Source organism: Leucoraja erinacea, chromosome 29 (genome assembly GCF_028641065.1).
Source record: "Leucoraja erinacea ecotype New England chromosome 29, Leri_hhj_1, whole genome shotgun sequence".
Lineage (NCBI taxonomy): Eukaryota > Metazoa > Chordata > Chondrichthyes > Rajiformes > Rajidae > Leucoraja > Leucoraja erinaceus.
In genome coordinates, this window is record NC_073405.1 from 14,593,544 (window position 1) to 14,881,901 (window position 288,358).

Sequence of the window (288,358 nt, forward strand, 5' to 3'; positions counted from 1 at the left end):
GCTCCCAACTCCCCCTTTCTATAACATCTGTGGGTGCAGGCCCAATTGCGTCCCTCTCGCTCAAGATATGGAGTCAACTCAGGAAAAACTTTGGTTTACAAGGCCCTTCCATCTTGACCCCACTGCTTAAAAATCACATCTTTAAACCTTCAAGTACAGACTCCGCATTCAAAACCTGGCATAGTAATGGCATCAGTAGTATCAAAAAACTATACAAGGATGGCATTTATTCGTCTTTTGCGGAGCTTTCGTCCAACTATAGCCTCCCAAACTCCCACCTTTTTCGTTTTTTCCAGATTAGGGATTTTGTGAAGAAGACATTCCCCCATTTCCCAAATCGCCCCCCTGAAACCCTGACCGATTCCATCCTAGCTCTAGATCCCAACCGGAAGAAATGCATCTCTTTTTTGTACAACTTGTTAGGGTCGGTTATATTGAAACCTCATACCTCATTAAAAGCTGCATGGGAGGGCGAGCTGAATACGAAATTAACAGACCAGCAATGGGACCCTGCCTTGGATTTGATCCATTTTTCCTCCATATGTGTCCGTCATAGCCTAATCCAATGCAAAGTCCTTCACAAAGTCCACTACACAAACGCAAGATTATCTAGAATATACCCCGCTGTTAAAGACACCTGCAACAGATGCAATCAATCCCCTTCCAACCATAGGCATATGTTTTGTTCTTGCCCTAAGCTAGTAACCTTTTGGAGGAGTGCTTTCGACATGCTAAGCAGAGCCTATGGCCAGACTATTCCTCCAAACCCATTGTCAGCTATTTTTGGTATTCCTCCCAACACCAACCTCTCTGTTGCGTTGAAGCGGGTCCTGGCTTTTATAACCTGTCCTATGCTCCCAACTCCCCCTTTCTATAACATCTGTGGGTGCAGGCCCAATTGTCCTTGTTAGCCCGGAGACTGATCTTGCTTAACTGGAGGTTTACCTGTCCCCCCACACACCCCACTGGATCAATGAGGTGCTCTACAATTTAAAGCTTGAAAAACTTAGGTTCTCTCTCAAAAACCTCTACCAAGACATTCCCAGTACATGGAACCCTTTCCTGGAACTTGTTAACTCTCTCAACTTGTTTCCGGACTCGGAATAGAGGACTGAGTGCCCTCTATCACCAGATTAGGTCTTTTTGCAGCTGCTATCCCCTCAACCTCCCCGCCCCCCCCCCCCCCCCCCCTTTGTTTATAGCTGTGTGGATGTGTATGTATGTGAGTGTTGTTTGGCCCCGTTTGGTCCCGACCTGATTCGGGTGGATCGAGGGTGGGTAAGGGTAAGGGTTTTGAGGGTCGGTTACATACTGTTGTACAATTATGTCCTGACTATCACTGTCTGTTATCATTGTATGTATGCAAATTGCTGTGAAATTCAAAAATTCAAATAAAAAGATTTAAATTAAATAGTCTATATTGTATGCAATTTTATATTAAAATGTAGCTTAGATCTGTTTGGTCCATTAACTCGCAGGCACTTTTTAAGCGCACATTTTGATTACTTTCCATTCTACCATAGAGATTTAAAGTCTGTAATAGACTTTATTTGTATTTCTATGATTCTACAGACCTTGGCTGGGAACCTGGGGCTCATCAAAATTGTTCCCAATTGGGCCCGGCACCTCCTAAGGCCAGCCCTGGGATTAGGAGTTGTTTCGGGCCAGGGTGCTTCTTCAATTGGAAGGAACTGCAGATCAAAGATACTAGAGCGGATACTAGTATCTTTGCTGCAGATCAGGCATGATATTCTTCCGATTTAAATTGGAATTCCGATTTTATTATTTTCCTATTTGTCAATTTTTTGTGCCTGATTATTTGGCAGCCAATCAACCACTGTCTCTAAGGGGTTTGTGGCCAATCACCGACCAGCTTCCCTTAAAATTCCCATCCAATCGACAAATCGGTTTCCTGTCCAATGAGCCAACGGCATTGTGTCCAATCACATAATGCACTGGTCACTCGGCGGCCAATCAGACACATCCTCCGAGGGGCCTTGTGATCAATTACCGACCTGCTTCCCTCACCGAAGCTGACGATGGCTGCAGCCAACACAGAGAGAGATGCAAGAAATCAGCAATGACATATAATACACAATAAACTATATTATAAATACACAATAAGCAAGTTATGCATTCTTGTACTCTTACATGGGTATGACCACACATAACCCCCCCCCCCCCTTCTTTCCCAACCTCACCCTCACGACCTGAGAGTACCTCTAGTTCCTAAAACACATTTCCATCACTGCTCCGCTCTATATCTTTGGCCACCACTAGGTCCCGCTACACTTTTGATGTTTGGGAGTGCTGCGCTCACGATGAACTGGGCTGAGCATCACTCTTTTCAGCCTTTTGCATTCATGTGTTTTGGAATTGCTGCACCAGGTTATGGTGCAACCAGGATACTTTCTACATTATGCTGAATTAGGCTCCATAGATGCTGCTGCACCCGCTGAGTTTCTCCAGCATTTTTGTGTACTTTCTGCATTACATCTGTCGAATTTTGTTCAAGTATTTAGTGATATGGTGAAACTCTTTAAACTTAAATAAAATAGAGGCACTAGGGGAGGGAGTTGATGGGATGTCTTAGATTGTTTAGCCCAAAAAGCTGTGGAGGCGGAGGAACACAGGCTCGGGTCTGACAGGGAAGCCAGGCTATGTTGCTCCCCATGACTTCGCGACCGCACCGCTGTCACGGGCACTGCGCGGCCCCGAACCGTGCGCGGGCGGGCGGGAAACGTGCGCGCCCCCGGTGGACCGCGCTCACGTGGGCTGGAAGTCCTCATGTCGAGCGCTGTAGAGGGCGCGCGGGACATGTGCCGGTTGCTGCTGCTCCTGCTGCTGCTGGCGATGGCTGCGGCCGCCGGGTCGGTGACAGTGGGAGCTGCCGTCCCGGGCTGGAGCGGCAGCGGGAGCCGGGCAGAAGGTAAGTAAACGGCAGCGGTGCATCGGCCGAGCCCGGTCCGACACGACACGACACGACACGCCGGACAACACGAGCCGCGTCGACCCGCCCCCTACCATCACCTCATCCCATTGGCTGCAACGCCCGTAACCCTGGAGACGACGACCTTGCCGACTAGTCCAGAGCATTAGAGGACAGTGGAAGGGGTAATAATGACAGGTATAGGGGTAATAATGTCAGGTAGGGGTAGAGGCGGTAAGGACGGGTAGTAAAGACAGGTGTCGGATTAATAAGGGCAGAGGTAGAGACAGTGAGGGGGGGGGAGGGGTAGTAAACACATGACAGGTTAATAATGACGGGTGGGGAAAGTATGGGGGTAAGGACGGGGGAGGGTTCAGTAAGGATGAATGTAGTGGTTGGGGCAGGAAGGACAGGGGTAGAGAATGTAATGTCGGATGGTGGATGTAAGGACGGCTAGCGGCAGAGGCTGCAAGGACGGTTAGGTTGCTGTAAGGGCAGGGATAGGGACAGTTAGGATGGGGGTATTAAGGGCAGGGGCAGTAAGGGCAGGGAGTAGTAAGGAAGGGAAGGGGTAGTAAGGATGGGAGGCAGAAAGGACGAGGTTAGGGACATTAAGGACGGACAGAAGTGGTGATGGCGTACTAGTGAGTTGGACAGTGAGAATGTAGAAGTGGGGCAGAAACATCAGTGAAAGGGGTTGTTGTCACAGATGGGAGAGGCCTAGTTGTTGGTGAGGATTTGAGGTTAATGGTGAGGAGGATATTTGAGGGCCTGACCTAACTATGGAAATAAAACATTGCTCACCATGATAATGAAAACATTGGCTCCAGTAAGATTTCCAATCTTAATGGTTTGTCAAACAGCAATTCTTATTTATTTGCTATTTTGCCAATCATGCATGTAAAGGGGTGACACTCATTGTCATTCTGTGAAACTGTATTCTTTGCCCTCGCTTTCATGTTGACTTCCTATGACTCCAGACATGAGCTTGAATGTGAGAGATCTCGCAGTGTGGTGCTCACTGCTGCTGTGGGGAAGTTTCTCAAACACCGTATTAAACCAGGGGAAATCATCTGCTTTTCCTCTGCCCCCGCCCAAGAGCAGGTGAAGTGGGACTGAGGATTTGTTCCACTTTTGCATGCTTACAAAAAAGTACAACGTTTCACAAATTGCATTTATGTTTAAGGCAGGATATGACATAAGTGAAGCTGAAATGGTTATTGATAAGGATGAAAGACCTGGGGGGTTGTGAATGAAAGGTGCTTTGTGAATAATCGGGAAGAGATCATTATAATTTCGTGAGTAATTGTTTAATTACGCTATTAATTCTATTTCACCTGTTGTTTGTATTGTAGGTGATGTGGGATGTAGTAAGGATGAATTCCAGTGCTTGAATGGACACTGTATTTCTGTGCTGGTGTTATGTAATGGAAGAGACGACTGTAGCGATTGGAGTGATGAACAGAACTGTACTTTATCAGAATGCGGACCTCATGAATTCCAGTGCAGCAATTCCTCAGTCTGTATCTCCAAATACCGACTCTGTGACAGTCAGCAGGATTGCCACTATGGGGATGACGAATCGGATGACCTTTGCAAGGAAATAGCAGTGCAACTTGGAAAGTGTGGGGAGTTTGAGTTCCTGTGTGACACTGGACAGTGCATCGAGCTACAATCAGTTTGCGACAACTTTCCTGATTGCATTGATGGTAGCGATGAGGCGAATTGCAGTAAGTGCGCAGGGACCTTAATGCATGTTTTCTTGTGTTGTATGTACAAAGTATATACTTATATTGAATGAATACTTTAATTTCTTGTGTTGTATGTACAAGTAGCAAAACAAGCCACTGGGCTTGACAGATATGGTACGTTTCGCGTTTCACACATGGCCTTGTCCCACCCTGCTTTGTCTAGTGATGTGACCTTTGGAGAAATCGGTTTGATGGTGGAGCCCAATTGGTGCAATTGGAGTACCGAGCTTGGGAAGTATCCTGTGACACGCTTTAGTTCTTTAAGAAATCCACTTTAGCTCTATAATCACATTTGTCAATCTGCTCAGTCACTAATTATAGATTCCAAAATCTTCCTTTCAACAGATGTTGGTTGAACGGATGTTGCTGTGCCGCATAAAATTGGAAAATAGATTTAATTGAAATTCAGTGCAGGTTACTGAGGTAATCCATAACTGAAAACATCAGAGGTTCAATAAGATTTAAGAGCCCAGGTATTCAAAATACATAGCAGTAATTAGAAAGCATATACTTTAATAGACGGGCCAGAATTTGAGAGGTTGGTGTTTTTGCTACAGCTTTTCAAATTCCTAATGAGGCATCAGCAAACTCTTTAATCTTCATAGTACAACTAATGCAGCAAACATGACCAAAGCCTGGAGAGAGACTAAAGCTCCAAGGATTGCAGTATGAGGAGATTCATAAACTAACCCAGTTTTCAGTAAATCAGTGACCAGCTATAGATTACATCTTAAACATGCATCCCAAAGTGCAGACTTAACATGAGTTGAGCCCTGGATTTAGATTGTAGTACATTTAGTGGTAAATTAAAGATGCCATTAAGCTGGAATAGTGCCGAGATTTACGAGGATGATGTCAAGACGCTAGGCTTGAGCTATAGGGAGAGGAGGGCAGGCTTTATTCCTTGGAGCATAGGAGGCTGAGATATTATAGAGATGTATAAAATCATAAGGGGAATGGTTAGGATCCCTTCAGACCCAAAAGATAATCGTTCCGCTTGTTTTGATACTCCTCTGGGCCCCAACTTGCTTAATAATAATAATAATAATAATACATTTTATTTTTGGGCGCCTTTCAAAAATCTCAAGGACACCTTACAGAGATTAACAAGAATAATAAAACACATAGTCGGAATAAAATAAATAATAAAGACATCACAAAAACACAAATTAAAAACAGAATTCAATCCAAAGACAAAAAAAATAAAAAAAATAAACAACACAATGTGAAGAGAGAGAGCAGCGGCAGCTAAAGCGCACCAGCGTCCACTCTCCCTTCCGACAGCCACCTTAGATAGATAGATAGATAGATAGCCTTTTATTGTCATTCAGACTTAGTCTGAATGAAATTGCAGCAGTCATACATATAATACAATACAATCTTGGACACAGACTAACATGTTTACTTACAGACAAAAAAATCATCCCCCCACAATGGTTACCACTGTGGGGGAAGGCACAATGTCCAGTCCCCATGCCCAGTTCACCCAAAGTCAGGCCTATTGAGGCCACCGCAATTGCCTCTACGGAGGCCCGATGTTCCTGGCCGTTCTCACCGGGTGGTGTTGCCCCGGCGTCGGGAGAGTCCCCACAGCGTCTGGGCCACCTGGAACGGCCGCTTCCTAGCTGGGGACCGCGGCTTCCGAAGCCGACAAGGCCGCGCCGGTTTGGAGCTCCCAGGCTCCCAATGTTAGAGTCGGCACCGCCCGCTCCGCAGATCCGCAGCCCGGTGGTGTTGATCTCGGCGGTCACAGCTCACCGGAGCTCCAGCACGTCGATCCAGCGCGGCGACCCAGGCAAGGCATCGCCCACTCCGCTCTGATAGCGCCCCAGCGCTGTGCCGCCAACCGAAGCCGAGGTGCTGAGCGGTCCCCGCCAGGAAACGGCGCTCCACGCCCGCTGGTAGGCCACGAGGACGGGTCGACGGGCAGCCTGGAGAAAAAAGCTGCCTCACCGACCAGGTAGGGACCTAGAAATGTAGTTACCTCCTTCCACATTAAAAAGTCCATTCTCCAACAGTCAGAGGACAGGACTTACTAAAACTGCAAAAAAAAGTGAGTTAAAACGGGCGGCTGCTGGTTAGCAGCCGTTCCCCAAGATGGCTCCTCCCTCCCAAGATGGTTCCTCCCTCCCAAGATGGCTTAGCCTTGTAACAGTGAAGTATTGGCTGAAATTGCAGTCAGATCTCTGGCTGAAATTGCTCGAGTAAGTAATTTTGTATCAGGATTGCAATTATAGGAATATGCTTTGATGTAGATCTTTATGTACCTAATATATTTTTTGTTTGGCAGATCAGAATGAGTGCTTGGAAGCAAATGGAAAGTGTTCTGATTATTGCTGGGACCTTCCTTTGGGTTATGAGTGTGCTTGTCCAGCTGGATTAGAGCTAATAAATCATTTCACTTGTGTGGGTGAGTTTACACAAGCAGATTTTAAAAGTATCTCAGTAATTCCTTAAAGTTGTATGTGTTGCTGGAAATTAGATCAATCTTTTTTTGCTGTGTACAGTGTTAACACCCATTGTGATCTCATTGGAATTTGACTGCTTGTGGTATCATCCTCCCCCTTGGTCAGATACTCCGCCACTTCAACCTGGACTTCCACTGTTACGCCGATGACACCCAGATCTACCTCGGCACCAAATCCCCCCACAACCCCCCCTCTCCCATATCAACTCCCGTTTGTCAGCTATAAAAATCTGGATGCAACATAACTTCCTCAAACTCAACAGCGATAAGACAGAATTCCTCCTCATAGGCTCCAAAGCCACACTCAGCAAAATCAATAACCCCACTCTCACCATCGACGGCACCACTGTCTCCCCATCTCCCCAGGCCCGCAACCTTGGCGTGATCTTTGATTCCACCCTCTCCCTTGAGCCTCACATCCGCCATGTCATTAAAACATCCTTCTTTCATCTCCGCAACATCGCCAAACTCAGACCTTCTCTCACACCTCCCGCTGCTGAAAGACTCATCCATGCCTTCATCTCCTCCCGACTGGACTATTGCAACTCACTTCTCCTTGGCATCAGCTCCACTACATCAACCGACTCCAACTGGTCCAGAACGCAGCCGCCCGACTCATCACCCACACCAAATCCTGGAATCACATCACTCCAGTCCTCAAACAACTTCACTGGCTTCCCATCTCCCACCGGATCACCTACAAAATCCTTGTCCTCACCTACAAAGCCCTCCACCATCTGTCCCCCCCATATTTCACTGACCTCCTCTCCCCCTACCAACCCTCACGGTCCCTCAGATCCACATCAACCGGTCTCCTCTCCATCCACAAGTCCAACTTCCGCAGTTTTGGGGACAGAGCCTTCACCAGGGCAGCTCCCAGGCTCTGGAACTCCCTCCCCCAAATGATCCGCAATTCCGTGTCCCTCGCCATCTTCCAGTCCCGCCTCAAGACCCATCTCTTCACCTCTGCCTATCCTTAGCCCCACGTCCCCCTCCCTATTCCTCTGTGCATTAATTGCCTCATATTGTGTTTTGAATTGAATTCTGTCTTTACTTTGTGTACTAGTCATGTCTCTACTATTTATTTCATTCCCCTTACATGTTTTTCCTCTACCTGCTAAATTTTTGTACGGTGTCCTTGAGACTCTTGAAAGGCGCCCATAAATAAAATGTATTATTATTATTATTATTATGATGTCTTGTTAAAAGTGAAGTCAATGGGGAAGCCATTTGATGTTTGGGGTATACACTGCTCGAAGGAAGATAGTTGAGGTTGTTGGAGATCAATTATACCAACCTCAGTGTATCACCACAGAATGTTTCTCTGGCCAGTGTTCCAGACCAAACCATCTTCAGCTGTTTCACCAAGGTCTTCATTGCAGTAATGGAGGTGATCAATGCTAATTACAGTGTTCAATTCCATTCACAACTCATTATCAAATGAACTAACCTTTATCTCCGTGCAGAGAAGAGGAATGAGCTGACAATAGGTAAGTAACATTAATGCCTCAAATCCAGTTAATGGCTGTCTCTTAGAAAGAGTCTGTTTGGTTCGACTACACTTGTTATATTGTGTGCAGTTCCATTCGCCACAGTAGATAAAGGATGTGACAGTGATCAAACTAGTGTAGAAGAGATTAATTAGGAGGATGACAGGAATGGAGGGTTTTAATTACGAGAGATTGGATTGGCTAGGATAGTGCTCACGGGAGACTGAAGGGTTTATAATATTATGAGGGGCAGATGGTTACACCTTTCCACCACTAGAGTCTAAAACTAGAAGACATAGGCGTAAGGTGAACGGGGACATATGATACGCAAGTTTTTCACACACATGAAGAGGAGTGTTTAAATCAAGCTGCCAGAAAAGACATCAATGCATCTCGGTGAATAAAAAACAGCACAGGAATGGATTGGAGGGTTGGAGCCAAACGGAGGAAAATGGAATTAGCGTGAATGTACATCTTGGTCGGCATGGATGAGTCCTGTTCCGTGGTCAAGGACATATGTACACTTGAAACTCAGTGGCATTATCATTGCTGTGTCCCTTGCCATCAATATCCATATCAACAATCAATAGCAGATTACTCCAGTAGCAACGTGATGGGCTGAATGGCCATATATTATATCTATTCAATGATTCATTGACCTGAAATTTAACTGGACTAGCTACATAAATACAGCATTGTAAGAGCAGGTTTGAGATTGTTGTCCAGTGATGATATTCTGGCTTCCTGACTTCCAAAGCTTTTCCAGCATATACAATGCTGGACACAGTAAAAGAAGCTTGACAGTTTGATAGAATCCATTCCACAGTTCTGATCATTCACCTGTTCCAGCGTCTGAACACACCCATTGCAGCAGATACCATCTGCAACATTTTCTTCAGTTAACCTTATAGTTAAAGAGCATGCATGGGCAGAGCACATAGAAGATCAAGAGATCGTGTGGTTTTACAAAGTGTGATCATCTTGATGGAGATTTTGAGGGATAAAGGTTATATCTGGTGAATAAAGGGAACCAGTAGTCTGGTATATTCAGAAGGTTGCTTATTGTACAGGATAAGAGTGGGTAATATATAGATAATATAGATTTACTCATTCAACTGAAAACTAAATGGGCATTGAAGGGTCACTTTCCAATTTGGCAATCGGAAGCTAGTGAGGTGCTGCAGGGAACCTTAACTATTCATAATCTATTCTTAATTTAAATGAGGTGACCAGGTGTACTGTAGTTAAGCTTGAAATTAAATGCATCAATGAAGCAACATTGCTTCCCCATCCCAATTCGCCTTTCCTCAAGATCAGATCCAATGTTACTCACTTCCATTAACATCCAGCATTCTGCACCAGATGCTCACTGTTATCAAACATCTAAACTATGTGTAATATTATTGATGCATTCACTAGGCATGGGTGGTTGTTCGTATACATTGTAACTCAATTTATATTATGTAAACTGATGAATGTCAGAATGCTTTCATTGATCTGGTCAAATTCAGTAATGTCTGTGTTTTATTCAGATGTGGATGAGTGTAGAGATTCAAATGTATGTGACCAGATTTGTGTTAACCTGCATGGATCGTATAAGTGTGAATGTTACCAACGGTATCAGAGGGATCCATATAGTGATGCTTGCCGAGCTGCAGGTGGGTCGTTATTATGAGCTGAACTTTTTAAGCTTTGATCGCCAATGAGTTACTACAGCACTTTGTGTCTTCTTTTATCCTGAAACTTATCGGATTCACTGGACAATTTAGTACAATACCATGCAAAAGGATGCTGGGGTATCAATAGGGTTAACATCTGGTAGTTCAGAAGATCTGCTTGTCATGCATGTCCGGTTATTAGTTTTACTGTACTGGGGTGGAATGTAAAGACAACTAGTTTCACATATTATAAACTGAAAATGGTTTGAAATTCATCTTTTTCACCTTTATTAGTGAGAAATTAAAATCCATAGATGTTGGAAATCAGAAATACATAACGCTGGTTATGTAGCCATGGAAGGAACGAGGTGCAGTGCCCTTAAATCTATAAATTGTAAACTGATCATTATTCTTGCTGAATATTGTTTCAATATTTGACTATTCCATTACTAGATGGTTGATGAAATATTATACATTGTCCAGTTATATGTAAAATAGTTTGCAGTTTCTATTTTTTTTAGAATTAATTTGAACATACCTGTACAGGGTACTAGCTATTCTTGCAAGAGATCTAAAAGACAGCATTTTAAAAATTCTAATTTCATCCATATGTAATTAGATTTGGGATTTATTCGTTTTCTTTTAGTGCTCTCAGGCGGTTTATATTAGCTGATGAAGAAGAGTATTGTGAATCATGATGTTCAAGATATCACAACTATGTAGAGCTGGGTCAGTGTATCCACTGGACCTTTCTTCTCCTGTTCTCCATGATAATCATTCTTTTTATCGACATATGGAGAAGGGGAGAAATTGGCTTATTTCCTTTATTGATATTATTTATGAATAGTTCCAAAAGCATAACATTTTGAAATCTCACTGAGCTGTCCAATGCCATCAAGAGAACCTTAAAAAATCTAGCAGCCATTTGACTGCTGCTTCTTGTACATTCCAGGGTTGAACACACGATTAGAAAATGCAGTCGACCTCTTCCATTATGTTATTCATACTTCCCCATTCAAAGAATATGGCACAAAATGGTGGTGGTTAGTCCATACTGACTCCAGATTAAGTGGCGGAGTAGAATTATCCATCCTGGAGTTAAAAAGCTGATGTTTGTGACGGATACACTCCCCAACATCAATTAGGATGTGCCTGGATCGAGTGGATGTGGTCAGGATGTTTCTACTAGTGGGAAAGTCTAGGACCAGAGGGCACAGCCTCAGGATAAAATGACATACCATCAGAAAGGAGATGAGGAGGAATTTCTTGAACCAGAGTGTGGCGAATCTGTGGAATACATTGCCACAGACGGCCGTGGAGGACGTCATTTTGTTAAAAAAGCGGAGTTTGATAAATTCTTGATTAGTAAAGGTTTCAAAGGTTATGGGGAGAGGCAGGAGAATGGGGTTGAGAGTGAAAGGTAGATCAGCCGAATTCCAATAGCAGAGTAGACTCAATGGGCCGAATAGCCTTATTCTGCTTGTATGACTTATGACCTATGAAATTTAATTTTTATTTTTTACTAGGAGAGGAGCCATTTTTGATTTTCACCAACCATGGTAATATCAGGAAGCTGAACATTAATGGAATGGAACATGAAGAATTAACTGACAGCTTGGAAAATGCAGAAACATTGGCTGTTTATGTTGCATTGTCAACAATCTATTGGTCAGATGCAACTCATGAGGGAATATTCAGGTAAACAAATTGATTTGCCTTGACTTTGATCAAGGTGGGGCTGGAAGACTGTCGTGATACCAATATCTTGAACCAGTGAGCAAGGAAAGGATGGAGGAATATTAATAGTGCGTGTAACTCAAAATTACTTGAACTGGGTTAGGATTGGTGGCAGCAGCATGGCAAATACTGCTGGCAGCTGTTGTGGAAATCTGATCTGATTTCCACAGGGAATTGCCAAATATGAGAGATTTTGCTTTAGATCGCCAATTAGAAAATGATCTGTTGTTAACGATTAGCATCAAGATTGGCCATATGCAACCTATTGTACAGTTCGAATCCTGTGCTCAAGAAAGAAAAATCAAATGAAGCCTGTGCGTTATGCAAGATAAGGCAATATCTGACGGATACACTCCCCAACTGTTGCTGTATTTCTCTTGAGCTGCGTAAATCTAACATTGCGCATTCGTCACGACTGTTGGTGTCATGAACAGTGGAACAGCTTAGACTGCCTTGACTGGTGATTTAGGCAGTTCACATATATGCTATTATCAACTGTCCAAGTTGCTCCCAATTTCACATAACAAATTCAATGCTTTATGAGCTGGTTTAAAGTTCCAGCACAAGGTAGTTCTGCCTGGGTTGAAGGTAATGGTTACCTTGCTTTGAGAATTATGGAGGTATAACAGTGTGGAAACAAGCCCCTCAGCCCCCGAAGAGTAAATTGCTAACCCTAAAGGTACTTTAAACCTATTATGATGCTGACCCATGCTACTTGATCACCAGCATTAGGATCTCGGTCAGCAGACATACAGTACCCTCCATCATGTTTGGGACCATGACCCATCATTTATTTATTTGCCTCTGTACTCCACAATTTGAGATTTGTAATAGAAAAAATCACATGTAGTTAAAGTGCACATTTTCAGATTTTAATAAAGGCCATTTTTATACATTTTGCTTTCATCATGTAGAAATTACAGCTGTGTTTATACATAGTTTCCGCCATTTCAGGGTGCCATAATGGTTGGGACACAGCAATGTCATGTAAATTAAAGTAGTCATATTTAGTATTTGTTGCATATCCTTTGCATGCAATGACTGCTTGAAGTTTGCGATTCATGGACATCACCAGTTGCTGGGTGTCTTCTCTGGTGATGCTCTGCCAGGCCTGTATTGTAGCCATCTTTAGCTTAGTTTGTTTTGCGGGCTAGTCCCCTTCAGTTTTCTCTTCAGCATATAAAAGGCATGCTCAATTGGGTTCAGATCAGGTGATTGATTTGGCCACTCAAGAATTGACCATTTTTTTAGCTTTGAAAAACTCCTTTGCTGCTTTAGAAATATGTTTGGGATCATTGTCTTGCTGTAGAATGAACCACCGGCCAATGAGTTTTGAGGCATTTGTTCGAACTTGAACAGATAGGATGCGTCTATACATTTCAGAATTCATTATGCTACTACCATCGACAGAACATCAATGAAGATAAGTGAGCCAGTTCCTTCAGCAGCCATACATACCCAGGCCATAACACTCCCACCACCGTGTTTCACAGATGAGGTGGGCATGCTTTGGATCTTGGACAGTTCTTCTCTCCTCCATACATTGCTCTTACCATCACTCGGATATAAGTTAATCTTCGTCTCATCTATCCACAAGACCTTTTTCCAGAACTGTGGTTGCTCTTTTAGGGACTTCTTGGCAAACTAACCTGGCCATCCTATTTTTGTGGCTAACCAGTGGTTTGCATCTTGCAGTGTAGCCGGTGTATTTCTGTTCACAAAGTCTTCTGCAGACAGTGGTCATTGACAACTCCACACCTGACTCCTGAAGAGTGTTCCTGATCTACCATACAGGTGTTTGGGGATTTTTCTTTATTATAGACAGAATTCTTCTGTCATCAGTTGTGGAGGTCTTCCTTGGCCTGCCAGTGCCTTTACGATTAGTAAGCTTACCAGTGCTCTCTTTCTTCTTAATGATGTTCCAAACAGTTGATTTTGGTAAACCTAAGATTTGGCTGATGTCTCCAACAGTTTTATTCTTGTTTCTCAGTCTCATAATGGCTTCTTTGACTTCCATTGGCACAACTTTGGTCCTCATGTTGATAAACTGCAATAAAAGTTTCCAAAGGTGATGGATAGACTAGGTACTGAGAGCTCTCTTATACCTGCATGAAGGAGGAAATTAAATATACCTGAGCCATTACAAACACCTGTGTCCCAAACATTATGGTGCCCTGAAATGGGGGACAATGTATAAACACAGCTGTAATTTCTGCATGGTGAAACCAAAATGTATAAAAATACTCTTTAATGAAATCTGACAATGTGCACTTTAACCACATGTGATTTTTTTTTCTATTACAAATCTCAAATTGTGGAGTACAGAGGTAAATAAATAAATTATGGGTCTTTGTCCCAAAAATTATGGAGGGCACTGTAGGAACAAAGAAACAGGAGCAGAAATAGCCTGCCTTCCCCAATTTCCCCATTACCTCTATTTCTCAAACACTCGATTGCCTTATGGTCCAAAAATCTATTCATCTCAGGTTTGGAATGTATCCAATGATACAGCCTCCACAGCTCTCAATTAGAGATTTCCAAAGGTTAACACAACCAAAGTGAAGAAATCCCTCATGTCTGTTTGAAATGGACAACCCACAAGTTCTGTCATCAAGAGTTGATTGTCCTTAGAGAAGGGAAACATCCTCCACTTTGTCCAGGCTCTTACAGATCTCGTGTGTTTTCAATAAGCTCACCAAAAAACATCTTCCTTCTGAATGTCAACAGTGTTTTATTGTCATACTAGACTAAGTGGGACCCGTTGGGTTCCAGCATCACACGGGAGGGCCGCTCGCCAACGCAATATTCCACCTCTCCACCAATTCCAATACTGCTCGCCAGTGGGGGAGGGGGGCTGTCTGTTGCGCTAGTATGGGTGTTGCGGGCCGAAGGTACTGGTTTACAGAGGGCTAGTATAGATATTGTGGGCCGAATGGATTCTTGTTCTGGCAGCCAACTGTTGCAACGATTTTAAAAGCCAAGCCAAGGCGAACAATTGGGCTGCAGACACCTTACAGCCGCATCGAGGGGACTCACCATGGAGTAGACTGCGTTCAGTGTTATTCGCAGCTCAGAGAGCCGTGACCCTCTCGCTTCCTGGGTCTGGCAGAGACTGAGTGAGGGACTGCACTTCTGGGTTTTATAGCCCCTCCCCCCTGCTGCCAGCGAGGGCAGCAGGGAGAATGAGGATTTTTTTTTAAACATTAATATCTCTCTGATTTTTCATCGATGGGAAAAATCCTCCCGTCCCGGAAGGCGGAGGGGGCTGGTCCCCGGAAGGCGGAGGGGGCTCTGAGTGAGGTGTCCAAAAATGACAGCCGTAGGTGGCGGCGTTCTCTCGGAAATCGCAGCACAGTCAGCCAAAAGCGGTCAAGATCAGATATTTAGTAATATAGAAGAAGTCCCAGATAGGACAATGAAATTCCTATTTGCTGCTGCACAACATAATATGTAAACATAGTATGCTGTAAATAATATGATAAACGAGGGAGAGGAAAGAAAAAGTTCAGTGTGTATATATACACTTACTCACATATTTTTATATTTATACACACACACACACACACACACACACACACACACACACACTCTCTCTCTCTCTCTCTCAAAAAAAAGGTGAGCATAGTGCAATATTCCTTGGTAGGCCATCTCTTTCATCCCAAGAGACAACCTCGTCATCCTTGTATGAACTGCTTCTAGTGCAAGAATATTCCTTTTTGAGTAAAGGGACACATCATTCCAGAAGTAGTTTCACTAGTGCTTTATACAATGTTGCAGGACTTTATTGCTAAGGGGTTGGGATGTAAAAACACAAAAGTCCGACATTCCATTTGCTGTCCTCATTACCTGCATGTTGATTTCCTAATTGTCATTATTATATTAATTTGCACTGTAACTTGAGAATTATTGACTTTTTTTTTTTTTGGTCCAGCAAATCTATGGGCCAAGAAAGCAAGCAGATTATCAGTGATGTGCAAAGAATTGGTGGGATTGCTGTGGACTGGATATATGGCCACATTTACTGGACTGAAGCTGCGGCTGGGACTCTATCTTTTTCTACTCTGGATGGACTGAGAAGGAAGACTTTATTCTGTATGAATCTAGTGGAACCTGCAGCTGTTGTAGTCGATCCATACTCAGGGTATGTTCATGGCACAACAACTAATAATAATAATATTAATCCCACGTACATTTGATGAGAATTTTGAGCAGTTTATTAATTTATTACTGTTGTCACTTGCACCGAGGTAAAGTGAAAAGCTTTTGATTGCGTGCTATCTAATCAAAGAAAGGTCTAGACATGATTACATTTATGCCCTGTAGCGTGCACAGATAAAGGTTAAAGGGTACAATATTTAGTGCAAGATAAACACTATTAAATATAGTTCAAAGGTCTCCAAAGAGGTAGATGGAAGGTCAGGATCACGCTCTAGCTGGTTCAGTTGTCTGATGACAGCTGGGAAGAAACTGTCCCTGAATCTCCAAAAGTAGGCACCAGAGCTGGGCAACTATTTGCATGCCGGTTCCAGAAGAGGATCTGCTATCAGCTACTACAATCACTCCAGCTGGTTAAATTAACCATGAAGATATTTACTCCAAGCAGAAACTGTGATGTCTACCTTGAATTTGTAACAAAACAATGATATATATTTACTAGACCAAGTTGGGTCCCTGTCACACGGGAGGGCTGGTCCCCGAACGCAATATTCCACCACTCACCCATAGCCCCCAACTGCGCAGGCGTGGCTGATGGGTTTCTGTTGTGACGCCCGAGATCCCCGTTGTGACGCAGGTCATGGCGACCCTCTCCAAGTGTGCCTCGCCATCCCATTTCCTACCCCGATCCTCCATTCCCCTCATCCCCAGCACTCCTTCCCCCTCCTCTTCACCCTCGCTCTATCCCCTCTCCTCCTCTTCTGCCCACTCCCTTTCTCACATCTCCCTCCCTCTCCTTTCCCCTACATTGTCACTCCTTCCATAACCCCTCTCCTCCCGACCCCTCCTCCTCTCCCTCTTATTTCCCTGCTCCCGCACGACGGCTGACGGGTTCCCGTTGTGACGCCAGAGATCCCCCTTGTGACACAAGGCACGGCAACCCTCCCCAAGTGCGACTCGCCATCCGTCTTCTTACCCCTATCCTCCTCCATTCCCCCCATCCCCAGCTCTTCCTCCCCTTCCTCCCCTTCCTCTTCACCGTCCCTCTTCTTTCCTCTCTGCTCCTTCCCTCCCTCACCTCTCCTTCCCCCTCCTGTCCCCTACCCTCAGTCACTCCTTCCCTCCCTCCCTCCATAATCCCTCTCCCCTCCCTACCCCCCTCGATGTCATTGTGAGGTGGAAGCTGCTGTGTTTTTGAAAACAATTTTTTTTTAATGTAAATGAGATCCCATTGGGATGTAATTGTGGGGTGGAGCACTGCTGACGGGCAGTTTGTGACATTGTGACATTCCATTGTGACATCATAACTGTAACTGCCTCTGCAACTTCAAATTATTTTTCTCAAACTGGATTTTGAAAGGTTGAAAATGTGAATAACTTGTAAAATATACCATCAATCTGAACCCATAGTCCCCAACTGCGCATGATTGGCTGACGGGTTCCCGTTGTGACGCCAGAGATCCCCGTTGTGACGTGAGTCACAGCAACCCTCCAGAACTGCGCCTCACCATCCCTTTCCTATCCCCTATCCTCCATTCCCCCTTCATCCCCCAACACTCCGTCCCCTCCTCTTCACCGTCCCTCTTCTCTCCCCTCTCTTCCCCGCCTCCACTCCCTCCCTCTCCTTTCCCCTGCCCTCAGTCACTCCCTCCTTAACCCCTCTCCCCTCGCTAACCCCCTCCTCTCCCTCTATCTTCCTGCTCCCCCATTCCTCACCTCTCCCTTATCCCACTCCTCCACTAAACACAATGTTTAAATAACATTTCTCCCCTTCCCCTCCACTCACACCCTTTCCTTCCACTCACTCCCTTTCCTTACAATGTAACAAATCTCTCATTGCACTCTCAATGAATATGATTGACGTTGAAGTACAGAATGTAAGCTTTGGATGGTGTGTTATGTAGACTGCATTTCTGCCTCCATGAGTATTTAAAATTGATTCTCAAGCTGTACAGGTTGGTTGCTGTTGCATTTTTAAATGTTGTGTTTCTATGAATTACAGGGTCTTGTACTGGGCCGATGTGGGAGCGTCAGCAAAAATTGAAAAGGCTGGGATGGATGGAGTTGACAGAAGAGTACTGATCAGCATTAGGATTGAAAAACCCACAGGTCTTGCGCTGGGTGAGAGTAAATACTAAGCCTCGTTGAACCAGGGTTTGTGTTGCAGAGTAAAGCTGTACCCTTCAATGTAAACGTTTTTCCTCATTTCCCCTCTCATAGATTCACAGTCATCAGGATTGGAAGGAGCCCTTCAGCCCACCATGTCAAGACCAAACATCAAATACCCATCTATATTAATCCCATCTTCCAAAACTTGATCCATTGCTATTTATGCCCACAATTTAAGTGCTTGTCCTGTGAAATATTTACCAATTCTTAAATGTGCATTTTATTTTGATTGAATTGACTCGCAAAACTGTACCAATTCCAAGTTGCTGCTGCAAGATACTCGTCTCTAATCTAATTCAACAAGCTATTTGGTTTTGCATAGCACCCCTGGCTCTGATCATTCTAGTCCCTCTTGCTTTCCATTGGTCTTTGCTTGTGCTGTTCATTCACCTTGCCTCCATTACTGACGCTATTCCTAAGTTTACTGCTGCGTGCTTACTCCAAGCTCCCTTGACTCTCCAATGGAAATGTTATGTTGTTCTCTTGGGGCCCTGTACTGATAAATACGGCACTTCGATCTGGTATTTTGTTGGTTCACATGCTTGATCAATGGTGTTTTATCATTAATGTTTTGTTATTGTTAATGTTTAGTGTTTTCGTAAGTCATTCGTAACTGTCACTGTATGTCATGTTGTTACTTGTGGGCGGAGCATCAAGGCAAATTTCTTGTATGTGAATACTTGGCCAGTAAACTTACTTACTTATTGTCTTGTCCAGAGTAAAGCCTTCACCAATCCAAGATCCAGTGACTTAAAATAAAATGTTGGAGGAACTCAGTGGGTCAAGCAACGTCTGTGGAGGAAAATGGACAATCTGTACATTTCCCTCCCCAATGTTATCTGACCAACTGAGTTCCTCCAGCACCTGATGTATTGCTCAAGATTCCAGAATCTAGTCATTTGTGTATCCAGTGTTTTTTTAAACTGGATAAAGCTACGCAAGCAAAGATTAAAAAAACACACACACACACACACACACACACACACACACACACACACACACACACACACACACACACACACACACACACGTGAAGCTAGGCAATGGAAGACCTTGGGAGCGTTTCGTGGACAACTCTGTTCAATCATCTGAAGATGTCTTCTTTGCAAATAATTGTTTTATCACAAATGCATGTGGACTGAAATCTGCCTGTTCATTGAGTTGGTTGAGTTGAGCTGGAGAGCTAGTTGAATCCACTGGACAGAGAACTCGAAGGTCACCCTTTCCTGATTATTATCAGTGGTCCCAGCATAGAACGTGACATCAGGTTAAGATTTGGATGTTCATCTCCACACTCCCCATCTGCACCCCTTTAATGTCCAGGCTCGTGAAGAATACTTGCCTGGGTTAGCATCCTTGAGAAACCGAAGTGAAAAGACTTGATTTAATCCAATTTATTGTATGGCTTGGTTTCAGACTTCATTAAGAATCGTCTCTACTGGATGGACAGTGGACTGCATGAGCTGTTTTACTCTGACCTGAATGGGCACTTTCAAAGGAGTATTCTTCATTCCAAGGAATACCTGACAAACCCATTTGGTCTGGCAGTGTTTGAGGTAATATCATGATTTTTAAAATACCACATTATGTTACTTATACTTAACAGACATAACTCGGAGAACTGTGTGAATTGTTTAATATAGAGCCACTGTCCACCCAGACATTTTGACAACAAATTCTTGACTATGGTGGTAACTATTATTAAAACTTGGAGCTAATTTATTTTTCTGTGCTAGGCCATTGAATTTTTGTGTGAATTGGAACACTTTTTATTTCTGATCAACCACCCCTAAATGGTAGTTTTGCTGAAATTGCAGATCCTGCGGTATTGGGCCAGGACTGCAATTTTTCAGCTGGGCCATCAGCATTGCGTACCATCTGCTCACCTCCCCACATATTGAAGTTCCAGGTAGAGAAAGGTCAGTAATGGGAAGATATGAAAATGGTTAGTAACTAGGAGTTCCTGCAGGCTCAGGAAGACTGAGCATAAGTGGCCAGCAAAAGTGCTGCCTAGTCTGTGCTTGGTCTTGCTGATGTAAAGGAGGCCACATCGGAGCCAAATATAATAAAAGAGGTTGGAAGAGGTACACATAGGTATTCCCTTACTGACCTTTCTGTCGTTGGCCTCCTCCATTGCAAGGGTGAGGTCACATGCATATGAAGAATAGCGTCTCATATTTGCTTGGGTAGCTCACAATCTAATGGCATGAATAATAATCTCCAATTTTGAGCAATGCCATTCCCTCCACAGATGCGCCCTTACCTGCTGAGTTCCTCCAGCACTTTTGTTTTTTGCAACTGATGTAGATGTTTGTATTTCTTTAACTCAAAGCAGTGCAGTTTGATTTTTTTTTATTACTGTGGATGCAGTAACAATTTTATAATAAAGAATTAACTGAAAAGGAAATAGAATATCATATTTATTTTTTTGGGGTGCATGAACCAAAATGAGTATGACTTGAAAATATCTTTGTTTCTGATTTATTATAGATTTTGTGAATGAGTATGTATGTCTAACATGACAAGATGTTCTCTTTCAGAACCACATCTATTGGTCTGATGAGGAAAGCAAGACTCTGTTCAGTGCTGACAAGTTTACAGGAGCTAATCTGACATCTCTGGTACAGAATCTCACAGAGCCACGCAGTTTGGTCGTGTATCACAAGCTGATACAACCACTTGGTATGAGATCACATTTATTGTCACAGTTATTCTCCTCCTGCAGATTTCCGTGTCACACAAGTTTCTTTGTTTGTAAAAATGACTACCTTTTAACAAAGTAAAGAACTTCTCAAGAGGTTTATTATGATAGGTACTACATTATATCTGTATAAGCTAACTAATATGGCCCCCAAGTTCTGGCGCACACAGCGATTTTTTCATCTCTGAACATTTCTTGTAAATATAGAGTTAGCAAGGTTTTTTGTTTCACTTGAGTTGCACAGTTCATTGTAGTAAGTGTAGAATAATTGCACATTTCAATTAAGTTGGTGATCTGAGTCATGTAGTTGCAAGTGATTGGAAAGTGAAGGGATGTTGGGAGAAAGTCAGATGCATTGGCGTGAGTAGAGCAAATATGATCACTGTCGTGTCTAATTAGTGCCTCCTGGAATAGTCACCACATTTTCAAGCAACAATAAAGATTTGCTAAAATCTTGCCCAAGGATTGCTAACTATGATCAAAGAATTGAGGAGAGGTCCTTTCAAATATACAGCTTTAAACTCTTGCTGGCCTAAACGCATTTTGTGCTGTTAAGACTAAATAATAGCATTCAGGAGCAATGTGGGCCATTTAATAATGCAGTTAATTAGAGCATCTAGGCCGGGCACTACATCGGATTTGCCAGTTTCCCTTCCATCCCCACCCACCACATTCCCCTCCCAGAACAAATGAATCAAATATAAATGGCAACAAAAGTCTTGGTTGGGTTTACTCCAAGCACTTGGAAACTCGGCCTACAGCTTGAAATCATATTGCACGGATACAGGCCTTTTGGCCCAATTTGCCCATGCGACCAAAATGCCTCATCTAAACTAAATCTAATTTGCCTGCATTGTCCATATCTCTAAAAACCTTTCCCATCCATGTACCTGTCCAACTATCTTTTAAATGTTCTAAGTGTATCCCCTGCAACATCCTGTAGCGGCTAGTTCAATACATACCACCCTCTGTGTAGAAAACGTTACTCCTCGTATTCCTATTAAATCCCACTGGGGTTTCCAATACAGTTCCAGCCTGCCATTAATCAAATGAATGTTGATCTTAATAGTAATTGGTCTTTTTTGATGATGGATAATTAATGAGTAGAAAGCATAAATTTTACATACAAATTCCCAAATTATGCATGGAAAAATAAAGTTCGAGGTTACTTTGTATTTTATTCAGTGCATTTCTCCACTTTCAACACCTTCGGAACGGTATAGACTTTCCTTGTTTTAAAACTGTGAAATCTGATATAAAAGCAAAAAATGCTAGAAATATTAGACTGCCCCTAGTGCAATGTATGACTGCAGCATTGCTTGTCCTATTATAACAAAACCCGACAGTACCGATTCCAATGTATATACTTGTCTTTATTTCTTTCCTGTGTTTACCACAGGGCAGAACTGGTGTGTTGAAGCTTATGCTGCCTGCGAGTTCCTGTGTGTGCCAGCGCCTCACACTGCTCAACATTATGCATGCCTGCGTCCAGACGATATGAAATCAGATAAGACCGGACGTAGATGTGAAATTGGTAAGATAAATGGGTGGGACAGAAAAGGGTAGTGTGGCACATGGGAAAGATGAACAAATGTAAATGTTAAAATCAGCAAGTTCGCTATACAGGACAGGAAGCACCAGTCTGGTAAACAAAACTGCATCAATGTTAATGCAAGAGTCTTGACAGGGAAGGCATATGAACTCCGGGCATGGATTGATACATGGAACTGCGATATTACAGAAGCATGGTTGAGGGAGGGAGGGACAGGACTGGCAGCTCAATGTTCTGGGGTACAGTTGCTACGACCATGATACAGCTGGTTAAGAGAGGAGGGAGAGTTGTGCTTTTGATTGGGGAGAATATCACAGCTGTAATTAGGGATGATATCTTTTAAGAATCCAGTAAGTCTGTATGGGTGGACATTTTGATAGGGTTGTACTGCAGCCTCCTTAAAGTCTATGGGAATTAGAGGAACAACTGTGTAAGTAGATCAGAGAGAGCTGTAAGAATAATAGTGATAGTAGGTCATTTCAGTTTCTCTGAATGAGGTGTTGCATTTGGAAAGTTAAATGCAACAGAGACCTAGGGGTATAGATACATAGTTCCCTGATCATGGTGGTACAGGTGGATGGGATGGTGAAGTAGGCTTTTGGCATGCAGGCCTTCAACCGTCAGGACATTGAGTATAAAAGTTAGGATGTCACATTACAGCAGCACATTGTTGGTGAGAGCACATTTGCCACATTGTGTGCAGCTCTGGTCATTCAGTTACCGGAAGGGTGTCATTGGATTGAAAAGGTGCAGAAAAGATTCACAAGGATGTTACCCGACTAAAGGACTTGAGTTGCAAGGGGTGTTTGATAGGCAAGGATTTTTTTCTCTAGAGCGTAGGAGGTTGAGGGTCCTTATAAATCATAAAATTATGAGAAGCATAGATTAGGTGGATTGTCAGTCTGTTTCTCTGGGGAGAAGAATCTAAAACTCGAGGACATAGGTTTAAGAGGAGAGGAGAAAGATTTGAAGGGAACCCAAGGAGTAACTTTTTCACTCGAAGTGGGTGGTGGGCATATGGAACAAGCTACCAGGGAGGGGGGGGGGGGGGGGGGGGGGGGGGTTGCAGATACAATAACAACATTTAAAAAGACACTTGGATAGGTACATGGATAGAATAGGTCGGGAGGGATATGTGCCAAACACAGACAAAGGGACCAGCTCAGACATCTTGGTTGGCATGGATGAGTTGAGCCGAAGAATCTGTTTCTTGCTCTTTTACTCTTTGATTTGTTTCACTAATAATAGTCTCAGTGACCCAGTTAAGATGCCCAAATTCAACACGGGCCAGGATTTGTGAAGTTGTGCCTGTGAATTGGATGGTTGAACTTACCCCAGTGCTTTTTCCAACGGTTCACAAAAGGTTTTTGTGCATCAATTTCCAGAGATGAATCGAGGCATTTCACAGGACGAGGAAGTGGATTCCAGCGCATGGGAAGATGACGGAGCAGATTCCGGCGGGTCACAGGAGGAGATGGATTCTGGTCCATCACTGGAGGAGGAGGGCGGGAAGTCTGATTCATCGGAGGAGGAAGGAGGGAAGACTAATCTGTCGGAAAAGGAAGGAAAGAAATCCAGTCCGTCGGAGGAGGTGGTAACCAATTCCAGTCCAACGCAACGGGAGGAGAAACCAAAAGCAGCTGATCTGCCATATCTCGATGCAGTATCCGTTGGGGTTATCGCAATTATAGGCAAGATTTTTAAATTGCTACATATCTTGAAATAGCTGGTAAAAGGTGCTTTAGTTCCAGGGCGCCACGTGATGCCATGTACAGGTAGTTCTGCGATAAAACTTGTTTTCATAAAGTGAATTGGATATAATGTGACTGATGAGTGAAGGAACACTACCTATATTAAATTGGTTAAAACACAATTTTGATCAAGCCCTACTTAATAATTACTCTGGAAATTGGCAAGCAGGGAAACAAAACTGTTTTCATCTAACCCACCCCCTCCCCAGTAATCGGCCACCATTGTCGTGCAAGAACTTAGCTGCTACTTTAACTGCGGCTGATCATTTAAATTGACAAGCAATCCTTCTATTGATACTTGCGCAACAATGCTGTATTAAACAATATAACATACATCCTTTAGTATTTTTAGTTTGCAGTCACAAAAATAAACTTCTAGATATTAAAAATACCTTTTTTTTTTAATCCTGTGGGAGAAATAACTATTATAACTTTGTTTAAAACTAAAGCCATGAATCCCCTTTTCCCCATTGACACAATTGTTTTTATTACGTGATTTTCTATAAGACGAGTTTTGTGAGAAATGCAACTATTGCATTACAGCAGAACTACTTGTTCAAAGATGGCATTATGTGTCGACATTATTCTTTGTGGGGCTATGTACTTTCTATTCTAGGGAACTGTGTAGTACTCTATGAAAGCATTGATCCCAGCCTACAATCCAGGTCTAAGTGGAGAAGTCCTGTAGCTATACTTAACCCGTGATAGGGTAAAGTTAGCGGTTGATGTTACATGGACAACAGAGAGGCCAGCGAGGAAAAGCATTTATATATTCCTGCCTGTGTGGAACGAAAGAATAGCAGTGGATGAGCCACAAGTTGGTATTATATTGTGTGAAAGTTGGAAGCTTGAGTCAGGAGTCCAATATGGTGCCAAAATTTAAAATGGACAGGTTGGTCCTGGAAATTATCGTGGAACAATTATACTTATTTTTATTCCTCAAGAAGTATGTTTCACTTTCAATTCAATTTAAAAAACATGAACATACCTATGAATTGAGTTATACATGTGAATTATCAGCAGTTTTAGGAAGATTTTGTGCACAGTGTGTTGTAGGTTGTCACTGCAGGATCTGAACAGGGAGCTGATCTTTCAGCTTATTTTCATTACATAAATCAAATTTGGACTTCCTGTCAGCATATTCGGTATGAAAGCGTGAGTTCAGTGAAATATGTGTGCTCCATTTTCTTTAAGTTTTTCTCTATTTTCTTCCTCTTCTACTTTCAGTGGTCCTAAGTGGAACTGCAATGTGCTGTGCTGCTGTCCACTGGAGAGTGCTTTATAGTCGCAACAAGGAACCGCGCTGCTTTTCCCCAGTTCCCCTCGATGCAGAGAATTCATTGATCTACAGCGAACAAGGTCCGGACGCCATTTCCCAGCGGTAAGTTTTGTCGCTGCAGCATCAAAATCAAAGTTGGTTATGTTGCAGTAACAACAGAACAAGAAGCAGATGGAGCCAGCTCAGGGGAGGAGAGAGCAGAGATAGATGGCAGCCATTTGTCTCCATTAATCACATTACAGCAATTGAATCTTCTTATCGAGTCCACATTACAAGATTAGATATTATTCAGACAGACCTGAACACACTTCTCAGCATCTTCATTGTAGGTAGTGAGATCGGCAGCTGTGCAGTGGTTTTCCAGTTGAGGGTATTTCAGCAGGTGTTCCATTGTTTGTGGTTCAATACCACATTCGCAGGTGACATGGTTGGAGTTAATTCCCCACTTATTTAGAGACACTTTGGCTCTGCCAACACCAGTTCTCAATCGATTGAGGCATTTCCATCTGGCCCAACGTGCGTCTGCACCGGGAGGGAGTTGCTCACTTGCCGTTAGTCCCATGGTAGTTGAGGGAGGTAGAGTGGATATTCTATCACCCCATATAGAGACCCGTGCTTCACTTGTTGTAATGTTAGCCTCAAGTGGAGTCACACAGTTAAGAAAACTTTACCTCGACTTTAGGCGACTCGGAAATGGTGTCTGTCCGAACATTGGATGTCGTTCATCTGTTATCTGCCGCTGGCGCTCCTTGAATGATGTTCATTAAAAATAATTCGGAGAGCATGAGGGTAATTAATACTGGAAAACTCTCGGGGAATAGGGTAGACAGCACAACATGCTAAACAAAATCCATCACATTATCTACGTGTCAAGAAATGTGGGTGGAAAAGCCTTTTGCTTTGTTTATTTAATTTTTATTGTGCATAAATTTCATAAGAGCAAATTTCATTCTGTACATCAGATTTGTAGAGAGGGATTTGTAAATTCCACCAGAGCAAATCCCTATTACCCGAACGACTGTTACAAAGGGGCTGTTGTACAGTACAATTAATGAAGTAACTTTTGAAGCATAGAAAATGCATGTAAAATTTCTCAGAGGGAGTCCATTTATTGACTCTCCCAAATAGTGCAGTCGCCATGTAACGCTAAAGCATAGCTCAATCAACAATTTTCTGCTTGATCTTGAAACAATGAAACCAATTGGGAGTGATGTCCACAGGAGATCTCTCCTACATTCCCCAGTGTATTATATGTAGCTGGTGATAGGATGGATGCAAAAATTAATGGGTTAGCTTGGACACTTAGCTAAGGGCAGGAGACACTTGGATCTTTGCATACAGTCCCAAATGCAAATGAGTAATGTTGGGTTGTGGGAGATGGATGTGTAAGGAAGAATGAGCACTGAAGAGCGAATTGAACAGATCCTGATCAATCTATCAGCCCGGCACCACCAAATTCCCAAGCGACTGGATTATCGGAGTTTTGTTTTTCAGAGAAAAACATAGTTCATGATTCGAGTTGATCAATCAGAGCTGAGTACATTTACTGGTTGGGTATCTGGATGGTAAGAATCCAAAAGGGTAATGTTGAATCTATAGACATGAGTTCAGGCCATTAATACTGATTCAGTTCTATTTCTGTAGATAATCCAGGCATTGGCCATAATTGTGTAAGTGTTGTTTTGTTACTTTAGATGTTCTCACTGAATGTGTTAATTTCTGACTGTTCACTTCATTTCACAGCTCGCTGTTGTAAAGATGAAGAGGGACACGTCTATTGTATGTGCGGGACTCGCATTTCTGTCAGTAATCTCCATGGGCAGTGCTGCTCACATGACTGGATGTGCTAACAATCATCTAACAGTTAATTTTATTGCTCAGAGCCTTGATAAAGTATTTATTTTTAAAGTTACAGTATTATTTATTGCAGGATTTAATTTGGTGCCCAGCAAGGGAATGTGTCAAAAAATCTTTTCACTAAATAGGAACCTCACCAGCCATTTATCCGATTTCTCCACAGCCAAATTAAACGCACAATGAGCCTTCCAACTGCACTGAACAATGTAAAATAACTATAAAGAGCTTTTTCGACACATTCCCTCAATGTTAATTCCATAGATTTCTGTGCAATCGTCCTATAAAATGAAATTAATTGCTGTTTCAAGTACGATTTAGGAATTTTGTCAGTAAAGTCCAATGTTTCCATAGTAGTTAATAGATAGCAAGTGTGCTTTTTGTGTTTTTTAACTTTCTCCCTTTATATTTGTGGCTATTCCAGTCCTTAACTCTGAGCTAGGCCCCTTCACTGGGTGTGGTTCATAGTTTCTTGGTGAGGATCGACTACTGTAGGTTGTATGGAGGTTCCCTTGCCCATGATTACCTGGCAAGTTCAAGTTAAAACCTCTCATTGATCTAAATATAAACCATGTCTAAGATTTTAAATTCACACCAAAGCATTTGAAATGTTGCAAATGTTATCTGGAACTTGAAAGAGGAACATCACAGCCCTGGCCAGTGTTGTCAAAATATTCCTAATAGTTGAAACTTTATGTGTCGGGTTCTGCTGCCTTAGATTTGAAAGGTTGCCTGAAATAGTGAACGGGTTGTGCACAAGTACATTCTAACATAACTGCAGCAAGGCAGTGAACACAGGATCCAATTTCAGATCAAATCTTCAACTGAAAAATACATGCCTGCTAATAGAAGCAGGAAAAATGGACGACAATTTACATTACATTTCCACTCTGCCTAAAAGTGAAGTGGCTATGATTTATAGATTATGTTGAAGGTGAAAAATTTCTGACTGGAATGACCTTCATTCATCAGTGTCCTTGTGGTGTCCTCTCTGTGGACTTCCCACCCTTTTCCTTTTTAATTTGTTTGTTTAATCTTTATCGATACCCTTATTCTATAAAATTAATACTGCCTTTAGGTTAATACTTTGTCAAAAGCCTAGAAAGTGATTGATGTATTTTACATGAAATGTTTCATGTGCTAAACTTTTCCACATCTTTGTGCTGTTTATTTGCCCATGAGGGAACTTGAAACAAAGTGGCCTTAGATGTTAAATGTATTACCTGCAAAAAAAGCCATATTTTGCATTTCTGTGCATGGTCTACCAATGTTGTGCTCATTGTAAAATGTGGCACCAAGAAACTCTATAATTGCTGTGTGTTTGGAATTATTGGAAGTATTGTGGGACTGATATTCAGTATCCCTGTGCAGAACTGTGGCATTTGCACCATTGCAGGACAACCCGCTACATTTCTGACTCAAATTAGACTGGTAATTGCCCACTGTGCCCAAATTCACACTGCAGCATAAACAGCAGATCTTGGCATTGAAGCAGTTATATCAAGAATTATTTCTGGTACAAATAGTTACGTAGTGATTATGCACTTTATTTACAATCCATACTTTGAATATAGTGACATTATTTCAGAGGTGCACACTGGTAGCTATGTGAGATTCACCAGAGATTTGTTGTGGCAGCATCTTGTGTGTTTGTGTGAATCTTGTATAGGTGACACTTTGTTCTCTGCCCCAGGATAAGTGTACGAGATTATTATCAATCAGTAATGCTGGGGAAGTTTTAAAGGTGAGGATTGTCCCCTTTACTAGGGATATTCAAACTTATTGTTCTTCAAGATGTAATTAATATGTATAAACAGCTAAATTATTATTAGGTAAAGGGTTTGTGTTAAGACATCGCTCAACATTTTGTTGGTCTATAGTGCCACTGGGACAGTTGCCCAAGATGCATGTACTGAAATCACCTGATCTCAGCTACACTATCAGATACTTCCAGCAACATCGAAGTGTTGTACTTGCTGATGTGGAGACCAGTGTTGATTATCCAAATCCCACTTTCCTCTCTGCCAGAAAATGACCATAGAACTGCATTGATAAAGCAAATCCCTCGGCAATCCATTCATCTGATATGGACAACAAAGATGCTGAAAGAGAGAACCCATGAAATCGAAGTGACTGTTCATAAAACAAGATATTACTCTCATTTGGCAACGAACTGTACGTCCATTTGTGAACTGTCACAATGACTTGGTTTGTTGCTCAGACCTCATACACTCCTTCGTCTCTGTTCACTGCACTGTACTGGTGGGATTTTAAACTACCCCACCCTTATCAACTGTTCCCAACGCTGCCAATTTCCAATGAACACTGGTGACAATTGGTGACTGGCCTAAGCTGCCAGTTTGACTTAAGGATGTTCAAAATCCCTTTGGCATTCCCATAACCTCCAGCAACACCTTTTATTCTTTATCTCTGAGCAATTAGAACCACCGTGTTTACATTACAATTGTTCCTAACCATTGATGAAAATTCATTTCATGAGTATCAGCACTCTAGTTTAAAAAGGAATGTGAAAACTGATATGTTCATTGAATCAAGTATATAATAATAACATTGATGCTAGTTGTTGGTTGTGATTTAAATTTCAGCAACAAGTTCAAGTTAAAGTTGTCATAAATCCTAATTATCAATTTCCATCATGGTGAGGAGAATTTGATGTGCTCTACTGAACTGTCAACTGATGTAACAATTATTCCCAGCATCAATTGATTAACTTCTATTAAAACCAGGTTGAAATCAAAATGTGCCACTGGGTTAAATAAAATCTTGTGGATCATTACTGCTGTGTCTGAGGGTGATGTTTTCTGAAATGACTTTTACCTCTAATGTAGTTATTGCTTGTTGATTTATCCATAACCAACCACTCTAACCTAACTCACTCTATAAAATTGGTCTTTGCTGAATATGTGGCTGTTTGTCCAGGCTTTCTGTGACCTCTAGTTCTAGGGCAAGCCTTAGCCTTACATCAGGATAGAGGATTATTGATGAAACGGCAGTTGGAAATTTATCATAGGATGGAGCAATCAATTTCTTGAAGTTGTAATCAGCAAGATAAGTTATTGTGGTGCATATGGACTTGCAGAAGCCCTTTGATAAAGTCCCAAGATTATAGAACACAATGCACACAGTATTGACGATAATGTGGTATGGACTGATGGATGCCTAACATACAGAAAATGATAGGAATGATTTGGTCATTTTCGGCTTGAGAAACTGACTTGTCAGTTGACCCACGAGTTGGAGTTGGGACTGGGATTGAAGACTTCGCCATCTTAGTGAATGATTTGGATGAGCGGATTAAGTGTCAAGTATCCATGTTTTTTGATAATGCAAAGATAGATGGCAAGATAGAGGATGTGGAAATCTCAGGAACATAAGGTTAAGTGAATGAGTGAGGATGAGAATACACAAGGGGATACTCGGACTGAAAGAGTTAAACCTTTATTCTCTTGGAAACTATGTATTCATCTTCGTGGGAACTGGGTCTTCTTGGAAACCATGTGATGGATTTCCTGGAAAACATGTAATGTTTGCTGATGGCACTACTGTGTACGTGCCCACTTGCGACTGGGTCAAAGAGGTTAACGCCTACTGTAAGTTACTGCCCACTATATTGATCTATAAATAGGTGACAAGTTCTTTATGATTGCTTTTCTGTTCTATTCCCGCGAGCCTTAGGCCAGAAGCAGGTGGCTGCGATAAAATAAAGGAATTGGACTACAGTGCCGTATTCGTCTCTTGTGTTTTGCTGAACCAGACTGGGTGGTGTAAGAACCAGAATCAACATTGACATGGCAGTTGTCATATACTAGCCATACAGCATAGAAACATTCTTTGGCCCAACACATCCATGCTGACCAAGATGCCCCAACTATGGTAGTTCCATTTACCTGTATTTAACTAATGTCCTATTGATGTATCTGTCCAAGTATATTTTAAATGTTATTTGACCTGTCTCAACTACTTTCTCTGGCAACCGTTCTATAACGTGGCGAGAAATATGAGGTTGTCCAGGGGGTCCTTGGCCTAGAAAACAGCAAACTAGGCCCATTTTTAAAATGACGAATGACTGAGAGGATGTTTTGAGGGACCCAGGTATCCTTTACAAAATCATAAAAGTTAACAGGCAAATATAGCAAAACATTGGGAAGGCAAATGGTATGTTTTGCTTTCAGTGCAAGAGGGTTTGAATAGAATTGAAATTCTTGCTTTATTTTGAAATGTCCTGCAGGAAATTGTCGGCCGACTTTACCTAGGTTATATGGCACTTCCTCTGTCACAAGTTCACGAGGAAGTAAATTTGTTGTCTGAGGAGAGATTAAGTTTAGAAGTACAGGAGGTAATTTCATAGACATGTACAAGATTCTTGTGGCACAGGACAGGGTTTGTGTAGTGTTGGTGTTTGTCCCTGGCTGAGATGTCTAGGACTAGGGGGTCATTCTTCAAGGGCATATCTGTTCAGGACAGGGAGTGGTTGATCTCAGGATATATGGACCTAAGAGGGAAATGGAGTTTAGCAACTCCATATATTCAAGAAAGACAATAGATTTTTAGAGATAATGTGAATTGAAGGATGTGTAGTGTAAAAAATGGCACTGAAGGAGAGGACTGGCTGATCTCACTGTACGGCAGAGTAGACTTAAGGTGCCAAATGGCCTATTTATTTTGTTCAAGAAGGAACTGCAGATGCTGGAAGATCGAAGGTACACAAAAATGCTGGAGAAACTCAGCGGGTGCAGCAGCATTGGTGTACCAATTAAAGCTGCTGCACCCCCTGAGTTTCTCCAGCCTATTTATTTTGTTCTTTCTGCTATTTTTCATTTTGTCATATTCCAGAGACAATTTGTCATTCTGCATGAATTAACTAAAAACGTATCTTTTCATTTCCCTTCCATCAGAGAAGTGCTGCTTTGATGTATAGATGTGAAATTTGTGATCTTTCAATTATCTGAATGGATCGTAAGACCATTCTATACGGTGTTCCCAAAGTGTTTGTCATTTAAGCTGATCGTGAACTCAAGGAGATTGTGGAAGGTGACTAAATGTTGATGGGCTTTGGGGTATTTAGAAAAATGAGTAAACTAGAGACCGCTTCAAAGGTCACGTGTACCAATCAAGGTACAGTGAAACTCAATTACCATACAGCCATACTAAAAAATAAGCAACAAGACACCTAACTTCATAAAGGTTAACATAAACATCCACCACAGCAGATTCCCCACATTCTTCACTGTGATGGAAGGCAATAAAGTCGAATCTGTTTCCTCTTTATTCTCCCGCGGGCAGTCGAACCATCCACAGTCGGGGCGATCGAAGCTCCTGCGGCTTGGAGCTCCCAAAGTTGGTCTCTATGTTATCCGCAGGCTCCCGCGGTTGGAGCTTAGGCCAATCCCCGACAGGGACTGCCAGCTCCACCACGCTTCCGCGGTTGGAGCTCCCGAAGTCGATCTCCAGCAAGAGGCCGCCAATTTGTGAGGCCACAGTGCGGACGGAGATATCGCATCTCCATCGAGGTAAGAGATTAAAAAAAAGTTTCCTGCTGAGAGAGAATATCAGCTTAGAAACAGGTCAAATCAGCCTCAATGATGTGGCTAAGAGTTAGAGGGATGCAACGGGAAAAGCATCATTTCTATCTGGAAAGAAACATGATTTCAAATTCTAAAATCTTGATACTGATTTATTAATTAGTTATAAAATCTTTTTAATTTTTCTAATCTCCCTTAAGGTTTTACTTTTATACATTACCTGTCGCAATCTCTTTAATGATGATTATATATTTGGTATTGTTGGCTTAACTTGTCAGTTTTCAATCATTCACGCGACTGCTGCACTTTCCACGATGGTTCAGTCAACACCAAGTCCTCGGCTTCCTCTTACTGGCACTAACAGTAGTGGAATACAATTTTCCAATGTGTTCCCACCTTTTATTTCTATAACTACACTCAAATGATGCTCTTTAATGTGGTGGTTGAGATATAGACAAAGGAGAGAAGTTTTTGAAAAACCCTGCAGCCGGTGGTAATCGGGAACACGAGGAAATGTCGCAGCCAGACGGGTAACGCCGGAGACGGAACCATCAACTTTTGCTTTTGCTCCAGAGCAGGGCAACCGCCCTGAACCGTGACCTGGTTTCCCTTTATTTGGTCGGCGATCTAAACGCCAGCTGCTGGACCTCGGAGCATCAACACAGCGGGCCTCGCTACTTGAAGCCGAGGGAGTGCCTCTCTGTCCTGGCCGGGGCAATGAGAGAAGGCGAGGCTGATGCGCCCGGGACCGGCGGGATGGCCGAGCCCGGCTCCGCCACTAATCCCATTCACCCGCACTAATCCTTTAATGAGCTTTGCCACGAGATTTAGTCGGGGGGCCGGAGCGGCGGCATGGGCGAGCGGGAACCAGAGTGAATCGACGAGGCGGTCGAGGAGTGTGCGGGCGACGGCAACGGGGGCCCGGGGGACGGCCGGTACTGAAGGTGAACGTGGCCGGCGCCCAGTTCCGCATCGGGCGGCGGCTGGCAGCGCGATACTCGACCAGCCGGACCGGGCGGCTCTTGGCTATCGACGTGCCGGGGCCTGGCCGAGGGCCTGCGGCTCTGCGACGATTACTCGGCCGAGCGAGACAAGTTCTTCGACCGCGACCCGGACGTCCTCCGCGACCTGTGGCCGGTGTACCAGTGCAGGAGGCCCTGGGCCGACCACGGTCTGTGCCCGCGCGGTTACCGCGGCTCGGCCGGGCCCAGCGCTGTTGCCGCGGGAGAAGCGCAACGAGCTCGCAGAGAAGCGGCGGATCGGCCTGCAGCGAGAGGCTGTGCTGGGCCTGGGCCTGGGCGAGCCGTGGGCGGCGGTGGAGGGGCTGTGCTCTAGCCTGCCTGATCCTGGACACGCTACCCGAGCTGGGCCCGGGACTGCACGGCTTGGAGGCCGCCTGGCTGCAGCGCCGCGCTCACCACCCACTTCTTGCTGAGGCTGATGAAAGCGCCCCAGCCTAGCCGCTTCCTGCTCTCCCCACTCAACGCCGCCGACATGCTGGCTCTGCTGCCCTTCTACCTCGAGCTGGCGCTGCGCCAGCGCAGCGAGCCCGGAGCCCCGTTCGCCTCGGCCCCTTCCTGGGCGCTGTCCGCCTGCTGCGGGTCCTGACTTTAAATGTTGTAATTGTCCTGCCTCGACCATTTCTTTTGGAAGACCCACACCGTACTCTGTGGAAAGGTTGCCTGGCTGGTCCCATTAAATCTTACACCTCTCTCCTTAAGCTATGCACTCTAGATTTAGTGTGAATACCCATCTTATCCAGCTTCTCCATGCTATCATCCCTCAGCCTCCGAAGCTCATGAGGAGAAAAGACCCAGCCCATCCAGTCTAAACGTAACTCAAACTCTGCAGACATTTCCAGTTTAATGACACCCTTCCTATGGCGGGCCAGCTTGAACTGTACACAAATCCCAACATATTGTATTGCTGTAACATGACGTCGCAATTACTACACAGTACCCTGACCAATGTGCACCAAATGCCACCTTCATACCCTGTCATCTACGTCGCCACTTTCATGCAACTATGTTGCCGCACCCCTAGGTCTCTGTTCTACAATATTCTTCAGATCAGAACCCTATCATTTACAGTGTATGACCTTCCCTGGATTAACCTGACAAAATACAATGCCTCTCATTTATCTAAATCAAACTTATTGTAATTTTAGATAACCTTCACTGTCCAGTATACCACCAACTCTTGTGTCATCCTCAAACTTACTAACTGTGCTACTTACATTCACATCCAAATTGTAAATATAAATAAAGCACAGTGGCACAACACCGCGCCCAATGGAACGCAACTCGCTACAAGCCACCAGTCTGAAAAACAAACCTCTGATCGAGAAGCCAATTTTGATTCGAATTGCTTAGCTTACCCATGATTCCATGTGATCTAACCTTCCACTTGAGGTACCTCGTCAAATACCTTGCTGAAGTCTATGCAGACATACTCCGTTGCCCGCATCAATCTTTTTAGTCACCTTTAAAAAAAAAAATCACATTTTTGAGACACAATTTCCCTACACGCAAAACCACGCTATTCCTAAATAGACACAAAATCCTGGAGTAACTCAGCGGGGCAGGCAGCATCTCTGGAGAGAAGGAATGGGCGACTTTTCGGGTCAAAACTCTTCTTCAGCCAGTTCTGACTATTCCTAATCAGCCTGTATTTTCCTAGCTGACCCTTGCAGCCCTTCTCAAATAACGGTGCAGTATTAGCCACTCTACACCTCATCAGAGTCAAGTCAAGAGTATTGTCAGGACCACTGAAATTTGAAATTCATACTTACAGCAGCTTAACAGTTCCTTAAACGCAATACACATAGAGAATATAAACAAAAAAACAATAAACTAATAACCGTAATCCCAGTGCAAAACAAGTCCGTAGTGTAACTAATAAGAGCCCACAATGAGCGGGTACGCGCGGCGGAGCAAAGCTACGGACACTTTTCTCCGCAGGTTAGCATCTCCACCGTGGGGTAACGGGGACACCATCCCGGAGACTGCTCGGCCGGGTCTTCACCTCCGGCTGTATTTCCTTCGGGCATCATCCTGAACGGCCTGCCCAGCTCCATCTTCTTCGACGTTATCCGTCTACTACGCCAAGCTGAAGACGCTGGAACAGAGCGCAGCGCTCCAGCGGAAATGGCGCTGAAGGAGCGGGCTGCGAGGAATCTGGCGCAGTGCAGCGGGGCTCAGGCGCCGGGACTCCCTTGGTAGTCCGGACAACTCCCGCAGTCCTGCCGTGTGATCTAACGCCGCTCCCCGCTCCCCCTCTCCGGCAATAATGTACCTTCTTCCCCCGATGTACTTGCCCAGCTTTCACTCTACGCTACACTCTTTATGAGATGCCTCAATTGTAGGTGGGATACACGCAGGCAGTTGTGGCAGCTTCGCCCGTGGGCTGGGACCTGCTATTTGGTCACATTTTGCTCCACACGATTGTTTGTCAATCGTGTTAAATTCCATTGATCTGATCAACCTCTTGCAATCAAATCCACAAGGAGGCAGTTTCCAGAGTCGCAGAATGTTTACATGTTCCGGCCCTAACCAACCCACGACCCTGCTCCATCCCGGCAATTGCATTGCTTTTGACAATGTATCAGTTCCGTTGATAGGACATCAGTGCCTCCACCAGCGCTCCGACCCGAACTGTTGAGGGGAATGTTTTAACGACGCGTTTTGTTTCCTTTGACAAATGCCTTCATTCCACTGTCCGTTGCTCCTCTCTCCACCAGCCCTGGCCACATCCTTCAAAAAATCAGCTTCTCCTCTGTTCCAAGGGGAACAACCCCACCATATTCAATCCGATCACAGGGAATGGAAACTGGAGAAAGTTCCTCGTACCAGGAATGAACTTAATAAATCGCTTCTGCGCTCGTAAAAAAAAACTTCATAACGACGGCGTCCAGAATAAGAAGCAGGACTTCAAATCTAAAATAAAATCTGGAAACGCCTCAGGTCAGACCGCATCAAATGGAAGAATTTCCTTGCTCTTCTCTGCCCCTCTATTTATAAGATTTATGAGCCCATATACGTTTTGAGACATTATTAACTCGTGGACATCGCTCTGATGACATTGTGCCTCTTGTTAATATTCTCTTCTCATCTTTACTGGCAAAATATAACAGATTCATGTTGCATTCAATGGTATCTGTTCTACCCACCCCATTTCACCATTTCATCCGTTTATATCGTCCTGATCCTGATGCCCATCAATCACCAATCCTTCACACTGTTTTATTATACCTTCCCATGCCCCTCGGTCTTGTATATCACAATAACGTCACCCCTCAGTTTCCTGTGTTCCAAAGAAAAAAGTAACTCAATTCCACAAACCTCGGTAACATCTGGTGAATCTCTTCTGCACCCTTTTATGATATCCTTCCTATAGCTGGGCAACCACAACTGTACACATTACTCCAAACTTGGCCTCACCAATGACTTGTACAACTGCATCATGACATCTCAACATTTGCACTCAATACCGTTCTCAATGAAGGCAGGCACTCGTGTGCCTTGTAGATGGTGGAAAGGCTTCAGACATGCTCTAGCACCCGTGCTATTTATGTGATGATCTGCTGGTGAATGATGATCGCCCAAGGCCGTTGATGGTGGGGACTCAGTGAGAAATCAACGCTAATATTGTATTACAGGTGAATGAATGGAGTTCAGAGCTGCAACATGACGGGGAGGGGTGTGACCAGACAAGGGTCCAACAAGATAGAAAGATGCATTGTAAACAGGGTAGGATGATGGGTGGCAGACAGAATGGAGGACGGAAATGCCTCCAGCAGAACAAGCCTTCAGCAGACAGATGGAGGAGGGGTGTTTAGCTGAAGGAGGTGCAGTAGGCAGAGGAAACTATAGGGTGGGGTGCACATGGATGGATTATTTTAGGTACAGATTGGCGACATCTAACATAGGGGTAGAAACATAGAAATTAGGTGCAGTAGTAGGCCATTCGGCCCTTCGAGCCTGCACCCCATTCAATATGATCATGGCTGATCATCCAACTCAGTATCCCGTACCTGCCTTCTCTCCATACCCTCTGATCCCCTTGGCCACAAGGGCCACATCTAACTCCCTCTTAAATATAGCTCCCTCTTAAATTAACTCCCTCTTAAATATAGGGTAAATGGGCATCCAAACAGATGAGGGGGACATGGTCTCGTCCGACGTTGGGCAGAGGGGGAGAAGGGAGACCAGTTAACAGGGTGTGTAACAGTGAGAGAAACAAAGCAGAATATGGCACAGTTCTCTGGAGCTGCTAATTCAGCATGTTTTTATTACTAAATTCAGAGTTTTAACGTGGTTAGTTTTCCAGATCAAGAATGCTATGTGGGAACAACCAAAGCAACATCTTCGAAGGAAATATTTTATGAATGCTGATACAGATTCTGTCTGTTTGGAATTTCAGGAAAGCTTTAAACCGACAATAATCACAATGCACAAAATGTTAACAAATTTCATTTTTTACATCAATTTATACACATATTACAGAGAACTCAAACAATTCCATCCTGTAAGTTAGACTAACCAAGGTCACTTGGTATGTTAACTACAGCTTTTGAAATAAGTAAAACCAGGCAATTGGGATCACTTCCTTGTTTTACAAATTAAACAATACAGATAAAGCAGAGAATCTATACATCTTAAAATGATCCCAATCCCACAGAGACAATGCAAAATGGAGGAGAGAGACAAGTCCACAGACCCCAGCAGTCAGTTGACCAAAGGCAGACTTTCTTGACTTGATAATTCAGTAACACAATTATCAAGTATTTCCCAAGGCAGGAAAGCAGTGGGATGCGCAGTTATACTGCTCGTGTAAGGCTTTTGGTTTATAATAAAACAACACAATTTGCTATTTGATCAAAGATTATCCGAGGGCATTATCCAAGTGTGCAATTTATGTTTCAGCATTAAATAATAAAATTTAGCTATTTTAAGTAAAACAAATGACAACTTTTGGAGTAAAGTCAGAAAACACTGGCAGCGTTCTGAAGGTTAGACAAATAGGGAGCAATTTCACACCAACACTCTTTCATCAGATGAACAGATTTTGAAGTCACTAACCTGTACCATTGACTCCATTTCTCACCCCTCCTGCTGCTCAGATTTCCATTTTCATTTTTAATAATAAAACTGTACAAACCAGATGGATAACCTGAAGGTTCAAGCCATTTTTGCTTAATAAGCAATAGGCCCTTATGTCACAGATGAATGAAAATGTTTTGGAGAAAGGTGTTGGTGCAAGAAAGGGTGCCGTCGTAACATAGCAGCAAGTTACAATGCGAACAAAGCTGTAGGGACAAGATACAACATGCACACAGCCGGAGGGGTGAGTTACAGCCTGCACTCAGCTGTAGGGACAATTTGCAATATGTACATAACTTTGGGAATTAATTAACAGCATGCATTCAGCTGTAGGGACAGGATACAGTGTGCACGCAGCAAAAAGGTATGAGTTACAGTATGCACTCAGCTCTTGGGGTGAGTTGGAGCATGCACTTAGCTGTATGGACGAGCCACAGCCTGCACATGGCTCAAGGCTAGGGACACGTTAGTGTGTACATAACTTTGGGAATGAGATACATTGCGCACACAGCTGTACGGGGTAATAATGGTTAAACACGGATCTTTCTGTTCCAACCCTTTATTTATTTTGTTAAAAAAGTACTCACTTTCACTAACTTTTCTTGAGCTTAGAAAAACAACTCCTTTAAAAAGTGATATCCAGCTGTGTCACAAAATACCAGAGTATTGAAGCATAATGTAGGTCCGGCTGAGTACTGTTGTCCTCTAACCCCCCTGTGAAGAAGCAGTCAGCCGTTCACAAAGTTTAATAGTTCTCCATTCAGTTTGTCCTGGTCCCAGTGGAGTGCAGATATCGAGGACATGAAGTGGCTACAGCTGTGGTGGTTGTGGGTAGTCAGCGCCCACGGAGACTGCCTGTCATTTACTAGAGATCACAATGGATTGCTTTGTATGATAGACTTTTACTGCTGACAGTCCGGATATCCCGGTGTGACATTTACAGATTCTGGCTCTCCGGCAACTTAACTATGAGTTGTTTGGTCCGTGGCCAAATGGATTATTGAGAGAAGCTTTGGATCACGGGTGCTCATCAAGAGCATCCTTCATCTAAAACTTGCAGCTCCAGCTCGTGAGCAGGGGTCCTGCTACAGTTTGATCAACTCGAGGCTTGCAGCATCAACCTCTGTAGAAAGTTACAAAGTCAGACGCCACATTAGCTCTGGCTCGGTAATTCGAGTCCAAACGCATCACATCACACTACAGCAATCCTTCAGCTCCCAGCACCCTCGGAAACCCAGGCAGAGAGACAGTGTGGAGGTAAACTTGGCCCCTACAAGCACCAGAGCATTGTTACATAGACAGTTTTTGCAGAGGTGGTGGTTGTCACCTTAGTTGGCTACTTACTGCAGCATTGTCAGAATCAATAGAGTTTGCTAGGTAGGATATTAGGAGAAATAGATCCAAAACGGGTAAATAGGATTACGGTACAGTTTGTGTTACTTAACTAAACGGTTGGGGATGGGCTGGAGAGACTGAATGGATTTTAATCCGAACTTCCATCCAACCAGAACACAGCCAGAATTATAAAAATTACATGCACAGCACCCATGTGCTGCATAAAATGAGTTTTAAACTTTAAATGGTATTGCACACTTTTCAATGTTTGCACGTTAGATACAAACATTAACTCTTTTGCTAGCTGCTTTGGATAATCTTTGTTCTATTGCAAAACTGTGTAGAACATGGAGTTAAAATCACAGCACAAGAATTATTTTCATCAGCAAAGGCAAGTAAAAAAATGCTGAGAAATGTTTCCTATTTTGGGAGGATTTGGATAGTACAAAACAAGATAATACATCTGAGAAAATTTCACAACAGTATATTTTCCAAACAGTTCTTTAAAAAACTGAAAAAGAGATAATTTCCTTAGAAAATGACATGAAATGCTTCAGTGGAAGAGAATTAATGAAAAACACTGAACATTGGAAAATTATTTTTTTTATCCAATAAAACACTGGACTAAAAGTTCACATGAAATAAGTTCAGGAAAATTAAGCCTCTACAATACACATTTTCAAACCCTCACCCTCCACAAGTCTCGAGATAACTACTCACCTAAATATATTAATTCAGTTGTCCTCCACCACTAATATTTAGAGTTAATGCAGAACCTTTATGGTTTGGTTATGTTGTTGTATCTGATTTTAAGTACTTAGAAAAAGTGAAAGGCTTATTAATTGCATTTAACCCAATGAGTCAGTCACACAAATGAGCTTCAAAAATAGAATTTCCAACAGCTTCACAGCTCATCTGGTAAAACTACATGACCAAGTTGGGAGCAGCACGCAAATGGCTGATAGTAGATGATGGATAAGGAGTTTTGTGAAGACAGGGCTTCATGATTCTGGTTTAAGTTCCCTGGTGCAAGTGGCAACCTGCTAGTTAGTGAGAGTAACCAGCTCTATCAACTGCATATGCACCAATATATTAATCAGCAAATTGACAGACTTCAAAATTAAGTGTGCAGATCTGATCTTTACAAAACGGAGTCATTTCAAAGCATTAAAATGTGTCAGATTTTCCACAAGATGTCATGATTTCAATATGAAGACACCAATCTGAAGTGCACCAACACCTCCACCACTGTCTGCCAATTCGCTTGGGCAGCTGAAAATCGCTCGAGAGAGCTTCATCCCTGAAACTCACTGGTAAGAGGATTGAGAGGGAAATGACTGAAAATGTTTAACAATTACAGTTACAGTGAACTGAAAGTGCTCTTGTGCCGACAAGGTAAATCCAGTGCCCTTCACTCCGAGGGGGTGCAAGTGGAGTGCTTGCAGCTCCAGCTCTGGAGACTGCAGTTCACACTTATACCACATGTGTGCTCCCTAACCGGAGGCACAGGAACGACTGAACTCACACTCACTCAAAAATAAAATTGCTTGAGAAATGGGGACAAGAAAAAGGCAGGAGCCCATAAACCTTAATACTTGATTGCAAAATGTCTTTGTTTCAACATTTAACGGTTGTGCTATTGGTAGATCAGTTTACTGCCCTGGTGACACTTCAGTTCTGTGGAATTGATTCAATCATCGACCAGGCGAGGAGGGGTGAACTTGGCACAAAGTCCCGGGAAAACCCACGCAACTGTCGGTCTCTCTTCCATCACATACTTGTTAGGGACCAATAATCGTGACAAAAAGTCCCTGTTTGTGAACAAATAAGGCTGCAGAACCAGAACATGCGCTGGTTTCATCTGTAATTTTCTTTCTATGAGAAAGTAGTGTAACTTTTTTTTAAAACTGCAGTACGCGACCTAAAACTGGAGGGGCAGGTAGACAAGGTACTTTACTGAGGTTAATTTGTATATTTAGTAATTGCAATTGTAAGTAAAATGTTTGATGTCACTGAACCATCAGTAGCAAAAATAGGTACAAATGACAGGTTTTAAAAGTTAGTTCACAGTGTCTGGGTCTCTGACCAGTGCAGGCACAGTTCATCCATTATCCCAGTACTTTCCCTAAGGCACAGTGAAATGCATGTACTGGGTTCCCTGATGTACAACATACCCCACTAACGGGACACAATTACCTCATCACTAGCTGATTGTTGGGCAGCTAGGTTCACTTTTAATTGGGTAAAATAATGATCTAATAAGGCAATTATCACTCGCATTAAGTAACAGCAGGTGAGGAATGTTTAGCCAAGGGGGCTTCCACAGTAAGTCCCATAGAACCAGCCCAAAGTTGGCAAGATTGGTCACAGCTACTAGGTTAATCAAATTTAGACTCAGCACTCATTGCTAAACATAGTGCCTGTCGTTATAGACATGTCCATGATTCCATTTAGTTGGTCATCAAGCTGAAGGAAGTGAAGTACTAGAAAGATGAGATTTCACTCTTTTCTCGCTAGTTCCCCACCCACTCAATTTCTGACCAGTTGGGTCTCTCAGGATACAGTGGGGCTGTGCAGAAACCTCTTTCTTCCCATTCAGCCACCATAACCCCGATGCAGCTCGCAACTCGTGCAGAGTTAAATGAAAACTTTTAACGACAGCCATTGAAACCCACCAGAGCACAGAGAGAATGGAAAGGATCCGCCAGCCTCCTGAGTGTGAGGTTGGATGGGTGGATGAGTTACAAAAGCAATTACAAAATTTAAAGGTTTTTTTTTCCCATTTGCAAAAATAGAACATTGAATTAATTTCCTGCCATTCTCAAATTAGTAGCCAGTTAAAATCCCAGCTGCCTTTGTCTTGAAGATACACATTTAACATCAGTGACACATTTAATCCCAGTGGTTCTGCAATAATGAGTGTATATATAATGAGTAAAGCAGCACTAAATACCAGGACCCTAAACCATTTTCATCTCAGCATTTAAACAGTCATTGCAAAATAGTTAGCTCGAACTCTGTGTACTAAGCAGCTATTTAATTTAACAGCTATTTAATTCCAGTGGACATGGCCTCCTCTGGCCCATTGCTACTCTTCCTGCTGGGTCACCATGACCTGACAGCGCATCAAAGACACATTGACTACTATCAGTGCACCCGGCCGTGAGGGCTGGAGTGTTAAGCACTGGCCTAACGTGTGCACCTTCTGCAATTAGTTCCTTTGATCTTAAGTAGACCTCAGCCAAAACCTGGAGAATGGGCTAATTTTCTGACCCAGACACTGAGCAGAAGTGGGTGTTTTCACTGAAGGTTTCAATCTGTTCAGTCCAATTATATTGAATTCATTAGTTCCTGGTGAGTGGAGACGTCCAGCTCTTGGAGGGAATGGTTGAGGTCAAGTCGCTCCCGCTTGACGGGAGGTTCGCTCACTCCTCTCAAATCTGCATCCACCTCGCTCTCCATCCCACTCCCATCATCTGTTCAAAAAGTCATTTAAAGACAGTCACAACAGGTCACAAATTGAACTATGAAATGCAAGATATATTGCTGTAATAATAGGATCTGTAGTGCTGGGTGTCTCCATACCTGAAGTTTGGAGATGCCCAATGCAGTCCATGTTCAGAAAGCTCTTACCTTTCTCAAGTTGTAGCGGGGACATGGAGCTCAAGTCACCAAACTAGAAGAAGCAGAACAGGTGACATTAGAATACTTGGCACACGGGTTCATATATAGTTGATTTGGAGAGCACTTTATTTCAAGTGTTATTCAAATTAAATGGGCCAAAATTGTGTAATGTCACTATTACTTTCAAACTCAGGTCAGCTTCCGGATGAAAGTTGGTACATTCAGCTTTACCCATTGAGTATACGAGTGAGGAAGTCGTGCGGCAGCTTTATAACATTTTGGTAATGCCATATTTCGGCTATTCTGTGCAGAACTGATCGCTGCATTGCTAGAAGGATGTGGAGCTTTGCCAGAATGCTGCCTGGATTAGAGAGTATCAGCAAACTCTTTGGAGAAGGGTCTCGACCCGAAAAGTCACCCATTCCTTTTCTCTAGAGAAGATGCCTGACCCACTGAGTTACTCCAGATTTTTGTGTCTCTCTGTAGCAAAAGAAGCTGAAGGAAGATAATAACATTATGAGAGGCCAGAGAAGATAGACCTTTCTCCATGGGTGGAAATGCCAAATAATGCATAGGTTTAAGGTGAGTGAGAGAATGTGCAATGGGGATGTGCAGGATAAGTTTTCCATGCCGTGCTGCTGTGGGAGGTGGTAGATGCAATCAAAGACTCAAGGATATGTGAACACCGAGAGAATAAAAGGGAAACTCATGTGGCCTTTGGAGAACATGCAAACTCCACACACACAGCAGTCAATGTCACGATTGAGCCCAGTTTCATGAAGCTGTGAGACTAACTACCACTCTACTGGGTGGGCTCAGCTATTCTGTGATTCTGTGGTTAGTTACATACCTCGCCCATCACAGCTATAGGCGTCTCGCCTGTTGCAAGGGCCACACGATGTTCCACGAGGTAAAACATGTACTCGTCATAAAGCAGCCGGATCAGATGGAAGGAACCAAAGCTGGCGGCACTCCGCAAGGTCAGGTCACGGATAACCATGGAGCTGAAAAAGATGAGTTAAAGGTCAACTCAAAGTAGATAGCATACGTTACATTTACCACACAGTTCTCTTATCTGGACACCAATGTTAATTGTATAATGGACAATGACTAAGGCAATTTAAATCTATAAAAGGATCTGAATCAACTAGGAAAATGGGCCAAGGAGTGGTGGATTTAATTAGGTTTATTATTGCCACCGAGGTACAGTGAAACGTTTTTTTTACGTTATCCAAACAGATCAGATATACTATACATAAACACCATCAAGAAACTTAAGTACAATAGATAAAGCAAAGGAGAAGATACAGAAAATACAGAATACAGAATATAGTTCTCAGCATTGTAGTGCATCACTTCCATAGACAAAGTCCAATGTCCTCAATGGGGTAGAGGTGAACTGGACACTACCCTAGCTTATGGATGGACCATTTAGAAGTCTAATAACAGAGTGGAAGAAGCTGTTCCTATGTCTGGTGGTGCACGCTTTCAAGCTTTCATACCTTCTACCAACAGGAACAGGGAAAAAGAATAACCAGGGTGGGACAAGTCTTTGATTATGTTAGCTGCTTTCAGGGGCATCGTGAAATGTTGATGGAAACAATGGTGGGAAGTCTGTTCTATGTGATGGACTGGGCTACATCTGCAACTTGGTTCCTAAACCAAGCTGTACTTTCTATGGTGCATTTGTAGAAATTTCTAAGAGTAATTGGAGACATGCAGAATTCAAGCAAGAAGGGGCATAATTGTAATCCTGAAACAGCTACGAACCTGTAGAAAGACCACTTTAGCAGGAACTGACGGGCAGCCTTGGGAAATCCAGGGCTGCCTTCGTGGGGCTTCAGGACCTGATTTACAACATTGTCAAGCCAGGATGCCCATTCATCAAGGGAGCTCTGCTGCTGCAGAGTCATCTTAAAATCTTGCTCCAGTCGCTGCACCATTCCCTCCTCACATTGACACACCCACGAAGCTTGCTCCTGTTGCAAAACAAACCACATTGCACATTAATTCGCTGATATACTTTTAGTCCAAAGCTCTCAAGGACTGTAATGGGCCTGTCCCACTGAGACGACTTTTTAGGCGACTGCAGGAGACTATGCGGTCACCACATGTTCACAGGTAGTTGCCGGGGAGTTGCCTTCATGGTCGTGAGGAGTTCCCGCATTCTAGGAACTAGTCGCGGCTTCATTATGGTCGCCGCAAATTTTTCAACATGTTGAAAAATTAGCGCCGACCAGAATGAAGCCTCCATGGAGAGTTGTGAGAATTCTCGTGCCGTAGGTGGGTCGCCATGGGGTCCTAGTGCACCGCAGCGTTTAGTTCTTGGTCCTCACGTATTTACATTTGACATTGATGACCTGAAAGGGGAAAATGAAATGTAACATTTCTATGTTCACAGATGATAGGTAAATAAGGGGAAGATCACGTTGTGATGAGGACATTTTTATTCTGCAATGGGTTGTAGATAGATTTATGAGTATGTGGTGAAAGCTTGGTAAATGGGGGGAAGTGTGAGGTGATGCACTTTGGTAGAAGGAATCAGAGACCAGATTACTATCTAAATGGAGGACTCGGGGCTGGATTTAGATGAAGAGAGGCCGTAAGCTGTTCCACTTGTGAGGCCCCCTCCGCGTTGGTTTTCAGCGCTGGCGGCGAGGCAGCGACCGGACAGCCATGGCAGCCAAATCTCCCACAATTCAAAGCGAGGGAGAAAGTGCCCAGCGCCGACCAGTTGCCGTTGCAGTACGCATGCGCAGGGCGGCCGATGATGTGCTGGCCATGGTTGTGCACATGTGCAAGGGGAGGACGCGCAGGCCGCAGCAATGCGCATGTGCAAGGCGGCCTGCCGTGCTGGCGGATGAGGAGCGAGCGGAGCCCGGCGGCTCGGATACGGATAGCGGGGGGAGATGGAGAGAGAGAGAGATAGATAGAGAGGGGGGGCCCGCCCAGAGTTGAACGGCAGGTGTCCTGCCTTGGCCGGAGGCCCCCCTAGACCCCGAGGCCCTAAGCTTAAGCTTGTCTAGCTTATAGGTAAATCCGGCCCTGGAGAGACTGCAAGTGAATTAAAAAAATATATCTCTACATCTATCCTGTTCAATCCCCATAGGATTTTGACTTAGGGCGGCACGGTGACGCAGCAGTCGAGTTGCTGCCTTACAGCAATTGCAACATCGGAGACCTGGGTTCGATCTCGACCATACGAAGCTGTCTGTACGGAGTTTGTACGTTCTCCCCATGACCGCGTGGGTTTTCTCCGAGATCATGTTTCCTCACACACTCCAAAGACATACAGTTATGTCGGTAAATAGGCTGGGTGTATAAATTATCCCTAGTGTGTGTAGGATAGTGTTAATGTGCGGGGTGATCACTGGTCCGCGCGGACTGTTTCCACATTGTATCTCTAAACTAAACTAATAAGGTTATCTCCGATTTCAGTCCCGGTAAAGTCTCTTGACCCAAAACCATGACTGTTCATTTTACCCCCTAAAATCCTCCAGCAGTTTTTTTTTACGGAAGGTGATAATGGTGGCAGAGCAGGGAGAAAGTAGAGCAGAGCAGGTCTGACATGGCAGCTGATCAGACAACCTAATCTTAAATTATTCACAGTTACTTTTATTGGATGTTGGAGATGAATGTTGAGTAAAGGAAGATAAAGATTTGGTGCAACGGATGAACTCACTTGTACATTGGCAAAGTCAACGCGGTTGAGGTCACTGAGCATCTGGTTGATCTGCGATGTATTCTGTAGGACAGCTCTGGCAGCTTGTGCAAGGTGGTTCAGGGATGTGTACCTGCGCAATGTTTGGGCAAAGGCACTAACTACTCCCACCTATAAAACAAAACAAAAGCAATCAACAAAGTCACGCTCAAGGTGGGTCACAGTTGCATTTCACAGCACCAATGTCTCAGGATAAAAGCTCAATGGCAGCTGTGTTGTAATAGGATAAGGTTATCTAAACTGATTATGCAAAACATATGCTGTACAATAACTGCCATATGCAATGTTTTATTTAACTTTGCAACTTTTAGACGCACTACCAAATCTATATTAGCGGTTTCCCACTTCTATAAAAGGCAAAACAAAAGCCCAACGCTCACTGGCAGATTAACAAAGTCACGTGCTCATTAGTGACAGGGTCATCCTGTGTGCATTGGACTTCACTCAACACTTGACTAACCTAAGAAGTACTGCTCAAAACTGGATTATTCAAAATAAAAAATTTGGCCCATAAATAAATGGAAAAATAATGGAAATGGGAACCTCGCCAGTTTGGCAGCAAATGGACTTTATCGTTTTATCAGTAATGCAGAAACATGGTCCAGCTGACCACAAATAGCAAAGTTCTCCTCACCTTTCATGCCTGAATATCTGTTGGAATTTTGTTTAAGTGAACCTGTATTGTTACGTCAGCTACAAAAACGTGGGCTGACTTCTAATCCATTTACTTACAAATGTCGCAAGTTAAGATGAAAAAATATGCTAAGCTCTTTCATGGATAAACAATAACTAACATTTTTGAAGTCCGGCACGCTGGTTAACATCAGCATTCTCTTTGCTGAAAGAGAACGCACTATTCTGAAGAATACAAAGCCCTACAAGAGTAAAAGGTCCAAGAAGTCCATTCCATAACACCTCTCAATCCTGTGACCTCCCAAAGCAAAAAGCCTCTTTAAAATGCATCCTTGAGGTGGGCGAGGCCACCACCACCTTCTGATTTCCTTCCAAATCACTCCTTCATCATCGCTGGGTCTGAATCCTGGGAATCCCTCCATACTGTGGGAATACCTTCACAGAAAGGGTGTAGTTGTTCAAGAATGCTACTTGCCACCACACTGTTGAGGGCAATGCTAGGGTTGGCCAATGCATGCCAACAACATGAATGCAAAAATAGTTTTACCCTTTTCAACAAGTTTCACCCTTCTATTATTCTTTGCCTTTCTACTACCTACAAGCATACGTAACAAATCTCCTCACCAATTAATCAAACAAAGCTCTCCTTTTTAAGAGGAAAGCATCCAATTTGAATATGTAAAACTATAATTAGGAAATTACTAGTAACTATCTGTATTTATGTATTTACAAAATTAAAATCCTCCAAGAACTGAAAATGTTAATTTGGTTTAATCCCATTAAAATCTGGCAGTTGAATACTTGGAGGGGCAGCAGTGTTGGATTAAACATAAACATAAACAAAATTTCACCTTTGTCCGAACCATCTGCTGAGGGAAGCCATTCATCGCACTCATCAGCCATCCCTCCAAACTTTTGGCAAAATTCCGAATAGCTTGGGTCAAAGCACCTACAGAAACACTGAGAATTAATGACATCAAATACAAAAACAAAAAGATTTATGACACTCACGTGAATTGCACATAGGCTGTTGGTGTGGAGTAGCGCATTGTTAAAAAAAGTAGAGATTAATAGCCTGTAGCAAAGGCTGAAAGGACTTGAGTTCCTGTTTACATTAGGATAAGCAGATTATCTCCTGTCCAAAAGGTAGGAGTTTTCTACAGTGTGTAGAGGACAGATTTGTGCAAAAATGCCCCTTAAGCGAGGATGCCAACCTAAGTGTATCTGAAGTATTTACCTAGTAACAATAACAACATAATTGTTTTTAATGTAATATTTGAAAGACATAAAACAGTCTGCAGAATTATGAATGTATACAGTAGAACTCTGATAATCTATTTACTGGTAATTCTAAATCCCAATTGTTCACTATCTGGATCACATGTGTTGCTTCCCACATTTCCTTGAAAGTCACCATCTTCCCAATTATTGCACTTCATTGAAACTCACCAGGGTTTCAGTTCCTGCCCTTCCTGGACTCTCACTGGAACACCTGTATCTGCATTCCGTTGAGATTCACTGGGGCATTGGTTGCTTAGCTCTGCTGAAACTCACCATCACCCCAGGTCCTGCACCTCTCAGAAATTCAATAGGGCCCCAGTTCCTGCAGTCCCCTCTGACTCCCATACTCTTCTGAAACTCACTAAGATCAGGATTCCATGTTCCCTCGATAAATGGAGCAAATTTGTTAATGGTTAAATTACTTGAAATCAGTGGAATGTGTTCAAAAACAAATCTACTGTGATAAAGGATCAATTGATATGACCTAAAAAAGTTGATTTAAGAGAGGAACAACAGAAATCTAAAACAAAGTCTCCAAAAAATATTAAAATAACAGATCCTGTAAACAGAGGGAAAGGTTTAGTGGGTAAATGTCTCAAATGGAAAAAAAAAAGATATTTAATTATATTAGGACCAAGACAATGTCCTGTAAACCTAGTCAATGAAAATGAAGAAGTGTGAAGATATTACTTAGCCTCTGCATTCACAACGGGAGAGGAAGTAATGGGTCTGTCCCACTTAGGCAATTTTTCAGCGGACTGCCGGCGACTGTCAAGTGGAACACACACACAGAAACACATCGCAAAGGCGGGGGCCAGGGCAAGTGGGGGGGGGGAGGTGCTGTCTGAAATTCACACGGTGCAAAACCAAGGTGATACAGACACACACTGCGATGAACAGGAAGGTTGGTGCTGTAATTAAGACGGTTAGCACAGTGTACTACCGGTAAGTCCTTTAAAAGAGGGGGGGAGGGAGAAGGAGTGGAGACAACTTTTAAGAAGCCAGACAACTTTTAATAAGCCAGAGATACACAGCTGTGAAGTTCAGCGGACAGTTAACATTACCGGTTGGTTATCCTTGCTTCTGAAAACTACTCCTTACTTTTTGTTCCCAATGAGCCAATGAAATTCACCGGTCAGCACCGGCTACAACCTACGAAAATCTAAAAGAACCTTCGACCTCCTGACAACCCACTAGGACCTCCTTGCGACCCACCAACGGCTCGAGAATTCTCGCTACTCTCCATGGCGGTTTCATCCTAGTCACCACTAATTTTTCAACATGTTGAAAAATTCTCACCGACCATATTGAGGCCGCAACTAGTTCCCAGAATGGGGGAACTCCTCACGACCATGAAGGCGACTCCCCAGCAACCACCTGCGAACATGTGTATAGACAATTCAAAAAAGATGTTGGAGACCAGGTATGGTTTTTGAGGGGTCAAAGTCAGAAACCACTTAGTTAGCAGTAAAGAGGAAAAGTGGAATCACAGTATTGTAAGTTGGAGCAAAACATATTCTGGATGGAGAGAGAGGGAGAGAGAGGGAAATGACTGTAGCAATAACTTGCAGCAAAGAGAGCAGAGAGGAGATGTGATAAAGGAGCACATGCTGGATTTAGACATAACTCAAAGGGCGTCATTCAAGGTCCAAGAGAATGCAATAATTGGAAGAGCTACTAAAATGAGGGCTTGAGTGCGAAGGAAACTATTTTTATACAATTATCATCCAAAACTTACTGCCTGCAAGAGGGTAGAAACAAATTTAGTAAGGGTAATTGAACAAGCACACGACAGAAAATAATTTGTAGTGCTTTAGGGAAAAAGCAAGGAAATTGAAATAATTGGATTGCTATACAGAAACTTATCATGCACTCAATAGGCTAGATGTTCGCCTTCTATGAATCTAATTCTATGATTCTAAATGTCTACCTTGTCAATGATACCCACCTGAAGAGAAGGAATTGTGTGTATTAAGTTCTTGAGTAAGCACTTGAATGCATAAATACTAAAGAGTGATATTTACAAGCTACTTACTAGGGACAGGCCGCAGAACATCAGGAATAAGAATCTCCACCAGTGCCTGGTACAGCACATGATCACAATTTCGCATCCACTTGATGATGGGCTCGAACTTACAGAGACTGATGAGTTTATCTTTGGGGAAAACAGCCTCACTCTCCTCCTCGCTGTATAATGAGAAACACAAAGTATTTCATTACCAATGCAGCAGACAGAAAATAAACCATGCCCAGCACCGTCAGACCACATCACTGATCATCTGCAACCTGATCACGTACCCAATCCTTTGATACCCTGACCCCATGTCTGACCTTCCCATCCACCTGCCCCACTTTCTCCCTCAGGATCCCATGACCTCTTTTCCTTTGCCTCAGAAACGACCTTTGGACATGTTTTGCGTGCATGGGCTTTCTACAGAACACAACAGCTTCTTTACACGTACAATGGAGTATTGTTACTGGGAGGACCCCATGCCAAACTGGAACTGGTCCACGATGAAGCACCTCCTCTTAACCTGCTTTTGAAGCTTCAAATAGTTCCCAGCCATTTATCATTTACCATGAGTGGAAAATAGCTACATTTCAAAACCAACCCACTGGTTTTGGACAAATGGCATTTTGTATCTATACCCCATAAGAAGTATCAATCGGACAAATTCTTTGTGAGATAAGAACACAAAATCATTACTTCATGTAGTAAAAAGAGTGCATTAATCACCCAGGACTATAGCGCTAGTTACACCACAGTATTAGTCAGCCTTAAGCAAGAGAAATGTTTTGAATCAAAATTTATTTGAGGTCCTGCAACATACTGACAGCACTGCTATGAGTTTCTGGTACAATCAGTTATAGAGGAGGAACTTTACACCTCCAGCATATGCTAACTAATTACAAGTTAAGCAATTTTGCAGAGGCTGAGCACAATATGCTGCAAGAGCAAACAGCCATAAGTCAGATAAAAAACACTCATCCTACGATTGATATAACTTGCAACCCCCACCAACCCCTCCTATTAAATTCTCAGATGTGTACACTGCATAACCATGTCCCACAATCCAGGCAAACCAATCATTAATATAATGTATTTATTATATTAAATATTATTAAAATATAATACCACAGCACAGTGGCGGAGCTGGTAGAGCCTCTGCCTCAACACCAGAGACCTGGGTATGATCCTGATCTCAGGCGTTGTCTGTGTGTGCACACATTCTCCCTGTGACTGTGTGGGTTTCCTCTGGGTGCTCCAGTTTCCTCCCACATCCCAAGGATGTGCGGACTTGTAGGTTAATTGGCCTCTATAAATTACCCCTGTTGTGTAGGTAGTGGATGAGAAAGTGGGATAGGTAATTGATGTTCTGTGCGGTTTCAGTGGGCCATAGGACCTGTTTCCATGCTGCATCTCTAACTAAGCTAAACATTACATTAATTCCATAATAATTAAATCAGTGCATAAACACACCCAAGATTTACATTGGCATTTTTGCATTCCCAGCCTGTGAGATCTATATAAGCACTTTGCGGTTGAAAGACCAGTTCTTTCACTGTAGTCCAATAATGAATGCATTATTGGAAAAGTTTGTAATTTTCCTTACCTAACAGAAGTAACAGAAGCACCATCGTTTGGCGAGGGAGCTGAATGCCAAAAAGTCTGCCAAAGTTTCTCAATATAGTGAAACTGAAGGTTTATTACAACGTCCAGCATTGCCTGTAAAAGAACCCATTCATTTGTTAGATAGGAAGTAGAAAAAATTAAATTCTCATTTGAAAAATCCATAGTAAACTAACAAATTGTGTTTCTGAAATCAGGAAACAGGAGCAGCTTTTTGTTTTCAGTACATCCACACAGGCAAGTAATAACCTTGGAGATTGATTAAGCTAATTTCCCCACATTAAATAAAGAAAATGTTAAATATGAATGTTTGATTTTGACATTAATGTTTCCACATTATAAATTACATGAGATTACCCAGGCCAAAATAAATGTAGGCATTTTCCTTTGGCATTGGAGAAGTTGAGGAGTTAGAACAACTCCGAAATGATGATGTCTCCACATCATTGTTTAGGACTTCTCTCGTCTAGAAGCCTCATTGTTTCTCACGAGGAGAGTTCACAGTCTGCTGCATAGGAGGCTTGAGCCAGCTTTATGTAGGACCTCACGGCAGCTCCGACACAGGACCTCTCATCAGAGGCCTGTTGGAGAATAGCGATTTTGCAGGGGTGATTAGCGCTTTTCTATAATGCAATGTTTTGAGGAACGCAACTATCGAGTTATAACATAACTACTTGGACATACTTTTTGCAACACAAAGGAAGAAAATACCCTTTCAGTCATCAGGCTGTTAAAGATCTTAATTCACATTTACATACATAAAAAAGCAAGATCATTATAAAGTATCTTGTTGGAGCAACACGCAGGTCAAATTATCTTTTAAAAACAATTAGAGCGATTAATTTTTTTTTGGAAAACAATAAAACAAAACTGAATATCAAAGTTCAGGGTAGGCAATATTTTTAATTACAGTACCATGTCAATGAAATAATCTCCAATGACATGACCTACAAGTGGAAGAATACTCCAGAAAAAATGAATGCAAGATTCATCAGAACCCCTATATGTTCAGACCAAGGCAGGCATATCAAAGTATTAGAACACAACAATAGGCTTCTGTGCTGATTGTGAAATGATCACATGTGATACCCAATTAAATCATCATACCTTACATATCCCATACACTACAGTCTTCTAGAATACCTCACCTCACAATGCTCCCTGTACAAAAGCTGTAATGTCTTCACTTCATTCAGTGTGATATTCTCTGGCAAAGGAGAGTCACCAATCTCAGCATCAATGAAATCTGGCAGTACATGAGACATATCTAATAGGAGTAAAAGTTAAACAAATATATGAATAGGTTTTGCATGAAGAGTCCTATATAACTTGAATATTCCATGTCTATTTGATTTGGTGTCTTTTCTGTCAACCCATGCCCAACATTTGTTTACACTTTTTTCTGTTTTTACTTTTCTCTTTTTTCGGTTTTTCTTCTCAGTCATTGACCTTTCACCAGAAATCATTGCCTTGACTTCACGAGCTCCAACTTAAACCTTATTTCAACTCCTCAGCCTTTCTATTCTGCTATCATCTTATATTCAGCCTAGTTCCAAAACATGCCCTCTGTTCCTCTTTCAGATTCCTCCAAGAGGCCTGTCAAGGCTACTCCTTGTGAACAGAGACCCAAATGCCTTATCTTCGATATCACCTTTTTCCTTCCTAAGCACGTGCTACAGTCTCAGCCAGTGAATCAGCTATCCCTGTGCCTCTCCACATCTCACTCAAAATGTATTCACATTTAAATAAGGTCTTTGCCGTCCAACAGTATGTTGTGGGTGATTTATATTAACAATAAGCCATTTAAAAAATAAAGAACCAAGGAACTGCACATGCTGAAAGATAGATACAAAGTGCTGGAGTCATGCGGGTCATGCATCTCTGGAGAAAAATAGGAAATAGGAAAAAGAAAAACAATACTTTTTTTTCCTGAGATGCTGCCTCACCCGCTGATTTACTCCTGCACTTTGTATCTATCTTTCCCATGTAAAGAAACCTGCATAATCACACTTCCCCCTAAAAACCTTCTGGTTTTAGCTGCCTTCATTTGCATCAATTAGACTATTAGCATTTCTCTTACCCACAAAACACAGCATAATCTGCCTGACTATTCCTATGGTGCGGGTGTGCATCCCACCCTGTATCAATATCCCCAAACTCTTCTTTAAAATTCTTTACTATTACTTTACCAACTGCAAGAATTGCAATTGTTTTTCACAAAAAAATCTTCATAGCTTTCCTACCTTAGCCATCACTTTGGGCAACCTCTCATTCTTAGTGATTTCATTCCCCATCTCATTCCATCCATCTGTGTCTCCCACCGTACACCTGTTCCAATGCAACCCTCCAGACAAATACCCAACCAATCTTAACCGGCAACCTTAAACCTTACCTCCCACATGGTTTCACTAAGTTATTCTTCCTAATCACAGTCAAAATGTCCTTGTACAGGTAAGATGCAAAGATAGGAAGTTCAGGGAACCTTGGTTAACAAAGGATATTGAAGATTTAATCGTGGAAAAGGATAAACATGTCATTTATAGGAAAGTGGTACACAAAATATAGGAAAGAACTTAAGAGGGCAAAAAGAGGCACTTTAGAGTGGATAAATCCCTCGGCCCTGATACCATCTATCCCTGGCTGCTAAGAAAGCAAGGGAGAAGATTACTGGGGCACGGTTTTTTTGCATCTTTGTTAACCACAGATGAGGTAAACATAGAAAATAGGTGCAGGAGTAGGCTATTCGGCCCTTCGAGCCAGCACCGCCATTCAATATGATCATGGCTGATCATCCAACTCAGTATCCTGTACCTGCCTTCTCTCCATACCCCCTGATCCCTTTAGCCACAAGGGCCACACCTAACTCCCTCTTAAATATAGCCAATGAACTGGCCTCAACTACCTTCTGTGGCAGAGAATTCCAGAGATTCAACACTCTCTGTGTGAAAAATGTTTTCCTCATCTCGGTCCTAAAAGATTTCCCCCTTACCCTTAAACTGTGACCCCTTGTTCCAGGCTCAGTTCTGCACCCTGAGTCTGAAGAAGGGTCAGATCCAAACGCCATCAATCCATGTTCTCCAAAGATGCTGCCCGACCTGCTGAATTACTCGAGCATTTTGTGTCTTTTTGTGTTTTACCCAGCAACCGCAGCTGTTTCTACTACTTTTCTATGTTTTTCTACTACTTTTCTACTACAATTTCTATGTTTCTATGTTTCTATTAATAACTATCTGCACATTCAACTCATCCACCTTATTACGAATGCTCCTTGCATTGAGACACAAAGCCTTCAGGCTTGTTTTTACAACACTCTTAACCCTTATACAATTATTTTGAAAAGTGGCCCTTTTTGATTTTTGCCCTGGATTTGTCTGCCTGCCACTTTTACTTTTCACCTTGCTACCTATTGCTTCTACCCTCATTTTACACCCCTCTGTCTCTCCGCTCACACATTTAAGAAACCCTTTCCCTTTAACTCCATCCTCAACTATCCCATTTGACACCCCACCCCGCTTATACAGTTTAAAACCAACCGTGTAGCAGTGGCAAACCTGCCTGCCAGAATGCTGGTCTCCCACCTGTTAAGATGCAATCCGTCCCTTTTGTACAGTTCCCCCTTACTCCAAAACAGATCCCAGTGATCTAAGAATCTAAATCCCTGCCCCGTGCACCAGTTCCTCAGCCACACATTCAGGTCCCGTATCTCCCTGTTCCTGCTCTCGCCAGCACGAGGAACTGGAAGCAAACCGGAGATAACAACCCTGGAGGTCCTGCTTTTCAGCATTTTTCCGAGCTCTCTAAAGTCACGCTGCAGAATATTCATCCCCTTCTTTCCGACATCATTTGTGCCGACATGCACTACGACCTCCGGCTGTTCACCTTCGCCCTTAAGGATTTTCTGCACTCTGTCCGTGACATCCTGGATCCTGGCACCAGGAAGGCAGCACACCATCCTCGAATCCCGGCTGTTGCCGCAGAAACCCCTGTCCGTACCTCTCACAATGGAGTCTCCCACTACAATGGCGTGCCTGACTTTGGCCTCTTTGGTTTTTGCTCAACAGCCCTAATCGCATCGCAAGCCAGTCGGCCGCTCAGTGTAACAACGTCTTCTGTCCCGACAGCTTCTAATTGGGTGAACCTGTTCACAAGAGGTACAACACCCGGGGATGTTTGCATTCCATGCTTCCCTCCCTTTCTCACCGTCTCCCACCTTCTCTCTTCCAGTACCTTAGGTGTAACAATCTTGCTGTAGGACTTGTCGAGGAACGACTCAGTTTCTCGGACGAACCCGAGGTCATCCAGGAGCTCTACCTGGATGCACTTCTCGCATTTGTAGCAGCCAGAGGCACCAGTAGTGTCCTTGACCTCCCACATACTGCAAGCATCACACTGAATCAGCTTGCCTGACATCTCCTTCTTTCGTCTCTCCCTCTCCAGTGTTTTGCGTAGCCTCCTCTCCTCAGCCGAAGACTCTCGAGCCGAAGACTCGCACTTCCCTCACAAGGCCGCTCACTCACTGCCGCTCCCTAAGAGCCGTCTTGCTTATATTCCTTTCTGACCATCTCAATCTCACTTTTTTTTAACTTTAGGAAACCCCTTAAAACCTTAATTCTTCATTGAAACCTTACTGATCTACCTCAATAGATCCTTGAATGGTCATGTCAAATTTTGTTTCTGTGCTTTATTCAATCTACCGGTTTTTTTAAAAAATGCAGGTAATTGTTAGGCATTGGGAATAAGTGGAGCAGCCTCCCATTATGGAGCAACATATTGTCAGCTGGAAATTCTTTGAGAAATATTGAAGAGGAATGTTCAACATTCAACATAAGCCATAAATAGCCTGCAGAGGATTAACTCCCCTTGGAATCTCCTGAAGAAGAATAACAGACTGACCCAGAAATTGCTGGTGATGTTGGCTCTGTGCAGCGACTGATTGTTCTGGAGTTGTTGGGGTCGCATGCTGTCCATTTCCAGGCATATTGTCTCCCACACCATCCAATTTTTGCATTGGTTTAAATCTAAAAACAAACACAAAACATAAAAATAAAAACGCATTTTGGAAGAATAAGGTCCAGGAATGAAAATCCTGCCCCTCTTCTGGTGTTCAACAAAATTACAACTGATCTGTTAACTGTTCTCATGGAACTGTCTTATTCCCCCTGATCTGCTGATAAAGATTAAGGATCTAAGATCAGCAATGTTCTTGCATCAACTGATATCTTTTTTAAATTTATGATAACTTGCAATAAGCACTGAAACAGTGGAACAATTTTAAATACTCATTCCTTTAAGCTACCCTCAGTGGCAGTATTTGTTAATTTCTCCTTTCCCTTGTACACCAAATTATACTGACCAGATTCCTCATTATTTCTCTATTTAGGAAGCACACTGTTTAAGATTACTTATGTGACCATTCCCAGTGTCACCTGGAAGCATTTAATTTGAACTCAATGACAATCACCAGGTTTTTGTACATTATTTCTTCACACATATCTGCTGAAAGAAAGTTCTATCTATTCCATTTCTTTACCAATGAATTGCTATGAAAGGTCAATGACATTTCAAGAATTAAAGGCACAGGTTGATTAAATCAGATCTGATCAGTGTCTTTGAAAGTTACGGTCAAAAGTACCAATCTTAGCATGTATTGCTATTGTAATCAATAACCTTCAATGTTAAAACTCCAACTCGTCCTTTATCTTGAGAAATAGAAACATACAAAATAGGTGCAGGAGTAGGCTATTCAGTCCTTCGAACCAACTGATCATAGCTGGTCATCCAAAATCAGTAACCCATTCCGGCTTTTTCCCCATGACCCTTGATTCCCTTAGCCCCAAGAGCCAAATCTAACTTTGTTTTGAACACATGCACTGAATTGGCCTCTACTGCCTTCTGTGGCAGAGAATTCCACAGATTCATAACTCTCTGGGTGAATTTTTTTTTCCTCATCTCAGTCTTAAATGACCACCCCTTATTCTTAAACTGTGACCTCTGGTTCTGGACTTCCCCAACATCGGGAACATTTTTCCTGCATCTACCCTGTCCAATCTTCTAAGAATGTTAGATGTTTCTATATGATATCCTCTCATCCTTCTAAATTCCAGCGAATACAAGCCCAGTCGACCCATTCTTTCAACATACGTCAATCCCGCCATCCCAGAAACCTGGTGAACTTATGTTGCACTCCCTCAATAGCAAGAATGTCCTTCCTCAAATTAGGAGACCAAAATTGCACACAATATTCCAGGGCCCTGTACAACTGCAGTAGGATTTTCTTGCTCCTAAACTCAAATCCTCTCGCAATTAAGGATTCTTCACTGCCTGCTGTACCTGCAATGCTTACTTTCAGGGACTGATGTACAAACACACCCAGGACTCGTTGCACCTCCCCTTCTCCTAATCTCACACCATTCAGATAATAATATGCCTTCCTGTTCTTGCCACCAAAGTGGATAACCTCACATTTATCCACTTTATACTGCATCTGCCATGCATGTGCCCACTCGCCCAACCTATCCAAGTTACCCTGCAGCCTCATAGCATCCTCCTCGCAGCTCACACTGTCACACAGCTTTGTGTCATTCGTAAACTTAGAGATGTTACATTTAATTCCCTCATCTAAATCGTTAATATATATTATAAACAACTGGGGTCCAGCACCGAGCCTTGCGGCACCCCACTAGTCACTACCTGCCATTCTGAAAACGACCCGTTCATCCCTACTCTTTGCTTCCTGTCTACCAACCAGTTCTCTATCCATATGTATACCCTACCCCCAATACCATGTGCTCTAATTTTGCACGCTAATCTCTTGTGTGGGACCTTGTCAAAGGCTTTTTGAAAGTCTAGATACACCACATGCACTGGCTCTCCCTTATCCATTCTACTTGTTACATCCTCAAAAATTCCAAAAGATTAGTCAAAAATGATTTCCCCTTCACAAATACATACTGACTTTGTCCAATCCCGTGGCTGCTTTCCAAATGCACTGCTATAACATATTTAATAATCGACTCCAGCATCTTCCCCACTACCGAAAGGTAAGGCGAACTGGTCTATAATTCCCCAGTTTTTTTTTCTCCCTCCTTTCTTAAAAAGTGGCTACCCTCCAGCCCACAGGAAATGATCCAGAGTTGAGGGAAGATTGAAAAATGATCACCAATGCATCCAATATTTCTAGGGCCACCTCCATGAGTACTCTGGGATGCAGACCATCAGGCCCTGGGGACTTGTCTGACTTCAGTCCCCAACAGTTTACCCAACACCATTTCCTGACTAATGTGGATTCCCTTCAATTCCTCCCTCCCACTAGATCCTCGGTCCCCTATTATTGCCGGGAGATTGTTTGTGTCTTCCTTAGTGTAGACAGAACCATTGCCATTTTCTTGTTTCCCAATATAAATTCACCTGCCTCTGACTGTAAGGAATCGACATTCGTCATCACTAATTTTTTTCCGTTTTACATACCTAAATAAACTTTTACAGTCAGTTTTTATATTCCCTGCAAGCTTTCTTTCATGCACGTTCCCCCCCCCCCTATTAATTAACCCCTTTGTCCACCTCAGTTGAGTTCTAAATTTCTCCCAGTCCTCTGGTTTGCCACTTCTTATGGCCAATTTATATGCCTCTTCCTTGGCTTTATCACTATTCTTGACTTCCTTCGTCAGCCACGGTTGAGCCGCCTTCCCAGTTTTATTTTTTCGCCAGACAGGGATGAATAATTTCTGGAGTTCATCGATGCGGTCTTTAAATCTTCACCATTGCATCTCCACTGTCAACCCTTTAAGTATAATTTACCAGTCTATCCTAGCCAATTCCCGTCTTATATCTGAGAAAACAGCTCAGAAGATGCATTAAGTTGCTACCATATAGCTAGAGTTCCTGGACAGGGGTTAAATGATGGATGAGGTAAGTGGGATTGCACCTTGACTTGGGGTGTGGATCCGTGGCCAAAGTAGACCCTCGATATGAGTTGGGTGGGTCATGTCAGCAGGGGATGTTCAGATATAGCTATTTTAGAAATGAGTGACAGCGGGGATTGTTTCCTGGAACTCTTCAATGTAGGATGAATAATGGAAACAGCAGGCAGAGAAATGCTGGGACTGTATGCTTGCTTGAGTTTTTGAATGTGGGTTGTAAAGTAGGCATCGGCATCATAATATTGTGCTGCACCATTGCTGAGGATTGGGATCACATGGGATGAGGGCAGTATAGTTTTGTGTTGGAATTGTATCTGGACTAGGGATTGTGGCCTCTGGGTCACAATGGCTCTTGGTTAAGGACATGCTGACATCGGTCCTCAGCTGATATGCCGGGGTGCAATCTTTGCTGAGGACCAGGGTCCCTGAACCTTGGGGAGATGGGCAAAGGCTGGTATCATACCTTTGCTTCTGATGTACTGGTTGCTGTCGCATCGCCATGTACTGCATGTCCTCCTGTAAACGGTTTAAAGGCGAATCTGGCTTTAGACGAATCCCGTAATAGTGATACTTGGAATTTCCCCTGCAACACAGGAATGTGATCTACAACTAAAGATTGCTGAATAAATAGTTGCTCCTGGCAACAATTACAAAAATAATTATTGTCATTATTTCTAGGCAATAGAAAAGCAGTGAGAAATATTAGCTTAATTTTTGTATTTGATGTAGATTTTTGTTATGTCATTACAAGTGGTTTCGATCAAGGAGACAGAAAAAGAGAATAAAGATTAATCAAAAGCAGGTACCAACACTCCCGGTTATCAAATCTCATTTCCAATTTTTAACCAGCTGTATTGCTGGGCAGTGGTGTAATTGTAATGCAAGTCTTTTAGGTTAATGAAGTAGAAAAACACTATTATTGCAGCTTTCAAGACTGATGTTCAAAGTGCAAGAAGTTTGAACATCAACAGGAATTTAAAGCTCCTGCATATCGGGATACATTTATCAAATGACTTTTTATTAGCACAAGGAGAATGTTTTAAAGCAACTCCTATCTTAGAAACATTGTCGTGGGAAAGTTTCACTACAGACCAAGATACAACAAGAAAGAATTGTTGACATAGATTTATGGATATGCAATTTGCTCTGACCTTGTTCCTAGTCTTCTGGTCCTCAGCCCCATGAACACTGAACGAATCAGTTTGCCAAAGGAAGCTGCATTGACGGGATCAAGCTTCTGTTCTTGACAATGCCGCAGGTAATGGTTGTAGAGGGAACTCCGAGGGAGACTAACTCCTTCAGCTGTCTCATAATTGTCAAGAAGCCACTGAAGCTGTTTTGAGCAGAAAATGTATGTCACCCATCCGTGCTGTAAAATTTTCCTAAACAGCTTCCAATGTATAGGTTTACTGGTCAGCTCAGTAAATTAACACCCGAGAACACAAAGCCAAGAATTGCACGATAAACAGTGAAGGCATTAAATGGTATCACATTAACAAGCGGTTTCTCTGAAGCTCGCTTTCAGGAAGTTTTCCTAGTTTAAATCACATGGAAATCCTGAAATGAAATACACATTCAATTGTTTTCTCATTGCAATGGTAAAATGAGATGATTTAACTTGTAGAGTACATAACCTTTGAAATAGAATTAGCCACTGTTGATGTAAATTTCACTCTTATATCACATATAGTTAGAAGGAGAGTCTCTTTACGGGACTTTGCATTGCACCCTGTTTCACAACATTGTTAGGCAACTCCTATCCATCTTACTAGGTCTCATGAGTTGGCAAATGGGAAGCAATGTTTGAAGATTGCTTCTTACAGAAGGAAATCAACACTTGAAAACAAACCCTTCTTAATTGTAACTAGTCCAAAAAGTAAATTGATCTACAGGACACTTTGATGCCTGTGCAAGAGCTGGCCTACTAATGCTTCGTGTTGCGAGTCACATTGAAAACCCAGTATAGGTTTCCTCATAAAATAAGCACCAGTAACATGTGGCTGTTAGAATCCATCTGCCTGAGACTCCACTTAGATTGAAAACTCCAAAAGTGCATTACTCTCTGGGTGAAAAAAAAATATTCTTGTCTCAGTTCTGAATAGTTGACCTCTATAATTTACTTTCAGATTTTGACCCCTGGTTCTGTTATTCCAGCATTGAAAAACATCTTCCCTGCTTCCATTGTGTCAAGCCCCAGAGGAACTTTGTATGTTTCAGTGCGATCACCACTAATTCTTCTTGGTCACAGACTCTCAATCACTCCTCACACCCTCAACCCTGTAATCAATTTGGTGAACCTTCATTCCATTCTCATTTTCACAACTATATCTTGCCTTGGGTATGAAGACCAGATCTGCACACATTACCTAGGGATACAGACTCGCCAATATAATTTCAGTAAAGGGTTTATATTCTCATATTCAAATCCTTCTGGAATAAAAAGCAACATTCCAACTGCTTTCACACGGCTTACTGCAGCTGAATGTTAACTTTCAATGATTCATGTATGCCTGGGTCCCTCTGAACACCTACTCATACTCCATTCAGCCCATCCGTTTATAAAACACTCCACTATTTTTTGACGAAAGGGGATGCCCACATATTACCCCTCAGGCGGTGTCCTTGCCTATTCACTCTACCTGTTCATGATTCCTTGAAACCTTTCTGATGCTTATCAACTACCATGCAACTTTGTATCATCAGCCAACATTGCACTTGGTTCATGATCTATTTCAGTAAAGATAGGACCGTGGGGGATACAGTATATAAAACTCCATGTAGACCAGAATAGTAAATTACTAGATGAGGTCAAATGAAAACCTGGGTCATTAGAGGTACTCACATGGCTGTTCAGTAGAGTACTTTTATGAGCTGTGATGCCTTCAGATTTCTGTAGGTTCTCAATTGCCATTTCAATCTATTGAAGCAAGTGTAAAGTTTCAGATGAAACATCGTAAAATCAACTTTGGCTATTATTCAACTGACTAAATGTATAACAGAATATGCATAAATTACATGTCATAACAATCCCAGATAGTCAATGAACACAAATAATATATTTGAGGAAGATAATGATATTATATGAAAATGTATTAAAAAATAAGGTGAACAGGCTATCTATTTACTTCTTTCACTATCAGGAACAACAACCTTTGACTTCCTGCAGCATTCCCAATTGTGCATGGGCCAGGATTCCAACACATGCATTTCTCAAATGAGAAATAACAGCATAAAGTGAGGAAAAATAACATGCAAAGACTTGTTTTTCCAATTTCCACATTGTTCATTGAAAGCAAGGATTTTATCACAAACAAATATTGCAAGGTCAGGCTAACTTCCTGCTCCATGTAATTCCAAGCTCTTTAAAATGATGATTGCGAGTTAAAAATGGCATTTCCCTTAACATCAGCCTCCTTTATGTGCTTATAACCTTACGTGGAACAAGAGCAGTCTTCTGACTCTCAAAGGGGGATATGAGCCAAACGTGGCCAAATGGGGCTAGCTTAGATGGGGCATCTCGGTCGGCATGGACAAGTTGGGCCAAAGTGTCTGTTTCCATACTGTATGACTCGATGGCTCTCAGACCGTTACCAGCATTGGGAACTGCAAAGACAATGCCCTAATGAGTGTTAGACCAAATGTATGTAGTGTTTAACCACAAAAGTGCTTGCCCAATTAAATTATAGATTATTAAATTAATTATAATGCATTCTGGTTCCTTTTTTGATCACCTCTTTTTCAGTGTTATGGCATATTAGGTGATGTGATAGCTAACATCTAAGTTCTCATTTAGTTTTATATTCAAATGTCTTCTGTCCCATTCATGAATTATTTTTTACAAACATACAGCACCTTACTCATGTTAAATTTCTTAACCCCAATAAAGCCCTCAATGAAAACCAGAATGAGAATCATAGTCATAAATCCGTGAAACTGTCCCTTGGATCCACCATGTCCATGCTTAATTAGGTGATTCTTCAATGTTCTGAGCATCTGTCTCCACCACCCATTGCAGATTCCAACCATCCTCTAGATGATAAAAATATTTCTCAGATCTGCTCCAAAACACAAGAAAATAGGACAGGGGTAGACGACTCAGACCCTCAAGCCTGACCCACCACTCAAACAAGAATGGAAAATAAATAATGGCATTGCCAAGTGACTCCCAGATCCTGAAAATTGAAATAAAAAGAAAAAAAGAGGGGTTGATGACATGAGAAGAAAAAAAAAAATAGAATTCAGCAATGAAGCAGCATCTGTGGAGGTGATGGGGTAGTCGATGTTTTGGGCCAAAACTACACATCAGGACCAGCAGTTTGTTTTTTACTCCTAATATCAGAATCTGCAACCTCTTGTGTCTCAATAATGATGAAAAATAAATTATCTTCATACTAAATCTTTAGATCTTGGGTGCACAGGGCTGGGAAGAGTCCTATAGTTGCTATGGTGGTCATTTTCTAAAAATTGATTGATAAGGTCTGCAATTAGGCAGGCAAATTAAAATTATTAGGAAACAGTCAATAGGAGGCAGATATGGCTACATACATCTTGGAACTGGGATATGGGCAGGAGAACTGGATTAAAAGGGAGAAAACCTTAAAACAAATTCCATCATATTTCATTAATTGATGTAATCGTTATCAAAGGCTATCCAATCATTATCTCAGACAGCACAGCCAGATTACTGAAGCTGTCTAGGGGAGTTTTATTTTTTAAAAAGGTCCCTTCATTACCTTTATGTACTTATCAATATTCAAACTTGTTCCATGGCTAACACTCGGCAAGTTCCTTAATGTGAGATTTTGGTCTAATGTGTCTGGTACCAGGGTTTCCAAAGAAAAGCAGTCATGTTGTGACTGTGAAAATCCACTGTGACTGAACTAACAACAGGGTAACAAAATCAGCTCTTGACATCGCATAAAAGAGCCTGCAACATCCCCTCATCCCAGGTTAGCTGAAGTTGGATGAAAGGAGTGAAAAAAAAAAATCAGGGATTTGCAATCTTTTCAACCAAACAAGTTTGCTCACAGTTCCAGGTGATGGGCGTGTAGCGTGAGACAGTGGGTGTCTGGAATTGTCCATCGATCCTCCATGGATAAGGTATGTTCCACCACTGCTTGAGATGATCTGACTTCCTCCCACCTCCATCGCAATGCCTACGGTTCCCACCATATTATGAGATGGCACCACAGTGGGTGAGGACACAACCGTGGTCACTTGAACAGAACTTCCCGGTGATTCAAAGTACGAGGCTCCAGGATTCTGTGCATAGAGTTGGGTTTCTGGGTACGAGTATGCTGCACGTCTGGACAAAACAAAACAACAAGGGGAGTTATAAGACCTGCCGCAGGAAATATTCTTGAATGTGCGATGGGAAGGATGGTGAATGCAGATGTGAAGTAGTTATATTCATAGAGTGAGTATCATAAGAGGACGGAAACAGGTCATTTGGCTGATGTCCGGCTTACGAGTGGACACCCATCACTATTTAGCCCATCTTCCAGTACTTGACCCATGGCCTTTTACATCTGGGCGATTCAAGAGCTCATTTAGACACTTCTAAAATGTTATCTGTGACTCTGAACTGAAGTTCTTGTAAACCACATCTACTGCACTGCTCATCAAAATCTTCTCCAAACTTAGTCAGATTAGTCAGACAGGACTTGTAGTTGGCAAAGTCATGCTGCTCTCTCTGATTAGTCCCTGCTTTTCCAAGTAATCATGAATCCTGTCCCTCAGAGCCTATCCTATAACTTCCTTACTATTCATAGGCTCACAGGTCTGTAATTACCAGGCATACCCTTGCAGCCCTCTTTGCCGCCCTTCAGTCATCTGGTAGCATCACTTCAGCCAGCCAAGTAAAATTCTCAGCCAGTGCCCCAGCAGTCTCTTCCCTTGCCTGCTACAACAGCCTGGGAGAAATTTCATCCAACACTGGGGGATCTATCCACCTTTAAATCTGCCAAGCCATCGAGTAATTCTCTTTATTTACAGAGACTAGAATTTCATCTTTGCTGTACCCTTCAACTGCAAAGTACGTTTGATGAATACCAATGAAAAGTACGCTCTGGCCAGAATCTGGTGACCTCGTGCCTAAAGCAACCGTTTGATCAGTTAAGATCATTACTGCATTCCTCAAGTGCCCTTCGTGCGCTTTATCTCGAGAACTGCTAGTTATCTCTATTACCTAATTTTTTTTAAACTGGTTTCCATTATTGCCTTGGTCTATGAACCCCATGTCATGTCCTTGTCCTGACTTAGGCCTCTTGTTACCTTGAAGACAACCCCAAGGTCTAATCTGGCTTTATCCATGCTGTCTGGAAACATTCTGGAGATAGCATTGTTATCTCTGCATACATTATCAATAACAATTACAATGATCTTAAAGCCTCCAGAGATGTTGGCTTCATGGCCAAGTGACATTCCATTGGGATGCTTGTTTTCTCTTCCATAGATTTACAGAAACCATGGTTGAATTGTTTGCTGGGAATATAAATATATTTTTGTCTTAAGCTATGATTTAATACATGTTGTTTTTATTTTTCCTGTGTCCATGATTTTATTACTTCCAAGCCTATATGCCAATTATTTGAAACAACTACCACTGAACCCTCGCCATTGTCCAACTTAAATTCTGACTTTGGACAACAGAATTTTTTTGTTAAAGGAGAAAAGCAACCAGTACCGCTCAGTGAAAGCATCCTGTGAGAATCTCGAGGCTTATCTCATGCACAGATCAAATATTACCAATTAGTGATCACAGCACCTTAAGTTTTACAGCAGCACCTGTGCAATACCAGAACAAACACCCGCAGACATTTTATCACGATTATGAATATTTACACACCCTATATCAATGTTACTGCTTCATATACATTCTTCTTGCTTTCATCTTAGGTAGTTCCTTGGGATCACAGATGACTTACTTCCAGTCTAGTTTTGTGGGTTCAGCAGTGGCTAATGAGGTAAGTGTGGAAATAACAGACTCTTCGTGGATGGGGCAGGATAGTGACATGGGGCAGGTAGGTAGATAGGTTGTGATGTGTCCTGATTCTTCCACTACTCAAACATGGCCTCTGTGCTCCAGACGCAGGGACAACATTTTCACAGCCAACCTGAATACCCTTTCTCCACTCCATGCTCGTAGGACAAGGGGTGAGGACATTGTATTTTTGTAGCTGGCATTGAGCACACCATTGAAATTTGCCCTCTGTATGTCTTGGCGGCTCTTCCTATGTCAGAGCTCACAACAGTGCACCTGTTTCAGGAGTCTGGTGTTTGGAATGCAAATTACATTGACTGCCCTGCAGGGCTAACCTTAATGGAACTTGTACATCATCACAACACGACCTTTGGGAATACATATGGGAGGTCTGTTCATTTAACTAATAACAGCAGGAAACATGCCGCCCTTGTTTCTGATGATATGTGCTTTCAAGCTTTGATCTTTCACCGACAGGAGAGGGCAGAAGAAGGAATAACCAGAGTGTGAGTGATCCTTGATTGCTGGCTGCTCTCCCGAGGTAGTGCAAAGTGTAGCTGGAGTATGTGGACTGGGTAGTGCATTTGCCTTACTAAACTGTCATGCATCTGGAGATAGACACAAAAAGCTGGAGTAACTCAGCAGGATAGGCAGCATCTCTGGAGAGAAGGAATGGGTGACACTTCGGGTCGAGACCCTTCTTCAGACATGCATCTGGATATTGGTATCGGTTTATCCTTATCGCATCTATCAGTATAGTGAAACGTTTTGTTTCACGTGATATCAAGTAGGTGGAGTATAGGTGGAGTTGATGGGGGGGAGGGGAGGGAATGAGGGAAGGTTGGTTTGTGTGATGGACTGACCTGCACCCAAAACTCTATGCAATTTCTTGCAGTCTTGGACAGAGCAGTTGTCAAATCAAGTTGGGACACATCCTGGTAGGATCCTTTCTACGGTGTATCTATAGAAAGTTGCAGGCATTGTTGGAGACATGCCAAATTTCTGTTGTCTTCTGACGAGGTAGAGACATTGGTGTGCTTTGGCCATCAATTCAATGTGGTTGGACCAGGACAAATTGTTGGTTATACTTACACCCAGCAGCTTGAATCTCACCCCCGGTGACATAGTCATCACCCTGTTTCCTAGTCAATGACCAGCTCCTTTGTCTTACTGACATTGAGGGAGAGTTTAGTTTAGAGATACAGCGGGGAAACAGGCTCTCCGGCCCTCCATGCCGACCAGCGATCCCCATGCACTAACACTATCCTGCACACACTCGGGACAATTTATAATTTTACCATGCCAATTAACATGCAAACCTGTACATCTTTGGAGAGTGGGCGGAGAAAAAACCCATGCAGAACTTACAAACTCCATACAGACAGCACCTATAATCAGGATCGAATCAGAGTTTCTGGTGCTGTAAGGCAACTGGTCTACCGCTGCACTACCGTGCTGCCCAAGAGGTTATTGTCTTGACATCATGTTAGTAACCTTCCTGTGCTCCAACTCATCATTGTTGGGGAACCATCCCACTACAGCAGCGTCACCTGCAATCTTGTGGAATTTGGCTGCACAGTTGTGATTGCATAAGGAGTATTCTAAGGAGCTGAGAACGCATCCCTGCGGGGCACCCAAGAGGCCAATATAGACCACCTGCGATCATATTGAAAGGAATTGGCTTTGGATACATTTTATTTACTTTTACCTTTAGTGTACCTCTAACAAATCCCATAAAAAATGGCTCTGAGAGAACAATTACAATGATTTTATGATTTATGGAACGTTGATCAAATGTTTTGAACAACTATGGAAAAGCATAAGGAGTAATCAAAAGTAAAAATACCTAGCAGGAGACAAGCTGACTTCAGAGGTCCAGGGAAAGATATGGTCAGGGTAAACCAGTCAATAATCAACAGGTAAAACAATAATCAGAGAATGGTTTGTTTTTAATAAGTTAGCTTTACATCCTAAGTATGGGTGGAGCAACAAAAGCTAGAGCTCACTAAATGCCTAATGAGATGGAGAACAAGAGGCATGACAGGTTGACAATGCAAGCAAAAATCAATGGTAAATTTGATCCCAGAAAGGGCTTGTGGAGGCAGAGGTGTTAAATGAACAAACAGGGTGCTGCTGCTGAAGCAATAGTAAAAGATGAATAAATGGAATGGTAGATCGGCTATAAAACAGCAAGGTAGAGGTACTAGAATAGCTGGCTACACTTAACTATGAGACCAGGTTTAGGATGATACAGAGAAATTGGGTGTTGCTAGAAGACGAGATTTTCAAATATTGCATCCTTAATCAACAAACATTCAAGGATAAGGCCCAAACCATCATAGACCACAGATTAATCAATCTACACTCCTGTTGAGTCTGAATTGAAAGAGAGTATGTGTGAATTTATTAATTTGTGAATCATAGAGATGTCATAGAATCACACAGCATGGAAACCGGCCGTTCAGCCCAACTTGCCCACGCCGGCCAAGATGCCCTCCCCACCTTAGTCCCACCTGCCTGCGCCTAACCCATATCCTTCCAAACTTAGCCTATCCATGTACTTGCCCAAATGTTTCTTAAACATTCTAACTTGCCTCAACTACATCCTTCAGTAGTTCATTCCATATACCTACTGCCTTTAAGTAAAAAAGTTGCTCCTCAAGTTCCTATTAAATCTTTTCCCTGCTCACCCATGTCCTCTGGTTATTCATTCCCTGAAGCCCGTCCCACTTTCACGACCTAATTGGCGACCTCTGCCGAGTTTGCCCTTGACTCATACTCGCAGCATGGTCGCCACGAGGTCGTAGGTCTTCGTATCTCTTTCTCATGCTCGTGAGTGGGCGCCGTGTAATCGTGGCCTCAAGTAGGTTGCGGCGTTTTTTCCAGCCTGATAAAAAAATGTCCACAAGTAAAAAAGGTCGGCATGAGAAAAATGGACACTTTTTACTCGTACGTAGGTAGGTCATAGTAGGTTGTGATGGTAGTCGTAGGTAGGTAACTGGCCCGAGAAAAAAAAATGCAAACATGACATCATTTTATCATGTGATCATTTTCCACTCGTAGCTAGTCGTAGTTGGTCTTAGGTGTGGAAGACTGAGGTCGAGGGGGGGTCGTAGGAGGTCGTAGACATAGTCATAAGAGGTCGTAGACACAGTCGTAGGAAGTCGGCGACATAGTCGCAGGTCTTTTAATTCGGCGAGTCAACACAACCTTGACATTTTTTTCAACTCGTCTAGGGTCTTCAAAACTCGTGCATTAGGTCGTCCAAGTGGGACAGGCCCTTTACTCTAGGTAAAAGACTGCATTTACCCTATCGATTCCTCTCATGATCTTATGCACTTCCATAAGATCATCCCTCATCTTTCTGCGCTCCAAGGAATAAAGTCTCAGCCTGCTCAACCTCTCCCTATAGCTCAGGCCCTCAGATCCTGGCAACATCCACGTAAATAATCTCTACACCTTTTCTAGCTTAACATTATCTTTCCTACAACAGGGCGACCAAAACTCAACACAATATTCCAAATGTGGACTCACCAATGTCTTGTACGGTTGTAACATGATTATCCAATTTCTATAATGAAGTTAGTGTTAAACTAAATTAACAGTTTTTAATGAGGTAGCATAAACGGTTAATGTCGGAGATTCTGTTATTTAGGTGGATTTTTAAATATCTGATAAAAAATACCATACCGCATGGAAGGTTTGTCAGCAAAATTGAAGCCAATGTTACAGCAGCATGCATATCAAATCACCTTTGGGTTAAAAAACAGAATGTAGCAGTGAAAAGTATTTTTCAGTCCAGAGGAAGGTATGGAGCGGATGTTTCCCAGGAACTAGTGGCAAAGCCATATCTTTTCTCGATATGCATTTGCCGCTTGAATGATACATGCAGACGACACAAAACTGGCAATCAGTGAGGTCAGGTATATATTAAGGTATACATCAAGAGGACAGATAGGCTGTTGGAATAGGCAGACACAGGTCAATACAATGTGGTACATTGTGCTTGGAAGAACAAAGAGGGGAAATATAATGTAAAGAATACAATTGTAAAGTGGGTACTGATGAATAGGGATATGTTCATGTGTAAATGTTAAGATGGCACAAAAAAAAATTATTAAAAAAACTAAAGTAGGACACATATTCCTACAATTGAGTTATATTGAACTTCCATGCAACCTATGCAGAACGTGTAGAAATAAATGACCAAAATGATTCCAGATATGATTAGAGAGGTTTGAATTATTCTCCACAAAACTGCTAGGATTAAAGTGATTCAAGTTATGAAGAGTCAATGCAGAACGTGGACAGAAACCCTTCCTGTAAGCAACATTACAATTTTCAAAAGAACCAAAAAGATTTTGTAGATAAGCATGTTTTTTCTCTGGATTATAAGAAGCTGAGGGGCAACTTATAGAGGTGTACAAGATCATAAGGGGCATGGCTAAAGTGAATGCTCAATCTTTTTCCTGGGTAGAAGAATTAAAAACTAGAGGGTTATGGTGTAAGGTGAGATTGGGAGAAATGCAAGAGGGACCTTAGGCACAACTTTTTCACTCATAGCGTAGTCCATATCTGTAATGAGCTGACAGAGGAGCCTACAGAAACAAATACAATTATGATTGTTAAAAGATATTGAACAGATATATGGATGGGAAGGGTTAGAGGGGTATTAAGCATATGCATGTAAATTGAACAATCCCAGTGCGCCCACTTGTTTGCCATGGGTAAGGCGAGCCAAATGGCTCGTTTTACATGCTATATAGCCCTATGACTACAACTCTGAGAACTCTCAAATCGTCCTTGTGCCTCTTTCGTTCAGGAATGCACTCAGCTATCTAATTATACCCTGGGAAAGGTGCCATCCAATAGCACCCATATTTGCCATTCTCCAATATTTCAATGGATGTGCTGAAAACACTTCAATTAAACAAAGCCAACACCAAACTTTAAGCTGGTTTATTATTTATAGAGAACAAAGTTGGCAGGTAAGACAACAAAGTAAAATCTCATTTTCTTTAGTAATCACAAGTGCCAGTGACAAATCACAATATCCCAGGTATAACGTAGGTGCGTTCTTCCTCCTGGTCAGTTCCAAGTTTAAAATGAAAGATTTTGTTCTTTGTGCTAAATTGAAACAAAACTGGCTCCCACACGTTCCAAAGTGCTCTCTCCCTCCGGTATTGCACATTCCCATTGTTCTCAAAACTGACAGGACCACCTGTCCTCATGAATATGAAACAATGATCCATGAGGGATCAGACAAAAACAAGTTATTAAACTCAGGAAAACTGTAAATATGGAGTATGTGCATGGGGCAGATGGGCACCAGAAAACCAGAGATAAATAAATTCATGTGGCGACAAAGTCAACATAGTATGAGGAGGGGTGGAGATGTATTACTGGTGAATATATATTGATCAATACTTAGTAAAATAGTTTTGTGGCTATTTAATTTTTAAATAGAACATTTTAATGTTAAACCAAATAGGGATGACCCATGGTAAACTTGACTAAACTATTAATATGTAAAATAAAAGATCAACTGGCAGGAATTTGTGGGGTACTTTCAAAAGAGAATTGCACAAACCAGGAGAGGAGGGAGAAAATCTTGGATAATCAGAAGTAGTCTCATCAGGGGACCAAGCACAAATCAGTGGACACAAATAATGAATTGACTGGGATCTGCGACCCAAGTGTTCATGTGACAAACACAAGGCAGAATACTTTGCATCAAAGTTTGCTGACAACAAACTCGGACAGCATCATTAGTCGTGTTGCTGGAATAAAAAAGTACAGAATTATATTAATAGGTTAAATGAATGCCAGTGGAATTCAGTATAGGCAAACACAAGCCTTGGTTTCACCCTGCATAATTTCCTGAAGCCACTGTGATGCTATTATAGTGATTGAATGCTCAGTCACATCCAAAATTTCTCACAGAAAACTACGAAGCAACAAATCTATATATTTAACATTGCTTAAAAACATTTCTGCAATAATGTCTTAGGACAAAATTACCCATAACCATTTTTCTTTCTTCTTTGAATGACGCCAACTGGACTTTTTATGCTGAAGGTCTTAAACATTTTAGCCTTATCTCGTGCATTGTAGTGCTAGGCTTGATCACTGCAGACCACAATGAACCTCCTTCTCGATTTAGCTATTTGTTCAATATTATACAACTGAAATCACCAAGTCAAAGAAAGCAATACACAAAGTGCTGGTAAATGGAACAAGTCCAGATGGATACTTGATCGTTGGCATGGAGATGCTGGGTCAAAGCACCAATTTCTATGCTGCATGATTCTATTGGCAACTCGATGGCCAGGGTAGCTAGTTAAAGGATCCCTTCGTTTTAACCTTATAAAACTGCTTCTGTTGTTGTATGCTTGAAACTTTATGATGCAGCTTCACTAGGAGGCATTTCATTTTTAGGTATGCATTTTGCTCTTTTTTTATGTTTTTCTACTCTCCTCATTTAACCAAGGTTGGTCCTCGGAGAAATGTTGGTAGAGTATCAAATGATCAATAAATAAGAAACATGTAACAAATAAGTTGGAAAGATGATTTTGCTTTATGAAATTTTCCATATAATAATGGTTTCGCTATGAACAATTTAATTATAGTTTGTAATAAAATACTCGGCCAGCTAGTTTTAGCTGGAAGCAATTAATAGCATTGGCCAGTGAGCTATGTTCCTTAGGTACTTGGTTTGGTTTAACTTTAGAGCTATTCAAGAGACAAATCAACATTTCAGTGATCCAATTACTGTAAAATGGATCTCTGAAATAAAGGATACATTTAAAAGAAAATGACTACATTTCATATGATTAAGTATTTAATTTCATAGAAAACATTAAAAACTATAGAGCCAGTTAAATATTATTCTAACTAAATTCTGACATTGTTTAAGATTTTACTGTTCCTAATACTATTGTGTTTAACAATTATAATTAAGTGCAAAGAATATCCAGTGGTTGATACTGATAAGTCACTGTTTATTCATGTCATTGTGCTTGCTGCAGGTATGTTAAGATAGAATGGACTTGGAAATAATGTTTCCAGCAATAGTAGAGAATAGAAACAGAGGGCACAGCGGCAGCATAAAAGGATGTACCTTTAGAACGGAGATGAGGAATTTCTTTAGCTCGAGGGTGTAGAATCTGTGGAATTAATTGCCACAGACAGCTGTGTAGGCCAAGACAGTGGGTATGTTTGATAGGTTTTTGATTAGGAAGAGTGTCAAAGGATACTGGGCGAGGGCAGGAGAATAGACCAGCTGTGGTCGAATGGCAGAGTCAACTCGATGAGCTGAATTACTCGATTCTGCTCCCATGTCTTATGTCAGACCAAGAGAATGCCATAGTTAAAGTTTAGCATTTGATATCAATTGTAATTTGCGGCAGAGGCCCAGATATCCAAAAGATAAATAATGGGAGTATTTTGCCAGTCCAGCAATTTATTCATGGTTTATGAGAAAATAATGTAGAGAATTCAATTACACACATAGTACTGAAGATGGTGGTCTAAGAGGAGCTTCTAAAACACTCTTAATGGATGACAACAAGAAGTATATAAACTTGAACATACAAGATAAATTCAAACCTTACAAATGATACGTGGGTGTCTTAATGGACTAAAAAACAAATCAAGTTCAAATAAGTAACATTTACAAATCCTGTGAGAAGAAAATTAAATTAACTCAAATTAATTTCAGTGCAGTTCTGGTTGCCCTATTACAGGAAGGATGGAGGCTTAACAAAAGACACAGAAGAGGTTTACCAGGATGCTGGCTAAATTAGAGGGTATTAACTATAAGGAGAGGTTGGAGAAATTTGGATTGTTTTCCGTAGTTTCACAGGCCAAGGGACAACTGGCAGAAGTACATAAAATTATAAGCACCATAGACAAAAATGTTTCCCCAGTTAGAAGGGAGCAAATTTAAAGGCGAATTCAGGGCATTTATTTTTTATTTTTGCACGTGGTGGGTGCCTGAAAAGTATGGCCAGGGGTGGTAGACTATGCAGATGTGATAGTGAAGTTTAAAAGGCTTTCAGATAGGCACATGAATATGTAGGGATGGAAGGATATAGTTCAGAAGCAGGCAGAGCAGATTAGTTTAACAGCATAATGTTCGGCACAGACAATGTGGGCAGAAGGGCCTGTTTACTGCGCTGTTCTACTTACCGGTAATTTATTGAAACAAACAGTTATTACAGTAAAAGCAGACATTGTCCAATCAATCACCTCCCCACCCTGGAAGTGCTGCTCAAAAAGATCAAAGTCCCATACCCACTGAGCCACAACCCTACCCCAGCAACAATCTTGTTTAGGTTGTGCTATGAACACTGATTTATACTATTGTACTCTGCTTACAGAGCATTACTGCTAATTTAATGTGTTATGGGCTATTATATATTTAATCATTGTGTTGTTGCGTTAACGTGCCTGTCCAGATGCAACAAGAATTGTTCGGTTCGCAGTGCATACAATAATTAATCATTTTTTGGTTTGTCTTGCATTGAATTAATAAATAAATAAATATAAAGAGGGGGAAAGAAAGCAGATACTTGAGCAAAAGCAATCAGTACTTTAGTAGTCACCACCGCTTGCAAGTGCGATTATATCAATAAGATGGGTAGGACAAGCACATGAGAGTAAACATCAGAGTTGTGTCGGACAGAAACAGGCCTTTCAGCCCATCGTCCACGCCAACCATCAATCTACATCGATCCCACCCTTAAACAATAATCCTTTTTTTTCTCCCCACGTCACCTTCAACTTCCTTTAAATTCCTGTACTCATCTACACATTAATGGGCAATTTATTGTAGCCAACTAACCCTTGAACCCACACAACCTTGGGAAGTGGGAGAAAATTGGTGCTGTCTTTATGTAGTCAAGTCAACTTTATTTGTCACAAAGATGTACAGTGAAATGAAAGTGGCAATGCCTATGGGATTATGCAAAACAACAGAACAGAACCAGTATTTACATTAAAAAGAGACACAACAGTAATTACGCCCTGGTGAGATCAGTTTACAGTTCTGATGGCCTGTGGGAAGAAACTCAGTCTTATCCTCTCTGTTTTCGCAGCGTGACAGCGGAGGCACTTGCCTGACCATAGCAGCTGGAACAGTCATTTGTTGGGTGATAGGGGTCCATGATCTTGCTGGCTCTGGATCTGCACCTCCTGGTGTATAGGTGCTGCAGAGGGGGGGGAGAGAGAGAGGGGGGGGGGGGGGAGTGTAGTTCCCATGGTGCGTTCAGCCGAACGCACTACACCCTGCAGAGCCTTCCTGTCCTGGGCAGAGCTATTGCCAAATCAGATCGAAATGTTTCCAGTCAGGATACTTTCTACTGCACCAGAGTAGAAGGATTGAAGGATCCTCAGAGGGACTCTGAATTTCCTCAGCTGCCTGAGGTGGTAAAGGCACTGCCTTGCCTTCTTCACCAATGCGGCAGTATGTGTTGTCCATGTCAGATCCTCTGTGATTTGGACTCCCAGGTATTTAAAGTTGCTCACCCTATCCACAGTAGTCCCATTTATCCCCAGTGGCGTGTACATCCTCGGTTGTTGTTCCCTTCTAAAGTCCACAATCAACTCCTTAATTTTAGTGACATTCAAGAGGAGGCTGTTGTTCTGACACCAGAGTGCCAGGTCAGCTACCTCTTCCAGGTAGGCTTTCTTATAATTATCGGAGATCAGGCCCACCACCACTGTGTCATCAGCAAACTTGATGGAGTTGGAGCTGAACCTGGCCACACAGTCATGTGTGCACAGGGAGTACAGTAAGGGGCTGAGGACGCAACCCTGGGGGGATCCTGTATTCAGGGTGAGGGGGTTGGAGGTATGTCTCCCCATCTTGACCACCTGGGGCCAGGCGGTGAGAAAGTCCAGGACCCAGGCACAAAGGGGAGTGTTCAGTCCCAGTTCCAGCAGCGTATCAGCAAGTCTGGTGGGGACTATGGTGTTGAAAGTTGAACTGAAATCAATGTTTGTACATTCATCCCTTTGACAAAGCAACTAGTTTGTTTATAAAGCAAAATAATTTTACCCGATGTATGCTCTATAATCTTGATTTGTACATATGGTGTGTAAAAACATTCAATATGGCTTATCTACATGGAAGCTAAAAAATACCAAAAACATCGAATAATAAAAATTGGAAAATACAAAAGTCAGTCTATGATTTCCTTCATCTGGGTTGCCAAGAATGTCTTGTTATTTGACAATGACATGGAGAATTTCCAATTCTATTTGTGATAATATGACCCATGTAGCCACAAAATTAAAAACAAAAGTTGCAAATCTCACTCAGTGGATTATCCAAGCTTTTATACCGTGGAAAAAAAAAGGGGAGAAAAAAAATCCCATTACCCTATTTCCCTTAATATACTTATAGAATGCCTCAGAATGTTCCTTAAATTTGTCCATTAGTGACACTTTGCCACTCTTTACTCTCTTTTTTTGTTAAACTATCCATCCCCCTACACTTTCTTTTCTGCTTGTCCTCCCCGATTTAATTTCTCCATACCTGCCACATTCTTCCTCTTTTTTCTTTATCCGACATTCACTATCCCCTGAAATCCCGAGTTCCATGTACATTACTTGTGACCTTTCCTTCACCCTTGATTCTGAACTCTCAAGGTTTCACTTTTAAATGAATCCCATTAAACATTTAGGTGTAATTAGCCACTGCCAATCTAATTTTACCAGGTCCTCTTTTATTTTATTGAAATCAGCCTTAATTTCCAGACTACCCATATCCCTTTCCACAACTGACTTATGGTTTATAGAATTATGATCACTACATCCAAAATGCTCTCACAATGACACTTCAATGCCTTGAAGTTAGTTCCAGGGCACCAACAGTACAATTACATCAACCTGTGATTAACCCTAATTTTAGAATCATGTTGAGATCGGAGACTTGAGAAAAAACATAACTGACCTGTGACACAAAATGCTGGAGCAGCTTAGCGGGTCAGGCAGTGCCTCTGGAGAGAAGGAACGGGCGACATTTCGGGTCAAGACCCTTCCCCAGACTTTCTCTCCAGAGGTGGTGCCTGTCCCACTGAGTTGCTCCAGCATTTTGTGTCTACCTTTGATTTAAACCAGCATCCACAGTTATTTCCTACTGGCCTGTGACAACCTGGTTATAATCAAACTAAGTAAACATGTACTCCTTTCCTTGGGGATGAAAAGACTAAGGAATAATTTTAGCTGAAACATTTTTAATAATGGCAGATAACAAATACCCTGCACTAGAGAAGTATGGAACAAATAAACATAGAATTTGACTGTAAGAGCTCATTAACATCAAATGCATGATAAATAATAACCATTCAGCTGTACAGATATTACTCCAGCAGCAATGCGTTTAAATAGATATGGAAACCAATTTAGGGATAATAAAAGGCAAGAGAATCGAGATTAGAAGAATAGACATGTCACAATGAGTTATACGGGGTCAATCACATTTTAATCACTTACATGGTCCCATTTGCATAGACTGCATCTCCTCCTTCCACATATTGAACTTGTGATGGATAAACATGTTGAACAGACTGCACCTGTTGAACCTAAAAACAAATACATGAAAATATGAATTCAGTTCAGATTTGAGTTGTGCACTCAATCTTCACAATTCAAAACCTATTTTCCAGGTCAAGCTAATTCTCTGCCTCTTTTCCAACCTTTTCATACAATTTCCAAAGTTCCAGGTCGCAACTGAAGATCAATATCTCTGGCAGAGTCATAGGACATCTGATAACCATAAAACTAACTCTTTCCCTCAAACTAGTCAAATAAAATCCTGCACTCCTTAGCAACTTAAAATCAAGTTTTCTTCTGCATCAAAAGGAAATGGAAAAGAACCATTAGGTTAGTATGAAGATTGAGCTAATTAGATTTGGTCACTGCTGTCTCCTGCAGGTTTATAGCCCTTTCTTACCTGCTGTACTCTCTGAACCTGAAGCTGCTGTACCTGGCCTCCTTTCTGAGCAGAGCCTGTTGCCTGGACCACCAGTCGCTGTGGGCAACAAAGAGTAAAGGTAAGCTACCATTTCCTAGAAATTATTTGTGGAGGATGCAAATTAAACTTGTCATTTAATCTGCACGTTTAATGGGGAAAGTTCCTCCATCTTTCACCAGTGACTCATCCTAGTCATGACTTGGTGGGTTTCTGTGGAACATGTGGCCTGTACAATTGTTCCAGCACTTTGTTCTATCTACCTTCATTCACAAGCAACATAACCTATAGTGGATTTCCTGACTGCTAAAGACAATCAAATAAGACTCCAACCAACTCTACATTTCTGAGCTAGCTATGCTTTTCTCAAAAAACAGAGAACACATCATGGTGCATTCTAGCAGATTTCACAGATTCCAGCTTTTACCAATAATTGATCAACAACAAATTACTCTGAATCATAGAAACATAGAAAATAGGTGCAGGAGTAGGCCATTCGGCCCTTCGAGCCTCAATCAGTCTCTGCAAGTGGAGTGCCTCAATCAGTCTCTGCAAGTGATGTGCCTCAATCAGTCTCTGCAAGTGGTGTGCCTCAATCAGAGCTTTGAATGACACTGACAAATGTCAACAGCACTGTGAGTACCCTTAATTTGGTTTGAAAATGAAAATATGGTTAGAGGTAAAAAAGCACTGCCTGCAAATGGTTGTTTGGGTTGAAGTAAAAAAAGGTACTCTCTCCCCCCCCCCCCCCCCCTCTCCCTCAATCATTCCCTCCCTCTCCCTCTCCTCTCCCCCCCCCTCCTCTCCCCCCACCCCCCTCCTCTCCTCCCTCTCCTCCCTTAATTCCCCCTCTCCTCCCCCTCTCCTCCCCCTCCATTCCCTCCCTCACCGTCCCTCCCCTAAACTCCCCTCCACTCCACCCCCTCCCCTCCCCCTCCTGCTCCCCACCCTCTCCCCCCCCCCCTCATCTCACCCCCCTCTCAGCACTCCCTCTCTCTCCTCCTCCCCCCTCTCTCTCTCTCTCACCCTCCTGCCCTCTCTTAGCGTGAGTGGGGGGGGGGGGGTAGTTAATGTGTGATGCTGCATGCTGCCTCCCCCCCACAACCGCACGTTGGGGAACAGACCCAACGTGTCTGCACTTGGTCTAATATTTATTAAAATTATGTTCTGTTGCTCTGATGTATTGAGAGGATCAAGTCTACACAAATGGCTCATTGGACTATGCTGTATTTATCTAGTGAGTTCATTAAGATACTACAGTGGTTCTTCGCCTGCTGAAGTCAAAAAGTCTCCTTACAGTTCTATGATACCTTCCTCTCAATACTTCAGTTTCAAATATGCTTCTTCCCTTTGGCAATTTTGGCAAGGTAAATCAAAATCCCAAGACCAAGAGCTATCATTATTGTCCTTTGATAAGTTTAGAAAGGAGAAAAAGAGTGATCTGAAATGGTAAACAATGTTTTAAATGCAGTTTGAGGTGGTTTCCCCCCCTCCCCCCCAAATACAATTAACCTAACGAGAAAAAGGTTTTTATTGGATGACCATTAAAAGTAAAATTACACGCTCCCTATACAGAGGAGAAAATTACAAAGTTCAATTCTCCAACATGATTCAACATTCCACACTACGAATCATAATGCTGTCACATCCCCAACATAAACAGTCTTGGTTTAACCTCTTGGATACAACACAAAAATTTAATCCAAAGAAAAAGTTTATTTTTTAATTTTTTTAAAAGACATTTAGTTGATAAGGTAAATAACCACAGCCTCTTCCCCAGGGTAGGGAAACCTAAAATTAAAGGTTCAAGGTGAAATAATTTTAAAAAGGCCTCCAAGGTGCAGCTTATTCACACAGAGGGTACTGCGTATATGGACGGAGCTGTCAAAGGAAGTGGTTTAGATGGGTATACATAAAAGACACTTGGACAGGTACAAGAATAGGAAAGATTTGGAAGGATGTGTGCCAGGCATGGGCAAGTAGGTTAGGCAACTTAGACTGCATGGACAAGTAGGGCAAAATAGCCCATTTCCATGCTGAATAGCTCTACGATTCTATTTCACAGATTGATAATTTACATTCATTAAACAAAACATACCAGTCTATGGTATACAATAAGGAATTAATAGTCCGCATCATGTGAAAGGTTGCCCAATAATTCTTGTGCTTGCAACACAAAAACATTAATCTATCTATCTATCTATCTATCTTATATATTACTAAAAGTCTGTTCTTGACTGGTTTTGGCCATCTGTGCTGCGATTTCCAAGAGAACGCCGCCACCTACGGCCGTCATTTTTGGCCACCTTGCTCAGAGCCCCCCTCCGCCGCATATGTGCCGAGGATTTTTCCCATCGATTAAAAATGACAGAGATATTAATGTTTTTACAAAATTCCCCATTCTCTCTGCTGCCCCCGCTGGCGGCAGGAAGGAGGGACTATAAAACCAGGAAGTGGTGTGCCACACAGTCTCTTCAAGATGGAGGAAGGCAGAGGGTCACGTTTCTCTGAGCTGTGAATAACACTGAACACATGTCTACTCAAATGTAAGTGTCCTTAGTGGTTCTAAAATGCTTGCAGAATGTGTCTATTGGTTCTAAAGCTTTCAAAAAATGTCTATTGGTTCTAAAGCTTGCAAAAAGTGTCTCTATTGGTTCTAAAGCTTGCAAAAAAGTGTGGTTCTAAAGCTTGCAAAAACATGTCTATTGGTTCTAAAGCTTGCAAAAAGTGTGTCTATTGGTTCTAAAGCTTGCAAAAAGTGTCTCTATTGGTTCTAAAGCTTGCAAAAAATGTCTATTGGTTCTAAAGCTTGCAAAAAATGTCTATTGGTTCTAAAGCTTGCAAAAAAATGTATATTGGTTCTAAAGCTTGCAAAACAATGTCTATTGGTTCTAAAGCTTGCAAAAAAATGTCTATTGGTTCTAAAGCTTGCAAAAAAAGCTATTGTCTCTATCTATTGGTTCTAAAGCTTGCAAAAAAATGTCTATTGGTTCTAAAAAAAATGTCTATTGGTTCTAAAGCTTGCAAAAAAAGTGTCTATTGGTTCTAAAGCTTGCAAAAAGTGTCTCTATTGTTCTAAAGCTTGCAAAAAAATGTCTATTGGTTCTAAGCTGGCAAAAATATGTCTATTGCTTCTAAAACTGGCAAAAATATGTCTATTGCTTCTAAAACTGGCAAAAATATGTCTATTGCTTCTAAAACTGGCAAAAATATGTCTATTGCTTCTAAAACTGGCAAAAATATGTCTATTGCTTCTAAAACTGGCAAAAAATGTCTATTGCTTCTAAAACTTGCAAAAATATGTTTATTGATTCTAAAGCTTGCAAAAAAATGTCTATTGGTTCTAAAGCTTGCAAAAAGTGTATCTATTGGTTCTAAAGCTTGCAAAAAATGTCTATTGGTTCTAAAATGCTTGCAAAAAAATGTCTTGGTTCTAAAGCTTGCAAAAAATGTCTATTGGTTCTAAAGCTTGCAAAAAAAAATGCCCCCTCCCCCCCCCTGAAGTTGAAAGGCACTATTACTGCAAATGGTGGCTTGGGTGTGGCTTAAAGTTGAAAGACACCACTTACTGTAAATGGTGGCTTGGGAGCTTTGAAGTTGAAAGACACCACTTACTGCAAATGGTGGCATGAAGTTGAAAGGCACTACTTACTGCAAATGGAGGCTTGGGAGCTTTGGTTTGAAGTTGAAAGGCACTATTACTGTGAATGGTGGCTTGGTTGCTTTGGCTTGAAGTTGAAAGGCACTATCACTGCAAATGGTGGCTTGGGTGTGGCTTGAAGTTAAAATGCATTACTTACTGCAAATGGGGGCGTGGGTGCATTGGCTTGAAGTTGAAAGGCACTATTGACTGCTAATGGTAGCATGAAGTTGAAAGGCACTAATTACTGCAAATGGCAGCTTGGGAGGTTTGAAGTTGAAAGCTACTACTTACTGCAAATGGTGGCTTGGATGCAATGGCTTGAAGTTGAAAGACACCACTTACTGCAAATGGTGGCATGAAGTTGCACTACTTACTGCAAATGGTGGCCTGGGTGCTTTGGCTTGAAGTTAAAAGGCACTACTGTAAATGCACTTACTTCCTGTTTGCACTGTATATTGATTTTAGATAAAACGCTACCACATACAGCTGTGATTTTTGGCCATCTTACTCAGTCCCCCTCCGCTGGGCAGGTGCAGAGAATTCTTCCCATCAATGAAAAATAAAAGTGTTATTAATTTTTTTTTTAAATGTTGAGAATCTCTCCCCTGTCAATCACTCCATAAAAGCCACACCTTTTGCGGTGGGGGGGAGGGGTTATAAAACCCGGAAATGTGGGTGTGGCGCAGTCTCTGCAAGATGGAGGAGGGAGAGGTCACGACTCGCTGTCTTTAGTGGCTTTGCACCCTACTTCAAATGGTATGAAACTGCACTTGAATTTGGTGGCCTTATACCCTGCTTGAAATAGAATTTCAAGGATTAGCCGTGAGTCAACTACCAGCCCACCAGCCGTGAGTGAGTTGCCAGCACAACAGGCTTGATTGACTGAGACGCCAGCCCAAGACCATGAAAATGAAAATATGGTTTGTTTGAGGTAAAAAGGCACTGCCTTTTTAATGGTTGTTTGGATGCTTTGGCTTGAAGTTGAAAGGCACTACTTACTGCAAATGGTGGCTTGGGAGCTTTGGCCTGAAGTTTAAAAAAATTACCATTCTCTCTGCTGCACCTGCTGGAGGGAGGGGGAGGGACTATAAAACCAGGAAGTGGTGTGCCTCACTCACTCTCTGCAAGATGGATGAAGCCAAGGGTCTCTCTGAGCTCTGAATGACACTGAACAAATGTCTACACAACTGTGAGTACCCTTAATGTGGTTTGAAAATGAAAATATGGTTTGTTTGAAGTAAAAAGGTACTGCCTGCAAATGGTTGTTTGGGTGCTTTGGCTTGAAGTTGAAAGGCACTACTTACTGCAAATGGTGGCGGGTGTTATAAAACCCGGAAGTGTGGGTGTGGCTCAGTCTCTGCATGATGGGGGAGGGAGAGGTCATGACTCTGTCTGAGCTGTGAATCAACTGAATACACTGAATGTCTACTGAACTGTGAGTTTGGTGTTTTGTGTGGTTTTATGGCGGTTTCACCCTGCATGAAATGGTATGAAGCTGCATTTGAATTTGGTGGCCTTGGACCCTGCTTGAAGTGGAATAAAACTGCACTGAATTTGGTGGCCTTGCACCCTGCTGAAAGTGGTATGAAACTGCACTTGTATTCGGTGGCCTTGCACCCTGCTTGAAGTGGTTGGAAACTGCACTTGAATTCGGTGGCCTTGCACCCTGCTCATAGAGGTAAGAAACTGCACTTGAATTTGGTGGCCTTGAACCCTGCTTGAAATGGTAGGAACATGGATTTGAATTTGGTGGACTTGCACCCTTCTTGAAATGGAATTTCAAGGAATAGTCATGAGTCAACTGCCAGCCCTCCAGCCGTGAATGAGCTGCCAGCAGATCAGGCTTGAGGGACTGAGCTGCCACCCCAAGAACCCATACCAGTGCTCCAGAAAGCCCCCCCACTGGCCACCAATATTGGAATTGGTGGAGAGGTGGAATATTGCGTCGGGGGACCAGCCCTTCCATGTGAACATGGAACCCAACGGATCCCACTTAGTCTAGTTATACATAAATTCTACAAGAAAATGAAAAGAAGAATGGAAAAACGGAACATTGGTACAAAAATACTTAATTAGAAAAAGCAAATCAATTAACATACAGGATGTGGTACACAGTGTCCCATTGCCATGGCTGAGTAGGTCAGTTGAGGTAGTGCTTCGTGTAAATGCTTTGGACCAAGTCGAGTCAATGACTCAGCAGCTTCTTTTATGATCAGCCATGATCATATTGAATGGCGGTGCAGGCTCGAATGGCCGAATGGCCCACTCCTGCACCTATTTTCTATGTTTCTATGTTTATTCCTATGTGTTGGAACTGCCACACCAGGCTATGCTGCAAACAGTCAGGATATTTTCTGTAGTAATGTTTTAGAGTATCCAGCGACATGCTGAATCTCCTAAGCTTCTAAGTAGAGGCATTGATGCGCCTTCTTCATCTATGTGCTGGGCCCAAGATAGGTGAACCAAGATGTTGCTGGCAAATTTAAAGATGGTTGTCTGGCTAAGCACAGTCCCAATGCCATGGGCAAAAAGTGAGTAACATAGAAACATAGAAATTAGGTGCAGGAGTAGGCCATTCAGCCCTTTGAGCCTGCACCGCCATTCAATATGATCATGGCTGATCATCCAACTCAGTATCCCGTACCTGCCTTCTCTCCATACCCTCTGATCCCCTTAGCCACAAGGGCCACATCTAACTCCCTCTTAAATATAGCCAATGAACTGGCCTCGACTACCCTCTGCGACAGAGAGTTCCAGAGACTCACCACTCTCTGTATGAAGAAAGTTCTTCTCATCTCGGTTTTAGATCAATGGGCTAAGCACACAGCCTAGAGATGCACTCATGTTGATTGTCAGTAAGGAAATGTTACTGATCTGCACTTTTTGAGGTCTGCTAATGAGATCCAATTGCAAAGGGAGGTGCAGAGGCCCAGGTCTTGGAGCTTGGAGATGTGTTTGGAGAAGATGATAACATTGAACACCTCACTGTAGCTGTAGAATAGCAACCTGACATGTGTTCCTGTTACCCAGAGGTGAAGAGCAGAGTGGAGAGCCAGTGCAGATAGCATCCACATGTTACCCAGAGGTGAAGAGCAGAGTGGAGAGCCAGTGCAGATAGCATCCACAAAGATAACTATGATGGTTTGCGAGATAGTGGCCTGATGTTCATTGGTGCCTTTCCCTGGACCATGACCCCACCAGAGTCTCCAACTCTCACAGACATCCTCCCTTTGTTCTCTCATCCTTCCTCTTCACTGCAACTTTAAACATGCCAATTTGCCAAATTTTCCTAGTCCTGAAAGTTTAACCAAAAACATTTATTTCATTTATCTCCAAAATAAAACTGGCTGAAGTGCTAAATATATTTCCTGCTTTTCTATTTTAGTTCAGGAATTCTCTGGCTGCCATATTACACTGATTTTATCTCATTAATATTGGGGTATGGGCAATATTGCACTATTGCTACTTTAATTATTATAAATCAGAAATGTTCCAATATGTCCTTTGATTATTTGGAAGTCTATAAATGTATTCCCAATAGTGATCGCCCTTTTGTTGTTCAGCTTCACCCATAGGGCCACATCTGATGTTCCCTCCAACATACTCATCCACACAGTTATGATTGATTCCTCCTTGTTCTTCATCCCCTTCAATCTTGTCTGAAAATCCTGTAACCAAGACCATAAAGGTGCCTGCCCTGCTCTGCAAGCTATACTTCAATAACAGTTAAAATATCATAGATCCATCTGTCAATGCTTCAGCCCAGCCATTTTTGGTCTTTAAATTCCCTAGCATGAGTTAGAACAGCAGACTAGTTTTCTGATTATTTTCCGATTGTTGATTACTGCTCTAAAATCACTGATGTTCTGCCTTCCATTTACATTTCTGCTCTTTCTGAACCATTCCCACATTAAACCAGTCTAATACATTCAAAGAGGCAGAAACAATTCTGCTCCAATGGACAATGGTCACAGTTCTGTTTAGGCAAGATCCATTAATCCATGTTGTGTGGCGGCGCCTCGTGGCTGCGGCTCACCTGCAGTCCGTCTGTCTTTTTTTCTTTTTTTTTTGTCTTGTTAGGAGTATATTTTCGGTTTATTTTTAGTTGTGTACATATGGGGGGAGGGGTGTGGAGAAACTTTTTAATCTCTTCCTTGAACCGAGACTCGACCTTTTCCTTGTCGTCTCTCCGTTTCACTGGGGCCTAACATCGTGGAGCTGGCGGCCTCCAGCCGGAATCGACCCGAGAGCTCCAGCCGCAGACCCTGAGGACTCACTTACCATCTGGCTGACTCGGAGGCTGTGGTGGCGCGGCGGCTGCGACCTGACTGCGGAGCTTCGGAGGCTTCGGCCGCAGGCCCTGGGGAAGGTAAAATCGGGAACTCACAGGTCCCTGGTTGGAGACCAATTTTCGGGAGCTCCCGCAACGGTAACTTCGCCCGCCCCGAATCACAGGTTTGAATCGGCCCGTCGCAGGGCCTTGCATCGCCCGGTGTGGCTTAATCGGCCACGGGACTTACCATCGCCCGCCGGGGGCTTTAACATCAAGTGCCCCGATCGCCTCGATGCGGGAGAAGAACAAAGAACAGGGAAGAGATAAGACTTTTGCCTTCCATCACAGTGAGAAGGTGTTTGTGGATTCACTGTGATGGATGTTTGTGTGAAACTATGCTAATTGTGTGTTATGTTTCTTTTGCTGTTCTGACTGCAGGGAACGAGATTTCATTCAAACCTCTGTTTGTTTGAATGATAATAAAGGCATTCTCTTCTCTTTCTAATCTTATATAGGACCCACCTTATGCAGACTCAGTCTCAAAATCCCCCACAATCCCCCAAAAGCCCTACCTCTCTCTACTCGTAAATTCATCAGCATAATCTTCCTATTTCTATTCTTAAAGACTCAATAGACAATAGGTGCAGGAATAGGCCATTTTCCCCTTCGAGTCAGCACCGCCATTCAATGTGATCATGGCTAATCATCCACAATCAGTACCCCGTTACTGCCTTCTCCCCATATCCCTTGACCACTATCTTTAAGAGCTCTATCTATCTCTCTCTTGAAAGCCTCCAGCGAATTGGCCTCCACTGCCTTCTGAGGCAGAGAATTCCACAGATTCACAACTCTATGTGAAAAAGTGTTTCCTCATCTCTGTTCTAAATGGCAAACCCCTTATTCTTAAACTGTGGCCCCTGGTTTTGGACTCCCCCAACATCGGGAACATGTTCCCTGCCTCTAGTGTGTCCAAACCCTTAATAATCTTATGTTTCAATAAGATCACCTCCCATCCTTCTAAATTCCAGAGTATACAAGCCCAGCCGCTGCATTCTCTCAGCATATGGCAGTCCGACCATCCCGGGAATTAATCTTGAGAACCTACGCTGCACTCCCTCAATAGCAAGAATGTCCTTCCTCAAATTGAGACCAAAATTGCACACAATACTCCAGGTGTGGTCTCATTAGGGCACTGTACAACTGCAGAAGGACCTCTTTGCTCCTATACTCAACTCCTCTTGTTATGAAGGCCAGCATGCCATTCGCTTTCTTCACTGCCTGCTGTACCTGCATGCTTACTTTCATTGACTGATGAAAAAAGGACCCCCAGATCCCGTTAGACTTCCCCTTTTCCCAACTTGACACCATTTAGATAATAATCTTTTTTCCTGTTTTTGCTACCAAAGTGGAGAACCTCACATTTGTCCACATTAAACTGCATCTGCCATGCAACTCCCACTCATCCTCCTCATAGGTCACACTGCCACCCAGCTTTGTGTCATCTGCAAATTTGCTAATGTTACTTGTCAGGGGTTGATGGCCTGGATGAATTCTGCAGATATTAACATCTCTTAAAGCATGTTTCTTAACCTTTACCCAACCTCCCAAAATCTGACTGCTGGTCTTCATCCTATTTTCTACACATATTGTTTGTGCCAAGATCTCATTGTCCCTTCAAAGCTCCCTTGACCCCATGAGGTTTAGGTTCATTATTGTCATGTGTAGCGAGGTACAATGAAGAGCTTTGTTTTGCATGATATCCAATCAAATCAGATACTACCATACATAAATACAACCAAGCCAAACATAAGTACAATAGATAGAGCAAAGGGAAAGAGAGTGCAGAATTTAGTTCTCAGCATTGTTGCACACCAGTTCCGGAGAGAAAGTCCAATGTCCAAATGGAGTAGAGGTGAATTGCAGTGTCCTAGGTCAGAAGACTGAGAAGAAAGGGAATTAAGCTGTTTCTGAGTCCAGTGGTGCTTGTTTTCAACCTTCAGTATCTTCTGATCGATGGGAGCGGGGAGGTGGACGACTGGCCACGATGGAAGGTGTTTGATTAATGTTTCAATGTATGTATATACCCTACACTTTTTAACCCCCAATCCATAGAATATACTATGACATAGTGATTAGATCAGGAAAAAGTTTTTAAAAAACATTGAAATTCAAAACTTGTAGCTAAATTAAAACCAATTAACCACACACACAAGAACTAAAAAGGAGGCATTTTAATAGCATCACAAAAGAGGCGGAATGGAGTGTGTAGACAGCTAATATTTAAAAGAAAGCTAAACAGATATCGAATAAAGGTTGTTATTTAGGAGGGTCAGATCATGTGAAATATAAACATTCCTATATCCTGCTAACCTTCCCAGGGACAGAGGATTGGAAATGTACCTGTTGTGGTGCTGGTACTTGCTGTACTACTGCAGGCTGCACAGATGGTGGACCAGCAGCGGATGTCCGCAGGGTCACAGTCGATGTTGAGTCGGATGCACCCTCTGTACTCTGCATGCTCGTTTCTGTCAAAACATAACAAACATAGGTGCTATTAGCCAGAGATATTGTGTAGATGATGTACACAGAATTGATAAGATGTCTGACTATAAGTTTTCCTTATTTAACAAAATGTGAACAGATCAGAAGTTACAACTTTCATCACAACTTCAATTTTGATTGTGGGATTCAGAAAAAGCAAAGTGCAAGTTCGGACATCTTTAAAATAATTTGCATTTCTTTGGTACCACTCATAACCTCTGTAAAACAACTATACAGCTTGTAGGAAAGTGGGGCAGGCAATGCACATAGAAAGACTTCAGAGACTTCAGACTGTGCTCCCAAAATTCAAGCAATATGTGGATTTTGAGACCAGGGGAGAGAACATCTTGGACTTGGTTTACACCAACACCCCAGAGGCTTACAAGGCAGCCCCACGCCCTCACCTGGGCCACTCGGACCACATTTCAGTGTTTTTAACACCAGCCTACAGACCTCTGCAAAAACAAGTCAGAGCGGAGAGAAAACACACCAGGGTCTGGCCAGAGGGAGCAGCCTCGGCACTGCAGGATTGCTTCCTGCACACTGACTGGGATGTGTTCAGGACAGCAGCATCCTATGATGACCTCATCAACATCGAGGAGTACGCAGAGACTGTAACCAGCTACATTGCCAAGTGCACTGAGGATGTCACCATCATGAAAACTTTCACTGCACGTGGTAACGAAAAGCCATGGATGACAGCAGAGGTGCGCTCGCTGCTGAGGGCTCGTGATGCAGCCTACAGAGCCGGTAACACAGCCGCTCTCCGATCCACCAGGACTGCACTGGGAAAAGGAATCAGGGCAGCGAAACGTGCCTTCGCGGGGAAAATCCAGGGACACCTCTGCGACACAGGAGACACCAGGAGGATGTGGAAGGGAATCGAAACATTGACGGGGTACAAGGCAAGGCAGCAGGTAACCGACACGGACACTTCTCTCCCAGATAAATTAAACAACTTCTTTGCTCGTTTTGATGCAGCAAACACCACACCCAAGAGGAGAGCCAGCCCCTGCCTACAAACCGACCAGCCAGTCCTGACCATAGACACAATGGACACACGGAGAATCCTGTCTAAGGTCAACCCGTGGAAAGCAGTCGGACCCGACAACATCCCAGGACGTGTGCTAAAGGAATGTGCTGAGGAGTTAGCAGATGTGCTAACAGACATCTTCAACATCTCCCTTAGTCAGGCCATTGTCCCCACATGCCTCAAAACTTCCACGATAATCCCCATAGCGAAGAAACCAGTGGTTGCCTGCCTAAATGACTACCGCCCTGTCGCCTTGACCCCAATAATAATGAAGTGTTTTGAACGCCTGGTGAAACCCCACATTACTGCCAGCCTCCCCTCATCGTTAGATCCCCTACAGTTTGCCTATCGCCCCAACCGCTCTACAGAGGATGCCATCTCCACCACGCTGCACACAGTAATCGCGCATCTGGAACACAAGAACACATACGCCAGAATCCTGTACATTGACTTTAGCTCAGCGTTTAATACCATCATCCCACAGAGACTTGTGGAGAAACTAACCCTGCTGGGCCTCAACACCACCCTGTGTCACTGGATCTTGGACTTTCTCACAGAGAGACCGCAGTCAGTCCGTGTTGGCAAGAACACTTCAGGCTCGATCACGCTGAGCACCGGCTCCCCTCAAGGCTGTGTGCTCAGCCCGCTGTTGTTCACACTGCTCACACATGACTGTGCTGCCAGATTCAGGGACAATAAAATCATAAAGTTCGCGGACGACACTACAGTGGTGGGACTCATCAGTGGAGATGACGAAACAAGGTACAGGGAGGAAGTAGAACAACTGGTGGACTGGTGCGGCAAAAATAACCTGGAATTGAATGTCGAAAAAACTAAGGAGATGGTTGTCGACTTCAGGAGGGCGCAGCCAGAGCATACACCGCTCAACATTAGTGGCACTGCAGTGGAGAGAGTGGAGAGCATAAAGTTCCTCGGTGTGCAGATAACGGACAACCTCACCTGGTCCAGGAACACCACTGGGACCGTCAAACGGGCCCATCAGCGACTGCACTTCCTGAGGAAACTAAAACAGGCCTCACTCCCCACCAACATCCTCAGGACTTTCTACAGGGGCACGGTGGAGTCTGTACTCACGTACTGCATCAATACGTGGTACTGCACCTGCAAACTGCTCGGACAGGAAGGCTCTGCAGAGGGTAGTGAGGGGAGCAGAGAGGATTATTGGCGTCTCCCTACCCTCGGTACAAGAACTGTTCCAGAGCCGCTGTCTGAAGAAAGCACAGAGAATTGCCAAGGACAAACTGCACCCCCTCCACACACACCTGGATCTCTTGCCATCAGGCAAGAGATATCGAAGCATCAAAGCCCGGACTACGAGGCTGCTAAACAGCTTCCTACCACAGGCTGTGAGGCTGCTAAACAGTCACTCTGCACTCACAGTCACTTGACTTGACTTGACTCTGCGGCTGGCACGGACACTTTAATAACTGGCACTGGCCACTCAAATCAGCGGCCCCGGACATTTTTTTATGATTGGTTTACTGTTTTTAACATTGTGTTTTTTACCTGATTTTAACTATTTATTCTGTTCCATCAGGGACTGGATTGTTTTTTTTAGTGTTATTATGTGAGAAGTGTTTTAAATTTCATGTGCGAGGCTCCGCTATTCACTGGGAAACGTCTTTTCATTTTGCACTGTACTTGTTGCTTGCAAGATGACAATAAAGGTTGATTGATTGATTGAAACAGAAACAAGACAATTGACTAAAAAAAAATCTTTAAAATCTGGCGAGTAAGATATTAACCCTTCTCTGGGAAAAACTTGGTGTAAAAACAATGTTAAAATTGATTCTTCTTCTTCGAGTCCGTTGCAATCTCAGATGTCGTTCTGCCAGTATCTGGCGCAGGTCACAGCTGGTCGGGTCGGTTCAGCCAGGTCCTGGGAGCTGCACTGGGGGGCGTCGTCACACTCCAATAGGTGGGACATTGTCTGTACTGCTCCACAGCTGCATGTGTCTTCTGCCTGGTAGTTCCATGCTTTCATAAGTGCTTTGCACCTCCCTTTGAGGATCTTCCAGGTTGGCCATGGGAGGTCGTGCCCGCTGGCGAGGCATTCAGTCGGAGTGATTCCTCTCTCCATCCAGTCGTGGGCTCGTGTGTTGAGCTGGTTCCATTCATCTTTCCAGATGTTGGTCCTTGCTGTTTCTTTGGTTGTCTGGAGAGGTGGGACTGTCTGCAAGAAACTGGCTCTAGATTTCAGTCGGGGTGGAGGTGCTGTGTGTCCGTGCAGGGGGTGCATGGTATCGATCTCCTGTGTTCTCCGCTCGTCTTGGGCGACGATGGATCGTCTGATATGGGGGGGGGGGGGGGGGCGTAGAGGCACGGGACTGGCGTTGTCTTTATGCTTCCCGTTAAAATTGATTGTGTACAACTTATTTTACTGAAAGCCAAAGCAAATTTTAAAATTTTAAAATAAGTCATCAATGTAACAACATTTTCTTAGATCCAATTCATTCAACTACTTTCAAACGCAAGCCTTGAAATTACTTTTATGCAATGTGCAACATTTTGTAACTGTTCCAGTTCTGTAAGACCTACAATAAAATTATATCCATGAGAAAACCAATTAAAGCCTATTTAGTTCTAGAAAAAAGGGGATTCGGAAAACTTCTAAAATCATAGTCATACAACACAGAAACTGGCCCTTTAACCTAATTAGTCCATAACAACCAAATGCCCATCTAAGTTAGTATCATTCACCCGCATTTGACACATATGCCTCAAAGAAATGGACGAATAAAATTGTTAATAAAAAAAAGAAAAGTTAATATCTTACTCGCCAGATTTTAAAGATATATTTTTTTTCAATTGTCTTGTTGCTGTTTGTGAAGTCTTCCTATGCGTCTCCTTTCTCCTGGATGGTTTAGAGTAGAACAGTTAAGGGGCTATCCCACTTGGGCGACCTAATCCGCGAGTTTTGCAGAGTTTGCCCTCGACTCATACTCGCAGCATGATCGACACGAGGTCGTAGGAGATCTTTGTAACTCTCCTTCATGCTCGATAAGTCGCTGTGTACTCGAGGCCTCAGCTAGGTCGCGGCGTATTTTTCAACATGTTGAAAAATGCCCGTGAGTAAAATATGGTTGCCATGGAAAAAATCTATACTTTTTTTACTCGTGGGTTTAGTGGTAGTAGGTTGTAGTAGGTCGTCATGTTAGTCGTAGGTAATCAAGGGTAGTCAAAGGTGGTCGTAGATAGTCTTCATCACAGTCGAAGGGAGGTCGAAGGAGACAGTCTTCACCCTCCACTATTCGGTGTCCAATTTTCCAGAAGTTAGTCTTAGCTAGTCTTCAACATAGTCGAAGGAGGTCTTCAACATGACATTTTTTTCAAACTCTACTAAGCTCTTCTAAACTCGCCAATTAGGTTGCCCAAGGACAGCCCCTTTTATAACAGCAAATCTTCAATCAGGGGTGTAAACAAAAAGCTCTGGAGTTGAGAGGTGATGATGAAAGCTCCAGAGATGGTGTGTTTTGGAACTTCCTACCCAACAACTCTGGGAGGACCTTCTCTATTGAATTGCGACAAGTCATCATCCTTGAAAACATTAGCGACAGTGGTGCTGGTTTTCAACGGGAACGGTGACTGACGCACAACACATCTCCATCCTCCAGTTCCTGCGGACTTCCACCGCTGGAAGTACAGGAATTTGAGGTGTGTGCTTTATCATCATTCCTTACAACGACAGTGATCGCAACTTCTATTAAAGTGTGGATGGCCGTTGGCTCGCTAGAAGCTCATCCGCCCTTTGACAGGTCTTGTTTTTGGTCCTGCTGGGGGTCCACAGCCCCCTCCTCACCTGACAAACCAGGTAGCATGGTACCCGTGTCGAGGGGGTACTCTTTCCCCCCCCCCCCCCACACCTGACCTGAGCAGCAGATTAAAGACTAAAATTGACTTTTGTGCACAAGAAAAAAGGATTCCTTATTTATAGAATGAGACCTCACTGAAATATCATTTCCACAGGTCGGTTTGAATTTGCACTTTTAGTGGCTTCGTCCTTTAACTCTTGAGGCCACGTCTCCCCCATTCCACTTTAGCAGCTATTATAGAGTTATAAAATAATCCTAAAAGTGTTCAGCAAAAAAAATGGGCAATGTTACTCTTCAAGTCGGTCAATAAAGAAATAAATATTATAAAACAGGGGATATAGTGTGCACCAACATATGCAATTACTAGCAATACGAATGAGAAGTCAAAATTACTAGCAATGCGAATGAGAAGTCAAAATGTGCACTTGTACAGGCTTGCCTCCAGTCTGCAAGCAGCAGTCACATTCTTATTAACCAATGTCACTTTACAAATTTCCCATGATATTTCCTCAATCACTTCATAGTAATAAAAAGTACCTCCAATATTCATGTACAAACATGGCTGAATATACACAAGTTGCAAAACAAAAACTAAAATTGCAACTCACAATCCACACATTACTGCAGTACATTGTAATAAAACATTAAATATTTATTGATTTTTGGGGACAAATTTATTTACTTTTGGATGCATTACAACTGTCACTTCTAATAATAAAGTAACACCTTGTGAATACTTTCCCACTGCAAGAGCTTAATCTCAAAAATAAATGTACAATTATAATGGGAGAATCCAAACACTCGAAATAAATCCATTGAAGAAAATTATTTTCTTTTTAACTACTTTTGACAACTCTTAATCTAAAACTTCTCAGAGCACAAAATTAATTCTAACAAATGTAGCTTCTACGAAAAACAAAATGCAAGTTTAAAAAATAAATCCCAGTTATATTTAAGGGTGCCAATGAGTTTGTAACCAAGAGGCAGAAAGGTTTTTGGAGATATAAATATAGGCTAAATGATTGTATTTCATCTGCGATGGTCATGCCCAATGTGAAAGAGTGAAGGAAATCATGGTGCAAGAGGTATGGATAAAAGACTGGCTAGTTAACAGAAAAAAAAGGACATTAAATTTATAACTGGCAAGATGTATGCCACTAGGAATAACACTGGATGAATATGCTTGAAATTTTTTATTTTTCCCATTTTGGCTGGGAAAATAAAGAAGAAATGGTATTCAAACAATGAGACATTAAAAGGTGCCTCTAAATAATTGGTGAGGATAACAAAAGGTTGCTAACGCAAGAGGACTGGAATATAAAAGTAGGCAGTTTAACTTCAGTTGTTATAGGGCATCGCTGAGACTATCATCTGAAATATTGACTTCCTTGTTTAAGAAAGGACATGGGTAAACCTCCTCTGCACCCTTTCCATAGCCTCCACATTCTTACTGTAATGGGGCAACCGGAACTGCACACAATGTGGCCTAACCAAAGTCCTATAAAGCTGCATCATCAGTTCCCAACTCTTGTACTCTATGCCCTCACCTCTGAAAGCAAGCATACCATATACCTTCTTTACCATTCTATCTACTTATATTGCCACTTTCAGGCAGTTACAGACTTTAACCCCAAGATCCCTCTGTGCAGCAATGCTTGTTGAGCTTATGCTGCTGGAAAAAACTTAAGTCACACACCGTGATTAAGATCCAAAGACTTTATTAACGTTTCAGCATAGGTAACTTCATCTTACCAGGTTACTCTAAAAATGAGAGAAGGCAGGGAGGCTTTCTGTTAAACTAGTGGACGTAGCTACAACGTACGACTCAAAACATGAGTCACTGATCTACAATGCTGTGAAGTGTCATGTATAGTTCCCCCTGACATTTGACCTCCCAAAGTCCACTACGTCAAACTTGCTCAGATTAAACTCCATCTGCCATTTCTCAGTCGATTTTTGTATCGGTTCTATATCCAATTTTATGCTTTTTGACAGCCTTCCTCAGTCTACGACCCCAGCAATCTTGGTGTCATCTGCAAACTTACTAACCAAACTGTCTACATTTATGTTCAAGTCATTTATATATATATCACAAAACAGCAGGACTCCACTGGTCACAGACCTCCAGCCTGACTAATGTCCTTCCACCACAACCTCGGTCTTCCATCAGTGAGCTAGTTCGGAATCCATAAGGCCAAGTCACTATTAATTCCATGCATCTTAATCTTCTGGATTTGCCTACCATGCGGGGATGTTATCAAATGTCTTAATGTAATCCACGTAGACAACATCCACCGCCCTACCCTCATCGATCACCTTCGACATCTCCTCAAAAAACTCAATCAAGTTAGTAAAACACAACCTACCATCTACAAACCCATGCTGATTACCCCCAATTAACCCAAATGGGACTAAATCCTATTCTGAAGAGTCCTCTCCAATAGTTTTCTATCACTGATGTGAGGCTCACTGGCCAATAATTCTCTATATTATCTCTACTCTCCATCTTCAATAAAGGAAAAGCATTAACTACTCTCCAGTCTTTCAGGACCTCGCCTGTAGTGCAAAAATATTTGTTACGGCTCCCGCAATCTCCTCTCAATAACCTGGGTAATCCCATCAGCTCCTGGGGATTTATGCATGTTAATGCTGGTCTAGAGCCCCAACACCACCAACTTCTTAATCTCAAACTGTCCTTGCACACTATTATTCTCCACATTGATCTTGCTGTGCTCCATATCCTTCTCCGGGTGAAAACAGATGCAAAGTACTCGATTAGTACATCAATAACACCCCCCGACTCAAAACACAAATTGCTATCCTTTATGCTTGAGAGAGCCTACCTTCTTACTGATTATCCTCTTTCAATGCTTTGACAGTTAGGCCATGCCACAGGGTCATAGGCCATGAAACTTTTTTTTTAATTCCAAGAGTGTAAAAATAAAATTGGTAATAATAATTGTGTGGTGTTAACTTAAAACACAGAAAATTAAATGTACTTCAACGAACAGTGAACTAATTTTGAATGAAAAGCATGTAAACTACAAAAACATACTCATCCCAATCATAAACATAACCCAACATCGACACACTAAAACTACTGCAGATTCAACAATTGCACCCCCCCCCCCCCCCCCCCCAATTTCCCCTGAAAACTGCCCAGCTTTTGAACACATACCTCCAACACCTGCTTTATTTCAGAATTAGCGGCATCTTGGTCCATTTACGCAATTTAAACCGGTCAAAGGAAAAAGGCATTTTGTCCAAATTTCAATTACCGTAAGTTGTACATCAAGGCTAAATTGTACACGTCAAACAAACAGAAAACTTTGGAGGAACTCTAATGCCCATGACTACTAAGAGGGAATCAGGACACTAATCAAGCAGGCTAAGACCAGAGGACTTAATTGTTAAACTTGGTTGGTTTTAGGGAGCAAATGAACAAACTGGAAGATAAAGCAATTCAATTCCCCAATTTTTCTCTTGCAGATGCACTTCCCCACAACAAGACTGGAAGAAGACAACCATAATCAAATCTGTGTATTAATTGAAGGGTACCATTCAGCAAAATATACATGGTATTACCACTGTATTAATGGGATAGTCTCTGATCTGGGTGCAAAAAGATGTATTTTACCACAATGTATATATTTCCAGGCTTGGCATATTTTATTATTACAATGAAGTTAGGCCCAAGTTCAGCTGCATAAAACTTTGGTTTGTCCACATTGGAAGTATTGTGTGCAGTTCTGGTTGCCACATTGCAGGAATGATATGGAGGTTTTGGTGAGGATGCAGAAGAGGTTTACCAGGATGCTGCCTGGATTAGAGGGTATTAGTTATATGGAGAGGTTGAACAAACTTTGATGGTTTTAATTTCAAACGTCAGTGGTTGAGGGGAGACCCAATAGAAATATTTAAAAATGATGAGAGGCATAAGATAGTCAAAGGTTTTTATTTCCCAAGTGGAAATATCCAATACCAGAGACACAAATTTAAGTGAAAGTGGCAAAGCGAGGCAAGTTTTAGTTATTTATTAAACACAGATTGATGATGGGAACACACTAACGGATGGGCAGGGAATGGAAGTAGTGACATTTAGACTAGCATATGAATGTGCAGTGAAGGGAGGGACAAGGATCATGTGCAGGCAGATGAGATTAGTTTACTTTCACACCATAATGGGCACACACACACATCATGTGCCAAAGGGCATGTTCATTATATCCCAGAAACTTGTATATGCCATTCTTGCTTTTAGTAGGAAATTAAATGCCAGTTTTCCATGTGCAATATGGAAAAAAAAAATGCCTTCTTGAAATTCACCTTGTGGCATTCCTTCAGTTAAGAATCGTAGCCTCATCTTTGCAAGTGTCTTACTTATCATGCTGTGCTGAGATATTTTTCAGTCGTATTTGCAGTCTACTTTGTCAAGTTACTTTCATTACTTGCAATTATTTCTTATTCATTCAGATTCTGAATTATGTGGCTTTCTTACCAGTAGCCAGAAAGCAACACCGCGTGTCAATTATGCTTCCTCTCCGCTGCTGTCGGAGCTCTGGAGGCATCTTATTATTATTTTCTGCGTGCACAGATACAATCCCATCAACTTATTGCAATTTTTGGGTTGATTCAGAATGATTTATAACTAATACTTTCTCATCCAAGTCCTTGTGTGATCAGCAGGCCAGTAGTGGAACTGATGCATTTGAAGAATGCTAAATTATTCCAGTAGTAAACATGTGTAACCTTGCTGTGTATATAGGAAACATTCACTCAGCAGGCCATAATGATAGACAGCAAAGGTTGGTTACTTATCACAAAACAAAATCACAAAATCATGTTTCATGAAAATACTTTATGTAAAAGACTTCAAACTTATGTTATCTTTATTATTTTCACAAGTTTAATGTTCCGGCAGTGAGAGAAATTACTTTGCCATCAATTACCTTTTATTTTCTCAAGTTTCGTGCAGACCTAGAAAACGAACACAAAACTGGCATCGGGAGGAAACTATTGATGCCCATGCGTTTCCAGAGTGTCAATTCTCAAGTTTGTTCACATTTATTGTCACATGCACCAATTGGTACAGTGAAATTTGAGTTACCAATAAAATTTGAGTTACCAATACGAATAAAATGAACACAATACACAATAGAGTTTAACATAAACATCCACCACAGTGGAATCAACATTTCTCACTGTGATGGAAGGCAATAAAGTTCACTCATCTTCCTTTGTTCACCCGTGGTGGGGGCCTTTCACAGTCGCCACTACGGACGACCCGATGTACAGGCCCTCTTGCTGGGATGATCGAAACACCAGCGTCGGAACACACTCTGCAGCGTGGAGTTTCCGAATCAGCCGCTTCTTACCGGAGACCACGGCTTCCGAAGTCCACAGGCACCGCTGGGCGGAGCTCCAACACTCGGCAAAAGATCCCAGGTCCCCGCGATGTCAAAGTCGGCACTGCGCCCGCAGGCCACAGCTCCACAGTGTTAAAGTCAGCAGGCCCCACTGGACAGAGCTCCAACACTGGCGATCCTCGATAGGATCCCAGGCTCCGCGATGGTAACTCAGAGCTGCGCGTGCTGCTGAAGCTCTGGGCCGGTCTCCGGTCATAAAGGCTGCGCCAATCCAGTTGGTTGGCCGCGAGGGGGACGGAGAAAAGACACATCTCTGTCCAGGCAAGTGACACATTCCTCATTCTTTCTATGCCCGGTACATAGAACAATACAGCACAGAAACAAACCCATCTGCCCATTGTGCCGATGCCGACCAAGTTGCCATCTTTAATTAAACACATCTATTTCCCAATATTCCCTGCTTGTTCATGAGGCTAAATCTATCTCTGTTATACTAAAACACTTCCCCTTGTTCTTAACATTCTAAATGTCTATGTGAGCCAGGGTTGTGTTGGCTTTCTTTTAACCTCCTTAATTTGTATCTTCTTCCAAACGCTTAGCCACAGCCTTCCCATTTTCACACATGCTCTCATTTTCTCAGCCGACAGGATACATTTCTTTCTGGGTCTTTCTCAATCTCAACCTAATCAAGAGGTTGGCAACAGAACATCCATCCAGCTCACGATCTCAGCTTTCGAGTCCCTCCATCTCAGTGTCCAACCCATATTCTTCCCTCTAACAGACAAAGCCGAAATCAGGCCAGCTCAAAGCTTCGACAGAGATTCTGTAATATTTAATATTTCAGATCCAGTTTGTGATGAACTACAAACCAACAGTAATGAACCAATCATAACCTTCCGGAAAATCTAGTGCCCTCGTGAAGCACCTTGATTTGGTTGAAAAGTTCTTACAAATCTTTATAATGTTTAATATTCTAATGGAGTTACCTTCACACATCTATCACTGACGTGCAATAAACACAATTTAATCGTAGAAAAACAGATGTTCAATCAAAAACAAGGCAAAGCAGCTTGCTTTGTTTGCGCTAGCTTTTATTGTTTGCTAATTCACAGCAGTTGCTAAGGGAGACCAAGTCCACTCCTGCTTCTAGGAGCTAGTTGCCAGGCAACTCACCGAACACTCTGAAAATTAAACAAGTCTATTCCACAATTCCCACTTCTGCTCTTCATCAACTTAAAATCCATTAATACTTCACTTATTAAGCAAAATACAAACTCTTAACAGGGGCTCACTTTAGCAGAACAGCAATAAGCTTCCAACCTGCCTACAGAAGTTAAATGCTGAACTTAAAAACAACTCATCCCATAACTCAGTTAATCAAGTCTCAACACACTGATTAATTGACAAAAGTTGGCACAAATCAATTTATCCACAGTTTGTTAATATTTAATTGCAGTAAATAGGTACAGGAGAAAAATCCACAAGGGGCCACAAAACACAAGAACAATGTGCTCTTTGATGAGACTTATTTTGAGCTTTAAATAAATCTATTGGTGAAGTGCAAACTTATTGTATATCCTGCAAACAGCATTTTAAGTGGGTGGCAGAAGAGAGAAAGTTAATGGTGTTTAAATCTGTGCAAAATCCCAACCTGATTCTGTGAAACGCCTTCAACTTTAAGACACAGGAACAGCGTAATAAATTAGCAATTTTCAAAACAGCTTATCAAATGGTGAAAAAAAAATAATGAACTCAAATCATAGGTTGAAAACAATAACAACTCTATTTTAGGGTTTATTTTTTACAAATTCAGCAATGACCAATTGTCACGTGAATGCATTATATATAAATTCAGATTACTCCATTTCAGGGGAATTAATTTGTATAAGTAGACGAGAATTGATTTGCCCAGCTCTATTCTGGTGACGTCAAAGCCAGAGAACTGTCTGAAATGGCTCAACTTCCCACACATGCTGTTATTTCTTTGGATACCTCTTTGGTCCCCTGCAATTTCTCACAATTTGGCACAACCATCCGAAAGCAATGTTAGTTATCAAAGACATACTGGTACTACCATGTTTCAACCTCCCACCATCTCTAAATTCCACTATTGTTCTCAATCGTTGATTGCTAGTTCAATAGTCAGCATTGGACAAGCAGAATGTCACTCAACTAAATATTTGGAAAGTAAAATACGTCATATTTGGTCTCCATAATCATGGGCGGAAATCCTGGGGGAAGGACAGGGATTGAATATTAAAGGTGTTAATTCCCCAACGAAAGGATTATGACCTGGAAATCTCCCACGAGCAATTGAGAGCAGTCACCAAGCACTAGGGTGGGATAACAAACTGTTTAAATTAGTGATCAAGTTCTGAAATATGCCATTGGTCGACCACAATAACTGAAAGTTCAAGTTCTAAACCTGGTCAACCTGGTGGGTTGGTTGACCTTAATCTTGCGCTGGATGAGAAAATTTTTTAAAAAATATATAAATAGCCACGAGAAAAAGTGGTAATCATCAGAACTCTTCAAAAAATGTCAAAAGAGTCCAATACAATGGGGCATGTTGCAAAACCCAGAGCTGAGGAGAGATTTCCCTGCAGCTTTAAAATTACAAGTACTTGTTATGGTTAACTGCATCTTAAATGATTCGGATTGCAACCCACAAACGGTTCATAAACAAGCCAGAACATGTAAACACCTACCACACCACATAGTAAATTCTTGCTCTGTATGGACAATCAAATGAGGAAGGGATAGATAACTGCTTCCATACAAATAAAACGAAAATAATTACAAACAGCACTTTGGTGATTTGCTTTTTTAATTATTAAAATACAGTGCCATACTTCACAGTACTAAATGCCTTGGGGATTGCAAGACATCTCAAAGGGCAACAACTGTTCTTTGTTTTTCCATTTCATTTCACGGAGCAGCACATGGGAGCAGAACAGAAAAGGCTTGTAACAGGAAAGATGTAATAGCATTCCATTTTATACTTCAGATCAATTAAAGGCATCAGAATATCAGTGGTAGCATGCAGTCAAACATATCATGGCAACTGAAGTATCCAACAGACATCCACATATACACATTTATAGATATCCACATGATACAAGGAATAAAAATAGTAAATGCGGGAGATACTCAGCAGGTCAAGCAGCATTTGTGTGGGGAAACAGGAAATTTGAGAAAACAAACCGCTTCTTAATAATGGACAGGGGAGGGTAGAAGAGAATAGGAGTCTGTATCTCTAAACTAAACTAAAAGTCATGTCTGTGATGGAGTGGGGATCAAGAGAAGCCAGAGGACACCAATGCAGCTGGTGCTGTTTAAGGAGGGTGTAAATTGAAATAAGTGTATGGAAGTCAGTGCTGTACTTCGAATAAGCTTTTTGCATGATAGAGTGTGGGAAGCGATGAGCCAGTAGATGAGTGATACTGCATTTCCTGTCATTGCATGGATAAGTGCTCAAGGAGGAGTGGAGGTAATGGTGGAACTGAAAGAGTGCACCAAGGAAATCACATACCAAATAGTCCCTTCAAAATGCTGAAAGCAGGGGAGAGGGAATGTTTCTGATAATTTTATCTTTGTGAAGTTGATAGAAATCATGGAGGATGGTCTTGAATGGGGACTTTGGTGGGTTGGAAAACAAGCAAAATCTTATCTTTGCATTGGGTGTAAAGCCACTAAGAGATGGGATAAATATTAAATCTCATCACTTTTTATTGTGATCATGGAAGCTAAGGAATTGAGGCATTAGAGATCATATACAAATGACCAAATAGGGCATACTGTTAGTTTTAAAGTGTGTTGAAGTGGAGAAATCCTCAGGGCCTGACCAAATGCAACTTCAGACCTTGTGGCAAATGGAATTTAACTCTTGACAAGTGTGGGGTAATGAACGTTGGTTTGTCAAACTAGGGCAGGACTTGCAGAGTAAATGGTAGAGCCCTATAGAACAGATATCTGGGAGTACAGGTAGACACAAAATGCTGGAGTAATTCAGCAGGCCAGGCAGTGCAGGTGCTTGGTTTCATAAAAATGACAGTTCAGGTTGGCAGGGTGGTGAAATAATTTGGCATGCTTATCTTCATTAGGAAGGATATGGAATACAAATGTTGGATATCATGATGCAGCTGGGAACAATTTGTTGCCGAGACCACACTTGGGAGTACTGTACATACTTTTGATCACCTAACTATAGGATGTCATTAAGTTGGGAAACGTGCAGAGGAAAAGATGCACCAGGATGTTATGAGGACTTGTAGGCTTGAGCTATAAGGAAAGGTTGGATAGGCGGACTTTTTCTCTGGAGCATCAGAGGTGAGGATTGGCCTACTATTGAAGTATACAAAATTACGAGGCCCATGGATAAAGTGACTGCTCAATCTTGTTACCAGGATTCTCAAAACTGGAGACAAAGAGATTTATGTGGGATGTTAAGAGCAATCTTTTCATTCAGCAGATAGTCCACAAATGGAGAAAGTTATAGAATGGATACAATTATGACTTTCAAAAGGTATTTGGAAAGATATATGGATAGGAAGGGCTTGGAGGGATATGGGCCAAATGCAGGCAAATGGGACTTGCCTAGAATGCTAAGTAAATCTGTTTTCAAGATGTATAGCTCCAGGGCACCAAAAGCTTGAGAAATGAAGCAGAGATCTCCACCAACTTTAGTGGAGAAAGCCACAATCAAGTAAAAAGACAGCTCAATCAGAAAGTCGTACTTCCAGTACAAATATGATGGCGCTCATAAAACAGGGAAAGCAGAACAGAGGAACCATAGGAGGAGGTGTAATCAAGATAGCTGTGGGAGCCATGGGGCTTGCATGCCTTCAGAGTGACCATAGGCTATGTTCATATGATAGCGAACACTTCAATACTTTTTGCTTCTAGTCAATAACATTTTGTCGAAGTTATTATTGTAAGCAATTAAAGTAGTTGAATTCAGCAGTTCATTTATTTGTTAAATTGTCTGACAATTTTAAAAGAGGACTAACTGCATTTGATGTTGAATGGAAGACAAATTCACTGAGGTCTCAGCAAATTACAATAACTTCTCGCATGGTTCCAGACAAAACCAGAGCAAATATTTTGGCATCTTTGTCCGTCTACAAGCAAATGATTCTCCACCACGGTGAATGCAGCAGAACTACAAGTCAGAGCACAAATGTAAATCACCCTTTAGCATTTAACTAGTTACGGTGAAACAAAGAAAAACTTTTACTCACCAGGAATTTCACAAGTCTTCCATAGAACCTCCTATTTACACAACAAACCCAAATGAATATACACCCACAAAAAGCTGAAAGTTTACAAGAGAGATGAAATTCAGCACCAAAATAAATGGATCTCAGCACACAGGTTTTTTGACAACTTGCAGTAAAATCATTACTGCATGAATGCACTGAATGGGAGGTACTGGAAGTAAGTATACTCTCACAACATATAAGAATTGTGGATAAGCAGATGTTTAGCCTATTAAGCCAAAATAGAGTTGATTATGGACCTCTTGCTGGTCAATGGAATGTGTAACAGAGATCAACATCAAGGCAGCAACATACATAGCATTCATAGCAAAAGGATTTAAGTATAGGAGCAGGGAGGTTCTACTGCAGTTGTACAGGGCCTTGGTGAGACCACACCTGGAATATTGTGTACAGTTTTGATCTCCTAATCCGAGGAAATACATTCTTGCCATAGAGGGAGTACAGAGAAGGTTCACCAGACTGATTCCTGGGATGGCAGGACTTTCATATGAAGAAAGAGTGGATAGACTCGGCTTGTACTCGCTGGAATTTAGAAGATTGAGGGGGGATGTTATAGAAACGTACAAAATACTTAAGGGGTTGGACAGGCTAGATGCAGGAAGATTGTTCCCGATGTTGGGGAAGTCCAGAACAAGGGGTCACAGTTTAAGGAAAGGGGGAAATCTTTTAGGACCAAGATGAGAAAAAAAAATTTCACACTGAGAGTGGTGAATCTGTGGAACTCTCTGCCACGGAAGGTAGTTGAGGCCAGTTCATTGATTATATTTAAGAGGGAGTTAGATGTGGCCCTTGTGGCTAAAGAGATCAGGGGGTATAGAGAGAAGACAGGTACAGGATACCGAGTTAATTGATCAGCCATGATCATATTGAATGGCGGTGCAGGCTCGAAAGGCCGAATGGCCTACTCCTGCACCTATTTTCTTTGTTTCTATACTGTGCAAGAGTACCAAGAAGTCCCATAAATCAATGAGTCAGGTTGATAATGATCAAAAGACTTCGCAGTTCTGGAGCATTCCATGGATAATACTCTCCAGTCATCTTTGGTTGCTTAATCAACAGACTTTTGTTTTTTCAATTCTATAGTTAACTCGAGTTGCCGCTTATTGAATAATGAAGTCCATGCCAACAAAGGGCAGGTAACATTGAAAAGGCCAGACTGCTTCCTTTGACCTTTGACAACATTGACTTCCCATGGTGTTCAGCTATTAAAAGGAGAGGGAAAAGGGTTAACATGGATATGGTGGGCCAAAAGGCCAGTTTCTGTGATGTCTGATACTAGGCCAAATATTCCAAGGGGAGTAAGGGGTGACCGTGGCTGACAAGGGAAATCAAGGACAGTATAAAAATAAAAGAAAAGTATAACATATCAAAGATGAGCAGGAAGCCAGAGGATTGGGTAACTTTTAAAGAGCAACAGAAGATAACTAAAAAGGCAATATGGGGAGAAAAAATGAGGTACGATGGTAAGTTAGCCAAGAATATAAAGGAGGATAGTAAAAGCTTCTTGAGGTATGTAAAGAGGAAAAAAATAGTTAAGGCCAAAGTTGGGCCCTTGAAGACTGAAAAAGGCTAATTTATTATGAGGAACAAGGAAATGGCAGACGAGTTGAACAGGCACTTTGGATCCGTCTTCACTATGGAAGACACAATCTCCTTGATGTACCAGTGGCCAGAGGATCTAGGGTGACGCAGGAACTGAAGGAAATTCACATTAGGCAGGAAATGGTGTTGGGTAGGCTGAAGGGACTGAAGGCTGATAATTCCTCAGAGCCTGATGGGCTGAATCCCAAGGTGTTTAAGGAGGTGGCTCTGGAAATCGTAGATGCATTGGTGATCATTTTCCAATGTTCTATAGATTCAGGATCAGTTCCTGTGGATTGGAGGGTAGCTAATGTTATCCCACTTTTTAAGAAAGGCAGGGGAGAGAAAACAGGGGACTATGGACCAGTTAGCCTGATATCGATGTTGGGGAAGATGCTGGAGGCAATTATAAAAGATGAAATAGCGGAACATTTGGATAGCGGTAGCAGGATCGGTCCGTGTCAGCATGGATTTACAAAGGGGAAATCATGCTTGACTAATCTTCTAGAATTTTTTTGAGGATGTAATGAGAAAAATTGACAAGGGAGAGCCAGTGGATGTAGTGTACCTGTACTTTCAGAAAGCATTTGATAAGGTCCCACATAGGCGCTGACATGGATAGAAAATTGGTTGGCAGACAGGAAACAAAGAGTAGGGATTAACGGGTCCCTTTCAGAATGGCAGGCAGAGAGACCGCGGCTATTTACAAGTTACATTAATGATCTAGATGAAGGGATTAAAAGTAGCATTAGCAAATTTGCAGATGACACAAAGTTGGGTGGCAGTGTGAACTGTGAAGAGGATGCTATGAGGATGCAGGGTAACTTGGACATGTTGGGGGAGTGGGCAGATGCAGTTTAATGTGGACAAATGTGAGGTTATCCACTTTGATGGCAAAATCAGGAAGGCAGATTATTATCTAAATGGTGTCAAGTTGGGAAAGGGGGAAATACAACGGGATCAGGGGGTCTTTGTTCATCAGTCACTGAAAGTAAGCATGCAGGTACACAGCAGGCAGTGAAGAAAGCGAATGGCATGCTGGCCTTCATAACAGGAGGAGTTGAGTATAGGAGCAAAGAGGTCCTTCTGCAGTTGTACAGGGCCCTAGTGAGACCACACCTGGAGTATTGTGGGCAGTTATGGTCTCCAAATTTGAGGAAGAACATTCTTGCTATTGAGGGTGTGCAGCGTAGGTTCACCAGGTTAATTCCCGGTATGGCAGGACTGTCATATGGTGATAGAATGGAGTGGCCGGGCTTGTATACCAAGGAATTTAGAAGGATGAGAGGGAATCTTATTGAAACATATAAGATTAAGGGTTTGGACACGCTAGAGGCAGGAAACATGTTCCCGATGTTGGGCGAGTCCAGAACCAGGTGCCACATTTTAAGAATAAGGGGTAAGCTATTTAGAACAGAGATGAGGAAAAACGTTTTCACATAGCGAGTTGTGATTCTGTGGAATTCTCTGCCTCAGAAGGCGGTGGAGGACGGTTCTCTGGATGCTTTCAAGAGTTAGATAGAGCTTTTAAAGATAGCGGATTCAGGGGATACAGAGAGAAGGCAGGAACGAGGTACTGATTGTGGATGATCAGCCATGATCACATTGAATGGCGGTGCTGGCTCAAAGGGCCGAATGGCCCTCACCTGCCCCTATTATCTATCATCACCACAAGCAACAAAAGAGAGCAGCCTGTTAGCACTGAACAAGAGATTCATCACTGGGCACTTAAAAAAAAATGTTTTACCACCTATGAAACAAAATTAGGAATGAAATACCCACCGAAACACCCACTTGAAACCACACTAAAAAAATGTTGTCACTCATCTTAACATTCAATAACAGTTCAAGAAAAAAAGGATGAACTACTGTAACTTGCATGTTAGCTTCAACAGCTCCTCAGAATCAATACAAGCAGCAAAAACACTGAGACAATATCATTCAAATGACATGTTCAGGCTTGGAGATAACCATTTGTTTTATTGCCAAAGTCAAACTATCAAAATTTCCTTTTCAACACAGCCAGGAATGCCAATGAGATATTCAAAAGTCTAAGGAGAAGGATACCATTGTGGGTAGATTGGAGTCTTTCCAGCATTACTTACATTCAGAGAATTAAACCATCAAAATACCAAACCTTTTGATCACAAGTCACATCCTCCCGGATTTAATCATCAGTTCATCATCCGTACTCAAGGTATTCTCTACTGGCACAACAACATTCATTCAGCTTTCCCCTCTGAAGCCCCAAGAGATTCATTTCCTATGGACTGTTGCATTTACTCCCAATATATTGATCACTTCACCTTTTCACCCTCCAACTGCCTTAAGTCAAGTCTCCAGCAACAGAATCTTCATCCTTTCCTCGAGTACTATATTTCCCGTGCCCTGAAACATTCACAAATTCACCCTCAAGGCGTTCACCAATCTACCCTGCCTCACAGTTCTTCAAAGTCATAAACTTCATCATAGACAGAATTTGTGGATAAAACAGTTTTAGTTTTCCAGTTGGGATCACATTTATTTGTATTAGCAAATTATGATTACGTACCTTCCTCATTCCCCTTCCACTCCTAAAAATTAAAAGCAGCCCGGCACACGATGTTGCCAGATTGTTTTACTGCACATAGCCATGTGCCTATATCAAGAAAAATGCTTCCCCGTCCCCTTGTTCATAATACTGCCGATATTAAACTAAATAATAAACTAAACTAATTAATTGGAGTAAAGGGCAATGACTCAATCTCCACAGGACTTGCAAAGCTGGATTCTGCCTTTGGCTCAATGTCATTCCTTGTCAAAGTTTGATCAGCCTTGCATACAAGGAAATTCTCATTACGATTTAATGGCAATGGAGGTCCAACTAGCTTTTGCTTTAATAAGAGTTATGGAGTTAAAATGTACTGTTACAATAAGTTTTCAAAAATTGGTATGGAGATTAAATTGGCACAAATTACATTTTCGTTTTGGAAGTTGGCAGTATACAAAAAGTGTAATATGTAAAGAAAAAAAGCAACATGACTTAACTAAAATATAAAAGTATGCCCAATTATGATGCTGAATGTTTCAATAAATTACAATAGCTTCCCTTTATAATAATACTTGTAAACAAAAATATACACTCAATATATACCTACTCTCCTCACCCAACATTTCAATTGTATTAGAATGGATATTCCGATGCAAATTAAAATATTAGGTCAGCTAATGTCCATCAGTTCCTTTGCCTATCCAGAGGTTATATTTATCTGCCTTGCAGCAGGAGCTTTTAAATCATTGCAGTAAAATAAGGCACATTTTGAGACTGGGTCCTTCATTTAAAGGGCGAGCGATAGTAAACAAATATATTAACAATAGTACAGGTTACCCCGACATTAAAAATCACAATATATTTATCTTGAATTCACAATGGGACCAACTATGTTTTCAAACATTTGGCTTGCAAGCCACATGTATCTACGTACAATTTTCAATTTTTATGTAATAAAATAGTATTGCTATAAATATGTATCCACTCAAGTAGCATCTGTGTAGAAAGTAATACATTAACTCATCAGGTCAATGGGCTTGAATCAGAATTCATTATCTACATCACATTAAAAGCACATACTATAAACCATGCAGATCAAATTAGAAATATAAGTAAAGATGATTTACATGGCCAACAAAATCCAAGCAATTCTGAATGTAAAATATATTTATAGTTAAAAATACTGGACATCACCAAAAACAGACTTTCCACATCGTATTAACAACTTTTATTAATGCCCCCCTTCACAGATATGTTTAGCAGCATGAGACAGCAGTATGAGCCTGAACAGAACCATCAGATGTTGCAGCATGAACACACACAGAGCATCAAACAGTCTAACCAAAAATGACTGGCTTTGTCAATCAGCACATCTATGGACAATACTGTTTAAAGCAGACTTAAGGGGGTAGCTATGTAAAGCCAAGACAGTAAGGATTAGTTTCAAACAACAACCACAGGACCACTGAGAACCCAGGTTTAGGACACATTAATATCTTCTGCAAAGACCGATGTAAACTAATACAGCAAGATTCAAAATGAATTGAAATGAATAGAAAAATATTATGCAAGCTAATTTGAGTGCAACTCTTCCTGGGGGGGGGGGGGGGGGGGGGGGGAGAAGAGGTGGAGGGGGAGCATCAACTGGCTGGAACTACATGCCCACCAGTCAGTTTACACAAAATAGGCCAAATGACCCGCTTCTGTGTTTGTATGACCATGACTAATGACCCTGAATGTAAAATGAATTAATGTTTGAGATATCCACAAATAGTTTGAGCATGAAATGACTAAATCATAAACTCAAAAAGCCCATTCACAAGTATGAACTGAGTCATGAACATTCAACAGACTTCAGATTTGCATTTGTGAACAGGTTATTTTTACAGCAAAGTCCTCCCACATCATGGGGCATTGGAGTTTTTCCAAATGTTAGCTGTTCAGTAATTTTCAGTTTTCATTTAATATACAAAGTTATTCTCACAACTGCAGTCCTCTGCGAATGCAGGTTAAAGATGCTTCATGGGGATTTAAAGACACTCAGGAATCCAGATATTTTTGACTCAGCCTTTACCTATATTTGGCTCAGAAGTACAGTGCCCTTTATAATGTTTGGGACAAAGACTCATCATTTATTTATTTGCCCCTGTACTCCACAATTTGAGATTTGTAATAGAAAAAAAAAAACACGTGGTTAAAGTAAACATTGTCAGATTTTAATAAAGGCCTGTTTATACATTTTGGTTTCACAATGTAGAAATTATAGTTGTGTTTATACATAGTCCCCCGCATTTCAGGACACCATAATGTTTGGGGCACATGGCTTCACAGGTGTTTGTAATTGCTCAGGTGTGTTTAATTGCCTCCTTAATGCAGGTATAAGAGAGCTCTCAGCACCTAGTCTTTCCATCACCTTTAGAAACTTTTATTGCTGTTTATCAACATGAGGACCAAAGTTGTCCCAATGAAAGTCAAAGAAGCCATTATGAGACTGAGAAACACGAATAAAACTGTTAGACATCAGCCAAACCTTAGGCTTACCAAAATCAACTGTTTGGAACATCATTAAGAAGAAAGAGAGCACTGGTGAGCTTACTAAACGCAAAGGGACTGGCAGGCTAAGGAAGACCTCCACAGCTGATGACAGAAGAATTCTCTCTATAATAAAGAAAAATCCCCAAACACCTGTCTGACAGATCAGAAACACTCTTCAGGAATGGATTTGTCAATGACCATTGTCCGTAGAAGACTTCATGAACAGAAATACAGAGGCTACACTGCAAACCACTGGTTAGCCGCAAAAAGAGGATGGCCAGGTTACAGTTTGCCAAGAAGTACTTAAAAGAGAAACCACAGTTCTGGAAATAGGTCTTGTGGACAGATGAGACGAAAGTTAATTTATATCAGAGTGATGGCAAGAGCAAAGTATGGAGGAGAGAAAGAATTGCCCAAGATCCAAAGCATGCCACCTCATCTGTGAAACATGGTGGTGGGGGTGTTATGGCCTGGGCATGTATGGCTGCTGAAGGTACTGGCTCACTTGTCTTCATTGATGATACAACTGCTGGTGGTAGTAGCATAATGAATTCTGAAGTGTATAGACACATCCCATCTGCTCAAGTTCAAACAAATGCCTCAAAGCTCATTGGCCAGCAGTTCATTCTACAGCAAGACAATGATCCCAAACATACTGCTAAAGCACCAAAGGAGTATTTAAGCTACAAAATGGTCAATTCTTGAGTGGCCAAGTCAATCACCCGATCTGTACTCAATTGAGCAAGCCAAAGAGAAAACTGAAGGGGACTAGACCCCAAAACAAGCATAAGCTAAAGATGGCTGCAATACAGCCCTGGCAGAACATCATCAGAAAAGACACCCAGCAACTGGTGGTGTCCATGAATCACAGACTTCAAACAGTAATTGCATGCAAAGGATATGCAACACAATACTAAACATGACGACTTTCATTTACATGACATTGTCGTGTCCCAAACATTTACCATCTAATCTTCCATCTGGACTTGCTGTAGCCATTGCATTTTCCAACTTTCACTGAGTTTATCAGAACTGTTCATTTTTGCTGAAAATCATTATCTGTAGTTCCATTTTTCTTATGCATTGGAATGCTCTGACCTACTGCTTGCCACACATAACATTTCTTGTCATCTACTATCTGCCCCATTAATGTCCTCAGATATTCCCCATTCATTCTTCCATCGTGTTCTTTGCAATACAAATCTTTACAGGTAGTTCTGCTACAATGCAATAGTTGCATTCCCAAGGAACCTGATGCTAAAAAAAAGTTTGAAAAACAATTGTCAATGGGAAAGGAGAATTAGGGACTAGAGAAATTCAGACTCACAAGAATGGCTATTAAACACAACAACCCCAAAAAAGTTCTGAACTACATTGATTATTATTGCTATCATTGTACTCCTATTGTTATTTTTTGTGTGTGTTTGTGTGTGTATATATACACACATGATGTATACATGATCTCTATGTATGTGTATATAAACACACAGTGAACATTTCTCTCTCTCATTTATATTATGTCCAGTGTACTATATATTTACATATTCTGTTATGCTGCTGCAAGAATTTAATTGTTCTAACTGGGACATATGACAATAAAACACTCTTGACTTGATCTTGAGGATTTTCCGAAACTAAAAGTCCTTTAAACAGCTTTAAAAGCTACTACAAGCTAAAATAATACGAAAGGCTGCAGGTTACATTGTTTAATAGAATATTGCATTGAAACTGTCCGACTGCATTCTTACGAGACAATGGTGTCCAATTATTGTGGGAAGGTTATATAGAAACATTATTTCCCTAGTCTTTTGTATAGCAATGCAGCTTTTTTTTCAGTCCATCAATTTTAAAATAACTTACCGTAAATACCTCTAGTTCCCGATGAAAATTGTGTTCTAACCAATCTGGCCCACATAATCGAAATAGTTTTCCCCAATTCATCTATGCGTTATATCCAATTCTCTGTATGGAAATAAACATTTTGCAGAACTACCTTTATCTTGCAGTTTTGAAGAAGTAACTTTCATTACTGAAACATTATCGCCATTTCCCTTTCCAAAGATGTTGTATGACCCACTGAGCGGTTCCAACCTTTTATATTTAGGTCCAGGGCACAAAAGCCAGGCTTACAAACAATTTCATGCAAGTATGGTATGTTCGCTGTCACTGAAACATGGCTGTAGGCAGAGGAATAACTGCTCAACATTCCCGATTACAAGATTTTAAAAGGGGCAATAAAATAGAAGGGTGCAGTAATTGTTCAAGAAACAATTGCAGCTGTGAGGAGGGACAGAATATGTGAAACAAAAATCAAAAAACACACGTGAACTAAACTTTAGTTACTAGTGATCCTGCCCCACTTGGACGACCTAACTGGCAAGTATAGAAGAGTTTCAAAAAATGACATGTTGAAGACCTCTTTCGACTATGTAGAAGACATCCTTCGACTATGTTGAAGACTAACTACGACTAACTTTGGGAAAATTGGACACCGAATAGTGGAGAGTGAAGACGACATCCTTTGATCTCATTCGACTATGATGAAGGCCATCTACGACTACCTTCAACTACCTACGAGTAACATGGCGACCTACTACGACTAAACCTACGAGTAAAAAAAAGTTTCAATTTTTTCCATGGCGACCTTTTTTTACTCGCAGGCATTTTTTATCATATTGAAAAAAACACCGCAACCTAGCTGAGGCCTCGAGTACGCGGAGACCACTCTCGAGCATGAAGGAGAGTTACAAAGACCTCCTACGACCTCGTGACGACCATGCTGCGAGTATGAGTCGATGGAAAACTCGCCAATTAGGTCGCCCAAGTGGGACAGGCCCTTAAAGAATCGTAGAACAAAGGCCAATCATATATTTGGGGGTCAATCCGAGGAAAATGGAAGAGAAAATTTGTAGGCAAGTTTCTGACAACCCAGACAAAATGTTTCAATTATTCCAGGTGTAAAATGTATTGCAGTTTGCTGATTTTGGAGATTTTTTATACCATACATAGCAAGCCCAAGAAAATATACATTTCTAGTCTAGACTTAAAATGCTGGAGTAACTCAACGGGACAGGCAGCATCCCTGGAGAGAAGGAATGGGTGACATTTCAGGTCGAGACCCTTCTTCAGACTGCATTTCTAGTATTTGGTTCAGGGAATGAAACTAGGGAAAGGAAGAACTTTTTGGCTGTATTGATTATTCAGTTAGATTTAGCATAATTATGCAAAAAGACAGAAAACGAAGCAAAGGTATGCAGAGGTAAATTTTGGAAATCTAAGTGATTAGGCAAACGATAAAATTAACAAAAAATTTAGGAAAACAAGTGAAATGATAAATATAAAAACAGGAAATTAAAAACAAAAGTACTTTGACATTTATCTGCCAAATGAATATTTTGTAGCGGTCATTATAAAAGATGGGGTTGATGCTAATGTTATAGTTAAGAGGAAAAATGTGATACATTTTTGTGTCATGAATAAACATAGTGAAAGAGGTATACAATTAAGAGGTTTAGCATCTATAAAAATGGGTTAATCACCTGGCCAGATTAAATATAGTCTGAAGAAGGGTCTCGAACCAAAACGCCACCTATTCCTTCTCTCTAGCGATGCTGAGTTATTCCAGCTTTTTATGTCTATCTTCAGTTTAAACCAGCATCTGCAGTTCCTTCCTACACATTAAATATATTCCTTTCGGTTATAAGGAACAGACAGAAAGCAGTCCCCTGGCCAGCATTCTCCAATACGTCCCCTCTACAGGATTGATGGCAGTGAACTGGTGCACTGTTAACATTTTACTTCTTTTTTTTTTTAAAAGGCAAGAATTAAGCAATTATGGGCTATTGAAATTCAGTACGGGCAAATTTCGGAATCAATTCTGATGGTCAGTATAAAACTTCATTGAGAAAGATGCAAGTTTAATCTAAAAGAATAATATTGGATGAAATTGTTGTGCGATCACATTTAACTAATAGGACTGAATCTATTTGCGTTTACAAAGAGAATGGATAAAAGGAGTGCATTTGACTTGGTCAGCATAGATCTCTGCAAGGGTTGCAGATACTTTGTCTAGGAATTTAGTTCCAATCAGTTGATGTTCGCCTCCATCTCTCTCCTCTCTCTCCCCTCCCCCCAAAGGAAGAGTTGCACTCAAAATAGCTTGCATTGTATTTTTCTGTGGCTAATTCTTTTCAACTAGTGCTTACTTAGTTTGCATTGCTCTTTGCAGAAGATTTCAGAGTGTCCTAAACCTGGGTTCTCAGTGGTCCTGTGGTTGTTGTTTGAAACTAATCCTCACTGTCTTTGCTTTACAAAGCTGCCCCCTTAAGTGGGGTTGGTACATTTCCCCTGTATTCACGTGGGTTTCTTTTGGGTACTTTAGTTTCCTTTCAAGGCCCAAAAAAATGCACTGATTGATAAATTTCTTCTGGAAAATTCCCCTATTATAATTAGGTAGCTGCAAAATTAAGGGAGACTTAACGAACATCGGAAAATATAGGTTATGGAGAAATAAATTGGAGAAATGGCACTACTCAATGAGTTGAGACGTCATAAGAATACAAGGTCAGGGTGCAGCAATGGAGAGCAAAACATCAGAGCTAGCAGGTTCTGATACAAACCTGATGAGCTGGTTATTGGTTATGCGAAATGGATGTGTCGTCCTGAGGGGTGGAATATGTCAAGTTGAAAGAGGAGATGCTGTTCTTCAAGCTGGCATTGGAGTTTGTTAAAAAGGTGCAAGTAGACTAAAGACAGAACAGGAGTAGAATGGGAAATCAAGGTAACAGGTAATTTAGGATTATTGTATTGTTTTTTTTTTTTTTTTTTTTAAATTGTATATCATCCCGGCAGACTGAACATAGATATTTTGCAACAGCATCACGCAATCTGAATTTGTTTTCTCCAACATTGAGGAGATTGTACTGCGAAGACCGAATGCAGTACAATAAACTGGAAAAGATACAACTAAATCACTGCTCATCCTGGGAGGGCTCCAGGATGGCAAAGAGAGAAGTAAACGGAAGTATATTGCACCTCCTGCAATCGTACAGGGAATGTGGCGAGAATGAGAGTGGGCATAGGTGGAGATGGGAGAGCGAACAAAAAAGCCGCTGAGAGGCAGCCCCATCAGAATTAGGACAGCACAGCGATAGAGTTGCTGCATTACAGCGTCAGAGACCCGGGTTCATCCTGACTATGGGTGCTGTCTGTACTGAGTTTGTATGTTCTTCCTGTGACCGCATGGGGTTTCTCCAGGTGCTCCGGTTTCCTCCCACACTTCAAAGACATTCGGGGTAGTACCTTAATTGGCTTCTGTAAATTGTCCCTAGAGTGTAGGATAATGCTAGTATGGGGTGTCAACTGGTCGGTGCGGACTCGGTGATAAAAGGGCCTGTTTCCATGCTGTATCTCCGAAGTCTAAAGAATACTAAAAGGAGAAGGGAAGTGGTGGCATCGCTCTGAAGGCAGGGAAGATTGAAGGGTAATGGATGTGAGCAGTGGCATTGTAGCAAAAATGGTGGTGCTGTGGACCTGGAGGATGGTTGTCTAAATCTAGATTCATTTGAAAATTGAGAAGTTAATCTGAGTATGTGTTGGATGATGGGTTGGGAAGTCAAAAAGGGGTAGGATATAAACAGGAAATAATAGAACACAACAGAACATTTAGTGTAGAGACCTGGGGGCAACACAGGCACAAGGTGATGAAGGTAGCATATGGAATTTTCTTTCATATGTTCAGGAATAGAACATCAGAGTTGGGACATTACATTGGAGTATTATGCGCATAGACATGGTTGTGCTGAAGAATTTGCAGAGAGATTCACAAGGTTGGTGCTTGGATCGGTACATTTTAGTGATGGATTGTTTTCTCCGGAGTGAAGAAAAACCAATGGGTAATCTGACCAAAGTATACAAGATTGTGAGGTGCATAGAAACAAACGCTTAAATAGACAAGACGTAGAAGGAAGAAAAAAAGGAATTGCAGGTGCTCGTTTTCAAAAAAAGATAAGTACAAGACAAATAGTGCTGGAGTAACTCAGCGGGGCCAGGCAGCATCACTGTAGAACATGGATGGGTGACATGTCGGGTTGAGACCATTTTTTAGACTGATTGTAGGAGGGGAAAAGAAAGTTGTAAAAAGGGATAGACAGGACAAAACGTGGCAGGTAATAGGTTGACATAGGTGAGGGAGTGGTTGATAGGCAGATGGTCGGAACAAAGGCCAGAGATAAGAAATGAAGGAAGGAAGGCAAGAGAAATGCTTGAGCAGTTGCGGATTATAAAGCCAGAGGGAGGAAAGTGGTGGGAGGGTGGGTTGAGTGGAGGGGACAAATTGGTGGGTGTCCAGGTGGGGCAAATGGAAGGAGGGAGAGGGGGGGGTTAAGTGAGGGGTTACCAAAAATTGGATAATTCAATGTTCATAATGTTGGGTGCAAGCTACCCATATGAGGTGCTGATCCTCCAGTTTGGATGCGGCCTCGCTCTGGCATTGTATCACCCGAGATTAGAAAATTGCTGTGAGAAAGGTAGTGGATAATTGGTATAAGTGTGTGCAAGAGTATTGATCCCTTTGCAATTTGATCCACAATCCCCTCTGAAACGGGAGGGGATTGTGGATCACATGCAACGGTAGAAGCTCCAAAACTCTGGCACGCACTTATACCAATTGGCCACTAGCTTTCTCACACTAACTTTCTATGCAACCACAGGTGATGTAATACCTGTTGTTACCTCTTTCCTTTCCACAGTCCAGAGACCCAAAGTGTTCACTTGAACTTCTGCCAATGCAGTGTATTACATTCAGTGCCCACAATCTAGTTTCCTCTCCAGTGGTGGGTGACTGCTTGGCAACATGCCTCCATCGAGACTGCCAGCACAACCCAAGGTTCAAGAGTGTTTTATTGTCATATGTCCCAAACAGAACAATGAAATTATTTCTTGCAGCCGAACAACCGAAAATTTAAACATTGTACTCTGTAATTTAGAAGTTCAAATCCATGTATTTCAGCGCTTATTTCGAGGGTGCATCATTTAATATGGTTGTAGGGAAGAAGCTGTTCCCGAATCAGGTTGTTGCACCTGACAGTCCCTTCAGTTCTGCACTGAAGTCCCACTCTGACCGTTTCTGATAACAGGTCAATTAGATAAAACATGTTTGGTCTCCTTGCTCCATAGATTCTACCTGACGAGGATTCTCAATTAGGGCAGTTTTTTACCCTTTTCAGTCCCAAAATACATTGGATCTTTCAATTCCAAATATTTAAATTCACATTTTACATTTATTCCTGTTTTCACAATAATTACAAAGAAACTTGGTGTTCTCCGTCATATTGCATGCCTTCTCTTCACAAAACTTATAATGTTAGTTCTTCACTTGGCATGACCATCAATTTTCCACAAAAATATTTTCACCATAAAAAATGTTGCATGAAGATTTATGATGCAAAAACAAAGTGACAGATACAATCAATATCTGAGCAAATGTGACTATGGCATGAAGATACATAAAGCCAAATAGATGCTCAGCTGTACAGTCTTGAAATTAGCTCCAAATTTATTTAGCTCACTTCCTAATTTCATACTTAGAAGTTGCAAACAGGGAATTTTACTCCTGAATTAACCATAGGAGATATTAAGGTACTGATGTGTTACATATAGCCTTTCCCAAACAATTTGGACATGTTTAGGATTTTCAGGACTGACAAATATCATAAATATAGAGAATAGTAACAATGTTATAGATACCCTCACAATCTTATTCATAAAACAGTTTACAATACCTACGCTGGACAAAAGTGCTCTGTTGTAATAGTATTTTCACTGACTGGATAGCACACAACAAAAAAAGCTTTTCACTGTACCTCAGTTGTACATGACGATAATAAACTAAACTTGTAACCAAATTATCTTTTTTTTTAATTTTTTTTAATGAAAGAGAAGGACATTCAACCCAGCAAGTTCAAACTGACCAGAAATGAGCTTCTTGGCCTTATCCCCACAGTAGTGCACACCCCCTCGGGTCACAAATCCAAGTACTGTTTAAATGTGGAGTTCTCCCATTTCCACTTCAGGAAGCAATCTCAAGATTCTTCATTTTTATCTTCATTGCCCTGCTAGACATTCTCACTTTAAATCTTTTTCCACTGATTTGTTGCAACTTTAAAGGGAACTAGCTCCTTCTTATTAAATCTTGACCTCGTTTTTATGCACCTCAAGCAATGCTTTCAATACCATAATGCCAACCAAGCACATCATGTCAGCTCTCCCCTTTGCAACTGGATCCTTGACATCTGACTAACAGCCCACAATCAGTAAGGATAGGGGATAGAATTATCCTCTACAATAATTCTCATCACTTGTGTCCCAAAAGAATGTGCTCACAGCCCCTTTTGATACTCTTTGTACACTCATGACTGTACAGCCTGATACCAGATCAACTCAATTTACAAGTTCGCAGATATCACCACCACGGTGGGTTAGGTATCCAATAATGATGAGACAGAGTACAGGAAGGAGAATGAAAACCGTGTAACCTGGTGCCAAGACAACAGGAAGACAGAGGATATTATGATTGACTTCAGGAAGTGAAGTAGTATACACATCCCAGTATACATTGATGACACCGAAGTAGAAATGGTTGAAAGCTTCAAGTTCCGAGGAATAAATATCATCCGCAATTTGTTCTGGGCCAGCCACAAAGCTATGGCCAAGAAAGCACACCAATGCATCAACTTTGTTAGAAGGTTTAGGAAGTTTGACCATCCCCAATAACCCTCACCAACTTCATTTTAACAAGATTCATCACAGCCTGGTTTGGGAAACAGCTCCCTCCAAGACAGCAAGAAATTGCAGAGTTGTGGACATAGCCCAGACCCTCACACCAACCAGGGTCCCTCACATTGACTCTGTCTACATTTCATGCTGCCTCGGCAAGGCTACCAACATAATCAAGGACCGGTCTCACTCCTGTCACTCCCACTTCTCCCCTCTCCCATCAGGCAAGAGGTACAGAAGTTTAAAAATGCATACCTCCAGATTCAGGGACAGTTTCTTCCCAGCAGTCATCAGGCAACTGAAGGGTCCTTTCATCAGCTAGAGAGCAGTCCTGATCTTTAATCAGACTTTATCATGCACTAAATGTCGTACCCTTCGTCCTTATCTGTCTACTGTGCATGACTTGATTGTAATCATGTCGTCTTTTCTTTGACTGGGTAGCATGCAAACAAAAGCTTTTCATTGTACCTCAGTACACATGACATTAATAATCTAAACCATCCTCATCCACCTAGGAAAACAACACTAGACAATTCATTTTATGTTTCTATTCATACTACCCTATTTTTAAAAACCAACAATAGTTGTCCAAATATCCTCATTCCATACACCCTCTGAAGTCATACCTTTCCTGCATGCAGTGTCCAGAACTACAGGCAGTATTCAAGCTGTGGTCCAAGTAGTATAATATACAGTTCTTGCATAACCTTCCTGTTGTTATTTCTACTCATCAAATCAAAGGAAAACGCCTGTGTCACCTTACTGATCTGTCCTGCAACCTTTAAGGACCCACAGACATTACTTCCTCGATCTCTGTTTCTCCACATTTCTCAGCAGAACCTTACTATTATTTTACTGTCCAAATGAACAACCCAGCTAAATGGAGTCTAAAGCAGTCCTGCTTACCACATGGCCAGTGTTTGCATCGTCTGCAAACTTCCTAAACACGATCTTATGTATAGGGCTGATTTTACTACTATTTTTCATACTGCTGTTTCACAGTCTCACACTACTGATAATAGAAAGACACTTTACATTCAGCCATTAGACCTCTGAGCTTACTCATAAAACAGTTAGACCAGACCCTCGAAATAGTTGGAGACGAGACTACAGATGAAGAAATCTGGAGAAAATAACAAACTGTTGGAGGAACTCAGCGGGTCGAGCAGCATCTGCGATGGAAAATGAATTTTGAGGTCCTAATGGAAGATCCCAACGCGAAACGTCAAACACCCCTTTACCACCACACAAATGCTTCCGACAATCCCGTGTTGCTCAAGCACCTTGGTTTTTTTTTTTTGCCCCGATAGTTGGAGGCCACTTCTAATGAAATCAATACCCTCGCCGGTTCTCGGGGCAGTAATACCACGAAGGGCACCCGTTACCACAAATAACTCCGCGACCCGATCCGCAGCTGCTCACTCCGGAGGCCCAGACACAAATGGTGGGCAACAAGGCCCCGGCTCTCAGTCAGGCCTGCGGCCCGAGAACCCCGTCCGGCGAATCCTCCCCAGAATAACCCGCCATTTTGCAGCGGACGCGGTAAACACAGAGTGGGGCGGCACATGGCTCCTGAGGGACAGTGAGACACCCCACCACTTTCCACCACAGTCGCCACCGCGGCGGCACGATGCCCGGGATGTGGCTGTACCCTGACTCTGACTGGGAAGCGATGCTCACCTTGCTGCGGGCCCGAGCTGTTGGTGGGTAACAGTCTCCACGGCTACCGTGACTATGGCGTTTATTCTCAAGGCAACAGTTGCTACCGATCTCCACCCGCGTCATCGGCTGCGCGATGGCACCGCCCCCGCGTCTCCATATCCTCGCTCATTGGCAGAGCGTCACGCGCTCTGCGCCTACGCCAGCATCTGTTTGGCTAGTGGACCCGTCAATCAAACCGCCGCCAGGCATCTTCCGGTATCAAAGGCGTTTTTCCCAGAACGAACGTCCTTTTCCTGCTGTAATCGTCATTGTCCTAGCAACGGGCTTCTATTGGCCGATGAGGTGGCCGATCATGTACGCAGCTCCAAAGGCAGAAGGAAGGCTGAAGCGCTGCTACACACAAAGGTCCATGGCGGTCAGGCCTCGGGAACTTGGCCCAATTCCTGGGGGCAATGGTCTTGGCCAATCTTGATCTCTCCCTCCGCAGTGTTGAATAATCACATCGTGGGGGCAGAGGACGCAGTTGATAGGAAGCTTCATGTCAGCCTTTACCGAGGAAGATGGTGTTGGTCGGTTGACGAAAGGGGAGGGAGTAGATAGGCTAGTTGCACTTCAGCAGGTTCATCCAGCTGGTCTCGAAGGGATGCGTCGTGTGACTGAGGGAGTAACGTTGAGACGAGGTCACTTTTTAAATTTGTCTTTTGGGATCTGTCCACAAGTGTGCACAGGCCAGCAATTCTGCCCATCACAGATTGCCTTTGGAGACGTGGTCCACTCCCATTATTTTCTGGTGAAGGTGTTAGGGAGGGATTTCCAGGACGCAATGATAATGAAGTACTGATGACGTGTATCCAAGTTTGTTGTATAATTTGGAAGGGAACTTGCAAAGCCTAAACGTTCGCCAATGCCAACACTCGGACCTAAACAGCAGCACTTCATCCTCTCAGCCCCTCTCAAAATGGCCGCTCGCGCTCTTACTGGTGCTCCCGTTTCACGCCGCCACCGATCTTGCAGGTGCTGGCGCTTCGTTGTTAGCTCTCGGTTATCCTGACTGGCATGTTAGATTCGGGAATTGTTCCTGTTGTTTCAAGGGAAACCAATGTGACCCCCTCAACCATAAAATTCTGATAATCTGGGACTTGATTATTTCGATGCCTGTTGTCCATGTAATTTATCCAGGCTATTGCGTGTTACTCTGATTAATACATACATATGCTCTTATTTCGCTTTTTTAAAGTGTTATGTGCTAATAATGTTTATTTTGAATTTCTGTTTCTTTTTGATGAATATCATTAAAGCATTTATGTACAATATGCTCTGCACTTGAAAACTGATTCTCTCAATGTAGGGCTAATGCTCGAGGAGAATCTTTGCCAAAGATCATTGCAAAATGCAATCTGTCTCTCCCTCCAGAAACCAGAAATTAATCTGATTTTTGTTTAGTGGGGTTAGGTCGGGGGGGGGGAAGTTTCCCCCCGCCACGGGTACCATGTAATCCCGTGCTACCAGCTCCATGGTCAGATAGTCGGTGACTAAACTGTCTCCCCCACCTGCTTTGCCAGGTGAGGAAGGGGCTGTAGACCCCCAGCAGGACCAAAACCAAGACCTGTCAAAGGGCGGATGAGCTCCTACCAAGCCAATGGCCATCCACACTTCAGTTGAAGTTGCGATCATTGTCGTACATAGATTGTAAGGAATGATGATAAAGCGCACACACCAAAATCCTATACTTCCAGTGGCGGAAGTCTGCTGGAACGAGTGGACAGACATGTGTTGTGCGTCCATCGCCGTTCCCGTCAGAATGGTGCGTTGCGTCGCTAATGTTTTCAACGATGATGATGGATAAACTGACATAAAGAGCTGACAGTTGAATCTTGCATTCAGCATTGTTGCCAATAATGTGTCCTCCTGATCTATTCGACACTTAAAGCAGAGATCTCTGTAAATTCACTTAGTATTACTATCAAAAATAAACAGAAATTCAAAAGAAGCATATACATTCAGATTGGATTACCTAAGGGACTGGCTGCCAAGGGGAGCAGTTGTGGCTAAAATAGATACATTAAAAGTTATGCCAGATAGCTGTTCATCGAGAGTGCTTGTATCTTCATGGCAGTTTTTCTAGGACATTGGATTTTTTACACATTCAAGGAATGTGGGCTTCACAAGCTGAGCTGGCATTTGATTGCCCACTCCTAATTGCCCTTGAGCAGAAGGTGGTGAGCAGTCTCCTTGAACTGTCGTAGTCCTTGAGATATGGGTGTACCAACAATGCTTCAGTGGGGAAGATGTTTCAGGATTTTGAACCAGCAACAGTGATGGAACAGCAATACATTTTTCAAGCTGGGATTGTGCATGGCTTGGAGGGCAACATGCAGGTAGTGGTGTCCCCATGCTTTTAATTCATGTGTCCTAACAGATGAAAGTCATGGGGTTGGAAGGTGCTGTCTGAGTCTTGGTGAGTTGCTTGCAGTGCATTTTTGTCAAAGGTACAGTAACCACTGTTACTCTGTATTAGTGGTAGAGTAAATGGAATGGGGTGCTTACCCAATGTTCTACTATGTAGACACAAAATGCTGGAGTAACTCAGCGGGACAGGCAGCATCTCTGGAGAGAAGGAATGGGTGACGTTTCGGGTTGGGACCCTTCAGACTTCAACGCCAGCATTTTGTGTCTACCTTCGATTTAAAGCAGAATTTACTGTTCTTTCCTGCACATGTTCTACTATGTGCCTATGCCAATATTCTGAATGGTATTGAGCTTCTCGAGTGCTGTGGAAGCTGCACTTACCCAGGCGAGTGGTAAGTAGTCCACCACACTCCTGACATGAGCCTTGTAGATGGACAGGCTTTGGGGAGTTAGCGAGTGAGTTACTTGCAGCAGAAGTCCTAGCCTCTACACTTGTATCACATTGGATGTGGCCACTCCAGTTCAATTTTTGGTAAATGGAAATTCCCAGGAAATTGATTTTGCGGGATTTAGTGATGATAATGCCATTGAATATCAGAGTATTATCTGGATTTTCTCCTGTTGGATATTGACATTACCTCAATTGGGGTGGCACAAATGTTATGTTCCACCTATCAGCCCAGGCCTAGATGCTTTCCAGGTCTTGCTACATTTGGATGTGGACAGCTTCATTATCTGAGGAATCACGTGGTCCTGAATATTATGCAGTCATCAATAAACATCACTACTTCTGACTTTACTAATAAAGGAAGGTCATTGGAGAAGTTGGTCATTCCAAGGACATGACACTGGAGGTTTGCTCTTCTGTCCATGTTTGGACCAATAATAATAATAATAATAATAATATTTATTTATATAGCACTTTTCAACAAAACCAGTATTTGAACCAAAGTGCTTTACAGAGATTGATTAAATTAATTGAACAGATCAAATGTCAATAAATCCATACAAAACAAAAAAGAGAAAAAGAAAAAAAGACACAGAACAGTACACTATAGAAATCAACATGAAACGTCCCCCACAGCAGAATTCACTGTGAGGGAAGGCACTAAAAATATCCAGTTCTCCCCTTCATAGTCCACCCGAGGTCGGGGTCTATATGCGGCCTCCTCAGCCAAGTCAATGTTCTCAGGCCCTCTGCCACGAAGCTGGATCATCGGCGTCGGGTGACCAAGGCTGCAAAGAGGTCAGGAGCTGAGTGTCAATGGAGGAACCCAAACAGAACTTCTGTGAGCAGGTTGCTGCTAAGCAAGTGTCATTTGATAAAACTGTCAATTATTCCTTGCATCACTATGCTGATGATTGAGAGTATGCTAATGGTGTGGTAGCTGTCTGGGATGCATTTGTCCTGCTTTTTAAGGAGAGGATATCCCCAGTAAATATTCCACATTATTGAATAGATGCCAGTGTTCTAGTTGTACTGCAATGGGGATCAGTTCCTGCAGACGAAATGTGTAGGAAGGAACTGCAGATGCTGGTTTGAACCGAAGATGGACACAAAAAGGAGTAATTCAACGGGACAGGCAGCATCTCTGTAGAGAAGGAATGGATGACGTTTTGGACTGAGAGTCATGGGAAAGGGGAACGAGAGATATAAACAATGAATGAAAGATATGTAAAAAAATTATCACTCTCCCTCCCCCACCCAAGTCATAGAAAATAGGTGCAGGATGAGGCCATTCGGCCCTTCAAGTCGCACCAGCTTCCCTTTCTCATCCAACAGACAGCTAACAAATGGCCAGTTCCCTTTATCGTTGTTATTTTTTTGCATATTGCCAGCAGAATGCAACTTTGTGGCCAAGTTAAGACTATAATTTTTCTTAAATTTCAGATTTGTAAAGTACAGCATGGTGCATAAAACGTGATGACTCTTGTGTACTGATTCAGTGTGGTCCCCTGTCTTCAACTCTTATACTTAGTATGGCAATGCCTAATTTATTGAATGATTGCCACTGACCTGTGCAAAAAAAGGATGTATTTGGGTACACGTGACAATAAAATATAATTGAACCATTGATCATATCCAAATGGCACAGTGGAGCCGAATTGCCACCCCTCGTAGTTTGTTCGTTTCTTACATGATGGTTGGGAATATGAATGCCACAGTTAATCGTGGAACAACATTAACGTCTTGCAACCAGTGGAGAGAAGAATAAAATTAACGGTTTAAACAATTTGATCAGAATTTTCGTCGATGCGAATATCCAGATTGGTGGCAGGGTGGGAGAAAGCGGGGGTCGTTCATATTCACCAGCACAGTTCACATTCGAAAGGTCATCGACCCGATAGTATCACAGTTTCGTTGAATAAATGGTGATACGAGGAATCGCAGATCCTGGAATTTTGAGTCACACGCACGAAGTGCTCCAGTAACGCAGCAGGTCTGGGACCCACAGACGTTTTGGGTCGGCACCCTTCGTCTATCCATAAACAAGATGTAAAGCAAGATCTTATAACCAAAGATCCTATAGGATCTTTGCTTATAGCGAACAAGATGGTCCACTCCACTAAAAAGCCGAAGTATGGTTCATGGGTAATCTTCAGCGCCATTTCCGGAACCGGCTTCCGTCATGGATCTTCGATGTAAGCAAAGATCCTATATGCTCGCTGTAAAATGCTGGAGTAACTCCGCAACATTTGCGCAAGCGCAGAGGGGAAGCCGGCCTGTCGGACCAGCGCATGCGCGGGAGTGGCGGCGAGGGAACGCCATCTTGAGTCGCGCTGTTTTTGAGAGCGAGCGACTATGGCGGAGGAGAGCGAGGTGGCGGTCCCGGTCGTTGAACACAGTCAGCGGATGATTACCGAACTCAGGGTGGTGGATTTAAAAGCAGAGCTGAAGAGAAGAAGCCTTGATACCAGTGGCAACAAAAGCGTCCTGATTGAACGGCTGCGGCAGGTGAGCGGCTGGGGTTGCAAGGAGGCCCAAAGACGAGTGGGACAGGATAGAGGCTACGGCCGACATGAGGGCTGATGTGGGGTGCGTGGAGGCATTAGGGCATGGGATTTCCCAACCCCCCTGGGTTGGTGAAATTTACCCCCGGGGTAAATTTACCCCAGATTGGGAACCCTTGCATTAGGGGCTGGGAGAGAGGGATAGGATGGGCCTGGGGATGGTGTGACGGATGGACAAGGGAGGGGCGAGGGGTGGCACAGGAGCTGGTGGAGGGATGGGAGAGGGTGAGTATCAAGTGCAGAACATGGAACAGTGCAGGAGCAGGCCCTTCAGTCAACAATGTCCATGCCAAACACGATGCTAAGGTAAACTGATCTTTGCCCCACTAATCTTTGATCCACATCCCTCCATTCCTTGTACATCCATGTGCCCATCTAAAAGCCTCTTACACTATTGCATCTGCCTCCACCTAGTAGCTTGTTCCAGGGGTCAGCAGGTCAAACAGCATCTCTGGAGAAGATGGATAGGTGATCCGGGTCAGGACCCCTCTTTGGTATAAAGCAGCAACTGTGGTTCCTTGTTATAGCAATAATGGATAGTAATACAGAAGGAAATGATTATAATATTAGAGCAGACTAAGAAAGATAGAACAGAGATGATGGGCTATGCTGGAAGTCTACTCTTGGATCTTGAATATATGGCAGGTGAGGAACAAAACATTCAGCCCTCTGCATTTATACGTGATGGCAGGTCTAGGGAATCAAGATGCGTACAGTACAATTCAGCCCAATATGGGATCTATCATATTTTCCATTGGAATTTGAGTCTGATTGGATTCTTCGTAACTGCGTTTAGAGCCATTTATCTGCACATGGAGATGATATTGAAATAGAAAGCAGGTATATCATTTTCATCATGTTTTTGTCCCATATCCCACTAAATCAGCGTTTCCCAACCTTTTTACCAATGTGGAAACCTTGAAATAAGTTTCATGCCTCAGGGAACCCCTACATAAAAATTATTATATCTATATTACTGAAAGTCTGATCTTGACCACTTCCTGTTCTGTATATTGATTTTAGAAAAAACGCTGCCATTTACGGCTGTGATTTTTGGCCACCTTACTCAGAGTCCCCCTCCGCTGTGCAGGACAAGAGGACTTTCCCCATCGATGATAAATAAAAGTTATTAGTTTTTAAAAAATGTTGAGATTCTCTCCTGAAAGCCGCGCCCCTTCCGGAGGGACTATAAAACCCAGAAATGCTGAGTGTCTCAGTCAGTCTCTGCAAGGTGGGGGAGCGAGAGGGGTCACGTCTCTCAGTGAGCTGTGACACTGAACACATGTCCACTAAACTGAGTGGTTTTACTGACCTGTCAGTGCCCTTAATGTGGTTTGAAAATATATTTTGGAAATGCTAAAGCTGTGTTGCCTTTGGTTTGGAAATGCTAAAGCTGTGTTGCCTTTGGTTTGGAAATGCTAAAGCTGTGTTGCCTTTGGTTTGGAAATGCTAAAGCTGTGTTGCCTTTGGTTTGGAAATGCTAAAGCTGTGTTGCCTTTGGTTTGGAAATGCTAAAGCTGCGTTGCCTTTGGTTTGGAAATGCTAAAGCTGTGTTGCCTAATTAAAGTCGCCTTGCCTAATTAAAGTTGCCTTGCCTTCTATATAATTAAAAGTCTACTTTTGACCATTTCCTGTTTGTGCTTTATGTTGATTTTCGAAAAAACGCTACCACGTACAACTGTGATTTTTTTTTTTGGCCATCTTACTCGGTCTCCCTCCGCTCATCAGGTGCTGAGGATTTTTCCCATTGATGAAAAATAAAAGGGTTATGGGGGGGGGGGGGGGTTGCACGTAAGGTCACCGGGTCATAGGGCTCGACGCACGGAGCCGCTAAATCCAACTGGAAGACATCCGTCACTTCCGATATATGTTATTAATGCTAGAAATGCGTACTTTCCTACCTGTTAAAAACCGCCAAAATGTTGAATTTTTGCGCTGAAAAAAATTGTGGGAGTCGGGGTAAGTGTGAGAGACATGCACCCAACTTTAGAATTCAAAATGTGAAGCGAAATGAAGGTATAGAGAAGCGAGAACTGAAGGGACAACAGCAGCTGAAGTGCTTGGTAAACATTGAAAATATTGGGAATTATCGCGTTTGCTCACTGCATTTCATCAAGTAAGGCATTATTTGTGTTTTTTCTTGATTCCTTTGGTATCTAAAAATTCTCAGAATTGGCTGTAAATTTTTCTTCAGATGCGTTTTCTTTTTGTATGTAAAAACCCACTTGAGAACCATGGGCGATTTAAAAAAATTACAGCCCGATTTGTTACTGTTGATGAAATGCAGTGAGCAAACGGCCAATGTTCGCCAAGCACTCTGGCTGTTGTTGTCCCTTCAGCTCTCATTTCTATCTACCGTCATTTCTCCTCACTTTTGGAATTCTGAAGTAGGCTAAATGTCTCACATGCTTATCCCGATTTCCATAATTATTCACAGCGCAAAAATTGACAATTTCAGCGGGTTTTAACGGGCCCGCTACGCTGGAAACAATGATAAGTGCCTACCTGCAGTTCATCGCGTGTAATCCATTTGGAGTAGCAACAGTACGGGTCATGGTTCGAGACCCGACTGCCGTGAAACCTCCCTATATGTGTTTAAAAAATGTTGAGATTCTCTCTCCTGTCAATCATGTGATGAAGGCCACACCCCTTCTGGTGGGAGGGGGAGGGACTATAAAACCCAGAAGTGTGGGCGTGACTCGGTCTCTGCAAGATGGAGGAGGGAGAGGCCACGACATGCTGTCTTTAGTGGCCTTGCACCCGGCTTGAAATGGTATGAAACTACACTTGAATTTGGTGGCCTTGCACACTGCTTGAAATGGAATTTCAAGGAGTAGCCGTGAGTCAACTGCCAGCCCACCAGCCGTGAGTGAGTGAGCTGCCAGCACAACAGGCTTGAGTGACTGAGCTGTCAGCCCAAGAATCCATTTGGCACACAATGTCAATGCTAGCTCTCTGGAAACCAGTCCCTTCAGCCCACAACACCCATACTAGCGCTTGAGAAAGCCCCCCCCCCCAACTGGCCACCAATATTGGAATTGGTGGAGAGGTGGAATATTGCGTTGGGGGACCAGCCCTCCCATGTGATGCTGGGACCCAACGGGTCCCACTTAGTCTAGTATATTTATAAATCTCTTTCTCTTTCATAAACTTAAAGATTATAAGGCAAACATAATATATTTGTCTGGTAACTGGTTTAAGCAAAAAATAATTTTATGTTTTTCTCAAGTTTATTGACAATGCAATAAACAAAAACTGAAATCAAACTGCTTGTCACTTGATGATACACGAACCCGCCATGGACAGCTCCTGTCCACTAACCCCTAAAAGCCGTTTCACACTGGCGCCGTATAGACGTCGCTAAATATGCCGTACGTGTATAATAAAATTACGGATATGAAATTAAACACAAAAATGACTCCAAAATGCATTTACATATTGAATAGCCTATTTGTCACAATTTCTCTCGGGACCCCTAGCGACCTCTCGTGGAACCCAAGCGTTCCGGGGAACCCCGGTTGAGAAAAGCTGCTCTAAACCTTTCTTGTCGATGCACCTGTAAGCAATGAGCTAGATTCTTGAAAACATGTAGCAGTTTGGTAAAACTCAGTTACTTTCTAGACCAATGTTGCTGGAGTTATGAATGTGCCTGGGCAGGATTTCCTTCTCTGAAGCCTCTTGATGAATAAAATAGGATTTCATGACAATTCAGTAGTCACCATTGCTAATATGTCCTCCTGGATTTGTTCAGTTTAATTCCCCACTTGCAGCTGTGAAATTTGTTTCTTACTCCAACGATCCAGATGAATAATAATTTGTAACCAAATTAGTATTCCCCTCATTCAATGAAGTGTATCACCTTGTGCTTTGTTTGTAATCTTATAATCCGCTAAACACCTTTGCTCAGCTCTAAATTTACTGATCTCCCGGTTGCTAAACACTTTAATTCTCCTTCCCATTCCCACACAGACCTTTCTGTCCTAGGTCTCCATTGTCAGAGTAAGGCTAAACGCAAATTGGAGGAACAGCATCTCGTATTTCGCTTGGGCTGTTTACAGCCCACTGGTATGAATATGGATTTCTCTCATTTCAGGTAGCCCCGGCATTTCCCCTCTAACCCTCCCCCACCCAAGTCTCACTAGCTTCTCATTTTCACCCAACAAACGGCTAACAATGGTCTGTTTCCTTTATCATCGTTACTTTTTTGCATATATTTTATTCATTATTCTTTATCTCTCTACATCATCATCTATATCTCTCGTTTCCCTTATGCCTAACCAGTCTGAAGAAGGGTCTTGACCCGAAACCAGGACTGGAGTCGATACCCAAAACACCTGACTCCGATGCCTTGATTTCTTGTGTATCCAACTCCGACCCTGACCCCTGGGTATGATAATTCTAAATCTGCTATGTAATGACATTACACAAGATGACATTTCATAAGAATCACATGAATCATCAGGCTACCTTTTAAACCGACATCCTTAAAGTTTTGAGTCTAATGGTTGTAGCTATGCTATTGTGGCTTTTTATTGTTTATTCTTGAAAAAAATATATAATTCATTACGCTAAAAGAGAAAAGAATTACAGAAAGGAATATGACAAAATTAAAATTCCATTGAATTAAATACAAATTATAAAAGCATTACTCCAAAATGTATTAAACTAAGGCCACAGATATGAGCTAAATGTCTTAATTATGACAAAAAAAATTATTGTGCAATAGAAATTAAAAGTACATGCCTAGGTCGTTATGTTTGCCACAAAAGTACATATCTAAAATTTATAAATAACTTTTCTTTAGGAACAATATTGCTTCTGCCAGATCCTGTTTCATTGAAGCCCTTAAATCTGATTTAATTATTTTCAGTGCGGAAAACAGTCTCCCTGCGCTGACCTGAATGGGTGGTATGGCTGTTACTATCATAGCCGCAAATTTTACTATTTCTGAATAAGCAGGGATGACGGGGAAATTATAAACCAGTTAGCCTGATTTCGGTGGTGGGGAAGATGCTGGAGTCAATTATTAAAGAAGTAATAACGGCGCATTTGGAGAACAGTAATAGGATTGGTCCAAATCAGCATGGATTTATGAAGGGGAAATCCTGCTTGACTATTCTTCTGGCATTTTTTGAGGCTGTGACAAGTAAAATGGATGAAGTAGAACCAGTGGATGTAGTGTATCTGGACTTTCAGAAAGCCTTTGATGAGACCCCACACAGGAGATTAGTGGGCAAAATTGGAGCACATGGTATTGAGGGTAGGGTATTGACATGGGTAGAGAATTGGTTGGCAGACAGGAAACAAAGTGTAGGAATATATTAATGATCTGGATGAGGGAATTGAAGGTAATATCTCCAAGTTTGCGGATGACACTAAGCTGGGGGGCAGTGTTAGCTGTGAGGAGGATGCTAGGAGACTGCAAGGTGACTTGGATAGGCTGGGTGAGTGGGCAAATGTTTGGCAGATGCAGTATAATGTGGATAAATGTGAGGTTATCCATTTTGGTGGCAAAAACGGGAAAGCAGACTATTATCTAAATGGCCGATTGGGAAAGGGGGAGATGCAGCGAGACCTGGGTGTCATGGTACACCAGTCATTGAAGGTAGGCATGCAGGTGCAGCAGGCAGTAAAGAAAGCGAATGGTATGTTAGCTTTCATAGCAAAAGGATTTGAGTATAGGAGCAAGGAGGTTCTACTGCAGTTGTACAGGGTCTTGGTGAGACCACACCTGGAGTATTGCGTACAATTTTGGTCTCCAAATCTGAGGAAGGACATTATTGCCATAGAGGGAGTGCAGAGACGGTTCACCAGACTGATTCCTGTGATGTCAGGACTGTCTTATGAAGAAAGACTGGATAGACTTGGTTTATTCTCTCTAGAATTTAGGAGATTGAGAGGGGATCTTATAGAAACTTACAAAATTCTTAAGGGGTTGGACAGGCTAGATGCAGGAAGATTGTTCCCGATGTTAGGGAAGTCCAGGACAAGGGGTCACAGCTTAAGGATAAGGGGGAAATCCTTTAAAACCGAGATCAGAAGAACTTTTTTCACACAGAGAGTGGTGAATCTCTGGAACTCTCTGCCACAGAGGGTAGTTGAGGCCAGTTCATTGGCTATATTTAAGAGGGAGTTAGATGTGGCCCTTGTGGCTAAGGCGATCAGAGGGTATGGAGAGAAGGCAGGTACGGGATACTGAGTTGGATGATCAGCCATGATCATATTGAATGGCGGTGCAGGCTCGAAGGGCCGAATGGCCTACTCCTGCACCTAATTTCTATGTTTCTAATACAAAAATGCTGGAGAAACTCAGCGGGTGCAGCAGCATCTATGGAGCGAAGGAAATGGGTAACGTTTCGGGCCGAAACCCTTCTTGAGACTGATGGGGGTGGCGGGAGAAGGAAGGGAAAAGGAGGAGGAGGAGCCCAAGGGCTGGGGGATGGGAGAAGACAGCTCGAGGGCTAAGGAAGGGGAGGAGACAGCAAGGGCTAACAAAATTGGGATAATTCAATGTTCATGCCCGCCGGATGCAAGCTCCCCAAGCGGAATATGAGGTGCTGTTCCTTCAATTTCCGGTGTTGCTCACTCTGGCAATGGAGGAGAACCAGGACAGAGAGGTCGGATTGGGAGTGGGATGGGGAGTTGACGTGCTGAGCCACCGGGAGGTCAGGTGGGTTCTTGCGGACCGAGCCGAGGTGTTCGGCGAAACGATCGCCCAACTTCCGCTTAGTCTCACCGATGTAGATCAGCTGACATCTAGAGCAGCAGATGCAGTAGATGAGGTTGGAGGAGATACAGGTGAAACTCTGTCGCACCTGGAACGACTGCTTGGGTCCTTGAATGGCATCGAGGGGGGAGGTAAAGGGACAGGTGTTGCATTTCTTGCGGTTGCAACGGAAAGTGCCCGGGGAGGGGGTGGTACGAGAGGGAGGGGAAGAATTGACAAGGGAGTTGCGGAGGGAGTGGTCTTTGCGGAAGGCAGACATTGGGGGAGATGGGAAGATGTGGCGAGTGGTGGGGTCACGTTGGAGGTGGCAAAAATGACGTAGGATTACTTGTTGTAGGAATAAACAGGTCCCTGTTAGAATGGCAGGCAGTGGCGAGTGGAGTGCCACAAGGCTCGGTGCTGGAGCCACAACTATTTACAATATATATTAATGATTTGGATGATGGAATTAAAAGTAACACTAGCAGATTTTCAGATGACATAAAGCTGGCTGGCAGTGTGAACTGCGAAGAGGATGCAAGGAGGTTGCAGGGTGACTTGGACAAGTTGAGTGAATGGCAGATGCAGTATAATGTAAATAAATGTGAGGTTATCCACTTTGGCGGCAAGAACAATTGTTTTTTGTTTTTTCAAGTATGTTAGATTGTTTTTTCAATTATGTTAGATTAGGAAAAAGGGAAGTGCAACGAGACCTGGGTGTCCTTGTACACCAGTCACTGAAAGTAAACATGCAGGTACAGCAGGCAGTGAAGAAAGCTAATGGCATTTGGGCCTTCATATAGAGAGAACTTGAGTAAAGAGGTCCTTCTGCAGTTGTACAGGGCCCTGGTGAGACCACATCTGGAGTATTGTGTGCAGTTTTGTTCTCCTAATTTGAGGAAGGATATCCTTACTATTGAGGCAGTGCAGCGTAGGTTCACGAGGTTAATCCCCGGGATGGCGGGTCTGTCATTTGAGGAAAGATTGGAAAGACTGGGCTTGCATTCACTGGAACTTGGGATGAGAGGGAATCTTATAAAAACACATAAAATTATAGATGGACTGGACAAGCTAGATGCAGGAAAAATGTTCCTAATGTTCGGGGAGTCTAGAATAGGAATAGAGTCCAGTCTAAGAGTAAACTGAGATGAGAAAACACTTTTTTCACGCAGAGAGTGTGAATTTATGGAATTCTCTGCCACTGTGCAGGCAGTGGAGGCCAATTCACTGGATGAATTTAAAAGAGTTCGATAGAGCTCTTGGGGCTATCGGAATCATGGGATTTGGTGTTGATTCTGATTCTTTTAACCCCCCCCCCAGTCTGAGTCAGTAAAACACTGATTCGAATACTGTAGTCCAAACGCTTTATTCTCCTCGGGGCTAATTTCTGATCCACTCACTTGAACCCTTAGTGCCTCGCGCAGACAGAACAGAAAAGAAAGACGTGCCAACGAACCAATCACCTATTTATACAGATATACAGTAGTGGTAAAGTACAGTGGGAGGCAACCCTTTAGCCCAATCACAGATAGCAGCGGGAAAATACAGTGGGATGCAACCCCTTAGCCCAATCACAGATACATAACAGTTGTCAGTACTGAGAAACAAAACATTAACTTCTTCAGGGGTCCAGACCTAGTGGGGGCAAATGGGTCACATGATTTCCAGGAATTGGGTCTCCACCCTGTGATGTCACCACCAGTGAAGCAAAGTCTAAACAGTTACCTTCCATTCCCAAAGCACGCCCATCCCTGCATATTCACATTCCTTCCAGTTTATCATTCCATGATAACACTTCATGTTCCTCCTGGTCTAATCTCCTGAGAGCAGTATATTGACCCTTGTGCTTAAAGGATTTACTTAGCATAGGGACTTTTGCTCCCTCCTTTTGACATACATAATTACATTATCTTTACACAAGCATGGTGACATGACAACAGTCCATAATTCAGCATTCCATAATTATGATCAACAATGATGATTGGTGAGGTTGTGCCAGGAGTCCAAGACATTCGACCAGTTCAGTAAGTCTCCTTCCCGAATTCTTCCTAGCTGTTGCCATCATATTGCAGTGCATCTCCTTCACATGGGTGATGGATTTTCGTGGAGTCATCACATCAGCATACTTTATTTTCATGAATCCAATGGCTGCCAATATCCCAGGGTAGACGACACTCAATTTATATGTACTGGGAAGAGATATCTCAAAGAAAAGAAGAGGTTAGCAGTTTAGGTTTTAAACGCAATACGGACAATCTTACAATGGTGAAGGTGGGTTCACGCATTTCTCCCTTGGCAGCAGTTGGGGTTGTGAGGTGATAAGGTTCTTCCCATCGAGCATCCAGTCCCTTTCTTATCCAATTTTTGACCATTATATAATCACCAGGTTCAATTTTAGACGGAGTGGTTAGAGGTGGGAGTTCAATGTATGCCACTCGTATCCTGGAATGTAGGTCTTCAATGCCCTGGTTAGTGGCAAAACGTAGTCATTTCTGTCGTCATTGAACGACCTTTGGGGTATTCTGGTTCCATGGGGTTCTGAGTGGGCGGCCATATATAATCTCTGCTGGGCTCAATCTTGCCTTCCCTGCGGGGTGAGTGCGCATCTGGAACAGTGCCACATGAAGTCGTTTAAACCAGCTAGCTCCTGTTTCAAACTGTAATTTGGCGAGTTTGTTTTTTAGTGTTTGATTGGCTTGATCAACGAGTCCAGCAGCCTGTTGTCGATTGACACAATGTAATTGTTGTTGTAACTAATTCCTTATGTACAAAATCCCTTATTTACCTGTCCCACAAAATGAGGGCCATTGTCCAAACTCGGCCGAGTTGGGATCCCATACCTAGGTATAATTTATTTCATAAGTATCTTAACAACAGTAGAGACTTTGTTGTTCGCGGTAAGATGGGCTTCGATTTATTTACTGAAAACATCAACAATAACATACATATTTATAACACTGACATCTTTCCATCTCATTGGAGTTCATCTGGAGGGTCTCAAAGTCTGCTGCTTTGGATGCCACCATGTAGCTAGAAGTGTATCGCCAGTTGTTTGGGCATCACAGTGAGTTGCAAAATGTATACATTCAATAATCCACATTTTCAATAACCTACATACATGTTTGTCCTGCCGGGGCAACCCATGATCCTGACATACAATCAATTGTACAACCGAGTTGCTTCCACATTTCTATATCTCGGTCCGGAGCTTCCTCCTGCAATCTTACGACATCTTGAATGGTTGGCATTGACTTTTCTGAGGGAGACTTGCCTTTATCTATACTTTTAGTCTGCCACATCATTTTAGGTACAACCACCCTGTGTCCCCGGGACATTTCTTTAGCTTCTTGGTCAGCACAGCGATTTACTACATCTACTGAGGTTTGGCCTGTAGTATGGGCAGTACGTTTTATAATGGAACTTTGTTTTGGCAACATTAACGCTTGTAATAGGTCTGATACCAATTTCTGGTGGGATATCTGCGTTTCCCCTGAAGTAATTCCCCTATTTTTCCACAACGCCGAAGTCATGGACCATTCCAAAAGCATATCTAAAGTCAGTGTAAACAGTCCTTCCCTAAGATGCAGGCTCTTATCAGGGCAAACAGTTCCGCTTGTTGGGCAGAGAATGGTGTTTCGAAGGTCGCCGCTTCCATACTATTCCCATCCTGATCTACAATTGCATATCCTGAAAGTCTTTCCCCTAAGAGTCCGATTGATACACCCCCATCCAGGGGGTGGGGGTGCATCCACATACAGGGTTAGGTCAGGATTTGTCATGGGAATATCTGTCAAATCTTCCCTAACAGAGGTATCTTCTTTAATCACAAATAGGCAATCGTGCCCTAATTCCATTTGATCCTCCGTTGGTTTGATGAGAAAGGATACCGGATTAATGGTGGAATTGCAATTTGGGGTTGTTCAACAGGTATTTCTTGTATTTATTCTGGCAAGCCTTAGTGAGGTGTTAAATCTGCAATTGTCCCAAAAAGGCAGCAACTGAGTGAGAACTATACACTGTTATATCTTGTTGTAAAATCAAGTTGGCAGCCGATTGCAAGCTGTTGTAGATTGCAGTCAAGATCTATGTACATATGGGATGTCCCCGCGCTACCGGATCAAGTTTCGAGGAGTAATAGGTCACTGATCGATGTAACTCTCATGTTTCTGAGTCAGAACCGCAGTGGGGCAATCAGCGAGAATTGTGCAGTACAACTGGAACGGTTGGTCAAAGAGTGGCCTTCCTAATGCTGGTGCCTGTAACAGAGACCTTTTCAGATTTTCAAAGACTTCTTGAGCTTCCTCAGACAATTGAATCTCGTCCTCCATATTAGTGTATGACGTCAGTTTTTTATCTTCCAGAGCAATGTTGGGTATCCATTGTCGACAATAGTTCACCATGCCGAGCCACTGTCTCATTTGCTTCGCCTCCCGTGGTGCAGGGAATTTGCAGATTGGTTCGACTCGGCTGTTCTCCAGACTGCTCCGTTGCCGAAAGTATCACACAGAGGAACTTCACCTTCTGTTGGGCTACTAGTACCTTTGATTGGGAAACTACATATCCCAGTGCTGATAGGTGATTCAGTAACTGAGTGGTATCTTCGCGGTTGCTTTGTTTATCTTGGCTGGCTACAAGTAGATCATCCACGTATAGGGCGAGGGCGAGGGTGGAGTCGCGTCGAACTGTCCTTTAGGCTGTGGGCTGAGGTGCTTTTTCGTTCGGGTTCATGACCCAATTCACGGAACTACCTCAATTTTTAACATATTGTGTAAAAATATTATATAAATCATACCTGAAACTCGTCAAGACCTGCAAAATTTAAAGAAATATGAGAAAAACCTCAAATTTTCTGAGTAGTAATTGCCCAATCAATACCCGTTTGACATAGAGGTCGGACGCAAATTGACCAATCCCGCGCTTTGTTTTATGGTCGCTAGGCAGTGAGGACCCTGGGATCATGGCTGCCTCCTCATTACATCAAAACAATAGCATGGTTTCCAAGGAATAAAGGCAATTGCTGATCATTTTGTTTTTCAATTGATTTATCTTTATAAAGTTATGATGTGAACTGTTGAATTAAAATGATAAATAACAAATGTAGGGTTAGGAGGATTAGGGTCGGTCGGTCAGTCAGTCTGTAGGTCGGGCTTGTCGGTAGGCCGATGGATGCTGTGGAGGATCGGTCGGGCTGTCGTGCCTCCGGTGGGTGGTGAGAGTGGTCAGACAGGCCGGGCCTCCGGCGGGTGGTGAGCTTTGGGCCGGGCCACCAGTGGGTAGTGAGAGCGGTCGGTCGGGCTGGGCCTCCGGTGGATGGTGAGAGTTGGGTCGTGTTCAGATTCGCCAGACCGATTGCTGAACCATGGGTCCTAAGTCTTTTGCATGAGATGGGAAGTTCACTTTCTTTGTTATATTTGGAGCGACCCCAGAGGCTTGTTTCCACAATTCCGAGGGTACCTCAGCATATTCTGCTGTTCCCTGTGGTACGGTCACTAAAACCAGGAGGTTTACATCCCACCTAGTTCCTTCACTGAATTTGAAATAGGTTTCCAGCTCCCTGTTTCTTCCACTCCGGTCGTATGCTAGGGTAATATGGAGTGGTGGCTCATTTTCCAGGTCTAGTGACCACCACTAGGGATGTCAAAGGTTACAGTTTTCCTGTTGTCTCGACATTCAATTTTCAACTTGAATGTACATAGCACGTTCCAAGCTAGCAGATTACAGTCCAGACCCATGATGATTACAAACTGATGCTGCACTGTCTCGTTCCGGTATGTTACTTCAACTGGCATAGAGATGGGGAATTGGCATTCCTGACCTTGGAATCCAGACAGTCTCTGGGTTTTGTCAAATTTTGGGAGATACTGAATGGGTGACATGGATGCCCCTCTGTCCACTAAAAAGGTGCACCCTCTTCCCGCAACTTGTAGTGTTAAAACGGGTTCCTTATCAGTGTTGCACCTGTTCACCACTAAGTTGGCCAGTCAGTTTTGGGGAAATGGATTAGTCTGGGAGAAGTTCATATACCTCCCTTGTCCTCGATTTCCTTGCCAACCTTCCCTTTGTTCTTGCTGATAGCCCCCCCTCCGTTGTTTTTGTGACGGGCATACCCTGTTCCAATGACCATACTTGCCACAGCAAACCTAATTGTATGGTCCACCCTGGTCTGTATTGCTTATTTTAAAATGCGGCTTTGTGTGACCATAAGGTTGACTGTAGGAGGGGGCATTTGGTCCGTTGGGGTAACCTGTATACCCGTGTCCCTGTCTCTATCCATTCCGGCACACAGTACTGGGGTTCTGCCTGGTAGTTGCTGGCTTTCGGTCCTTCCTTTTTAATTACATACTCCGTTTTTACTTTAACCTGGGGCTGATTCTCCTGTCTCTTACTATCCTTCCAGTGGTATTTAACTGCACGGGCTGTTTGGCTTGGACTATTTTCAGACCAGTCCATATTATTCGTTTTTATTGCCGCTGCAGCAGTGGCAGGCAGGCAGTTTATTTAATAGCACAATACTGGGGTGAATTTGCACTGTTTCGATAATTAGCATCTGCCGACTGACCTATATATATCTCTGAAAACCTCTCCAAAAATGTGTCTACTCCCTCTCCTTTCCGGGGTCTAGTATCCAAAACGTTGGAGATATCAATCTTTTTTTGCAGAGTGGTAGTAAGGATGGCTAAGATTGCATCCTCCCGGGCTGTGCTCTGGGCAAGCAGGTTAGCAAGCGCACAATGAGTTGGGGATCCCAAGTTAGCTAGGAATCTTGCATGTTCTACTGGGGTTAGGGCTTGTTGCACTAGGGCCCATAAATCTCTGGAATCGGCATTATAGACTCGTATAGTGGTTCGGGGGAAGTCTACAAATGAGGCAGGTGACTTCTTTCCATTGGGCATCTGGCTCAGTATGGCCATCATCTCGTTCGGCTTCCGAGGGAAGTAAACGTCTATTGTTCTTGTGTTACCAGCGCCAACTGCATTTGCTGGGTTGAAAGCGGGATTAGGCATTTCTTTAACCGGGAATTGCCGGTGAACTGGTCGTTGCTCGACCACCTCGTCTGTCCCTGACTCGTGCTCAGCTTCAGACTCCCAGGGGGTCAAGCCATCCTCAGAATCCTCATGTTTAAGAAGGAACTGCAGATGCTGTGCCATCTGTCTATGCTTTCTCCTTGGTTTAGAGGGGTCCTGAACTCGTGGTTTTACTCCTGGTATGGAACGCAACCAGGGCGTCCACCATTGTGGTTTGGGGACTCGGAGTTGGTGCTGGTGCAGGGGACGCGGGTGCTGCTGCAGGATCAATATTTGCATATGGGGGTTGTAGGGGTAGGTGGGTACTGATACGAGTTCTACTTTCCCAATCCTCTAAATCTTCGTCGTCTCCCTCTTTCAAGGCAAAGCCAACCATTGGATTACGTAATCCTTTTTTCTTATCTCAAACCCATCCAGGGTCTGTCCGGACTCCTGTTGCTGGCATTTACTATAAGCACATTCTCTTCTTAGTACGTCTTCAGATTTGGTCATTCCTCACTCCATAAGCTCTGTTCACAACTTCAGAACAATTTCTTGCTAACTTTGCGACTTCTTTCTGTTCTTGATAAGCTGTCTCCAGAGACCAATAAGCTCCTTGGCAGTAATACTTCTACTATACATCCAAACTATCTCCTGAATTCATTTCACACCCTCTAGGGTTCCAACCCCTCCCTCGGGCCACAATTCACTCCCTAATTTCTTATTCAAAGCTCCTGATAACTGTTTGAATTGTTTTGCTTCATCAGGATACTTAATGATATTTGCAAAGGACTCTTGGTATCTATCAGTTGTAGTATCTAGATAATTTCACATTTCGGCCAAAGATCTACACCTAAGATCGATCTACACACAAGTATTTCCATACAGAATTATCTCCACGCCACAAGATAGACGGGGCCCACACAGACAATTCACACAGCGTATTAATGCGATATTACCTCCGTAAGAGCAAGCAATTATAATTCAAGAGCAAAATCACACGAACTTAAGCAAAAGCATAAGCAACTATAATACAAGAGCAAATCACACAAAGCATTCAATGTGAAAAACTTTTATATTCAATATTGAAAAGCATTCAATTTGCGTAATTTAGAGCAGAAAAATTTGGATTGCACAGTCCTGGAATATCACAGACGCGTCTTACCAACGATATTACGTTCTCCCTCGGCACCAACTTTTACAGTAAGATGCCATTTTTACTGACCCGCATAGTAGTAATAATAATAATAATAATAATAATACACTTTATTATAATAATACTGACCTCAGTGCTGATCTTTACAGTAAACTAGACTAAGTGGGACCCATTGGGTCCCTGTCACATGGGAGGCCTGGTCCCCCAACGCAATATTCGACCACCGAGCCATAGCCCACAACTGCACGTGATCAGTTGATGGGCCCGCACTAATGGCAGAAGTTAAGTTAAAGTTAATGCCTTTGCATTTAATATTTCCACTACCTTGCCATCCCTCTTCCCACTCCTATCCTCCTCCATTCTACCTCATCCCCTAGCACTCCCTCCCCATCCTCTTCACCCTCCCTCTTCTTTCCCCGGTCTTCTTCCCCTCCCTCACTCACTCCCTCCCTTCCTCTCCTTTCCCCTACTCTGTCATTCCCTCACTCCCTCTATAACCATTCTCCCCTCCCTAGCCCCTTCCTGTCCCTCTATCCCTCCTCACCTCCCCCACTTTCCCCTCCCTCTCCCTCAATCCCCCCAGTTTCCCTCCTCATCTCCCCAGGAACTGGGATGACCTGGTTCTGGTCTCCCTCCCCCGAGAACATGTTTCCTGACTCTAGCGTGTCCAAACCCTTAATACTAATAATACTAATAATACTAATAATAATAATAATAATAATAAACTTTATTATGGACTAGAGGTCCAGACAAGGGGCAACATTACATAAAAAATGCATTACATATTAAAAAAATATCATAAAGTACATATAAAATCTTAGTATATCACATAAAAGCATCATAAATTATATTTTAAAAAAACACAATACATGAGTTAAAAAACCAGATTAAAAGAATGATCAATGTCCTACAACGAGACAACGATACCAGTGTCTCCACAGCTGGGATTCGTAGCGTGTAGTGCTAATCCTTATGTTTGACAAGGCCACAATAATTACATTTTTAGAGTAATTTATCCTGCAAATGAATTTATGCATGTGATTTCTTAGGATAGCTTCTAAAGTACCGACTCCTGCAGCCACAAACATATTACTGGCACTACACCATCTAGGTTTCCTTAGCAGTGTTCACATGGCATCGTTATATACCACCTTTAGTCTCTGCAAACTTGTCTTTCCATAGTTCGACCACAGGTGTGCAGTGTAGAATAATCTTATATGTTTCAATAAGATTCCCTCTCATCCTTCTAAACGCCAGAGTATACAAGCCCAGCCATTCCATTCTATCAGCATATGACATTTGCACCATCCCGGAAATTAACCTTGTAAACCTACGCTGCACTCCCTCAATAGGGTGATTTCACAAAAGGTCACTGGAGCGTAGATCCGCACCCACGTGACCGAAAATCTCAAGTGGAGGACATGCTAGACATCCACCCGTTAAAAAACACGCACTTTCCCACCCGTTAAAACGGCCAGGTTTTGATCTGCAATTTATTGTGCCAGTCGGGGTGACCGTGAGGCACACCTACCTAGATTTACAGTTTTAAAAAAAAATATAGAAATTAAGGTAAATTAAAGAGGGAGCTAAAGGTGCCAATCCAGCGGAAGTGAACAGCTGACATTTGCCATGGAGATTTAAAGGTCCAAAATATCGGGAATTGTCGCGTTTGCTCGCTGAATTTCATCAAAAGGCATTATTCAGGCGGGAAAGTACTGTGGGACGCAACCCCTTAGCCCAATCACAGATACATAACATTTGTCAGTACAGAAAAAACAAACTTCTTCAGGGGTCTAGACTTGGTGGTGGCAAATGGGTCACATGATTTCCAGGAATTGGGTCTCCACCCTGTGATGTCACCATCAGTGAAGCCAAGTCTAAACTTGGTGGTGGGGAGATGGCAGCCCTGCCGGCAGTCTTTTCATTCTTTTTGTTATTTTTTAGTTTGTTAAAAGTTTTGTTTTAATGTTCTTCGGATTATTTTATGTGGGGGGAGGGGATCGGGGTTTTTTTTTTGTCAAGTTCCTGCCTTCCCGGAGATGTGATCAGTTTTCGGATCACATTCTCCGTGCTCTGCGACGTATCATCGATGGAGCTGGAAGCCTCCTCGGACTTTCGTGAGCCCCACTGCGGGGCGCGGACTTAACATCAGACCTGATCCCTTGCCTGGGATCGCTCCCACCGCGGAATCACCATCAAGCATTGAGGCCGAGTCGGGTGCTCCAACGTCGCGGAAGATTCACCAGCCCCGGCACGAGGTTCGATCGCACGGCGCGGGGGAGCTGACATCCCCCCCCGATGCAGGAGCAGATCGCCTCGACGTGGAGGGCCCGAACGCCGCCGGCTACGGGAGTCAAGATCATCTCGTCAACGGGGGCTCGAGGCCCACGACCGAGGAAGAACTAAGAGAAGGACTTGAACTTTATTTCGCCTTCCATCACAGTGTGAAATGTGTAGGAGTCACTGTGGTGGATGTTCATGTTAAAATGTGTTTTTGAATGATCTGTTGCTTTTAATTGTATGACTGAGCTGGCCAATGAAATTCCTCGTATGTTGTAAAACATACTTGGCGAATAAAGTGTGATTCTAATTCTAAACAGTTACCTTCCATTCCCAAAGCACCCCCATCCCTGCATACTCACACAGGCAGGCTCAGGTTACTGATTGTGGATGATCAGCCATGATCACAATGAATGGCGGTGCTGGCTCGAAGGACCAAATGGCTTCCTCCTGCACCTATTTTATATGTGTCTTTGCCCCATCTACACTATTCATTCCATTCCCCTCAACATTTTATGCATTTGTAGGGCTTTTATGCAATTTTATTGGTGTTATTAATTTATAGAATTTTTTGTTTATTGCATGGTATTGCAATATTTTTGTTTATTGCATGGTATCTATGTATATTGGGTTAATAGGCCTGTAAATCTGCACTGTAAAAATGTGATTGTTCCACTGTCGGGACATATGGCATCCAAGGAAAGATAGCTGAATGTTTAGAAAATTGGCTTCAAGGAAGGAAGCAGAGGGTGATGGTGGAAGCGTATTTCTCTGACTGGAGTCCGGTTACGAGTGGTGTGTCTCAGGGTTTGGTGCTGGGCCCGTTACTGTTTGTTATCTACATCAATGATTTGGATGAGAACATAGAGGGCAAGATTAACAAGTTTGATGATACTAAAGTAGGTAGTTTTGCAGATAGTGAAGATGATTGTGAAAAATTGCTGCAGCATCTGGATCGATTGGCCAGGTGGGCTGAGGAATGGTTAATGGAATTTAATACAGAGAAATGTGAGGTGTTGCATTTTGGGAAGTCTAACATGGGCAGGACCTACACAGTGAATGGTAGTCCTCTGGGTAGTGTTGTAGAGCAGAGGGATCCAGGAGTACAGGAACATAGTTCATTGAAAGTGGCATCACAGGCAGATAAGGTGGTCAAAAAGGCTTTTGGAACATTGGCCTTCATCAGTCAGAGTATTGTGTATAGAGTATAGTGTTCAGTTTTGGTCACCGTTTTATAGGAAAGATGTTGTGAAGCTGGAAAGGGTTGGCAAGGTGGGCCGAATGGCCTCTTTCCATGCTTTTTGACTCTAAGAGAAAACATTAAATAAAATTAAGAAATTGGATGTTATTTGCATCATGTTCAACACGGACATTGTGGGCCGAAGGGCCCGTTCCTGTACTGGACTGTTCTATGCTCTTAACAAATGCTATATTCTACAACAATATTCTATATTCTGTTCTATAATAACTATTTATATTCTTATGCATCAATATATATGTCGTAAGTGATAGGAATAGAATTGGGCCATTCGGCCCATCATGTTTACTCTGCCATTCAAAATCATGGCTGATCTATCTCTCCCTCCTAACCCCATTCTCCTGCTTTCTTCCCATAACCCCTGACACCCGTACTAATCAAGAATCTATCTATCTATCTCTGCCTTAAAAATATCCACTGACTTGGCCTCCACAGCCTTCTGTGGCAATAAATACCACAGGTTCACCACCCTCTGACGAAAGAAATTCCATCTCATCTCCATCCTTAAAGAACGTCCTATAATTCTGAGGCCGGTGGAAACATCCTCTCCACATCCACTCTATCCAAGCCTTTCACTATTCTGTAAGTTTCAATGAGGTTTCCTCTCATTGTTCTAAACTCCAGCGAGTACAGGCCCAGTACCGACAAATGCTCATCTTAGATCAACATACTTACTCCTGGGATCATCCTTATAAACCTCCTCTGGACCCTTTCCAGAGCCAGCGCATCCTTTCTCAGATATAGTGCTCAAAATTGCCCACAATACTTCAAATAAAGCCTTACCGAGCCTCATTATATGATTGTAAGTGCTGAAGATCTCTCTCTCTCTAGCTGCTTTGCAGCAACAGGGTGTTATCGGCATGGCAATGTGTGAGATTAGAAGGCAGATGTTTGACAGAGATTGGGCATATTTTAAAGATGCCATCATTTGTGGGGTGGAGATGGTGTCATTGACATTTATGATCCACCCCTAACTAACAGGGTGCAGATTTCACTGCTGAGGCTTAGCGTTATGTAAGGATAAAAGCTGGAGGCTTCTTCCCCCGAGCATCCTTACTGATCCTAGTTGGGATTTGTAAAGTTTCCAGTAGTTCAGTTCAGTTTCAATATATGTGTGGGAACGAACTGCAGATAACTGCAGATAACTCCCGGTGGCTCAGCACTTCAACTCCCCCTCCCATTCCCAATCCGACCTCTCTGTCCTGGGTCTCCTCCATTACCAGAGTGAGCAACACCGGAAATTGGAGGAACAGCACCTCATATTCCGCCTGGGCAGCTTGCATCCTGATGGCATGAATGTTGAATTCTCCCAATTTTCTAGCCCTTGCTGTCTCCTCCCCTTCCTTAACCCTCGAGCTGTCTCCTCCCATCTCCCCGCCCTCGGGCTCCTCCTCCTCCCCTTTTTCCTTCCTTCTCCCCTCCCACCCCCCATCAGTCTGAAGAAGGGTTTCGGCCCGAAACGTCGCCTATTTTCTTCGCTCCATAGATGCTGCTGCACCTGCTGAGTTTCTCCAGCAATTTTGTGTACCTTCAATGGTAGGGAGGTTGGTTTGTGTGATGGTCTGGGCTGCGTCCCCAATTCACTGCAATTTCTTAATGCTTGCTGAACTTATTTCTTTGCCTGGGGAGAGTTTTGTTTATTGTCATGTGGGCTGAGGCAAATGGTCAGCATGGCCTGATTCTGTTCAGTTTTGCTTTATTACCATATATTCATCTTGAGAACATACACGGCATAAATGTAGGAATTATTGGATATGACAAACTGGAGTAGAAATGTCAAGGGGTTCCGCATCATTAAAAGTGGATAGCATCCTAATTTTCCAGTTCTCATTCAGCTTCAGGCATGTTGTTGGAAAACTAAAATAAACATTAAAAAGGCACAATTTTTGAAAAAGGACTGAGTAAAAATGGAGCTTTCAAGCTAATTGCATAGGCATTGTGATTATTTGGATAAATACAATTTAAGCAAGAAGCAGGCAACATGTCTTAACAGGAATGCCATGTCATCCTAACAATTAAACAATTTGTGATTTGATGGATTTTGGATTTGATGGATTTTGGCAAGATGCCAGAATGATCAGAAGAGTAAAAATCCATGGGATACCTAAGGACATGGTCATTTGGTTCCAGAATTAATTTGTTTGTAGAAAGGAAAAATGTAATGATTTATGTGAGTCTTTGCAACTGGAAGACTGTGTCGTAGTCTGTGGAACTTGATGTTTGCTCCTTTACTGTTCATGGTATATGTCAGTTTAGATTTTAATGAAGGGGCAGTGTTTCAGTTGCAACAGCTTGCTGAGACTTGCCTTTATTGATTTATAAGATCAGAGAACCCCTACACCCACAGTTTGTAACAGCATTGCAAACAGATTAACATTCATTTAGAGTTTTGCATACAGTTTTAATCACACTGTAGGAAATGTATTAATATGAGTGAAGGTGCAGAGGAGATTTGTGAATGTCATCACCGCAGAAGAATTTCAGTTGACGGATAAGGCTGGATATATTTTCTTCACAGAAAATTATTATAAGGGAAATGTTGATAAAAGGCAAAGAAGGACTTGTTTGCCTTATTCGTGGTCAGTAACAAAGAGACCAATTTACGATAATTAATGGAGGATTAGAAAGGAGTTCTGTATATTTTGTTCTATTCAGCGAGTTGAGGGATTCTGAAAGTCAGCTGCCTGAAGGTGTTGGAGACATGTTTATGAAGTATTGGTTGACGGCTTAATGTAGGTATGTAGCAAAACGTACCTTAAGCGTCGCTGCAGATCTGTCCCAGCCCGTGTGTGATTATGGCGACGTTTAGAGGGGGGCGGGTTTAAAACATGATTTTCCCTAGGCTGTTCAAATTGAGCTTGTTCAGCCTACCTCAGTTGCTGACGAAAAATTGCTTGAAGTTTCGCTCGCTGGAGCTATTTTTACATTTTACGGGTTTATTTAATTATTATAGTAAGTTAAAAATTAACCTCTAAACCCGAGACCGCCGACAATGGGTCGGATCTCATACAGGGTACAACGGGAAGGTAGGTTGTTTATTTTTACATTAAAAAGCACTTCTTAAGATCCCTTTATACAAAGTTTTATGTTGCGAATAGCTAATTTGGGGGCCCATTAATTCCCGCAGTATTTGTCTGGGCATTTGGGGGCACAAATCTACCGCAATATGAACGTTCTAAACCAGCGTGTTCCATAGGATCCCACTCGAAAGCTGATTTAAATGGCCATTAATTTACAGCAATTGAACACTAAATTCCTTCCATTTGGCCTATAAATTAATGTAAATGAGATTTAAAAATCATGTTTTATTGTGAATTCTTTGTGAATATTATTTGGACACTTAGGCTATTTAAAATTGTTAATTATTTCTTAAGAAATTGATAGATGTTTAGATCTAGTAATTGAAGTTTGGAATTAGCTACAATTGGGTAACTTGCTAATTATATGCTTTAATTTCAGGTCATCCAAGTAAGATTATTTTATATTTGTTTCAGAATGCCTCAATCTATAATAACTGAAAATTTCATTCAGTTCTCTTAATTTTTAAGGAAGTTATGGGCTTTTGACTATCCACGATCACAGCTTTTTTGTTATGTCTATAGAAAATCAATAGGGAACAAGATGCTAATTTCCGAGTATGAAAATGGCCATAACATTTTAAATACTTGAGATATGAAAGTGAATTAGGTGTCAAATTAAACTTCTTTTTATGCTTTATCTGATGGGGTAAATGGCAGACTTGATTTTTTAAATCTCAAAATTTTGTAACATTGCTACTTAATGTACTCAGCATGGAGATGGAAATGGGAATAGACTAAGTAACTTGGTAAGCATAGGTATGATGGATGATTCCATTACCTCATTTGGTCCATATTTCTGATATTTTATAATTTAATGATTGAAACTCAGTTTGCCTTAATTAAAAACCCAAATCTAATCTTTTCCAAAACTCAATTAATTTCCGTCTCTGAACATTTTCCAACACTGGTCATTACTTTTTTTGTAAAACATTTTGTTTATCTTAACTACTTAATGGATTATTCAGATTTCTTCTTATTCCTCTTAATTCCTTTTTTTGTTTAAAAATCTGTTGGGCTGCTTTTACTTCCTGTGACAAATTTAAAAGTATCTATAATCATTATGAATTGAAGCTAACTATTATTGGTACCACAAAACAATTTTGACTTTCCCCCCCTTAATGATTTCTTTTTTTAGGTAATCGAAGATGGAGGAAACCCTGGTGAAATTTTAATCACTCCAGACAATCCAAACATAATATCAAAGAGGATTGGTAAAGGTACGAAAAACAAACTTCTATGGTTCAGATGGTAAAGTTTTTACTTTGTTCACATGTTGAATTGAAACTGGGATGGTACATTTGAGCTAGGCTATCACCAAATAGTACATCACCCAGTCCCAAGAAGTGACATTTTATCTTGGAAAATAAAAATACAATGTCCATTTGCCTTTGTCTACTAGGGCACAAAATTGAGGATGGTGAGACAGAGGACTCTGCAGAGGAGGATTTTGCTGGAAAGCAGGTGAGTTATTTTATAGCATTTAATGGTTTATATGGGAAAGGCATGGTAGGATACAAGTGGGAATAGAGCGGAAAGTAGCATGGACAGGGTGGCCAAAGGGCTCTGAGTACATTGACATCAAATGTACCAAATAGAAGCAGGAGTCGGCCTCTTGACCCTACAAACCTGCTTTGCCAATCAATAGGCCAAGCTGAATGTAGCCTCATCTCTATCCCCAGCAGTTCGTGGTACGCTTCAACCGTGGTTTATCAAGAATCTTTCGACATCTGATATTTTCAAATTTTACTAATTGAGCTATTGGGTTGAATCTGTGAAAAACAATCTGTTTACAATGGAAAGTGAAATACTTAAGCACCTGTGTTCTCCCATCTGGCAAAAGTAGTAATTCCATGAATGACGTACTTTTAAGATTATCTGAACAAGTTGGTTTGCTTTTGATTTACTTTTTCTTACTCAGAAGAGATTTACTGCTCTCTGACTTTTTTCTTGTCTTCCATGGCAACTGGTACCTCCTGCTGTATATATTTATTTGCATAGCAAATGTTTCTTGGGGAATTAACCTCTGTTAACTAAATAGGCAAGCTTTAGCTTTGAGGTCTGGCTTAATAAGAGCAGATTTCCGAACTTTGTAGATGGGAGATGAGGAAGATGTATGATGCTGCTATGAACTCTTTCAGCACAGATGCCTTTTGGTTGATGCTATGCTATGCCGAAGGCCTTGCTACGACCCACACTCGAGACTGTGCAGTTATGATCTTGTTGCAGACCCAGGTAGAAAGTCTGTCCCACTGAATAGATGAAAATATGGCAGATGAAGTACTTTGCACAAAGCTGTGTCCTGGTCCGAGTATTTCAAGCAATTTCTGTTTAAAACTTTCTATTCTTGTGTACTTTTAAATTTCTCCTGTTCTTCAACATTTTTCTGATTTCAACTATGTCCAGTTAATTAATGTATGCCATTAATTGATTCTCTTTTTCTGGGCTATTTCTGTAAAATATTTTTATCAAGATGACCAGCGATTTAGTCAAAGAGATTGGTTTGGATGGAACTGTTTGGAGGGAGTTATTAAACTCTCTTAAACTATGCCATTGAGATGCATTTTATGAACATAGAGTGCCAAAATATGTTTAGCACTGAATGTTGAAGACATTTTCCACAAATACAGGTTGGTGAATTGGGGCATTGAACAAAGAGTGGCAAAAATATTTGGTCCCGTTGCAATTATAAGAATTAACTAATGTCAGTGGAAAATTTCTGTGTATTGCTGAGGAACAGATGCATTTTAGGTATCAGCTTGTTGCTTTGAGCACAGGCAGATGGCAGTGTACTTTTCTACTCTCTGTGCACACAGTGCCATGTCTCATATTGATTAAAGTGTAGATCATTTTATGTCCCAGCACAAGTTAATGGCAGCATTTGAGAATATAGTCAACCGTGTAGCAGGTTATAGCTTATTTTTCTTTGTCACAGGAGGATATTGAAGCTTTTGTTGACCAAGTTCATGATACCGAAGCAATGAATGTGTCTGAAATGGAGTACGCTGACAGTGAAGAGACGGAAGCTGTTCTGGACAAAGCCATTGGATGTATTTCGGACTCCACGTCAGTTGATAAAGTAAGGAGATAGTAAATGACTTCAGTGATAACTGCTGATAAAAGAGAAATGGTGGGGTGGTGAGGAGAGAGGAATGGGAGAGAAGGAGCTACTAATGCACTCCTCCTGCTTAACAATCCACTCCTTGCTTTCTGTACAAGGACTTCAAAAGCATTTACCTATTAGTACTGACTCCTTCCATTTCATCACATGCTATATTCCCTGAGATACAAAAAAAGCAAAAGGTAAAAATAAGTACTATGTTCCTTCAAATATTTGAACTGTCAGCATCCCTTCTCTTCTGAACTTGGACAGGTTGGGAGAGTAGTGGCAGATGGAATATAGTGTCGTAAAATGTGGAGTCACGCATTTTGGTAGTAAGAATAAAGGCGTAGACTATTTTCTAAATGGGGAGAGAATCCAGAAATCGGGGTGCAAAAGGACTTGGGAGTGCTGGTACAGGATTCCCAAAAAGTTAATCTGCAAGTCAAATCAGTAGTAAAGAAAGCAAACTCATTTATTTCGAGAGGGCTTGTATAAGAACAGGGATGTAATGCTGAGGCTCTGTAAGGCGCTGATAACGCAGCATTTTAAATATAGTGAGCAATTTTGGGCACCATATCTGAGGAAGGATGTGCTGGCTCTGGAAAGGGTCCGGAGGAGGTTTACAAGAATTATCCCAGATATTAGTAGGTTAACCTATGATGAGTTTTTGTCAGCACTGGGCCTGTACTCGCTGGAGTTTAGAAGATTGAGGGGGGACCTCGTTGAAACATCCAAAATAGTGAAAGGCTTGGATAGAGTGGACGTGGAGATGATGTTTCCACTAGTGGGAGTCTAGGACCAGAGGTCATAGCCTCAGAATAAAAGGACCTTTTTGGAAGATGAGGAGACATTTATTTAGTCAGAGGGTGATTAATCTGTGGAATTCTTTGCCACAGAAGGGTGTGGAGTCCAAGTCAGTGGATATTTTTAAGGCAGAGATAGATAGATTCTTGATTAGTACAGGTGTCAGAGGTTATGGGGAGAAGATAGGAGAATGGGGTTAGGAGAGATAGATCAGTCATGGTTGAATTGTAGAGTAGACTTGATGGGCCAAATGGCCTAATTCTACTCCTATCACTTATGACCCTATGACCCTTAAAGCTATATTCTAGATTGAGATCTAGTTGAAGTATTTGCTATTTTTTTATAAATCCCACTATAACTGCCTTAAGGATGTTTGTGTTCCTTGCAATGTCTTCAGGCATGACACAAATCATTGATTCTATTTTTTGATTAAGGAAATAAATTAAGCCAGGATTTGTATTGTAAATTGTTTGCATGTCCATCGTTCTTCTATTAATTTGAATATTTTCGATTTGAGGAACCAAAAGAGACAACAGAATATCCTGCAGAGGGAGAACCAAAGCAAGTTAATGAAGTAAGATTAAATTTTATTACATAATTTTGAGTTGTGCAATAGAAATCAAACAAATGTATTTTCTTCCCAATTGAATGTACAGTAAAACTCCAATAAACTGGTTTTCTTGGATGATCAAATCTTTTGGGCTGAAAGATACTGCTATTAATACTGAAATATACCCTAATTTCATGCATTTTTTTAAAACCCGTTTCACAGTAAAACAATAAAGTTTCCAGTACATCTGGAAACCTCCGGTGGTATAATACCTCCTGGATATAAAATAGAGGAGGTGCCTGTAACCATAGGGCAAAGATTCAAGACAGGAGTAAGACATTCAGAGTGGCTATAAGGAACAGTTTTGTTTACATGCAGAGGGTGGTTTGAGGTTGGAATGCTTTGTCTTGAGTAGGTGGTGGACGCAGAGACCATCCGAGCCCCGAAGGCAACAGATCTAATGCTGATAAATGGATTAGTATGAGGAGGAAGGAACTGCAGATGCTGATTTAAACCGAAGATAGACACTAAATGCTGGAGTAACTCAGCGGAATAGGCAGCATCTCTGGAGAGAAGGAATCGGTGACATTTTAGTTCAAGATCCGAAATGTCACCCATTCCTTCTCTCCATAGATGCTAACAGTCCTGCTGAGTTACTCCAGCATTTGTGTCTATTAATGGATTAGTATGGATGGGTGTTTTAATGGTCAGCATGTCAGCATGTTTTAATGGTCAGCATGGATGAAAGGCTTGTTTCTGACCCTATGCTAGCACTCCGGAGCCATCCTCTGCTGATCTGCACTTATTCTGAACCCTGGTTTTTCAAACCCCATTGCCCTATTGGCTCCAGCTGTGCACTTGGCTCCAGATCTTTGGCTCGTGTTCTAGACCAGTGAATGAGCCAATGCCAGGCCATCGGGTTTTCTGAACAATTAGATGCCGGTTTATCAGAGTTTATTGTTTTATGATTCTTGGGTATTTGCTTTGTTGGGTTTATTCACAATTATATAATTTATTGTCATCCCTGTATTATTTTAAATTATTAAGTAAAACTATATCAGGAATAAGGTATTCGGCTCCATAAACCTGCTCCGCCACTCAGTTAGATCATGATTGTTCATACATGTCAACTACAGTGCCCTCCATAATGTTTGGGACAAAGACCCATCATTTATTTATTTGCCTCTGTACTCCACAATTTGAGGTTTTTAATAGAAAATAAATCACATGTGGCTAAAGTGCACATTGTCAGATATTAATAAAGGCCGTTTTTATACATTCTGGTTTCGCCATGTATAAATTACAGCTGCGTTTATTCATGGTCCATGTTCCCCCCCCCCCATTTCAGGGCGCCACAAGGTTTGGGACACATGGCTTTATGGGTGTTTGTAATTGCTCGGGTGTGTTTAATGCAGGTATAAGAGAGCTCTCAGCACCTCGTCTTTCCTACAGTCTTTTCATCACCGCTGGAAACTTTTATTGCTGTTTATCAACATGAGGACTAAAGTTGTGCCAATGAAAGTCAAAGAAGCCAACATGAGACTGAGAAGCAATAATAAAACTGTTAGAGACATCAGCCAAACCTTAGGCTTATGAAAATCAACTGTTTGGAACATCATTAAGAAGAAAGAGAGCACTGGTGAGTTTACTAATCACAAAGGGACTAGCAGGCCAAGGAAGACCTCCACAGCTGATGACAGAAGAATTCTCTCTATAATAAAGAAAAATCCCCAAACACCTGTCTGACAGACCAGAAACACTCTTCAGCAGTCGGGTGTGGATTTGTCAATGACCACTGTCTACAGAAGACTTGATGAACAGAAAAACAGGCTACACTGCAAGATGCAAACCACTGGTTAGCCGCCAAAATAGGATGGCCAGGTTACAGTTTGCCAAGAGGTGCTTAACAGAGCAACCACAGTTCTGGATAAAGGTCTTGTGTATAGATGAGATGAAGATTAACTTGTATCAGAGTGATGGCAAGAGCAAAGTATGGAGGAGAGAAGGAACTGCCCAAGATCCAAAGCATACCACCTCATCTGTAAAACACGGTGGTGGGGGTTTTATGGCCTGGGTATGTATGGCTGCTGAAGGAACTGGCTTACTTATCCTCATTGATGTTCTGCTGATGGTAGTAGCATAATGAATTCTGAAGTGTATAGACACATCCTATCTGCTCAAGTTCAAACAAATGCCTCAAAACTCATTGGCCGGCAGTTCATTCTACAGCAAGACAACGATCCCAAACATACTGCTAAAGCAACAAAGGAGTTTTTCAAAGCTTAAAAATTGTCAATTCTTGAGTGGCCAAGTCAATTACCCGATCTGAACTCAATTGAGCATGCATTTTATATGCTGAAGAGAAAACTAAAGGGGACTAGCCCCCAAAACAAGTATAAGCTAAAGATGGCTGCAATACAGGCCTGGCAGAGCATCATCAAAGACACCCAGCAACTGGTGATGTCCATGAATCACAGACTTCAAGCAGTCATTGCATGCAAAGGATATGCAACAAAATACTAAACATGACTACTTTCATTTACATGACATTGCTGTGTCCCAAACATTATGGTGCCCTGAAATGGGCACTGATAAACCGGCATCATAAACCAGAACCGTAAAACAATAAGGTTTTTGGCCCGAAACGTTGCTATTTCCTTCGCTCCATAGATGCTGCCGCACCCGCTGAGTTTCTCCAGAACTTTTGTCTACCATAAAACAATAAACTCTGATAAACAGGCATCTAATGTATAATGTATACAGCTGTAATGTCACAGCTGTAATTTCTACATGGTGAAATCAAAATATGTAAAAATGGCTTTTATTAAAATCTGACGATGTGCACTTTAACCATGTGATTTTTTTTTCTATTACAAATCTCAAATTGTGGAGTACAAAGGCAAATAAATAAATGATGGAGGGCACTGTACATTTACAAAACGTAGTTTGTGTCCCAACTTGACAGCCATATTGATTTGACTTGAGCTTCAGTTGGTTGCTGGCATTTACTATATTCCTTGGCAAAGAATTCTAGATTCATGCTGATTTCTGTGTGAAATCAGTTCCCAAATATTTTAAATAGTTAAGGTCTAATTTTAAGATATGATTAAAACTCCGGCAATCTGGCATGGTGCCAGAATGGTTGATTGATCTAGACCATTGTATGTTAGTCATATTAATATTCCACACTTTGTACTCACTTTTTTTTAAAGATGTTAGACATTTGTCTTTTCCCAAGGGTAGAGGAGTCTAAAACTAGAAGGCAAAGGCCACTCACTCTCTCATAGGTGAGAGGGGAGACATTTAAGAGGAACTTCAGGGGCAACCTTTTTATTCGGAGGGAAGTCCATATCTGAAATGAGCTACCAGAAGAAGTTATAGAAACAGGTACAATTATGACTTTTAAAATATATTTGAACAGATATATGGATAGAAAAGTTTTAGAGGCAAATGAGCCAAATTCTGATTTCGTCAGCATAAACAAGGTGAGCCAAAGAACCTGTTTTCCTGCTTTATTGTTGTATGACTCTTACATAATATAATTTTCCCTTGACCCTGGTAAAGGATGTGCAGGAAATGGGAGAGCAGGATCCAGGGTCCCATTGAATTGAAAGGGAAACAAGAGACATCACCCAGTGAGCCATGCAATGAATAATTGGGTGTTCACATAGTCGGATAGTAGATCATCAGAGTATTACTGGTATCCCCATCAGCAGAGATAGCTTCTCTGTACCGATTTAATTATTTCCATCAGATCAGCTCTCCATTTCCATTCTCTTGAGTAGAAGCCAAGCTCATGAAATCAATGCTCTTAACCCTTGAATCACAGTATTGACAAGATAAGTTACATTGTATACCTACCAAGGCTGTCATTTTCTTGCCAAGATTCAATGGCCAAGGCTGATGGGCTCCAATCAAGCTGTAAATAACTGCAAATTTATCATCTTTTGTAATGCAGCACCTTTGAAATTATTGTTGAAATATTGACTTGGAATTAAAGACAGTGCTTGCAATCTTGATGTGATTTTGTACAAGACCTATGTTATTGAGGAACTGGGAGACATCATTGGGGATGTTCTGAATATAGGGAAGACTGCTGATGTGAAAGTAAGATCATAGATTGTAAGAGTCTTGAACTTCAGGATTCTGAACTCGTATACATTTATAGATGTGCACAATTTGAATATCCATCTGCGTTTCATCTGCCTGGGGCAGTCAATATGAAAATAGAAAAAATATATCTTCAACTGAGTTCAATAGATTTCGAAGTTTATTCCCACATGGGTATATGGCGAGCCATCAACTTCTAGTTTATTTTCCTTGAATTTTTACGTTTTCAATGGCTGGCTTTAACTGGAAGAACTGCTGCGGGTGTCATGATATGGGTGCCACATAGAGTGCTGCAATTTCTAACATTCTTGCTTTTTCTTCCTTTTAGGAAATTGAAGCAATACTGGAAGAACCAGGTACTGTTGAAGATCAACTTGTAGTCAAAACACTTAGGCTCTCTCATTCCTCTCTCCCTGGTAGTAACTCCCCTCATTTTTCTCAGAAAATGCCCAAACATGGAAGCATTTTGTGGCAATGATTATTGGACAACACCACAGCAACAGGAAGAATGGAAAACTGAGGCAAAAACTGTCCACTTACTTTGTTTTAGCTGACTTGACCAATTTAATACTGAACGATGATGCAAACTTTGACAGCAATAGGCATGGCATGGGTAGTGTTTTGACATTATCTGATGAAATGTTGACTTTTTGAATTTTTAAGTCTGAATCATCTGAAGGAAAATCTACACTTGGCTTCTGAGTTAATTTATTATCGGTGGGAATGTTGCTATGAGAATCAATTTGTTCTGCATCCCGTCAAATGCAGGTTTTTTAGCTGCTCCATACTTTGCCCAGTTCATTTGATGTCTGAAATCTGTGATCAACTGCTTATTGCTTAGTCATGTCACCATACCATGATGATACAGCGCATAAAATCATAGAAATCTATAGCACCCGATGTTGTTTAAATGTAATTAAAAAAAACCTTTATATTCAGTTATTTAACCTGATGATAAATCTGAGATAACCTGGCTGTCTGGTGAGTTTATAGTTTTCTGTTCGTTTTAAAGGAGTTTATTCAAAGTTGTAATTTACTGCATATTTTTTTAACTAAGCCAAGTATCTTGAAACTGAATTAGTGAGAAGACAAAGTAATAGTTTACAAGGATAAAGAACCAATTGGTTGCACATGTTAACGATTGGAGTAGTAGGGCAGATGATTGTTGTGTCTGTAGTGTATAGAAGCTGAAAGTAATCAGTGAGAACATGGTCGACACAAAATGCTGGAGAAACTCAGCGGGTGAGGCAGCATCTATGGAGAGAAGGAATTGACGATGGTTCGGGTTGTTTCGGGAACATGGCATTTGCAGTAACTACAACTCGACAGTGGCGTGGCTCGCAGTTCATGAGCTAGGTGGGGTCTCCAAACTGTGGCCCGCGGGCCAATCCGGCCTGCCACAAGATTTTATCTAGCCCGCAGCAAGCTCTTAACCCGTTCCGTGCGGCGGGTTATTTAGCGGGTTCTGTGGCAGCACAGCGTGGAAACAGGTCCTTCGGCCCATCGAAGCGATGCCTGTACTCTCACTAGCACTATCCTACACACACTCGGGACAAATTCAATTAACCTGCAAAGGTGGAGTGTGGGAAGAAACTAGAGCACCTGGATAGAACCCACGCAGGTACAAACTCCGTACAGACAGCGCACGTAGTCAGGATGCAACCGGGTCTCTGGCGCTGCGAGGCAGCGACTCTGGCCCTACTCCTGTGTTGCAAAGGCAAGTTGTGCGGGATGGTAGCGTGGGGAGGGGGTGGAGTGGGGGAGCTAGTTGGCGGCAGGATCGGCCAGGGTTGGTGTGTTGCGGTCTCAACCCGTGAGGGTGACAACAGACAATAGGTGCAGGAGTAGGCCATTTGGCCCTTGGATCCAGCACCGCCATTCAATATGATCATGGCTGATCATCCACATTCTGTACCCCGTTCCTGCCTTCTCGCCATATCCCCTGACTCCGCTATCTTTAAGAGCTCTATCCAACTCTTTCTTGAAAGAATTCAGGAAATTACTCTCCACGGCCTTCTGAGGCAGAGAATTCCGCAGATTCACAACTCCCCGGGTGAAAAAGTTTTTCCTCATCTCCATTCTAAATGGCCTACCCCTAATTCTTAAACTGTGGCCCCTGGTTCTGGATACCCTCTACATTGGGAACATGTTTCCTGCCTCTAATGTGCCCAATCCCTTAATAATCTTAAGTTTCAATAAGATTCCCTCTCATCCTAAATTCCAGAATATACAAGCCCAGCCGCTCCATTCTATCAACATATGACAGTCCTGCCATCCCGGGAATTAACTTTGTGAACCTACGCTGCACTCGCTCAATAGCAAGAATGTCCTTCCTCAAATTTGGAGACCAAAACTGCATACAATACTCAAGGTGTGGTCTCACTGGGGCCCTGTACAAATGCAGAAGGACCTCTTTGCTCCTATACTCAACTCCTCTTGTTATGAAGGCCAACATGCCATTAGCTTTCTTCACTGCCTGCTGTACCTGTATGCTTACTTTCAGTAACTGATGAACAAGGACCCCCAGATCTCTTTGTACTTCCCCTATTCCCAATTTGACACCATTCAGATAATAATCTGCCTTCCTTTTTTTGCCACCAAGGTGGATAACCTCACATTTATCCACATTAAACTGCAACTGCCCACTCACCCAACCTGTCCAAGTCACCCTGCATCCTCATAGCATCCTCCTCACACTTCACACTGCCACCAGCTTTGTGTCATCTGCAAATTTGCTAATGTTACTTTTAATCCCTTCATCTAAATCATTAATGTATATTGTGTAGCTGCAGTCCCAGCACCGAGCCTTGCGGTATCCCACTAGTCACTGCCTGCCATTCTGAAAGGGACCCGTTAATCCCTACTCTTTGTTTCTTGTCTGCCAACCAATTTTCTTGTGTAAGCCGTGAACAGCTCCCGCTCTGGGGCGCCACACTGACCTAGTAGTCCCTTTGACCGGGTCTCCACCGATGTGTGCAGGCATGGCCAGGGGAATCCTTCCCCCCCCCCCCCCCCCCCCTCCTTCTCCCCCCCCCTCTCTCTCTCTCTCTCTCCTCCCCCCCCCCCCCCCCTCTCTCCCCTCCTCTCTCTCCCCCCCCCTCTCTCCCCCCCTCCCTTTCTGTCTCTCTCGCCAGCCCTGTGGAGATCGGTAGCCGGCTCTGTATGTGTGCCCGGTGGGTGAGCATTATGCGCGCTTGGGTCTTTGTTAATATGCCTGAGGGGTGATTACTGTGTGTGTGTGTGTGTGTGAGATGCGGAGAGTGAGAGAGCCTGAGTGTGTGTGTCGGTGTGCAGGTCTGTGTGTTTTGGTATGTGGGAGTCCAAGTGTGCGTATGCATTTCTCTGTGTGTGTGTGTGTTTCAGTGTATGTGTGACATTTCTTTATTTGTTCCTAATTTGCCAAATATATAATATGGCCCTCATGCTGAATAGTTTGGAGGCCCCTGAGCAAGAGCTTGAGATGCAGATATCAGGATAGAGAAACTTGTTCGAAAAGGCAGTTACATCCCTTAGATTTGGCTACAATTGAGAGGAAGCAAATAATTAGAGTAATTGAACACAAGTAAGGTAGAAATAATAATAATTATTGGTAAACGTTCAGAGGAGGTAATGAAATTGATGAGTTGTTACAGTGATAAATATAGTACAAAAACAGATCCTTCAACCAACCTACTTTGCACTATCAAGCACCCTATTCTCTCCATATTCCTATCATCCAGCACTCTCTCCAATTTTATCGCATTCACAATCTAGGACAATTTACAGTAACCAATTAACCTGCCAACTTCATATTTTTGGAATCTCATTCTCACTAATGTCTTCACAAAATTGGAGAGGGGGAGACCATTTAGTGTTGAGGAAAGAAACCACTGGTATGGTTAGACTAAAGATACATCTGTTGATTTGTACTAGTATTCCAAGTTGTATAGTTCAGAACTGCAGAAAATATGTAGAATAAGTACCATTGTTTCTTGTATCTTCCCAAACAAATTAACTTAACTAGCCGATTAATCACAGTGGTACTTTGCAAAAGAAAATACAATTATTTGAAATTGTATTGAGGTCTTATAATGAGACAAAATACGAGAAAATTTTGTGCACAAATATGTTAACATGGGCTTCTAAGAAACAAATGAAAAGCAAAGTTGAAACTAATAAACCATAAATAGTACATTGTATTAAGGAGAAGTTTTAAGAACTAAAATTACATCTTTTGAATTTAATTTTAAGTCTAAACAACTAGTATGTATCCGAGTCCCAATTCCGGTATTTGATTTTAGTTAATAAGGAAATGCTAATTTTCAGCTATGGTCCTATCATTTTGATCATGCGTATACGTGAGAAAGTCATATGCTGACAGTACTTTTTATGCTCCCTCAGTTTTCCAATCTCCCAGTGGGTAGGGGATTACACTAACTCCTCATGTATATTTGTTATATATGTTACAATTAAACCATGTGCTATTTATTCCATTAATCCCATAGAAAAAGAGAATGTAGCTGAGAATTCGGGGGAGGCTTGTAGTTCAGTTCCTACAGAGGAGAAGCCCCCTGAAGACCCTCGGGTATTGATGCAATATATGATTGATGTGGATGCTTGCGGTATGGAAAAGGAAGATGGAACCTTGCTTCCAGTGGAGGACAAAATTACGTTGGACGAGGGTAGTGACCTGGATGGACCCAAGATGGAGACCGAATGTGGACAGCCCAATGATGTTGAGAAGATGGACATGATTGAAAGTAAAGCGGAATGCTACCACCATGAAGCAGACGAGGGAGAGACTACGAAAACAGGAGTGGAGCCACTGCCAAGACCCGAGGAATATAAAACCAGTCCAAGGAGACCAGAAGATGAAGGTTCTGACAAAGCTGAAAAGAAAGAACCTTCGGTTGTAGAGGGCAGTGATCAGAAGAGGTTTGTTGTTTCTTAGTTCAAGATCAGATATTCAATCATGCTAAGATGATTCCAGTAAACTTGTCTTGTGAATTGGCAAACCCACTGCTGGTAATTTTTGAACAGATTTTATTTTAATTTTAAAAGCTCTTGCTAATCTCATCCCTGTATCATTGGAGGCTGCATTTGTTTATTCTTTCCACTTTCCTCCATCCTGCAGAGTTTGCAAGTAGGGATTTGCTCTCTGTGTTCTTCGCTGGTGGTATCAAAGTGTAATTGAGGCAATTCTTGTACAGATCTATTTGTAGCTGGGTCCAAAACATCTTTGATGTTCATCTCTGCAAACATAATTATAAGTGTTCACAGTGACATGCAGCTAATGATAGCTGTAATTCTTGGGTAGGTATTGGAGAATTGATCTAGTTGGAAGTGATAATGTTTTCTTTTAAGAACATTTAAATCAATTTATGAAAGTCTCATGAAATGCACCTTTGTGTCCTTAGCTCTGACGATGGAAAAAATATTAAGGATGTGGCAGGTGTAAAAGGTAAGTCATGTACTGTAGATTTAGTTCATCCTTTACTTTTTGGATTTGTGGGAAAATAAAGGAAATGGTGAAAATGTTGCATGTTTTAGAAATTACAGTTTAGTGTTGTTGTAATCAGCTACTGATGCAAATCAAAATAATACAATCACATCAGCATTTTGGCTCAACAAGATGCGTGGAGGATGTTTCCCTGGCTCGGGAGCCTAGAGCTTGGAGTCTGTTTCCAAACAGGCCAGTCCATCTACAACTCACATGACGAGAAGTGCCTCAAACTCAAACATTGATCCAAATAAAGGACAGAACATAGGACAGGCCCTTCGGCCAACCATGTCTGTGCCGGCCTATCTAACTAACCCCATCTATTATACATTTACATTATTCATGATCTTTCGCATCACTACATTTATGTAGTAACAACAGAATCAATCGTCAGCATCAGTGAGAAGAAACTCTTAACGTTTCAAGCCAGTTATCATGAGAACATCCCTTTAACTTCATTATTATAAACTCTGCGATTCGAACAGTGAACTCCTCTGCCTCTATGCCGACTAATAAAATACTTAAAACCTTTGACTAAGCAGGTAGTGTTTTTTTTGGGTGAGGCGGTTGCATCATTGCTTCCATTTTTCACAATTCTGAGCCTGGGCGCTAAGGGAGTGAGGCTTTACATTTTGAAAATCATTTATAATCTTAGATTGTTTTCTTGCATTGTCAATATAAAATTCCATGCCCACAGAAGTTGTGGAAGTTAAAGGGACCAGGCTACCCCTTGTGCCATATTAACCATGCAAATATGATTACACAAATGAAGTGAAGGTACAGTAAACCCTCGTTTTAACCGTCCCTTTATAACGGATTTTGGTTATAGCAGACGATCCTGCTGAAGCCACCTTGGCTTGCAAGATGCACCAGTGACCCTTTCTTCATCCACTGCATGGTCCAATTAGATTAGATTGGATTAGATTAGATTCCTTTATTTGTCATTCAGACATTTTGGTCTGTACGAAATTTCGTTGCCTGCAGTCATACATATAATAATAATAAAAGAGCCACTGTCGTGCCGCTGCCGATCGGAACGCCTGTTGATGTTTAGTAGAGAGTAGAGTGTTTAATTTGTTCATGATGATATATGTATTTTTATTTCTATTTATTTTTTACTGCACACTGAGTGAACACTGGTTGAGCAACATATTTTTGTTTTCTCTGGGTATGTGAGTACTCGGGAAAATGATAATAAAGATATACTTGATACTTGATAAATAACAAAACACACAATAAACACAAATTAACATCCACCACAGTGAGTTCACCAGGCACCTCCTCACTGTGATGGAGGCAAAAGTCTTAAAGTCTCTGTCTCTTCCCTCCTTGTTCTCCCTCTGCGCTGAGGCGATCCAGGCCTCCGATGTTGTTACACCACAGGGCGATGGTAAGTCAGTCCCGCGGCTCACCCGAGCACCGCGAACGGGCCGGTTCAAGCTCCGCGGCCCGGGGTGGTCAAAGCTGCTGAAGATGTGACTGTTGTGGCTCGCGTTGTAGCCCCTGGGAACAATATTTTCTTCAGGCCACCGACGACACGCTCAGTCACCATGAGCCCACCTCCCCTCTCACCAGCTACTGCTTCGTTCAGCCTTATTTCCACCTCAACCTTCCACTGCTGTCGTCTCCTCCTCCTGTCGCTCTGTCCATTCGGCCTCTTTCCCCCCCCCCATTACCACTACTGCCTCCTTCTCCCCCAAAGTTCCTGACATACTCCACCTTGGAAGATGTCGGCAACTGCAGGGGAGAAGAAAGAGGAAGTGGCGGGGGAGCAGACAAAGCGATGGGTGAGAGGAGAGGGAGCCTAACGGTCACCAAGCGTGTCCTGTCGGTGGCAGCGGCCTGACGAAAGCGCTGCTGGCCAGGGTCTACAACTTGAGCCGCAACAACAGCCATGTCAACCGGTAATGAAAAGCTTGCAGGCCAACGGCAGCGGTACCTTATTTTAAGGTGAAACGAAACAATGTGCTGGAGTAGCTCAGCAAACTGAATCAGTCTGAAGAAGGGTCCCAGCATCATCTATTAACGTTTCCCCAGCGATGCTGCCTGACATGTGGAGTTACTCTAGCACTAGTGTTATTTCACCTTAAAAGTACACCTTTTGTGTATTAAGCACCATCTGCATTTCTTTGTTTCAACTACACGCAATGATAATATCTTACTCTGTTATAGCCGACAATTGGTAATATTGACAACAACCACCCCCCCCCACCTAAAGGCTGTTACAATGAAGGTTTACTGTGTTTCTGAATAAATAATTTTCTCCAGTTATCTGTGTCTAGTCTTTACTGTGATTAATGATTACTCTAATTAATGAGACCAATTTACAATTCAGGTGAACCTGGTTCCAGTAGATCCTCGGATGCTACAGGCACGAACCTTTGGGTGAGTGGTCTGTCCTCCACTACCAGGGCATCCGACTTGAAGAATCTCTTCAGTAAATATGGCAAGGTAAGAGCGGAGAATTATTTTTTACATCATTAGAATTGACGAAGTTGATGGGAAAGGGGCTTGTAGCAATATCTCACATTTTCAGGAAGTTCCAAAATGATTTACAGTGAATGGATTGATATCATTGTATGTAGTTCTTCTTATCCTATAGGCTAGGTAGAAACTTTGACACTGCTGCTTGTTTACAACAAATGTGCCTAAATATTGAAAATGTTGCATGTGAATATTCTATGAAAACAAGTACAATTTAACATCAATAAATGGAATGTATACAGGTGATTTGTGCAAAAGTCGTAACAGATGCTCGTAATCCTGGTGCACGCTGCTATGGATTCATAACCATGTTGGTACCCGAGAATGCAACAGAATGCATCTCATCCTTGAATCAGTCTGAACTAAATGGACAAACTATCACTGTCGAAATGGTGAGTAGTTAATTTATCAACTACTTATATGACATTTTTACTAAAATGCTTCATGCATCAATTTGATTCTGAAGAAAATGAGTGGACAAAAAAAGTCTGAGAATTTATACATTGGCATTAGGCTAGGTAATGGCATACATGATTCTCTATTCCCATAGCTTAATTTTCTGTGCTTAATGTTACATGCTTCTATTATTGCAGTTATAGCCTCTGGACTCAAGTTCCGCATACATTTGGTGATATTTACTTTGCAGCTTCTGCACTGTTCTTCAGTTCCAGTTTGCTTGCTGAGAGGCATCTAGTGGGTCTTATGCCAATAGCTGCAAGAGACTAAATTATTTAATTAGCCCATTAGAGGGTCACTAGAGCTAATTTTATTTAGTAAGGAAGGGAAATGCTTCTCTTCTCAGCATGCGGAAGGATATTGAGAACTGTAAATCTTGGACAACTGGCCCTTCTCAGTAGGAGATTGTCTAATTAATGGGTCGTCCATGTCAGTGGTCAATTGTTGTGGAAAATTCAAGGAATAGGCTTGAAATAAATACTTGTATTGAGGATACTCATTAATTTGATGAGAGATTTTGTCAGTAGTAATCGGCGCATTATGACTCTTTTCCGATCATTTTCATTTCAATTTGTGGTCTTACATTTTTTTTCAATAAACTTAGAATTCATCATCAGAAATAATCATTAAGAATCTCAACAGATTACATCTAATTATAATGCACAAGAGTACAATGAGGTTCAATGATTTATTTGTGGTTCATTATAAAGATTAGGAATTTGGTTATTTCAACTTTCTTAAGAAAGGGTAATAATGGAAGCCATATCCATTAGGTTTTGTCCAGATGACAGTTGAACCTCACAGGAATGAGTGAATATCTGAGGATTTTAGGAATATTAATAGAGAAAGTGTAAATGGGGCTCATGTAATGTATGGAATTTGGGATTTTCTTCCCCTGATTATTGGATCATTCAAGGAGTAGGTAATGAATGTGATATGGATGAAGAACTCATTACAATACCACTTTAAAGTCTTAATATGTTGATATCCTTAGGCTAAAAGCGAACCTAGCTGTAAGAAGCGTACAGAGCAGAAAGGAGAAAATGTCGACGCGCTCTCCAAAATAAATATCAGCCAAAAAAGTGGGAATGATGGAGATTACTCCAGAGATAAGTAAGTAGCTGTGATCAATATCTCTTTGGTGTCAGTCAAACATCTTCTGTTGCAGACATTTCAATGCTATTAGTTAGGCACATTTATTATCCTTGATCAAGTAGTGCAGCAACCCCAGAGTTGAATAGAGGCAATTTTCCTGTAAATTCTTTGCTCAGTCTGGCTGGAGGAGAGCCCTCCTTTGCTCACATGCCCTGCCTTTTCTTATGTCTTTGTGCAAATCCTGGGTTGCTTCTGTTCGTCAGTTATTAAGGTCTCCTCTCTCATTAGTTGCTAATTCCTGCAATACCACTCCTAAATCTGAGGTCATTCTCTATTTTTCCCATCTTGATTTGACTAAAAGGCATTGACATAAATGTAAAATCATCCTGCATATAAATACGCCATTCGATAGCCATGTCTATGCCAATCATAATGCCTATCTATACTAATGACATTTGCCTGCATTAATTCCATATCACTTTTTGTCGTGTTCATTCAAGTAACTATCTAGACTATAGATGCCTGTATGAAATGTAGTTACTGTTCCTGCCTCCACCAACAATTTTGGCAGCTCATTCCACATACAAAGTACTTGTGAAAAATCTGCTCCAGATCTATGTAAACCTCTCATCTTAAACCTATTTATCATAGAAACATAGAAAATAGGTGCAGGAGGAGGCCATTCGGCCCTTTGAGCCAGCACCGCCATTCATTGTGATCATGGCTGATCGTCCCCAATCAATAACCCGTGCCTGCCTTCTCCCCATATCCCTTGATTCCACTAGCCCCTAGAGCTCTATCTAACTCTCGCTTAAATCCATCCAGTGATTTGGTCTCCACTGCCCTCTGTGGCAGGGAATTCCACAAATTCATGGCTCTGGGTGAAAACGTTTTTTTTCACCTCAGTCTTAAATGGCCTCCCCTTTATTCTAAGACTGTGGCCCCTGGTTCTGGACTCACCCAACACTGGGAAAAGTTTTCCTGCATCTAGTTTATCCAGTCCTTTTATAATTTTATATGTTTCTATAAGATTATCCTTCTAAACTCCAGTGAATACAAGCATAGTCTTTTCAATCTTTCCTTGTATGACAGTCCTGCCATCCCAGGGATCAATCTTGTGAACCTACGCTGCACTGCCTCAATCACAAGGATGTCCTCAAATTAGGAGACTCTTTTTTAGGAGACTTTTCTTTTAGCATTAGACATCCTTACCTTGGGAAAAAGACACTGGCTATCTTCCCTATCTCAGCATCATCATTTTATATACATCTATCGTGTCTTCCTTTGCACCAGGGGGAAAAAAAAGACACAGCCTATCCAAACTCTCCATGTAATTCAAGGCCTTCAATCCAGGCAACATAATATAATGGTGAACATTGAATTCTCCTATTTCGGGTGACCTGTTATACCCCTTTGTTCCATTGTATCTCCTTCTGATCTATCCAGGCACTCTCACACTAGCCCTTCTTTCTGACCCCCTCACTATACCTCTGTCAATTGGGTTATTTCCCCTATCCGAATAGACCAGCCCCCACACACTCCCCTCCTCCACAATTTCTGTCTGCCCACTTTCCTTACCTTACTTGGTTTCACTCTTTCTTATCAGATTCCAAAACTTGCAGCTGTTTTTATCTCCCAATTTCTGTCCATCTCTACCCTTCCCTCCCCCAATTTCATCTGCTACTCAACCACTCCACCTGGATCCACCTATTGCTTGTCAGCTTTTATCTTTCAACCCTCGTACTTTAAAGCTATGCCACTAGTCTTTGACATTTTCATCCTGAGAAACAGGATCTGTCTGTCTACCCTATCGACGCTTCTATTAATTTTATATATGGCTGTCAGGTCTTCCCTCAGCCTCCGGCACTCCAGCATAAAACAATCCAGTTTTGTCAAGCTTCTCGCTAATATCCTCTAACCCAGGCATTATTCTGGTGTACCACTTTGGCACTTTCTCCAAAACCTTCACTTTCTTCCTGCGATCAGAACTGCACACAATACTCCAAATGTGGCCACCCCATTTTATAAAGCTGGAATACCATTTTCTGACTGTTATGCTCAATGCCCAACTGATGAAACCAAGCATACCATAGCCTTCCTTAACACTTTCTCTACGTGTCACCACTATCAGGGAGCTATGGAACCAAAGGTTCCCCTGTGCACCGATGCTGTTAAGGTTCGTGCCATTAACTGTACACTACTCACATTCAACCTATCTCACACTTGCTCAGATTAAACTCCATCTGCCGTTTTTCTACCCGTTTCTGCAATTGTTCCATATCCTGCTGCATCTCTTGACAGCCGTCCTCACTCCTACATTTCCACCAATCACCTGGAAACTTACTAACCAGCCCTTCTGAACTTATGTACAAATCGTCCATCGCAAAAGGCAGCAGTCCCTGCATAAATCCCTGCATAAAACCCTGCATAAATCCTTGTGAATCACCACTGGTCACAGAACTCCAGCTATCACGTCCCTCTGTCTTCTACGGGTAAGCCAGTTCTGATCCAAACTACCAAGTCGCTTTGGATCCGATGCATGTTAATCAACTGGATTGGCCTATTGTGAGAGACTTTATCAAATGCCCTTAATAAAATTTATGTAGATAACATCCACGCCCCTACTCTCATCAACCGCTGACTGCATACAATACTCAGGTTTGGCTGAAGGAGTTTTTGCTCAACTGTAACTTGAAATCAAAACTTGTATTCAGTGCCTAAGCTGATAAAGGCAAGCATGCCAAGTACCCTCTTTGCCAACATTTCTGCTTGTGTTGCCAATATCGGGGTACTTGTACCCCTTAGTGTCTATTCAACCACACTCCCCCGGGCCCTGTCATTTACTGCAAATGTTCTATCTTAATTTAACTTTCCAAAATGCACCCGTGCACTTGGTTTAAATGTCATCTGATATTTCTTTGCCCATTTTCCTAGTTGGTTTGTATCCGATTGTAACCTTTGACAACCATCTTTGCTAAAGGTGCACTAGTTATCATTCATTACCTCACCTACAGCAAATGTGGCTGCTTTATATTTCATTGGATGTAGCTGTTCTAGTTTCATGAAGTGTGTTATGCAGTAACCATTTCAACCATGTCAGGTCAATGTAATTGTATGCAGCATTGGCCAGCATTCTTGGCCACTGCACCTTTAAATATAACTGCACAATTTATGCAGCTTTGGCAAAGTGGGATGTTTTATTGGCCAGTGCACCCTTTATTACAATACAAATAAATCAGCAAGCTATTTGTCTTTGTGCTGTTAGTGACCTGATTTGTAGTTATTTGACTGTTAACTTCAAGACCTGACATAATTTAAGTGGCTGATAGGACCTGTCTAATCTCACACATTTAGTGAAGATATCAGCACATGTATGAGGAAGTAGAACTGTATCGTGGAATCATTTTGAGATGGCAAGAATAGATGACTAACTCTAACTGAATACTTTGAAGAGGACAGTGTGATTGATCTGGTTGATGTGGACTTCAGTAAACCCTTTGACAGGATCCCACATCAAAAGTTGGTCCAAAAACCTGGAGACCAGGGGACCTAAGACAAGTTGGCAAATTGAAGTTGCAAATGCCTTGGTAATAGAGAGCAGGGTGATACTGGAGGGTTGTTTTTGATTGGTAGACTGACTCACAGGCTACCTTAGAGATTAGTGCTGGTTCACTTCTGGTTTGTTATACATAGAGCTGCACAGTACAGAGATAGGCCCTTGGTCTGACTCCTGCAGGTCTACAAGTTGCCTAACTTGACTGTGATTAAATAAAGGTCACTTCTATCCTGCTGTGAAATAGTAAATAAGCACATACTGCACATGAAATACTGTAGTCAAGAATGAAGAGTATATCTGTGAAATTAGTGAGGCTTGATCTAATAATTTGAGTATATTTCAGGTCATCGGTCACTGGAAAAGGTGGGAACAGAAAGGACAATGAAGGAGGCGCCAGAAAAATGTTTGGGAGAAAAGGCAGAAGACGGGCAAAGGATGTTGTGCACACACCATACTCAAGTAAGGAAACCCGAGAGAAAAGTATATGAGCAGTGATGGCTGAGTTGGCATTTTATGTTGCAATGAAACTTCATTATTGATTGAAGACCCCAATTTGCTTCCAGTAAAAGACATAACTGAAATACAAGAACAAGGCGTGTAGACCCTCGGGTTTGTTTGACATTTAGTTACCTTGTTAGTAATGCGTGCCTCAGTATAAATCAGGACAGCAGCTGGTAGAGCTGCTGCCTCAGTACCAGAGACCATCCTGGCCTCCAGTGCTTTCTGTGCGAAGTTTGCACATTCTCTCTGTGACTGCATGTTTCTTCCGAGTGTTTCGGTTTCTTCCCACATCCCAAAGACGTGTGGTTTTGTAGGTTATAAATTGCTGTTATAACTTGCTCCGATTGTGTAGGGAGTGGATGCAAATGTGGCATAACAAACAATTAGTGTAATCAATGGACGGAGTGGACTTGGTGGGCCGAAGGGCCTGCTTCAAGGTTAGTTTATTGTCGCATGTACCAATTAAGGTACAGTGAAATTCGAATTGCCATACAGCCATACTAAAAACAAAAGCAACAAGACACACAACTACATAAAAGTTAACATAAACACCCCCCACAGTGGATTCCCCACGTTCCTCACTGTGATGGAAGGCAATAATGTTCCAAACTTCTTCCTCTTTATTCTCCCGTGGTCGGGCCAATCGAATCTCCCGCGTCCGGGCGATCGGAGCTCCCGTGTCGGGGTGGTCGAAGCTCCTGCAGCTTGGTGTTCCTGCAGTTGGTCTCTGACCAGAGACCGAGAGCTCCGTGATGGTAAGACCGCAGGCTCCCGTGGTAGAGCTCAGTGGTCGATCCCTGACAAACGGATCGCGGGCACCGTGATGTTAAGTCCGCAGGCACCTGCATTGGAGCTCTCGAAGTCAGTCTCCAGCAAAGGCCACCAACTCCTCGATGTTAGGCCGCATTGCAGACGGAGATACGATACAGAAAAAAATCGCATCTCTGTCGAGGTAAGAGGTTAGAAAAAGTTTCCCCCAACTCCCGCCACCCCCCACATAAAACAAGCTAAAGAACACTAATAACATACATTTAACACATACAAACAACAATAAAAGAAGGAAGGGACAGGCAGACTGTTGGCAAGGCAGCCATTGCAAGTTTTATCTCTAAATTCAATTTTCCATCATATACTCAATACCTTTGTATACAGTAAAAATTGGTGGAGATTTTCAAATGATTCCTGGTATCCACTCATTATTCTGTTTGAGAAAATGCTTCTTGTTTTCAGTGTTAAACGGTCTTTCTCTTATTTTAATTTTTGCATTTTGGTTTTGTAGTCTTCCAAAAGGAGAACTTGTATTATTTATGCATTGATTAAAACAAAAAATCAGTCATTTTCAATATTGATTAGATTGAGATAAAGACCACCACTATGTAACGTGGCCTTATTTAACGCCAAGCACTAGCAATGTCTAATATATTATTTCTATTGCTTGATGCTTCAGTGTAATTAGTTCTCTCTCAAATTGAGTAACTACAAGTGCAAAAAGAGGGGGATAAAAGCAGCAGATTTGTTTTTTTTTAGTTTAGTAGTTTTTTCATCCCAATCTTTTCTCTTCAGTAGACCTTTTCATTCTTAGACACTATTGCTATTAAAATTGATAATTGTGTTTAAGACAATTAAATAATGCGGAGCCCATTATTTATCCTTATCTCTCTTGAGAATGTATTGCTGAGATACTTATTGAACCATAGCAGACACTGAGGCAAAGAGCTGCTTGGTAGGGTATTACAGTGACAGGGATGGAATGGTGATATAAAGTAATTGTGCCCATATTCTGGCCAAGGCTGAATGAAAGAAGATTTAGTGCAACTTAATTTTGAACTACATTTCTCTATAAACAAAGCCATGTGTATTTAATTCTCCTTTTTATTCATTTTAATTAAGGGTGTGTGTACCAACACCCCACTTAGCATCTTACTCTATTTAGTTCAAGCCTCCGTTATCCTTCCAAGTCAAAGTACATTACTTGACACTTACATGTGTTTCTACCTTTTATTTCCCTGTCTCTTGATGTATAATTTGGTCTGTATCAACTTCATGCAGTCAAATATTATCAATAAGTGCAGTTATGCCAAAGTCTATCCCTATCCTCAGATTTCAGCGGTAATAACAAATACGTGTTTTTAATGTGAGGTTATATTAATTTAAAGCTCTTTGAGTTTTGACTGCAACCCTTAAAGGTAAAAGGAATGTTATGCAATATTCTGACAAATTATGTGTTTCATATTTTCTGTATAGTAAGAACATCTGTGAAGGTTTTGATTGACATCTCAACTTTTCATTTTTCTCTAGGAATTCAAGCTCCAGAGAGAAGGAGATGGGTAGGTCTCTGAGCATGAGAATTCCCTGTCTTCAGTTGCTGCAGCTAAACTCAAAGCATTATGGTTTGAAGGGAGTAAACTGTACATTAGTATGAGGATCATATTGAGGCAATTTCTGGAATTGAAATGTGAATTGTTAACATGGGATGTTTCCAATTAACTAACTTGTAGAAAGGAATCATCAAACTTTGGGACCAACAATGTTCGTGCTGTCATAGCTATAACTGACTTTGAGTAAACTGTCCTGTGCCTGTCATTTAAAAGGTGGCAGTGGTGCTAGTCATTCATGATTTTCGCACCCTGAGATACAATAGCACTTTGTTCACTCAGTAATCATGCAATTGAGAAGACAGTGTGACTTTACTGTTGGAAGCTGAAGGCCAGCATTAATTGTTTTTTGATATTATCCCCATGGTATTCAGAGGTTGATATAGCCTTTTGTGGAAGATAGAATGGAGGGTTACCAGAAGGAATTGGTTAGAACAGAGATGACTGCTGTGGTGTCTACCTGTGTTCAGTGAGTTGTGGAGAGAGACAGCTTGGAAGCATGCCCTTTGGTCCACTGAGTCTGTGCTGACAATCAAGCATCCATTTTTACTCTAATCTTACCCAAATCTTTCTTATTCTTCCCGTTCTGCTAAGAATTACTGTGGTCTGAAGTAGCTGGAGGTGATTTATTCCATTGGTTCTTTTCTACATTTCTTTCTCCTAATATTTATTTTTGCTTTGTTGATTTGTTCATGAGGCGTGAGCTTTCTTCATCACAATATTACAGCTGATCAGGGTATTGCCTTAAATATTCTTGTACTATGGTTGGCTTGAAATACATAAAGTCCAATATTTCATAGGATTGTAAAGCTAGTGAAGTGGTGTGTATAACATGTTGTCCATTAGCCATGATCCAGATGATGTACACTATGTTAATGTGCCAACCAAAGCAAACTGTGTGGCAATTCTAGTTTGTTTTCTGATGCCTTTGACTGGATCTAATACTTTTTTTTGGGGTGGGGGATTAAACAGACAGGGTCCAGAAATCGTCAAAGAAGATCTCGCAGCAGAGATAGAGGAAGAGATGTTATGTCCTTTCAAGAGCTTATAGAAAGGAGAGAAAGGGATCGGCATCGGAGCAGACGTAAAGAATTTGAGAGGTACAGGTGGGTACAGTTGCTGTATCTTATAAGGTGTAAATGCCTGGAATAGAAGGAGAATATATCTAACTTTTAATGCTTATATAAATACATTTTGTAACTTCTTGAGATGAGCAGTTTAAAATGGGGAGGAACATTTATGTAATAGGGTATCCTTATGAAGTTTAGCAAGTCAGGTAGCATCTCTGGAAAGGGAAATGGACTGAACATTTTGGGTCAAAGACCCTTCGGATCTGGGAAAGTTGCAGAAAGGATTGGGGATGGGGGAGGAGAATCTCTGTGTTAGAATGAGACTCGGGTTGCTGTGGGATAAGTCCTCTGGTCAAATGGGGCAGTTGGAGAGCAAATAACAGCGTATAAGCCGCTTCAAATAGCAGCTCAGTGGAACATGCCGAACAGGTCAAGGTCTGCTAATATAGAGGAAAATAAGTTCTGATGTGCCAAGCAAAGGATTTGCAGCAGGAATGGCCAGCTCTGTTAAGGATGGAGAAAGCAAGTTACCTGCAGCTGCATAATCTGATATTGAGTCTAAAAGGCTGGATGGAAAATGAGGTGCTATTCCTCAACGGTTGAGCTCAATTATAACCATGCAGGAGTTTGACTATACTACAGACTACAGAGTAGGAATAGTTCACTCGAAACCTGAAGTTTTTGCTGAGGTAATTGTAACCTCAAATCTTCTTTCCTTTCTACCTTTTGTAATTGTTTGCGTCCCTACTAATCAGCTATTTAACTACTCCTGCTTTAAGTATTCAAAGGCTGTCTGTCTCAGAGGACCGTGAAATAGAGTTCCAAAGATTCATTCCCCTCAGAATAAATTGGTTCTTCTTAGACTTGATTGGAGTTAGTACCATTTTCTTTGAAGAATGCTCCTTAACTATAGATTTTCACATGGTACACAAAGTCAAAGTCAGTTTTATTCGTCACATACACCCAAAGGTGCAGTGAAATTAATTTGCCAGCACCGATGCAATTAAAAAGAGCACAAAATACACAATAAGATTTAACACAAAGATACTGGTTCGCTTAACTTCATTGATGATACAACTGCTGATGCTAGTGGCATAATTAATTCTGAAGTGCATAGACACATCCTATCTGCTCAAGTTCAAACAAATACCTCAAAACTCATTGGCCAGCGGTTCATTCTACAACAAGACAATGATCCCAAACATACTGCTGAAGCAACATTGGAGTTTTTCAAAGCTAAAAAATGATCAAAAACAAGCATAAGCTAAAGGTTGCAATATAGGCCTGGCAGAGCATCACCAGAGTAGAGACCCAGGAACTCGTGATGTCCATGAATCGCAGACTTCAAACAGTCATTGAATGTAAAGGATATGCAACAAAAAACTACTTTCATTTACATGACATTGCTGTGTCCCAACCATTATGGTGCCCTGAAATGGGGGGACTGTGTATAAACACTGCTGTAATTTCTATTTATACATGGTGAAACCAAAATGTATAAAAATGGCCTTTATTAAAATCTGACAATGTGCACTTTAACCACATGTGATGTTTCATGTTACAAATCTCAAATTGTGGAGTACAGAGGCAAATAAATAAATGATGGGTCCGTCCCAAACATTATGGAGGGCACTGAAGTTTAGTTTAGAGGTTAATTCCAAGAAAACATAGTAGATTGTATTGGGACCAAAGATCCTCCATCCCATGCAGCAGAAGTTGAAGATATTGAATATGCAGACAGCCAAGATATCACTGTTAAGATAATGAAACTGTTTGATAAGGGCTACAAGATCATGGTATAAAACATCTTCCTGGATTCTTCTGGTCAGCTATCACCTAGGTTTTAAAATAAACCAAGGGATGCAGGTCACCAAGGGGTCATTGTAAATTTAGAAAAATATGCAGTTATTAATAAAACTCACTAATTCAATTAATATTAAGACAAAATAAATGAATAACTGCTTTTAAGAAATGGAGGGGGCTAGTGCAATGCAGTGGAGTGGGACAAAAATATTTTCAAATCTAGCACGGAATTGATGAAGCAAGTGACTAACTTTTTTATTTTGCAAATCTCCAAGAAACTCAAGTGCTACTTCCAGAGAACGAGATGTGCCGAATCGAGAAAGCCGATGGGAACGGGAAGGTAGTCAAATTCTGGAGAGGGAACGAGAGCGACTGCAAATTGAGAGGATGCGACTTGAAAGAGAGAGGAACTGGAGAGAGACACTGGAGAGAGAGAGGTTGCTTGTTGAAGAGGTAAATAAACTACATTTCAGATTGGATTGTCATAACATATTTATAAATAATAGCTAAGGTAACTGCATGTAAACTAACAAAATGTTATAAATTGAAGCAATGGCCTGAGATTAGAGTGAGAATAAATACTTGGTTTCACTGAGTTGGAGCAACAAACAATCTGCAGGAGAAACTTGGGGGGTCGAACAGCATTGTCAGAAAGGAACGGTTGACATTTACGTCCTGATGCTGTGTTTTGACCTAAAACGTTTACTATGCATAGGAAAGGCTAGAGCCAAATTTGGGCTAATGGGACTAGCTTAGATGTGGCATCTTAGATAACATGGCTGAGTTGGACCAAAGGGCCCGAGTCCATGATGTATGACTCTCTGACGCCCTCAGATGCAGCTCAGCCTGCTGAGTTCCTCCAGCAGATTGTTTGTTGCTGCAGATTTCAACATCTGTAGATTCTGTGTCTGTTCAATCAGATTGGAACAGTGCAAAATATTCCTCATTAAGAAATGATTGAGAAAGATTGGGATTAGAATACTAAGGTGTCTGAATAACTTACCAAAATGATTGTTTGATGAATCTGATGGAGCAGATTTAGTTTCTAGTTCAGAGATACAGCACGGAAACTGGCCCTTTGGGCCCACTGAGTCCGCGCCGACCAGCGATTCCCGCACACTTACACTATCCTACACACTGGGGACAATTTACAATTATGCCAAACCAATTAACCTACGACGTACCCGTACGTCTTTGGAGTGTGGGAGAAAACCCGAGCACCCAGAATAAAAACTCACGCAAGCCTTGAGGAGAAAGTACAAGCACTGTACAGACAAGAACCTGTAGTCGGGATCGAACCTGGGTCTCTGGCGCTGTAAGGCCAGGTCTGTCGCTGCATCACCGTGCCGCTCCAATGACCTTTAGAAGTATTAAAATACAAGCACCTTTAACTGATGACGTTTAAAAAACTGACCATGTTGTGAGTAAGCATTTTAAAATTACTAATCTGCTAATATTTCTAAATGTTTTAAGACTCCATTTAAATACTATGATTTGGACATGTACAAAAAGTTGAGCCAGAAACAAAAGTCAACTGATAATTATGTGATTGCATACTGTTGGCTTAAGCTGCTTGCACATAAACTATACGTTGTTACAACGACACATGGCATGTTTTTCCATACAGGAGAGGAGACGAGAACTGGAGCTAATACATCAAGAGAAGGAAAAACTGTTCAGAGCGATGCATTATGAACAGTCTGCGAGAAGGCCTTTCGAAAGGCCCTCTGAACGGGCTTACGATAAGCCTTATGAAAGGTAAACTATGTCATTTTGCTTCTAAATCTTTGCATAGTGTGATAACCACTACAAAGTATTTGTCCTCTAAGAATGTTTTGATGTTGCACCATACCAGCCAATCATATCCATAATAGTGTCAGCTGGGATATTAGACAAAGTACTAAAATTAGTTTAAGGAAGGTTGTTGGTTTGGATTCCTACTCTTCAAGATCAACCTGGTTTAAATCACAGTAGAATTAAGAAGCGGTATGAATATTGATTTCTGTAACTCCAAGTAACACTTGCATCTCCCCCCCCCCCCCCCCCCCCCCCCCTCTCTCCATCCCTCCCCCATTCTACTAATGTTGAGTTTCATTGCCTGTATAACTTGTCATCAACTAGCCCACAGCCAACAATGGACCTTTTCCTTGATCATTGTTACTTTTTTGCATATCTTTATTAATTTGTTCTATATCTCTCGTTCCCCTTTCCTCTGACTCTCAGACTGAAGAAGGGTCTCGACCTGAAATATCACATATTCCTTTTCACCAGAGATGCTGCCTGACCTGCTGAATTACTCCAGCTTTTTGTGTCCATGTCACTATCTCAAAGAATTGTTCAAGATCTCTGTGTTAACTTTGATGCCAAACTCCATTCAGTATTGGCCACATTTCCTGAGATGTTTACTGACTTCGGTTATCCTACCATTACTTCACTCTTTGGACTTGCAGAACCAAGGGACCACTTTGGGCAGAATAGCAATTAATTTCAGGGACCATGCAGGGGTTTAACATGGGAACAAGTACTCAAGATTTTTCGTGAACTATACCATAGTATATTTGCAGTTTATTGTGACTGGGTGTCCTTGTTTACGGACATGACAACAGGAAGATTCGATTCCCTTGGGGTGATCTTTTTCCACATCCCTGTTTAAATTTCACTTTTCAATTTTATTTGGGTTATCAGAAACCACAAGATTTGCCTACCCTAATTGAGAATATTTATGATTAATCTCCTTGCAGAAAGAACAAAGTTGCAGAAAGAACAAATTATTTGAATTCATGAAACATTTCCAAAAGATTTAAAAAACATAGGGGCAATATTTGATGAATATCTGTCTATCTTTTCTGTTATTTGTGGAGGCTCCAACTTAAAACTTGACCCTCTTATGCCCTCTTATTTTTAATGTTTAATTTGAAGTGTATATTTTTGTGTTCTCAGCACTTGCAATCGAGATTGGAACAGTGATCGTAGTCGGAAAATGGATGGATATCCTGATCGTTCCGGGCAAGGGATAATGGATGACGGAATTATGTCAAGGGATCATTGGCAAGGTGAAATTCATTAATGGCATTGTGTTTCTGACTAACGTGAAGAAATAAATTATCTTTGTTTCTGATCGTTTCATTCCCCAAAGTCATTGTTTATGCATAACAGAAGCTAGTGACTCGTGCTGTATGGAGTTTATCAGTAGCCGTTATCTGCCAGTGCATTCCGTGAAGTTTGCACACATAAGTTTGCCCGGTGACCACATTGGTTTCCCCTGGATACTGCCATTTCCTCTAATCTACCTATGAGGTGTAGGTGGGTTTATTGGCCATGGGCTGACACAGGGGTACAGCAATTATGTTTGTTTCCTCACAACTCCAGGGTCCTGCGTTTGATCCTGAAATTGATTCTTGTCTGAATGGATTTTGCATACTTTGTGGGTTTCCTCTGGGTGCTGTTTCCTTCCACATCTTAGATATATGGTAGGTCAATTGACAACTATTGGTTACTTTTTAATAGTTAAACATGAGAACATGTCAGAAAAGTCATGGGAGAGTTGGTGAGAATTTTAAAGAGAATGACTTGTAGGATTACAGTGAAATAGGTGGGACTGATGGTTTGATCGGCTGGAAGTCAACATGGATGAAATGGGCTGAATGGAATCTTCCTGTATTATAAGTCTTCAATGGCCAAGAGTAGCTGTGGCCTCTATCCAAATTTGTCACATTTTTTAAAGAACTAGGATGAACTGTTCTCATTCATCAATAAACTGGTTATGGGAAGGGAATATCAAGAGGAACATTATGTTCAAATCATAACTTTACATCAGAACTGGTGAAAGTTGGAGAAGTAAGCCATGTCATGAAGTAAATAACTGGTGGAAGAGAATACAAAGGAAAGCTTGTGATACTGATTTATTAGTGCCATGCATCTGGAGATACAGTGGGGAAAAAAAACTTGTTTATGTGCTATCCAGTCAAATGATGTTAGAAAAGAGTACATTCAAGCCATACATAAGTACAACAGGTAGTACAAGGAGAAAAATACCAGAGTACAGAATTAAGGGTTACAGCAACAGAGAAAGTGCAGATTTTACAAAATGCAAGGGTCACAATGAGGTAGGTTGAGAGATCGGGAAATGGGACTATGTACTTGGCTTTTGATAAGAGTGGGGAAGAAGCTTTTCCTGAATCTGTTGGTATTTCACATTACCTCAGGAAAGCATCCAACATAATTAATTTGGTTGCGTTCGCGAGGTAGTGTGACGTGTAGATGGAGTCATTGAGGGAAGGGAGGCTGGTCTGTGTGGTTGACTGGGCTCCATCCACAACTCTGCAATATCTTGTGGACTTGGGCAGAATGGTTGCCAAACCAAGTTATGATGCAGGTAAGATTTTTTACAGTGCATTTATAAAAGTTGGTGAGGGTCATAGGAGACGTGCTGTATTTTCCTGGCACCCGAGTGCTAGATCAGCCACCTCCTCCTCGTAGGCCTTCTCATCGTTGTCTAAGATCAGGCCCACCACCACAGTGTCATCAGCAAATGTAATTATTGAGTTGGAGCTGAACCTAGCCACACAGTCATGTGTGTACAGGGAGTACAATAGGAGGCTGAGGACGCAACCCTGGGGCGATCCTGTGCTCAGGGTGAGGGACTTCGATGTATTCCCTCCCATCGTGACTACCTGGGCCTGGCGGTGAGAAAGTCCAGGACCCAGGCACACAGGGAGGTGTTGAGCCCCAATTCCAGTAGCTTCCCGGCCAGTGGGGACTATCGTGTTGAAGGCTGAACTGAAGTCTATGAACAGCATCCTCACGTAGCCCCCCTTCTGGCTGTCAAGATGAGAGAGAGCGGTGTGCAAAACCTGGGAGACCGCATCGTCCGTGGATCTGTTCGGACGGTATGCGAACTGCAATGGGTCCATGTTCCGAGGGAGAAAGGCGCAGATGTGATTCTTCACCAGCCTCTCAAAGCATTTCATGACTACCGAGGTAAGGGCCACCGGACGGTAGTCATTTAGACAGGCTGGGGAGGCATTTTTTGGTACCGGTACAATGGTGGATTTTGTGAAGCAGGCAGGGACCACGGACTTGTCCAGGTAGAGGTTGAATATTGTAGTGAGCACTGGAGCTAGCTGCGTAGCACAGGACTTGAGTACTCGCCCTGAGATGCCATCGGGGCCTGCAGCTTTCCTCGTGTTCACCCGTGTCAGAGCCCTCCTCACGTCGTGCTCGGACAGCGAGAATGTGTGCACATTCCTCCCTTCAGCCTCGGTAGCCAGCCCGCTGGCGGTATTGTCGATAGTCGGCAGACCTGGGGTGGTGTTGCCCATCTCGAAACGAGCGTAAAGGGAGTTCAGGTCATCAGCTAGGGAGGTGCCGGCACTTACGGATGAGGGTGGGGTGCTCCGGTAGTTGGTTACAGTCCGTAGCCCCTGCCACAAGCGTCTGGTGTCCTGCTGCTCCATCTGTGACTCCATCTTGTCCCTGTACCTCCTTTTTGAGTCCTTCACCGCCCTTCGCAGTCGGTAGGACTGCCTTGTAGACGTCCATGTTTCCTGATGCCAGGCCCGAGTTGTAGGCAGCGGTGCGAGCATTCAAGGCCACACGAAAGGACCCGTCTACCCAGGGTCACCCAATATATCAGTCAGGAAAACTTCAATGTAGATGTTTCAGATGTCTTAACGTGGTGGGGAAGTCGGGGAGTAATGGAAAATGGGAAGAAAATCACCAGTTGGGATTAAGCTCCCTGCAGTTACCAGCAAGTTTCAGTTCAAAGGATTGATATTTTATATCTTAAGCAGCACTACTTGTTAGATCTTAATAGGGTTTTGAGGGCTGTGGGGAGATGGCTGGAGAATGGGGTTGAGTGGAAAAGATCAATCAGCCATGCTAGAAGCGCTAGTAGACTTGATGGGATGGATGGCCTAATTTTGCTCCTTGAACTTATCTCTGTACTTAATATGGAAATAGATTTTCACTTGATCTGTATTCAAAATCAATTTAAAATGAAGGATTTGTAAATTAATAACCAGAAGTATGTCTGTCCTGAGCTACTTATTTTGCAGGAACATGGATAGAAAAGGTTTAAAGGGATATAGGCTAAACACAGGCAAATAGAACTATCTTGGATAGACATCTTGGTCGGCATGTTCAAATTGGGCTGAAGGGCCTGCTTTTGTGTTGCATGGCTCGGCATTGACGCATCATGTAAAATGTTGAATTGCATTTGCTTATAATTGTAAATCTGTGCAGTTGGTGTAATCAAATGAGAATGCATCACAAAATTAAAAGATTTGTTTGGAATTGATCCCTCTTGGTGCTTTTCTCTTCATTTGATTGAATATTTGGGTCTCTTGATCTTTTTGCCAAATATAATTGTGGAATATAAGCCAGGATATACAGAAGTAATATACAGCAAAACGCTGGAAATTTGAAATTAAAAGTGAAAATTATGGAATTATCCTTCATGTTCCAAGGAAGATTTTTCTGTCAACCTCATCTTTACTTTAGCTCTCCTTGTTTGCACCTTGAAACACAATATTTTGGAAGGCCTTTGGGATATTAACAGTTTCCAGTTCATGACCGTATCTATCTCATTTTCACTATTACATCCTCTCCCTATATATATCTTCATCCCTTACCAGGCGATCATGGATGCCCTTTCCTTTAACTTTAATGGTGGTTTAGATCCATCACCATCCCCCAGACCATTCACACATTGAACCATTCCTTTTGACTCCATCGATTTTCTTCACATAAAATACATATCCGTGGGAATCTGTTGGTGCCCTAACTACACTTGTCTCAGTCCATGTTTTTTTTTTTTTTTTTTTAGCCCTATTCAGCTTCCCTGCCTCCACTTTCTCTGGCACATTGGTGCCACCCCCAGTTGTTGTCATGGACTGGAAAACTCTTAACGTGCCATACTTTCTCACAATGGTGAAATCTTTTTTCTTTTTTTTTTTCTTTAACCCACCTTCCATCCCCGCTTTATTTGTGATTCACTGGCTTTTAATGTTCCATGTTAATTAAATGTGAAGGTTATTCACTTACGCACTGCTGTTATAGGTGATGGACGGAGCATGTCTGGTCAGTCTGTGGCAAGTTACAGTATGGTTAGAGGAGGTGGAGGAGGACAGCGGAAGTAAGTAGCACAAAAAATCACGGCATTATTTCTGGAAATGTCAAGCACTGACTTTTATAATATGTTGTCCATTGTATTCATGGGTTCTTATTTGTTTAAATATCTATCCATGGACCTTTCAAAAATTGGTAGTATGTATAGACACAATTATATTTAACAAATGTTACATGTTGAAATTGTTTGATTCAATTTAACCTCTCCACCTGCTCATCTGACGTTAGTGTTCCAGCAGAAGGTTTTGTGTCTGATTCTTAATGGGATTGCATTTTATCTTGCAGTTTTATTTGACTGATATTTTTCTTTGTCATCATTTTATGGTAAATTATTTAACCTCTGGCTCCTCTCACATTACACTCAGATTTTCAATAAATTAAGTTCTAGTTTATTTTGATGTTAAATCTTTCCCTCTATCAGACAGAAATAATTATAAATCTCTAGTATTGGCAAGATTTCCAACTCAAACTGGGAAAAGCATACATTGACTTCCCATGCTCTACAGATCCCCAGTAATGAAAGACTTAATCTTGGTTTGCTTGCAAAGATGAAATGGCATCTCTTGCTGCTGCTGCTGCTGCTGCTGATGTAGGCAACCCTGGAATATTTCTAATTGGTACATATGTCAGCATAGGTCATGCAAAACATTGGGAAAGGACTTCAGTCTCCAGGGTCAATTCACCATGACATTTTGCTGATTTTGCCTCCTTTTTGTTCTTGGCCTAATTGTCTGAGTTTTGCCCATTGAAGACATTCTCTATCTATTGTGTACCTCAGAGTTCTCTCAACTTTCCATGTGTATCCTGACTGTACTATCCTGCTCTGTCCCAATATTTGCCCCGGTACTCAAACTCTCCTCTCTTTGCATTGTTTTAGATAGGTCGATTCTTCATTGCTCTCTGCACATACAGATCCTGTTCACACCATGCTTCCTAATATTCTGCTACTGCTCTTGACTTCTCTACCAGAAAACACCAGGAGTGGTTTGATGAAAACGACCCTGAGATCCAGGACCTAATTATTCGCAAACGCAAGGCCTTCTTGGAATGGAAACTCGATCACACTTCAAATGAGAAAAAACAACTCTACAGACAACTGAAGGCTGAGGTCCAACAAAAAACTCGTGACCTAAAGAATAAATGGGTGGAAAGATCACAGTTAATTCAGCAACTAGTTGAAAATTGTGATGTGCATGGATTCTTTAGCTCATCAAGACCATCTGTGGCTCAAACACCCTATGGCCCTCCACTCTAAGAGCTAATATAGATGCAGACTTATCAAGAACAAAAGATCAGTTAGCATCTGTTGGTAGGTTCGCCTCAAAGAACTCCTCAACCGCAACTCTGTTTTTGCCTCCATCCCACAGCACAATATTAATTTTAGACTCGCCATCTGCAGACCAACAAAAGGTTGAAAAGATCATTGTCAACTGACAAACAGCAAGACCTTGGGTCAGATGATTTTCCCTTCTGAAGTTCTCAAAGTTGGCAGTGGCACTTACCACAAATTTACAGCCTAATTTCCCACCTTTGTGAAGAGAAAGATATTCAGGGACCTGAGAAGCTGTAATTATGACCATCTTCAGGAAAAGAGACAGATGTTAGTGTGGACATTAAAGATGTCCTCCTGCTGTCTGCTGCAGGAAAGTCATTGTCGAGGTGGAGGAAGAGCTCTCCAAAACGCATTGTGGATGCCATCCTGCAAGAGACAAAATAGATATGATAATTCAAGGAGCAGCAACAGCTACTGTGTATGGCCATCTTTGACTACACTAAAGCCTTTGACTGACAACCGAGAGGAACTTTGGAGAAAGCTTCTTAAATTTTGCTGCCTCAGAAATCTGACTATTATATAACTGCTATGTTTGATGGAAGCCATGTTTCTAACAAGTCCACAATGGGTCCAGACTCGGTTCAAATTAGTGTCTGGCAATATGTGTGTCATCCTATACATTTCTCAATCTTTCTTCTTCACCTTGCCTGCAGCAAGTTTCCTTCTGAACTGGAGCAGTTGACTGAATGGGCAATTGTTCCATTTGCTTCACTTGGTCTCTCGAACCAAGGTTACTGCAATCTCTGTTAGAGTTGCAAAATACAGCCGACACTTATGTGCATACAGACTTGGAAGCTAAGCTCCAGATTATTGGCTCATTCACTTGCAGCACAAAGAAATTGGCCTTACACAAAGCATCCTCAAAGCCAGCCCCTCAGCATTGCCCTCTGTCAATAAAGGCTAATAATATGCCCCTCAAGAACATGGATTGCATTCATGTCTTGGCTGCTACCACTTACTGAAGGTAGACATCAGTGAAAAGGTTCACCACTACCTGTGATGAGCAAACATATCCTTCAACTATTTGTGGAAAAGGGTATTTGTAGTTCAAAACTCAGCAAAAAAAAAAAAATGATCTACCAGCCAGCAATGATTTCTGCTCTCCTATATGGTTGAAAGACATCGACAAGTAAATTTCGAATATGGGTATCACGAACACCAGTTTTGCAAGATTTCATCATATCCGCTTGTAGACTAAATGAACCAACGTCAGTGCTCCTCTCCTAGCCCAGCATCCCCAGCAGAGGCTCCGATTACATCATCTAACTCCAATGGGCCAGCCACACTGGACAAGAAACCTAGTGGAAATAACAGACCTCACTACTCCAGCCATCCTCAGAACCCCATCAAATACTTCCTGCCTCGCTGATACCAATGTCCGTGGATCCCACATTGCCTTCATCAGCCATCTCAGAACACTTAGTCCCCTTGCAGGACTGCCCAAGGTGGTGATCCAGAATCTGTTTACACCAAGCGCCCCCATGCACTCTTTTACTGTTTCTAGATTCCAAACCCTCTCCCTAAATCAGTGGGATGGAAAGGTGCTGGGTTAATCCAAAAATATGTGATTGCAACTGATAGACAAAGTTCATCAATTTGGGACTAGACTTGTGTAATTGTAAGAATGAATAGGGATCTATGATATAGGTGCAAGTAAATCATAAATCATACTACTTGTATCACATCACTCATTGTAGAAATCGTACATTGTATTGCTCAGTAGCGCCTGGCCTGTAGACTGAAAATAAACCAGATATTAGCCACAGATCTGAGTTTTGATTTAATTAAAAACTGGTCTGGTTCAATATATGCTGGCAGTTGTCTAGCATGTAAAATTCCTTACTACATGAATATAAAATTTGATTTTTAGAAAGAAATAATGAACAGAGTGAAAACAGGATGGTTTCAATTTTTGCACTGTTCCTACTTGTGTACAGGCAGGCTGACATTATGTCTGCATTGAGAAAGTTTAAGGGTTGAGAAAATGTCAGCTGCATCCATTATTAGACAATTATTAGACAACTGGGAAGTCAAAACATAAGTCCTGACAAGATCTTTGATAATGTTAACATTTACCTGTAATGGAAATCGTATTGTCAGATGCACAGATAAAAGTACTGAAGTTAGATGTAGGAAGCAAATTTCCTTACAAAGCTTAGAATCACAGCCAATGTATATATGGCAACTGAAAGGCATTTTGACTAATTCTGTTGGGCCTCAGTTTATCCAGCCATACAACAAGCCTTGATTGAGACAAGGGAGCTCAATGTAATTCTGTAATTACAGCCAGAGCACAAACCCACATGTAGACAGGTGAAAGGTTATCCTTCATATCATTCTTCGATAAGGAAACTGGGGTGATGTATTTTAATAAAGAAAATGTGAATTAAAAACTAGACTGAAAGGCTATAAAAACATCACAAGTTCACTGACAGGGAAAATAGTCCTGCATCAAGCTTCAGATTGAGACAAACTCAACCATTGTGAGAGGTAATATAAATGAAAAGTGAAAACATGGCTAAGATGGCCTAAATAAGAGCAAAAGGATGAATATAAAATACATAGTTCCACACCACTTAAGATTGTTTATAAAGATTAGATGTTGGGACCATACATTTGCATGGACTGACTGAATGTGGCATAACCCAATAAATTAAATCTACATTTATTTTAAGTTTAGATAGAGGTGAGAAATAAACTGACTACTGTCAACCTGCAGCTAAATCAGGAAATGGAGTCCAAAACTGCGCAGGTTATACCCAAAGATGTTCTTGAAAAAACTTGGAATGGTGATGGGTTTCCCAAGGAAAGTGCTTGAAATAAAGCATGTTGTGTATGTTCAAAGACATGTGGGAGCCATAGTCCTTGAAGAATAATGGTTGTCCCAGTAAGATGGAATGGCAGCATTGAGATTAAATTGTGCGCAAGATTCATAGATGTTGAAAAACCTCTGGCCCTTCAGGTCTGTCCTGCCATTCAATAATTTTACATCTGATCATTTATCTCTGTGCCACTTGTCAGTACTAACTACAATATCTTTGATTCTCATAACTTATTTTAAAAATGTCTCCACTTTAACCCATGTCTTGAATAGACTCAATGGCTGAATCTCGTTGGCAAGGCATTCTGGCTGAAGTGATCTGAGACTGTGACTCCCAGTTCTGTCACCCCAGCCAGGGAAGCATCAAATCTGTACCTACTTTGTCATGTCCCACAAATTTGTACATTGCACATTTGATCCCGAAACCTGAATTGGAATTTAAATTCAAGTTACTAAAGAGGGATTTTCTTTTAAACAATCTAATACCAATAATTGTGAAAATTACTCAATTGAAGTGGGCTATAAAACCCATCCAGTTTACTAATGTAATGGAAGGAAATCTGGCCTTGGATTTTGGACCGTTACTGTGGTTGACTCTTACCTGTCTTTGTAGTTCAGGTGCTATGAGGAATCGAAAATGCCACTAACATCCGCTTCACGTGACTGAGTAGAAAGTAATTATGAATGAAAACAATATCCTGATCAAAAAGAAAATGGGAACAGGCATAGGCTGCAGGCCCCTCGCACCTGCTCTGCCTGCCATTCAATATGATCGTGGCTAATACGTCCCAGGCATCAGCTCCTCTTCTGTGCTCGGTCCCCACATCTAATTTGACAATCTTTCAAATATTCATCCACTTTTTATATATGTGGCTCCAACAATCTAGCCACCACACTTGTCCAGGCTGAAAATTGGTCTCCAGTAAGAAGCAATAAAGCCTAATCCAAATGTCCCCAGAATGTTCTGATGACACAGCTAGGTGCTATGAGAATTTTGAATATCACATTGTTGATTGCCTAGTGAAACCAGTGATTTATTGTCCCACTGTAGTGTTATTCCCTCTAACCCCTCTGTTCATTATTCTGTCACCAATTTAAGGAAAAGCTTGGAAAATCAATAGAAAGGGGATAAGTCATTCAACCATTCAAATAGGCAGGATCTATCAGAGCGAAAGGTTTTTCTGGTTGCTCAGCTTTCTTCCTACAAGCCAAAGATGTGCTGTTTTGAAGGTTAATTGGCTATTATTAATTGCCCCATGTGTAGATAGATGGGAGGTGAATCAAGGCAGATGATGGAAATGCAAGAGGGAAAAAAGAGGTTAAGGAAATGGTGATTGACACATAATGCTGGAGTAACTCAGCGGGTCAGGCAGCATCTCTGGAGAAAAGGAATATGTGACGTTTTGGGTTGGAACCCTTCTTCAGGTAACGGTGGTTTGTGGATACTGAGCCAAACAGCCTGTCTCTGTGTTGTAGAACTATGGCAACATACTGGCCCTGAGGAAATGTTCAGATCCAAATAGACATGAAATAGTTCATCAAAAGAATCCTCCACTCAAATCTTTCAGGAAGATCCAATAGGTGTAGTCAGATGCCAGAATGTAAAACCTATGAGGAATTTCTACAGTTTGACACAATTTCCTGATTAAAGTGAGTGTGAATGGGTGATCAGCGGTTGGTGTAGGCTCATTGGTATGAAGGACCTGCTACCATGCATTATCTCTAAATTAAACTAAAATCCAAGCCTGAAATGTAGTTCAGAAGAAATCGGGTGAAGCCAAGGGGATGGTTGTTGACATATGAATCATCCTGAAGATTGAATGGTTTACACATTGGAAGGAGTTAAGGCAAACCAAAGAAAACTTTGGGCTCAGCTCAGTTTATTTTTGATTTCTCCCAACACCACATGAAGCAAATTTGAAAGAAGAAAGAACATAAGCATGCATTGTCCCATTAAATTAATTCTAACAATCTTAAGGTTACTTTTGCATCATAGAAGGAGGCAAGTTAGCCCATTAGGTTTACTCCCAACAGAAAATTCCCCCCCAATCTCACCTGCCAACTTTATTTCCCCACCCAGGGGATGGTCATTTAGATCAGCCTGTGAAAAAGTTACTATTTTACATGTCACTAATTACTAAAGGCTTGGACAGCCCTGACATGTTGGCAAATCAATAACATTTGAATCTATGGCACTTCCATCAGTGGGAAACAAAATGCACCCATATGGAGAGATATTAGTGCCATGGAGAAGATGCAATAAGAATTATTCCAAAAATTAAATGAGGGACACATGAACATTAAGAAATGCCACTTAGAACTAAATCAGCATGATCTCAGAACCTGTGCTGACTAGCTGGCAAGAGTATTTGCAGACATCTGTAGGCATAGAATGCATTGAGTTTTTCGGGGAAGGGAAGTATTGTTGCCCAGCAATACTGCCCAGCTTTGCGTTGTAGCGGGCAAGCCTTGTCACAATCTATGGGTATTTGTGTCATTGCCTCAGGACTCCTGCTTGGTCCGGAATTCCATCTTGGCATATTTAGTGGCTTTCCGAAAGTTGCAGATCGATGCTCTCACACGTATCCATTACCACCCGTCATTCCCCCTCCAGCTGGTGTCCCCAGCCTTTCATCTGCTGTATTAAAACTTCTGAAGTAACTTTAGCTATATAAATTATAGAAATATATTAAAGATAATTTTCCAAAATGATGCAGTCTCAAAGTGGACCTTAATTTGGAGACCCCTCATGAGATGGATATGAGGATGGGATGGAATTACAGATACCACAGCACATCATTCCGACCTCTCGGGTCGTACTGAAGGACTCAATGGTGGATCGTCTATTACAGCTTTAGAAAAGATTAAGGACTGGGAACACCCAAATCACAAGTAAAGAACTGATCAATTATTCGAGAACATTAATGATTATGGGCAAAGTGAAGATGGTTGAACTTTCAACAACATTGGATTACAGTGGAAGAAGATTATAACAAATATTATGGCCATTTAATTAAATGTGAAAATTGGGGATTGAAGAGGAATTCCCCAAGTACACAAGACATTGATTTTCACGGAGCAGAAACAGGCCACAAATATCCGTTGCCACAAAGGCCTCACTTCATTCACCCTATCTCCATATCCTTCTTTCTGTCCTCAATTGTTTCTATGTTGTCTGTCTCAATTATGGAACATGACATTTTTCCTGCGTTTCCCATTGCTAACTATCTTAAAATGTATTGCCCTTTTAAAAAATGTTAATTATCTCTTAGTTACTGAAAAGGAAATAAATAAATACTGAAAGTTGGAAATAAATGTAGCCAGTCAGACAGCATTGTGGAGAGAAACAGAATTAACAATCTCACATGTTCTGTTTTTATTTCAGTTCATAAATCCTCAGATGCACACGTCAGATATAAAAGCGTCAACATTTACTTGCAGTACTTATTACAGAGCCTCTACAGCAGTCTTTGAGACAAGAGTGTTTAGTTATATGCACTGGGACTGGAACAATGAAAGTCTTACTGGCTACAGCCTAATTGGCAGATTAAATGCCACAACACAGCAAATAAATATACAATACATTTATCAGTTATTCTAGTTAAACCTGACCAAGATGGTACAAGCCAAAGTATGTAGTGGAACCTTAGAAGTGCAAAGTCTGCAGTGGCTCAGTACTGACGTGCGGTTATGGTTAGGGTGCAGGATAGTTCATGGTTAATGGCATGGTTGACATCTGTAATGTGAAAATTATTATGTTAGAAGAAGCCGCAGTACTGTAAAACATTTCTTGTTCTCATACCCCAGTGGAGTAACATTAATCATGATCCGAATATTTGAAAATCCACGATGCCCTATAAGAATCCAGTGGATGGCAGTATACAACAAGGGCTGATATAAAAAAAGTTTGCTGTCAGCAGCCCATCTCTGCATCCATCAAATAAAGTGCAGCTGGAGAAATTCTACTCTGCATTCACCACCTAGTTTGCTTTCTATCTGAAACAAATATCAACTCTTAGTATCATGTGCAGCAATTTGCCCCAAAGCATAGAATTAATGGCACATTGTGACATTTACCTGCAGAAAGGAGAATTGAACACCAGTGTCCTGTGATCTCACCTCTGTCGAGCTTATCCCTTCTCAGCATGCAAAACTGTACCTAGAATGTTACTTTATTTTATTCAGTCCATGAGTTGCTGATAGGGCTAGCATATGGTGTCCATGTTAGAAAATAAATTCAGTCCCTTTGAGGCCCATTGCACTGAGCACAAATGAAATGAAATTGTCTTATCTACAGTGAAAAAAGGGAAAAAATAGTTAACAGGGGACTTCAGTAGTTGACAAAATCCTGCAGTAAATGCACATGGAACCAGATGCACACAAAATGCCTGCAGTATTCAAACAATGCAAGTCCTGTGATAACTTGAGAAACCATAGGCAAGTGTCATTCCTTTGCACAATCTACAAACAGTATTTCCAAAGAACAAATGGAATTCTGGCCTAAAAGTCGACATGGCAACATTTAAAAGTCATTTGGACAGGAACATGGCCAGGAAAGGTTTGGAGAGATATGGTTCAAATGCAGGCAAAAGGGACTAGATTAGATATGCAGGGCAAGTATTTTACACAGGGTGGTGGAAGCAGATATATATTGACTTGTAAGAGGCTGTTAGATATTAAGAGATTTGGATCATGTGCAAACAGATGAAATTAGTTTATCTTGGCATCATGTTTGGCACTCAGCATAGACAATGTATGCCTAAGGGCCTGTTCCTGTGTTGTACTATTCTGTTCTGTCATCTTCCACCACGTAGCTTGGATTAAGAGCTTACTACTGAAGTGATTACCTCAAGCTAAATGTCAGTTCACCATAGTTCCATAGTGTTCAATAGTTGCTAAAACCCTCTACCAAGTCATCACTAATCCCATCACTTGGTTTGTGTAAGAGCACGTGTGCCTTATTTCTGCCATACAGCTACCTGCAATGCGACAGATAGCACAATGGGCTAAGAGTTCGGCTGGCGACCGGAAGGTAGCCGGTTCAAATCCCGCTTGGAGTGCATACTGTCGTTGTGTCCTTGGGCAAGACACTTCACCCACCTTTGCCTGTAATGGAATGTTACGGCGGCAGGCGCGGGCACACCGCGACGCCCTGTGTCTCCCTTTCAAGGGAGATGCTAAAAATGCATTTCGTTGTCTCTGTACTGTACACTGACAATGACAATAAATTGAATCATTTCATTTCATTTTTTTCATTTCATCATAAATGAAAGCCAGAAGTGCTTTCAATAACATGCCACAGAAAAGGATTATGCACAGGGTAAAGGCACATGGAACTGAGGCAGACTGACAAACAGACGGAAAATCAAGTCGGGATGAAAGGGTTGTTTTTAAGTTAACAAGCTGGAACTATGAGTTTGTCTCAGACATCAGTGCCAGTTCCTCATCAATTTATATTCTATTTAATTACTTGGATTAAGAGATCACGTGTGATGTCTTCAAGTCTGCTAATGACACAAAGATAGGTGGGTATCTGTAAACCTATATACTGTAGGTATTTGAACAGGAAATGCTGTCATTAAGTATGTTCAACTCTGTGGCAGGGTTCTCAGGAAGAGGATTGAGACCTAGGGTCAGATCAACCGTAAGCAGCTGAATGGTGATCTCCAAACTCTTAACATCTTACCTGGTCCAGAAGTTGATTCGCACTAAATGTGGATTAATATCAATGCCATCGACATCAACGCTGCAGTGTGTGACTGTGGGAACAGGCCATAATATATACTGTATACACAATTAATTACACAATCTCATAGAGGTATCACATTCACCAACCCCTGATCAATTTCCTGGCTCTGCCACCAAAATGTAAAATCGCAATTATGGTTCAACATCTACAGACGCTTTTGAAACTAAAGTTCCTAACGGAAAAATAAAGTACATTTGAATTAAATTGAATTGAAAGAAGTGCCCATTCATAAATGTTGTGGAGAGGCTAGTGCTTTAATTAATCATGGCTGGCCATATGAATCAGCTTGTTTCATGCAACCAATTGGCTTGACAAATAATTGCAGTGGAACTGAGAATGTTGCTTTTAACTGAAAGAATGGAGCGACTGGGCTTGTATACACTGGAAGTTAGAAGGATGCGAAGAGATCTTATAGAAATATATAAAATTATTAAGGGATTGGACACGCTAGATGCAGGAAACATATTCCCGATGTTGGGGGAGTCCAGAACCAGGGGCCACAGAATAAGGGGTAGACCATTTAGAACTGAGACGAGGAAAAACTTTTTCACACAGAGAGTTGTGAATTTGTGGAATTCTCTGCCTCAGGAGGCAGTGGAAGCCGATTCACTGGATGCATTAAAAAGAGAGTTAGATAGAGCTCTTAGAGCTAACAGAATCAAGGGTTATGAGGAGAAGGCAGGAACGGGGTATTAGTTGTGAATGATCACATTAAATGGCCTACTCCTGCACCTATTGTCTATGTATCCATGTCTGGAGCCACATGACAACCAAACCTGGTAAAGATGGCAGATCTCATTCCTGGGAAGACACGGGGAACCGGCCAGGTTTTGCAATGGTCTTTTGGTTTCACGTTAACCAATATTGTATCTGGATTTTTAACTTTCAGATTAATTGATCAACCAATTTTTTTATTTGTTTTTGGGGGATACGGGTGAAGCCAGCAGGACCAACACTTAGTGCCCATCTCTAATTGCCCTTAGAAGCGTGATGGAGAGAGAGGTCCTTCAAGCAAGTGTTTCATTGCACCTATACCTCTCCATATTTTGTGCATATGACAAATAACTCAACTTGACGACTTCTGGTGAAGGTTGCCCTAGTGCTGCTGGTGAGGGGGAGATCCAGGATTTGGAACCAGCGATGAGGATGGTCCAATAGTATATATTCAAATCAGGATGTGTGATGAAGGGAAACCTGTAGGTGGTGATGTTCCCGTGCAGCTGCAGTCCCAGTCATTTTTGGGAAATTATGTCTATTTTTCAGACGAATGATTGAGATGCACTTTACACCCACTGTGTACCTGTGGCTCCTCTCCAGCTCCCACGAAGGGTTCAAATATTGACTGGAGTATTAGTTCAGTAGCAGGACCACTATTGTGGCATCCCTGACAACTTTCTGCATCTCATTGTTTACAACGTCCCCTTTGTATTGCTTCTCGCCTGGCCCTTTGATACAGATGCCCACATCAGCATGGAATGTGGAGAGGTTACTGGAAGTAGCTTTTTTGCCATTGGAATTGTTGCAATTTAGAGGAAATAAAGTGGGATTATGATGAGACTTGATGGATTCAGCGTACTGTTACTGCTTGGAAATTTATAACAGGCCGAATTACCTCTGCTGAATTTCTGTATTCTGTCGTTTCAATTTCTCGGGCTCTTAGCGTTCCTTGCACTCTGGGCATGTACTCATGTACCACACATTAGTTCTTTATTTCCAGATCTCAGACTGAAGCAAATTTTACATTGTATCTTTTTATCTGTATAAGTAACCTGTTTTTAATCCTTGTTTTGTCACAGTCAGGGGAACTACACCCAAGTGGGTTGCCAGCCAGTGTCCATGGCTATTGTCAACAGAACAAGCCAGATTATATCAGAACTAAACATGCCGGGAAGAGATGCCTCAGGAGCACACCAACATCTTCACTAAAAGTGTTTCATTATCTTAATATGAAGGAAATGCTTAAGCAGTTTGCAAGGTTCTGTAGTTTTTGTTTATTGTCTTGAGTAGTATTCATATGAATGGTTTTAAAGTGACATGTATTCATGCTGTAATTAATAATCTACTTAGTTAAATGTATGTCCATTGACAATAAGATTTGATAAATCAAGATTTGTCTTTTTATACCAAGTTTGCTTGAAGTCATGCGGTCTGTTACGTAATATGTACTTGAATTCTTCCTTGGATCATTCATGTAAATCCAACAAAATCTATTGCAGGGGAAATCCCCCATGTTCATATTTTTCATATTTGCGACTGACAAAGGATGCCGTTAGAGCCATTAAGTCCACATTGGCTATCAGACCATTCTCATCATTACTTCCCTGTAATCTATTCTCTCTCACATGTTTATCAACCTGCTCCCAAATTTGATCACCAACCTACATTAAAGGCAGTTAGCCTACCTACCCAGCATATCTTTTAGACTTGAGGATTCCGGAGGAACCCCCAAGGAGAACGTGCAAACTCCATACAGATAACACCCGAGGTCAGGATCAAACCTGGGTCTCTGGTGCCTAGAGGCAGCGGCTTTGCCATCTTCGCTACTGTGCCTCCCATTAAAAAAAATCATTGGTCAACAGCATGAAGATGCCAATAAAGCTGTCAGGTCAAATCTGTTTAGACTTTGCACAGAATGCATGTAGCTAGTAACTGACTTGTTATCAAAGGTATTTTATTAGTCACATTCACATACACCCAGGTGTAGTGAAGTGAAATGCTTTTTGCCATTTTGCAGCACACAAAAAAAGAATACAGACATAACACCAATGAGAGTCTTAAACACAAAGAACATCCCCCCACAATGGCTCCCACCATGAGGGAAGGCACAATGTCCAGTCCCCAACCCCAGTTCACCCATAATCGGGCCTATTGAGGGCTCCACAGTTGCCTCTACGGAGGCCCGATGTTCCAGGCCGTTCTCGCCGGGTGATGTTGCTCCGGCGTCGGGAGAGTACTCCCAGCAGCCTGGAAACCCTGGAACGGCCGCTTCCGCACTGGAGGCCGCGGCTTCCGAAGCCAACAAGGCCGCGCTGGTTGGAGCTCATCTAGAGATCCCAGGCTCCCGATGTTAAGTTCAGCGCCACCGCCCGCAGCTGGTCGCTCCACAGACCCGCAGCTCCGCGATGTTTTACCCGGTAGTCTCAGCTCACCGGAGCTTCAGCGCGATGACCCAGGCAAGGCATCGCCCGCTCCGCGATAGCGCTCCAGCGCTGTGCCGCCGCCAAAGCCGAGGTTCTGGGCGGTCCGCAACAGGAAACGCCGCTCCAGGCCCGCTGGTAGGCAGCGAGGATGGGTCAAAGCTACAGCCCAGAGAAAAGCTGCCTCTCCGACCAGGTAGGGACCCTGAAAGGTAGTTTCCCCCTTCCCACCCCCCACAGAAAAAAAGTCTAGACCTCCAAACAAAACACTTAACTAACTAAAATAAAAAATAAAAAGATGAAGAGACAGACAGCTGCTGGCTGGGCAGCCATGCACAGGACAGCTGTGTGACCAGGCACTGTACATGCCATAGATTGGAACTGTAGGTGACAACACTATAGGAGAACGAGAGATATAGAAGATACATAGGATAAATTAATGGAGGTCCGCCTTGGTCTACCTGATCTCCCGGTTGCCAAACTTTTACTTTCCATTCCCACACTCACCTTTCTGTCCTGGGCCTCCACCTTTGTCAGAGTGAAGCCAAACATAAATTGGAGGAACGGCACCTCATATTTTGCTTGGGCAGCTTACAACCCAGTGGTATGACTTTGATTTCTCTAACTTCAAGTAACCCCTGCATACCCTCTCTCCATCCCTCACCCACTCTAGTAGTACTAGATGTCCTGTTGAGTTCCTCTGTTTATTCGTTGTCACCTATCCCACACCCAACGATGCTCCACTGTGTGCCCCACATTTCATTGATTATCAGTGCTTTTTGCATATCTTCCATTCATTTCCCCTAAGTACCGTCTGTATCTTTTGTTCCCCTTTCCCCTAACTCTCAATAGGGGGGTTGCACGTAAGGTCATTGGGTTAAAGGGTGTAATGCACGGAGCAGCTCAATCCTTCTGGAGAACATGGCAGCCTCCCGCATACACTGTTAACACACTAAACGCGTACTTATCTGTTAAAAATCATTGAAATGGTCAAATTTTGTGCTGTAAATAATTGTGGAGGGTGACTGAGTGCTCTGAACCAAATGCTCTAGTATCTTTGCACTGAACCCGAGCACCAGGTGTCTGTGGCCGAAGGAGCGCATCCCTCAGGACAGCCCCTCCTCCCCCCCGCGGTCAGCGCTGTCCGCCCTCTGCCCACCCCCCTGTACAGCCGCACTGTCACGGGCTGTGGGTCCACACACGGGGACGAAAACCTGGCAATGTCCCCATCAGCTGCAGCAGAGTTGAGGACAGTCTGGTCCCTCCGCCCACCCAGAGTCACTGCCCCCCCCACCGACCACCCTCCGCCCCCTTCCCCCTCCGCCCCCTCCCCGGCCGCGGGGACAGACGGCCCGGGGTCCACGAGTGTGGAACGAGTCAGCGTGGAGTCCGGATACTGGGACAAAAGACGGGCCCCGCCGCGTGTACTCCAGAAGGCGTTGCCTGGCAACAGTACGGGTCACGGGTCGAGACCTCAACTGCCGTGTAACCTCCCTATATGGTCTCGACCTTAAAGGTCACCTATTCCTTTTCTCCAGAGGTGCTGCCTGTCCCGGTGAGCTACTCCAGCTTTGTGTGTCTGTCTGCGGTCTAAACCAGCATTTGCAGTTCCCTCTACACATGGAAACAGGCCCACCCACTGTCCTACACACTAGGGACAATTTACGATTTTATGGAAGCCAATAAACCTACAACCCTGTGTTCAAGAAGGAACTGCAGATGCTGCAAGATCGAAGATACACAAAAAAAAGCTGGAGAAACTCCCCTGGTGCAGCAGCATCTATGAAGCGAAGGAAATAGGCGACGTATCGGGCCAAAACCCTTCATCGGACTGATGGGGGGTGGGGGGAAAAGGAAGGAAAAAGGGAGGAGGAGGGGCCCGAGGGCGGGGGGATGGGAGGAGACAGCTCGAGGGTTAAGGAAGGGGAGGAGACAGCAAGGGCTAGCAATATTGGGAGAATTCAATGTTCATGCCAACCGGACGCAAGCAGCCCCAGGCGGAATATGAGGTGCTGTTCCTCCAATTTCCGGTGTTGCTCACTCTGGCAATGGAGGAGACCCAGGACAGAGAGGTCGGATTGGGAATGGGAGGGGGAGTTGAAGTGCTGAGCCACCGGGAGTTCAGGTAGGTTATTGCAGTCTGAGCGGAGGTGTTCGGCGAAACGATCGCCCAACCTCCGCTTAGTCGCCCCGATGTAAATCAGCTGACCTCTAGAGCAGCGGATGCAGTAGATGAGGTTGGAGGAGATACAGGTGAACCTTTGTCACACCTGGAACGACTGCTTGGGTCCTTGAATGGAGTCGAGGGGGGAGGTGAAGGGACAGGTGTTGCATTTCTTGCGGTTGCAACGGAAAGTGCCCGGGGAGGGGGTGGTACGGGAGGGAAGGGAAGAATTGACAAGGGAGTTGCGGAGGGAGCGGTCTTTGCGGAAGGCAGACATAGAGGGAGATGGGAAGATGTGGCGAGTGGTGGGGTCACGTTGGAGGTGGCGGAAATGGCGGAGGATTATTTGTATTTGCCGGCTGGTGGGGTGAAAGGTGAGGACTAGGGGGACTCTGCCCTTGTTGCGAGTGCAGGGATGGGGAGAGAGAGCAGTGTTGCGGGGTTTGGATGAGACCCTAGTGCGAGCCTTACCTATGGTGGCGGAGGGGAATCCCCATTCCCTGAAAAACGAGGACATTTCCGATGCCCTGGTGTGGAACGTCTCATCCTGGGAACAGATGCGGCGTAGGCGGAGGAATTGGGAGTAGGAGATGGAGTCTTTACAGGCGGCAGGGTGGGAAGACGTGTAGTCCAGATACCCATGTGAGTCAGTTGGTTTGTAGTGTATGTCGGTCAGAAGTCTGTCCCCTGCGATGGAGATGGTGAGGTCAAGGAATGGTAGGGAAGTGTCGGAAATGGTCCAGGTGTATTGGAGTGCCGGATGGAAGTTGGTGGTGAAGTGGATGAAGTCAGTCAGTTGTGTGTGGGTGCAGGAGGTGGCCCCAAAGCAGTCGTCGTTGCAACCCTGTATGTCTGGGATTTTGTGAGGAAGCTGGAGCACCCGGAGGAAAACCACGCGGTCATGTTCAAACCCAGCTCTCTGGCGCTGTAGGGCAACAACACTATCGCTCTGCAGCTCGTACCTGATAGCTGGACTGACTGCCGACTGGAGGACGCGGGACCCCGGATCCCGCACTCGCGGACCGGGTCCTGTCTAGGGCTTTTGGCAGCGACGGTGATAAACTGGCGAGACAGCAGTCTGCGCTCAAGAACTGGGTCAATGCAGCAGACCGGGTGAAGCGCCGGTAGCTGACGATGCAAATATGGGCACTCCGGACTAGGGGATCGTCCCAGCACGTTCCTACCTGCAGTAACACGGCGCCCGTGGGTGGAGTATCCCAAGTTGTTGGAGACTCAAGGCTTGGCGGTTGCTGTCCGCGGCAGCGAGCCACCGCTGTCCACACCCGGGTCAGCGCAACCTAGAATCATTGGCCGGTCTGAGAACATCTCAGTGTCCCACCTTAGGACTGAGCAATTGGCTGGAAGGCAGAATAATATTAGAGGACATGAGGGTCTTCACCACTCTCCTCCCTTTGATTATCTATGCCACAGACCGTTTCCCCGAAGGATTACCAGGTAAGAAAAATTTCACGAGCAAAACACAAAAGTGCTGAAGGAACTCAGCGGGTCAGGCAGCATTCATTCTGTGGAGGGAATGGACAGATGACGTTTCGGTCCGGCCATCCTTCAGATTCAGACGAGAGCTGTTTCATGGTATTCAGCGCTGAAATAATTCTGTAAGGGATATTTGAAAACCTTAACCTAGTACAGCTTCACATAGAGAGAGGTGTGGACTTGCTGAGGAGGGAAAAGAACAAGTTTCATCATGATAGGAATAATCCGAAGAAATTCTTTCCTGATTTGTTGATAAGCTTTTTTTCGCCGTGTTGAGTAAGCTTCCTCCTGCCATTCCAATGCAAGAAGTTGGAAAGGGGCGGAAATGCATCTGAAGTGGTGGGAGTTTAACGTAGAAACATAGAAAATAGGTGCAGGAGTAGCCCATTCGGCCCTTCGAGCCAGCACCGCCATTCAATATAATCATGGCTGATCATTGGAAATCAGTACCCCGTTCCTGCTTCCCCCCATATCCCTTGATTCCCTTTGAGCCCTAAGAGCTAAATCTAACCCTCTCTTCAAAACATCCAGTGACTTGGCCTCCAATGCCCCGTGTGGCAGAGAATTCTACAGATTCAAATCTCTCAAGGTGAATGTTCATCTCATCTCAGTCCTAAATGGCATATCCTTTATTCTTAAACTGTGACCCCTGTTTCTGGACTCCCCCAACATCGGAATGTTTTTCCTGCATCTAGCCTGTCCAATCCCTTAAGAATTTTATATGTTTCTATAAGATTCCCTCGTATCCTTTTAAATTTCAGTAAACACAAGCCCAGTTGGCCCAGAGAGAGGGAGGGGAGGGGGATAGAGAGAGGGGGGGAGAGCCAGAGGGTAAGGGGGAGGAGGGAGAGAGAGGCGGAGGGAGAGGGAGGGGGAAGGAGGAGAGGGAAGAGGGAAAGGGGTGTTATCTTTAATGAGATTGCAAACTTTAGTTAGGTTTTAGAGCAATTATATTTTCTCCTCCATATGAATAATATCAAACAATTGGAACTGCTTTCTTTTCTTTGATAACAATACTGAAAAAAATGTATTCCATCCTTTGCGACTTTCATTTTGCATCATATTTTTAATGTACACACACTAACACAGTCGAACAGTAACAGGCAATCAAATCAACTCACAAAACATTTTCTAAAAAAAGGATTTTATTTACTGCAAAAACTTATATTTTTAATGTACACACACTAACACAGTCGAACAGTAACAGGCAATCAAATCAACTCACAAAACATTTTCTAAAAAAAGGATTTTATTTACTGCAAAAACAGTATTTTATTTGCAGTGTTTGCATGCTCCTTTATAACATTATACATAACATTTTACAGTATAACTTTATTATTAAATCAAGGACAGCTTCAATTCTTGATTTAATTGTATACAACAATGACCCCTATCATCCCATTCGAACCACTCATTACTCTTGACTCAACCAAAATTATTTCTGAAATATTGGTCATAAATTTGGTGCAGAAATGCTCCAATATAAGGCTCAGAATGCACCAGAGAGCATCTAAAACCTCAGAGCTTCCAGGGCCCTTTAGCGGGGCCAGGACCCCAGCCGCAAGAGTCTTTGAGCTTCGCGCTTGTGATATGCACTGCGTAACGTTATTTCACATAAATCTTTTGTAATCCTGCCATGTCACCCCCTTTTTGAAAAGCTTCTTACGGGCCTGGTGTATAACATTTTTGACACTGTCATAGGCCTTTCTTACACATGCTGTCACAATCCATTTCAGTAATTTTCCTTGCCCACATTTCGGAATAATAGTGTTTTAAGCCGATAACTCGACACTAGCACTGGCAATAAATAAAAAGCACAGCTTTCCAGCCCTCATCCCATTGGCCACGCTCGGCTGCACATCAGTGTCAATCTGGTGGACTCTTCCATCTTCCTCTCATGGGGGGATGAGGGATTGGGAGGGGCCTCGTGTGGAATAGCCTAGGGCCTCTCTTCATCTAAATCTGCCCCTGATAGCAAGAATGTCCTTCCTCAAATCAAGAGACTATGTGTATAGATTAAGGATGACTTTGAACTCCAGACTATGTAATTTTTTGCTTATTTACACTATATGTTTGTTTTCTTCCAAAGTCTACATTTTAAATTGACTTCAAAGACAGATCTGGATTCCACACTGGGCATGTGGAATCCTGGATAAAGTGTTAGAAATATGACGGATATGAAATGCCAATACTTCAGAAATAAATTAGCATTTGGAGAAATTGGATTAGTATACATTTGGACTAGGAATTTGTAATTGTTATTTTGTTATTTTGGGAGATCGATTGGACCAATTGGGAAATAATCTTAAATGTTGCTTTTCTTAATAACAATGTATTTCTGCAGGTTTTAAAGATATTGTTCAAGAGATTTCTAATTTTGAGTTTATAAATTATTTTGTAAAAGCTTGTTTTGATATAATCACAGTGTTTACCTTGTAAAATGAAAAGGTGCAGTCAGATTTAGATGGTGAAAAGGAGCAGGGAGATTGAGGCTTCCACTGGGTCAGCGTGGATGATCTCCATCACTTAACCACTTTGTGACCTTGGGCAGTTTCTTCTGCTGTGCTAAAAAGATGAGATTAGTTAGCAATAAGCAATATGGACCCGAGCGGTGGCTATCCATCACAGTGACAGGGTTTCAGACTTTAGACTTTGGAGATACAGCGTGGAAACAGGTCCTTCTGCCCACCGAGTCCGTGCCGACCAGCGATCAGCACACTGGCACTGGGGACAATTTACAATTTTATAGAAGCCAATTAACCTGCAACCCTGTACGTTTTTGGAGTGTGGGGGGGGGGGAAGCCACGCAGTCACAGGAAAAACGGATGAACTCCATAGTCTGAAGAAGGGTCTCGACCCGAAACGTCGCCTATTCCTCCGCTCCATAGATGCTGCCTCACCCGCTGAGTTTCTACAGCTTTTGTGTCTACCTTCGATTTTTCCAGCATCTGCAGTTCTTTCTTAAACAAAAAGACTCCATACAGATAGCACCCGTCGTCAGGATTGAACCTGGGTCTGTGGCGCTGCAGGCAGCAACTCTACTCTGCGGCACTGCATCGCCCACTTGACAAGTGTCTGGGTAACTGGGTTAAGGGTGACCTCAAATACCAAGTCTTGTAACATGATGGATGGTTATCACACACACCAGAACATGTGCTCCTCCCAGTCAAGGTGCGAGCGGTTCCTGGGCCTCACCGTCTGACAGGGGTCCCTCTGTTTCCCCGCAGGCCCGACTGGAGCCGGGCCCGTTCCTCTGCTCAGGAGGTTTGAGGGTCTGCGGTACGACCGGGACTCCGTCAGCCGGCAGCAGACCCGAACCAGGCGCTGGAGCTTGGCCGAGGAGCCGAGGGTGCAGCTGCAGTTCACGGCCCATCGCAGGTATATGCGGCGCTTCCTCCCGGTCACAGGGGCGGGGTCCCTCGGAGAGCAACGGGAGGTGATGGAGGGAAGGAGCGCGGGTGATCAGCCTGAATCACTGTGTTTCTCTTTCACCTGCCTCGGGCAGCTGCTGAAACAAAGTAAGTCAGGCAGCGTCTGTGGAGGGAATACACAGATGATTTTTCTGGCCGGGACCTTTCTTTTGCTGAAATCCACCTCCAGCATTTGTGTTCTCTCCCGTCTACTGAGATAGCTGCGCTGGCTGGGTTACCCTAGGGTGGGTCCAGGGTCGGCCCGGGCTCCCCAGACTGGGTGCCAGGCAGCACCTTGACGACCTGGCCAGGAGACTCCCACATCCGCAGCGGTTTACTTACTGTTCCCACCCTGGTCTTTAATCTAACTGTTAGCCTGTTCTCCCCATGGGCCTCGCAGTCCCAGTCAGCTCAGTGCCTTGGTTCCATGCCCCCACCCCGCACCCACCCAGTCCCACCTCCCCCACCGCACTGCCCCATTGTATCCTCCCCATTATACCCTCCCCACTGCACCTCTCCAACACACGGAGACCTATATCATACCCCCTGAACCCTAAGCCCTGCGTCTTCCCCAGAGCACATGCCCTCTTGCACCTGCCTGGCTGCACCTTGCATAATTGCACAGGAACCCCTTGTATGGAGTAGCGGAGACAGCAGATCTCTGCTGAAGGCTTCGAGACCTTGGGGCTGCGAGGAGGTGAGTGTTCAGAGGGCTCCCTGAACTCTGGTTAAACACATCAGTTGGTTGATATCCACTCCGTCAGTTATACAAGCCCATGACTAATAGTGACTGTCGACACTGAATGAACAATCTACAATTCTGTTGCAGGCAATTCCATCTCCAATTGAAAAGAGATTTGAGTATGTTCACAGAAGATTTTAGAATTGAAACCAGAAGCGGCCTGGAATACGCAGATCTCTCACATATCTATTCTGGGCAGCTGCAGGGTAAGTCCTGTCCTGTGGCTACTTCATCTACCCTGTCTCAAGCCTGTGTTCATCATAACTCTAGAGCCTCAGTAACTACAATAAAGTCAATCAAGGGGAGATGACATGCAGTGATAGTTCTTTGCCTGGACTGTCTAAGGGTAGGAGAAAGTTTAAAACCTCCATATGACATTTCCTTTCGCCTCCTTTTGCCACAAAGATAGGCTGTTCACTTTAAGTGATTTAAACAGGGCAGAATTTATTTCCGAGTGCATATATCGTAACACAGGAGCGATGAGATGGGTAAGGACTAATTGTGATATCAGGCATGTGGCCTCTGCTCCTTACCCAAGCTGTGAGATCCCTTTGGTGGATGACAAGTGTAGAAATAAATACTTGGGAATTACTCTCCAACAATGAGTATCCATAGGTCTTCCCTGCCCCATCACTGAGGTGATTTCTGTTCTGGACAGATATGGGTGGAGATTCATTGCTACAACAGACAGAGAGTTGGCAGGAGGATGGCTTGTGGTGGTTCCCCAGGACCCAGCTGTTCACAATCTATATCATTGACTGGGATGAGAAGAGCAAGAGTATTTTGTCCAAGTAGCTGTCAATATATACAATATTGAGTGTGTGTGTGTGATGACAACATGTGGAGAGGCATTGATGTAGATAGGATGTGAACGGGTCAAGACATAGCAGATGGAGTGTAATGTGGGTAAATGTCAGGTTGTTCACTTTGCTGGAGACAAATGGAGAGCTGGAGTTGGTATTTGATATAATGATTATACTGAATCATTGAACTTTACCCCTTGGGGGTAACAAACCACAAGGAAGGTAAATGGTGCGAAAATGGCTCCCGGCATGAAACATCACTTAACCATGTTTTCCAGGTGAATTCCTGGGACAAAGGGTTTGTCCTGTGAGGTCAAGACTGAAATTGCACTTCATGAGCTGAAAGGATCGAGAGGCAATCTTATAGAAAATTACAAAATAGTAATGGGACATCTCAGAGTTGATGCAGCAAAGATATTTCCGCTGGCTCTGAGGTCTGTAACCATGGGTTCCGACCCAAAACATCGCCTATCCATGTTCTCCTGAGATTATGCCTGACCCGCTGAGTTACTCTTATACCCTGTGTCTTTGAGAGTGTGAAGCACTAGCTCAATGTCCCTGAGCTGTGCACTAGTTGTTCTTCTTGTAAGTGCCATTGCTCTTCATGTATGCCAAGAGGTGTGGATGGAGCGAGTGGTGGAACAGGGGCACGGACAGGTGGGACAATAGCTTCTCAGCCATTAATAAGAAATCCATTGCTGTCCAAACCCTGTGATGAATCGTCATCAAATACCGCCCAAGGTGCTTGACTAAGGTGTCTTCTTTTCCACAAACAGGTGAGAACAGTTCCCATTGCCACGGCTCCATCATTGATGGCCGATTTGAAGGTTTTATCCAAACTCAGAAGGGCAGATATTATGTTGAGCCTGCGGAGCGTTATGGCCAGGGAGAGCATCCTGCCATCCATTCCATCATCTATCACCAGGATGACGTTGGTGAGTACTGTCTCACTAGGTGAGAGTTTTTCATATTTTGAGTCTCCATTGAACGAACCACTGTCAGTCTGTGAGCACAGGGTGGGGCAGCAACTTGTTGGATGGAGCTCACTGCAAATAACGGATTGTGCAGCTCACAACCTTCACTGACTTAGGACAAGGTCGTTTAAAGAGTGGAGTACATAGAACTTACCACAGAAATAACAGCAACATCTCCCCATAAAAGCAGGATAAGTTCAGCAGAGCGAAAATGAAAATGCTGGAGGAACCCAGAAGGTCAGACAGCATCTTTGAAGGGAATGACCAGATGGCGTTTATTCTTTGGTTTAATGGAGTGCGAACCTGGAAAAGATAGGTTGGGTTGGGGTAAAGCCTGGCAAATGGTATGCGGGTGCAAATGAGGAGAGGTGTTTGTTAGATGTTACATTTTATCTCTGTACTGCCCACTCCCCTGACATCAGTCTGAAGAAGGGTTTCGACCCGAAACGTCACCCATTCTTTCTCTCCAGAGATGTTGCCTGTCCCGCTGAGTTACTCCAGCAATTTGTGTCTACCCTTGGCATGGGCAAGAGCCTGTTTCTGTGCTGTATGGTTCCGACTCTGTGACTGGAGCGTTGGGTTGCTGGGCTGGAGGTGACGGCAGGGGGAGCAAGCAGCCTTTGTGCAGAGTCCGTGGAAGCATAGCCAGCGCTACCGCTGCTATGGAAACAAGGCACCGGCAAGCTTGCTCGGCCAGTGTCAAGCACCCACGCGTTAAGCTGAAACAAGATGCTGGGAGTTCCTCCCCATCGGCCGTGTTACCAAGAGAGATTAATACTGACGGGCAGGAGCTGCTGCCTGTCTTTGTACGGCCCCTGTCATGCTGCACAGGCGGCTGTGAAACTTTTCCGAATGACCTGAGATGCCAGCATTCCTGAGGTAGATTGTAGACTGGAGAGAAAGACAAAGATTTCAGTTTACTCTCTTTCAAACTCTTGTGCTAAAGAGTTGGGATTCCCAGACACCTCAAACAGCCCGGAGGGCTGCCGTGTGTGTGTGTGTGTTTGTGTTAGGGATCAGTAAAGGTTGAGCTGTGAAGTTTCTGAATAGTTCTTGTAAACAAACCTGCTTTTGATTTCTCCTTGCCATCCATTTCGGACTGCCCTCCCCCCTCGCCCCCACCAGCCCTGATATAAAGGCAGACCCAAAACACTAAGTATGGCTGTGGGAATGGCCCTGGGGAGCAGAAATTGTGACAGAAAACAGAGTCCAATCTGAAGCAAGCAAATCCCACTGTAAACCCAGAAAGTCCTGGCTGGACCCAGTCTGAATTACAACATCATTGCCAAATGACCAAGTCTTCATACAAGCCGCTGCATTTTGGTTTGGCATTGCACCAAGGACTCCAGTTTTCAAAAGAAGTTCCTACAAATTCTTTGTTCTTGTTTTGATTTGAACGTACCCTTGATCTTCATGTCGAGCAAAAAATAAAGTTCATGTTTGGTGGCTTTGTGTGAATAGTGGGGTTGTAGTTCTCAGGGGGGCAAGAGACAAGCTCTCCATTATTCCATTGTTTCTCCAAATTATCAGTGTCAGTCCGAACATTTCTCTTGGCCAGTTGCTCCCTATGATTCCCTATCCCAGGTAAAACTGCGCTCCCTGAGCCGGCCAGGTCCCTTTGATCAAAGCACAAAGTGCTGGAGGAACTCAGCAAGCCAGGCAGTGTCTATGGAGGGAATGGACAGACAACATTTGTGGTCTGGACCCTTCTCCAGACTAAGAATAGGGGAGAGAAAGCTGGAAAGAAGAGGTGGCGTTAGGACAAAGCCTGGCAAGTGACGTGGATATAGGTGAGCGGGCACCTGTGACAGACGGGTGGAATAAGTGACAAAGGCTAGAATTGAAAAGGAGATGTCATCTATGGAGAGCAGGAGTGAAATGTGAAACTGGAGAGAGAAATATGGGCTGAAAAGGACAGGGGAGGGGAGTTGATAAAAAGGAGATGGGTGTCCCTGGAAGATATCAAGGGAATGAGACTAGCCTGAATGGGTATCTTAGTTGGCAAGGATGAGATGGGCAGAAAGGCCTCTTTCTACGCTGCATATAAACCTATGAATCCATGAATATATGGAGAAAACCTCAGCACATGTTTTCCTCTTGGGCTGTCCGGTGCTGAATTATCTTGATAAACATGTGAGACGACACAGCAGACATCAACATCAATACAACTTCATCTAATCCTCCCGAGCAACAGGGACTTGAGGGCACTGTAAAGGAGCCCAGTCTGATCATGCCACCAAAAGCTTTGGGTGGATGATGATCAATTTTGTAATGCAAAAATGAGTCAGATGAATTTTCCAAAAATACAAAGCTGAGCTTGCTGATAAATGACAGCCACTAATAAACCACAAACTGTGGCCTTTTTTTGTTCAAAGTGCTGGAGTAACTCAGCAGGTCAGGCAGCATCTCTGGAGAATACGATTAGGCGATGTTTCAGCTCGGGACCCTTCTTTAGACTGAAATGCGTTTCAAGTCTGACATAGGGCCACAACGCAAAACTTCACCTATCCATGTTCTCCAAAGATGCTGCCTGACCCGCTGAATTACTCCTGTACTTTGTGCCTTTTCTAAACCAACATTTGCCATTCCTTGTTTCCACAAATCAAACTAGATAGAAATGTATTTATTCAGGAAGAGGTTCAAATGTGGGCCTTGTTCCCATAGGAAGTGGTTGAGGTAAATATGCATGATGTTTCCAGTGGGAAACCCAGATGAGAACCTGACAGGGATTGTAAGGGTTTGAATGAAGGCCCTTAGTTTCGAGGCCTTCCGTATTCTGTGCAGATTGTGCACAGTAAGAGGCCTATGAAGAGATATTCTGCCTTAGCCGAGGAATAAAGTTGGTCAGGACGCTGGGAGTCCTTTACTTTCTTCTTTGGGCATCTTTTACACCTAGCAAGAATAGTGCCGTTTCCTCTTTTTAATATCTTGTTGGAGGGGGGTGACTGATAGAACAACACTAGATTTTGTGTGTTAGGGTCTCGACCCAAAACGTGTCTGAAGAAGTGTCTCGATCTGAAACGTCACCTATTCCTTTTCTCTAGAGATGCTGCCTGACCCACTGAGTTACTCCAGCTTTGTGTGTCTATAACTAGATATCTTGTGCCTGTTTCTGTGCTTGGACTTGAAGCCCTGATCCAGCCGAGAGGAAAGAGCCTTGCCGGGTGTTGACACCTTCCAACGAGCTCCACGCTCATGCAGGGAAAGGCTCCGACCTAACAAAGGGAGCATTTGTCAGCGGTTGCCACACAACCAGGAGTTCCTGTGCACTGCGTGACCCGTGTGAATGCAGGGTGTAATGCAGAGTCCTGTGTGTGCTGGATGGATTTGACCGCCAGTAACCCTACTATTAACTACCTCCCTCCGTCAGTCCCAACCTGCAGCTCAGCAGCTTCTCAGCACCACCCCTCATACAGTTCACCTTTCCCACCTCCTTCCTTTATCTCACCTTTAAATTGCCAGCTTCTGCACTGAGATTTCAACATGTAACTTTACTTATTCAGAGAAGTACACCCATGATATTTTTAATATAGTACTATTAAAACAGGTTACATTTAATAGACGGGCATGCCTGGGAGAGCGGCTGGTATTCATAACGTGGCAAGGTTTAATGTAAGATGTTGCTGTGATCTGCATTAAACCCCCCAAAGGTGAAGAGAAATAGATTAAATAGAAACTTTATTAAATCTGTCGAATCTGTCATATGGGACATGAGCAGGGAGTAGGTCTAATTGGAGGCTTTGTAAATGAATCTCAGCGAGAACTCAAAGCGAAAGAGAGCAAACAGAGCAACACAGTGCGAGTCCTTTCGTGGAGATTCATGGAGAGGAGAAGCTGATGGGCAAGTTGTGGGTGTGTGTGACCTGAGGGTCAACAAACTATAAAAACCTCCGAGCTTTCTTCACAGGGAGCTGCAGCACCTGACGATTGGTCTGCCCTGCCCGCCTGGTCATCGGGTGACTCTCTGCCATTGGATGAGCTGCGTGAGCTGGTTGGCAGGGCCAGCAAGTTGCATTTTTAATTCCGAGTGAACAAGTTAGCACACAGTGCGAGTATTTGCAAGTGGCAAACTGCCATCAAGTTAATACTCCCTGGAATTGCCCAGAATTCCATCACCCAGCAACCGCGCAGGACCGTTAACCCTTTGGTTGCCGTGGGTACCAGCCACTCTCCTCCCCTTTACTCGCGATCGGCGAGCGGACATCTTGGATACGCACATGGAGCAGGGTGCGAGGGAGTGAGGGGACGCTCCATTACCCGCCTCTGCCGCTGTCAATACTGACCAACACCCCTCCATGTGTTTGCAGCTCTCCAGAGAAGCAGAAGCCTCTGCATCTTGTGGGACTGCATTGCCAATAGTTCAATGGAGCTTCATTTGTGTCGTATGCAACTGCACTTTTTGCATATATATAACAAATATTTTTGTAATATAATTATAATTATTCAAAGTCTAAAGTCCAGTTGGCCTGTGCGCTTGGTGTATTGGAATGGTTCCCGCGATCCAACACCCCTCTCCTCCTGGCCATCTTTGTGCCCCGGGGTCACCTCCTGCAGTCTATCTTTAAGGCACTGGAGGCATTACCCCGGTTTACCCTCCCTTTGTCCCACACTCCTCGCATGCCACATCTACAGCTCCTTCCCAGTAGCTCCGTCCTTATGATCCCTTCAGTGCGAACTGAAGGGCCGAGCTTCCAGCTGTGTCTTCCCACTCCACCATCGATGGGTGTGGTCCTCCCCAGAACCATGGGCATTTGAGGAGCATTCGCACTGCCCAAGGTCCAGCCCCCAAGATTCAATCCCACTGCAGATACTGGGTGCTCGGGAGGATCACTTACCAGATGAAACAATACACCAGCATACTGGCAGACAAAAAAGAGCCAAGGCATTATTTGTGGTACCGCTGATGAGTTTTACCACTAATGAGCATGCTTCACCCGCACAATTAATAGAGTCACACAGCATGTAAACACCTTGTCTGCCCACAGAGTCTGCACACATTTACACTCACTCCGTACTGATGCTATGTTATCTTCCTCACAAGTCTCTGGGATGTGGAAGGACACTAGGGCTCCCTGAGGAAACCCATATGGTCACAGGGAGAACTTGCAAAATCCACTCTGACAACACCAGAGGTCAGGATTGAACCTGGTACCCAGGAACTGTGGACACCGCCAATATAATTTGGTCATTACAATGTTGATGTTATTTATATCTTTCTATGCACAAGCTGGCTGCAGATTCCTTCATACGTTAAAGGGGTTCACTGCAGATATATTTTGGCAGGTTTAACATGCTTTGGTTTGTCCTGCAGTTACAGAAGGCACTATGTAGGTGTTGCTCTTTCTGTCCCAGGCCCATTGACCAGCCAGGATAATCCAGTGAGGCTGAATCACAGTGGGCTGGGGCTTGCGGGGACATGCTGGGGTCCTGTGTACCTACGTCCTTTCCCCACACAGCTGCCACACGCTTGGGATTCCTGCCAGCGCCAAACATGCCAAGACCACCTCCCCGGCCAGAACAGGGTGTCATTAAACTGGAAACAGTACAAGACGATTCACTAGAATGTTACTGGGTTGGTTACAATTAGTTATAAGAAGAGGCTGTATAGTTTGGATCTTTTTGCCTTGACATGTAGGGGATTTGGGGGTGACCTTACAGAGAAGATAATGAAGAGCATAGATAAGGTGAATGGCCACAATCTTTTCACCCCCAGGGTAGCTGAGTCTTATAATGAAGGGCATAGATTTAAAGTGACAGTGGAGAGATTTAAAAAGGATCCGAGGAGCAATATGATGGGCCGAGTGGCCTGCTGGTGTTTTTATTTCTTATGTATACTTAGAAGGTCAGAAAGGAAGAAGTTCACTGTTGGCTACACAGTGTTTGATTCCATTCATCTCCTCAGCAAATGAGGGAGCCCAACATTTCCTTCCAACAAGACCCAGACCACATTCAGACATTGGTAGAAAACCAGCAAATAACCACAAAACTAACCACTGAATTCTTGAATTCAATGACATTACCATCACTAGGTTCCCCATGATCAACATCGTCGGCTCACCACTGACCAGAAACTGAACATGAATACAGAGGTTATGCGAGTCGGTCAAAGTCTTGGCATCAGTTGGTGACTCACCCGCTGACCTTCCAAGGCTCTTTCACTGTCTTCCAAAGTCAAGAGTGTGATGGAAAACCTCTCACCTACTTGGACGAGTGCAGCCACAACTCTAACACCACCTAGTACAAACCACACTTGGCAACCACAATGACCTGACACACACACACACACACACACACACACACACACACAGTGACTACACACACACACACAAACACACTCTACACCAACACACACACACACCACACACACACACACACACCAGCCACACACACACACACACACCGGGTCACACACACGTCCATGGGCAGTGTGGTGCAGTGACTACTGTCAAAATGCTCTACTCCACTCACCTGCCATAACCCACAGTCCAGCCATCATGAACAGCCGGGTCAGCACGTACATGGGAACACCACCCTTCCAGTCATGCATCACCCTGACTCATGAATATATCGCAGTTTCCTCATTATCATTGGAACTCCCTTCCCGACAGCACAATATGGGCACTTTTACCAGAAGGACTGCAGTCGTTCAAGGTGACCAACAAGGAATGAGTAACAAAGCGGCCATTCCGACAGCACCTAGATCCTAAAAGGGTGAATTGATAAATATGTGCAACATTGGCCCCAGGAGACCTACACCAGGGAAGTAAAGAAGCTTTCAGTAGTCAATGGCATCACGAGCAGCCAGCGTCCTTGGTGTTGAGGTACGTGGCGCAGCCGTGGAGTTGCTGTCTTAAAGCGCCAGGGACCTGGGTTCGATTCTGACTAGGGGTGCTGTCTATACGGTGTTTGCTCATTCTCCCTGTGTCCTCGTGGCTTTCCTCCAGGTGCTCCGGTTACCTTCAATATTCCAATAATGTGCAGGTTTGTAGTTTAATTGTCCTCTGTAAATTGTCCCGAGTATGTCGGATAGAACTAGTGTACAGGTGAGTGTTGGTTGGCGCAGACTCTGTGAGCCAAAGGGCCTGTTTCCTTGCTGTATCTCTAAACTAAACTAAATGAGGATTTCCACCAGATGTCTACAGGAGAAGGGGGAGATTCAAAAACCTCAGGGTAAAGACTGATGCCTCTGTCCCACTTAGGAAACCTGAACGGAAACCTCTGGAGACTTTGCGCCCCACCCAAGGTATCCTTGCGGCTCCCGGAGGTTTTTGTCAGTCTCCCTACCTGCTTCCATTACCTGCAACCTCCGGCAACCACCTGCAACCTCCGGGAACCGCACGGAAACCTTGGGTGGGGCGCAACGTCTCCAGAGGTTACCGTTCAGGTTTCCTAAGTGGGGCAGGGGCTTCACTCTGCACCACAGCCTGTTTCAAACAATACCGTCTGCTCACTGATCAATCGTGAATCAAGAGACGAGGAGGGTTCCAGGGGATAAATAAATGAAGTGGAGTAGGCCATAACATGGGCAGATGTAGAATGGAAAGCCATCCAAATGGACTGGAGAACCATAAATGCTGAGTACTTTTTAAATGGTGAGAGATTGGGTAGTGTCAATATTTGAAGGGTTCTGGGTTTTCTGTGTACTGTGGAATCTAACATGGAGGTGCAACAAGTGATTTAGGAAGGCAAACAGTATGTTGGCTTTAATTGAGGGATTATTTGAGTGCAAGAGTCGAGAGTTACGTGACATTTCCAGCAATTAGAGACAGCCTTGGTGAGATCATATCTGGAGTTGCGCTTGCAGTTTTAATCTCTTACCTGGGGGAGGATATACTGACTGTGTGTAGAGGCAGTGAAGGTTCAGCTGACTTGTTCTGTGATGGCAGATCCGTTTTATGTGCAGGGATTGAGCAGGCTGGACGAGAGTTTGGAATAATGAGAGGTGACCACGGGGTGGAAGATTGCAACCTTCACGTGATCCGCCCTTGTTTCGACGAATGCAATCAACTCGGTGTGCACAATCAAATAAGATCAAATAGAACAAGTTGTCCTACAACTTTAAGCTGTGCACGCCATACACAAGAAGAAGAAGTAGAAGAGGTGACCAGACTGAAACATACAGAGTTCTCAGATAGGTAGACATGGGTTTGAGTTTGAGTTTAGTTTATTGTCACGTGTACTGATGTACAGTGAAAAACGTTTGCTGCATGCTAACCAGTCAACGAAAAGGCAATACATGATTACAATCGAGCCATCCACATTGTACAGATACACGATAAAGGGAATAAAGTGAATAATGTTTAGTGCAGGATAAAGCCAATAAAGTCCGATCAAAAATAGTCCGAGGGTCTCCAATGAGATAGATAGTAGTTCAGGACTGCTCTCCAGTTGTTGGTAGGGTGGTTCCGTTTTCTGATAACAGCTGGTCCAATGTTTCCACTAGAACCACTGGTCACAGTCTCAGGATATGAGGCAGGCTATTTACAACTGGGATGAGGAAAAATGTCATCACACTAGGTGGCAGATCCGGGGAATTCTCTACCCCGGAATTCAGTCACCGGGTTCATTGCAGATATTGATAGATCACTGGATGTTTAGTCAACCAAGAGAAATGGGAATAGAGCAGGAAAACAGCACCGAGGAGACCAGCCATGCTCTAGCTAAATGACAAAGCAGACTTGAGGGAGGATGGCCTCTTGATCGTATACCTCTGATTCTGAAGCACAGGTTCCCGTTTTGCTGACTAGGTGAAACATAACACACAAACCAATCTCCCTTCCGTCGACTCCATCTATACTTCACACTGCCTCGGCAAGGCTGTCAGCATCATCAAGGACTAGTCTCACCCTGGCAGAGATACAGAAGTTTGAAAATGCAACCCACCAGATTCAGGGACAGTTTTGTTCCAGCTGTTATCTGGCAACTGAACAGCAGACTCCCATCTATCTTATGGGATACCTTTGAACTTTCTTTAATCTGACTTTATCGGACTTCAGTGTAATATCTTTGCACTAAATATTGAAATCTTTATCCTTTATCTTTGCACTGTGGGTGGCTTAATTGTACTCATGAAGAGTCTTTTTTTTACTGAATAGCATGCAAACAAACGTTTCTCACTGTACCTCAGTGCACGTGAAGCTGACATTGCCCCAACACATGAGGCATCAGAATGGGACCCAATGTTTTGTGTGGAGTAGAGGCAAGAATATTTATTTCAGAAGAGCAGCGTATAAAGAGCCTGTGTTTTTGTCCACGTCCAGTCTAGGATTGAAATATGTTTCATGACAAACTCTGAAAGGTGTGTCAGTGATGTTTTGCATTCAGCTTCCTCTCTGGAAGTGTAAGCTGTGTTTGGTGTTTATAGCCAGGCTCTGAGCTAAGCTATTTAATCTCAGATTCTCTGATCTATTGCCATTTCAGACTCCTCCCACCTTCAAAGCCAAGGCCCTAGCTGCCTGAGTCGGTCTGTGCTTTGTCGTTATCAGGATTTCCAAGAGTCATCACCACAGGCAAGTGATTCCATGAGGCACCATTGCCAGCAGCTTTCTCTGGTATTCAAGGCTTGGATTTCTGCCGAATTGTCAAGTCAAGTGGAATCACTTTTATTTATATAGCACATTTAAAAAACAACTCTCGTTGGCCAAAGTGCTTTACATTTGTACAGAATTGGGCTGTGGGATATGGGAGGGGGGAGCAGGTTAGGTCTGTGAGTGGGGAGATTCAGCCAAAGTACCTCCCAAGGATGGGATGATGGGAATTACCACACTAATTAATTACATGATCTGGAATTTGAAGATAAACTAGTCGGTAACACTGAACATGAACCACTAGGTTGTCAGTAAAACCCATCTCCTCCACTCATCTGCCGTCCTCCAGCTTGACCTCAGATAAATGTGACTGTTCTCTGTCCACTGCCGTGGCCCAGTGGGTCAAAGCCATCAAGTAATGAAAGACAAAGATAAAACCAAATGGAGCACGCAACACCAACTCACAATTTGGATATAGCAAAGTCCTTACATGAGACCTGGGTCCAGTGCCTAAATTGTATTTTTATTTAAAGGTTGCAAAGAAATACCTGGGAGCTATAGACCAGTAAAATGCTGACATCTGGTATGACAGGTATTATAACAGCATTTACAGTCATTTGGACAGGTATAGTGACAGGAAAGATGCAGAGGAATGTGGGCCAGGCATGGTCAGATGGGGTGTGTAGGAAGGAACTGCAAGATAGACACAAAGAGCTGGAGTAACTCAGCAGGACAGGCCGCATCTCTGGAGAGAGCGATTCCTTCTCTCCAGAGATGCTGCCTGTCCTGCTGAGTTACTCCAGCTTTTTGTGTCTTATTTATGATCAGATGGGACTAGCTTACATGAGGTATCTTGGTCGGGTGCCTGAACTGGGCCATGGAACCTGTACGACTATGACTCAAGGAGAAATATCAAGGTATTGTAGGTTACAAGCCAAGCATTGAAAAATGGGACGTGTGGACAGGTACTCGATGGGCTGCATGGGCCTCCATACCGCCATGATCACGACCTACAGGTCCATCTCCGGATCACACACCATCTTGATATGTGACACTGCCTTCATCGACGCCGGGTTCAAATCCTGGAACTTCCTCCCCAACTGAATTATGGTTGCCCTCTGTGATTCTAGAAGGTGTCTCACCAACTTCTCCAGGGACGGCCAATGGTCTTGCCAGTGGTGTCCACTTCTTTAACAAATTAGTAACAAACATGCTGGTGGAACTATAGTTATTCAACAGGTGGAGCACTATGTATCGTTCTCTCTCGTGACAAGGTGCATTGGCACTAGAGATGATGAGGATTTGTACAGATGTGCCAGATGTTGCCAGGACTGTAGTCTTTTACATCCCAGGATAGGCTGACAAATCTGGATTGTTTATCTTGGATAAGGCGATTGAGGAGGGATTCACTCCTGGTGTGCAAACATTTAACTTTGGTGTACACTGTGGAGCACAGGCTTGAATTAAATAGTATGGGAGGTTTAAAAAGGAATGGCCCAAAAATCTCCAATCATCAAGGCGTAAGTTTGGGAGCTCGCTGCCTGAGAGGGTCCTGCAGGCAGGAAATATCACTGTATGAAAACAGTGCAGAGATGATCTCCCGAGGGCCACAAATCAAGAGCTGGTAGGTGAAAGTAACCAGGAGCCCAGGCTTGGGTATGATGGGCAAAATGCCTCATGCACAGTAAGAAGTGGTGCTTCTATTTCTGTTGTTGTATCGACAGTAACCCAGGGAGCAGTCTCCAGCTTTTTGTGTCTATCTTCGGTTTAAATCAGCATCTGACAGTCTTCACTCTGTCCGCATCCTCAAAGAAACCATCAGCCTTGGTCCTCTCGCAGTGCCCAATGCCTACCGTTCATTCTCCAGCCTACTTTATAGGTTGTGCCCACTGATTTCTCTGAACAAAGTGCTGTGCACATTTGGAGCCTCTAATTCATCCTTTTGGTTTCACAGGAGGCCCTGCATTCCAGACCAAAACGGAGTGTTGAATACAGTCGGACTACCTGCCTGTTGCACCTGTACGCTGACCACCTTTACACCAAGCGGCTGGGCGACAGCAAGAGCGTCACGGCACAGGTAGCAACAGGGTTCCCGTCAGCACCCGTCCAGCATCAGGCAGCACCACCACCAGCACACCCCTACACCTAGTCTGACACTGTATGTAGAAGGGTAAATCTGACCACAGCCAGCACATATGGTGAAATTACACACACCTTAGTGTGTAACCACGAGAGTCATTGTGTCATATAGCATGGAAACGGACCCTTTGGCCCAACTTGTCCATGCCGACCAAGATGCCCCCATCTAAGCTAGTCCCATTTGCCTGTATTTGGTCCACATCCCTATAAACATTTTCTATCCACGTGTTGTCCAAGTGTCTTTTAATGTTATTCCTTTACCTGCTTCAACCACTTCCTCTGACAGCTCGTTCCATTTTATTCACCCACCACCTTCTGAGTGAAAAAATTGCCCCTCAGGTTCCTATCAATTGTTTCCTCTCTCTAGACAACGTCCTCTGGTTCTTGATTCCCCCCCCCCTCCCCCGGGTAAAAGACTGTACATTCACCCAATCAGTTCCCCTCGTGATCTTATGAGAGGGGTAAAGAACTGTGACAATGCCACGCAAGGAAGGAGTTGCAGAGAAAGTAAGGAAACATGGAAACAAATAGGTGCAGGAGTAGGCACTGCCATTCGATATGATCATGGCTGATCATCCAACTCAGTATCCCGTACCTGCCTTCTCTCCATACCCCCCTGATCCCTTTAGCCACAAGGGCCAGATCTAACTCCCTCTTAAATATAGCCAATGAACTGGCCTCAGCTACGTTCTGTGGCAGAGAGTTCCAGAGATTCGCCACTCTCTGTGTGATTTTTTTTTTTCTCATCTCGGTCCTAAAAGATTTCCCCTTTATCCTTAAACTGTGACCCCTTGTTCTGGACTTCCCCAACATCGGGAACAATCTTCCTGCATCTAGCCTGTCCAAGGAAGTCTGTCAAAGGAAGCAAAGACCAGTCAGTCAACAATCACTGAAAGAACACCAATATCTATAACTTAGGATACAAAGTGCTGAAGTAACTCAGCAGGTGTGGCAGCATCTCTGGAGAACATGGATAGGGTGACATTTTGGGTTGGGACCCTTCTTCAGACTTCTTCAGTCCCTCAGATACATCAATATAATAGTAGCAGTTTCTCAGCTGCACTCATATTGCGTCCACAATGATATCTCGTTCACATTGGTATCTCAGCAACATCAATATTTCAGTCACACTGATATATCAGCAACTTCAGTATCTCATCCACATTGATATCACAGCCACAATGATATCCCAGCAAGATGAGCCCCAAGTTACTGGTGCGCCTTTGTAGATGGCTTGGGCCTTAGACTGTGCCCTGCAGACATAGGATACATTTCACTGGAAAACAAACTCCAGGGGAATTTCATGAAAATCTAAACAAAAGCACTGCTTGATATAAATACTTTTAGCTGTTTGTGGCAGCAAATGTGATGTAGGGTAGGATGACAGCAGCAGATGTTTAGAGGAGGGTTTCAGGACAGCTGTCTGCAGCTGGCATAGCTGAATTAACCTCTTGCTTAGTTAGTGACTGAGAACTTGCAGCTTGATGTTTTCACGTTAGTGGGACATATCTGGACTGATGTGGGCAGAGATGCTTTTTAATCACTGTTCAATCTTAATCTTTGAATATCAATCAGAAGCAAATTTCCATCATGTAACATTGCCCGATTTCAAGCAACAAGCATCCATGCCTGTCACAAGTCTTCAATTGAGCCCAATGGCAAGTAACGTTGATCAAAATCAGCACCGGTCACGCATTGCAACCTCAGTAACACCCAAAAATCTCAATGTGAAACAAACAAGGCACTTGTTGAGAAAATGTTTAACCAGACCTGAACGGTCCTGACCCAACCCATTGCTTGGCCAGTTCCTCCATAGATGCTGCCTGGGCCGTTGAATTCCTCCAACACTTTGTGTTATTCTCAAGATTCAAGCATCTGCAGTTCCTCTTGTCTCAATTTCACCCACCCATAATAATAATAATAATAATAATAATAATAATAATAATAATAATAATAATAACTTTATTTATAAAGCGCTTTTAGACAACATCAGTTACCACAAAGTGCTGTACATGGGAAGTCATCAAAAAGTTATTACAAACTACTAAAACCATTAAGACGGCAGGACTATAAAAACAGTAAAAATTAAAAGACATTAAAAGCACTAAAAACAGGAACAATGTCTCAGCCAGTGTCGAAAGCCAGTGAATAAAAGTGAGTTTTTAGGGAGGAGTTAAAGATGGACAGTGAAGGGGCCTGTCTGATCTGCAGCGGCAAGGTGTTCCAGAGTGCCGGGGCAGCAACAGAAAAGGCTCTATCCCCTCTGAGCTTCCGCTTAGACCTTGGTACCTCAAGGAGCCGCTGATCCTTGAGGTACCAATAATGTTTTTGCTTCCCCCAGATTTCAAGTTATATGAAGGCGGTGAATGAAATATATGAAAATGTGAACTTTGCCGGGATACGTCAAATAAATTTCAAGGTGAAGAAATTGGTGGTGAGTACCATTATTTAGGCAACTATTGAGACATCCAGAATGGGAAGGTTCATACCTCTGGTATCATGCACAGGTAATTTATTTCTTCCTTTCACAAGATGTGTTTGCTATAGAGTTCCTGAAGGAGCAACCTATTGCTGCTGATGTGAGATCCCAAGAATATAGTCATTATGCCACTTGCGATGTTTTGTAGTATTGCTTTGTAATTGTTATGTTATGTTGTTACATTTCACTTATAAAATCGCTGGGTTTATTACCTCTTTAGAGACTGATCTTTCTTTTCATGCTTGTACTTTGAACTGTTGAACTATAGATTGACTCCGAATACAATGAAACCAACCCCCTCCATGGACGCTTCATCAGTGTGGACAAACTCCTGGAACTGTTCTCCAAGAGAGACTGGAGTGAATACTGTCTGTCCTACCTCCTGTCAGACCGCGATTACGACGGCATCCTGGGAGTGGCCTGGCTGGCAAAGACCGGTAGGTTTGTCCGAAGCTGGTAGTAGAGTCACTGCGAAGGGGAGCATGCAGGAACACAATCCCCAGGAACACAGCAGGAGCAGCCGACTGAGCTGTGGGAGAGGCTGTGACGTTAATGGTTAGCACCAAGCCCCAGCTCCCTAACTTAAGAGAACCTGCCTTCAGAGCCCACCCGAGGGGCTCAAGCACCTTCCCCAGCCCAAGGCTGCATCTCAATCTGGCACTGAGCTGCCTTCAGCTGGGAGGAAATGGTCAGAAACATCCCCTCAGGTTCAACCGCATTTCACTGCCTCCACATTAAATTACATATCTCTTTCTCACTTCTGATAAACTTAGGAATGTTTAAAACACTACATCTTTTGATAACCTCCGGTGCTGCCTGACCTGCTGAGCTTTTCCTACACTTTAGGTTATTGTTTGCAAGTGGTGTCTGTGTGTTTATGTGTGTGTTTATGCTTCTGTTTATGGGTATATTTGTGTGTGTGTGTATGTGTGTGTCCATATGGGTTTATGTGTATGTGTCATTATGTGTGTGTTTATGTGTGTGTGTGTTTATGTGTGTGTGTTTATGTGCGTGTGTGGTCGTCAAACTCCAGTTAATATCCAGAATGAACTGCTCTCTGAATGGGGAATCTCTGGACCTCTTCAACTACCCACAAGGAATATGCTTCCTTCTTTCACCGCTGAACTAGCTTGATGAAAGTTGCTACTCTGTCGCGCATTCCCCAGAGGGGATGCATCCGTTACCCTTTAGTTTGAGCAGGAAACGTGTTCAGCAGAGACCCAGTGGGCTATAGGGCATGTTCCTGTGCTGTACTATACAGAGCTTCATGTTGTGTCCTTCTCCCCGACTCTCAGGAGATTCTGGTGGGATTTGCTCTCGCACACACAACACTGGCTTGATCACACTGCAGAAGTATGGCGTGCAGATTCCTACGAGAATGGTCCACATCACCCTGGCTCATGAACTCGGTCACAGTCTGGGATCCCCTGTGAGTATATGTGTATCACAACTAAGCTTTGGGGTTATAATTGTAATAGGGGAATATCAGATTCACCAAACTGAGATCGGGAGAAAGGGGTTACATTCAGATAACTGAGTTGTGAAGGTCAGAGGGTGTCGGGATTACCCGAATTAGTGGATGCTGGTGACATTTAGTTTAGTTTAGAGATTCAGCATGGAGACAGGCTCTTCAGCTCACCATGTCCACATCGAACATCAATCACCCATTCATTCATCACTCTTTCACACTAGTTCAATGTTAGCCAGTCCCAAAACAGTAGGGGCAATTTACAGTAGCCAATTAGCCTACAAACCCACACATCTTTGGGATATGTGAGGAAACCTCAGAGGAAACCCACTCAGTCACAAGGGGGATCGTGCAAACTCCACACAGTCAGCACTCGAGTTGCGAGACAGCAGCTCTACCAGCTGCCCCACTGTGCCACGTTACACATCTCCTGTGAGATGATTGGGTTGCCGGGAGAGGTAGAGCAGAGGGCAGTGAATGGAGCTCAGCGCCCATCATCCCTGATAGGGTGGGGGTTGAACTGCCATCAGCAGATGATATGTGTCACTGTTATGACACTCACTGCTGAGGTGAAATGAGGTCCAAGAGTGGGGGACTCCAGGTACTGGAGTGGTGGCACAGCACGTTTTCTTGATCAAATTGCCAAATAGAGAGATTTCATCCCAAAACTTTAGCAGTGAGAGCCGCAAACAACGGAATCAAATAACTCTGGATAAGAAAGCCAAGTGACATCACCCCCAAATCACCTTCAAACCAGCGGCATCAATCACAAGGGGCAAATACTGGTGTTTTTTCCCTTTGAAGTTTGCTCTTGAATGTGTGTCAGTAGATCTGAAGCCACAAGGGCATTTCCAACACTGAACTGTGTGAAAATCCTTCCCTTCAGGCTGCCTTTCATTCTTTAGATCTGAGTCTTGGGTTATTGATCTCTCAGCTCCTGTAGACAGTGTCTCATTGATAACTCTGTTTGAACAGGCCATAGTTTTAACCCTCTGTCAAATCTCCAGGGGAAAAAAAACTCTCCCAAATTGGTGAGATGGTGGAGGGTTGGTTCAGCATTTAAAGTGACATCTGGTTTTGTACGGCTTGATTGTAATCATGTATTGTCATTCGGCTGACTGGTTAGCATGCGACAAAAGCTTTTCATTGTAATGTGACATAAATTAAACTTCACTTCAACTTCAGAAATGTTCTGTCTTTGTTTCCCAGCACGACGAGGGGAAAGAGTGCATCCCAGAGGAATCTTCAGCCTCCCAGGGGAACGATGGAAACTACCTGATGTATCCCTACGCTTCCGATGGACTTGAGTATAACAACGACAGACTCTCCCCGTGTACCATCCAGTACATCAGCAAGGTGCTGATGGTGAAGAAAGACCAGTGCTTTGCGGGTGAGCGGGGAAGCCTCTGACGAGGCTCCACTGGAGGCCCAGGATGTGGGGTTCAGATCCCTCATGGACAGACAGCTAGCCATCCAACCTTCCATTGAGAGAGAAGGGGGCTACAGTTCAACAGCTCTCTCACGGACATCAGGGCAAAGTGCCAGAGGCTCTGTGGGATTCCCCAGGGGATGAAGAGGGGTCTCCCACAGAAACCTCCTCCCAAGACTCCAATGCCCAGACCAAATTGGTGTTTTTTGTAGTCCATTTATTTGGAGAGTTTATCGTTCCCGACACTGTTTGGTGGGTTGTTTCAATGTGACCCGGAGCTGGCGAGGAAGTTTGAAGTGCAGTGCATAGCGCAGGCCCTTCGGCCCAACCGGTGCATACCGAGTACCATCTGCACTTCATAAGTTCATAATTCCACTCCGCGCTCATCCCATTTCCAGCATTTAGCCAATTGCATTCGTGCCTTCGTATCTTCATTGCACTCCTGAAATATACTGAGGTTCCCCATCCTTCTGGCTGTGGGTTCTGACCCCAAACCATCCTCCACGTGTAAAACTTATCTCTCAAACACCATCTCAACCTACTGCCCCACTCCTTAAGCCTGTACTTCCTGGTCTTAGATGCATCTGCCATGGGGTAAAGATAGTCTACACTATCTATGCTCCTCGTAACCCTGGATACCCACGTCAGGTCTGTCTGTAGACATAGTGAATGGGAGGAGTAGTGAGGGAGGGAGTGCGCGGAATGACAAGGAGAGTGAGTGAGAGGAGGGAGTGAGGAGTAGTGAGAGGAGGGTGTATGAAGAGTGGATGAGGGTTAGCAAGGGGAGTGAGGGTGAGGAGCAGTGAAGTGATTGGGTGGGGAGTGTTGGGGAGTTAGCGTGAGGAATAGAGAGGGAAGTGAGTGGCGAGGGGAGAGAGTGTGAGGAGTGGAAAAGGGAGAGAGTGTGAGGAGTAATAAGAGAAGGGAGTGTGTGAAGTGGTGAGGGAGTAAGTGAGGAGTGGCGAGGTGAGTATGAGGAGTGGCGAAGGAAGTAAATGAGGACTGTCGAGAGAGTGAGTGAGGAGGTTACAGGAGCAGGTAAGGTGTTGAGGAAGTGAGTGAGGAGCGCTGAGTGCTGAGGTATGTTAGGTCCCCCATCATCTGGATCTGGGACCAGCCCAATGCTCCTCCAGCCCTCTGCCCCACACACTGGTTTCACTGTGATCGGTCGGTCGATGCGACACCATGTTATCTCTGCTTGTCTTCCAGAGAGTGGGAGGCCGATTTGTGGCAACCAGTTGGTGGAGGAAGGGGAGGAGTGTGATGTTGGTCAAAGCAGCAATGACCCTTGTTGCTATAGTGCCAGAGAACCCATCGAGGTGTCCTGTAAGCTGAAGCCGGGTGCCCTTTGCAGGTGAGCTGCCCAAACTTCCGCACAAACAGTTGGTGCTCTGTAGTCACTTGACCAGAGGTCGGGGCATCTCTCAGCCAAACTCTTCCATTTGGTCGTATGTGTCAGTGTACCGTGTGTCAGTGTATAGTGTGTCCATGTACAATGTATGTCCGTGTACAGTGTGTCCATTTACATATGGTGTCCATGTACAGTTGGTGTCAGTGTACAGAGGGTGGTGCTTATATGGATCGAGCTGCCAGAGGAGGCAATTGAGGCAAGTACTATAATAACATTTAAAATACATTTGGATAGGTACCTGGATAGGAAAGGTTTAGAGATATATGGGCCAAATGTAGGCATGTGTAACTAGTGTAGATGGGACATTTTGGTCAGCATGGACTAGTTGGGCCGAAGGGCCTGTTTTCATGCTGTATGACTCTAAATCCAGCAGAAGGGTTGGATCACCCCACATTGTAGCCCACAGCCAGCGACTTAATGCAGATGCGAACAGTTGCAGTGCATTTGATCATTGGATACCTGTGACTAGTTTGATGCATTCTCACCATATTGTACTTACTCCGTTACTCCTATAGTCCAACTCAGGGGCGCTGCTGCAGCCCCCAGTGCGTGCTGGCAACTCACCAGCAGCAGTGCAGCAGAGAAACCGAGTGTGCTTTTGAAAGCTACTGCAACGGAGTGAGCCCTGCCTGCCCGGACTCTTCTCCCAAAGAGAACCACACCCTCTGCCACCAGGGATTGCTGCTGTGTGTGAATGGGGTGAGTATGTGATCTTGGTCCATGCCGTCTGCTGCCAAGACCTGCCACACTGCAGCTTCTGTCGGCTTGGAAATATTAACTCGCGTCTCACATTCAGACTGCATTAATGCGAGGAGGAGGGCAATAAAGCAGGGGAAATTCTCTCTGATGCTTGGTGAAATGATTCTGTAAAGTGGAGACACTAGAAACTGGAGATGCTGGAATCTTGAGCAAAACACAAAGTGCTGGAGGAACTCAGCAAGTCGGGCAACATCTGTGGTGGGACTGAACAGGTAACATTTCAGGTCGGGAGCCTTCTTCAGACCGAATCAATCCAGCACTTTATGGTTTGCTCATGGTCTTGTCAAATCCTGAACTGAACGTCCATGAACTTGCCCTGTCCCAGCTCTGCAATGAAATAATCAAATTAGTCCTGTGGTCATGCTCTCTTCACTGGCCCATGATTAACTCCTTTACTCGCATGTCAATTATCTCCTTTGAAAGTTGTTTCAGGATATGCTTCCTCTTCTTCCCCCCCTCAAGCAGTCAGTTTCAGGCGTCAGTATCTCGCTGCCTCATTCCTTAGATATCTTGCTGCTGATCTTAAGTTGGATCACATTGTCACAAACACTCTGCCAACGGAGACCAGTTCTCACCATGTACTTTATTGCTACATCAGAATTTTGAACATCTTTTGTTGATTTTTCACAACCTTTCTGCTCCACAAGGAGCAGTTCCTTCGGGTCTACCCTTCCTGTTCCCTCTCCTCCTTAAAGCCACCAGTTTATATGAAGAAAGCCACCTGGTTTGCTCATCTCATCAGAGTTGGGGTTCCATTGACTGTGTGTGAGTCCAGACAGCATAGTTCTTGAGTTCCTGATTAGGACGGGTGTCAGAGATTATGGAGCGAACGCAAGAGAATGGGGTTGAGAGGGAACGATAGATCAGCCATGGTTGAATGGCGGAGTAGAACTGAAGGGCCGAATGGCCTAATTCTGCTCTTAGAACTTATGAACTTATAAATTGCGGTGAACCAACAAGTCACTCAATTATGGTAAAGCATTACGGGAGTCAGGCTCTCTAGCATTGAAAGAGGCACTGGATGTGTATGTAACAATGATACACCCGCTCAGAAAGTCCGGCAGAGTTCTCCTCGCAAACATCTGAGGACCTTTCTCTAAACTATCAGTTTAGAGAAAGGTCCTCAGATGTTTGCGAGGAGAACTCTGCCGGACTTTCTGAGCGGGTGTATCATTGTTACATACACATCCAGTGCCTCTTTCAATGCTGCCACACAGGCTAATTATACAAACATCAGGATAGAACCACATAGGTGGCGGCGGTACAGTGTACAAGCAAGAGAGCGGAGTCCTCCGAGCCATTGCAGTGACTTCAGACCTCATTATTGGCAGAAAGCCTCCTCCTGTCAGCTGACGAATCAGTGCTCCTCCATATTGGATAACACTGGGAAGTGGGAATGAATGTAACAAGAACACAGAATGTTCTCTGGGTGGGGACTTCAATGTCCATCACCAGGAGCACCATGTAGGACCACCACGGACATAACTGGCTGAACTCTGATAGCTGCCAGACCAGGTCCATAGCAGGGAGTGAAGGAACTGCATGATGGACCTATCTACACCACCCTCCAACACGTGGCAATGGTAAAGGTGCATACAGAACAGTCCTTTCATCACAGCACAGAATTACAGCTCAGATTCTATCATCATACCTACAACAGTGGGGTTTGTGGTACAACCGTGGCAGCATCAGAAGCAGTCCAGGCCCAGGCCCAGGCCCAAACCCTGTCCAGAACAAATGCAGCTCCAGACCTGATCCAGCTCTAGATCAAATTCAGCCCAGGTGCGATCGAGCTCTAGATCCAATCCAGACCATGATCTGAACCCGGTCCAGTCCCCACAATCTACCCAAATCCAGATTTGATCTGGTTCTAGATCAGACCCAACGTCAGATCTGAATATAGCCCCATATCTGAATCGGGCTTCACAACCAAATCAGCATTTAGATTTAGATCCAATTAGCCCCAGATCCAAATCAATATTATAATTGTTCCAGCCCCAGGACTGATCCAATTCCAGATCAGAACCGGCTCCAGATACGAATCCGACCCCAGATCTGATTTGACATAGGATCCGATGCAGCAGCCAAAAACTGGGCGTCCCCATGGTGCTGAGCTCTTTCCTGTATTCCCACAAATCATGAACATTATTTGCTGCTTTGCTCTTGAGGCCACCACACAGGGTTCCACACATCAGCTGGGGGCAACAGGAAAGGGTTGGAAACCTTTGATAAAACACAATAGGCTTCCATTGCTTGAAGTATCACCTCAGTGTCATGCAATAATCGACCTGCGATGAGCTGGTGATGATGCACTGCATTAAATCCTCACCTGCAACTCCACAGCAATGCTCGGGTTCTCTCTGCATACAGCATGGACTGCAGCAGTGCAGCTGCGGCACCCAATCCACTGAGGAGGAGTGTTACCTCTGCTGCCAGAAGACAGGTACGGGAAGAGCGGGAGGTTAAGGGCGGAGGGGAGATGGAATAAGAGCAGTGGGAAGTAGGGGTGGGGTTGGTGGGTTGGGTGTGATGTTTGGAGGTTGAAGGATGGGGCATGGAGTTTACAGAGATGGAGGGAGTGGCCTCAGTGAAAGGCACTGGGTGGAGAGACCAGATAGGGCAGGATGTGTCAACGCTCTTCAACAAGACCTTCATATGGTCCACGGACAAAGCCTATCTGGAGACAAAAGACCAGGGGCCAAAGCTGAACCCAAAGCCCATCCCAGAGGATAAGTAAGAGCTTCAGTGGAATGAGATGTCAACATAGAATAGGCAGCTAAAGTTTCCCTGGGCATTCACCCTCCGATGTCCATTTGTACTGAAGGCAGAAGGGCCGCAAAATGCACTCCTGTTTTTCAGTGCAGATAATGTCACCAGGGTCCAACACAACTTTGATGGAGAGCCTGTAGATTTGAGGAAAAAAATACAATGACTGGAGGAACTCAACAGCATCTCTGGATGGAATGGACAGACAGTGTTTTAAATCTGGACCCTTCTTAAGATTCAAGATTCAAGCTTTTAGGTGTGGGTTAGTGGGGTACGTTGGGTCATTGTAGAGGTAAGTGTAATGAGTAGGGTTCAGACAGGAGTATACGCCAAACTGGGTCCCTTGATTAATTGGATGAACTTTGTGTTGTGAATGCCTAGCATAGACACGGAGAACTCCGCAGAAGGTAAATTGGTATGTTCTGGAGTAAGACCCTGGCATCTTAATTCAGTGAGAGGACCAAGGTGTGGATTAGCTGTGGAAATGTGGGTCAAGGTAGAGTCTATTGGAGAGTGATGCAGACCAAGGCTGGGTAGGCTTCTGCTGCTCCCATGGGACCAGGGACTGATGTGACCTGTGTGATTCCAGGTGATGCTCAGACCTGCGCCAGCTCTTCCTCTGCCCTACTGCAGCGGTACTTCAACGGGACCCTGCGGAGCCTGCCACCAGGTTCTCCCTGCAGGAAGAAGCAGGGCTACTGCGACAAGTTTAACAAGTGCCGCCTGGTCGACGACGATGGTCCCATCGCCAGACTGAAAAATGCCATCTTCCACCCCAAGGATTTTGAAGACATATCGGAGTGGATGAAGGTGAATGTTACAATTAAATCCGGATGCTATCATGTATGCTAGAGCCATATAGAGCTGAAATAGACCCTTTGGCCCAACTTATCCATGCTGGCCAAGATGCTCCATTCGCCCACTTTTGGCCCACATCCCTCTAAACCTTTCCTATCTATGCACCTGTGTAAATGTCTTTTAAATGCTGTTATAGTACCTGCCTCAACAATGGGCGGCTTGGTGGCACAGCGGTAGAGTTGCTGCATTACAGCGCCAGAGACCCGGGTTCGATCCTGACTGCTGTCACAGACGGTCAATGTTTGTCACTACAGCAGGCAGTGGCGAGGACAAGTGAAGCACGTGGTTTGGTTTGGCCACTTCATTTCATGAATGTTCATCAAAGATGCCGCACATTTGGACCTCACTGGTTCTGCCTCCGTCTGGGAGTGGATCTGCTCGTCATCGATGACCAACCGTTTCATCATCGACCTTCTACCCAAAATCAAAATACTCCAGATGCAGCATTTCGAAATAAGAGGCTGGAAACAGTGGGTCAGGCAGCAGATGTGGGAGAGAAACCATTAATATTTCAGGTGGATGAGTACTTCACTTTGATCTGACAGCCTTTGTATTTGCATTGCACTCCAGGAAACTAATGTTCATGTGCATAGCTCCAAGTGTGGGAATTTCTTGACTGGACATGCTGGAGAACGTCGGGAATGGGGAGGTGGGAGGTGGAGGTGGGTGACTCTCTGGGATATGACAGTGCATCACATGGATCCTTCCTCTGCTCTGTTTTGCAGGAACACTGGTGGGCTGTTCTCCTTGGTATTCTGGCTCTCGGTGCTCTGATGGCAAGTACGGTGTTTATCTTTGGAAAGGCTTTGGACAGCGAGGAAGGTAATTTCAGCACATCTTATGAAGGATTAACTGCCTCTGATTGTTACTCTCCCACAGCAGCCTCAGCTTGTGCCCGAGACTGGAATCGGAGCTAGTGAATTGTACATCCTCGTACGTCCTCAGGGTAGTCCTCAGGACATACCTGGCAACGATACCTCGTGACAGGGAGCAATGCAGTGGCACCACTGGTGATGATGCTACCTCACAGCTCCAGAAACCTGGGTTTAATCCTGACCTTGGGTGCTGCCTGTGGAGTTTGCACGCTATCCCTATTGACCACGTGATTTCCCCTGGGAGCTCCAATTTCCTTTCACACCCCAAAGACGATCGTGTTGTGTGGTCTATTGGTCACAGAAAGTTACCTCTACTGCGCAGGTGTCAGATAAAATCTAGGGAAGTTGATGGTGTAATCTAGAGAGAATAGAAAATGGGAATAGAAAATAGAATTAATGTGGGAACCAGAGGCCAGCGATGAGAAGTGGGGCTAGTGGAGGAGCCCTAGGACTAGTGGCTTTTGCTCAGTCAAGTCATCAAATCAAAGTGGTAAATAGCTGTACAGAACAGAAACAAGCCCTTCAGCCCTCTTTGTCCTTGCCAACCAAGTTGGTTTACTGGCCTAATTTGCTGAATTTGGCTGTTGAGACCTCTAAACCCTTCCTTCCCATATATCTGTTCAAATGTCTTTTCAAAGTCATAATTGTATATACTTCAATAGCTTCTTCTGGCAGATCATTTCAGATATAGACCACTCTTTGAGTGAAGACCCTCTTAAATCTTTCCCCTCTCAACTTCAACCTAGTTTTTGAATCTTCTACCCTAGGAAAACGACTGTGAGTGCTCACTTTATTCATGCCCCACATCATCTTATATATCTCATTAAGGTCATCCCACCTACACTCCAATGAAAACAATCCTTGCCTATCCAACTTCTCCCTATAACACAGCGACCCCCCCCAGGTAACATCCTGGTGAATCTCTTTTGCACGTTTTCTGAATTAATGATATAATTTCTATTATTGAGTTACTTGATTTGCACACTGTACTCCAAGAGTGGTCTCAACAAAGACTTGTGCAGCTACTTCATGATGTCCATCGTTTTATACTTAATACCCTTTCCATTGAAGGCAAGCATGCCAAATGCCTTCTTCACCACACTGTCCCCCCAATTCACCACTTTCAGCAAATAACGCACCTTGACTCTGTTCTCTGTTCTACAACACTCCCCAAGCTCTACCATTTACTGTGTAAGTCCTTCCTCGGTTTGATGTACCAAAGTGCAACACATCACACTTGTCAGAATTAAAAGAAGCCTTCCAAAGATTAATCACTGCCAGTTCTCCAGTGGTCAGCCAAGGCTGGTTCTCTGACAGCAGAATCTGGAGCCCTGCCCACGGCCAGTTCAGCCGTGTAATCTGCCCAGCCTCAATCAGCGACTTGTCTTGGAATGATTACATGGAAGGTGAATGGATGGTGTGTGGGGAGATGGAGCAGGAACAAGATGGTAGTCTGAGTATTTAGGATGTTCTATCAAGCAGAGCAAATCGGGAGATGGTTGAAGCAAGCAGCAAACTTTCTGTCCTAACCCTGAGCAAAGCCGTTGACAGCGACAACCCTTCACCAATGCCATTTCTCCATTGTTTTTTTTTTCAGGGGAGGCTATGGCTGAATTACAAACCTTCCAACGTGAGGTCAAAGTAATGTGACCAATCATCTGAAAGAGTGCAGGAGGCTTCACACTGACAATGGGACCATCCTTCAAGAGACTACCCAAAACTCCTTTCAAACAGAGCTTCCAAGTCACACGGCTGCCGGCTTGGAGATAACTTTCAGGGAACAGGGAAGGAGTGAAGTGGGACTGATGGTGTTCTCCTGAAGCTGGTGGGGACTGTGAGAGGGCCGATGGCTTTGATCTGCACGAAAACAATTCTACGCTTCCAAGATATGATAAAAACTTACTCAGAAACACAGGCAGTACCATGCTGTTCCCTGAAATTCTTTCTTTTGATTTAATAACATTTATGAGTATCAATATGAATTGTTGCCATGGAGGTATCTATGACACCTGATCTTTGGCTCAGTTTCCAAGCGACAAGAACCCACAGTGAAAATGAAATCCAGTCATGAAAGCAATGACCTTTCAACCAGCCTCTGGTTGCTGTTCCCTCTGAATGTACTCTGCGATCAAACCACTCAAGGCCTCTGAAGTGGAGAATTCCATAAATTCACCACACTATGGGTTAGGAAATTGTGTTGCCTCGTGTCTAGAATGGTCAACCTGGCATTTTGAGACAGTGACCTCTGGTTTTAGACATCCTTAAACCCACGACAAATCGGGGCGGCAACAGGTGACCTCATGCAAGGAGTTTCCCTGATAGGCTGATTATTGGCAAGATATGGTGTGAGCCCTTTCATCTTTGCCAACTGTGGAGCTGGCTGACGGATTTTTAGAGGAGGGGGGAAGGGGAAAGGGATGGAGAGAGGAGAGGGGAATAGGTGCTTGTAGAGGTTGCCTAAAATTGGAGAACTTAACAGTCATACTGTTGGGTTGGAAACTCCCCAAGCTGGAAAATGAGGTAATGTTCCTCCAATTTGCGTGCGGCCTCATTCAGCAACGGAGGAGACCCAGGACAGAAAGGCACAGCGGATGAAAGTAATTTGCAATGGGGTTGGGGTGTGGGTGATTTGAAGTTACTTTGCGTGTGCGTGTGCAGTTTGTTGTGGGTCGGGAGAGTAGACACAGAGGTGGGGTGGGTCAGGCTTGGCATGTGTTAGAGGGCTAAAAGATCTGTTTGGAGCGTTGCAGTGAGGAATGTCCGACGGAGTTTTCAGTAGGGAAGAGTTACAGAAACAGAAAATAGGTGCAGGAGTAGGCCATTCGGCCCTTCGAGCCAGCGCCGCCATTCCCGTTCCTGCTTTCTCCCCATATCCCTTGATTCTGTTAGCCCTGAGAGTATATCTAAATAAAAGGGGTGCGACCTGAAGCAAGACTAAAAGAGCTTTCTCAACAAGAGTTTAACAACGTGGGAACCTCCTACGATAACAGTACGGCATTCGTGGACCACCGAGGACCTCCGTGGCGCTAACAGGCAGGTAGTCGTGTAACTTGTTAAGGTCGGGAGAAAATTCAAACATTTTTGAATTTCTCCAAGAGTGACTTGAGCAGCGTTGCAACATTGTATGAACGCAGATGCCAGTGCGATATCCGTGCGATATCCGTAATGACTCTTGCGGGCACCGTGGGAACTCCTGCGAACGGTAATATGGGGTGAGCACAACACCGGCTGAAAGGAGGCCATCGAGAAGCAGATGTACGCCTTTGAAATTTTTTTGGCATTGGCTTTTTTAAATGTTTTATGTCATTTATGTTTTTATGTGCCTTGAGTTCTATGTGCAAATCCTTTTCAGTTCCAGGTATCAGAGCGTTGGAAGCAGGATGCCAGAGGCCACTCAGCCACTCTAGCCTGCCCCCCCTCTCCCTCTCCCCCCCCCCCCCCCCCCCCCCCACCCACTTACCGGCGCAGCTGCCGGCATTGGGGAGTCTGAAGACGTCTGCTGCATGGTGCAAGCCATCTGGAACTTGGTGATCTGCTCATTGCCAGACCAGTGGAAAACCCCACTGACCGAGGAGTCCAGTAGGGAGGTATTCCGCATCAGCAGAGGGACCGCACAGTAAAGCAAAAAGCAAGATTCCAGCTGTGATAGTTTACAGTCAACTGTTCTCCCTCTCTCCCCTAATCCCCTCGCTCACTTCCCCACTCCCACCCACCTCCCCCCTCCCTCTCTCCCGGGTGGGGAGAGGGAGGGGATCGGGGGTTGGGGCTCTACACCCAACAGGTGGTGCTCGGACAGCTGCTGACACATCAAGGCACGTGGATGGGGATGAGTGATGGGGGGGGGGGGGGTGAGTGATGGTATGGGGAGGGGAGGTGAGTGACGGGCGGGGGGGGGGGGGGGGGCCAATGTGAGCGTTGGAGAGAGAGGGGAGGGGGGGGCACTGACCTGTAGCCATCGCTCGGACAGCTGCCGGCACACCAGGGCCACATCGGCCACGTGGGTGGAGTAACGTTGCTGCCAGTGGTCTCCGCTCGCACCCCTGCACTGGCACGAAGAGGATGGTCACCGCACTCTCGCCCCTTCATAAACCTAGCCTTGTGATGCTGCTGCGAGCAAGATTTGCATTGTACCTATAGAGCTCTTAAAGATAGCAGAGTTCCGTTAGCCCCGATCTCCAAGTTCCGGCTCCTTGTTTGTGCTGATTAAGTTTCATGTATACAATTCATCTATTGTTAAGGTTTGGGGTTTGAGTAATTTAAGATGAATTGTTAGTTGCTATCATGATAATGATGGAGGAACTACACACTTAACGTAAGAATGTGTTATAAATTAGGTATGCACAGTGCAATTAAACACTATTATTCTGCAATTTGCCAACAAAATTCACACTTTAAAAGGAAAAGAAAAAGAACACTGATTTTGGCACAATTCTCATTCAGTCAACAACATCATCATTAGAGGAGATTCAGCAAAGATTTGTTTGGGGACTAATTTAATTAGATTCGCGATCTTTTGTTCAGGATATGGTGAAGAATCGGTTGACGATTCATGTAAATTACCTTATCTTTTTGAGTTTACAGTTATTGGGGCTAGGTTTATGAAGGGGCGAGAGTGCGGTGACCATCCTCTTCGGGCCAGTGCAGGGGTGCGAGCGGATGGCCAGCGTAGACCACTGGCAGCAACGTTACCCCACCCACGTGGCCGATGTGGCCCTGGTGTGCCGGCAGCTGTCGGAGCGATGGCTAAAGGTCACTGCCCGCCCTCCCCTCCCTCTACAACGCTCCCCCCCCCCCCCCCCCGTCACTCAATCCCCATCCACGTGCCTTGATGTATCAGCAGCTGTCCGAGCACCACCTGTGGGTGTAGAGCCCCAACCCCCGATCCCCTCCCTCTCCCCCACCCGGGAGAGAGGGAGGGGAGGTGGGTGGGAGTGGGGAAGTGGGCGACGGGGAGAGAGGGAGAACAGTTGACTGTAAACTATCACAGCTGGAATCTTGCTTTGCTTTACTGTGCGGTCCCTCTGCTGATGCGGAATACCTCCCTACTGGACTCCTCGGTCAGTGGGGTTTTCCACTGGTCTGGCAATGAGCAGATGACCAAGTTCCAGATGGCTTGCACCATGGCAGACGTCTTCTCCGCTGCCTTCTTTGGCAGAGAATTCCACAGATTCACAACTCTCTGGGTGAAAAGGGTTTTCCTCGTCTCAGTCATAAATGGCCTACCCTTTATTCTGCTTCCTCTTATGGCCCCTGATTCTGGACTCCCCCAACATGGGAAACATTTTTCCTACATCTAGCCTGTCTAATCCCTTAAGAATTTTATATGTTTCTATAAGAAAAATCCCCTCTCATCTAAATTCCAGTTGATTGGAGTGGGTAAGATTGACGGGGGAGTTTGGATTAAATACGTCCAATTCAGAGCGGGCAGGTGGGTTGGGGTGTTCGGGTGGGGGCTCGGGAGCTACCAGTGAGGATCGAGTTATAGAAGCCGGAACGGGTACAATGTCTGGAGACTTACCCCGGGACCTTACATGCCCTGTTCCGGCTGCGATCCGATTGAAAGCGTCTGGTTGCTGAGAGACCAACCCCGTCCTCGCCAATCAGATGTCTCGACAGTTACTTAAAGGCTGAGATTGTGCATTTATTGTCAGTGGCCGGTTGAGGCTCCGACAGATATTCACTGATCCCGGTCGCAGGGGGCTCGCCATGCGCTGCCCGCACCCCCTGCCTCTCCGCCCTCTCTCTCTGCCCTTCGCTCTGCTCCTGGGCTCCGCGCTGCTGCCAGGCTTTGTCGGCAATGCGAGGGGAAGCAATGCAACAGGTGCGTGGCCGAGGGGGTGTCGGAAAACGAGCGAAAGGAGCAGGTGCGAGCGATCATAGAAAGAAGTGGAAAGGCGAGAGGGATAGTGATTTGAGTCGCGGTGGGAGTGAGTGGGCACAGGGAGAGAGGGAGCGCGGAGTTGCTGTGAGTGAGCGAGTCTGAAAGTAGGTTAAAGTTGTGCTGCCTTGCTGGGGGTTTAAGAGGCTTTGTGTAAAGACTGGGTTTTACTCTCAGCGCTGGGCTGCCTGCGGTCCCGGACTGAGCCGCCCACGTCCCGCGGCGCCGCTGACCAGAGAGTCCGGTGCTGACGGTCTGTCGCTGCCGCCGGCCGGGGCTGTGGTTTTCATCCTTTGTCTGAAGACGAGGAGCAGGGAACCCCGAACGCGGGGCTGTGACGGCGGAGAGCGGCTCCGGGTGAGGGGGGAGGGGAGGGAGACTCGTTGACCGGGGCTGCGACCTGCTCTTTCACAGTCCGGCGCGATACCCAGCACACAAGAGCCTGCAGATGCTACAATCTGGAGCAACAACAAAGTGTTGCAAGATCCCAGCGGGTCAGGCAGCATCTGTGGGGGGAATTGGATAGTCTACGTTTCGGTTCAGTCTGAAGAAGGTCCCGACCCGACAGTTGCCCATTCACTGCCCTCCACGGATGCTGCCTGACCCGCTGGGTTCCACAGGCAGTTTTGTTTTGTTGCTCTTCCCGGGAGTGTTATCTCTGGAATGCGAGATTCCTAGAAGCTTCCTAGAAGGCCGAGGGTATGATGGAAGACTAAGGTATGATGGAAGTGGCTGAGTATGGGTCACGGTGTGGGTGGTGGGTGGGTTGGTGGCGTTGGGTGAGTGCGATGATGGGTGGATGTTGTGGGGTTGTTGGCATCGAGGTGGGTTGTTGCGGAGCGGCTGGTGTGGGTCTCTGCTGCAGCAACCATTGAACAGGGCGGCGGGAGGACTCCGGACCCACAGTCGCTGAACCTAGTGGCCATCGTGTATGTCCCTTCCCTAAACCCACTTGCTGCACCGAGCTGGTCCCAGTCCCGGGCTGCTGGTGACTTTCATTGTCAGGGCGATGTTGATCTGGAGGGGAAGTCGTTTCCAGATACGTGGTCGCTTTGTCCACATTCATTCACAGTCCCCCCCCCACCCCCACCACACCCCCAGGATGTCCTTCTGAAAGCCTCTTTGCAGTCCATTGCATAGATGCAATGCCTATTGGCTTAGATAGGACATCTTGGTCGGCATGGACGAGTCGGGCCGAACGCCTGTTTTCCGTGTTTTCCGACTCTATTTCACCGTCTCCTTTGAACCTGCTGCCCCACGACTGCACGAAGTGGAGGAGGCACTGGAGTTTTGCAAGGACATGAGAAGGAGTGCACCAACTCACCATGACCCCATCCAGCCGCCGCATCAGGTATATTCTATCCCCCTCTGTGGAAGAGTATGGGTCCTGTGCTGGCTGCAACTGCCATCTCCAACCCCACGGACCTGGAGTGGCGATAACATTCATCCTTAATCCTAAAGGGACCATCTAGGAGAAGACGTGTTAATCATGCTGTACATCAGCTGGTGCGTAATGTACATGCCGTGGTGGCAAGTATTGATGTGTTTGTTATTGACCAGTGTTTTGTGGGGCTCCAGTGCACTGGCGGATCAGCTTTGTATTCGGAGGGTTCAGTGTTTGGATCTGTTGACGATTGTAGAATGTTATATTTGGTGTTAATGGGCTGACTACCAGGAAACCACGGGTGGTTTTCAAGTGGACAAATGCTTTGCGTGGTCGGTGCTGGAGCCTTGGGTTTTTATAATTTATATGAATGACCTGGATGAAAGCGTTGCCGCTAAATTTGATGACATGGGTAGGAAAGTAATTTGTGAAGAAGACACAAGTAGGAGGAGGATATGAGGAGGTTCAGTGGGTGGGTCATTATCTGAAAAATTGGGTGGCAAGTGGAAATTGTGCAGCTGCCCATTTTAACAAGAGGCAAAGTATCCAACAGGTGAGAGGTTGCAGAGATCTTTGTGTCTTCATGCTTGCATTGCAAAAGCTTAATGCAAGCACATGTAGTTAGCAAAGTTAACAGTTTGTTAAGCCGTTTTGGCTTCCATCACAGTGAGGGGGTGCCTGGAGATTCACTGTGATTGATGTTTGTGTTAAACTGTGTTTATTGTGTGTTGTGTTACTTTATTTTCTGTCATGACTGCAAGGTACCCAATTTCGTTCAAACTAAATAGTTTGAATGACAATAAAGGATATTTACCTTACTTGTGAGGGGAATTGAAAGTAAAATTAAGGAGACAACGTGCTAGAGTAACTCAATGGGTCAGGCAGCATCTCTGGAGAACATGGATGGGTGATGTTTTGGGTCCGAACTTTTCAGTCCTGACCCAAAACGTCCAGTTCAATAAATTAACTCCAGCATCTTCCCCACCACATGTCAAGCTAACTGGTCTATAATTCTCTACTTTCTCTCTCTCCTTTCTTTGTGTGTTTATGTACATTAGATGATATTTGGTCAAAAGATTAATGGCAGTGGTGTATAATAGTGGCACAGAAGAGGACTTTTAGATAGGCACATGCAAATGCAAAGAATGGAGGGATATGGATCACATTCAGGTAAAGAAGATTAGTTTAACCTGCCATCATATTCAAAGCACCGTGTGGTCCAAAAAATTCTACAATGTGTACTGTTCTTTATTTAGAGGGATATGGGTCCAACATGGGCAATTGAGACTAGTGTGTATTGGCATAGTGTTTGGCATGGGCAAGTTCTGTTCTGTATGGCTATGAATCCCTGCCTTTGGACTGCATTGAATGTGGATATAAGGTAAAATTGGATGGAGGAGATTTGACCGGGGCACCATCATCATTGAAGGTATCCAGACATCTTTAAGAAATTCTGCTGGGTGTAATGTCTCTGATTTAATACTTCGCTTGTGCCCCAAAATGTCCTTCACCTTGTCTCTTTCGGAGTGGATTTATTGCCATGTAATTGGTCAGAATTGGCTATGTGTTTGCCACAAGCTAATCTACTTCTTCCGCTCTAACCCACAGAAGGTACCCTTGAGCTCCAGACCAATGAGATTGAAGACCTAAACCGTATTAAAACCCGGTTCTCGCTACGGCGTCCCTCTGCCCCTTCGGAGGATGAATGCTACGTCATAGCGGGACACATGGACTCTCTGGCCAAATGCAACTTCAACACAAGCAGCAAGACCTTCCTCATTATCCATGGGTGGAGTGTGAGTGCTTCAAACTGGGGGTATAATGCCCATGTTAGTACCTGACAGTAGAAGCTCGTACAGCACTGAACAATGAATACACAGAGTCTTTCAGCCAGTGCAGAGGAATCAAGAACCAAAGGGCATAGATTTAAGATGGGAGGAGAAAGATTTGATTAGAACTTGAGGGGCAGTGTAGTGGGTAAATGGAATGAGCTGCCAGAGGAAGTAGTTGAGGCAGGTACTATTATCAACATTTAAAAGACATTTAGACAGGTACATGGATAGGAAATGATTAGAAGGATAAGGGCCAAATCGGGGCAAGTGGGGCGAGCGTAGATGGGGCATCTTGGTCAGCATGGGAAGTTGGGCCAAAGGGCCTGTTTCCGTGCTGTATGACTATGACATGCCCGAGGCCCTGTCGCACCAGCAGCCTGATGCCTGTAAAGGGTTAGATTAAGGGGTGGTCACGTTGAGGGGGTACGATGGAGAGAAATTATTTCCTACAGTGGTGGAGTTCAGAACAATAACTGGCATCTCCTCACAATGTCGCCTAGCAATGTGTCTGAGCATTGTCAAACAATGCTTCACCATGGGCAGCAGGCATTCAGGAAACTCAGCGAGTGGCCGATGAACGGGCTAGATATCGAGGAGCGTTGGGGGGGGGGGGGGGGGGGGGAGATGGAAGTGATGCAGACCCTGGGGCCACTGTGCAAGGCATGGCTGCAGTAATGAAGATTAGTTTAGAGCTACAGCATGGAACCAGACCCTTCAGTCCACCGAGTCCACACTAACCAGCGATCACCCATAAAGTAGTGTTATTCAACACACTACGGACAATGTACAGAAGCCAATTAAGCTACAAACCTGTGCATCTTTGGAATGTGGGAGGAAGCCGGAGCACCCGGAGAAATCCCATGCGGTCACAGAGAGAACGTACGAACTCCGTATACACCCATAGTCAGGATTGAACTCGAGTCTCAGGTGCTGTAAGGGAGCAACTCTACAGTTGCTCCACGGTGCTGCCCTGACTGTGTGATAAGTCAGGGCTCACATCAAGATAATCCTGGCTGTCTCCTGGGTTCAAAACAGTTCTTCTAATCCTCAAATGCCTTGTGATGCCAGGAGCCACTTCGCCCATTGCAGGTCAATGGGTCTCAACGCTATCCCCAAAGTCGTGACGTGTCTGATTCAAATGCAAGCCTCAGGGTGAGCCTGATAGAGCTTAGTGAGGGTGGAGTGTTCTTGGTTTGGAGCCAGGTAGGTGAATGGAGGGAGGATACGGTGATGTAAATGAACAGGCTTATGGGAGGAACAGGCACATATCCCGGGGATATGAATTGTTGCACAGATTTCAGCACATTCACCAATCCTTTCAGACTGATTATTTATTCTGGAAGGGAAGAGACATTCAATCACTCATTTCATGATCTTGATGCCAAGCTTTACAGGTTTGATACACTCCTGAAGTGCAGTCCGTGTGTTATTAAGGGAAGTCAGGCAGTCCTTTAGTTGACACCATTTCTTCAATCACTAGTGCATATTGCTTGACGTGGTATTTGATGCCTCATGTTGACAGGACACACAGGGCCAGCCCTCCCCCTTCTCCAGAGAGAAGATAAGCCTTTATTTAATATTTTGGCTCTGGAGGAGCCTTCGATAGGACAGCTCCAATTTGGCTCTGCACCTTTGTGCTAAAGTGTCTGGACTGGGACAGAAGGCCTATCTTTGGACTCGATCTTCAAACAGTCATAGAACAGACATAGAAACAGTACCTTCGCCCCAACTCAGTACCTTTGTCCCAACTCGCCCCAGTACCTTGCCAACCAACATGCCCTGTCTAAGCTAGTTTAATTTGCTTGTGTTTGGCAATATCCCCCTAAATCTTCCCTGTCCATCAGGTGATTCTCTGAGTTAAAGAGGGGACAAGGGTTTTTTTTCAAGATGATTCCAAAGTACAAAGTCCCCAGTTCAAGATGTTCACATAAAATCTTTCACATTCCTCTCTGAAACATTCTTGAAAACTTTACTCAAAAACATCTGGGGTACTGGCCACGATTGTCACTTAGAATGCATTGACTTTGACAAAAGTTAGGCTGGTGCATCCGAGGAGGTTACAAGGAGTAGAATGAGGAATCGCACTGGAAGAAGCCTGTGAAGAGGGAGTGTCACCGGATGAGGGAAAGGGAGGGGTGGGCCACAGAGTGAGGAAGGGCAAGGGCGGTCACCAAGTGTGGGGAATACGGAAGGGTCACTGAGTGAGGGGAGGGTCACTGGGTGAGGCGATGAGGATCATTAAGTGAGTGGAGGGAAGGATGAGGGAAGGATCACTGAATGAGAGGACTGTTACTGAGGGAACAATGAGGGAAGAGAGACGATGGGTGGAGAGAGGCCTGAGATGAGCAGTGATCAAAGCCGATCTCCGGGAGATGACGGCACTCAGCCCGATAAGGAGGGTGAGACCAAGGGGGAGGGGGGGGAGACTGTCTCCCACCTCTATCAGACAGAGTTTGATCCCTAGCTTGTACATTTTCAGGTGAGTGGAATGTTTGAGAGCTGGATTGGAAAGTTGGTCGTCGCCCTGTACCAGAGGGAGCCTGATTCCAATGTCTTCGTTGTGGATTGGCTTAACCGCGCTCACCAGCATTATCCAATCGCAGCCCAGAATACTCAGCTGGCTGGTCAAGACATTGCCAAGCTCATCAACTGGCTGGAGGTGAGGAGTTAAAATGCCAGCTGTTGCCATGGGAACCTTCCTCGGGAATCCTTCTTAATCCAAAGGCATTCTTTTGTGCATTTTATAGAAACGAGTGAGAATTCCAGCTGGCAAGATGCACCTGATTGGATATAGCCTGGGAGCACATGTGGCTGGCTTTGCAGGGAGTCACGCAGCCAACAAAATTGGCAGGATTACAGGTAATTCTCCAGAAACTGTTAACATTTGCATTGGTTCGTTAACACAGACTGAAAAGAAATGTAGGAATTTACTCCACGGCAAGTCCCTTGTAACCATTGTGATGGGTCTCTTGAGATAATGGAGTTGATGAGGATTATATGGTAGATTTGGTGAATTTAGACTTCCATAAAACTTGTGATCAGGTGCCACATGACAGGGTTATCAGCAAAGTAGCAGCACTTGGTACGGCAGGGACATTGGCTAAGTGACATAGTATGGTGAATGGTTATTTTTCAAATTGAAAGTGATGTGTACCAAGGGGTTTATGTCGGGGCCATTGCTGATGAACTGGACTCGAAGGGCAAGGGCAAAACTTGGCAATACTGAGAACAGTAACCAGATAGGTTGTAGCAGGATACAGACAGGTCGGTGGGATGTAGCAGAATCTTGGCAGATAAAGTTTACTTCGGAGAAATGTGAGGTGATGCAGTTTAGTCGGAAGAATGAGGAGGAACAAGATAGATAAAGGGCACTGATTAAACTGGGTGCAGGAGTAGGAGGCTGGGGGTCCATGTACACAGGTCAGTGAATGTCTCCGGGCACTCAAGATAAAATCTTCTATCACTAAACTCAGCACTGTATCTTACCAATAGAGGGACAGAGTGTAAACAAGGTTCACAATGTTAATTCCTGGGATGGCGGGACTGCCATATGTTGAAAGAATGGAACAATTAGGCACGCTAGAGGCAGGAAACATGTTCCCAATGTTAGGGGAGTCCAGAACCAAGGGCCACAGTTTTGGAGTAAGGGGTAGGCCATTTAGAAAGGAGATGAGGAAAAACATTTTCACCCAGAGTTGTGAATCTGGAATTCTCTGCCTCAAAAGGCAGTGGAGGCAGATTCTCTGGATGCTTTCAATAGAGAGTTAGATAGAGCTCTTAACAAAAGCGGAGTCAAGGAATATAGGGAGAAGGCAGGAACGGGGTTCTAATTATGGATGATCAGCTGTGATTACAGTGAATGGCAGTGCTGGCTCGAAGGTCCAAATGGCGTACTCCTGCACCTTTTGTCTATTGTCTATAAATACAACAAAGGTTGTGCTGAATGTGGACTGTGTGATTCTGTTGCCTACAATAGCTGTTCTTTCTTTGGTTAAAGTACTCCATGGCACCTTCTCCAGATCCATGTTGAATTATGTTTAAGAATATTTCTGAGCTACTTACAGCTGTTATATGTTTGCTCAGTCATGGTAACGACCTCTGACCCAGAAATACTTGGTGTTTACGGCTGTTGTGCTACTGTAAGCTGACACCCGTCTTTGTTTCATCTCGCTAATAGTTGTTGAAAGATGTTCTGCTTTCAACATCCTTTGCAACATTCACCATTCAAGTGTTCCAATAAGATTGCATGTGCTGACATTTGTGCTGTCTAAACTGCCTCATAAATTATTGCGTTTCAGTATAAAATGGGACAGTTCCAACTCCAATAACTTTCTAAATAAGTGGTGCAGTGCAGTGAGTGAGATGGTTCAGTTGGTCACACGTGGTCCTCACTGGTCCTGTTGTCCTACGGCTTAGCCCTGCTGAAATTTCTGTTCTGTATAGCCGACCCAACTCGTCATCGGTTTCAACTTCTCCTTAAATGGAGCCTCTTCCTGCGTCAGGGATGCTGTGCTCACCTCCCTATCCGGGCTTCAACAACTCTGTGTGCTTTCCACCCTTTGTTGCTGTGGTTGGGATCTCATCGTGCTGCCTGGTTTAATCTCCTTAACGTCCTCTTGTTGTGGGCAACTTGCTGTTTCTTCGTCTCTTCTGCAATGAACATCTGTCCATGGTGCCCCTGAGAACAACAAATTCCACTGTGTATTTCTTTCCATTCTTTTTGCATTTTTAATGCTTGGATTGGGTGGGTGATACAGGTGTCACAGGCATAAACCCTTCTTCTCCAACTGTGCACTGACCTCCCCCATACTGCTTTCACCCACGTGCTGTGCCCAGCCCAAGCACCCACACTCGCAGCCCACTGTCCCGTGTCTGTGGTTCTCGAGCAGCCCTCCAAAGGCTCATCTCAAAGCGCCCGGCATCCTGAGGCCACGGAAGAGCAGAAGGGTAAAATCCGAAACTAACAAGGATATTGCCTTTGCACCTCATATTTCACTTGGGCAGCCCACAAACTAGCAGTATGACTATTGATTTAGATTTCTCTAATTTCAAGTAATCCTTGCATTCCCTCTTTCTCTGTCCCTCCCTCCCATCCTAGTCATCCTGCTAGTTTCACTGTACGTATCCCTCTGTTATCACCTCCTCCACATCCAAGAATGGACCATTGTGGGCACCTTTCCTTGGTCATTGGTGCCGGCTCTGATCTTTTCATATCTTTAGTTTCCCTCTCCCCTCAATCTCAGTCTGAATTCAACCCGAAACCTCACCTATTCCTTTTCTCCAGAGATGTTGCCTGACCGGCTGAGTTGTTCCAGCATTTTGTGTCTATCTTTGGTGTAAACCAGCATTCGCAGTTCCTTCCTACACAAAATGTTTTTATGTTGGTTGGTCCCAGGTCTGGATCCTGCGGGGCCTGTGTTCGAAGGGGCGGACGCTCAGGACCGGCTCTCTCCTGACGACGCCACATTTGTCGATGTTCTCCACACCTTCACTCGAGAGTCTCTGGGACTGAGCATTGGGATCAGACAGCCCGTGGGCCATGTTGACATCTACCCCAACGGTGGCAGTTTCCAGCCGGGCTGCAACCTACAGGGGGCCGTGAACAACATTGCCATGTACGGCATCTATGGTAAGAGGGAGGTGTAGAGGGCACAGTCACTGGGGGACCTTGTCTGGGGCGAGGACTCGCATCCTGCCCGAAATGTCACCTAACCATGTTCTCCAAAAATGCTGCTTGACCCTCAGAGTTACTCCAACACCTTGTGTCCCTTTCAGTAAACCAGTATCTGCAGTTCTTTGTTTATACAACCCCAAATTAAAGGTACTTATAAAAACACATAATTTAAATCGTTTTTAAATGTATGAAAAATGTATTACCTGCTCATGCACTCTGAAGTAGCCCACCTCTGTTCCTGATGAGTGACAGGTAATATTCACATGGCACAGGTGCCAGGAAATGACCGTTTCCAACAAGAGTGTCAAAATTATTAATGTCACCAAATCCCCACCACCAGCGATCCAGGGTCACTAGTTCATGTTCGTAAATGATAGGAGCAGAATTAGGCCATTCAGCCCATCAAGTATACTCCGCCATTTAATCATGGCTGATCTATTTCTCCCTCCTAACTCCATTCTCCTGCCTTCCCTCCATAACCTCTGATATCCCACTAGAACTTCCTTTGGACCAGTTACAAAATAACATGGTCACACGGGCAGGTCAGAGTCATAGAAACATAGAAAATAGGTGCAGGAGTAGGCTATTTTGGCCCATCAAGACAGCACTGCCATTCAATATGATCATGGCTGATCATCCAAAATCAGTACCCTGTTCCTGCTTTCTCCCCATATCCCTTTATTCCATTAGCCCTAAGAGCTATAATATATCTAACTCTCTCTCGAAAACACTCTCTCTTGAAAACAGTCTGGGGGTCCTGCAGCCAATGACACCCCTAAGCCTCCGTATGGAGAGAAGGCAGGTACGGGATACTGAGTTGATGATCAGCCATGATCATATTGAATGGCGGTGCAGGCTCGAAGGGCCGAATGGCCTACTCCTGCACCTAATTTCTATGTTTCTATGTATCTTCCCCCCCCGCCTCTCCCATCCATATGACACAAATCAGAAGTGGTTTGTGAAGTTTGCCTTTCACCTGAATGAGAAAAGCTCCAACTATTCTCAGAAAGCACAACAGCATCTAGAACAGAGCAGCCTGCGTGATTGAAATCCGAAACATTAATTCCCTCCATCTGTGCACAGTGGCTGCCATGTGCACCGTTTATAATATACACTGCAGTTACTCGTGCAGGCTGCCATAGCAGCACCTCCCAAACCCATGGGAGCAAGAAGGCAGGGGAATACCACCACCAGCAAGTTCCCCTCCAAGTTGCACACTTGGGTGGTGGGGATGAGAGGGGATTGGTCCAATTGTCTCGGCTGAGGAGGCGGGGGTGGAGACGGGATGGGATTAGTTCACTGCAAACCTGCTTGAGGGTGATGGTTGCCAATTGGTCCATTGTCACCCCAGTTGGGAGGGGGAGAGGGAGGTGAGGGACAGGAGGTGATTGGTCCTGTGTCAATTAGGACCGATGACCATCGGGCCAGCGGACACCAGTGGTGCCAAGCGTGGTGGCTGACCGATGGTGATCTGGGGGGAGGTGTAAGGTACGCAGGCCTCCCTCACCTGGTCACTGTCATCCTGCAGCGTTCTCAAAGGCCATGAAGTGCGAGCACGAGCGGTCGATCCACCTCTTCATTGACTCCATACTGCACAAAGATCAGCCGTGCGTTGCCTTTCGCTGCAGCAACCAGCGCGCCTTCCAGAAGGGGGTTTGTCTGAGCTGCCGCAAGAATCGGTGCAACACCCTGGGCTACGACGCAACTCCGGTCCAGACCAGGAAGGCCAGCCAGATGTTCCTGAAGACCAGGGCCGAGATGCCTTTCCGAGGTAGGCCTGGGGAGGGGCTTTTCTCTGAGTTAGACCTTGTTGGGGGCTTGTCCCCGAGATTGGCCGTAGTTAGGTCCCACTCCACGGTAGGCCATGGTAGGATCACAATCCGCCGTAGGCCGTGGTGGGTCTCACTCTGAAAAAGGCCATGTGGTGTCCCACTCTAAGGTAGGTCATGGAGGGATCCCACTCTGCCGTGGTTGTGGCTTCACCCAACAACAGTAATTAGCAACATACAGACAATGTGGCCTGAAGCAATCCACATTAACACTGCTCAGCCACTGTTTTACCTTGGCATAGAACCTGCCTGTACCTTAGAATCTCGGCTCCATGGCGGGGAGCATCCTCTGGCTCCATGGTGTCCACCATTACATGGGTGTGGGAGCCAGTAAATAACCGCTCCCTGGTGACTGTCCCCAAGGGAAGGTTTGACCTTGACCTTGGCTCTGGCCGTGGACCAACCTGGAGAGGCGTTACCCTTGGAGTTGGGAGCACAGACTTATGATTAACCCTGCTTTGCTTTCTTCTCAGTTCACCACTACCAGCTGAAGATTCACTTCTTCGGCAAAACCACCCACTTTGACATCGATCCCACCTTGTCCGTATCCCTTCACGGGACTGAGAATGTCATTGAGGACCTGCACCTTGAAACGTGAGTCGTTCTCCAACCTCCAATAACAATGCTGCCTTCCGCCAGCACCAGGGCTCAGCCCACCTGCAGAGATTCAGATGGGGTTAATGGGGAAAACCTCCATGGTCTTGGGATCAGACACTGGGTGATCTTGTTCTCAGTGCCAGCCAGCCCTGGGCCCAAGCTGACGCCCTAACCTGCTCCAAACGTTGCCCTTCCTCAACAAGACTTCTCAACTGCCGCCGTTATTCTGGCAGTTAAGTCTGCCTTGGTACATCTGGATCCAGGCACTGTCGCTGGTCAGTGAGGGAGCCCGTTCCCCATGAACAGTGCTCCATCCACCTCACCAGGAATTCCATCCACCCTCTGACCAAGAGACCCCCTCCCACTCTAAGTGGCCGCGCCCATTCCACACAACTCCACAACCAACCTCCCTCCCTTCGTCCCCACAACCACCATCCCCTCAGCTCCCATTTAGGCTAACGCTCCCACACCCATTTATAGGAATTAAATGTGCAGGAAGGAACTGCAGATGCTGGTTTACACCAAAGATAGACACAAAATGCTGGAGTAACTCAGCAGTTCAAGCAGCATCTCTGGAGAAAAGGAACAGGTGTCGTTTTGGGTCGAGGCCCTTCTTCAGACTCAAGTTGGCAGATGGAGTATAAAGTGGGATAATGTGAGCTTTTCCATCTTGGAAAGGAGAATGAAGAAACAACATTGGAACATGAAGTGTTAGTGGCAAGTGCAGTAAGTGATGAAGAGGACAAGTAGAATGTTGATCTTTATTGCAAGGGGTGTGGAGTATAAAAGTAGGGAGGCATTGGTTTAATGTTGCAGGGGCTCCGGGTGAGACCACACCTGGAGCATGGTGGAGACACGAGAGACTGCAGCTGCTGGAATTTGTGCAGATAACAAATTGCTGGAAGAATCAGTAAACCAAATAGCATCTGTGGAGTGAAAAGGACCAGTGACATTTTGTGTTGTGACCCATCTACAAGACTGGAGTAGATGGGAGATAGTTGGTCGATAGAGGAGTCTGTCTGAAACAGCCCCGCTAGTTTGTAATGAATTACAGATTTATTATCCCTGAATCTGGAGGTGTGCATTTTCACACTTGTGCCCGAAGGGGGAGGGGAGGAGAGGGTATGAATCCATCTTGATTATGCTGCTGGCCTTGCCGAGGCAGTGTGTGGTATTTATGCAGTCCATGGAAGGGAGGTTGGTTTATGTGATGGTCTGGGCTGTGTCTACAATTCACTGCAATTTCTTGTAGTCTTGGATGCAGTTGTTCCCAAACCAAGCTGGATAAAATGCTTTCTACCGCACATCTGTGGAAGTTGGCTGTTCATTGAATGGCAGGCCAGTTGCTGGAAGACAAACTGTGGTTCCTGTTCTCACAAGTTGGAAGATTGCCTCCTGCTTCTCATGTTACTGAGCTCTGGGTCCTTTGTGATTTGGCAGGAGGCTGGTACACAGCTTACAAAAATAAATCACTTGGAGCTGATCCTTGATTCACAGTGATTTCCTTTAAAGTTCATTTCTTGGATGTGGGTCCTACTGACAGGGCAAGGACATTGCCCATCCCCACGTGCCCTTGTAAAGATGGAGTGAGTGAAGGTGGCAGTAATGGAAGGTGGCATGAACCTCTCCAGTCCTTCTGGTGAATGTCATCTCACAGTGCTTGTGGCGAGGAAGTTCCAGAGTTGAAACAGCCCCGCTAGTTTGTAGTGAATTACAGATTTATTAACAGAATTAATTGCAGATGTTCATTATTTTCAGTCGGCAGAAATTCTTCCTGATGTTTGGCTGAAACCAGCCACGTAACCCTACAGAGAACAGTCGGGAGCGTGAGAGTGGCCACGAGTAACCACCAGTTACTGCGACAGTCTGAAGATGAGCCATTTACTCTGACTGTTTAGTTTCCCATCCCCTAAACATGCCAATATTTTACACTTTGTTTTTTTTTCTTTCTGCCACCTATCTCCCCTCTACACCAGTCTTGTAGAAAGGTCCTGACCTGAAACATCGCCAGTCTATTTCCTTCTACAGATGCAGCCTGACCTGCTGACCAGCAGTTTTTTTTCCCCTGGAGTGCTGCTTTGTGTTTTGGTATCCACGATCAGGGAAGGGTAGGCTTGCATCGTTGGCTGTGCAGAGGTGGTTTACTCGATTGGTTGGTTGCTGGGATGAATGGGGTTGACATGTAAAGAGAGATTGAGCAGGCAAGGCCAAAACTCACTGGAGCAGAGAACAATGAGATATTCTGAGGGGGATTGATGATGTTCTGCCCCTTGTGGGGACCATTAGAATGACAGGTCATAATTTCAGAACACGGGGCTGCCGTTTCAGACCGAGATGAGGATAAATTTCTTCTGAGGGAAGTTATGAATTTGTAGAATACTCTCTAGCGGGCTGTGGAGGTGAAGTCATTTGATGCAAGGGTGGAGACTAATAAGTCAGTGTGTGAGGGTGAAATGGTGGCACAGCCAAGTTCAGTTTAGTTTATTGTCATGTGTTCCGAGATACAGTGAAAACTTTTTGTTACTTGCTAACCAGCCAGCGGAAAGACAATACATTATTACAATCGAGCCATTCACGGTGTGCAGATACATGACAAGGGAATTACACTTAGTGCAAGGTAAAGTCTGATCTTGGTCACCAATGAGGTAGACAGTAGTTCAGGACTGCTCTCTGGTTGTGGTAGGATGGTTCAATTGTCTGATATCCACTGGGAAGAAACTGTCCCTGAATCTGGAGGTGTGCATTTTCACACTTGTGCCCGAAGGGGGAGGGGAGGAGAGGGTATGAATCCATCTCGATTATGCTGCTGGCCTTGCCGAGGCAGTGTGAGGTATTTATGCAGTCCATGGAAGGGAGGTTGGTTTATGTGATGGTCTGGGCTGTGTCTACAATTCACTGCAATTTCTTGTAGTCTTGGATGCAGTTGTTCCCAAACCAAGCTGGATAAAATGCTTTCTACCGCGCATCTGTGGAAGTTTGCTGTTCATTGAATGGCAGGCCAGTCGCTGGAAGACAAACTGTGGTTCCTGTTCTCACAAGTTGGAAGATTGCCTCCTGCTTTGCATGTTACTGAGCTCTGGGTCCCTTGTGATTTGGCAGGAGGCTGGTACACAGCTTACAAAAATAAATCACTTGGAGCTGATCCCTGATTCACAGTGATTTCCTTTTAAGTTCATTTCTTGGATGTGTGTCCTACTGACAGGGCAAGGACATTGCCCATCCCCATGTGCCCTTGTAAAGATGGAATGAGTGAAGGTGGCAGTGATGGAAGGTGGCATGAACCTCTCCAGTCCTTCTGGTGAATGTGATCTCACGGTGCTTGTGGGGAGGGAGTTCCAGAGTTTAGATCCAGTATCTGTGGAGGAATTGTGATGTATTTTCAAATCGGGATGGTATGTGACGTGGAACATATCCTGTAAGTGATGGTATTCCATTGCATCTGTTGTCCTTGTTGCAGATTTGGAAATTGCTGGCGGAGTAGATTGGGTGAGTAACTGCAGTGTGTTCTGTAGATGGTACACATTGCAGCCACTGTTTGCCAGGGTTGGATGATGGTGCCTGGAAGTCTGATTGGACTGCTCTTTGAGTAATAGCAATTTTCTCACAAATGTCACATTGGGTCCTCTCCAAACAAAAATTATAAAAACTGCCTCCAATCAGATATGGGGGTGTATTACAGCCAGATATTACAGTATTGCCGTACAATGGGAGTGTGCTGTTCCTAATGGGAGTGTAGTCAGCTGAGCGTAGTTTCCGACAATATGCTGGGAATGCCCCACAGCTAAACCTCCTGAGCTGCTTCATTGACTCTGGGCAGCAGTCTAAAACCAGCCCATCTGGGGGCAAGATATTCTGCCGGGTCATCAAGGAAATGGAAAATGGAACCGCTCCATTGTACAACTTGGGACAGGCAATCACTAATATAGTTCAAATAGTGCATGTAGGATTTCTCATTGATGAATGAGTCTGAATCCCTTCGACCTCGGTGTGTGTTTTTTCTTCCTGCCCTCCTGGCACAGGTTCTGAAAGCAGATATCCTTGCTGCTCTTCATTCAGAATCTGGACCCTGGTGTCCCCAGCCTAGCCCAGCCCTACTCACTCAGTGGCTCTCGTTGTCCCTGCCCTTGGCTGCAGCTGTCTGAATGGACAGAAGACATTTTGAGTCGACCCTTCTTCAGATTGTGTAGGAAGAAACTGCAGAAGCTGGTTTAAACTGAAGATAGACACAAAAAGCTGGAGTAACTGGGCGGGTCAGGCAGCCTCTCTGGAGAAAAGGAGTAGGTGATGTTTCGTGTCGAGACCCTTCTTCAAGATTGATGTCTTGTGTCCAGACTTGGTAGATGTGTTCTCTGTTGCTCGGTGTGCTGGCTTCCCTATCCAGCTACTGTAGGTGTGAGTGTTCCACAACTTGGCAGAGAATGTGCTACAAGTACTGTGAGTTCCAAATCCCACAGGTCTACTTGGCTTCGGGTGAAATTCCACCATCTGAGCCCATCAGCAAGGTGCAGTGTCTGGAGTGTGACCAGACCCATTCTCACCCACAGGAGGCAGTGTTGTGCCAGTGTGAGACTACTGTTTTCAAGTTTGAAGTAAAGCAGGCGTTGATAATATTGCTCTCTTGTCACAGCAGAAACCACAGTCACAAGCTGACCCTCTGAACTCTGGCAGCACCAGCTCAGAGCAGGTTGGTGGGTGTTGGGTGAGACTTGTGGCTCTGGGCACTAGGACATTCCTCCTCCTTGAAGTTTGCTTCAAGTTCTCAACCCACTGCGATTTCAATGAATTATCAAAGAATTAGGTCAGAATCTGGAGAACTTCAGGATTCCCATCTGCCCCAAACTCTATTCCTGGTTTCAGGAGAAAATGACTCGGTGATGTTTTGGGTCTAAACCAGTCTTTCCTGTTGTGAAGGGTTCCGAACCGAAATGTCACCCATTCCTTTTCTCCACTGAGTTACTCCAGCATTTTGTGTTAATCTTTGATGCCAACCTTTTTGCTCACATTCACTGGTCCATTTTCCCACCTTACGACTTTACCCTATGTCTTAATTATTCAAGTGCCTGAGAGCCCAAGTCCCTGTCGGAATCTGGTCTATGTGAATAGTCCCCATGAGAAAGACTTTCCCCACACTGGGGTTGGCTTCCATCTCAATAGGGGAGTCTGCTGGCATAGCATGTGGCGGGTGAACAACCTTGGCCAGCCTAGTCTGAGAATAAAGATAGACACAAAATGCTGGAGTAACTCAGCAGGACAGGCAGCCTCTCTGGAGAGAGGGAATGGGTGACATTTTGGGTCGAGACCCTTCTTCAGAATGTCCTGTGTGGTTCAGGAAACTCTGTCACCCTCTATGTTCGACCTGCCTGATGCTCACTCTGCCATTTACATTAATCTCCTTCTAACCGGCAGAAGTCCCATAACCTAAGCACTTGACTTCCTTTTGTAAATGCACCAAATCTACTCGGCTCTCTCTTTTGTTAGAGTGGACAGGTTTTCGCCCAACAAGACCCATTCATTCCTGGTGGTAACCGAAGTGGACATTGGGGACCTGCTGCTGATAAAGTTTAGGTGGGAATCGTCCCTAACCTGGAATTCCCTGTGGAAAAGAATGAAGAATTCAATTTCCTGGTACAAGCTGCCTCTCTGGAGCGCCTCGATCAGTTCCGATTCCGATATTCAGTTCCGCAGGATCCGGGTGAAGTCTGGAGAAACACAGAAAAAGTAAGGAGGGGGTGATTGGAACAGAAATGTTCCTGTCAGCTGATTTGGTAGATTTTAATCAATGCAAGAGGCATTCCTCCCTCTCGTAAGGAACAGACGATTATTTATGTTCATGAATGACCCTTCCATCCGTCGAGGAATCTGAAGCCTAATATTGGTGCTGCTTTGGGGATATGAGTAGAACAACTGGGACCCAAAGGCACAGACCCTTGTCCATTGCTCCCCTTTCACCTAACCCATCACTACTCCCTCTCTCCTTGAAAGGAAAGACTGGAAATGACTGATTATTTACTCAAATTCAAGTGGAAAGTTCAGATTGTTCAGATGGAAATTTGCTGGGATTAAACTCCGTTTGCCATTACCCTGCCCAATATTCCATCTGATCTACATCTTTCTGTAGCCTCAGCCAACCTTCCTCACCATCCACAATATCACAAACTTTCCTGACATCTGCAAATTCCCGAACCATATCCCCGACATTCACATCCAAATTGATAACGTGTTTCAGAAAAACCAAGAGCCCTGTGGTACACCACTGATCACAAACTTCAATGAAACATCCTTCCACCGCTACCCTCTGCCTCTAAGCAGCAAGGCAATGTTGGATTCAATTAGCCAACTCGCCTTGGATCCCGTGTGCCTTGTTCTTCTGGACCATCTTATCCTGTTGGATGACCATGGTGGATCAGCAAATTCACTCTTTGTTGCAGTTTCCTCCTCTGTCACCTCCACCCCCCAGTGTATCTCTTCATCCTTAGTGTCCTAAGAATAATATCTGACAACTTCAAGAATTTAATTAATAACCTGGTTTCAACTGCTTCATGTGGGACAGAATTATAGGTGAACAATTCCCCACACTCTTTGTGAAGAAGTTTCATGTCATCTTAATCCTAAATGGATTACCCGTGTTCCTCAGACTGTGACCTGTGCCCTCGATTCCCCAGCCACCAGGAATACTCTTCCAGCCAGTTCCAGCCAATATCCAGTTCTATCGATAAGTACAACTCAAGAACAGGCCCTTCGGCCCACAGTCTGTGCCGAACATGATACATTGACCAACTCTTATCAACCTGGGCATAATCAATTTCCCTACATTCTCTGCTTATCCATATGCTTCTTAAATGCCACTATAATGGCATTTCCGTTGGAAATTTGCAGGTTTGTACGAGACTGTATCCAACTCTAAAACTGCAGTGACTGCCGGTCTACTGGACCGGGTCTCTTTCCATTCCTCAGTCCTGCAGTCCCAGGAGTCCGTCTGGTGAACTTTCACTGAACTCCCAGCAAAGCAAGGATATGCCTCTTCAGATGAGGAGACCAAAGTACACATAGTACTCGAGGTGTGGTCATCAAGACCTTTGTACAGCTGCAGTGAGACATTGCTGCCCTTGTACTCGGATGCTCTCACTCTGAAGGCCAACTTGCCGTTTGCCTCCCTCCTTACTTGTTGCACCTTCAGTGGTGGGTGTACAAGGGCACCCAGATCCCGCTGCACCCCCCCCCCCCCCCCCCCCCCCCCCACTCTATCACCGTTCAGATAATAATCTGCCTTTCAGTTTTTGCCACCAGCATGAATAACCTCATGTTTTATCCTCATTACTCTGCATCTGCCTTGCGTTTTTCATCTGTCCAAATCACTGGTGCCTCTACACATCCTCTTCATAGCTCACCCTCTCACCCAGCTTTGTGTCATCCTCACACCTGGAGGTTATACATCCAGTTGCCTCGCGCAAATAGTGAATATACGGTGGTGGTGTCCCAGCACCGATCCCTGGAGTACCCACTCATCACTGCTCAACACTACAGAAAGTCCCGTGCATTCCGACTCTTTGTTTCCAGTCTGGCAACCAGTCCTCTCTCCATGTCAACACCTTGCCCCAATCCCATGTGCCTTGACGTTGTACCCTACCTCTTCGCTGGGATTTTATAGAACGCTTTCTGATCGCCCAAATGCACCACACCCATTGGCATTCCCTTATCTATTCTGCTGGTTCGAACATATAAAGAATTCCAAAAGATTTACCAAGTATGATTTCCCTTTCACAAATCTATATTGACTGTCCATAATGTCACACTTCTCTGAGTGAACTGCTGCCACACATTTTATATGAGCTCCACCATTTTTTTCAAGCGAGTGAAGAGTGTTTTATTGTCAGATGGAACAATGAAATTCTTACTTGCAGAGGCACAAAATAATATGTAAACATAGTAAATCTGTAAAACATCATCTACCTGTAATTCCATGTTTTCTCTCTATCTTCTCTATCTTCACCTTTAAATTGCGGAGTTCAATTAGGCACCATCCATCCACTGGAACTGTCCTGAAGAACATCGAGTCAGGTGATGAGCATTATGTTCCTGGGTTAGATCCCGGACTCTGCAGTCTGCATCTTGTATTGCAGTGACTGGTCCTAAAACTAACCTTGACTTTGCCCATGGGCTGTGCCACCTGGTGTCCGAGCTGGGTCCTCTCTTGACCTGTCCCAGTGGTCTGTGTCTCCTCTTCCTCTCTATGTTTCCAAACTTTTTGCTGTACCACGGTACACATGACAATACTAAACCTAACCCTAGCTCAGAGGAGCAGGTTCACCCAGCTCAACGTAAAGAAACTCTTAGAGAAGTAGAACCAAGGAACTGCAGATGCTGGTTTATAAAAGAAGACACAAAATGCTGGAGTAACTCAGCAGGTCAGGCAGCATCTCAGGAGAACAGGGATAGATGATGTTTCGGGTAGAGATCCTTCTTCGGACTTATCCTCCTCTAAAGAAACTCTTGACTGGAAGGTTTTATTGGTATGGGACTCTGCTGAAGGCTGTGGAAGGGGTGTGCAGGCAGAGGTGGGCTTGGGCTGGGGAGCCATTAGTTGGAAGATTGGATAATGCCAACATTGACCACTGTCAGGGAAAGTCCCCATGACCGGGACTTGCTGGGCGATAAGTAAACATCTGGGCTTCTGGTCACGACCCATGGTGTAACTGCCTTTATTTCTCCAGGATGGTGTTCTGTTTGAAGGATTCCTCAACTGGGATTGTCCCCTCTCAGGAAGCCATCTTTGTGCGCTGCCCAGCCGGTCGGGAGTCATCACCCACTTCAAGGTAAGCATGAGTACGACCAGCTCCTGATGTTGTGACCCTCCTCCTCGCCCACTTCACAGGCCAGCACCACAGTTGGGGCTACTGGGCATTTCCAAGGTCATTGACAGCTCCCATTTTACAGACTCTGCACTTTGTGACTGGTCCACTTCGATTGTCCAGTTGTCAGGAGCTCAGCAGTCGAATCAGGGCGTCAAGGTTGTAGGCCAGGTAGTGCATTTACCCTCACAGTTCCAGACCCACTTTCAGTTCTGACTTTGATGCTGTCTGTGTGGAGTGGGCACGATCTCTCCATGACTGTGTGAGTTTCACCAGGAGCTCCACTTTCCTCCTCCATCCCAAAGGTATAGGAGTTAATTGTTCATTGTAAATTGGCCCTAGTGTGTACAAGGAATTAAATGGAGGAGTGGATTCATGCTGAGAGCCAACATAGATCACTGGGCTGAATGGCCACTTTCTGTACTGTGAAAGAATATAAAACTCCAAGGGTCAAAGCAGCATTGAAGATCAGCACCAGGGGATGGTTTCTTCCAGAGACTATGGACCAGCTCAGACATATTTCCGAGTCCCAGCTCAAATCACGTGGGTTAGAGTCGTGTCATGTTGCCCTTGCCTTGTGGCAGAAAATGGTGGTGGAAAGGGGTTGGTTTTGGGATGCAGCAGCTCACTAGTTTGCTGGTGTTGTCCAGGAGAGCTTAGCCCAGAATGGCACAAAGGGGGAAACACGAGGGAGACAGGGAATGGGGAACGACAGGAAAGTGGAAAAAAAAAATGGAAGGACAAAAAGAAACAAGTGTGAGATGCAATAAGACTATGGTGCAAAAGAAAGCTAATTGTACTAAAATTCTAACGGCATTCTGCCCCAGTGGAGACTTTGCACAGTTAGGCTGCTGAATCTTCAGCACAAGTAGATCCTCCTCTGAGTTTAAAAAAGTGAGGAAATATCACAGAAAAATCTAAAAATTTAACAGCAAGAGAAGGAGTGGACAGATGTCCCAAAGTCAGGGAATTCCTGAGCCCAGGGGCAGTGATGAGGGTGTGCCACTGAGAACCAGCATGAAGAGCGATCTCTCCACCACTGCCTGTTGGACCTGTGGAATTCCCATCCAATAGGGGACAATTAGTAAATACATTCTGGAAGGAGGTGAACACACTTCTGAACGCCAAAGGGATAAGGGTGGGAGGAGGGTACTGATGTGGGTGATCAGGCATGCTGGTGTTGAATGGTGAAGCAGGCAATTAGCAGTATGTCCCACCTCTATATCCTGTGGTGCTGTGACTGGCCAGACACTGTAAACTGGGCTGGGCTGTAATGCGCTGGGTGGAGCACACTCACTGTCCCAGTGAGGTGGTTTGTGACTACAGGGTGATGTTGCATTGCTGCAGGCATTGGCTGATGTCAGTATCTCCAGGACACACACAGAGTTTCATCTGTTCTTCTTCCTCTATCACAGACCCCATGGTCAGAAACTCTGAGAGATATCTGTGCAAGGATCGACGGGAGCAAACCTCCACAGCAGGAAGCAGCACTGACAAGCTGAGATGGTTCGCACAGCGAGGCCCGCCCACCCCCAGGCCCACGTTTACTTTACGGGATGGTATTTATTTGTATATATTGTAAAATCACTGTAAATACCCTGTACAATAGCTGCATAAACCCAATGAACTTGACTCTTGGATATTGTTTGCATTGTATCAGCAAAATTATCAAGCCTTTTTTTTTAAATGCATTATGGTAGCCAAAGGCATTGACAACTCGTGTTGATCTGCACCCGGATTTCCATTCCCTTGCTGAAACAAGTTTACTCCGTGTTGGTTTCCATCCCCCTCTGATCCAATCCCTCTCCATCCCAGCCTCTCCCAGGCCCAATTCCCCAACCCTATTCTGAAGGTGGAAATTGGCAGATTCTTAATTGGTGAGAGTGTCAAGGGTTATGGGAGAAGGCAGGAGAATGGGGCTGAGAGGGAAAAATAGATCAGCCATGATTGAATGGAGGAGTAGACTCGATGGCCCGAATGGCCTACTTCTGCACCTTTGACATGAACTTATAATTGCCATTCCCATTCAACTCCTAGATGAAAAGGCACAAAAGTGTTGGAGTAACTCGGTTGGTCAAGCAGCATCTCTGGAGAACATGGATAGGTGACGTTTCAGGTCGGGACATTTCCTCAGATTAATTGTGAGGAGAGGGTTTGATAGGGGGAAATGAGGTAGGGGCAGGACAAAGCCTGGCCATTGATTGGGTGGATGAAGGTGAGGGCGGAGGGCAGATGGTTGGACAAAGGGTAGAGATGAAAAGACAAAAAGTGTGAAATAAGGATAGAAAATGTGCAATATTCCTGAAGGAATATAGGTGGAAGGGTGCAGGGAAGAGTGGGGGGAAAAGGGTGGGATATTTGTATCAGAAGGAACTGCAGATGCTGGAAAATCAAAGGTAGACAAAAATGCTGGAGAAACTCAATAGGTGAAGCAGCATCTATGGAGCGAAGGAAATGGGCGACGTTTCAGGTCGAAACCCTTCATCAGAATTCCTTGGGATATTTGTAGGTTAGTTATCTAAAATTGGAGAATTTAATGTTTATTCAGTTGGGTTGTAAACTACCCAAGCAAATATGAGTTGCTGTCCATCCAGTTTGCATGTGACCTCACACTGGCAATGGGGGTGGGCCAGGATAGAAAAGTCAGAATGGGAAAGGTTAAAATGGTTAGCAACCTTGGCAGACCGAGCGCAAATGTGTGGCAAAACTAGTTTATCTCCAACAAATCCCGACCTGGTGGCCTCCCTAGCCCCAGCCCAAAACACCCAACTTTCGTCCCCATCTCTCCTCTCTTCTCCCCTACGTATCGACTGTCCCCCCCTGACTCCATGCCCCAGAGCTCACACATGGTGTGATGGGAGCTTGCTGGAGCTGCCCCGGGCATATGGTGTGAATGGGCCGGATTGTAGCGGCGGCCTCTTCTGCTGCCACCATGGGCCACGGGCATCTCACGGGCCTGGGATTGTGGACACCGATGTACACAGACTCCCTGAATTAACAGAGCCCAGGATGTGAATGCTCTGTGCATGTGGGTGTTGAGGAACACTGAAGGAGAGGGTGAGGCTGAGTGCAGGAGAGCGGCGTCAGGCTGTGCGGGAAAGCATCTGTAACGTCTGATGGACAAATGGACAACCTAGGGTTTGCAGGGGGTGGAACGCAACGGAGAGAGCAGAGTGGTGGAGTGGTTGTAGTCTTGCACTAGCACCCCACAGCAACCAGTGGAGACTGAGCTAGAGTGACTCTGGGAGGAGACAGTTGTCATAACCACTGCTCTGCTGAAGGTATTGCAAATTCAGTGGTGACATTCCATAAATATGGTTTATTATTGTCATCTCCACAGTTTTCCCATATAGTGGAAAAACTCTGCTTACATTCTATCCCGACAAATCAGTCCATACATGAGAACAATCACACACCACACACAAGTACAGCAGAAAATGCAAAGAGAAAAGTCCAAGTGCAGACTATAGTGTCAAAGCAATACAGTTAGAGAAGGTGCAAGGGCCCCAATGAGATAGGTTGGGCGATTGGTGCTATACCCTAGCTTATGAGAAGACCATTCTGTAGTCTAATGACAGTAGGGAAGAAACATTTCCTGGTTTAGTTGGCGTGTGCTTTCGAGCTTTTGTCTATTCTGCCTGATAGGAGAGGAGAGAAGAGCAAGGACTGGGGTGAAAATGGTCCTTGATTATGTTGGCTGCTTTCCCTTTGCACGGTCAGTGACTCTGGGTGGGCAGAGGGAGCAGACCGTCCCCAACTCTGTTGCCCAGAGCCCCGGCCCCCTTGTGTGGGCGCTGCCGACCCACTGCCCCTGACAGTGCGGCCCACGGGGGGAGACGGGGTGGAGGGCGGCCGTGGCCAGACAGCCTGACCACCGGGGGGGGAGACTGGGGGCTGTCCCGAGGGATGCGCTCCTTCGGCCGCTTACACCTTGGTGCTCGGGTTCAGAGCAAAGATACTCGAGCATTTGGTTCTGAGCGCTCAGTCACCCAAAAAAATAACCCCACAATAATCAAATTGCTCTGACTTTGAGTTCGCTTGATATAGCTCGAGATGGTGCTGTCTGGACACGACAATGAATGCGGTTATTAGTCACGCATTGTAAAAGACGCTACACCATGAGATAACACCAGTTTAAACCTGATACCCTCCCGCATTCAATGACAGCACCCGCAATTATTTACAGCGCAATAAATGACCATTTTGACGTATTTTAACAGGTAAGAAAGTATGGGTTTCGTGTGTTAACAGTGTGTACCGAGGCCGCATGTCCTCCACATGGATTGAGCTGCCTCGTACGTCACGCCCTTTGACCCGATGACCTTATGTGCAACCCCCCCTATAATGAAATGCAAGGTAAAGCCTGTAAAGTCCGATCAAGGATAGACGGTGGGTCACCAAATAGGTAGATAGTAGATCAGCACTGCTCTCTGGTTGTGGTAGTGGTATGTGTTACTGTGTTAGATGAGTGAGGAGCTGCAAAAGCACCTGTGAGTGGTCTGTTGTCGGCCTGCCCTGCCTGTGGCAGTGAGTCGGGGTGGGGGAAGCTTCAGTATGCACAGTGGTGGAGCTGCTAGACCTACTGCCTCGGCTCCAGAGACCAAGTTCGACCCTAACCCCGGATGCTGTCTGGGTGGAGTTTGCACCGACTCCCTGTGACCGCGTGGAGTTCGTCCGGGTGCACAGTTTTCATCCCATGTCCCAAAGACATGCAGGTTTGCAAGTTAATTGGCCTCTACATTGCCCCTGGCGTGCAGGGAGTGGATGGGGTAACGTAGAACTAGTGTGAACGGTTGGGCCGAGGGGGCTGATTCCATACTGTATGTCTAAAATAAACCTCCTTCACTCCCCGGGATCTCTGCACGGCCGACGCTGGGCCGCAGTGAGGGACATATATTCCCTGCTCGGCTCAACCTCTCAGCGAGAACTTTTACTGTCAGGAATCTGAGAAGCTGATCCTCCAGTACACAGCTCGCTATGGGCATGCAGTCAGTCAGGCCCCAGAGGCCAGTAGAGAAAGGGACTGCAGTGGAGGGTTGGATGGTGTTGGTGGCGAGGTGGGTGTGACCCGTCCTTGCCCCGTGGACCGTCCAGTAAGCGTGCTGGCCGTGTTCATTCAGACCAGTAGCGCTTGGCTGGTTTTCAAAGCCTGGCGTGAGTGGGGTTACGCGCAGTCAATGGGAGCCGCGCCAGGGTTTGATGTCCCAGAGATGGCCTGCGGTCACCAGTGACTCCCTCATCATCAATTACCCGGTAGATGAAGCCTCACGTAAACAAAACCGCCGGGGAAAACTGGAATTTGAGGATTTCTGAGAAGTCCGGCAAGTAAGGCAATAATAACAATATTGGTGAGAGTAAACGCGGCATTGACATGACGGAGAGCAGCCTGTTTTATTGAATCTCAGCCTGGTGGCGTGGGCAAGGTCAGTGTCCGCTCACACCCCGCACTCTCCCGGCTGCCAAGGGCCGTAGAGCGGGCGCGGTAGACGAGAGTCCCAGGCAGTGTAGACCGGGGAAGGACAATGTGCCACGTTTCTAGTCATAGTCATAGAGTGATACCGTGTGGAAACAGGTCCTTCGGCCCAACTTGCCCACACCGGCCAACATGTCCCAGCTACACTTTTACCACCTGCCCGCGTTTGGTCCATATCCCTCCAAACCTGTCCTATCCGTGTACCTGTCTAACTGTTCCTTAAATGTCGGGATAGTCCCTGCCTCAACTACCTCCTCTGGCAGTTTGTTCCATACACCCACCACCTTTTGTATGCAAAAGTTACCCCTTAGATTCCTATTAAATCTGTTCCCCTTCCCCTTAAACCTAAGTACTCTGGCCCTCGATTCGCCTACTCTGAGCAAGAGACTCTGTTCCTCTCATGATTGTATACACCACAATAAGATCACCCCCTCATACTCCTGCACTCCAAGGAATAGAGCCCCAGTCTACTCAACCTCAGACCTGCTAGCCCTGGCAACATCCTTGTCAATCTTCTCTACACCCTTTCTAACATATTTTCTATAACATGGTGTCCAGAACTGAACACAATACCCCTAAGTACATCAGTGAACCAAGAGTTTTTGATAGGGTTCTCCTCACTTTCAACTGACATTTCCTTTTGTTTAGGAAGGAACTGCAGATGCTGGTTTACACTGAAGATAGACAGAAAATGTTGCAGTAACTCAGCGGGGCCAGGCAGCATCTCTGGAGGAAAGGAATGGGTGATGTTTCGGTCAAGACAGAGTCAGACTGAGTGTCAGGGGAGAGGGAAACATAAGGGTCTGTTCCACTTACGCGACCTTTACAGGCGACTGCTGGCACCCATGATAGGTCACCGAAATTTTCAACATGTTGAAAATTCAGCAGTGACCAGAAAGACGCCACGACTCTTTGGAGACCTCTCACGACCATACAGGCTGGATGTGGGGATGGAGAATGTGGGGATAGGTGATGATTCAAGTGGCGACTGAAGAAGGGTCTCGACTCAAAACATCACCTATCCATGTTCTTGAGATATACTGCCTGACTCGCTGAGTTACTCCAGCACTTTGTGTCCTACATGCTACAGAGTTGTCTTGCTGTCAGCATTGACCTCATGTACAAGACCTGATTATATTTTTTTCTTTGATTTTCCCTAACATCGAGGACATGAGTTTAAGATGGGGGGAGGGGCGGGGAAGATTTAATAGGAACCTGATGGGTAACTTTTTTATACAAAGGGTGGTGGGTGCATGGAACAAGCTGCCAGATGATGTTGAAGAGCCCAGGTTTCATTAAACCATGCAGTGAAAGAGGGTCAGAGAGTCTCAACATGAATTCCGCCGCTCCATAGATTCTGCCTCACCTGCTGAGTTTCTCCAGCATTTTTGTCTATCCTGATTTTTCCAGCATCTGCAGTTCTTTCTTAAACATGAATCCAATTCTTTCTACTCCTGTCCGGATTCTGCAGGATGGATTCTGTCCACCAGCCAGCAGCAAACCAACCAGCTCCCAATCAACATCTTCATTTCAAAAGCCTACTTGCCCCATCCTTGAGCACCCCGGTTGTTTGTGCAGAATCCCACCTCTTGGAGCGTTGCCTTTGTTCACTCCGTAGCTGGTGGAAGAGTTTGTGCTGTTGCAAGGCCCTTGTGTTGGGGATGGGGGTGGTGGGGGTGGGGAGTCACTGTTTCTACATTCTGTGTTCCTCTGCCACGCCTGCCTGGGAACCGACCTCCTCCATTGCTGCCGTTTCCCGGGTGACCGCAGCAAGGGCTGCAGATTGTGCCAGTCTCACAGTCCACCAGACACCCAAGCCGACACAGTCATTGGAAAACACTACGAGCTGGCAGTCAGTTCCAATGCTGGGGTCTTCCTCATCACCAACAAGATCCCATTGTCTCTGACTGCATTACATATACAGGTTACAGGGCTCCTCTCTACATTTATATATACAGGTTACAGGGCTCCACTATATTATGTATGCAGACCACAGGGCTCCTCATCTCTCATGAATTATCCAGATTACAGGGCCCCTATCCGTATTATGTCTGCAGGGTACAGGGCTCTTCCATGAATAGAACACAATGTGCTGAAGTAACTCCATGTGTCAGGCAGCATATCTGAGGACAAGGACAGGCAACGCTTCAGGTCGGAATCCTTCTTCAGAGCTGCTTTCTTATGCAGAAGATAGACACAACATGCTGGAGTGCCTCAGCGGTTCAGGGAGAATCGCTGGAGAAAATAAATAGCCGAAGATTTGGGTCAGAACCCTTCTTCGGACTGAAAGATAGAGAAGGCCACGACAAAACAAGGCAGCAACAGATGCCGTCTGAAGAGTAGAGTCCATAAAAAGCCCATTGCATGCATGCAGGCTGTTGGGCTCCACTCAGTATTATGTGTCCATTTTACAAGGGTCTACTCTGTATTAGCGAGTCTTTTGAAGAACTGAAGGGCCCTGAGGCCTTCGTGATGGGGAATGGAGGTGTAAAAGGACAGGATGTCCATGGTAAAGATGAGGTGATGGGGGCCCAGGACTTGCAAATGATTGAAGCAGTGAAGACTGTATTTTCTGAAGCACCAGAGAGCACAGATTACAAGATTTCTCATTGTGTTACAGAGCATCTCGGTTATATATCTAGATTACAGGATACCTCTCCATACCTGCAAAACCATTAATCCTGGACAGTTGGGACTTTGATGATGTTGGACCAGCAGATTTTCTGCATTGAAAGACAAGAAACTACAGGTGCTGGAATTTTGAACAAATTATTTCCTTCATCAAAATTAATTGCCATGTTGTTTTGGCCCCGATTCAACATTACTTTATTGGTTTGTCAGAAGTTTAGGTATGCAGTAATATGGACTTGGACCCCAACGCCTCAGGTATTGGTATTGCTTTATTATCGTCACATGTACCGTGATACAGTTAAAAACTATCAGCTATCAGGGCAGATCATACCGTACATGAGTACAATCAAGTCATACATACGGAAGTACAATTATAGTGCAAAGGAGAAAATAAATAGAGTGCAGAATATAGTGTTGTGGCTACAGAAAAAGTGCAGAGTGAAAAAGTACAAGGGCCAGAGTGATAGATTATATGATCGAGGATACACCCTCAACATGTGAGAGGTCTGTTCAAGAGTCTGATAACAGTGGTGAAGAAGCTGTTCTTGAATCTTGTGGCATGTGCTTCAGCCTGACATTGCTGGCTAGCTTTCCCGAGGCAATGCGAAAGCTGCATGGAGTTGATGGGATGGAGGCTGGTTTGCATGATCGACAAACCTCTGTAATTTCTTACAATCCAGGGCATGGTAGTTGCATCTTGATAGGATGCTTTCTGTGAAATAACTGGTGAGAGTTATTGCGTACATGTCATATTTCCTGACAAAGTAGATGTAGTTGGAGCAGGTCAATGTTTGGTGATATCCAACATGAGGCTGTTGACCATCTCCACTTCAGCACCATTGTGCAGACTGGGATGTGTACTGCAACCTTTTCTCTACTCATCAGCGTTCTTCAGTGCCCGGCCATTTACAGTAATCATCCTATCCTTATTTGACACCCATGGTAGGGCGGTCCCGGTGGCGCAGTGGTAGAGCTGCTGCCTTACAGCGAATGCAGTGCCGGAGACCCGGGTTCGATCCCGACTACTTACGATCTCCCTGTGACCTGTGTGGGTTTTCTCCGAGATCTTCGGTAAAAATTGTCCCTGGTGGGTGTAGAATCGTGTTAATGTGTGGGGATCGCTGGTCAGCGCGTACCGGGTAGGCCGAAAGATCAGTTTCCGCACTGTATCCATGAACTAAAACGGCTGTCAAATTTCAGAGGTATAAATAGGCAAAATTATAACAAAGCGATTTCATGTATGAAAGTGCGAGGTGGTCCATTTTGGAACTGGAAACTATACATTTAAAAAATAACCTTCTGGGCAGGGAGATCCAGGCAGCTGGGCATTCAAAGAAGCATGTAGATCATTAAAGTATAGGAACAAATAAACTAAATAATCAACTTCTGATAAAGCACTTGAGGATAAATCGTGTGCTGGTAAATTCACACTGAGACTACTATATCTCCTGAATAGATATATTGATTGTGTAGGAAGGAACTTCAGATGCTGGTTTATACTGAAGTTATGTTGATTCGTAGATTAAAGCACAAGGTGAGATTACAGGCACAAGGATTGTGTTTGTTGAAATTAAGACCGTGAAGAAGTGGTTTTATTGACGTTTTTGTGATTGTTGGGAAGACAGGGCAGATGATGAAAGATCATTTCATCTGTTGAAGGTGTCTGATACTGGGGTAAATGCTTGAAACTGCAGAGGGTTAGAAATTTGGTTAGCTCAATCTCTGCATAGATTAGACTCCCATGGGCCTTGACACAATCACCTGTAATGTCCTGACTTCATCCTGCTCTCTATTCCCACTGCTGGTTGGAGGCCCGTGCCTAACTCCCCACCAGTGTTTTCTGCCATTTGCAGTTTCTCAGCTTCACCCAAACTGAGCTCACTGCTTCATCTTCCGAGCTACAATCCCTCCTGTCCGTACTCCATCCCTTGAAATCAAGGCTACCCTTATCATTTTTGCTGCATCATATTAAAGTCTTCCCATGTCATGCAGTGGCCAGTCACTTCACACCCGACGTTGGACTGAACTGCTGAATATCCTGAGGGATTTTCGGAAACAGAGACTGCCCACGAAAAATTATGTTAAAGCATTGCAGAATACATCCCCATTTATTTGACACCTTGCAGTCTGGTACGGTAGCAAACTGTTCTCTGCATCAGAAACGGTGATTTTTACAAATCATAGGAATCTCGTCCAGGTTCAGATGATCTCCAGAGTGAGGCAAGAGAGGTCCAGATACAAAATAGATCTTGTCTATACAAAGTACAATGATACAAACACCAGTGGTGACAGTGCAGGGTTCAGCTGCAAGGCCTCATCATTCAGCTGCTGTTGTTTCGTGCCCCTGTCACTCCACAATTACACACACCGCAATGCATCCGAGATGGGTGTGGACTTCTCACCACAGCCGGGTCTTCCCCATTACATTACCCATATCTTTGCGTTGTTAAAGTGCAGCAGTACCATACTCACCCACACCACGTTCCTATCATACAACTCACAGCAGCTGTGGAGGCTCAGAACTGCACCGCTCTGTATGTTCACCTTGCAGGATTAGTGTAAATGAGTGTTTGATGGTCAGCAAGGATTCAATGAGTTGAAGGGCCTGTTATTGTGCCTTATCTCTCTATGCTGATGAGATGCAGTATGTGTGCACTCGCCAACTGTCAACCCACCGCTCACCCAGCAAGTAGATCCCACTGCTCCTATCCCTTGAGTGAATCATCTCACTCTGCCCTCCAGAGTGGATCATATTGCTCTCTCCCCTTGAGAGCAGGTCACGTTGCTCTGTCCCGAGTGGGTCACGTCACTCATCGCCGTGAGGATGGATCACCTCACTCTCTCCCTATGTATCTGCCCTCCAGTGGAGGAGGCAGAGGATTTAGGATTGACAGGTCTGTGTGGGAATTGGAAGAGGATTAAAGTAACAGGCACCAAGAAGCTCAAGATGACCATTGCAGACAGAGCATAGATGTTGCACAGAATGATCGCCTAGTCTATGCCTGGTCTTGTCTATGTAGAATAGGTTGCCTCAAGAGCATCAAATGCAGTAGACTAGGTTGGAGGAGGTGCAAGTGAATCTCTGCCTGACCTAGAAGGGTTGTTTAGGTCCTTGAATGATAAGAGGTGGTGCAGGGACAAGTGTTGCATCACCTACAGTTGAAGAGGAAGTTGAGCAGGGGGAACGTAGATGTGGATGGGGGATGATGAGTGAGCCAGGGGGTCACGGAGAGATTGGTTCCTGGGGAAAGGAGTAGGGGTGGGAAGACGTGACTGGTGGAGGAATCCCGTTGCAGCTGGTGGAAATGGGGAAGGATGATGTGTTGGATGTGGAAGCTAGTTGGGTGAAAGGTAAGGACCAGGTGACCTCCATCTCTGTTCTGTCTGGAGGGAAGTGAGGAGAGAGAAATCTGGCAAATGGAGGAAATGTTGGCCTGGTTTCCATCAACTAGGGCAGAAGGGAAGCCACTGTTACTGATGGTGGAGGACATTTTAGAAGTCACAGTTGAAAGACATCCTGAGGACTGCTGTAGCTGAGACGGAGGGACAGAGAGAAAGCAACGGCGCCCTTACAGGAGACAGGGTGGGAGGAAGTGTAGTCGAGGTCGATGTGAACAGACTTTCAGAATGATCAAGTGAACAGAATGAATAGGAAAGAGGAGAGATCCAACACAATTAAACCCTGCCTAGATGATCACTCGATCCAAAATGTCCGATCTTAACCAAATTGCCGAATGGGCTTCATCCAGTTGCCAAAATGAAAGTGCACCCTCTGAAGATAGCAGAGATGTACACCCCACCCTCTGGGTAGGGTCACACTGTGGACCTCTAGACTCTGTCCACTGCCCAGAAACAAATGAACGTTACACTGTGCTCAAGATGCCCCGGGGCATTTCACAAGCAGTGTTTCTGAAATTGAATGTAGCAAGATTCCGATCGTGAATGTAGCAAGATTCCGATCGTGAATGTAGCAAGATTCCGTAAACAGGTCTTGACCAGATAACATGTTTATTTCAGTGATTCTGGCTGAGAGATAAATATTGGCCAAACCTTTTGAGAGAATTCCTTTGGCTTTCTTTAACATTAGTGACACGGAATTTATCGAGCCCGCCCAAAGTGGACGGGAGCCTCGGTTACACATCTCTTTCACCCAGCAGTGCAGCCCGCCCAGAGGGTCCGCTTGGACTGTGTGCCAAGGACCGGGCCCTGGAGTGTGATCTGAACGCACAGCCTCACGGCTCAGAGGGGTGAGAGGATCTCGGGCCAAGCACCAGAAGACCACGCTGCCAAACCTTGTTCCCTGAGGAAATCCTCGGTATTGATAAGTGAGCGATATAACTCCCAGGAAGTCCGTTGCCAGGAGGTCGGGTGGGAAGCAAGGAAGTCCAATGTTAAAATTCACGTGCACTGCCACTTCCCCCAAGCAGTGACGCACTTTATTGGCCACTCTTCTTTCCTCGTCTGTTAGTTCTGACACTTGACGAATGTCACCTCCTGAGCTGGCTGCACCTTCACTGAGGCAGAGTCTTTTGCACAGAACACTATCCTGGGGACACAAATCAGGAATATCGGTTAAAAGATGACAGGGCAGGGGGAAAGCTGAATATAATAAGATGAGTACGGCACAGTGGTGTAATGGTAGAGCTTCTGCCTGACAGCACCAGAGACCCAAGTTCGATCCTGACTACATGTGCTGTCTGTACGGAGTTTGTACGTTCTCCGTGTAACTGCAAGGGTTTTCTCCGGGTGCTCTGGTTTCCTCCCACACTCCAAAGACGTGCAGGGTTGTAGGTTATTGGATTCTGTAAATTGTCCGTAGTGTGTAGGTTAGATCGCTAGTCAACGCGGACTCGGTGGGCCGAAGTGCCAGTTTCCACACTGTATCCCTAAAGTCTAAAAACTTTAGACTCATGGACTCGCATAGTACGGAAACAGGTTATTTGGCCCATTGAATCAATGCTGACCCGTAACCTCATTTTCACAAACCTTAGCGCAATACCATTTTATTCTTCCCATATTCCAATCAACTCCCTCAGTTCTACCCATCACCTACACACTATGGACAATTTACCAGTTGGCTGAGATATGGGAAGATAACTGGAGCACCCGGAGGCAACCGCTGGAGAACATGCAAACTCCACACAGACAGCATTCAAGGTCAGAAATGCAAAGGCAGCATAGTGGCACAGCTCGTAGAATCTGCGTGGAGTTTGCATATTTCTCCCTCTGACCGATGTCACTCAGCACATCGAATCTGATGGAGCAATCCCATCAGTCCCATTTCCCTGCTATTTTCTCCATTGTCCCGTCACTTATTTTCCACCACGGTCGGACCCACTTTGAATCATTTGAATGCTCTGCTTGTCTCCATTTCCACCACTAAGACCACTGTGTGAACAGGCTTTCCCTCATGTCCCCCTTGAATACACTGTCCAAAGGTTTAACTCTGTGTGCCGCGAACATACTTTTTCTGGGTCTCTCCCGCCTTCACTCGCAGCCTCCTGATTTCCAGGGCAGTGCTGGTCTCCTCGTGCTTCTCCCACATCTTCCAGAGCGACCAGGGGTTGGTCACCTTGTCCACGATGGTGGACCAGAGGGATGAGGTGTCTTCCCACTTCAGCTTCACCATCAGCAGCTCTCCGATATCCACCTCCGTGTGCACCAGGAACGAGGACGTGCTGTTGGGTGCAATTTCCAAGCTGTGAGGAACACAAGGGCGTCAACATTACTCCGAGTCTGTAGATAGAGAGGCAGCAGCAAGGATCTCCCAGAGCCTGGGGAAAACCAAAGACCCAAATGCATTGCCTAAATCAAGGATAGGAAACACTATTCCAATATTTAGCATGTAAACAGAACACTTTCCTTTCTGCAGCACCGTTTGCACTGATTCATTTACAGCCAACGTACGTTTGGAGAGTAGTCAATGCAGTAAACACAGGTAAATCCACATAATATTGACTGGGATATATGAGACCCGGTCACCAGCCCTTGCTCTTCCAACAGGGCCACAGGAGAACAAATTGGATGCATGGTCCTTCCTTTGCCCATCTTTGTGTCACCCTTCACCCAGCTGCAGCCTATGTTCAGTCATCCTGCAAACTTGGATTGCTTTCTCTACAGTGTCTGAGGTTGTGGAGAGACCCAATAGAAATGTATAAAATTATGAGAGACAGCTGGAACTTTTTCCCAGGGTGGAAATGCCAAATGCTAGAGGGCATAGCTATTAGGTGAGACGGGCAAAGTTTAAAGGACATGTGCAGGGCAAGTTTTTTATAGGGACTAGTGGGTGCCCGGAATGCATTGCATAGTGTGGTGGTGGAAGCGGAAACAATAGTGGTATTCAAGAGGATTTTTGATAGGCACATGAATATGCAGGGAATGGGGGAATATGGATCATGTGCAGGCAGAGGAGATCAGTCTAATTTGGCGTCATGTTGGGCATGGACATCGTGGGACGAAGGGCCTGTTTCTGTGCTGTACTGCTCTATATTCAATGGTCTATAAAACACGATTTGATGGGAGACTATTTCTGACCTTTGATCCTGAGCACCTGCAGGTGTCTGGAGCTATCCCTGCTGGAACGGTGCTAGCATTCGGATGTTAGACTCTGTTCCAGCTGCTCTTTTGGAAGGTTGGTTGGCATCTGGACCACACTCCGCACTCTCTCAACATTTAAGAATCGTCTAGATGTGCACTTGAATTGCCAAAGCATCGTAGGCTACAGTGCAGGTAAATGGGATTGGCAATGATTGGATTTGATGGTCAGCATGATCATGGTGGGCTGAATGGCCTATATCTGTGCCTCATAACTCCATGAATCAGCAAGGAAGGAAGTGATGGAATTATATTGTACACAGTGTTAGCCTGGTCACAGCTGTATGATATCTCTAGTCTGAAGAAGGGTCTCGGCCCGAAACGTCACCCATTCCTTCTCTCCAGAGATGTTGCCTGGCCCGCTGAGTTACTGGCTTTTTGTGTCTATCTTCTAGATCATGGAGAGTTGGCAAAGGAGTGAGATGAATGACCTATGCTCTAGTGTAAAACTAGGTTCAGTCACCAGTTGGACTGTCAGCTCCTCCCCAAGACCAGCCGCTGCAACCGTTGCTTCGCAATAATGTCCCAGTGCACATGAAGCCAGAGACACTCACACTGGAATGGAGATTCCTCCAGTTTCATTCAGGGTTCCATAGAGCGAGATGAGGAAATTTGTAGCTGGCTCCGTCTGATTGATTTTCCTGAAAAAGTGTACCTTCAGCTGATAGTGGTAAACTGCAAAAGAAAGTACATTGGTCACCTGCTGCTGCAGGCATGTGCTTGGTTAAATTCTCCAGCGCAGAGAGAAGAGGCCAGTAGTACACCCTTGTGGGGGAAAAAACAAGCATCAGAGACACTCATGGAACCTCGACCTCCATTTCCAGGGTGGACACCACAGACTGGGTCACCCGGACTTGTGGGCTGAGTTATGGGGAGAGGTTAGATAGGCTGGGACTTTAGTCTTTGGAGCATTGGAGGCTGAGGGGTGATCTTATTGAAACATACAAAATCATGAGAGGCGTGGATAATGTGAAGGCTCACAGTCTTTTTACCAGGGTAAAGGAATTCTAAAAGTAGAGGGCATAGGTTTTAAGCAAGATAAATTTGAGAGGGATCTTGGGGGTCTTTTTTTCACGCAAAGGGTAGTGTATATCAAGAATGATCTGCCAGAGGAAGCTGCAAAAGAGGATGCAATTACCACTTTCAAAAGGCATTTGGACAGATATATGGATGGGAAGGGATTAGAAAGTGATGGTACAAATGTAGGCAGTTCTTTAGTTTAGAGATACAGCATGGTAACAGACCTTTCGGCAGACCAGCACACCCTGTATACTAGCACTATCCTACACATTAGGGACAATTCACAATCTTCACCAAAGCTAATTACCCTACATACCCGTAGGCCTTTGGAATGCGGGAGGAACCAGGAGCACCTCGGTGCCTGCCGCTATAGGGCAGCAACTCTACCGCTGCGCCACTGTGCTGCCCCTAATTGAGACTAGCCAAGAATGCAAACCTGGGCTGAAAGGCTTGTTTTCATGCTGTACAACTTTATGACTGGGTCAGTTTTGCCCACCCCCATCCAAACCCAACCAATATTCATTGAGCAGGTCAATGTGACCCGTGTTGTGGAGCTGCTAGGGGGAGGGGGAGGGGGGGGGGGGGGGGTTTGTGGCACCCTTGCACTCACCTCTGAAGGGCATGTCCGCAGCCGTCTTCAGATACATGCGGCCGCTCCTCTTGCTGCGCACCCTGCGGACGTCATACCCCATGGTGTTGCAGCGGTTCTTGCGACAGCTCAGGCACATGCCCCGCTCGAAGGTCGCCTGGCTGGGGCAGCGGTAGGCCAGGCTGGGGTAGTTTTTGTTGAGGAGGGAGTCGATGAAGAGGTGGATGGCTCGCTCGTGCTGGCACTTGATAGCTTCTGCCACCGCTGCAAGGCAGGGAAGAAAGGCCAACCATAAGCCGACTGTACTGAAAGCAGCAACAACCCTGCCAAGAGGCTTTTAGACAGGGGCATGGATATACGGGGAATGGAGGGATAAACATCACATGCAGGCCGAGACTAATTTAACAGCACAGATGTCGTGGGCCAAAGGGCCTGAGCCTGTGCTGAACTCTTCTATGGGGGCACCTGGGTGAACATCTGCACCCCATCACTCCATCTGGCTGGACATCCCATCTCCTCCTCCACCTGGCAGTTCGTCCAGCCCCGCACCTCATATGCCGAGGGGTCACTCTTCCTGTCCCCAGCCCAGGGCTCTGCAAGGTCCCAGTGAAGCGGTTCAGTCCCACCAAGCGACCAACAGTCACCAGCTCCACTGGGTGGACCTCCTCACGTCCCCGGCCTCCTCACTCGACTGAGCCCGGGCAGGGACGGCCAGTGATGACGGGACAAAAGGCATACTCGTGGCCCCATGTTAAACAAGGTCGGTTTGTCAGCCTGACACCTTTCTTGTCCCCCTCCCCGCCCATCTCCCCCCCGCGCCCCCTTCTCACCGTACACGCCCTGCGATCCTATGTTCCCCAACACTCGTCCCAGGCTGCAGCCGGGCTGGGAGTTGCCCCCGTTAGGGTAGATGTCCACGTGGGCCACCGGCTGCTGGATGCCGATACTGCGGCCCAGGGAGCCCCGGGTGAAGGTGTGCAGGGCGTCCACGAAGACCGCGTCCTCTGGCGACAGGCGGTGCTGGGCATCGGCTCCCTCGAACACGGGCCCCGCAGGGTCCAGGCCTGGGGCGGGGAAAGGAGGAGGGGATGGGTAAGAGAGGAGATGGAGAGGAAGGGGTAGAAGATGGGATAGGGGAGGGGGTGGGTGATGGGAGTGGGGATGGGTTGGGAGATATGACAGGGGAGGGTGAGGGAGATAGGATGGGGGAGGGATGGGACACATAAACACAATCACTCTGGGCTCCAAATCATGTCAGCCCCACGCAATAGAACTCCGCCAGGGGTGGGACTACAACCCTGCCCATCGCCCATGTGTCACCCTGACTGTCACCTCAAGTGACACCCTGCCCGTCACCCAAGATGTCACCCTGACAACAACTCGCCCTCCCTCACACCAACACCCTCACAGTGACCCCTCCAGCACGGAATCCGCCTCACACCAATCTTCCTCACACCGAACCCCTCCTCAAATGGATCTTCCTCGCCCCTCATTCTGATCTCTCCCTCATGCTGCCCCCTCGCACTGATACCTATCACTCTCTAAACCCTGTCATGAAACCTCCGCTGTCCCCCACAGCCATCCTCACATACTTATACCCCCCCCCCCCCCCCCATCCACCACCCTCGTCCCCATTTCTCCTCCAAGCTCACTTGCCTCCTCTCACTCTGACCTTTTTTGCCTATTATCGATCCATTGCCCTCCTCCATCACTGAAAGTCTTTGGCCCAGACTCTTGTCACAGTATAATAGGCAAAATAGTGGACAGTGAACAGTATTAAATATTACAATGGGATCTTGATCAGCTGGGCAAGTGGCCCATGAATGGCAGATGGAATTTAATTCAAATAAATGTGAGGTGTTACATTTTGGTCGGACAAAACAGGGCAGGAATGAATTACGCAATGAATGGATGGGCTTTGTGTGTTGTGAAATAGAGAGACTGGGAATGTTAGTACATATTCCATAAAAGTGACGACACAGGTAGACAAGGAGATGAAGAAGTGGCTTGGCACACTTGACTTCATCGGTTAATGTACTGAGTGTAGGAATTGGGATGTGAGGTTACAGCTCTACAAGATGTTGGTAAGGCCACACTTGGAGTGTTGTGTACAGCTCTGGCCACCCAGCTACAGAAAGGTTATCATTAAATTGGAAAGGTTACAAACAAGGTTTATGAGCATGTTAATGGTTCTGGCGTGATTAGATTATAAGGGAGAGGCTGGGCAGGCAGGGCTGTAAACCATGGAGCCTGGTATGCTGCTGAAGGGAGATCTTATAGAGGTTTATACTCATGGGGGTGGCGGGGGGGGGGGGGGGGGGGGGGGGGGGGGGGGGGGGGGGGGTAAGTGAATAGCCTCCGTCTTTTTCCCAGAGCAGAGAGTCTAAAACTGGAGGGCATAGGTGTAAAATGAGAGGGATAAGATTTCAAAGGGACTGAGGGGTAACTTTTTCCACACAATGTGGAGCATACACGGAAAGAACCGCCAGAGGAAGTGGTGGAGGTTGTAATAATTACAATGTTTAAAAGGCGCTTGGACAAGTACATGGGCAGGAAACGTTTGGAGGGACATGGGCCAGTGGCTGGAGAATTTGGTCAGCATGGACAAGTTGGGCCAATGGGCCTGTTTCCACACTGTATGGCTCTACAACACCATGAATGGCCCTGACGTAGGGGTGAAGGCCAGATTCCAGTACCTCCTCTCACCTGTGATCCTGCCAACTCTGTAGGCTCCATAGGTTCCAGCAAACCCTGCAACGTGAGCGCCCAGGCTGTAGCCCAGCATGTGGATGTGCTCAGCTGGGAAGTTCAGATCTTCCTAAAGCAAGGAAAGAGAAACCTCAATTCTGGCAAATTGCTAGCAGCAGGCAGAAGCCCTTGTGACCACCCATTCCTTTATTCATTCCAAATGTATTCGATTAACTGAAGTGAAATGTCCCTATTGGGACCAAACATATTTCCAGGACCATGGACCAAAACCTCCATTTAACCAGTGTTCTGCCAACCTCCATCATACAGCAAGGAGGAGGTCATTCAACCCTTCCAAATGTTTACTTGGGAGCAGAAGAGGCCAGTAAATTAATGTGCATACCTGTTTGGACATACCATGCACTTTGTTGAACCAATTTTAAGAAAGGAGGCTTGTTTCCATTCATGGACTCCCTGTGACAAAGCTGTTGAAGACAACATTTGCTCTGTGACCACATGGGTTTCCTCCAGGAGCTCTGGTTTCCTCCCACAACCCAAAGACGTGGGATAATAAGTTGTGCAGAAGGGAACTTGCATCAAAGATAGACACCAAATGCTAGAGTAACTCAGCGGAACAGGCAGCATCTCTGGAGAGAGGGAATGCATGACGTTGCGGGTCAAGACCCCTCTTCAGATTCTGAGGAAGGGTTCAGAGTCTGAAGAAGGGTCTCAATCTGTAATGTCACCCATTCCTTTTCTCCAGAGATGCTGCCTGTCCCGCTGAGTTACTCCAGCATTTTGTGTCTATATTGAGCTAATAGGTTTCTTGACCACCAAAGATTATCTCCAGTGTGGTGGTAGAATATGGGTTGAAAGGGAAAGGTGGCGGGAATGTAGGAAAATAAATTGGTTTGGGGTAGGATTAGAGTAATAGGGTGGTTGATGGTCAGCACGGACTCGGTGGGCCGAAAGGCCTTTTTCAATGTTGGATCTCTCCATGACCTATTTGGGTTTTTTAGCAGTTCGAGGAGCGAGAGCAAGGTGAAAGAGCAAAATAGGTGTTCACAAAAATACCCACCTCCAGCCACTCAACAAACTGTGCGATATCACGGCCAACCAGCTTGGTGTTCTCGGCCGCTATCGGGTAGTGCTGGTGAGCTCGGGTCAACCAGTCCACCACAATAACGTTGGAGTCATCCTCTCTCTCATACAAAGCCAGGACTAGTTTTGGAATCCAGCTTTCAAACATTCCTGTAACCTGCAGTGCAAAGAAAATGTAAGGAAAATTAATTTGCTTGATGTAACTTACCAGACGAAAGATCACAAAATCTAAATAAAGCAAGGCAATGAGAAGGAGGGGGACTGGCATGCTGTGGGGGTTGCAAGGGGAAACCATGTACAGATTTCCTGTAAAAGTTAAAGGCTTCAGTTCCACTGAGATTACTCTGTGAGATGAACAATTAGATACAGCAAGTTTGGGTTGGGAAAATATACCGTTGTGAGACTGAGGATAGACACAAAATGCTGGAGCAATTCAGTGGGAAAGGCAGCATCTCTGGAGAGAAGGTGATGTTTCGGGTCGAGACCCTTCTCAGAAGAAGGGTCTCAATTCAAAACGTGACCTATTCCTTTTCTCCAGAGAGCTGCCTGTCCCGCTGGAGGTTTCGACCCGAAACGTTACCCATTCCTTCTCTCCAGAGATGTTGCCTGTCCCACTGAGTTACTCCAACATTTTGAGTCTATCCGGTTTAAATCAGCATCCGCAGTTCCTTCCTACACGTTAAGAGAATGAGGGCAGGTGAGACTCTTTGGGTTGTTGATATTGAAGGCGAGTGTTAACTGCTGATATTGTTTGAAGGGAGTGCGAATCCTGATTGTTGGAACATTTTAAGAGATTGCTCACTCCAGGATGTTGAAATTGTTTGAATAGTTTGTTGATATGAAACCTCTATAATCTTTAGCAGGGAATATTGCTTTTGGATTGTGGCAATTGTTTGAAGGAACTGTTGATTATTGATAGTTAAATGTTTGAAAAGCGTGTTGGTGTTGAGGTTTTGAGACTGATTAATTTGATTATTGATCTGTATTTTGTTGGAACTGCCTGAAGATGATGTTGATTTTAGATTAATTAGTATTTAAAGAAAGTGTTCACCTTGTATTGTTGACAGTGTTTAGTGCGAACATCAAATGCAGGCCCAGTATGGAGTTGTTAAGTTTTTAAATAATGTTCTGAAATGTTTTAAGGATTGTTTAATGGGAATGTTGCTTATTGGCTTCTGTGTCTATTTGAATGAAGAATTGATGCTGAGTTGTAGACATCAGTGGAAACACAAGGAAGTACCGATGATGGATTACACAAAGTGCTGGAGTAGCTCAGCGCTTCAGGCAGCATCTCTGGAGAACATGTTGGGTCAGGACCTGCTTCAATTTGAGTAACCCAATGAGTTACTCCAGCACTTTCTTAGGCTTCAGTGGAGTTTGCTGTTGAGAACATATTGTAGAGGAGGGCTCTATTATATGTGTTTGTGGTTTGGAGACCAATGTTTTAGAATTTTCAAAACATAAGAGTGTTGGTCTTGGATTGCTACCGTTGTTTGAAGGGTGTTTTTCAATTTATTGAAATTTCTGAATGGCAATCTCTGTAAATAATTGCTCAACTCTTGTGAGGCTGGAAATAAGTGGTCATTCTGGTGAAATTGCTTCCATAATGCAGCTGGGCAAGACTTTCCAGGATTTTGACCCAGTGATGATGCCCCATTTCTAAATCAGGAGGATGTGTGACTTGGAGGGGAAGCTGCAATGGTGTTTCACATGTGCCTGCTACCCTTGTTCTTCTTGAGGATGAGGTCATGTGTTGGGTTGGGGAAGTTAGTCGCCAGGGTGAGTAACAGTGGTTCACTTTGTATACACTGCGCACCAGTGGATCAGGAAACATATATACAGTCCAGTTGATGCAGAACTAGGCTGCCTTGTGCCAGAGGGCTCAAGGAACAGAGACTTGTTGGAGCCGCACTTACCCAGGCAGATTCAGAGGAGACCCAGGAGATTATTCCACCAATTTGCTAACATGCCTTGTGGAAATGGGCAAGCCGTTGTAAGTGACTCACTCACGGCACTTAGAACTTTGTTTGACTGCTCCAGTTAATGATCTTCAGGATATCGATGGTAGGAGATTTATATGTAATAATCCTAAATGTTTAAGGTTTCATGGTTAGACTCCTTTTGTTTGGAGAGTGCCATTGACCGACACTATTGCGGCATGAATGTGACGTGTCATTTATCAACCCTTGCCTGAACGTTGCCTAATTCTTGCACAAAGGCATGGGCTGTTTCATTTGCCGAGGAGTTCCAAAAGTCATTGAACATTGTGCCATCATTACCAAAACATCCCAACTATGTGAGAAGGAAGTACAAAGTACAAAGGACAAAATACATTTATTGTCACATACACCTTTATGGTGTAGTGAAATTTGTCTTTCCGGATACTGTAGATTGTTAGACTGTGGACACTGCTTCAAGGAGACACTGCAGCTGGGCTGGGAGGATTGGCCTTCAATAACAAGATCCACCTTACTCCATACAAGGTCTAACTCCAAACACCTTTAATGCCCATTGACTTTAGCTTTACCAGGGATCCTTGATGCCACACTGGGTCAAATGCTGCCTTAACATCAAGGACAGTCATTGTCACCTCACTTCTGGAATTCCCTTCAGTCCATTTTTGGACTAAAGCCTTAATGAGATCTGGAGCCAAATAACCAGCTGCCAATAAGATTGAGAAGTAATGCCATTTGATAGCATTGTCAATAACATATTTCAACTGATAATTTAGAGTGACTGGACAGAAGTCAGTAAGATTTGATCTGCCTTCACTTTGTGAATGGGACATTGCAGTGTAATTTTTCACATGGCTGGGAAGATGTAAATATACTGGAACAGGTTCACTAGAGTGCAGGTGTTCATTGCAACACCTGGGCTGTGGTCTGAAACTATAGCCTTTTATGCAACTAATGTTATGCTTCCTGACCTTATGAAGAGCAAATGGATTTGGTTGGATTTAGTTTCTGTGACAGTTGTGACCTCGAGAAGGAGCTGAGATAGATCATCCATCCACAATGTTTCAGGCTTGCCTCGACCGTGCCTTATGAAGGATTGCTGACATTATTTGGAGAGGTTAATGACATTGCATTACTGCGAGGGTTTGCAGTGATGATTGATTGGATTATGGAGTGTCAATGCTTATTTACCCTTTGGTTTTACAACGACTGTTATGATTTTTTTGCAGCCGCATGTTAATTACGCGCCTTGCAGCTTAACCCTGAGTTTTTCGGCATTTAAGCGATCAACAGAAGGCAGGAATAAATGTTTAACTAATTTATCCATTTGTTGGCGCTTACCGTCCACCCATGGATAACTAGGAAAGTCCTCGCAGATTGGTTGAAGTTGCATTGTGAGATGCTTTCCAAATGGCCAGGGGTGAGGTAACAGGAATCACCCTCTGGATCCAAGGCATTTCGGAGAGAGAACTTCGTCGCTATGCTGCTGAAGTCCTTTTTTGTCTGAGGAGCTGTAGAAGGTTAAGATTGCCGATGAATACAGCATCAAGCACCGAAGACACACTGAGAGAAGAACAGAAAAAATAACAGGTTGGCCCCTTGGGCCTGCACAGCCATTCAATAAAAGCATCCATGAGCAGATCCCAGCCTCAACACATTCCTCCACACTGGTTTCCTTTGGACAGCGTTCATTGCAGGAAGGGTGGGGGAGGGTAAATGATAGGTTTTTCACACCGAGGATCATAGTCATCTGGAATAAGCTGCCAAGGGATGGTGGAGGCAGGTACAATTACAATGGTTAAAAAACATTTGGACAGGATCTTAAAGGGGAAAGGAGTTAAAGAATATGGGAAAATAGGACTGGCACTGATTACCATCACCGTAGGCATGGACAATGTTTCAGGTCAGTTTCTGTGCTGCAGGATCTCACAGTTTTATCTCGATAAAGCACTGCAAGCACTACTTGTTAACATTCAGCGAAAATCCCGCAACCACTGCTTTTAATTACCGACATACAAGACTGCAGGCACTGGTTGTACCATCTCGATGCATACTTCAACACTATTAGATACCATCTCTGCGTCACACTGCAGAAACATCTTGGCATCGTCTCTTTGAAGCACTACAGAGAGTTCTTGTCCCATCTATATAAAGATCTGCAGGCACTGTTTGTCATTATCACCAAGTCACGCAGCTGGGGGGGATTTTTGCCATCCACGTGAGGAAATACTGCAGCTTCTGCCAGTAAACATCTTGATGAAACCCTGCAGCTTTGACTTTCTCCCATTTTGATTTTAAAAAAAAAACCTTTTGCAGTAAAACTCCTGGTTATCACACTGTGTCACGGTGCTGAAATTCCTTTGCACCCTCTCAAGGGACAGTGCAGACACAGCCTGTTGCCATTTCTATAAATCCCTGCCAGCAGTGTTTGTTATTATTCTGTGCCACGCTTCAGGAACTCCTTGGCTTTGAAGATAGAGACTAATGCTGGAGTAACTTAGCAGGACAGGCAGCATCTCTGGATAGAAGGAGTGGGTGACGTTTCAGGTCGAGACCCTTCTTCAGACTCGACCCCGAAACATTACCCATTCCTTATATCCATAGATGCTGCCTGTCCCGCTGAGTTACTCCAGCATTTTGTCTCTATCTTCAGTTTAAATCAGCATCTGCAGTTCCTTCCTTGGCATCATGTCTTTGAAGCACTGCAGGCATTGCCTATTGTCATCACTATAAAACCCTACAGGCACTATTTGCTATAACAATTTAAACACACCAGGCACCAATTATTATCATCACTATAAAGCACTGGAAAATCTCCTTGCCATCACCTCGATTAAAGACCACTGATATTGTCTGTTATCATTTTGTTAAAGCACTGTGCTCATGTCATCTCAATAACACACTCCAGGCACTGCTTGTGACTACTTCTGTGGGACTATGCAGGCACAGTTCATCACAATCAGTGTCACAGTGTAGGCATTCCTTGGCACCATCTTGATAAGACTGCCTGTTACCCTCTCCATAAAACACTACGGGATCTCTCTGGCATCCACACGATGCAACACTGCGGGCACTGCCTGCTATCACTGCTATCTAACAGTTCACAAATGCCTCTGTATTATCTCGATAATATACTGCAGCAACTGCTTATTATCATGTCTATGAAACACTGAGGCACTTCTAGTTATTATCTGTGTGTCACACCATGGGTAGCCCTTGGCATCATGTCCATCAGACACTACAAGCACTGTTATCGCCCTGTGTTGCACTGTAGAAGCTCTTTGGCTACATCTTGATTTAACCCTGCTGGCTCTGCTTGTTACAATTTAGATGAAACACTGTATCGACACTATTTGTTATCATCTCTGTGCCACAGTTCCAGAATTCCTTTACACCATCGCTATAAAACACTGCATCACTGCTTGTCACCGAGTGTAACACAGCAGGAACTATCTGCTCTCGTCTCTTTAAAATGCTGTCGGCTCTGCTTGTTGACGTCTTGATAAAAATCTGCAAGTACTGCTTGTTGCGATCACTGTAAAAAGCGTGCAGGTGCTGCGTGTTATCATCTGGATAAATCACTGCGGGCATTGCATACCATCGTTCTGTGTCACACTTCAGGGACTGATGTTAACTTCAGCTACTGTTTGTTAAAAAGACTGCAATAACACTGGTTGCTAACCTCTCCGTGTCCCTGTGCCGGATGTCCTCTGCACCATCTCGGCTGAACAATGCAGGCATTGGTAGTTATACTTAAAATATTCCAGGCAATACTTATTACTACCTCTATAAAGTACGGCAACCTCTAGTTGTTATCATCTCATAAAACTCCGTGGGCACTAGTTAGAGAGAACCAGCCCCACCCGCCCATGAAGTCCGCACCTACCAGCATTCACCCATACACCAGTTCTATCCTGGACACAAGGGACAATTTACGGAAGCTAATTAACCTACAGGTCTTTGGAATATGGGAGGAGACCGAAGCACCCGGAGAAAACTGAGGTAGAACAAACTGCATACATGCAGACAGCACCTGTAGTCAGGATCCAACCCGGGTCTCTGGTGCTGTGAGGCAGCAACTCTGCCGCTGCGCCACTGTGTTGCACTATTTGTGGCTACTTCAGTGATTACTGACTGTTACTTCGACGTATGCCATAATCTGTCCACTCACTCTCCAGATGCTGCCTGACCCTCTGAGTTCATCCTGCAGTTTATGTTTTGATCAATATTCCAGTCTCTTATTTGTCCATTTGCTGCTTGTTGCCTGCCACCCCTGTGTCACACTGCAGGAACACCTTGACATCAGCTCTGCAAAACACTCTAGCCACTGCTTGCTCCCTTGTGCATTAGACGCGATAGGCACAGTGTGTCATCTTTTCATATGAAACATTTAAACACTTAAACAATAATTCAGTCTCAGCAGGTGTCGTGTTTGTACAATTGCACGGACACTGTTTACTGTTATCCTGTCCCTTACATATTGCTGAAACTTGGTTTTCCCTTCCAAAAGTGTTATGGCTATGTGTTTTACTCTCCCAATGTTTACTGTACACAGTTTTTTTTTTGCTTTCAGAATTGCTGTTCCTCTTTTATTTGCACTACTATGATGTGAGTGTGATGTACTTGTATTCATGATACAAGTCTGAGCTGGTCATAGATTTAAAGGATAAATAGCTCCATGCCGAGCCACAGACCGAAGATCTCCTCATACAACAACTGCTTTCAATAGCAGTAATATGCAGGGGAAAAATGGTTCAGTGATTTACCAGGTCAGGAAAAGTAAAGCAGCTCTCTTGGACTTTTATGCTTGGACTTTTATAGTGGCTTTCCCTCAAACTTCACTCAAATGCTCCCAGCTCTCAGAAAACAGTTTTACATCTCCAGGCACTCACTTTCCACAAACATTCTCAATAAGGTCAAACTTATCATCACATTGTACAATCCATGGCATCTAATGTCTACACTCACTGTACTTCCTGTTGAGTGGGTGTCTACAAAGGTTTCCCCTGGGTTTCCTCCCATGTCCCAAAGATGTGCTTGTTGGTAGATTAATTGACCTCTGTAATTCGCCCCTCTGGTCGGTATGGGAAATGTGGTCAAAGTATCCTGGGTGAATATCTGCCAGACATCATGCACACTGCAACAAAAGTGCCAGTGTGGAGGGAAGGAGTGTTTAAGGTGGTGGATGGGTGTCGATCAATTGGGCTGCTTGGGTCAAGGATGATGCAAACCTCTCAAGAGCTGTTGGTCTGCACACATCCAGTTGAGGGAGAGTATTCCATCACACTCCTGACATGTGGCTTGTAGGAGTTAGGATGTCAGGAGGCGAGCCGCTAGACACCAGTCTCTGATCAGCTTTTGCAATCGGAGTACTTATGTACCCAAAATAAAAACAAAAAAACGCTGGAAGCAATCATTATCTTCGACCTGAAATGTCAACAATGTTTCTCTCAAGATCAGCTGAGTGTTTCAACCATTTTCGGTGTTCATTTCAGATTTCCAGCATCTGCAGGGCATTTTTTATGTTTATACATGTGGCTGATCTACTTGAGTTTGTGGTTAATGGAGATCCTAGTGGCTGAAGGGGTGAGTCGGTGATTGTCATCCATTGAATTTCACGGGGAGGTAATTAGACTCTTGTGAATGACAGCCATTGCCTGGTGTTTTTGTGTCACAAATGTTACTTGCCACTTATTGGCCTGCGCTTGAATGCTGGCTGAGGGAATGGGCTGTTTTGTTTGCTGAGGAGCTGAAAATATAATTGAGCATTTGTGTAATCATCAGTGGACATCTCCTTTACTGATCTTAGAACAGAAGGGAAGATCATTGATGAAGCAGCTGAAAATGTTTGAGCTTAACTTTGTGCCTTGAAGAACTCAATAGGCAATAGACAATAGGTGCAGGAGTAGGCCATTTGGCCCTTCGATCCAGCACTGCCATTCAATGTGATCATGGCTGATCATCCCCAATTAGTACCCCATTCCTGCCATAACTCCTGCAGTAATATCCTGGGAACGGAATGATGGACCTCCAACAACCACAAACATCTGTAATGAGATGAGAATCTCGGGAGGGAGTGAAGATGCATCAGCTCCTTTGCACTGCAGACTGACGGGCTTGTGAATGCAGCAGTCTTTATGTTAGTACTCATGAGCTGGTCTCCCCCATCAAGGTATTCTTGAAGCCCTTCCTTGATGATCATTAATCACCACAACTGATTCTCCCCTTGGCGCACATTGATGTGCATGACATCACACTTTTCCACATTAAAGTCTATTTACCACATTTTCACAGGTAAATTAATTTATCTAAGTCCTGGCGGCAGAGCCCTAAGATCTTCACTGTAGTGTGCCGCTCCACCCATTTTTTGTGTGTTCGGTGAACTTGGAAACACTAGGTTCCGGGATCTGGAGCAAAAGTCAAGCCGGTGTTCCTCCAGCAGCTTTTTTTGGATACCTTGTACTTTGACCCCTCCACCATTAATATAAATAGTAAATAATTGATGGCCTAGGGCACTTCACTAGTTATATCCTCCCAGCCTGAAAAATACCTATCTATTCTGACTCTCTCTGCTGTGAGATAACCAGTCTTCAATCACATGTTAACACATTTATCCCAATGCCATGATCACTTGTCATGTGCTTTTTATGTGGCAACTTAATAAATGTCTTCTGGAAATCCTAATACACATCTACAGGTTCCTCTCTATTGACTTCTAGAAGAATTCCAGAAAATCTGTCAAACATGGTTTCCCTTTCCTAACATTATGTGGAGTTGGTACACAAAAATGCTGGAGAAACTCAGCGGATGCAGCAGCATCTATGGAGCGAAGGAAATAGGCAACGTTTCTGGCCGAAACCCTTCTTCAGACTGAAGAAGGGTTTTGGCCCGAAACGTTGCCTATTTCTTTCACTCCATAGGTGCTGCTGCACCCGCTGAGTTTCTCCAGCATTTCTGTGTACCTTCGATTTTCCAGCATCTGCAGTTCCTTCTTAAAAACATTATGTGGAGTTGGTTTGATTACATTAAGTTTCTTGAAGTGACCAACTATTTCTTGCTTGATTATAGACTCAGCGGGCCTGCCACATTTGGTCATCAGTAGTGGTGATTAATGAGCATCAAGGAAGGGCTTCAAGGACACCTTGATGGGGGAGACCAGCTCATGAGTACTAACAGAAAGGTTGGAGGATTCACAAGCCTGTCAGTCTGAAGTGCCAAGGAGCTGATGCATCTCCACTCTCTCTTGAGATCCTCAGCATCACTGTGGTCGCTGTCCCACCAACCCTATTCACTTTGTTTGTGATACTAGGAAACACTTCCCTCTGGAAGGTGACTGTCAAAGCCGCCGCAGCCAGACATAAAGACAGCTTTTTTCCACAAGCAGTAGCTCTACTCAACAGCCAAAAGTCTGTAGCCTCCTTGTGTTCTGGTATTTTATTTCATTCTTCACATGTGAAAATTATAATGTTTTAGTTTTAATTGTCTACTAGATATCGTGTTGTTACTTGCAAGCAAAGCACCAAGGCAAATCCATTGTATGTATACATACTTGGCTAATAACATCAATTCAATTCAATTCAATAGCATTGTGTATGGCCATGGTTACAGGAGCAGGCAGTGTCCCATCTCTAACACTCCAGTTGGAACACTGGCTTCTACCTGACAATGTGGCAAGTTAGCCAGGTATGTCCCTTCAACAGGACCGTGTATTGGAAAAATTCAGAATGTTCACTGAAAATCACACAATGTTCAATTCATTTGCAACACCTGAATAAATAGGAAACAGGACAGATAGGAAACAGGTAACATCCACACCATAACAATGCCAAGCACTGACCATCTCCAATAAGAGACAATCTAAGACAGACACAAAAAGCTGGAGTAACTTAGTGGGACAGGCAGCATCTCTGGAGAGAAGGAATGGGTAACGTATCGGGTCGAGACCCTTCTTCATCTAGCCTTGCTATTCAATGGGATTTACTGTCACTACGTTTTCCACCATCAATATCTTGGATTCCCTCAACTAGACTGGCCTCATAAGATTATTTCCTACAACAGTAGGTCAGAAGCTATGCATCCAATGGCAATTCAATTGCTTCCTGACACCCAAAAGTGATAGAACACCCTTTGCTTGCCTGAGTGCAGTTCCAATAATACCCCAGTTTGGCATCAACCAGGATAAAACACCCAGTTGATGGCAGCCCATTAACCACCCTAATTCTTCAGCAACTCATCGGTAGAACACAGTAGCTGTAACATGTAACATCTACACCTCAAACTACTGGTTCTTCTCAGATTTGTAAATAATAAGTGATCAGTACTGATGAAATTAACCACGCAGAAAGTTAATATTCTGCATCCCAGAGTGCTGACAGAGGCAGCCCTGGAAAGTGGATGCATTCGTGTCATCTTCAAAAATTCTACAGATTATTGAATATTCCTTGCAGATTAGATGATTGCAAATGTAACCCTAAAGTTTAAAAAGGAGGACACAAGGAAACAGTGAACTGTAGACTTGTTCGGCCAACATCAGCAGTAGGGAAACTGCTGATGTCCATTATAAAGGATGTGAAAACCAAAAATATCCCGGGGATTAGGCAGTCAAAATTGTTTTCTAAAAGTGCTTCCTAACTATCCACACCAGAGTGAGATCATGCACAAACTGGAGGAACAGCACTACATATTTCAGTTGGGAAACTTACAATCCAAGGGTATGAACATTGAATTCTCTAATGTTAGCTAACTGCAACTCCCACCTCCCCCTTCTTCCCCATGCTCCCTTTTCATCTGTGCCCGAAACGTTGCCTATTTCCTTCGCTCCATAGATGCTGCTGCACCTTCGCTCCATAGTTTCTCCAGCATGTTTGTGTTTGTGTACCTACTTGATACATCCTCAAAAACGTGTCTACAGTTCAGGGGGTATGGTGAAGATTTACCAGAGCGAGTTTTGAGGTGGCAGTTTGCCTTAAGAGGAGACGTTTATCGGTTTGTAGGTTAATTAGTTTCTTTAAAATTGTAAATGATCCTACTGTGTAGGAGAGTGCTAGTGTACGGGGGGTGAACGCTGGTCGACGCGGACTCGGTGGGCCGAAGGGCCTGTTTCCGCGCTGTATCTCCAAAGTCTAAAGTAAAGACTCTCAGTCTGCATTCTTGTAAACTTGTTCATATAAACTTTAGAAGAATGAGAGAGGATCTCAGTGAAATGTACGGCATTCTGAC

At 43.9% G+C, this 288,358-nt stretch overlaps 6 protein-coding genes across 18 annotated transcripts in view; 4 read left to right on the plus strand and 2 right to left on the minus strand.

Moving 5' to 3' along the window:
- The first annotated feature begins 2,735 nt into the window (after positions 1-2,735).
- LOC129711211 (very low-density lipoprotein receptor-like) lies at positions 2,736-30,290 on the plus strand. The gene is made up of 13 exons (XM_055658687.1): positions 2,736-2,929; positions 4,285-4,659; positions 6,971-7,090; positions 10,170-10,295; positions 11,822-11,993; positions 15,964-16,173; positions 18,190-18,308; positions 19,773-19,912; positions 20,897-21,038; positions 22,457-22,591; positions 23,995-24,300; positions 25,588-25,741; positions 27,383-30,290. The coding sequence occupies exons 1-13, from the start codon at positions 2,788-2,790 to the stop codon at positions 27,393-27,395; spliced, it is 2,154 nt and encodes a 717-aa protein (XP_055514662.1). The 5' UTR covers positions 2,736-2,787; the 3' UTR covers positions 27,396-30,290.
- Positions 30,291-38,294: 8,004 nt separating this feature from the next.
- LOC129711212 (DNA-binding protein RFX2-like) lies at positions 38,295-123,830 on the minus strand. Of its 5 annotated transcripts, none has more exons than XM_055658689.1 (19): positions 123,310-123,830; positions 114,715-114,816; positions 90,557-90,681; positions 80,223-80,300; positions 79,763-79,851; positions 66,310-66,586; positions 64,124-64,198; positions 62,433-62,614; positions 61,745-61,864; positions 58,256-58,380; positions 54,511-54,629; positions 53,346-53,458; positions 51,767-51,918; positions 49,302-49,399; positions 47,779-47,928; positions 45,867-46,075; positions 44,947-45,100; positions 44,106-44,148; positions 38,295-43,948 (listed from the first exon to the last, which is right to left on the minus strand). In XM_055658689.1, the coding sequence occupies exons 2-19, from the start codon at positions 114,767-114,769 to the stop codon at positions 43,803-43,805; spliced, it is 2,310 nt and encodes a 769-aa protein (XP_055514664.1). In that variant the 5' UTR covers positions 114,770-114,816; positions 123,310-123,830; the 3' UTR covers positions 38,295-43,802. The 5 variants fall into 5 exon arrangements, with proteins under 5 accessions (XP_055514664.1, XP_055514663.1, XP_055514665.1 ...); XM_055658688.1 differs by having other exon boundaries at positions 44,058-44,148; XM_055658690.1 differs by lacking the exon at positions 114,715-114,816 and having other exon boundaries at positions 44,058-44,148.
- A 4,588-nt stretch (positions 123,831-128,418) lies between these two features.
- Positions 128,419-196,738, plus strand: LOC129711214 (scaffold attachment factor B1-like). 4 transcript variants are annotated; one of them, XM_055658696.1, is made up of 19 exons: positions 128,419-128,656; positions 151,332-151,413; positions 151,596-151,657; positions 153,129-153,272; positions 154,618-154,674; positions 159,089-159,116; positions 163,245-163,674; positions 164,157-164,200; positions 166,575-166,690; positions 166,966-167,115; positions 168,174-168,292; positions 172,174-172,289; positions 174,630-174,658; positions 175,679-175,812; positions 177,855-178,032; positions 179,207-179,337; positions 180,520-180,632; positions 184,639-184,714; positions 185,677-187,805. In XM_055658696.1, the coding sequence occupies exons 1-19, from the start codon at positions 128,504-128,506 to the stop codon at positions 185,960-185,962; spliced, it is 2,448 nt and encodes an 815-aa protein (XP_055514671.1). In that variant the 5' UTR covers positions 128,419-128,503; the 3' UTR covers positions 185,963-187,805. The 4 variants fall into 4 exon arrangements, with proteins under 4 accessions (XP_055514671.1, XP_055514668.1, XP_055514669.1 ...); XM_055658693.1 differs by lacking the exon at positions 185,677-187,805 and adding an exon at positions 196,407-196,738 and having other exon boundaries at positions 128,421-128,656; XM_055658694.1 differs by lacking the exon at positions 185,677-187,805 and adding an exon at positions 196,407-196,738 and having other exon boundaries at positions 128,421-128,656; positions 175,679-175,806.
- A 3,675-nt stretch (positions 196,739-200,413) lies between these two features.
- On the plus strand, positions 200,414-232,966 carry si:ch1073-396h14.1 (disintegrin and metalloproteinase domain-containing protein 10). The gene is made up of 16 exons (XM_055658698.1): positions 200,414-201,366; positions 204,633-204,783; positions 205,645-205,763; positions 207,137-207,295; positions 216,755-216,843; positions 218,816-218,938; positions 221,342-221,434; positions 221,748-221,916; positions 222,775-222,908; positions 224,157-224,337; positions 225,586-225,730; positions 226,303-226,486; positions 228,890-228,989; positions 229,902-230,122; positions 230,896-230,992; positions 232,643-232,966. Exons 1-16 carry the CDS (start codon positions 201,297-201,299, stop codon positions 232,693-232,695), a joined length of 2,088 nt encoding a protein of 695 aa, XP_055514673.1. The 5' UTR covers positions 200,414-201,296; the 3' UTR covers positions 232,696-232,966.
- A 3,687-nt stretch (positions 232,967-236,653) lies between these two features.
- On the plus strand, positions 236,654-258,718 carry LOC129711216 (lipoprotein lipase-like). Of its 6 annotated transcripts, none has more exons than XM_055658699.1 (10): positions 236,661-236,866; positions 239,916-240,103; positions 242,619-242,798; positions 242,887-242,998; positions 245,535-245,768; positions 247,342-247,584; positions 248,116-248,236; positions 253,718-253,957; positions 256,951-257,052; positions 258,504-258,715. In XM_055658699.1, the coding sequence occupies exons 1-10, from the start codon at positions 236,752-236,754 to the stop codon at positions 258,523-258,525; spliced, it is 1,557 nt and encodes a 518-aa protein (XP_055514674.1). In that variant the 5' UTR covers positions 236,661-236,751; the 3' UTR covers positions 258,526-258,715. The 6 variants fall into 6 exon arrangements, with proteins under 6 accessions (XP_055514677.1, XP_055514676.1, XP_055514674.1 ...); XM_055658700.1 differs by having other exon boundaries at positions 236,691-236,909; XM_055658703.1 differs by lacking the exon at positions 236,661-236,866 and adding an exon at positions 236,898-237,030 and having other exon boundaries at positions 258,504-258,714.
- A 10,465-nt stretch (positions 258,719-269,183) lies between these two features.
- Positions 269,184-288,358, minus strand: part of LOC129711217 (lipoprotein lipase-like) — a 20,688-nt gene continuing 1,513 nt past the window's right edge. The window contains exons 2-9 of the mRNA XM_055658705.1: positions 280,481-280,650; positions 277,162-277,341; positions 276,102-276,213; positions 274,226-274,459; positions 273,417-273,659; positions 272,341-272,461; positions 270,658-270,891; positions 269,184-269,738 (exon numbers count right to left, since the gene is read on the minus strand). Coding sequence (XP_055514680.1) covers positions 269,657-269,738; positions 270,658-270,891; positions 272,341-272,461; positions 273,417-273,659; positions 274,226-274,459; positions 276,102-276,213; positions 277,162-277,341; positions 280,481-280,650 — 1,376 coding nt within the window. The 3' untranslated portion in view covers positions 269,184-269,656. The remainder of the gene's footprint in view (positions 269,739-270,657; positions 270,892-272,340; positions 272,462-273,416; positions 273,660-274,225; positions 274,460-276,101; positions 276,214-277,161; positions 277,342-280,480; positions 280,651-288,358) is intronic.

Bases quoted from the DNA above. Each gene is read 5' to 3' on its own strand.
- LOC129711211 (XM_055658687.1), top strand. From the start codon at position 2,788: ATGTCGAGCGCTGTAGAGGGCGCGCGGGACATGTGCCGGTTGCTGCTG. The intron at 16,174-18,189 runs GTATGTTCATGG...TATGAATTACAG, and splicing joins GTAGTCGATCCATACTCAGG to GGTCTTGTACTGGGCCGATG. The intron at 18,309-19,772 runs GTGAGAGTAAAT...GCTTGGTTTCAG, and splicing joins ACCCACAGGTCTTGCGCTGG to ACTTCATTAAGAATCGTCTC.
- LOC129711212 (XM_055658688.1), bottom strand. From the start codon at position 114,769: ATGTGGGCCAGATTGGTTAGAACACAATTTTCATCGGGAACTAGAGGT. The intron at 79,852-80,222 runs GTAAGAAAGGGC...ATTTGTTTTTAG, and splicing joins AGGTTCAGAGAGTACAGCAG to GTTCAACAGGTGCAGTCTGT. The intron at 49,400-51,766 runs GTAAGTAGCTTG...GTGTTTCTGTAG, and splicing joins TGTTCTGCGGCCTGTCCCTA to GTGCTTTGACCCAAGCTATT.
- LOC129711214 (XM_055658696.1), top strand. From the start codon at position 128,504: ATGGCGGAGGAGAGCGAGGTGGCGGTCCCGGTCGTTGAACACAGTCAG. The intron at 164,201-166,574 runs GTAAGTCATGTA...TTTACAATTCAG, and splicing joins GGATGTGGCAGGTGTAAAAG to GTGAACCTGGTTCCAGTAGA. The intron at 172,290-174,629 runs GTAAGGAAACCC...ATTTTTCTCTAG, and splicing joins TGTGCACACACCATACTCAA to GAATTCAAGCTCCAGAGAGA.
- si:ch1073-396h14.1 (XM_055658698.1), top strand. From the start codon at position 201,297: ATGAGGGTCTTCACCACTCTCCTCCCTTTGATTATCTATGCCACAGAC. The intron at 201,367-204,632 runs GTAAGAAAAATT...GTTTCCCCGCAG, and splicing joins TTTCCCCGAAGGATTACCAG to GCCCGACTGGAGCCGGGCCC. The intron at 230,123-230,895 runs GTGAATGTTACA...TCTGTTTTGCAG, and splicing joins ACATATCGGAGTGGATGAAG to GAACACTGGTGGGCTGTTCT.
- LOC129711216 (XM_055658699.1), top strand. From the start codon at position 236,752: ATGCGCTGCCCGCACCCCCTGCCTCTCCGCCCTCTCTCTCTGCCCTTC. The intron at 247,585-248,115 runs GTAGGCCTGGGG...CTTTCTTCTCAG, and splicing joins GGCCGAGATGCCTTTCCGAG to TTCACCACTACCAGCTGAAG. The intron at 248,237-253,717 runs GTGAGTCGTTCT...CTCTTTTGTTAG, and splicing joins GAGGACCTGCACCTTGAAAC to AGTGGACAGGTTTTCGCCCA.